Source organism: Camellia sinensis, chromosome 2 (genome assembly GCF_055761805.1).
Source record: "Camellia sinensis isolate YWXY chromosome 2, ASM5576180v1, whole genome shotgun sequence".
Lineage (NCBI taxonomy): Eukaryota > Viridiplantae > Streptophyta > Magnoliopsida > Ericales > Theaceae > Camellia > Camellia sinensis.
The window spans coordinates 104,042,007-104,256,214 of NC_138962.1; the positions used below are offsets into that span (position 1 = coordinate 104,042,007).

Here is a 214,208-nt window from a genome sequence, read left to right on the forward strand (position 1 = left end):
GCCGGTGAATCGCGGGGAACAGCTAAAAAAGTTTTTAGGAATTGACTTTAAAAGATGGCATCAGAAAATGCTGTTCTATCTTACTATTTTAAATCTTTCCTTCATGAGGATACTCCTGTTCTGAAAGAAGATAAATCGATCGACAAGTGGTTGCTGTGGTCGATGCTTGGAAGCATGCAGATTTCCTTTGTCGCAACTATATCTTGAATGGGCTTGATAATACATTGTACAACGTTTATAATCCTATTAGGACAGCAAAGGAATTGTGGAAGTCATTGGAGAAAAAAAATATAAAACAGAAGACATCGACTCAAAGAAATTTGTAATGGGCAAATTTGTAGATTTTGTGATGGTTGATTCAAAGATTGTGATCAGCCAAGTTCAGGATCTCCAACTAATTCTGCATGACATCCATGCAGAAGGCATGTCACTAAGCGAGTCCTTCCAAGTTGCTGCCCTAATTGAAAAATTACCACAATAATGGAAGGAATACAAGAACTATCTCAAGCACAAGCGCAAAGAAATGACTTTGGAAGAATTAATTGTGCGACTAAGAATTGAGGAAGATAACTGAACTTTTGAGAAGAGGGTTGGAAAGCATCCTATGGAGTCAAAGGCTAATGTGGTGAAACATGCACCACAAGTGAAGAAACGAAAATTTACCAGAGAAAGTTCCTCACAAGGTTCTAAGGGAGGGGACACCAAGAAGTTCAAGTTGAATGGAAAATGCTACATCTATGACAAAGAGGGACATCGAGCCAAAGATTGTCGTAGCAAGCGCAAAGGTAAAGGAAGTTCAAGTAAAAAACCTGTTCAAGTCAATGTCACCGAAGTGGACCGAATCTCCAATGGTGTTGATGACATAAAACTTGCAGCTGTTGTCTCCGAGGTCAACCATGTCGGAAATCTCAAAGAATGGCGGGTGGACACTGGAGCCACTCGTCACATCTGTGCTGACAAAAATATGGTCTCCTCATATTCTGTGGTGGACAATGGAGAACAACTGTTCATAGGCAATTCCTCGACTTCTAAAGTCAAAGGATAATGAAAGGTTATTTTGAAGATGACATCTGGAAAGGAACTCACCCTTAACAATGTGTTACATGTACCGAACATTCGTAAGAATCTTGTTTCCGAATCTCTGTTGAGCAAAAATGGGTTTAGGTTAGTTTTTTAGAGTGACAAATTTGTACTTACCAAAACGGGATGTATGTAGGAAAATATTACATGACTGATAGCCTTTTCAAAATGAATGTAATGACTGTTGTACCTTCTATGATTAATACTTATTTGAGTCTTCAAATTTATGGCATGATAGATTATGACATGTTAATTATGGATCTTTGCATAGATTAATTAATATGAAATGTTTACCTAAATTTGAAATTGATCTAAATCATAAATGTGAAATTTGTATTGACGTAAAATTAACTAAAACTTCTTTTATCACTTTCATAGATGACTATAGTAGATATAGTTATGCTTATTTAATTCAAACTAATGATGAAATTTTGAAAACTTTCATTCAATATAAGAATGAAGTTGAAAATCAATTTGGCAAGAAAATTAAAATTCTAAGAAATGATAGATGTGGAGAATATGAATCACCATTTGGTGATTTTTGTAAAGAACATGGAATAATTCATCAAACTATCGCTCCTTATTCACCTCAACAAAATGAAATTGCTGAAAGAAAAAAAAAAGACTTTAAAAGAAATGATGAATGTCATGTTAATAAGTTTTGCATTACCTTAGAACTTGTGGGAGGACGCAATACTTTCTACTAATTATATTATTAATAAAGTACCCCAAAAAGTGAATCAAACGCCATATGAAATGTGGCATGGAAGAGTACCATCCGACAAATACTTAAAAGTGTGGAGGTGTTTGGCTAAAGTGGCTATTCCTAGTCCTAAAAAGACTAAAATAGGTTTGAAAATCATTGATTGCATATTTATCAGTTATGCCAAGAATAGTAGTGCATATAACAGTTCTGGTTTAGACCTGACTCATTAATGGTTGTTCATACCCTTTATCATCTTGGTGGCTGTTGAGTTGAGTTGATGGTTGTGTTTGAAACAGGTTGGGAGTTGGTTTTTCAATAGAGTTGTTGTCCAATTTTCTTGTTCGCTCGAGCGGTGGTTTGGTCACTCGAGCGGTCTTTGAGATCTCTCAGTATTTTTGCAGGCTTGCAAAACTTCTAAGAGTAGGGTGTTCTTCGCTTGAGCGGTATTTCTTGCACTCGAGCAATCTCTACTGTCTGCATAACTTCTGCAAAGGGGTCATTATGTGCTTGAGTGATCTCACTTATTATGTCTTACACCCGAGCGGTGTTTTGGTCACTCGAGCGGTTTGCATGTATATCAGTTCGAGGAAAGGGATTTTTAATTCACTTTTTCATTTCCTCTCTCTCCCAAACCCTAATTTATTCCCCTTCTTTCTCTAGTTCTTGCTTAAAACCTTAAATACTCCATCATCCATTGATTTTTCCACCATTGCTCATTGGAGAAAAGGTAGAGCTCGTCAAAAGCTTCATTCTAATCAGAGATGATTTCATTTTCGGCTTTGTCAAAAGTTTCACCCTTGCTCTCTTTCTCTTCTATTCTTAAGGTAGGGATTTCTTCAACCTTTAGTATGATCCTTAGCTTGGTTATTTGCTCACTAGAAAGATTTAGTGATTTGGGGATTTTGGGTTAAATCTAGGGTTTGATTTTGAAATGTAAAAGAAGAGTTCTTCAAATAAATACTTGAGAAGGAATGTGGATGTGTGTATATTGATGGATTGTATTGAAATATGGAAGGATCTTTCTTTAAATGTGATTTTTGGAAATAAATGAAGTTTTGTTTGAAAATTATTGATGTTAGATTTATGAAAGGAAAATGAAGGATGTTGGGTTTTGAAAAGATATGAAAAATGTATTTGTTGATAATGAGAGTGGAGTTAGATATGTATTATTGCTCCCATTTTGAAATTTATGAGATTATATCTATTATTGGAAATTATCTGTTGAGGAGAAATATATGTTTTGGGCTATCAGTGGAGGATGGCTTTGATTGTTGTAGAAATTACATGAGGATTTTGTCAATTGAAACTAATTCTCATACATCTTGCATTGAGCATTCTCTCATACTTAATTATTGAAAATGGATTGTTTTGAGAAAAATAGGTGTATACCTTGGTAAATCTGGTTAGGGGATCCTTGGTGAAAGTCCAGAAACCCGCGCGGTTAGGTGCCGATCTTTCCTGTTAGTACTGATAAAATGACTTTGGTAGTGCTTATATAGCCTACTAGCAAACATGTACCTAGAGATTCCCAGTATTTTGTATCCACTACCTTGTTTTCTAGTGTAAAAGATTATTTTTATGACTTGAAATACAATGATGATGGCATTGCATTGTTTTAATATGAAAAAGTATAGGGCTTGTTTGGTTTGTTTTTTAGAAAAAATTTTGGGAAAAATTCTCTACAAACAAATTTTCAAAAGTAATCAAACCAAACAAATTTTTTCAAAAAAAATCTCAAAATTTTGTTTAGTTACCTACTTTCCAAAATCACTATCTCTCTCTCATACACATCAAATCAATCACTTTTTTTAAAACTATCTCCCTAAAACAATTTTCCAAAACCATTTCTGAAAAAAAGCAAACCAAAAAAGTTTTCGTATTTTTTTATCTCAAAAACTACTCTACAAACACAAACCAAACACACCCATAATGTTTGGCAAAAGACATGCAAATGCATTCACCTTATGACTTCGTTAAGTTTCATACTTAATGCTAAAGTATCTCTACTGGACTTTAGCTCACCCTATGTAGAAAATAACTCTTAGGTGTTGATGATATGCTTTCACCAAGGACTTAGTTTGGTAGGATTGTGGAGCTGAAGGCTCATTTTTGTTTCTTTTGTTGCAATTATCTTTTGTACAAGACTCGGGCTTTTTTAATTGTTTTGGACTTGATCCATTTGTTGTAACCAAGCAATGTCATGGAAAGATATAGCCATTAGGGCATAAACTTATCTGTATTACCTTTTATCTTGATTCTGTCCTATATGGCATATGCTATAAATTCAGGATCTAGGATTTATGAATGTATATTCGCATATGTTATCTTTTGTATAGTAAAGTATATGAATAAAAGGCTAATATTTCGCATGTTATATCTTCTATTGGATATCGTGGTATGAGATGTCATTATTATTTCGGGGTGTTATAGTGCATATCGATATTTGATTTATAAGTCAGAACACTCAGAAATGAATGTAAATACTATTATTGAATCTAGGAATGCATCGTTCTTTAAACATGTGTTTCCTAAGAAAACTGGACAAGAGACTAGTACTAACAAAAGATCTTATGATGCTATTGCTAGTCATGATGAAGAACAAGACCAAGTATAAGGGCCAGAGAAAGATCAAAATAAAGAAGAGGAACCTAGGCGTAGAAAATGTGCTAGAACCTCAAAATCTTTTGGTCCAGATTTTTTGACATTTTTGTTAGAAAATGAACCTTCAACTTTTAAAGAAGCTATGTCCAGTCCTGAGGGCTTTTTATGAAAAAAGGCTATAAATAGAGAAATTGAATCTACTTGCAACATCACACATAGAAATTGGTAGATTTGCAACCAGGTTGTAGACCTCTTGGATACAAGTGGATTTTCAAGAGGAAAATGAAAGTGGATGGATCAATTGACCAATATAAGGCAAAACTTGTGGTCAAAGGATATAGACAAAAAGAATGTCTTAATTACTTTGACACATATTCACTAGTTACTAGAATAATATCTATTAGAATGCTAATTGTCATTGCATCTTTGTACAATCTAGAAATTCATCAAATTGATGTGAAAATAGCTTTCTTAGATGGTGAGTTAAATGAAGAAATTTACATGGAACAACCAGAAGGATTTTTTGTTCTAGGAAAAGAAAAGAAAGTGTGCAAATTGGTTAAATCATTATATGGTTTATAACAGAGCCAAACCAGAAATTTGACAATGCGATGATGTCAAATGGATTTAAAATTAATGAATGCGACAAATGTGTTTATGTTAAGAATAAGGACAAAGGTTATGTTATAGTATGTCTTTATGTTGATGATATACTCATCATAGGTAGTAATAACGACATGATTAAAACTACCAAGAAAATCTTGAATAAACATTTTGACATGAAGGACATAGGGATTGCTGATGTAATTCTTGGTATAAAAGTTACCAAAACATCAGAAGGATATACTTTGTCACGGTCATATTACATTGAGAAAACACTTGACAAATTTAGCAAAGATGATACTCATCTTGCTAGAACACCTATGGATGTTAATCTCTTTCTCTCTAAGAATGTACAGGAATGTATTTCTTAATTAGAGTATGCCCAAATTATTGGAAGCTTAATGTACTTTATGAACTGCACTCGCCCAGATATAGCCCATGCAGTAAGTAAATTAAGTAGATATTCAAGTAATCCAAGAGTAGAACACTGGAAAACTATTATAAGGATTCTAAGATATCTCAGATTTACTTGTAACATTGGGCTATACTATACTAGATATCTAGTGGTACATGAAGGATACTATGATAAAAATTGGATATCGGATACTAGAGACTCAAAATCCACTAGTAGGTATGTCTTTACTCTTGGTGATGCGGTTGTATCTTGGAAATCTTCCAAATAGACTTGTATTGCTAGGTCTAGTATGGAATCAGAGTTTAGAAAAAGCTAGGGAAAAAACAGAATGGCTTCATCAGTTCCTTAAAGATATTCCAACGTGGCCGAAACCTGTGCCTACTACATGTATACATTGTGATAATCAATCGACAATAGGTAGAGCACAGAGTCATATGTATAATGGTAAGTCACGACACATTCGTCATCGACATAACACCATGAGACAACTACTTTCTAATAGAATTATTTTCATTGAATATGTGAAATCTAAAGACAACATAACGAATCCACTAACCAAAGGGTTAGTAAGAGAGTTAGTTGAGAATTCATCGAGGGGAATGGAACTTAAGCCTATTAAATAAGAGTTACCACAACGACAACCCAACTTAGTTGACTGGAGATCCCAAGATCTGGGTTCAAAGGAACAACCGAGTTGTGTATGATTCATAAGGATCACTAGGGAGTCAAACTTCTACCCATTTCTATGATGAAACAGTAATGTTTGCAGCGTGTTAGGATAAGCAATGCTTTTATTGATTCTCATATCTAGGAATACCTAGTGGAGTATGGCAAGATACTCTTCATAAAAATCACCTATATGAATGTGAATTGGATCGGTTCTATGAGATTTTGAGGGCTATAATTCTCTAGAGCACTCATGAAGGACTAGGTTGTTTAGGGCCAAAACACAATCGTGACAACCAAACTGTGTCTGGAAATATGCTGTGTGAGTTCTATTGTCTTGATTTACACAAATGGCTGAATAGTTCAAAACATCATCTTCAATGATTAGCTAGTAAATCCGATAGTGTCTCACAAGAGAAAGTTCAAAGCCAAAAGCTACATATTCTTTGCAGAATATCTCCGATTTCTGTACTCTGTTTAGAAATATCATGTTATTGCATTTTCTCTCCGTCAATTCCATTCATGTGGGGGATTGTTAGAAAATTTAGTTTTATAGGCTTATTTTAGGCCAACTTTGAGTCCAAATTTAAGTGGTGCCTACACGTCTTTTGAGGTGGGTCCAAGTGGTGACGTGTTCCTTATCATATGGTAAGTCACATAGTGAAGACGATTCATCAAAACCATTTATGGATGAATGGGAAGTTGATATCGTTTTCAGTTTCATTAAATAGAAAGTTGAAGAGACAAATATGGGTTACCTTGTTTTGGTTGTCCCACACAGAAACAATAAAGAGTTTGTATGAGTATATAAGTTCTAAGCTGACATACTTGGGATGGGCCTCAAGGGGCACCCCAAGTTTTGTAAGGAGGGGAGTTATGGACAAAGTGGGTTTGACCCAAATCCACCACACACGCGCGCCCGCCGCCGCCACTGTTTGGTCGAGCAACACACGTGTGGGTTGTGGATCGGGTCCTAACTTTAATTTTTTGGACAAAATTCTTGCTGGAAAATTTAAATTCCTAACGAATTAATTCAAACTTTTGGCCAAAATTCGAATTCGAATTTTTGCTTTCTGGAACAGTGCCTCTCCGGTCACCTCTCTTCATTTTCTAATAGTTCAAGATTTCACACTTGTTCGAAGGGTTTTCTTCCCTTCCGAACAGACACCTCTTTGCCTATAAATACAGGATCCTCTAGTAGATTCAATTCATCAATTTCCTTCCATTTTTTCTTTCTTTCATGCATCTGTTCTTCATATTAGTTTATAGAAATTTAGAGAGTGTAGAACTTAGGTTATGGTTCGCAAGACAGATTGTTTGTAGTGCTACTACAATCTGTGATATTGATCATTGTATCTTGAGAGATAGACGCCAATAATCCGTGAACACATGTGCAGTGACGAATCTGTCTTAAGAATAGAGTGTCAAACACTCGACTTGATCGTGTTTTGTTGTTTTAACTTTTTGATACAAGAACTTCCTGTAAGTAATTTATTTTCTTTATTTGAGTTTTATTTTATACACAGAAGATTGTTCCAGTAGATATAAATTACTTTGATGGAAAAATTCATCAACTTAGTTATCAAGTTTATCAAGTTGATCGAGAAATTCAACATTGGAGTAAAAAATTATAGAATCTTAAAAAACACAAATTTTATGAGTTGCTAAAAGGCATTTCCAAGAAAAAATTTCTATCCACAAAAGCCATGGCCAAAGAAAAATTAAGTTCTGAAAATGGCATACCTAGGGGGCAATTTTTCAAGCCGTTAATTGAAGAAGAAGACCAACTTCTTTTGCCAAAGGATATTGAGCATTTTAATGTTAATAATCCAATTGGAATGTATGGTTTTAAGTCAAATATGACAAAAAATGTTGAACAACCATCACAAAATAATGGTGAAAATTCAATTGGAAGGCATGGTTTTAAGCCAAACATGGCTAAATTTGATGAACAACCATCACAAAATGATGATGAAAATCCAATTGGAGGGCATGATTTAAGCCAAATATGACTAAATTTTATGAACGACCATCACAAAATGATGGTAAAAATTCAATTAGGGGGTATGATTTTAAGCTAAACATGGCTAAAAATTTTGAAAAATCCACATATGATGAATTTAAATTTTTTGATATTGTTAATTTTGTCAAAAAAATTAATTTTCTAAAGTCAATTGACATTATGATTTCTGTCATCCAACAACCACAATGGCTTTGTGGGTCACATCAAAAATTAATTTGATGAAGTGGTTTACATAAATAAATTCTGAATTTTATTTCTATTTTTTATATAACAATAATAGAGGAGTATTTCGATGTGGCCACAATAAATAAAAAAATTATATATATATGGCCAATCAATTATAATTTTCATAGTTTCTATTATGTATTTATGTTCATACATCTCTTGAAGAAATCGAGTGCTCTTATTCTTAAAGAGTTGGTGGGGCATTGTTTGCATCATAAATAAATTTTTCGTCGATTATGACTAGGTTTAAATTTTCTGTTACTTCTTCTTATTATTATTATTATTATTATATTATTATTATGTAGGAAAATCTTGGAGGTTAAAGAGAAATTAAGACAAGTTTTGAAAATTCAAGGGATGGAAGACACGTGGCATTGTAAGAAAGAAAATTGAAGATTTAAGAAGTTAAAAGTAGTTATTTAGGTGGTGGTTAATGAAAGTTTTTTCCTTCATTTTTTTTTATAAATTGCCATTAATGGCTCTATTGTAAGACACCAACAAACCAATACATGACTTGATTTCTATTTCTTTTCTATCCTAGGAGTAGATTTAATCTACATAGGAGCAGTTTAAACTTAGACAGGAGTAGACTTAATATACTTGTATTTGATTGTTCATTCAATCATTTATATCATCATCTTCTTCTTCTCTCTTTCTCTTTTTCTTGTTTGAATTGCCATTATTTTTATTCCAAAGAAGTCCTTGAACTTTCAACTCATAGGACCTCAACACAATTATTTGATCATTATGTTGTTTAGTGAAATTTTAGTTAAGGCTTTATCAATTTAAGCCTAATAGAAATTTTACCAACAGTAGCAGCTGATGTGTGCACTTTAAGTAAGCTAAAACAATAAATAAATAAAAAAAATAACAAATGCATATTATGTGTTACTCAGGTGGTACAAATTTTCTTTACCACACCAAAAGTCTTAGTTTCGAGTCTTGTCCACCCCTAGCATAGAGAGAAACAAGACTTTAGACCACTAAGTTTAGTCTTCACATATGTAATACTACAATAATCTTCTACCATTTGATCAAAAAATAAAAATATATATGGTCAAATCACACTGATAGTCCTTGTATTTAAGTCTTTATGTCATTTTGATTATTATAATTTCAAGTGACTTGATTTCAATCATGAATTTATGATTTTGTCTTAATTTAATCCAATTGCTTACAATTGTTAACATTTTTTAATAAAAAATATCCACATAAGTGACATTATGTCATATTTTTAAGGCAAAATTATAAACTTGTTTAATTCAGTGATAGTGAGTTAACCAATTTAGTGATAATTTTTCATCCGAAACACTAACCGTGTTATCAATTGGATCAAATTGACACAAAATTTAAAATTAAGAGTCAAAATTGAACTAATTGAAAATATAGTGACCAAAATAACACGAGGTAAAATGTAAGGACTAATAATTTTTCCCTATATTTATCTGACTCTTTTTCTTTTCTTTTTGTGTGGATGAGGAAGACTTAATTAAAGACTTAAACCCAAGTCAAAGGATCACAAATGAAGTAGAAAAACAAATTTCTGGTAAAGTATTGAACTCTTTGTATTTGTTGTTTGTGCGATATTGTATGTTCTACTGTTATGGAACCATAGTTCAACTGAATTTGATGAACACATATATAAACTGAATTTTATGGAACTATAGTTCAACTGAATTTTACGGAAGCTTTCAACCATATTTCTGGTAACATTGATAAAATATACAAACTTCTTGCTAAGAAAACAACCATATTTCTGTGATATGGAATTGTTGTTGACACACGAATTGGCGCCTGTTCGTCCCACGTTGACTAAACAATGAATAATTCAATTTGTTCGTAGCCAATTTGCAATGACCCCACCACCCGTTGCCTTTCTCCTCTCTCCCCTATCTCCCCCCGTCCCTCCACCATTGACCCTTCCCCTTGCTGCCACCGTCGACACTCGGCAAACTCTCCTCATCCCCTCAATCCCCTCTTCCCCCAACTCCCCCTTACAAGTTACGATTGGACTATCCATGCGAGTTATATTTTTTTCATGTAAGCCCACATAATTATTAAACAAAATGTCAAGCAAACATAAATTTTATAAAAAAATCTATAAAACAAAATAACTTTACTAAAATTCTTACTGAATGCACATTTTGCCAAGCATGATTGGATGTTCAAAAAATGAGCTCATAACACCAATACTTGAGAAACTAATCATGGTCAGCAACATGTCCTTTTGTAAGATTTTAGTAAAATTATGGGTTTGTAGACTATATTCTACACAAGTTCCATACGAGACTGACATGGTACTAACATTTTTAAAATTATAAATCCCTGTCATGAATCTGTTTACTTTAAATTAATGAATAAAAATGAACCATATCATCATTCTATAAAAAAGTAAACAAAATATGCTTTTATACCATTACTCAGTTCTCTACAATATTATTCCAATTCTTAGAATGCAAATCAAACCAATCCTTATCGTTCCAGTAAATCAATCATAACCCCTTGCATTCACATTTCCTTGTAATATACTACTACTGAAATCTATATTATTATAGCAAAAAAATTACATATTAGCTACACACAAACAACCCATCACTGAATCTTCACCCACATACCAGAACTTGGTATACCAGCATGCACAACAAACAACAGATAGTAACCTGGTGGTGCAATCTCAGCTGTTGAAGGCCCTATTGCAGTTACCCTATACTCCTCTGACCCAACACAGTATAGTTCACTCGTCTTCAGCACCACCATTCTTTGGTTCATACCAAACGAATGCGTCGTAAACGACGGTGCAACAATTCTCACCGATACAACACTCAGTTTCAGGAACCTCAGCACCGTGAAAGTAACCCAAAATGACTGCATATACCTGAAACTCTCATTGATATTCATAATTCTGGGGCGTATTGGGTCGTACTCGGGTCTCAAGTAGGGCGGTGAATAGGCTTCCAAGCTCAGGTCTGTCGGGTATTGTACCCCAGTGAAGTTGTAGTATGGATGTGGGTTGCTTCCTCCAACTAAAACACGACCATCAGTTAGCAAAACAGCACTCGAATGGTACATTCTTGGCCTTGTCGCAGGGGACATGACTGAAAACCGGATGTCCTCAACCCCGTGGGGCTTGTAAATCACCGGTCGGGTAACCGGGTTTTGCCCAATTTCCCAACCCGCAGTACCTGATCCGGCACCATTGATGATGACCACGTCACCAGTGGGAAGAAGTATCATGTCACTCATCACACGAGGCATCGGCATGTCCTCCATGGCCCAACTGGGATTTTCAGCCGTGACCTTTATGCGTCCGCATGAGCGACTAGCAGCATCAAAGATCCCTTGTTTAGCCCTGGAGAACGCACCACGGGGTGCACCGCCGCATACCATAACCTCAGCCTCAATGGGCTCGTTTTCATCTATGGGGAGCAACACGGATGAACCTGAGCTAGGGTAGTTTCGAGGATCATCGACGGTTATTGAAGGGAACTCTCTAACAACACGATTTTGCTTGTAATCTAGAGATATAGCTCTTGTGTTGGCAAAAATAAACAAGTTTCCGTCTGGCAATAGGTGTACAAATGGGTACAAGTTGTTCTCATCATCATCTCTAGTCTCTCTGAGAAATTCAAGCCAGAAAGAAGATGGCGATTCAGAGTTTCTAGGGTAGAACTCGTAGTTAAACTGTCTCCTTCCACCGATGATGATAATCCGACCATCTGGTAGTCTTTGATTTGTTGCATACCATCTACGCTCCGATAGATAACCGGGAAACTCAACCCAATCACAGGACTCATCATTGCACGGGGCTAACGTGCGCACTACATGATCACCGTCATTGTAGCCTCCAGTCTGGACTAGCGTTCCATCGGGGAGGACAGAACCAGAGGAGCACCACGTATCAGTCTCTACCATTAGTGGCCGAAAAGTGTTAGTGCCTGTGTCATAGAGTAGAGAGTGAGCAGTGCAGTCATTTTTTAGGACATTATCAGAAGGGTCATACCGGCAGCGGCCATAGGGGAGAGAGAGATTAGAGGGGCCAAAATCAGTCCTATCAAACATGACAACCTTGTTGTTATGTAGTAGTTGCATGTGCATAGCAGATATGCCAATGCTTGCGTGCAAGAGACACCATTCGCCTTCACGGCCAATTTGACACATGGCCGGAAATGGATTGAGGAGGAGGAGGAGGATAAATAACAATGCTAGTAGAAAGAAGGTGACCATTTTGGTGAGAGAAAGCAGTGTGTATGTGGGTAGGGAGAGGGAAAATAGGGTTTTGGAATTCTGTTGTTGAGTTCTTGGTTAGAGATGAGTAGGGTTGATGGTGGGAATGGGTATTGATATGAGTTTCTATGTGTATATTATATACTTAATAATTGTTATATTTAATTAAACTAATAAATAATAAGGGTTATAACAAGTAGAAGTTTTCAAGTAAAGATTTAAGAACACTTGGGGGATGAGCATCAGACAAGGGAGGCATTCAAGAATTGCATCAGAGGTCAAAAGAAGTGAACCCAAAATTGAGGGTCACTTCCTTTCGGAGTGTAGAAAATATAGGGAAGTGAAGCTTGGAGTGCTACTCTTAAGCTTTTGGACTCATGGAATTTGTGTGAAAATCATGTAGGCCCCTCTCGAAACAATAGTTAAATTCCATAAATATATATATATATATATATATAACTTTTTAATATTGATGGTTACACCTACACCCCAACATTTTCCCAATATTTCTGTAAACAATTTTGTTTCTATTTCATTCAATTTCCCCTCTTTTTCTTTTTTTTCCACAAATTTAAGATCTAAACACAACCTTAAGGGAGTCAACTGAGGAACTCCAAGGACTCTAGACATTAACTGCTCCAACACTCTCAACTATACACACACACATATATATATTCAAGCCAAATACGATGAATGGACATTGAGTAGAAAGCATATATATAGAAATCAAACTTTTTCATGTATGATGCTTTAGCACCTATATATGAGAGGAAACCAGTCTCCACTCTCCAGTTACACCACCAGCACAACTTCCTTGGCATGGCACCAAAAGCAAGGGACAAAATTTGTCACACTAAAAACTCTATAAAAATGACATATTGAGCATATTGATAAAGGGGCAAAAAGTATAGAATAAAAAAGAGGAAATTAAAAAGTAAAAATAAACAGGGATCGTAAATCTTGAGGGTTCAACCTATAGTTCCTTCTACCTCTGCTCTGCCCCTGGAGGCAACTACTGTCCTTCCATCTTCTACATTCGATTGGAACTCCGAAGCGTCGACTTCTAAATCATTGTCCCCTATGCTTTCATCATCGTTACCCATCACTGACAGCATGGTGCATAATGAGGAAGCAAACGAAAAAATATAAAAGCACAAAAGAAGTATAATATACAACAATAGTGATATCTTCCATCCAACAAGTATGTTGAGCAAATTTCAACTAGAAAATTTTCATCATGGTGACTGGTAATATTATAAGAAGATGACATAAATCTAGGCTTGTAGCTACTACAAATTCTTAAAATGGTGTTTCTTCCTTAAAATAAGGTATTACAGAGAAATGATTCTCCCATACTGCAGAAGAGTCTTTTCACCACCAAGCTTAGCAAAAAGTTTCTACCAGCTTTTTGCATTTAACATGATTCATGTTGTTACATGAAACATAACTAAATTCTACTAGAAATGCTAGGTACCATGAAAAGTTACCCCCAAACGAGTTGTATGGTGTAGATTTAAAGTGGGTGGAATGTGAGTCACACCTAGAATGATTGTGATATTCATAGATGTATTTGTCCGGGTAATTTTCTGATATTTTTTTATGAGTTTGTGGTATTGTTGAATTTCTTCATGCAAGCAACTACTACATAATATATGTTGCTATATATTGTAGTGCAAAAACCTTTTGAGTATGACAGGGTACATAATGACATTTGAATGAAATCTTTTATCCTACCTTCTTTTCCTTTATTCATTTATTATCCTTATATATGACATACAAAAAATATATTTAATTTATATAGTTTGTACGTGTCCCTCACATGCCGTGTCTACATTTTTTGAAAATTTCCATATTAGCATGTCCGTGTAGTGTCCATGCCCGTGCCCATGCTTCTTAGCTACTAAAAGGTACTATCAAATGATGCCAATCTACAATAATTGTTCCACTATGTTTATTTCATTTGGAAATATTTCATCATTCCCTTATCCAAATAAACAGAACAAACATGAAAAACAGCTCAAACAGCTCAGCAGAAATAGTGAATTACACTCATTTATTGGGTATAAAACATTTTCAGTCAAGGAAACACTATAATTACCTGTCAGATATGAGGAATAGCACCTGTCAGAGGATTCGTTTCCTTTAGTATTTGAATTGACTTATAGTTACCTTCCAAAACACTCTTCATGCATAATCATTCATTTCTCTGCTATCTTTTAGAAAGAACTCTGCCAAACAGCCAATTAGCAAAGGTCGCAAAACTGAAAACAAATGCATATAATTTGCAAAGGATACAAATTGGGAATGAAAGATATAAATGAGCAAGAAATATATTGGTGGGGGGGTTGAAATCAATTGGCTAACAAATACGTGAAGCCATTACTACTTGTTAACATCATAATAGAATGAATGTGGAAAATATAATTTTCCTCTGTTCATTAATGGTATACACAGCTTAACCACTTCTTCATAAATTATATCATTATCATCTATAAAAGGTTAAGCCAATACATACTTGGAGTACATTGAGTTCAATACTATAAGAAATCTGGATGACAGAAATTTTGATCTTTGACCCATTTGAACTACATTTCTTGTATTATTATTTTTAAGACCAATAAACAAAAATAATGAAGGAGGAAACAGGAACAATTACACTAATATACTTAAGACCACTCGGCCTGCAACCAGTGGCATAGCTAGAATCTTAGTTCACCAGGGTCATATTTAACAAGTATCATCAATATCATTATGTTGGATTTAAGTTCTACACAATCTATATCAAAATCAATATAATCCATTGTAATTTTATATATTTTTAATCACATCAACAAAGGTAATTTAAATTTGTCAAATTACATATTAAACTTAAAGTTGGGACATTCATACTATTGCTTCAACAAAAATTAAGCAAAGATCTACACTAATACAATTGTTCACAATGAGTTTTATTTTTTGAAATCATTATATGATAACCTTATTGCATATGCTATCAAACACATATTTTCAATCTATATAGTCAAATAATCATTCATTCAACCATCACTCTGAATCCAAAAAAAAAAAAGAACCATCACTCATTCGGTTACATATTTGATTTAAATTGCATCGCAACTAAAGATCTTTTCACAGTTGTAGTTGTTACTGGTGGAATCAATGACAACTGTACTTGTTATTTTCACTGCACATTTAAAATAAAATAATAAAAAAAAAATCAAAATTTGTATTCTAATATGCATTGTGTAATTGTACAAAATAAAAACAAATTATAGAGCATATTGATAATGCAATAGAATAAGAATAACAATTTTTTTGTTTCTCTAATCTCACTGGGTTCAATTTGTAAAATCTCAAATATTTTTGATAAATTTTTACCTTTGTTTTAAGAAAATTTGAAAATTGAGTGGTGACACCACTCATTGTCAGGAGCCGCATGAAAAAGCTAACAACTCCAAACATAGCTAAATAAAAGCAACATTCAGATTTCCCTAGCAACCTGGATGAGGAGATAATTCACCAACTCTCCTGCCCCTTGTACATGCAATACCAATCAATCATGTGCTCTATGGGTTGTCGATCCTCTCAACAATACCTCAATTTTGTTCTTAAGAATGATTACCACCAACCAACATTGAAAAAATAATTAAAACTGATACCCAAAAATGTCAATGAGACAAAGCCAAAGAGTTAATTGAATTACTATGACTAGCTTTTGAGGGGTACTTCTAACGCATTGAATTAAAAAGAAAAAGAAAAAGAAAAACCCATCAAACATTTTAGCTGAAACAATCAAAAAAATACCTTGGGATTGGCTGAGGGAAGAGTCAGGGCCACCACAATAGTTCTCGAAGGCCATCTGAAGGGCAGTCCACGCTGAGAGAAGCAAACCGATGCCTTGATGAAGATGAGCAGCGTTCTCTGTTGAAAGTTGGGTCACCTTTTACGGGATGATGATCCATTGGAAACTCTCTCTCTCTCCTCTCTCTCTCTCTCTCTCCAAAATTGTAGCCTTTTAGTTTTCAGGCAGTTGCATAGGATAAGCTGAGGAATTTGGGTCAGGGTGTCCTGGAGACCTGAAAATCCGGAAAAACAAATCAACCAACAAAAGTAGGATTAATTACCGTAAGTCAGGAATTGTACTCATTTAATCTCATAATTTTTTATTTTATGTAGATCCAAAATTTTATTTTATTTTTTTTTCCTTTCTCTTTCTCATTTTTTATATATATTTGTCGGCGACCATCATCGATTGTGTTCACCGATAATCACCAACTGTTTACTTTACTCTCGTTGACAGCAAAAGAGATGAATTTCTGATAATATTTTTAACGTTGATCTACTTAAATTTGGCCAAGATTACAAGACAAGGCTTACATAACGTTTAGATTTAGAGCAATCTGAGTAAATCTACATTACATCCGGCCAGACTTAAACCAAAAATTGTTGTCATAATACAATCCTCTCACTTTGTCTCTCTTTCAATCTCTTAATTTTTCTTTTTTTTTCTTTTTTTTTCTGCTACACACTTCTCTTTTCTTATTTTAATGGAGAAAATTTTCAAATTCTAAATAAATATTTTGAGTTTTAGTTACAGGTGATAAAAACTAAAAAAATTTACAATTCCGAAGATACATTTATGCTGTTCTATATGATTTTAGCCTTTTTTTTCACTTTATTAAAACAACAACAAAAATTTAGCAAATATTAACAAACAGAAAAGTTACAAACTCTTAGAAACTATTGATCTGAGATCACCACTATCGTCGCGACGTCAAATTGTGTTTTAATAAATTGCAAATGAGCAAATTGATAATTTTTGCAGTTTTAAAACTGCAAATTTATTCAGTTTGATGAGAAATAAATTCAAACTCTAAATTTTTACAATTTTGTAAACTGAAAATTATGTGCTTTGTATGATAGATAATTTTTTTCGTGTTTTTTAGTGTTGAGAAAGATGTGATTATATTTTATTATGTTTTCGCTTTAATTTTTCCCTTTCTTTTTTTTTTCCTTCCAGCGATGTTCTGGACTATTCGATGAATTTTGGTGATGTTGAACATTCTAATAAGACTCCGGTGTCGTAACATGTGCACCGTCCTTAAATTTTAACCAAAAATAAAATTAAATTAAAAGGATTTTTTTGTAACAGTAAAAAATATGCAGGATTAACTGGTGCAAATATTTTGTTTTGAAACCAAATGAGTTTTGAACTATGCAAAGAGGACCTACAAGTTAGTGCCCCATAAAATTATATTCAAATTTGGGTCTAAGAAATTACCAACTCTACAGCCTTTTATTTGCACATTACACATTAAATCTCAAGTTTGATCATGGTAACAAAATAATTTTTAATTTTATCAATTTAAACTCTAAATTTTTTATTTGTTTTCAACTAAACCATTTGCTTATTTCCGTTAATTAAAATTGACGAAAAAATAGTATAAATTGAAAAATTAAAAAATTATTTTATTACAATGATCAAACCTTGAAATTTTTTTTGCAATTTTCCCGATAATATTTGTAGTGTGCAAGCAAAAAGAATTACTCATCAACTTCCTTTTCCCCATCTCTTTTCAAGGTAATCATTGAGTAGTTTTAAAATATCATATATATTTACAATATTTCAAACCAATCAGTTAAAAAAAAAATTAATAGACATACTTTTATTTGGTAGTTGAAAAATAAATTATAACGAACTTAGTATGTTATAGTTTCTTATTAAACAAAATACCATCAAATGTAAACAGAGTCACTTTTCCTCCTTTCACTCTCAACTTTCTTTTCCTCATCTCTTTTCAAGGTAATTATTAAGTAGTTCTAGAACACTATATTACCCACATGATACTCTAAACCAATTATACAATTAAAATTTTTATGGATGGACATGTTAGCTCACTTTTGTTTGATAGTTAAAAAACAAGTAATGACTAACTTAGTATGTTATAGTTTCTCATTATCCAAAACACCATGTAAACAATGTCACTTACCTACTCTCACTTCCTTATTCCCTTTTCAAATCACCCAAGTACCCACACCACCGCAAATTGGTCCGCTGCCAACACTACCACTACTATCTTATTTGGTGTAGTCTATTTGTACTAATAACTTTTTTTTAATTGAAAAGTTTTGTGTCAAACTATTTGATGCAATAAAAGCGGCTCAAGCCTATTTGAAGCCCAAGGAAAAAAATCGTAAGTATTGTGATCATTATTGTGATCAGTGATAATAGTTATGGTAATGATTGGTGTCATTGTGTGGAAAGTTAGTGAAAGCATTCTCTATATTTGAACAGTGAAATTTCATTATATAGAGACATTTTTATTTTTATATAACCAATAGATTTTGATTTTTTTTCAATCTGCTTCATATGCATTTTAAAAATATATTTAGGAACCTTCATAATTAATTTTATGATTTTTGGAATGCATCGATTTTTTCTTTTCTTTTCTTTACTTTTTTTGTCAATTTTGGATGTTGTTGGTTTGCTTTTTGTATTTAAAATCATAACAAAATTAAAAATTAGAAGTGCTATGATTATTGTGATCAGAAGTGATACACCCCACTAAAAACAGTGCTCTAAACACTTGGCAATGGAAAAAAAAAAAAAAAGACAAAAGCATCACTATCACTGTATAACCCACACAATTAGAACTCCTTTAGAGTTCTACTATTAGAACTCCCAAACATTTTTATTATTGTGATGGTTAATAATGATTGTGAGGGATATATTGTATTCAAGATTACAAAAAACATATTTATATTTGAATAGTGACATTTTAAACTCTAACTCACTGTTTAGAGACTTTATTTTTATTTTAATCTAATTGATGAAATTGAAGTTTGAAAACTATTTAGTTTTTATATTTAAATTCATTAAAAATTTGACATTAAAAAAAAAATTGTGATAATTGTGTTAGTTGATGATAGTGGTGGTAGAATTTCACTAAGTTAACATTAATATTGGAAATTTTACTGTATTAACTTTAGTTTTTTTTTTTTTTTTTTTTGAATTAGAAAAAAGGATGCTCTGAAACCGGTTATTTTATTTTATTTTTTAAATTTCTTAGACAACTCAGACCTTATTGGATATATCTCAATGAGATGATTATAGAAGGAATAAGCTCTTCCCTGTAACTCATCGTTCCACTCATCTCCATACCTTTCTTGCGAATCTTAATCTGAACTCACATAGATGATCTAAATTTTCTATCTGATAGGTCTCACAATAAAGGTTATTCACAAGAAAAACATCAACTTCGTCGGACAACTATAACCACATGAACAAATCACATTTTGTTTAGTAAATGAGAAATACTTTTCGCACATAAGATGTGTTTGTCTTTGGTGAGGCAAAGTTTGTAATTATCCTATTCACAATAAAATTATTAGGTAAGGCTGGCCAAATGACCATTTAAAATAAGCATAAAAAAATAAATAAATTTATCTCTAATCATTTTTAAGTATGTGCCCTATTATTTTAGGGGAGGGCAAAATAATTTTAAGCAATCATTCCTTGCAAGAAACATAAAATGAAATTTTTACATTTTGTTTGCACAACCCTCATATCAAATTTTTTATCTTTTCATGTGACTTTTATCTCATGTGATATGGTTTTTTTCTAAATGTAATGGGTGTTATACATATATATATATATATATATATATATATATATATGATATCTACAAAGTAGTTATATATTACTGAAATAATTCACCTTAACATTTCACCTCCTATGCGACTCCCATGTTATTGCTCAGCACTTGTGTTATGTTATGCCTACAATAACCAATGCCTTTTGTTCAATTTCTTATGTTCTTTTCATAGTCTCTGCCCCCATAAAAACCCTCTTCATCATAAATGATCCGCTTGCCCCAAAATGACCTGGACCAATAGGGAAATCCCAATTCATTGGGCCTTTTGATCCAATCAAATGGAAAGCCCCAAGGGCGCCATATTCTAGGAGCCCAAACTATGTGATTGAATAAATCCTCCTCTATTTGTTGCGGGTCAAGGGCTCCTTCCCCTTCTTCAAACTCCGATTCGTATTTTTCATAGAGAAATCTCTGATCAAGGATAGAATAAGATCCGTTTTGCATCATATCTAAGGGATTCCTTGGTTCGGGCCGACAAAGCAATATCACTCGATCATTATCAAACTGACTGCAATCTTTTTCTGTCCGTGAGGATCTCACCAGAGCGCTTTTTTAGCATGGAATTTACTTCCATTATAAAATGGGATCACACATATCATTGATGTTAACAGGCATTAATTGAATGGGAATACCATATCATTGATATCCAACATTATTGTACTTCCTTTAATGACACATACATCTCCAAATACATAGATACAATAAGCACACAGTAGGGGTGGTGTTATTTAATATTTGCAGGTCATGTCTATATAGGAAATCCTTTTGTGTTAACTTACCACATTGAAAGCAAACAAAAGATGGGAAGCAAGAATAGGTGCTCATAAGAGGAGCAATGAGCTTTGTTTCAACACACTTACCCAGACAGGTCAATGGGTGATGAAGAAAGCCTATGGCCTACGTTAGTAACCTTGATTGCACTTTGTACGGGTGCTTGCCTAAGGTCTACCCGAGTTTGCCAAGCTTACGTCATAATTTGTGATAGTAGGGGCATGTGTTTGTGCTGCCCTTGTCCTATTCTAAATCCCAACTCATTTGTGTTGTTAGTCTTGTTGCTTTTTTACTTAAAAATTTTGTTTTTGAAAGTAGAAATACAGCCCCAACAAAACCAAAAAGTTTATACAAAGCTATCTAGGATAGAGGATAACAATTTTGGAAGGAATGGAAGCAAACTTTTCTGAATTTTTCAAAAATTAAAAAAATCTCATACTTGACCATTATGCAATATGTGAAGTCTAATTCAGTGGTTGGGATTGGGATCCTAATGCTTAAACTAAATGGATGAAGAATTGAAAATTAATACAATTCTGTGAAGTGAATAAGTTGAGGAATAGGTCTCATTTCTCGGAGTGATTTGAAAAACAGGACCATGAACTACCTTCTTTTTTTTTTTTTTTGCAATTAAAATTTCTAAGTGAAGCACATTTTGCTAAAAAAATCAATTTATTTATTTTTTTGATATACCATGAGATCACATTGCATAGGAAAACATCTTCAAAACTAAAATGTCAAAATATAATATGCCATCTGTTTTTTTTTTTTTTTTTTTGTGTGTGTCTGTGCGCGCGCTTGCTTTGGCCTGTTTTGCACTGTCTCAATTCTCAAACTTGAATAGTTGATGCAAACAAATGCCCACCCCCTTTTTATGTGTTCCACAGCTTCCCAAACAAAGTAACTAATATAACAAAAGAAATAAATAAATATAGAATCAGCAAAACATCTCTCTCATATTTGCATATTAAATTCCCACATACCAAGTGCTTATTTTAAAACCTTGGAACAAACATATCATTGTCTGCTTGGATGTTTTTACTTATTAGCAGAAATTAGTTGAGATTTGCATGAAATCCCACATCGAACAAACACAGGAGAGAAGAGGCTAGCATGAGTGTATAGATGAGGAGCAGGTAGCAACATAAAACATACTTACCTGGATGGGGTCAATGGGTGATCAACAAGACCCATGGCCTAGGTTAGTGACCTCCATTGCACTTTGGAGGGGTGCTCGCCTAAGGTCTACCCAAGTGGTGGAGCCTACGTCATAATTTGTGGTAGTGGGGGCCTGCGTTCGCGCGGCCCCTAACCTGAAAATTGCTCCAAATTTTTGTTGTGGTTGATTTCTAGCATAACCGGGGGTTAATCTCTTATGCCCTTTGTAGTCTTGATGGTGAGAAAGTTTTGTATTTTGCCTCCTAAAATAATAATTCTAATTTTATTTCTAAACCTGTAGGCAAATTAAAAAGCCACGGGCATACGTTTTATTCTCAATAGAATGATATGTATTAGAGAGATATATAACCACACACATCATTAGACAGAATGATATCTCTATCTCTGATGAGATGGGGTTGTTGGGTTTCTTTTCTCATCATCTAAATAAGGTGAATCATTCAAATTTTATGGATCTCCTCGTGAGTCATGCATGGGTCATGCTACTATTGACTCCCAACCTAGGTCTAAACCCCCAACCCAATTTCCAACAACAAAAATGTTTGAGACCTCTAAATGAGGAGTTCTATAAGTGGGCCTCACCTTATGTTTTGATGTTTTAGTTTGTGATGTTGCATTTTTTTTTTTTTTTTTTTTTTTAATGTATTGTCACATCATTAGAGTTGGTATTAGAGTTTCAACTCTAGTGCTCTCTATCATCACTCTTCTAACAAAACCATTTAAAGTGACAAGAATTATTTGCAAATTTTGGCCAGTTTTCAATATCAAAAGGCCTTATTTCATCAAAGCAGTTCCACCTTTTCTTGTTTCATCAGTTCTATTGTTATGAACCACTATTTTCATTAACAACTCTACTGGGCAGTAGTATGAATAAAAGAGAGAGTTGTTTTGTTATCTAATAATTTTATTTGAACGCCTAAACTAATGGGTGTTTTGAAAAGTTGGTAAAAAGCTAGCTTGTTGGCTTTTTTGGTGGCTTTTTTGTGGCTTTTTTGGGAGAAGTTGGTAAAAAGCCAAAAAGCCAACTTTTTACCAACTTTCCAAATTACCCCTTAATCATCTATCCAGCATTTCGACCGAAGATTGGAGAGAGGTAACTGGGGCGCAGAATCCTCAGTTGAAAATTCCTATGTTACTCTCTGTTTCAACTATGAGAACCCATATTTAATTATTTTTAGGATATGAATAATAAATTAATTTTATCTAAAACCTATTTAATAAATGTATTAATGTATAAATTAATTAGAAACTATCCCAATTTAGTCGCTAACAAAAATATTCTTAAGAATAATAATTTTGTAGGTATTCAATGATTTTCGTTTTGTAACTATTTTTGTAACTCAATAATTACCCTTATGGTGTGTTTGGTTGGGAAATTTGGAAAGAGAAATAGAAAAGATGTGTGAAATTAGTGAATTTTAGATATATTTTATTCACATTTCACCTACCTTTTTCATTTCTCTTTCCAAATCTCTCCTCAAATCCTTCAACCAAACAGAGCATAACTAAATATCTTAGTTGAAAACTTCATCTAATTGATTTTTAAGGAACTAAAACACATACACATTTATACAAATTTATTATTACAAAAATAATAATAATTGCATTAGGTGCCTTTGCATGCCAAGCCTATAGGATAGGTTATGCTCTTGATTTTTGAGAGACTTGATATCAATCACAATTATGAGAAGAGCAAAGGGTTAGATATGTTTTATGAGTCTATTTATGCAGATTCTAATTCTTAACTAATCGGAGAGAGTGAAAGCTAAGATTTAAAAGAAAAAAATTCGGAGCTTTAGGGAAAAAAAAATTCTTTTGATAGCAAAGTTAAGAGTTGGGAGAGAAGAAGATGAGAAGGAGAATGGTTAGAATCTTCCTACTATTTCACGACCCCATTTTGACTTCATTGCTAAGTAAGAAAACCCTCAAAACCTTCTCATTCTTTTTCTTCAATTTCAGAATATATTCAAATACTAATAAGCCTTAAAAAAAATCTTGATAGAGCTTTGTTTGTAATTACATGTGAATTTGTGAAATATATATTAGATGTTTGAAAATTATTATATATTGCTAAATTTAAAATCATGATATAATCTTGAATTTAGGCTTGCTTGTGTAATTTGTGATATTTAATAGATGATTTAAGATTTTATTTGATTTGATCATATGATTCTTAAATCTGCCAAAAGTTTGTACGAATATATAGACAATTTTATACTCAAAATTTCAATATGGTTTCTTCTACAAAGTTGGTAAGAATGATGTCTAGATCATCCAATTATTCTATTTTTGTACGAATTTAAATGGAATTTTAATTCAATATGGATTTTTAGACAGATTATGCTTCATGTTTGAAAAATTACTAAAAATTCTATATTAGACCAAATCTAGTATTTTCTGAGTAAAAAATTAAATTTGAGAAGTATAGTTTCATCCTCAATTTTTATATTATGGATTTGATTTTTGAATTTCAGTGTGGAATTATTTTAAGAAAATGTGACGAATTTGTGTTATGTAGCTTTTTGTAATTTTATAGAATTATTTATAATTCATTTTCAGGAAATTATTTTTGAGAAATGACATAATATGTTTGCTGAACATTCCTGAAAATTATATGAATTTTAGAATTGTCTAAATAATTTATTTGTAATTTTAACTACGAAATTTAAGTTCTAAAAATTTTGGGCAGAATATTAAAATAATCACGATTACCATTTCAATTATTTATTAGAATTAAAAATAATTTTTGTTCTAATTTACTTAATTGAATCTTGTAAATTAGTAATGCATGTGTAATGTTGTGATTTATTTTTGTATTTAAAATTATTATTTCACTTGATGGCTTGATTTACCTGTTTATAATAATATGTACATTGATTGATTATTGTAGAACATAATTGTAAATATTTTCTCTTGAAAATTGTAGTAAAATGGTATAACATTGATGGTGACCTAAATTTGTAATTATTATGAAAATTAACTAAAATGATCAACGGGGTGTATGAAATTAAAGGTTGATAGTTAATATCGGTTGTTCAGGATGAGTCCTGATTTTATGTAATTCTTGTCCAAAACCCTAAGATGGCACGAGACATATTTGAACCCTTATCAGTATTCGGTTTTAGAATAAGGGTGGATGTGTGGGTGGCACATAGGGAGGATACGTACCCCTGATAAACTGTTCTCTTGGGGCAAATCACGAAAACCACTACTTGGGTATGTAACTCTGGGCATGACCGTCCTTGGTAGTCACAGTTTGTAACACTTAATTATTTAACCAAGGGGAGTTTTAAATTAACCATGAGCCATAGCTTAGTGGTTGGTAAGTTAATATCTTTGGTGAGATTTTGAGTGTCACCTAATTTATTAAACTTGTTGAAATTATTTTAATATTTGTAAGTTATATGTTTGCAATTATATTGTTATATCATGCTTATAATCTCATTATTTTTCTCGTAAAAAGAAAAGTAGGTTTGTTGTGTTTTCTTTCTGTGCTGAAAAACTCACATATATTTTTGTTACCCTTGCATTTTATGCCAAATTTTGACCCAAAAAAAAAAAGGAATGGAAGTTGAAAATGGGGTTGATGGTAACGTAGAACTTTGGCCGACTTGAAACCATGACTAGAGTCAAATAAATTTTATAATCTTATATATTAACAATTAAGGACTTTGTGATTTCATTTAATGTTGTATTTGAACATTTTAAGTTTTTTTTTTATTTATTTATTTAGTGTTGTTTGAACCTTTGGTCATGTATGAGAGTTACAATTTCTAAATAAAATGTTAAGTTTTTAATTTAATAAGTTATTTTATTTATTTAATTTCTCTTGATATTTCAAAATTTTGAGACATTACATCAACATAGTGTTTAATTATACCTTAAGCATTATGTCTGAATATTCTTATATGATCTATTGATTATGACTTATATATAATTTGAGACGAGGAGAGAAAAGATCCATAACCAAAAATTGGTATTTAAATTGGCTCTTTGTGCTTAGGCTTGACAATCATTACTTCATTGGTATACATTGGGATTGAAAAAGGATCGCACAATGTATGTCACACTACACAATGTATGTCGCACTACACGACAAGTTTTGAGGGAGTTTTTCAAGGAAAAAAAAAAGAAAAAAACTTCTTATTTGATCATCAATAGCCTCCCAGGGAAAGCCTACTAACTGTCATGCAAGACATTATTCTATATGGGGTTTCTATGTTTTGCTATTTTAATTATCAATGGACAAAATATAATGAAAACAGCATTATTAATAAAGTAAAGTTTTTCACAACAGTAGGCTTCATTCACTTATCACACTTGTCAAGAGTTTTGATGGCAGTATTTTCACAAAAAAGATATACGATAAGAAAACTTAATTTCTTATATGTATTTGTTCATTGGAAGATGAATTTTGCCAAAAAGATATTGTAAAATTTAGTTGTTCAGTTTTTCAGTGGATGTGTGTGAAAACATATATTTTGTGGTTAAAAGTAACGTATGTTGAGATTCCCGTGACAAAATCCTCAATTTTTTGTGAGATATATACATTTTGAATAAAAACTTATTTTAGTAAGAAAATTAAAAATGTGAGTTTCATAAGTTTCTCACTAATGCAACAGTCATATGATTTTTTTTATTTCTTTTATTTTCTTATACTTTTCCAAACAACCGAACAGGGTCGTAGTCACCCAAAGGAGCCATGTTGTTGGAAGGCTTATTTTGCTTCAACTATTGCTCCCAACCACAGGCATAGTTAGTAGAGGGAATTTTGCAAATTTGCAAATAAAACTTACTAGATGGAATTGGAATCTGTTTGATGATTAATCATCTCAAAAACTGTAAAACCAACATTTCATTGCATGTTGTTTAGAAGTTTACAAGGCACAACCTCCATGTCAAGACGTTGCCGTCATTCCAACATTGAACAAACATGAAGCAGGAGAGGCAATTGTGAGGCAATAGATAAGGATCACTAAAACATATTTACCTGGACGGGGTCAAATGGGTGATTACTGAGGCCCATGGCCTACGTTAGTGACCTCCATTTCACTTAGGAGGGGCGCTTGCCTAAGGTCTATCCAAGTGGCAGAGCCTACATCATCATATGTGGCAGTGGGGGCCTGTGTTCACACAGCCCCTATCCAAACTTAGTTCCATATTTATGAGTTGTGCTCGAATGGATTTGCATAAATGTTGAATATTCTTACATGTCAATCTCCCGAAGAGGGGAAAAAAGGGCAGCAAATCTAAGAAAGTCGAAAACTCTTTGGCAGAGCTGTGTGAGCATGAGTTATTTCTCATACTGACCTGAAATTATTTATTGTTTCTCACTTTGTTCTAATTATCACAATTTAAAATTTTTAAAATTTTCAATTCCATCCCCAACAAATTATGTTCTCATTTTGGTCATTAAAAGTTTTCCCATTTTGGTCATTAAACATATTAAGTTTTCCCATTTTGGTCCATAAAACCAAACCCAACATAATCTCAAAACCATCCCCACCCCAAAATCCAACTAATCTCGAAAATCAACTTCATATAGGTGCACGAAAATGAAAACAGGTATGCATCATTCAAGTAAAGAGGCTGCAAGTTGAAGTATTGAGGCTAGTGGAAGAGATCAGGTAGTAGGTCAGGAGGGGCAGGTGGTCAGTTGTGGATTGGGGTGATAAGGTGCATAGAGGAGGGAAGAGAATAGGAGAGTAAAGGAAAGTGAAAGTTCTTATGGCACCATTTTTAGAATTTGGACTAAAAATGGAGAAAATTTGAAAATTTAGAGATCAAAGTAAAAGAATCTTTTATCAAGGGCCAAAGTGAGAAAAGAATCATACTCTATGGGGGAGAAAGTGTAATTTATCCTATGTATATTTCCATTTTTCTTTCCCTTAATAATAAATTCACGATCCAATCCAAACATAAACATAGCTCCTCTCAGGAGCTTTTGGCAATTTTGTGCAAAATATCAGTTCTCTTAATGCGAAGGCACAATTAGGGAGCAAGTAGTGCTAAATTCAGAAAATGAAGGGAATGCCTCTCTATCTTTGATTGCACTACCAGTTGTCAAGCTAAATTTCCTTTTATCAAATTAGCATTGACCATTTCAATGTACTTTATGCCCAAGCAAATAATAATATACTAGCAATTCAACTATCATTTCTTACTAACTAAATATATTGGGGAAAAGAAGTTATTCTGAGCATATTCTAAGCATCAAACTTTTGTTTTATTTCAAATTATAGAGGTGAGACCAAAACCCAGCCAACATACCCTCTTGCAGACACAAACATCAACTAAACTAGTAATATTCACAAGATTTATTTAAAAAGCATGAAGAACCAAAGCAAAATCGCCCAGATCAAAACTGCATTGCAACCTCACAAACTTGACATATTATCACCTTTCTGAAGCTAAGAAAAATCTCAGGGCTCAAAAGTCATATTCTCTGCCTCACGCTTCAAAGAGTCAAACAGCACAGATGACAGATAACGCTCTCCAAAGCTGGGGAACACCACCTGTCAAAAACAAACAATGATTAATGCTTCCTACCCCCACTGGGGGTCGACCCCCAGTGAGGTGTCGGCCCCGGATTGGTCCAAAAAAAAAAACTGTTTTTTTTTTTTTTTTTTAAGTTTTCAGCCAGTGGGGGCGCGCCACATCACTGGGGGCGCGACCCCCACTGGGGGTATGCAGCGCGGTTGAACAAACAATAGAATATTTGTAGGTGGTTAAAATTCTGAGATTTGTCCAATGTTGTGTTCAGCCAAATTACCATGCAATATCTTCTAGTTCATTAAAATTTGCCCAATTGAGAACAAAATATACACAAATGACAGAACAAAACAGCAAAGCTGAACTTGTATGCAGAAAATCAAACTTACAACAATGAGTTTTCCAGCATTTTCTGGCCTCTTAGCTATCTTAATTGCAGCAGCCGCAGCAGCACCAGATGATATTCCTACCTACAATACATGTTACCATAAGCACCATCAAACTTGTGAACTAAAAATATAAAAAAAACCTAAGACATGAACTTAAGAGTTCAGTAATTTTTAGAGAGGACAGTGATATAAAAATGCCTATAAGACCCACAGTTGAATAATATGAAAAATTATGTTCTTACCAGCAAGCCTTCTTTCAATGCAAGAAGCTTGGCAGTTTCAATAGCTTCCTCACTTGATATCTGCAAAGTTCAAACATAAATAACTCAGCAATAATTATCAAAGATCGGCCTTTGAATATGAAAAGCAGCAATAAATGATGGAAGTGTAATAACAATTACATAAGCTGTCTCATACAAAGTAATCATGCTCCGTTAAAACACGTGTTATTATCACTATTACACTGGCAAATTAACTACTTCAGCAAATCATAGCACATGTCAAAAGGTAGACTCTTTTTTAAAAAAAAAATTATGAATTCACCTTTGTTCCATGCACTTTGGCTGAACAAACCAGGAGTATTTAGCTTAGCCAATTTCAAGAATTTTTTTTTCCGATGAATAAACCTATTTCAAGAATCCTACAGCTTGTTTTAGGCTATTTATTCCATATGCCAGCCAAGCTTTAACAGGGTTACCCTGACACCCCAATTTGTGATGGTTTATACACTTTCAGGACTATATAAATGCCAAGCTGCAGATAAAATGAAGTACATAACCGGCAATCAATTCTCTTCATCTTTATTATTTCTTTCTTTATTTTTTTGCTTTACTTTTTTTCATGATACACAAAGCGTGATGCATGACTAGATTCATCCACATGTTTACTGAAAATGAATGAGACTGCCTTGTTAGAAAGATTTTGAGGCTTACTTGAACAACTTCATCAACTAAAGCGACGTCCAATACCCCAGGGATGAAACCAGCACCAATTCCTTGAATTTTATGAGGGCCTAAAACATTACAACATGTAATATGTCAAGTTCAAATAAACAAAGATATTGCTCTTCTTGAAAGCTCCAAGATTAACAAAAATTTGCAATTATAGAAATTCTAAGTATTAGGTAATGCCGTGATGGCCACCAGAAAAGTAGATAAATGGCTATTGCACATGCAATAAGTTGGTTAGATTTTCTCATAAATGGCTTCAAATGTTGATGTCAACAAAAAATAAAATTAAAATTAAAATTAAAATTGCAGCTCAAATTATTAAAGTGAATACAGATATATCAACAATGAATTTGATGTCATCAACAAAGTACGGATTTTCTTTTTCATGTTGGAAAATTTTACTCAACAGTATTTCCAAACTCATAACGAAGCACAAGAATATGAAACTGTAATAAGTATACTTATTACTACCCACACTGAATTTTCAACAATGCATTTCAAATTGCATGCAAGAAAACCCATATTTAAGGTTTTCTTAGTCCCTGTTAACAACCACAAACAGTATATCGGCAAAATGACATCACATATTGTACATGAAATCCAAACATAAAACCATAATAAGGAAGCAAATTCTCCGAAACCTCTGACTGTACTGCATTTGGCATAATATTCTCATAGCTGAATCACTTTTAGGCATTGTTTGTATCATTGTTGCAAGCACAATTCTTAAGAACTTGTGTTTAAAGCCATGCAGGTGTAGCACGTAGAGAGCAATAAAAAGGAAAGGGCAAACACTTTACCCCTGTGGTTTGGGCTATGTGCAGTTTACCCCCTAACGTTTCGAAATAACCACGTAACCTCCACGTGGTTTGTGGACTAAAGTGTACTGTTAAACATTCCATCCAACTTAACAGCAAGTGTGAAACACTTGGCAAATATAAGGGGATCATATGCTCATTCTCAAATTTCAAGGGAGTAAATCGCACATGGAATAAAACATAGGGGTTAAAGTGCACTTTGCCTTCTAAACAAATGACGACAATATATAGGGGTACTTTAGTCTTTTTTATTAAATAGTCAACGGGCCTAATGGTGCACTTCAGTCCACAAACCACAAGAGGGTTATGCGGTCATTTCCAAATGTTAAGGGAGTAAACCGCACATGGTTAAAATGCACTTTACCTTCCAAACAAATGACGAAAATATAGTGATATTTTTGTGTTTTTCATTAAATCGTTAACGAACCTAATGGTGCACTTCAATCTACAAACCACAAGGTAGTTATGTGGTCATTTCTAAATGTTAGGGGGCAAACAACACATGGCCCAAACCACAAGGAGGGTAAATTAAAGTTTGCCAAGGAAAGATGTGCTGAGTGATTAATCCAGGGTGTACAGAGGGGTGGACTAGGAATAGATCCTGCCCCAGCCTTTTGATAAAGCACTACACTTACATACAAGAAAATCAACAATAGAAGACTAGAATGATTAGCAGCCAATCTTTGCTTTTATCCAACAAATGAGAAAATTCAATCTTTTACAGAACATGTTGAAGAAAAAATATTCATCCCAGGTCATTCGTGACACTCAGCATACAATTTTTTTGTAGAAAAAATGGTCATAGGATATTCACATGACATTGACCAATGGCTAGTTACAAAGCATGTTGATCAATGGTTTTGATACAAGTCTAACATAAAAAACATTCCCAACAATATTAAAACTAGAAAATTAGTCCCTTTTCTACATTAAAAGATGAGCACTAAAGCCCCCCTTCACAGGAGGAGAATCTGTGTGTGTGTGTGTGTGTGTGTGTGTGTGAGAGAGAGAGAGAGAGAGAGAGAGAGAGATTTTGGCATGAAAATTTATTAGAGTTTGCTAATGAAAAAAGCCAATAAAGCTTGATAGTATCAAAAGTGCTGTTGAACATTTAGAAAAAGAAAATTGTGAAAATCTTATCATGCTAGAAAATACCAGACAAACATTTTATGGTTTACATATCATTGACATCACTGATCATTATATACATTATAGACAATCTGCTACAGACAATCTGAAACTAGGTCAAACCTAAGGAACATGTCGTAAGTTTAGTATTTAACAAGAGAGCCTAAAGATTGTGTCACAAGGTTACTATCAGCACTGAACAAGCTACACCAAGCATGTTTTGTCATCTGCCACACAAAGCAAATCATTAGGCAACTTGAACTTTAAAAAAGGATGACATTATTTTTGAAGCAGTAATGATCCTCAACACAAGTATTGAAAAGTCTTCATTATATATAGGAGCACGAACAAAATTCAAACACAAAATAACCACTGCTTACCACTCTCTCAAGTAATGAAAAATGACATTTGTTTGTAAGACAAGCCATTTGAAGTAGTTTGATATCTATTCACTCCTTTCTTTCAATTAATTGGCCAATTTATTATGATCATCACAGAAGAATCATGAAAGTTTGGTCAATCAATAATTGGTAAGTCCTTGATCTATGGGAACTGACATACACTAACCAATGAAAAAACCTCAAAACATATAAACAACGATAAATCATTTTAAGCAAAAAATATATATATATATTACATTGTAATTCCAAGTTCGTTCCCTTGATAATTTGTTACATCTGATTATTCTAATTCTTCAAATTTGAGTCGGTCAAATGTCGAAGTTTAAGGTTCACACCTAATTAGGTGAATGCTTCTAATTTAAAATGTATATTATGATGAAGCTTTAAACATTATTCAACATTACTAATGTTTGCATTGACATATTCCATAGCATATCATAGGACTACTTCTGACAACAGTTTAATCACCCAAAACCCACGCAATAGAAGCGGGGGAAAAGCCCCCAACAGACAAGTACTCTCTGCTGAAACAATTAGACTGCTTAGGTGAACTTGTCCACCTATCTAGCAAAGCAGCAGAGTACACCAGGTCTTCGTTGCCTCATCAATTTGTCAATCCTGTTACATAGTAATATCTTTGTTTTCCATCATTCTTCTGTGTACAGAAACAAAGTCACAAACAAATAAGTTCATCATAGTAAATCCATAACCAAATACACAGTTGTGTCTACGTGCCCAGATGTAAGAAATTATCGTGTCCAAAATCCTAGCCTGTTTCCCAAAATCACATGTAACAACCATGCCTAATGATGATTGCCAAACACAAGTTCATTCCAAATCATATATTCCAACTTGCCAAAGCCAACAAAATATCTAAAAGAAGAAAGAATGCACCAGAAATACAAGAATATTATCGACACCAAGCCAGGATAGAAAATGGGGAGACATGTTGGAATGCACAACTCACCAGGTTTTCCTCCATTTAAAACTGCACTTTCAACTGGTTCTACACCATATAGCTGTATATGAATAAAGAAGGGCACCAACAGCAACACAGGAAAAAGAATACAGATTAACAAGAGAGAGAGAGAGGAGTTCATTAAACTTTACTTTTCCAATAAAATCAGAGAATGAAAAAGATCTAACCTTAATCTCAGGGTTTTGCTCTTTAAGGTACCTCCCAACACCTGTAATTGTACCACCTGTGCCTATCCCAGAAACGAAGGCATCAACTTTCCCACCGGAGGCTTTCCAGATCTCTGGTCCAGTGGTCTCATAATGGACCTAAACAGATGATATCGATCAAATATTAATCTATCCAATCAGCTACCAACATATGTTGATCAGTGATAATACAGAAGCTCAAAGCACTGGTGCCATAATACCTTTGGGTTGGCAGGGTTTTCAAATTGCTGAAGAATGTAGGCATTGGGGGTCTTTTCCTTTATTTCTTCCGCCTTTTGAACAGCCCCTTTCATGCCCCTGGCAGGATCTGTAAGAACCAACTCAGCTCCAAAAGCTAGGAGAATAATTCTCCTTTCCAGACTCATAGAAGCAGGCATGGTAATGATTAGTTTATAACCCTTAGCTGCAGCCATAAAAGCTAAGCCAATACCAGTATTGCCACTGGTAGGCTCAATGAGGACACTCTTCAGCAATCATCATTTGGGCAGACAGTAACAAAGGAAAGTTTGTCAGGCTCACATGAAGATGATACATGTCTATATGATAGAAGATGATACATTTGGACTAACCTCACCGGGCCTAATGACGCCTTTCTCCTCTGCATCTTGTATCATACTGTACCCAATCCTGCATGCCAGGCATGATTTACCATATCAAAATCTATAAGCAAAGTCCCATAATACATATAATTCTAAAATTATGATGGAGATTGAGATTACTAAAAAAAAAAAAAAGAACAAAAATATCCAGCTACCTGTCTTTGACGCTAGAGCAGGGTTCCATCATCTCTAGTTTGGCAGCAATACGAGCAACACAACCATCGGCGATATTGTTGAGATACACCAATGGTGTTTTACCTATCAACTGTACATGTCAAAACAACAAGATGAGTATGATAAACAGTGTCCCTTAATCTTAGGCTCCAGAAAAAATAAATAAATAAATAAATTCGGGATGAACACAGCTTACTTCAGTAACATCTTTTGCAATGGCACACTTCTCTGCCATTTTGGTCAGATCACTGAGAACACCTAAAAGAGTCAAAGAGATCATAAATAAAAATCAGAATAATGTTCAACGAACTACAGAAAAGAAGAACTAATATTTTGAAATCTTAGTGTTGGTGCATAATGTATGCACTGCACATTTCACTATTAAAATTATTTTCTATATTCATCACTTTGATATGTATACACCATGAATTGTGTAATGTGAATTGTGTATCTTCAATATATGTAAATGACAGCTAGAATAAGTAATAGCATTGTTGAATTAAGTCAAACAGTAACTGACAAAACAATAAATGAAACAGTGTTATATAGTCAAAGATGAATAGTAAATATTAAATGTTATAATAGTTTTTAATTCAATAAGTGCTGAAGCAAGTGAAAAAGAAAATGAATGTTGACTGATGTGTAATAGATACATGGTGTAAAGTAGTGTTTTGAGGAAAATGTCTTCAGTGGAGTTTCCCATTGTATTACAAAGTCAAAGGAAAAGGCCGTGTGTGTGATCAAAAGGAGTCTCTCATATGGCTCTATTTTTATTTCTACATTATGTATTGTGTTTTTACAAAAAGATTTCATACATGTAAGGGTGTTTCCATGGTGGTGCTTTGGGCTCAACCTAATGTGCAAAGATAGTCTAAGCCAACACAACTACTAGTCGGGTTGTTATATCCTAGGTTTGACAAGCTGGATTTAGAGCCTCTATGAAGATTTCTCTCTCCAGATCGTATAGAAGTTTTCACCAAAGGGCGCCACCTCATGAACGAAGTGATCTTGCGGCTGGATAGAAGCCACATTCCACAAGTGTTTTCAGTCAGGAGCTCACGAACAGCAAACTTCTGTGTGTGTGTGTGTGTTTTTTTTTTCAATTATCAAATGTGCACCCAAATCACACTCCCTCCCTCCAAAGAATCCCCCTCTTCCTCTTCTTCTTATGTTAAAACCTATCACCTACTTCACCCACTTAAACCTACTCCACTAAACCTAACCCACTACACCACTACCACCTCACCTACTCCACTAAACCTAACCCACTACACCACTACCACCTCCACTTCACCTACTCCTTACCTACTACACACTCACCCTCTTCTATATATAGGAATCATGAATCATTGTAATAAATATAACATTACATGAATTAATAATACAATCATTTCTCTTTATACATTAAATTTCTACATGGTATCAGAGCCATAAGATTTAGGCCCGTATTTTGTTTTCTCACCGGCGGGCAGCCGGCCGGCAACCTTGCCTTCGCTGCCCGCTGGAATTTTGTACACATACCTTCATCCATCCATTGTTGAAGATCACCAATCCAGATCGTCCTATTCTCTCATTCGATCCCTGATTCTCTCGATGTCGATAAGAACCATTAAAGTCAGCAATGTTTCCCTAGGGGCAACTTTGCAAGACGTCAAGGAGTTCTTTTCCTTTTCTGGTGATATTGAATATGTTGAAATGCTGAGTCATACTGAGCGATCCCAAATAGCATTTGTTACCTTCAAGGATTCGCAAGGAGCACAGACTGTAGTCTTACTTTCGGGAGCAACAATAGTTGATCTGACCGTCACCACAAATCTGGATCCAGATTATCAGCTTCCACCTGCTGCTTTTGCAGCTCCTCTTAAAACAGAAAACAAAACCGCAGGTGGTTCTGAATCTGTTTTTCGGAAGGCAGAGGATGTAGTCAGCGGCGTGCTTGCAAAGGGCTTTGTGTTAGGCAAAGATGCGGTCAGCAAGGTCAAGTCCTTTGATGAGAAGCACCAGTTGACTTCCACAGCCACAGCTAAGGTTGTTTCTTTTGACAAAAAAATCGGGCTTAGCGAAAAGTTTAGCGCTGGGACTTCTGTTGTTAATGAGAAGGTTCGGGGAGTAGATCAGAAATTTCAGGTTTCTGACAAAACCAAATCAGCATATGCTGTTGCTGAGCAAAAAGTCAGTAGTGCTGGATCAGCCCTAATGAAGAACCCGTATGTACAAACTGGAACTACGTGGGTGACTGGTGTTTTTAGTAAAGTTGCAAAGGCAGCTGGAGATGTTGGCCAAAAGACAAAACAGAAGGTAGGAATGGCTGAAGAGGAACAGCGAAGGAAAATGGTGGATGAATTTGCGCAGATTCATTTATCCGAGTCACCTAAATCACCAAATCCGAGCAATCTTCAAAGCCCGCACCGGCCAAATCACCAAGAGTGGTAGTGGTACTGTTTTTGTGCGAAGGGACAGAAATCATCACATTTCTCACCTTTTTTTCTTTTATTTTGTCCTCCACTTTACACCTCACATGCCTTCTCTATGTCTAAACAATAATTTTCCACCACCCAACTTTCTTTTTATTTTATTTTATTTTCTTTTATTTATTACCCACTCACTTCTTATGATGAAAACACAATGGACCCAACTTCATGCCAGCCACATGGGCTTGTCCCTCCGCCAATGCTCTCATCCTTTTCCTTTTTTCATATATATATTTATTTCGCCAACCAATACCACTTTTTTTTTTAATTCCTTAATTTATTTTAATAACATGAGTGGCCTCCTTTTTTCCACCATCTCCCTCTTTTTCTACACAATATTTTTTTGTACCACCGCCCACTCCATGATACCCATATTATTATTATTATTATTATTATTATTATTATTATTATTATTATTATTATTATTATTATTATTATTTGCACCAAAAAAAAATAAAAATAAAAAAATAATAATAATAATCATTCCAGTTGATTTTTCTGCATTACCACACCTACCATTCGAGTTTGCCAAACACACTTGCTTTATTCATTTCAGGGATCAACCCCGATCACAATTTTACACCACACACACAAAAAAAAAAAAACAAAAAAAAAAACAACAACAACAACAACAAAAACAAACAACACATCTACAGGCGGGATTTTTTCTTATCTACTCTGCCGTCGATCTCTTCTTCTTGCCTCCGTCCTGGACGGCCCTTGCCGGTGTTGCCTCCGTGTTTCCCACTCCACTGGGCATGATCACTACTCCCTGCTCCTCCACTGCAGAATATGGCGGCCCTCCAAATCGGAACATAACGGTGGCCTTCCACTTCAGCTCCTTGTTTTCTGCCTTTAGCACACTTATCTCTACTCGCGCATCCTTATACATGCGTTGGAGCAGAGCCAGCTGGGAGTTTAACTGTTGCACCTCATTTGTTCTGCTCTGCAGCCGGTGTGACAAGTTTGTGACCGCAGTCATGGTTTCCACACATGACTTCAGAGTATACTGATTGGCCTCAATATCAGTTTGCACTGCCATTTTTTGCTCCACCAACCGCATCGGAAAGTTCAACGGAGCAAACACAGAGGTGTTTGGTTGAGGTTCACTGGCCACCGCACCAGTTCTCTCTCTTGTTGACTCATTGAGGTCGGGAAAGAGAGTGAGCAGCCCACGGGAAGACGAAGCCATTTTCTGGGCAACAGAGTGTTACAGCGTATTACAGAGTTTCTCTCTCAGCAAAACGAAGAATTTTTCAGAGGTTTCTCTCAGTTTTTCTGTCTCAGCTTCTGCCTCAGCCTCAGCCTCCGTCTTGGTTAAATAGCCGAGGCAGCCACGCGTATCGCGCGCCACTTGACGCCAGACGACAAACGGGCGCGCCAGCCAAGGCACTCACGTGCCTCGCCATCATATCTGGCACGCCTTTTTATGGATTGGGCACGCCTTTTGATAGATTGGGCACACCTTTTGAGGGTGCGACTTTTTAGGAGTCCGACAAGACTCTGCAAACTGTCCCGACATTGATTCCGGTTAGCTCCTTCAAGGGTCCGACAAGACTCTGTAAACTGTCCCGACATTGATTCCGGTTAGCTCCTTCAAGGGTCCGACAAGACTCTGTAAACTGTCCCGACATTGATTCCGGTTAGCTCCTTCATGGGTCCGACAAAGACTCTGTAAACTATCCCGACATTGATTCCGGTTAGTTTCTACAAGGGTCCAGCAAGACTCCGTAAACTGTCACAACAACTGTCACAACATTGTCTGCTACAACGGTCCGACATGACCCCATAAACTGTCTTCTACATCGGTCTGACACCACCATACAGTGTCCTCTACAACGTTATGACACCACCATGCAGTGTCCTCTACAACGTTATGACACCACCATCCAGTGTCTTGACCAATGGTCTGACATGACTATACAGTGTCTTCTATCCTCTTTTCTTTTATGTATTCGTCTATTTTCTTGTTTTGTTACTCTCTCCAAACTCAAGTTGGCTAGTTCCTATCCCCCTTGAGTTTGCGGGGGGCTGTTAAAACCTATCACCTACTTCACCCACTTAAACCTACTCCACTAAACCTAACCCACTACACCACTACCACCTCACCTACTCCACTAAACCTAACCCACTACACCACTACCACCTCCACTTCACCTACTCCTTACCTACTACACACTCACCCTCTTCTATATATAGGAATCATGAATCATTGTAATAAATATAACATTACATGAATTAATAATACAATCATTTCTCTTTATACATTAAATTTCTACATCTTATCTCTCCCTCTGTCTATATATATCACTCTCTATATTCACATCTATATCTATATTAGCTTGATTCATGCACTAGAAGCTCTTAACATATTTACCATTCCCCTCAAGTTTCCATTTTCGCTGATCAATGTTTTATGGTTATGCATGGGAATGTGTATGCGTGGGAATCAACTGAAAACATGTGATCGCAAATGTCATGAGATCCTAAAATTGCAGAGGCAACAGCAAGACCAAGGCTTGTTGCTAGTCCAATCAAAGTTCTATCACTAGAAGAACTTGGCTGGATATTTGTTTCTTTCTAGGATACTAGTTGGCAGGTTCACAGCTGCTTAGAACGTAACCATGGCAATAAATGTGGCCACTACTAATACATTACATGCATCACTTGGTGAATCTCTTGATGCTTGAAACTTGAAAATATTCAAGCCAATCCTTTGAGGATTCTTCTGATTGAAGCCTAGTCAAGATAATTTTTGCATCTTGCTAAAGAGAGGATGCTAAAGGGATGACACAAACATCCTGAGCCCCAAGAGCTTCAGCACATCAAAGAATTTCTCAAAGTCTCACATCCATGGGACTTTCAATCACCATATCCAATATTGGACATCCATTGCTTTTAAATCCTTGCATTTGTAGCTTTAACTTCCACTGTCCCACTAATGGCATTGCTTTTACCAAGCATTAATTCTTTGCACTAATGGTCTGCGACCACCTCACTACTTTTACAGAGGTCTTCCATTTGTGAGCTTCTAACCGAAAAGGGCATCATTTCATTAAATGACTTTCTTGTGAGGACGTAGCTCCTCTCTCTAGCCACAAAGGTGGTGCCCTCTGGTGAAAACCACCACATGATTTGGAGACAGAAATCTCCATAAAGTATCCAAATCTAGACAAGCCATATGACAAGGTCTGCTACATCGGGTGGCTATGAAGGTTTTACCAACCATAGAGGGATTACCATGCCTCAATTCACTTTGAATAAATCAATTTATTTGGATATATTTTGTGTAAACCACACGATTATTTTTTGTGATAGTGAATGATGTATAAACACATTGTTTAATATAGTGGGCAAAGACGAAGATCCGTGGATGTAGGCTGAGTTAACCAAATCAAGCTAAATTTGGTGTCTTCTCATGGTGATAGTTTTCTAGCTCAACTGGTATAGAGGTGGCGGACAAAAGAACACAGCGGGAACATGTATGGGACACGCCATGTGATATATCCCTTTATTTAATTAATTTGTTTTCAGGGGACAAGCGAGGGACACTTCAAGGACACTATGGGGACACTCCAACTAGTTTTCTTTCCCTTTTTCTTTAGTGCTTTTGATGGATGTTGGATGTTTTTTGTTTTTTTCTTATATTTAAATACTTAATAGATCATCTATAAAAATAAAATAAAATATATATATAATGATAAGTGTTAATTTAAAAGTAATATATTTTTTTAAAATATCGAATTAGTGTTAGTTTTTATTAATTTTGATTGTTTGTGAATGTAATATTAATCTACATAACAAATACAAATATATGAAAAAAAATATTTTATTGCAGTGTCCTTGCCGTGTTTTTGTCTCTATTGTTTTGAAATCACTATATCTCATGTCTACATCCATCTCCGTATCTGTGCTTCTTAGCTATAGACACCGATCCGAATACTTGATCTACTTCAAATGTGTGTATCTAATTGTTAGGGACCAAAACATAAACAAAAAATTATGTTATTTTCTTCTGAATCTCCTTAGCAACCAACATAGGCTAGGAACTTTCGATGACTAGCTAAGAGACAAAACTATATAGTAAACAAATCTAAGACTCAAAAGTAGATATTCATCAGAAAAAATATTGCATTAATAGACAAAACCCGAGACTACACAGATAAGAAGGAAATGATTACAACAGAACGCATGACCAAATATAAAAAAAAAACTTGGCTTTATTTCAAGAATATTGAATGGGTCTCAAAACTAAAGTGCAAACACTGACATGTTTAGAATGATAGACTATATGTTTCAAATAATTTAATCCATATCTATTCTATTATCTATACAATTATATAAAGCACACAGCTTTTCAAAGGGGAGCTTCTATTAGCAGACCACAAAAATTCTTAGTTCAGACCATTTTGTCTTTCAAATTTCAACTTCCGAACGTAAACTCTGTTCGGTAGTTAATATCCGGACAATTGATTTTTGTTTAAAATCCCAACAACAAAAATGGTGTGAGCTCACACAAAGAATTATGTGCAAATAGAAACTCCCTTTCTGAAGCTTTGCCACAATTTTTTGTATAACTAAAATATCTTTAATCAAATAAATATTCCCTTCTTTTCTTTTAAAACATTGTAAATCCTAAATGTTTCAAATTTAAGTAATTGTCATGATTGTTTTAAGTGACACTAGTGTGCCCACACCTCTAGTATAGGTATGTATAAGCACTAGAATCTAAATTAATTATGACAAAATTTTAAGTATTAAGATCTGAGAATCATAGCCATTAAGAGTATTTAAGTATACAAAAATCATAACAAAGCTTCTGTGTGTGGTTTATATGATCATGTTGATAATATATATAAATTGTGCAGATTAATAATTCTAACAGATCTAAAAGGGAAGAACAAGACCCGCAAAGCTGAATGATCCCAGAAACATACGATATAAATCATAGCAAATTCCAATGCACAACGCAACTCAACTAAGTCACACGACCTGTTCTGTTTTCTCAGATTGGAACTCTGGACTATACTTGAAAATCAATTCATCTTATTTATATCCTTTTTTTTTTTTGTTTTCTCAGCAGCCAAACATAGTGCAAAACAACTATCAAGTACCGAACACAACTCTTCGCGCAATGCAGATTTTTCGAAGCAAAATCAAAGAGATCAACATGTCGATATATTCATAAACAAGAAAGAAAATGAACGAAAAACCGAAATGGAAAATTCACCTTTTTGTATATGTGGGTCTCACCCAGGAAACGTTATCGCTCAGCCAACCACGAACAACCGTACATACGGAAATTGCATTTCGCTGGCAGCTAAACTGAAAAAAAAGAAAAGTGGTAAATTACTCTTTACCCCAGATTTTGACTCAAAATTAAGGAATCTCCAAATATAAATTTTGCTAAAAGTCTCCCGACCTAGTTTTTTTAGGGAGTTATTTACACATATCTCTTAAATTATTAAAAAGTATTATTTTGATTTCTTAAAGAGAAAATTAGTCTAAGATCTCTCTCATTTTTAATACATTAATGATTGAGGCCTCAAATTTTTTGGCTCAAAATTGCCTCGAATTTGCTTTCTTTTTTTTTTCTTTTTTTTTTTTTTTTTTTTTTTTGCTGGGTTGATGCTTTGCTTGTTATTATTATTATTATTTTTATTTATTTTTTTCTGCAATGTATTAGCCCAGAAAAAAGAAGAAAAAAAAAAAAATTGCATTCGAGGCAATTTCGAGCCTCATTTTCGAGGCCTCAATCACGGCTCTTTTTAATAATAGAATAGATCCACAATATTGTTTTATGATGTTTAAACTCCCTCAACTCCACACCCATATATCATTTTTAGTCTAATGTTTCTCTCTCATTTTTAGTCTAAGGTCTCTCTCTTCTCTCTCTCTGCTACATCAATGGCATCTATGTTGGTATCCAACGGCAATTTCTCCGCCGCAAAGTGTCCGGCGGCATCAACCAGCCGTGTTTCTTCTGTTTACAGCGAGATTCAAGGTCGTCCATGACCTCCCTAGCTCCGTCACCGGTGACCCCAACTCCTCTGTCCGCTCCGTCTGCATCACCGTCACTGTTTCTATCTCCTCTCACCTCATCAAACCTCCCTTTACTTCCATCATCAAGCCCTTTGTTGAATCTCTCATTACTAAACATAATCACAATTCTCAGATCGGAGCCGCGTTGTGCCTTGCGGTGGCGATCGATGCTACTCCATATTCGGATGCTATATATTTGAAGAAATTGTTGTCGAAACTCAAGAGGTTGTTGAAGTGTGATAGCTTTAAGGCGAAGCCTGAGCTGTTGACACTGATCGAAATTGTGATCGGATCTGGAGCAGCTTCGAGTCACCAAATTGTGAAGAATTTAGTGTCATGTTTGGTTGAGTTTATTGGATGCGATGATTGAGCGACGATGAAGGTTGCGGCGGAGGCGCTGGTGAAGTTGGCATTGGTGAAAAGAGATTTGTTGATGGAGTTTAAGGTGTCTTGTTTGCAGACAGTTAAGGTTAGAAATTTTGATAAGCTTTGAATCGATTTTGAGTTTTTAGATTATGGATTTGGTTACTTGAAATTGTAGATTGAAATTGAGTATGTTGGCCAAAGAGAATCAACAAATTTCTCTAGCCATCACACAGAAAAAATTAACGGACACAATTTTCTCTAGTTTGGTTAAAACACAGAGAAAATTATGAGCAAATTAGAGAAAATTAGTCAAATACACAAAGAAAATTGTAAACAAATCACAGAGATATTTGTGAGTAAATTAGAGAAAATTCAACCCCAGAGAAATTTCAAAACATAGAAAATCAAAAAAATTGAGCAAACTGGAGAAATTTCAAACCATAAATTTCTCTGGTTTGAAATTTCTCTGGATGAAAATTTCTTTGAGTCAAAATTTCTCTGGATCAATTTGAAGGACTTTAGACATTATGAAAATATTAGATGTCCTTTATGCTATAAAATCTTAATATCAGAGACTCTAAAAAAAAATCCCCTTTCTTAAATTATAAAAATATATAAATAGATCTCTTAAACTATTGATATTTTCACTTTGACCACTTCTGTCACCGTGAGTTAAACCAAACTTTTAAACACTTTTTAGACAAAAATACCCATCAGTACTCTATATATTTACAATTTCATTATTATTGTTTTTTTTATTTTTTTAAAATATAAGCATTCATCTATAATTATTGTTTATTATTATTTTTAAAAATTTTGTAAATATATTTTTTGTAGAAATAGTTTTTTTAAAACAATAATAAAATAGGAAAATTGAGAAGAAGTGTTATTGGGTGTGTTATATAGAGTGTTGAATTGTATTTTTATCTCAAAAATGTCAATATAATAACGACGTGAGCCAAAGTGAAACACGCCAATAGTTTAAGGCCCTTTTTTTTCAGAGATAGAATGGAGGGGATTGATAGTAAGGGGATTAATAGTGAGGGGATTGTTAGTGAGGGGATTAATAGTGAGAATTGTTAAATTATTTTTATATCAAATAATAAAACAAATAAAAAAATATAAAAATTAAACATTAATATTTTAAAAAAAATTCCCAATATATAAAAAATAAAAATAAAATCATAATCCCCTCACTATTTTTCTAATACCATCTCTACCTCCTCACTACGAATCCCCCTTCCAAGGGTATTTGTAATACCAATGTATTAGTAGTCCCAAGGCCATCTCTCAAAACAAACAAGGTATTAGTAGTCTCAATCTCCTTCCTATAACCCCAAACAAACGGGGCCTAAGAGTCTATTTGTATACTTTTATAATTTATGGAGTCAAAATGATACTTTTCAATAGTTTGAGAGATCTCCATGAAAATAACCCTTTTTTTTTAGTGATTAAAAGACAATAAAATATTATATTTATTTGTCTTTTCGTTTATTCATAATATTATTTTATTTGTGGTAAGTCTATTTCTACAAGTGGATGGCATTAGGTCCAATAATTTAAATCTTTTTTTTGGAGATAATAACATGATTAATAAAATTGTTTGATCAAAATGATAGATTATTATTTTGAATTTTTTTTCATTACCCTATTGTCGCTAGATCACCGTCAAACGGGGTTTTTTGAGATAAAGACAAGACAAATTGATCTTTTTCGGAGATAAGGATATGACTTTTTTTTTAAAAAAGTAAAAAATTATCCTACTATTATTAGATCATTGACACTTGAAAAATCACCAAAAAAATTTATTAAAAAGTTGCTGGCAGAGGCAACAACGACGACCAGTGGTGATATAAACAGATAGACAAATAAGTGATATATAAACAAATAAATAGATGCCACATTGACAGATAGGTAAACAAATAGATGACACTTATGTATATAGGTGGACAGAAAGGTGATGTAAATTACAGCTGTAACAACCCCGACCCATGATTAACGTTAATCCATGCTTGATTATGTTGAATAAGTAATTAAAGTGAAATTTTGCATCATATGTTGCCTTATGTGTGTTTATATCTGTTTAACGTAGAAAGATCTATTCAAGTTTTCGCTGCGGTTTGCGAATTGAAGGCCTTATCGGCATCCGATTCAAAAATTGATTTGATTTATGTGATAATTGGAATTTTTTGAATTTTATGGTAGGTTTAATTGAAATCCGATTCGGAACAAATTAATTAGATTGATTAATGCCTACTAGATTAGTTTTAATTAGTTACCACTAAGTGAGCCTATATAAGACTCCCTATATACTCCACTTATCTTTTTTGTTGATATCAACACATCCTTGAGCCTATACACACAAAACAAATGTGAGTAAGAGAGAGAAAAGAGAACTTTGAGCTCAACTAAGGGGATTGCTAGGAGAAATGAGAGAATTGGACTTAGAGACTCAAAAAATAAGTGTAGACACCCCATTTTTTACTGCCCTTAAGACTTGGGCGTTACTGATGGTTTACTTGGTGGTAAAAGGTGTGTAGGGTAAAGGTTCAATTTCTTCGACAAGGAGAGAGACAAATCTCAACTTCACACCCCATCTTGGACCAAAGCTATTTTGAATGGTTTTTAGACCTTAAAACCCTCTCTTTCAAAACATTTTTGAAATAAAGTTTCTACAATGTTCCGAGGCTCACATTTTTGTCAAATAATGCGCTTTTCGATGAACCGAGCAAGGACAAAGTTGAAATGAATGAAAGAGAGATGAAATCTTTGAAAAATCTTTCAAAGCACCTTACTTAGGGGTTTGAAGTTGAGGAAAAGAGGAGAAGAGGGGGGAAACCAAGTTGGAGAAGAAGTTCGGCATGAATCCGGGTAGAAGAGGGTCAAGCAACCCTCGCTAAATCGAGCTTATTCATCTGAATGCTTGGATTTTAGCTATGAGGCCACTACCATTGGAAAACTTACTTCCGGGGCTTCATTTTTCACTCAAGAATCTCTTAAAGCCAAGTTCGGGTGGGGGAGATATGATTGGTTGAAGTTGGGCATCATCCCGGTTGGATCGAATCTGCGCGGCTTCACCAAAAAGGGCATAACTTTTTGCACAGGAGGAATTTTAATGCAAGGTTTGAGCCATTGGAAAGCTAACTTCCAGGGCTTCAATCTAGACATCCATCGGCCATTTTTTGACCTTGGCAGCCACTTATCGGCCATCTATTTAGTCGGTCGGCCAGAAAAAATAGCAAGCCGACCATTTATTGTGCCGACCGGCCATTTATTTGGCCGATGGCCTCCTTTCATGGCCGATTTTACCCTTTTGCACCCTTTAGGCATGGTGCATGCCAGTTGTGCCAGCTGGGATGCACAAACCCTCTCCCCCGTGCATATGTGTGGCTATTTTGAACCTTTGACCCCTTTTGATCCAAACCTTTTGCACCCTTTGATCAAGCTTCTTGAGGAAGCTTGACCCTTTGTCAAAGCTTCCTCAAGAAGCTTGCACCCTTACCTTAGCTTCTCTAGGAAGCCTTGACCCCCTTGACCCTTCTCATTTAGCTTCTGTAGGAAGCTTCAAAGCTTTCCCTTGTCTATATAAGAGACCTCCATTCTCCTTTGATGGGGTTCAGCAAAAAAACCAGAGCTATACACATATATATCTGATATATATCATCCTCTCTCTCTATATCTCCCTCTCTCTCTTCATTTTGTGTGTGTTTGAGGGCCTAAAGTGTGTGTTTGTTCTTAGTTTTGCACTAAAACACATAGCATTACACCTTACTTCAACTTTGAGAGACATTGAGGGTTTGTTCTTGAGGTTTTGGACTGATTTTGGTCAAAAGAGAGTGGCTGAGCCTTCTGTTCTTGAAGTGTTCTTCAAGGGTAACACTTTTGCTTTATTATCCCCAATCTTGCATTAGCTTTTGACCTGTCTTTCATACTGATTTAAGCTTTGTGTATAACATAAAAAAGTTCTGTTTTTGTGTTTAAGATAGTTCATTAAGGTCACTTTTGTGTTTGAGGTCGTTTACCCCCTCTTAGGCCTTGTTTGGCCCCATTTTGTGCTATTTTTGGTGAGCTCCGGGACCACCTTATTTGGGCCTCCTCACCACTGAAATCTTGAGGGATTTTAGTGGTGAGGATGGTGATTTAAAGTCCTTGGCCCTCTCCTTGTTGTCTTGTTTGCTTGCATTTTTGGCCTTACAAAGGGGCCTATATTTGCAAACTTCTTGAGCTCGGTTCAGGCATTTTCCAGTGGGTTTTAGGACCCCCATAAGCCATTTCCAGAGTTGTTTCGGTCATGTTGAGTGTCCTTCTTGCATGTGTAGAGTAACCCTCTTATTGGCCTTTCAAAGGAGCACCTTATTCTTGCATATATTGGACACATTTCAGTGGGTATTTGGTCATATTTTGGCATGCCTTAGATCTGTTTTTGCTTGGTTTAATGGTCTCTCACATGCATCATATGCTTGCTTTGCAATCCTATGTTTTGGCCTAACATGCATCATGTTGTGAGATGACATTTTAGCATGATTTTGGTTAGGTTCCAAGAGGGTTTTAGCACTGTTTTGCTATGCTTAAGGTCTGGTTATGGTTGTTTTGATCGTGTTTGACATGATTTGTATAGTCGTCTTGCATTCTAGCTTACTAGCCTTGGATGTGTGGGTCACTAGTATGCTTTACTTGGCTTATTCTCATGATTTGGCATCATTGGAAACCACATTTCAGTCCATGTTCCATGTTTGCATACTTGCATTTTCCATCCCTTTCATGCCTTGAAGAGTTGATGGCTTATGCTCCATGTTTAGGCCCTTGTGCATGCATGCTTGTGTATGCGTTTTCATGCCTTTGTTGCATCATTTTGGCCATTGATTTGGGCCTATTTGAGAGCTGTCCATTTTGGTTTAAGACCATTCCCACATGTCGTTGCATGCTCATCCATCTTGCATGCTTGTTAGTTTGTATAACTTGCATGCTTGCATATTTACATTGCTTGTTCTCATGCTCATATTGCATGCTTAGCTTCCATGCCTAGGTTGCATAACATTAAGCATGCATGCTTTGCCTCTTGAATTGAGTATGATAGAGGTTGAGTTCATTGTGTGTTTGTGTGCATTATATTTGACATTAAAATGCACAACTTGGTTTCTTGGGCCATCACGCATTGAAATGCGCGATTGGTGGTCCGAGAATCGAGCACCATACCCCTTTGAGTCTTAAATATGATAAGGGATGTGGTGGCGCATACATTTGCTTGAAATGCATTGTCATGCCATGTTTTGCCCTCTGCTGCTGTCAAAACAGGTTCTGCAGGAATATTTGGCCGGTCGACTACATGGAGTGCCGACCGACCAATTATTGATGGCCGAGAGCTCAACAAATGGCCGATGACCATCCGGACATGGCCGGTGGTGTTCCCACTTGGTCGGTGGTGCTCCACAGTGTCCATGGAGCATATCTTGGGAGTTGTGCAATTTTCAAAAGAGCAGAGCAGGGAAAACAGAGGCAAACTTGTGCATGGCGTTGGATTTCCGAGCAAACCCAAGCACGCACGCATGGGACCCTCTTCCTGAGGCCTTTTACCGCATACTTAGCTTAGTTAATTTACTTAATTAATTAGGTGGACTGTAATATTTAATTAGCTTGTAGGTTAATTAATTTGTATTATTCTTTTGGTCCCTCCGGGCGAAAGCGAATGTGTAATAAGTGTGCGTGAGTGTGTGCATGTCTTTCAACCCCACGTCTTTCTTCCCTTTTATTTACTAGCTTTCGATGGTTAGTCTAGGGCATGTTTCAACTAGCATACAGTATGATAGCATGTTTTCATCCATTCATTCGTTTCGCATGCACCGGGCTCGGCGCATCATTCTAACTGCATTTGATTTCAATTCCAAATTGAATACATGTTATCTGTCGCATTTCACATGTCATTGTAGATTAGCCGAGCCTATCTTAGTTGCATTTTGCATGTGTTGTATTAGCCATCTTAATATGAACTAGGACCATGCATATGATTACTAACTAGTTTCTGTTTTGGCTTGGAGTACTAGGTAAGTTCTTATGCTTTAACATCCTTGCATGCGTGTGAGCGTTGCCATGACAGCATGATTACCATGAGGCTAGTTACTTATGTGATATAACTGCTTGAATGCCTGTGGATGGAGGTTGAATTACCTAAATTGGAATAATGCATTAAAACTGTGAGTTTTAAGCTCACTAGATAGTGGCAAAACCATCTTTTCTAAAGCCCACTTGAGGGTGGCAAAATCTGCATTTTAGCCTACTTGCGAGTAGCAAACCATTTTGAAAATAAACATGAAATGTTTTGTTCTAATTTAGACGATTTGGTCTATACTTGTTTGTTGTGCGCATAACATAGTAAATCTAGACTAATAACCGGAATAAGAGCATATAATGTTTTCAAAACAAGATATCACGGTTAGTAGAGGCCGATCTTTGATCGGGCGAGAGGGGGTGCTCATAGCTGACCTTCTCCAATCGTACCCAAGTTCCCGAGCCGAGGCAACTTTGGTGATGACGGACACGTGGCCTTTGGCACCGAGTCAGGGTTTTCTAAATCCCCCAAAATAAAATATTTAGGTGGCGACTCTGTATCTGGCAAAGCAGTCCATGTTTGGCACTTCTTTCAAAAATCTATTTTTTTCTCAAAACGATTTGTCGGATTTGGACTCTTTGGTTCAGATTAAGAACCGTGACAATTTGAGAGTCCTGAACTGTAGTGAACCCAATATGAACAGAACGGGACTCATCCTCCCGGGGCGTTCGGGGATGTCTACAATAAGCCTTTAGCTCTCACTTTGGAAAGTCTAGGTAAGAATTCAACCTTTAAGTTCTTTGATTGGGCATTAAGAACTTGAATTCAAAAGATTAAGTATGTGAACTTGAGATTTGAACTAGAAAGGAAGAAATTTGACTCATACCTTGCATGCATGCATAATTCCTAACATTTTGAAGTTATTTTCCAAGAATTTCCTCATGCATATTGCTAATTCACTTTACCTTTAAGAATGCATCAAGTTTCAAGTCATTTTATAGTATTAGACCATGTTTTGGAAGTTTTGAAGTCAAAACAATTCATACATGTCATGTTTACATCACATTCTCAAGTTTTAAGTTGAGTTATGCACAATTGGCATGCTTTTGGGCTTTGGTTTTGCGAAATGGTTTTGAATTCTTCATGTTTTCCATGTTCACGTGTGATTCCTCAAGTTTTTAGCCCAAGAAGCCATAATTTGCAGCTTTGGGGTTGAATTTGAAGCTTGGAAACAATTTTGGAAATTCCAGAATTATAGCGATCCCGGTTTTCCCTCCGTTATTTATTGTATTCCGGACTCGGTTTCATGGATGATTGTTGTTGTCTGTATCGTGTTTCTGTCCTTTAACTCTTTGTATTTGAGTTTTGGGTTGTGTTGGGCACGTTTGAAACAGGTTGGTTGTGTTTAGAAATATATAGCTTCTGCCCAGATTTTGGTCTCCACGCTCGAGCGGCCCCTTTTGCATTTGCTCCTCCGCTCGAGCGAGAAGTCTAACGCTTGAGCGGGATTCTTCAGCCTTCAGTATTTTTCCTGCAGGTCATCGGACGTTCAAGCATCCACTTTCACGCTCGAGCGGGGACTTTCATCTGCAAAACTTCTAGAAGTGTGCATTCCACACTCGAGCGGGAGTCTGTGTCTGGCGCTCGAACGGGACGTCCCACGCTCGAACGAGCTGTAGTGTATATCAGTCCGAGATGAAGCTTTTTGAATCACTTTTTCGGCCCCCTCTCTCTCTAAAGCACTCCAAAACCCTAATTTGAAAGCTTCTTTCTCTAGAATACTCTCTCTCTACATTTTGAGCTAGATCTAGTGATGCCCCCACCCTCTTCCTTTTGTTAAAAAGCTTGAGCTTCGCGTAGGCTCCATTTTGATCCGAAAAGTTGTAAGTTTGGAGCACTTTCGAGTTTCTCCATCATCTCCTTTGGGTCTCTTCACTTGAGGTAGGGATAACCTACTCATTTCTATGAGTTTTGACATAGATGTTATGTATTTTGTATAGATGGTGTTGTTTTGGGGTTGTTGGGTAAAACTAGGGTTTTGAACTTGAAATTATAAAAGAGGGGTTTGTTAATGTGGGATTCCATGTGTGTATGGGACCTTAGAAAATGGGGTTATTGGTATATGATTGATGAAATTTGGCCTTGGGAGCAATATTTGAGAAAATGGGGAAAATGCCCTAATTATGTTTGAATAATTAATTTTGGAGAAATATGAAATTGAGTTGTAAATCATGAAATTGGGAAATTATGAGATTGAATGGTGTTGTTGGATTTATTAATCACTCACCTATGAAAATGTTGATAATTTATCTATTTGATGAATTTATTATTTGTTTAGAAATAATTGTTTTGGGCTATCGGTGAGGGATAGTCTTGATTGTTGTAGACACTACATGATGATTAGGTGAATTAAAACTAATCAATTGAGTATGTCATTGAATATGACGGTTGAATTATAACATTGAATATGTTAGTAAATTGGTCATTGTATATGACGACTTATTTAAATACATTGTATATGTATCTTGTTTGGAAAAAGATAGGGGATGTACTCCATGGTTTGGGAGGAGATAGGGGATGTACTCCTAAACCTGTTTGGGAGGAGATAGGGGATGAACTCCATTGATAACTAAGTTGGCCAGAGTGTCCAGGGTGAAAGTCCTGAAATCTTGATTACGTTTGCATAACGTAGATGAATTGAAGTGTTGAAGTATTAATGATATGAGTTGTAGTCTCATTTTAATTGATTATGATCGAAGTATTGTTAATATGAGTTGTAGTCTCATTTTGAACTATCTGAAAGAACAGAGAACCATATCTATGAATTGGTTTGGATAATGAAACAGAAAAAAGAATTGAAATATGTTTGTGAATATGGATTGGTTATGGAAGAGATGTACGTCTGTATATATGAGTTATACATTTATCAAATGCTAATGTTTTAGTTATTACTCATATTTGGTTTCGCGTATCTCTACTGGGCTTTGGCTCACCCTATATGGGACATCATTTTCAGGTGCAGGTGATATGCCGCCTCCAAGGATGTAGCTTGGGAGGTTATAGAAGCTGAAGGCTTACTTTTGTGATTAGCTTGGGAGTTAGAACTCTCTTTTGTTGAACCCAAGTGTTGACTTGGAAAGTTATAAGCCCGTAGGGCATTTGCTTTTGTTGTCAACATGTAATACTTTTGTACTAAATACTCTGATAAATAGAAATATGTTTTATTCTCTTATGTTTATGGATGCCATAAGTGTTGGGTTTATATGTATTATTTTGAGGGCGTTACAGGAATTCTGCTCCTACGCTTAAGCGAAGGAATCTACGCTCGAGCGACCACTCTGAGTGCGTGCACTTCCGCTTGAGCGGCCTGAAGTCTGCTTGGGCGTAAAATGCATGCTCTCAAAAGTTCTTATGTTTTACAGGTCGCTCGAGCGACAAAAGTTACGCTTGAGCAAGGGCATGTCTCTCACGTTCGAGCGAGCGTCGAGCGAGTATTGAGCGGAAAAATCAAGCAACCAGCACTTTTGTAAAAGTTTACAGACCACTCGAGCGACAGATCTTCCGTTCACATTTTGCATGTCCGCTCGAGCGTAGGAAGTTGCGCTCAAGCGAGGACCCTATTGTCAGCAAGTTTTGTTAAGTGTTTTTAAGTGCATTTTTGCATCATCATTCCATTCTAGGCATTCCTAGGCTAAGTTTAAGACACCATAATGAGGATAGAGGAGTAGGAACACACCAAGACAAGAAAAGTTGATGTTTTCGGGTGTGTAATTCAGTACGTATTCGTTCTGTATCTATGTAGGTCACGCGTTACAAAATCTCTGAATTGCCTACTCTGTCCGTTTACATGGAGCCATCTGTTATCTGTGAGTAATAACTTAGTAAATCTATGTTCAAGTTAACTTATTTTTTGTGTATGAAGTAAGATTTGTTTTATGAAATGTTATGTTATGTACTATGAATGATTGTCTAATTTTTTATAAGTATTTGTGACACAAGTATGTTATCTATTCCCGGTCCGGAGGTTCCTTTATGGAACTGAAAAGTTATCTATACCTGACTGGAGGTTCTTATATGGAACTGACAAGTTATCTGTTTCCAGTCCGGAGGTTCTTTTAAGGAACTGACAAGCTATTCGCACCGGACGGAGGTTCCTCTATGAAACTGACAAGTATGATCTATGATGCTTTGTATATGATCTGTTAGCGCTAACGGATAAACCATGTATGATCAAGCATAAATTCTGATTTCTGTCAATGACTCAAACAATAGTACGATTATGAATCTATTTTATGTACGAACTTAGTTATGGGATATCATTCATTTAACCCTTCACTCTGTTATTATTCACTGGGCTCCCGCTCACTATTTATATTATGTATGTAGGTGATCAGGCACGTGACCAGGCTCAAAGTTGAGGACCTGGCGTCCCAGTTTTTGTCAGCCAGCCTTTGTGCCTCCCGAAGAGGTTCCAGATTAAGTCAAGTTTAGTGGCTGTTTTTGTGAATGTATTAAGCTTTGTTTCCTTTGATTTTCGGACAAGATTTCTATTAGTATGTACATGGAGTGACGTATAAATACTGCATCTTTTGACGTCGCTCGTAAGTTTATAAAAGTTTAAAATCATCTGTCTCATGTATGTCTTCACAGCTCAATAGACTATGTATACTTTATATATTTGCTTCCGCAACCCCTAATTATATGTTATTCTGTTAAGAGGCTTTTTGTAATCCAAGGATTACTGTGCAATTATGACGCTAAACCTATAAGGGCGGGTTTGGGTTGTGACAATAGCGATTCCGATTTTGACCTAACCTTTATTGTATTCCAGACTCGGGTTTCGTGGTGTAGTGTTGTTGTTCATCTTTTTTTTTTCCCTTGTTTTCCTTTAAGTTTGTCTTTTGGATTGTTGTGGTTGTGTTTGGGATAGGTTGGTTGCTTGATTTTCAAACTCTTGTTGCCCCAGATTTTTGCTCATCCACTCGAGCGACACTTTTTGCGCTTGAGCGGACTTTACAAACTTTCAGTACTTTTGCAGGCTGCAAAACTACTAGGAGAGTGTATTCTACGCTCGAGCGGCCATTTCTTACGCTCGAGCAGTTGGTCTGCTGCTTGCAAAACTACTGGATGCGTGTTTTCAACGCTCGAGCGTCACTTCTTGCGCTCGAGCGGTGAGCGTCTTTTTCAGCGTGCCTTGGCGCTTGAACGACACTTCTAGCGCTCGAGCGGAACAACTTATTGTGTCTGAAGCTCGAGCGTTACTTCTTGTGCTCAAACGGACTGTGCGTATATCAGTTCGTAACAACACATTTTTACATCACTTTTTCATATATTTTTCTACCAAAACCCTAGATCAGGACCCTCTCTCTCTAAAACACTCTCTGCCTCTCTACATTTTCACCTAGTTCTAGTGATAACTTTTCCGCAATGTTGAATCCTGTACTTTTTATAGGAAAGGATTCGAGGAAAACTAGTTCCTTAAATAAAATAGTTATAGTGGAACCTACATTTTCTTGTAACAATTGAACACGTGTACATGACAGTAAAAGAAAATGGTTTTCCCTTCCTTTCCTTTCTTGTCACTTGAAGCAGCCTAGGAGTTCTCGAGTCTTCAAACGATGCGTCCATTAGAGTGAAATTCTTTTTTTTCCCCTCCTATTGGTGCTTTATTGGCTGCAACTGGATGTTGAGTTCAAAAATAAAACACCATGCTCAAAAAGAGGCTTTTCTGCATACCCCCTGATTCTACTTGGAAACAAGAGGTCCGTAAGCCCATGTACTCAAGTAATTATTGAAGCTTTAAATGAATTGTAAATACTTCGGAAATGATCCCTATCTTTTATTTTTGTTTATATGCTTAATTGCACTCTAGGAAGCATGAACATGGACACGGGATATGGTGATCTCAAAAAATGGAACACAGACATGGTGGTGACACAACAATAAAATATTTTTTCATATATTTTCGTTTGCTATGTAGATTAATATTACATCTACAAACAATCAAAATTAACAAAATCTAACACTAATTCTCTGAAGGAAAAAAAAAAATTTAATTAAATTAACACTTATCAATTATGTCTTTTTATTTTTTATTTTTTATATAGATGATCTATTAAGTATTTAAATCTAAGAAAAAAAAGAATAAATGTCCAACATTCATAAAAAGCACTTGTTTTGAAAATAAATAAAGGGACACACCGTGCGTCCTATATGTGTCCCCAAAGTGTTCCCATGTATCCCCTGAAAATAAATTAATTAAATAAGGGGAGGCTTCATGTGGCGTGCCCTATACGTGTCCCCGCCATGCCTGTGTGTCCAACATGGCTATGGCGCACTTGTTTTGAAGTGTCGATGCTTCATAGATTGCACTAACATAATCAATGTGAATGGCTCTACCAATTTATGGATAAATGTGGGTTATCAAGTGTGACTATGAAGGTTTGGGCGTGAGGATTGTCACTTTGTTGAAAAATTACAAAAGGTTGTGTTTGTACATACGCCAAATGTGAGGTTTGTTCCTAATTCAATCTGTTCCCCATATTGGAGAAATCAACACTAGGTAATTTCCTTCGCACCCATACAGTTGTACTTAAATTTGACTTTCTCCTAATACTTTCAATAGGTCAAACCAACACCAGCTATACTTAAATTTGCCTTTGGCCTCACCTAGTTTTAAATTTTCTTTATCCATTTGATGTCTACTAAAGCCTTGTTTGGGGTGTACTAATAAGTACACACTTTTTATTTTTTTATCTTTTTTCCATCACATCACCTCTCTACTTTTCTGCACATCTTTTCGTAAAAAGTCAAAAAGTACACTTATTTAGATCATCCCAAACCACCCCTAAGTTATAGGAGTGTATTTAGTACAAGGGTAATGGAACTTAGATAAATACAAATATGAGTACTTTTCCCCGTGTCTTGAATTGTGGGGTTTTCCATATCATACATTTGGTTCCAGTATTGACATTCAATACTTGTATACATGTCCACAAATCATGTAAAAAATGCCCTTTTTCAGTGAATGATGAGAACTAAGTGATTTTTTATTCTTTACATGATTTAAAATTGGAAGCAATATCATTTGTGATATTGTCTTTAATGCTGGTGCTTCTGGGTTCTGAACATGTTTTTCTTGTTCTTTTGATTAAGCTCTACCATCTAGTTTCTCCCATTGTCTGCTACTGTGGTCTCTTGCATTATTCTTATACATGCTTGACTAATTACTTTACTATTTTTCTTAGCTACCTATTTTCTTGTTCTCATCTTGTTGGCTTGCTAAATACTGATATTTCATTGTTATTGTAGCAACATACTGTTCAGGGAGTTTGCTCTTATTTCCATGTGGAGGGTGCCCGCAATGCCCATAGGTGGCCACACATTGCTAAGCTTTCTTGCTGAACCTTTGAAACAGCCAACTGAAACTCTTCTTTCTACTGAGGATCATGATGTTTCTGAGAACCTAAGAGAGTTCCAGGACTGGGTATGGTTTATTTAGATCTGTATTTGTTCATTGCACTCAATGTTGTTTATGCTTTTCTTTTGGCCTTGATATATTATCACTTCTAAGACTGCAAGTTTGTACAATGTTTCATTAAATTAGAGCGAGTACTACTCCTGTGATGCAACTTATCGCAACTGGCTGAAAGTTGAGTTAGAGAATGTGGAAGTTTCTTCCCTTGAATTGTCTGTCAAGGAAAAGCAAAGAGCGATTGCAGCAGCTAAGGAAACGCTAAATTCATCATTTTCACTGCTCTTTAGTGAGTTGATTTAACTATATGCTACAAACATTGCACATAGAGATCTTTGGATTAGCCACCATGTTTATTTGTGTAGTTTTTATTATGGATCGTTGACTTGGTCGCATCATTTTATGTTCTTCCACTTGTAAGCTTTCAGTTTTGAATTAATTGATATATTTTATTTTCTAGGAAACGAAAATCCATGGTTGGTTCCCGCTGAAGATCATGTTTATGAATCAGTAGAACCTTTGTTCCTAGAATTGCATGCCATTGCAATGCTCTGTCGGCCTTCTGGTGAATGTATGTGCCCAGATGCCACCTTGTGTGCAACACTAATGAGTGCCCTTTATTCTTCAGTAAACGAGGAAGTTGTCTTAAACCGCCAGCTCATGGTATGTTGCTTCCTTTCATACTGTCATATGATTCAGAGGGATGGAGCCAAATGAAATGGTATATTAGTGTAAGAAATAATGTATAGAGAAAGAGAGAGAATAAATTGTATGTATTATTATTGATTGATATATTATGTTATGGTTACAATGATTCCTATATATAGGAGAGGGTGAGTGTGTAGTAGGTGAGGAGTAGGTGAAGTGGAGGTGGTAGTGGTGTAGTGGGTTAGGTTTAGTGGAGTAGGTGAGGTGGTAGTGGTGTAGTGGGTTAGGTTTAGTGGAGTAGGTTTAAGTGGGTGAAGGTTTAGTGGAGTAGGTGAGGTGGTAGTGGTGTAGTGGGTTAGGTTTAGTGGAGTAGGTTTAAGTGGGTGAAGTAGGTGGAGAGTAGGTGGATTTTAACAGCCCCCCGCAAACTCATGGGGGATAGGAACTAACCAACTTGAGTTTGGAGAGAGTAACAAAACAAGAAAATACATAAAAATAAAAGAGGATAAGAGACACTGTATGGTCGTGTCAGACCATTGGTGAAGACACTGGATGGTGGTGTCATAACGTTGTAGAGGACACTGTATGGGAGTGTCAGACCGATGTAGAAGACAGTTTATGGGGTCATGTCGGACCGTTGTAGAAGACAGTTTATGGGGTCATGTCGGACCGTTGTAGCAGACAATGTTGTGACAGTTGTTGTGACAGTTTACGGAGTCTTGCTGGACCCTTGTAGAAACTAACCGGAATCAATGTCGGGACAGTTTACAAAGTCTTGTCGGACCTTTGTAGAAACTAACCGGAATCAATGTCGGGACAGTTTACAGAGTCTTGTCGGACCCTTGTAGAAACTAACCGGAATCTATGTCGGGACAGTTTACAGAGTCTTGTCGGACCCTTGTAGAAACTAACCGGAATCTATGTCGGGACAGTTTACAGAGTCTTGTCGGACCCTTGTAGAAACTAACCGGAATCTATGTCGGGACAGTTTACAGAGTCTTGTCGGACCCATAAAGGAGCTAACCGGAATCAATGTCGGGACAGTTTACAGAGTCGTGTCGGACCCCTAAAAAGTTGCACCCTCAAAAGGTGTGCCCATTTTTGTCAAAAGGCGTGCCATCAAAAGGCATACCCAATTCATCAAAAGACGAGCCATCAAAAGGCGCGCCAGACACGCGGCGATGCACGTGATCGACAATGCGCGTGTCGGCCGCTTCGTCAGTGTCGATATAAACCATTGCGGAGGCTGTGGAAACCAGTCTGAAACTCTCTGAACATTGTCATTCTGAAACACTCGGTAAAGACTTTGTATCCAACCCTTCTCTGAAACATCTGAACATTGGCCTCTTCTTCCCGTTCAGCTACCCAGAATACGGCATCTTCATCCCGTGGTCTACTCACTCTCTTTCCCGACCTCAATGAGTCAACAAGAGAGATAACTGGTGCGGTGGCACTGGAACCTCAACCAAGCGCCCCGGAGTTTGCTCCGTTGAACTTTCCGATGCGGTCTGTGGAGCAAAGAATGGCAGTACAGTCGGATGTGGAGGCCAATCAGTATACTTTGAAGTCATGTGTAGAAACCATGACGGCGGTCACAAACTTGTCGAACCGGCTGCAAAGTAGAACAAATGAGGTGCAGCAGCTAAACGCCCAACTGGCTCTGCTCCAACGCATGTATAAGGATGCGCGAGCAGAGATAAGTGTGCTAAAGGCAGAGAACAAGGAGCTGAAGCGGAAGGCCACCGTGATGTTCCGATTTGGAGGTCCACCATATGCTGCAGTGGAGGAGCAGGGAGGAGGCAACTTGCTTGGTGGTCGAGGAAGCACGGAGGCAACACCGTCAAGGACCGCCCAGGACGGAGGCAAGAAGAAAAGACCGGCGGAATAGGCGAGAAGAAAAATCCCACTGTTCCGATTTGTGTTGGTTGTGTTTTGTTTTGTTTTGTGTTTTTTTTTTTTATTTTTTTTATTTTTTTTTATTTTTTTTTTATGGTGTAAAATGCTGATCGGGGTTGTTCCCCGGCATGAAGAAATGACAAGTTTGTAAAATGTTGTTTTTTTTTTTTTGTTTTTTTTTTGTTTTTGTTTTTGTTTTTGTTTTGGGAGTGTTTTGTTGAAAAAATAAAAATAAAATGAAAGAAAACAAGGGAGAAAGAAAATAGATAAAAAATATTTATAGATGGATTATATGAAAAACATCAGTGCGATTGTTTCAAAATAAAGTGGGGTATTTAAAAAAGAGGAAAAGTGACTTGGAAAAAATAAATAAAAATAAGTGATTTTTGAAATCAAATGGAGGAGAGAGAGGGACAAACTCATGTGATAAAGTGGAGAGAGAGTCGGTGAGTGGGGTGCAAAAGGTGAAGGAGAAATGATGGATTGAAAATGGTTTGGGTCAAAAGTGGACACTGTTAGTGGGGAACATGAGTGCATTGATTATTTGATATAATAATAATAAAAAAAAATAAAAAGTTAGAACAGTTGGAGAGAATGAGTGGAGTATGGTAAGGGTTTCATCCAAAGCCAAAATTCCTGCAGCGAATCACTTCGCAAATCCTAGTATGAGCTTTTTCTCTTTCCAGGCTTATTCATGAATTTCCTGGTGATTTCAAGAGCCTCTGGTGGCATTGTGGCAGAGAACACCCCAACCTGGATTTTGGGTGGCAGCAACTGAGAACACCCCAACCTGGATTTTGGGTGGCAGCAACTGAAAAATATCATAGATCTGATTTTTAAAAACCTCGTGACAGCATTTCATCAGCTTCATCCAAGACAAACATTTTGATGTAAACAGGGCGAAGTGATTGTCTCCGCAACATGTCAAACACACGACCAGGAGTACCAACAACAACATGAACCCCACTGGAGAGAATGCGCTGATCTTCGCGCACACTAGTCCCTCCAACACAAGCATGAACCTTCACACTTTGCTGGGCAAGTTCAAGAGTGGGTGGAAGAACCAAAGCTTGGCACTCAACCAAGCTATAATCTAGCTGCTGCAGAATTCCAGAGTAGAATGTTGCAGTGTTTCCAGTTCCAGACTGTCTCGTCATATGAGGTGAAGAATTCTTCTCCATCAGCCTCACACATGACTACAGTTGCACAAATCTTTGTTGATTTTATCAGCGGAATAGGTTGAGGTCCGGCGGGCGGCTAAGGTGAGGTTGCCGCCCGCCGGGGAAGCGAAAATACTAGGTTTTAAACCAGCTCTGATACCATGTAAGAAATAATGTATAGAGAAAGAGAGAGAATAAATTGTATGTATTATTATTGATTGATATATTATGTTATGGTTACAATGATTCCTATATATAGGAGAGGGTGAGTGTGTAGTAGGTGAGGAGTAGGTGAAGTGGAGGTGGTAGTGGTGTAGTGGGTTAGGTTTAGTGGAGTAGGTGAGGTGGTAGTGGTGTAGTGGGTTAGGTTTAGTGGAGTAGGTTTAAGTGGGTGAAGGTTTAGTGGAGTAGGTGAGGTGGTAGTGGTGTAGTGGGTTAGGTTTAGTGGAGTAGGTTTAAGTGGGTGAAGTAGGTGGAGAGTAGGTGGATTTTAACAATTAGTTTTTTGTTAATTTGAGGACAGCTTTACACTGTTGTGCTTCATTGTGCCTTAAGGATCTATATGCCAAATTTGATTGCATTATTTTAAGTGGGATGGGTCTGGTGATGTGGTAAGGTGCACTATTTTCCGAAGGTCACTACTACTTTATCCTTGATTAGGTCCATCTCTTATACAGACACTTGACACGTGACAAATATACAACATGATTTGGATTTGCCAACACAACGATTTTCAAAAAAGCGAGACACGACATGTTGATGGACGCGTGAAAAAGACATTTTTATATATTTTATATGCCATATATATTACAATATTCATGAATTTCGAAAGTACTAAATTAATATTGAGTTTTAGGTTTTTTTTTTCTTTTTTATTGGATATGTTTTTATTTAATAATAATTTTTTTTTTTTTGCAATATTTTTTTTTCCACGTATCATCCTTTGAAATGATGGGCTTGATATCCAAATCTTAGTAGCAGAAAACTTCTACTTAGGTGACGCTTCTTATTGAGAAACGTGTTTCTGTGCTCCCAAGTAAATTGACAAAAACAATTTATAATTGACATCAATCACAAATTCTTATTCATATTTTAATACATATTTTATGTCTGCGTAGAAAATTAATTGTTGGAATATATTTATACATTTAATATATGAAATATATACACGCTTCTATAGGCAATCCCAACCTTAGAAACTTCTATATGCTCTCTCTGCCCCACCCCCGCTTCGTGCAACTAAGATCCAAATACAAAGCCTTGCATAATGAATTGGATCGATGGAAGTGTAGAATAAAACACCCAACAAATCCCATAATAGGTGTACAACATACCAACAAAAAAGAGTATTACAGACATTTGGTGAGATGTAAAGATTACACACCCTAATAAAAAATTAAAGATTTGTTGAAGAAGACGAAGCTGAACCCAGGTAAGTACGTTTTTTTTTCTTTTGCCTTTTCTTTTTTTAACATTAATTGTGGTTATACTGGCATGATTAGTTCTACTTTTTCTTTGAATCATAGACCTAGGATTCCTGCAGGCTGCACAAACAAAATCAGTTTTTTTTTTTTTGGGGCCATCATCGTGTCCAAGGATTGTTCCAGAAAGGGACACACATCCAGAGAATGTCAGAGGTGAGTCCAACAACCAAAAAAAATGAAAAAAATGGGACACAGGAGAGTGTGTCCAACACGTATTTGCCATGTCTCCGAACATGTTTGTGTCCCAAACATGTTGGACACTGATATGTTAGGTCAGATGAAGTCTCCGTGCTTCATAGAATATGATGTATAAAGTGTGAACCTGTGGTTTTTTGAAAAGTTCAAAGAATAATTAGCAGTATGGATTTATATATTTATCGATCATTTGGGTTTTTTAATATTTAGAACCCTGAACGTTTACAACTTCAAAATTGTTTGTGAATTTTGACTTCTAAAAGTAAAACATTAAGTTCTCTTCCTAATTCTTTTCAACATTTATATGTAGAACATGAACTATTTGTTATTATTTTCATCTAGTGAATACAAATTTTGCTATGTAAAAAAATGAATAATTTGTTTTTAATTTCATATTAAATATATAATTAGAGCCATGACTTAGCTGTGGTTGTATCCTAATTATTTGGAACTTGTTGTGTTGTCGTTATCCTTACTTCTTGGGTTTCATACCATAACCAAAGTATTAAAAGGATTTACTGAGGCTCGCCCTAATGTTTACCTCGCCTTGAGGCTAAGGTAAAATGTATCAAGGCTTTGATTTTTAGACTATGTTTCCCAAAGGGTTGAGCATCACAGTCTATGGCATGCACCTTAGGTGAGCCTTGTACATCATAAACATACGAGGGCATATGAAGTTCCCCTAGGCTCTTGTTGAACTTAGTCTAGTAGATGAAACAAACATAAAAAAAGAAATAAATAAAATAAAAAATAAAAATAAAAAGAACCATTTTTGCAACTATATTCTATAAGAGGAAATGATTAATCAAGAAAAAACATAGTTAATGTTCAAGTGAGAAGTTCAATCACTAAAGCTAAGAATGTTAATTTCACTTTTAATGAAGGCAAGTTTCCTTCTCTACAGTGAAATGTTTAATGCCCTAAGGAGAAAAGTATTTACACTTTTATATTTTAATAATTTTATTTATTTATTTAGTAATTTAAAATATTATTTAATAACTAAGGGTAAATCACAAATACACCCCCTGAGGTTTGCTTAAACTATGAATTGCCCCTTGTGGTTTGGAAAATTACAAATTCCTTCCTGTCAAAACCTTTTATTTAACAGAATTAATTGAAAAAGTGAAATTTCTAACTGTTCATCTATACAATAATAAAATTATCTGAATTATTAATTGAAATAAAATTTTAACATTATTAAAAACTGCTAATTACCTTGATGATTTATTAATAAAAGAACCTATTTGTTATGAAATTAGAAATCTTAGGGGGCATAATGTAATTTCTAGAACCACAGGGGGTAATTTGTAATTTAAGTAAATCTCAGGGGGTGTGTTTGTAATTTACCCAATAACTAAATATTAAAATTTAAATTTTGAATGCTTATGCATCAATACCTTAAGGCTTACGCCTCCCCTCGAGTTAAACCCCAAGGGGTTGGCCTGGTGGCAAGGCCTTGAGTATTGGGGGTGTGCTCTCTCCAAAGTTCAGGGATCGAAACCTCTTAGGTGTTAATAATTCCTTGGAGCCATCGAACTGGGAGAAAACCCTTGAATTAACCACGGTCCACTTGCGGAAAACTCCTTGCCGAGGGCCTGTGCACCCTTGGGAATTAGTCGGGCTTTGATCCGGACACCCGATGCCAATTTAAAAAAAAAAAAAAACCCTCGAGTTACGCATTCGCCTTTAAAAACTTTGACAACAACTCAAATTAAACCTGTTAGTTTCTGAAACAATGCCATTACATATCAGTTGAGTTGTTTATGAATCACTTGATACTTAAGTCCTGTATAATTTACATAGTTTGATGAGGTGATGTAGAATATAATTATGTAATATGTAAAATTTGCTTCTGCCAAACTATTTTTCATCACATAAGCTTTTTAAGTTAGGTCTCTCTCTCTCTCTCTCTATATATATATATATATATACACACATCTTTTGTCTGACATTTTTCCTTGACGGGAAGATGAGCGTCTCTATCTCATCAACAGACAATTACTGCATTGAGGTTGTTCTTCGCTGCTTGGCAACAGACGGTGATGGACTTGGTCCACATGAACTTAATGATGGTGGTATCCTTGCTACAGTGATTGCTGCTGGCTTTAAAGGTAAGGAATGGTTGTAACTGCATTATCCTTTCAAAATTCATTATTTTGGAACTTAAATCTGATAAGTGGAATTGGTTGAAGACTCCTATTTTACTTGATGGCTCAATTTTTTAGGTGATCAACTTTTACTTCAGATTCCACGTGATGTGCAATAGAACTAATCAAATTGGAGGGGACATCCAAATACACCTTGAAAAAATAAAAGCTTGTTATTTGTATATATGGACATGTATACATAGTTGCAAGTTTGTGGCTTTAATTAAATACTTTTTTGTTTCCAAAAAAATCATGCCATGTTTATGTGTTGAGTAGAATTTACAAGTAACTAAAATAGAAAGGATGATGAGAGATATATTCGAACATCCTAATTTGAAAGTCTACAAAAGTTTCTTGGCCCTTTCTGCACGTTGCTTGAAAAAAGGATATTGGCAGTTGGATTGTTGGCTCTTCTGTCAAAAATTGGCCAATACCTTCAGGTTCTTGTCTAAATTTGCTGAAATACAATTTGGTTCTATATGTTGGATTGGGTCAAGTCTAATACAAGGCATCCGACAGGAATTACTAGGAGCTGTTTGACATCATATGTCCTGTCCTACATGGTATTTAGTAAATGGAGATGTAAACACAATGCAAAACCTGGATGTGAGCAGCTAGTTATAGATTGTGTATTGTTTAAAACAACATTGACTTTCTTTTGGGTTATATAATGTATGAATGCAGGAGAGCTTGTTCGATTTCAAGCTAGTGTGACAATGGAGATCTCACAATTAGATGCCTGGTATTCAAGCAAAGATGGTTCCCTAGAAGGCCCAGCTAAATACATCGTGTGGGGCCTTTGTCGAAGGTGCTGCATTCCAGAAGTTATTCTTAGATGTATGTAGGTAAAGTTGTTTTCTGGAAGCCGGAAGTCCTTTTGTGTTTCTTCAAATTAGTTGGTTTACCATGTAACATTCTACCATTTTGCCAATTTCTTCCTTTTAAAAATAATATATTTTTTCCTTTGCAATCTCAAGGAAATTCGTAAGAGAAACGAAGGATCTATAGTAAAGAATAGTAGTTTTTAGTTTTTGTTTCTTGCTAAATTCATAGGTTTCTGTTTCGCTCGTGGAGTCAGGCAATCCATCTGAAAGCCATGATGAGCTGATTGAACTAGTTGCATCGCCTGAAACTGGTTTCTCCATTTATTTAGTCAGCAACAATTACAAGTAATCTAATTATCTGGATAACGAGTCTTTACTTGCTTGGGGTGGCTATTATCGCATTTTCTCTTTTCATTCTGACCTTCCCTAACAGGAGAATTGACTTGGATGGCAGTTTTGTCAATTCAACATAATTTTTGCCTTGGCAATGCCCTCCTAAATTTTGTCCATCCACCCTTTTTTATTATTATTATTTTTCTTTTGGTTTCTGGTAAAGTTACCAAGATTAGGGCCCTACTATAATATTTAGGCTTAATTACATTTTTTGTCCTCAATATTTAATGTATGAAAGTGTTTCAATTTGGTCCTCGATGTTTAATTGTGTCCATCGTTTCCCCAATGTATAATTTTTTTTTCCCAATTTACTCCTATTTTGGGAACTAAAAATGTAATTAACCCATAATCTTACTACGTTAGAAATTCGCCTGAAAGATAAAAGGTATTTTATTTTTCATCAGATTGAGAATTTTATTGGTCCCACAAACAATCCATTTTTGTATTGTAACTTCTTGTAATTTTGGTTGATATGACAATTAAATACCATTGATTATGCTGATAATCTGGTTTTGTTTTCCCCAGGAATTTTTATTATTAGAGAGAGAATATTGGATATGCAAATTGGAGCTTGGAGAGGAACTTCCTTGATTTGTGTGTAAATTATGAGGTGCTGATTTAGGGTTTAATTATGAGGGGCTGATTTAGTAGTAGTTGTATAATGCTCTGCTGATACAGTGATATTTTTGTGGCATGGATGAAGGGTTGATTTTTTTTTTAATTTTTTTTTTTTTGTAAGTGGCTTGTTTTGGATAGTTCTTTTCTATGCAACAGGTAGATCCTGGTCCTGTATTTGTTCTTTTCTTCGCAAGGGAAATACCATTTTAATGAAAAGTTGGAAAAAATAATATTAATTTAGTGGAAACTTTGCAATATCAAAAGAAAATTTAATTAACCTTAACCACTAAATTGAAAATATTTATTGTACTGATATTAAAATGATATTTCCCCTTTGAACTACTGACTATTATTTTTCAAATTTAAAAAAAATTAATTCATCCAAAACTAATTATTTTAAACATAATTATTTAGTAGAATTCTCACTTTTATTCCATTAAAAGTTCTCGGGTCCTTGTTTGGTAGGGGATGGTAAGTTAATTTATCCTCTTTGGAGAATCAATGGATTCCAACTATTCGTAGTTCTTTAACATGCTCGAATCTATCTCATTTCATTGATACTCAAAATCATGCTTGGAGGATCGATCTTCTACAAGTATTCTTTCCACTAGAGTGCATAGATTATATTAGGGGTATTCATTTACCAATGGTGCCTTTGCGAGATCAAATTATTTGGGGTTTTACTAAATTCAGCCAATACACCATTGAGGCAGGTTATTTGTATGCAGTAAGCTCAAGCCGTAGGGGTACGAGTCACCATTCTGGTGATCTCATTTGGAAGCGATTGTAGAATCTTAGACTACCTAAGTGGACATTCTTCTTATATTTATTGTATCTTTTCGGTTTGATAGGTGTTATATGGGAGAGGAGTTTCCATTGATCCTAGTTGTCCACGATGTGATAAAGGGATCGAGACTGTGGAAAACTGTTTTTTTGAATGCCAGTATTCTCTATGGGTTTGGCGAGCTTCTTCATTAGGCCTTATTTTTCTGGAGAAAATCCCATGTTTTTTAGGGACTGGGTCAAACAAACAATAGATTAAGAAGGTTTGGAATCATGAAATTATTGTTCAATCCATTGCTATTCTTTGGACCCTCAGAGAAATAGTTATGTGTTTAAAGGCATGAATATGACACAAGTACAAGCAAATCTTCTTGCTCAAGAGCTTACCTCTAATGTTACTTGAAGATCATCCCCATGTTTAGAGTAGGCTTTAATACCTCAATATCTACTGTTGATGTTTGTAATAATGATGATATATGTATGCTTGCAAATTCTCTCTCCAATGTGACACATTACTAGGTGTGGACTTTTGTCATAGATGGTTCGTGGCAGGCAGCTGATCAAAGTGTGGGCATGGCATGTGTTTTCAATATAGATAAATCACGTGTTCAAGATTATGCTTCTAGGATGCAGCTTCCTTCTCCATTGCTGGCCGAAGTTAAAGTGTGCTGGTAAGCTATTCATTGGAAAGCATCTCCATTTTCACAGATAGACAAGTTTTGGTATCTACTTTGCAACGGCAAGGCATCCCTGATTGGAGCATTGCGGCTATTATTAATGATATTAAGCTAATTAATAAGGATTTTGATTTTCTTTGTATTTCGAAAGTTAATCTGGACTCACGAACTATCTAGACAACTTAATGGCTACTAAAGCTAATATATATCTATTTCTTTGCTTCTCAAAAAAAAATAAAAATAAATAAATAGCCGTATGTACATCAAAGTGTGGGTTTCATGTTGGAGTCTTTAATGTAGGGAGTGATATGTATGTGCAATATACATAAATTAATTTTGGAGGTTCCTAAAAAATCAATTTGCTTAAAAAATCTTGATTAATTTTATGATTTTTTGGAACAAATTAATTTTTTAATCAATTTTGGGTTTTGTTTATTTGATTTTTATATTTCAAATTATAAGAAATTTGATATAATAATTAAAATGTGTTATGATTATTGTGATGGTTAGTGATGGCGGTGGTTGGATTTTATTGTCTAAGCTAACATTAACATATTAAAATCTCAATTGGTTAAAATTTATAACGTTATGGTTTTGAAAATAAAAACTTGTAAAAATGGAATTATGGCAAAAAATAAATAAATAAATAAATAAAACAACTGGTCGGATGAAATAGTAACTTTGCCTCCTATAAAAAAGCAACAATACTACACACTCACCCTTATCTACCTAGAATTTACCAGAAAAAGAAATCAATGGCTTAGATTCATTTCATATGTGGACCCTATACTTCATCAATTCAATTTCCACTACACAAACATATTCGAGTTAAATTTGGGGCCCGTAAGGGTGGGTTCCTAGCATTTTTCATAAAAAAAGAGGAGGAGGAAGTAGTCACACACAAACACACACTCTTATCTCATACAAGGTGCATGCGCGATGAATTGATCACAATATTGGGGACAGATGGATTGTACTGTGCCATCTATGCTTCTCTGCCTTCACTTAGTAAGGAAGTCGTGGTCATGAGGGAATTAGATGCCACACCATAAAAGATCTCTACATTAGTGCCCTCAATGGTTGATATGATGTCCTCTAAAATGAATGTGTCAGTAGTCCATATGCAATCTGGTACCACGACAGGAACTCTGCGGCAGCCATCCCCATAGACTAGCAGCATCCCCACTTGCCGAAATACCAAACTCGACAAAAGGGTCCCTCTAGCAAAATCCTCTCAAACTCACCAGAGTGACGGCGAGCGCCGCTATGAAGCACATCACGATATCCGATGCCACACTTGCCCACAATGCCCAAGTCACAAACAAGGCAAGTATGAAGTTTAGAAATCTCAGAGCATAATGAATGAGAGCAACAAAGTACATGATTGAAGAGGGATTAAGCCAATTACTTGATCGGGGGTCACTATGTCGAAATACTATCTAAACTTGTAAAAGCTTGACAACTGTGGGGCTTGGCGGCGATGCTAACAAAAGTATTGTTGGGACGACGTGCTAGTCCATCTCCTGAGCGTCAGGGGCATTCGCGCTGAAATACTCAAAGCTCTAGATCTACAATTCAGAGAGTTGATTAGTATAAGATGAGGCAAAAATTTCAAAATAAATGCATAAATGACATGTGCAATGCAGAAATGACATAAAATAATAAATTGTACCTTCCATCATTTCTAATGCCCTTGTGATGGTTATCTCTCAACTGCGCATGACAATGCTATCGTATCAATAGAGGGTGACTAGAGCAGCGCCACCCCAATCGTAGTCGTTGATGTGGTCAATGTCCACCATCGTCGCTAAGTAGTGGAGATGTATCTTGTATAGGGGTGACTCCACATAGTAACCGATGGGGTCCGAGTAACCCATCAAACTATCAAAAATTTAAAAAAAAAATAAAAAATAAATAAAAAAATTATGTATGTTATCAATATTTTGTTTGATATAAATTAATCTCATTAAAAAGTTAAGAGACCCCTATCAAATACAAATTCACAATCTATTGTTTGAGAAGTTTAAATCACACTTGCAATTATTAAAAATAGTTTTTGAGTTTTTTATTTTTCATTTTTAGTGAACTTTTTAAATATTGTAAGTAATTCATGATATTGTCTGCTATGGAATTAGGTGAAAATTAGCAACTAAACCTCACCGCTTTAAAAGGCCTCATATTAGTCTAAAGGAGTAAGTTCACTTATGTGGTGGAGCTGTGATCTCTTAAAGAGCGATGTGGGATAGTGCACCCACATAACTCCCCAGTGGATTGGCTGCTTGAGCAGGGAGTTCCCACAGATGGCGTCAAATGAAGCAGCTAACCTTTCCCGACTAGCATGATATTGTCCGTTTTGGAGTTAGGCAAAACCCCTCACGGCTTTAAAAGGCCTCATACTAGTCTAAGAGAGTTAGTCCACTTATGTAGTGGAGCTATGATCTCTCACAGCATAGCGCGATACGGGTTACCCACACTGCTCTTCCTTAATATTCACTACATCAAATGTCAACTTAGACTAGCCAATGATATGATTCCTGTGGCACTAATTACCCTAATAGAGAGAAATATCAAGTAGAGGGTAATGAGGCCCACTCCAAGCCTCCTGGTAGGACGCATATCATTCCTTGGTAAAACAACAAGTGCCCAGATAGGTCCTGAGATGAGAAATCCCATAATATAGAAGAGGCTTCTGTCTTGTGGAACAATATAAAAGCCAGGTTTCTCTGACCAGGCTCTAAGCAGTATTGAGATCCCTAAACCAATAAGTGTGTTGAACATCAAACTTGCATAGCATCCAAACAAGGCGATCTGCACACCACCCCCACCATTCATTGCCAATGCAACATTCGACACTAAATCACCCATTGAGTTGCCCTATGCCAATAAATTTAATCCAAGGATTAATGAATTAACCTCTAAAATTACACCCAATCCTACCAACAGAGCAACAAGCTTGTTTGTAATCATATAGAACCAAATGATACTCATAAAAAATCTACCCAAAACCAATGGAAGTAAAAACTTCTGATGTGGACAATGTGATCTAGTGTACCGAAATGCAAGAACACTAAATGCACAACCAATGGAAACACCAAGCATATAAGCAACCTTTTTGCTTTTAGAACCCACAACCTTGAGTACTCCAGAGAAATTCCAGAAGAATGGAAGCAAGTGAAGCACTACCTACAACATAGAGACTTTTGACTAAGATTCCTCAACTAGAGGAATTGTCAACCGGCGTGGCACTGTTAAAGACAACTCCATTGTCGAACATAGTTTAGAACAGGAGAATGACGAGTGCTCAGTTTCTATGCCATCATCAATCCAGTCCCACACAGGCCTCTCATTGTCAGACACCTTAGCTGTCTGATTTGAATATATTGCGACATTTGACGCCCAGATCTACTAAGGCAATGCAATATGGGATATGATTGTATCACTTTCTGTGTCCATATCAAGCAAAGTACTATAGTTAGAGTCATCCTCTTGGTTCCCTTGAGAGAACACACTTCCTTTGACAGGAAGCAACAGTGTAACAACATCCAATTTCAACCTCCGAGCATGTTTCCTCAAAATCTCTTTCGCAGCAACAACAAATGCATAAATCGCATAAATCAAGACAAATGCGATGGCTCCCCCCACACTCACCTTACCAACATAGAAAATCAATGAAAGTGACACAAGAGTAACGAGTTGCACGTGGAATATGTGGCATGGGATACACCTCTCACATTGCTCCGACTTGCATCTCCATATAAGTGCAATTACTTTAATTTATTCACACTTTAATGTATTTTATTCTATATATTATGTTGTTGGTGTTAATATTTAAATAAGTTACCCTTATATGTGATTTGAAACAAGTTTGCTTGATTTAGGTTGCACAAACTGCTTATAATCTAAAATAAATTCTAATGCTAACCATGTTAGCCGTGTCACGTTCGGATTGATATGATCACAAGTAGGTTAGGTCCATGTCTTGATATTTGACACGTTTAGTTAAATGGATCATGTTAGTGTTGGGTGTTTTGGACACGAACCCACGATGACACGACATGATTCCTGCCTCACTTGGGATGAGGATATTCTTAGAGTGTGTTTGGATCAAGGATTTGCAAGGGATTTGTGGAAGGAAAGAAAAAAAGAAAGGAAAAAATGTATGAAATAGAAGCTAAAATTTTTCACTTGCCTATTTATTTTTCTCCCCCTCCGTAATCCCAGAATTCTTAATCTAAACACAGCCTTAAAAGTTTCAAAGTGAGACACTAGAAATAGCAATCTTGATGAGCTGCAATGCATGAGTTCAATGGTTGCCTTGTTGAACTACTTATGGAAGACCTTAATCCAAAGAGTTTTGGTTCACTTGGACTAGAAAACAAGAAAAAAAGAAAAAAAAACCAGCAAGTTAGATAGAGTATTAGTTAATAATACCCAATGGATTCAAGTTTTTAAATATCATTGTCCTAATTTAAATACCCAAAATTAAATTGAGAAAACTTTTCAATTCTTGAATTTTTGGATGAAGCACGGATATATCAAAGAGATTTTTCAAAATTCAACGAGTATCTGGTTCTCTGAGTGTTGAGAATGAGTCTAAAATTAAAAGACTTGAGTTTGTACTCAGAAAAGTGAACAAAAAACACTACTCTAACTTCTGTTTGAGAGTCATTAGAAGCAAAAAAACTATATTAGATCCACGTGTTTTAACTCTCCATATAACCATAAAAAAACAAGAGGCCCTTCAGCATTATATTAATTCGTATGTTGCAAAAGAATCATTCCACAACTACAATGCCAGAATAAGATTAAAGTTGACAGCCATAGAATGAAGAATAACACTATCAGCCATTATGACAATAATCGGAAGAAATTATAATAGATAAATGGGATTAAGGCTTTGAATATACATATATAGACGCGTGCGCGCGCACACACTCACACACACACACACACATATATATATATATATATATGTGTGTGTGGGGCATAGATATATTATGTATGTCCACATATACATATTTCGTCTTTTTCCTTCAGACAATTTTATACTCGACTCAATAAGATTTTTTATTTTGTTTATTTTTTTGGGCAGGTATTATGTTCCAAGTGCCAAACTAGCATTTTGCTTTAGAACCTCAACTAAATTGAATACAGGATTACGACTTTGTTCAAGTAATTGTTCTTTACATCATTTATATGAACAAGTAACAAAACATGCTCTCTCTCAAGAAAGCTCTTGAAAAGTGAATACCATGTGAAAGTTAAATTCTACAAATGAAGATGTGTTGTGTCAAGAGACTTAAAAAGGGCCCAGAACTACATTGATCCACAAATTCAGTTGGGTGCGGAAGTGAATGACTACAATGCTAACATTGTCAATCACATTGTAAGCTAACTCAAACCACCAAAAACAACATTAATGTACAATAACAGTCATCAAATTGAATTACTTTGCACCTACTCAAGTTTCACTAAACAGGAAGGATATTCGAACATATTTTCCATCCAAAGATTTTCACTTTATTCAGAACTTTCAGCAGCCAAATCTTCTTCCAAAATGCCCTTTCAAAACTCGCCCCATCTGAAGAACTGACCCGTGTTTGTCTTCTTTGCAAATCCATCTCCAAATGACATGCCGATTAACAGAAAAAAGAAAGCCATTTTTAGTAAAGTGCCAAACCAGTTTGTCATCAGCAAGCCTTGGGAAAAAAGGGATTTTACATATCAACTCAGCTTCAAAATACAAAAAGCATTATGTGATAAGAGCTTAATTGCATACCAGACATCAGTGCTTTCATCAATAAGGGAGCAAACTTTAGCATCAGCATGGAATCCGTCTAACTTTCCAAATCATCACACACCAGACATTCAAATCACTCCAAATCCTTTCTTGCAGATTGCACACATAATCTATTGCCCTTGACGACGAGGGAACTCTTAGATGTGCATGGGTATTTCAACTTGCACTACCATTTTTTTTTATTTTTTTTTATAGTTTTCCCATAACAAACCTCAATATTGTTGTGGAGAGTCTCAAGCATCCTCAAAAACTGCCTGCAAGATATAAGTTGATAAGAGGTTCAAAGTAATATACATGAACACAATTGTAGTAGAGATGAGAAGGAGCAAATTTGCTTAATAACAAATAAATTGAAATTAGCAACCAAACTCAAACTCACATAAAGGAAAACGGACCAAACTTCATCATTATATTAACTATTATTGTAAAGTCTTAGCTACTCCATCCAGTAAAAGATGAAATGACTGATTCTTCCATATTGCCATTTTTGGAGTGGTAAAGTAACTATGGATTGCCCACGTGGATTTTGACCAAACTAGATAGCTTACTGACTGTCAAATGTAGAATAGCGTGCAAGAAGAAAGGCTTAAAAACACAAAGTGATTTTTTGTAAGGTCTGGAAATTTAAATGATCAAAAGTCTTGCCTAAGATTGTGTTGGAGGGAGTTTTTTTCAATTATGGAAAGGACTTCTTCTCAATTATCTTGAAATATCTCTTACTCCTTTATCATTTTTTTTTTCTTGTCTCTTAATCCTTTATCATTTTTTTTTTCTGTCTCTTAATCCTTTATCAACTATGAGAGGTTTCTACATTACTGGATAAAGCCTTATTTAGAATAGAGCATCCAAAGTACTTATCAAGCAAATTTCTAGCATACCTTGAAAAGAGACGCAAAAACTCGCAATGTAGTTTAGATGATGAGCATGCATACATCCTATAGTTTGTTTCCACAACAACAAAGCCATCAGAACAAAAAGGCAATGACAATAGTCAGTACATTTTTCTATTTAAATTTTCAAGAAAACATTGAAAAAATACATAAAAGCACAGCTTTACAAGTTGCAACTGCAGGTTTGTAACAGATTGAGGAAGTTGTCCTCTTTAGGGTTGAAAATATTGTCGATGCTCATGGAGGTGTGTTTGTATTTGGTGGAGTGGGCGAACGTACTCATGAAGCAGATGAAAAACAATATCAACATTCCAAGTGAAATGGAACCACTCATTAGCTCTCGTCTTGGCAATTTCAAAAAAGAACAAATAACTCGAACTAATACAAATTATTGAACCATTTATTTTGTAGCCATTGAAAACATTATGCAGCTAGCTAATACATCATATGTCAACATTTCAATTGTTGATGTAATAGATTAATTTTCCCAAAATATATTCCATGCTACCATGGATATGATACATTATGCTGTCTCTGGCAATGCTATATGTTCTACATAAATGGAACACACCAAATTTCCATGTCCCACCCAAGTCCAAAAAATTGCAAAAGTGAAATACATAATTCTAATTCTATTGAAATGAAACTGGAAGCCACGGTATGGACAACAAATAGATAACATAATGAAATTAAAGACAAAGGAAATTTTGTCTGCCAATTACCTGGAATTGAAGCTGCAGTAGAGGAAAAATGAAAAATCAAGAGAAAAGGCACCGTCTAGCTCGGATTGTGAATGAAGAACCTGGAAAAAAAATATTTTTGCATGAGTTGGTGACAAGGATGAATTAGAGAACTAATGTATTCCTAAAGTAAAGGTGAACCATCAGAACCTACAGAGTAGATTTTGATTGTCATCCATAGGTGAGCATGGAAGACCATGAACATTGTGACTAAAAATTTTGGATGATTGATGAGCTCCACATCTTTAGAGATTGTCACTTACACGGTTTGGGAGAGAAGCATTGTTGTCTTTTAAGGATAATAAAATTCTTCAATCTGCCAGCTATTCATTCTAAGCAAGACCCTCAAATCTGAGACTCAAAATTTATGCATAAGCTTATCATCAATAAATTTCAAATTTACTAAAGCTAGAACCTGGAACAACTCGAAATTACAATGATGATAACAATAGAAGAATTATGTTCGAGTGAGTTACTGTCGTGAAGAGCATCAAAAAGTAATGCTAAACTTTTCGATAGACTTCAAAAAACCAGATTTATAAAGTTCAAAGCTTGTACGTGCATTTTTTTTTTTCAAAATGAGATGGAATGCATGTTAAATGCACAACAATAAAATAAAGATTCTCTTAAGGTCCTAACAAAAATGCAAACTTGAAATATAATTGAAACATGGTGCAGAAGTAAAATTTTTCCTTCCATTCAGGTACTTGTAGAAAAAAGTGCAAGGATTCTATTGTTTACTTAAACATGGATGAATTAATGTGGGAACAAGTAGAATTTTAGAAGAATGGCAGTTGATTATGCATGAATTGAGCTCAGGGTAAGTAAAAACAGGGGAACAAACTTGATACAGAAACTTGAAACCAAACAGTCATCAATAGCCACCCCTTTGATAGAATATTTGCTAAACTTAGAAAAAATTCATCTCTTATGCTCTATTTGTTTTGGCGGAAAATATTTTTTGGAAAAATGTTTGTCACATTTTCTAGCAGTTAGTATGATAGAAAATGAAAGTTAAATGGAAAATGTTTTCTATGGTCACCACATTGTCACCACCGCCACCGCCACCGCCGCCGCCACCACCCCTACTACAACCGACACCACCGCTAATACAACCACTAGTACATTAATTTCAAGTTGCAATCAAACATAGGAGATCATTTTCTAGAGAAATCATTTTATAGAGAAATCATTTTATAGAAAAATAGGTTGTGTTTGGTTTACTTTTGGAATTGTGATTCTTATCAAAAAATTTCAAATCTCATAACTAAACACAGAACTCAAAACTTAATTCAAAAATTATTTTTAAAACTCATAACACACAATTCAAACCTCTTTTCAAAAGTCAAAACCAAACTCTTTTCAAAATGAATAGGGCACTTTTTCCATCAGCACTTATGAATAATACAAGATAAAATTACAAATGAGAATGAAAATCATCCATTCATTATTAAGGAAAAATTAAGAGAAAAGGAAATATTTAAAAGGAAAAGACAAAGAATGAATTGAAAAACAGAGCAGTGTGTTTACTAATAATTAATCAGTAATGTATTAGTAATTTCAACATTCACAACAAACTGGAACCCTCTTACGATTCTCAAGTAGATAGTAAACTCTCAGTTGTGATAAAAATCTGAGATGATATTGGTAATGTGAAAATAAATAAATAAATAAAAATGACATGACAGATTTTGTGTTTGTTTGTTTGTACCTTGCAGTTGGCTGCTCATGGTCAAGATTTACTTGTACTTGAGGAATGTATTGGATGATGGACCAATATTTTTTCCCCTTTTCACACTCCTGTTTCAGTATTGGATTACATCGCCTGATGTCCAGTGACAAAAGCGAGGGAGGGAATCCTTGTTCTGGAAAGGTCACAAGCTCAGGGCAATCCCAGATCGATAGATGCAAAAGAGAGGGAGGCAACCCTTCCTTTGGAACGGACGCGAGCCTAGGGCAACTCCAGATTTCAAGTGTTTGGAGAGAGGTGAGGTTTTGAAACTCCTCAGATAGTCTTTCCAAATTTGGGAAGTGGATGATGGTCAAATCGATGAGAGAGGTGGGCAGGAACATCCCTTCTTCTGGAAAGGACACCGTATCTCCCCACGGCCAATCTCCAAGTATTGGGCCTTGAAGTTCGAGTGTTGTAAGAGAAGAGAGTTTGTGCAAACCCCACTCTAATGGAGATGGAGGTGGAACTGGAAGTTGACCGACGAAATCCCCAATTTCAAGTGAAGTGATGTTGGTGGGGAAGCTCCCTTCCTTCACAAAGTAGGAGACCATTCCTGCTCTGCAATTCTGTAAACACAGCGTTTGAAGCGAAGTGAGTTGGTTGATGTTGTTGTTCTCATCACGGCCACCAAGTGACAGGGGCTCCAGATTCTCACAAAGGAATATATTCAATTCACTGAGATTCCTGAGATTATTGGCTTCAGGTAAAGATTTGAGACTCCAGCAACCACAAATTAGAATAGTTTCAAGAGATGGACAATCAATTTTGATCCCTTCCTCTGCAAAAAGTGACTCCAAATTTTCGCAACCCTTAATCCCAAGTTGTTTTAGTGTGGATGGTAGCCCACCTCTTGACAATAAATATGTGAGTGATTTACAGCTAGAAACCTGCAACTCTAGCAGATTATTGAGTGTCATCAGCTCAGGCAGGGACTCCAAAGCATCACAATTTTTAACCCTAAGTTCTCTCAGCATAGATGGCAAACCTTTCATTGGAAAAGAGATCAGACTTGCACAACCGTCAATTCTAAGCACCCCAAGAGATGTGTATGTGTGTAGATCTTGTGGCATTTTCTTCAGCATTCCACACTCTTCAATTGTTAAATACTCGAGTCTCGTCATGCAAGGCAGCCCCTCATGATGCTGCTTTTTCGAACCTTCTCCTTTTTTTTCTTGCTCTTCTTCAAACAAGCAAACGAGTTTGGGGCAATCAGAAATATTCAAATGGCAGAGGGAAGGGAGACATACTTGTGTTCTCACCTTATTTTGCCACAATGTTGTGAGTTCTTGGCAATTACTAATGTCCAATTTCTCGAGTCCCATCAAATCTTGTGTAAACCATGTCGGTAGGAACGCCAGTTTTTCAACATGAGAAATGCTCAAAGCAGTTATTGAAGTCAAATGCTTAGATATTTCATTAGCTAGTAACGTTTCATCAGTTGTGCTTGGATTGCAGAGGGAATCAAGAACTGTAACATGGCTAATATCCAAGGTGAGGGAACCAAGTTCAATCGTGTTTTTCGTCCCTAAGAGTGCTGGAAGGCTTGGGAGCATAACATTATTCATTGACAAGGACGTAAGTGATGGCTGAACGAGGCTCAAAACATCAATCAACAACTGCGGACAATCATCAATTTTGAGAGAGTTGAGACAAGGAAGATCATTTGGTAATCTTCCAACAAGTTTGGGACAATTTATGATGGAAAGCTCACTGAGATGACCGAACGGCTGAACTCCCTTTGTTTCAAAGGCAGACCAATCCTCCCATTCTGACATAAACTCGAAGCTCAGTCTCTCTAGAGAGGGGAAAGGTTTGGCACCACACTGCTGCCCATAGAACTCACAACCCAAGCGCTTTATTGCACTCATTCCTTCAATGTAAAGGTCTTTAAGCAAGGGTAGTTGTCCAAGTGGTGGCAAAGATTTGCAACATTTGCTACCTTTTAATCGCATGAACACCATTTTGGAGAATGAAACATCTCCAACCCAGTTTGGAAATTTTGTACCGCCATACCCGCTGATGGTGAGTCGTTCCAACAATTTGAAAGGTTGCATCACATCAAGCACATTCCTCTCAACTATGTCATTGTGTGAACTATGAGATTCATCCCATTCTAGAGATAACTCTTTTAACTCCTCCTTAGACACTAAATTGGCATCCATTGCATCCTTAACACCACTAACATTCTCCATTCTTGATATGTGTATTGTCTCTCGAATGTGTGATAGGTTTTTCAACTCTCCTATTTTACGCCCACAATCTTTACCCACCATAAAATTTGACAATGTTTGGAGATTAATTAATTTACCTATATGTAGTGACATCTCTGCTGATGATGGAATATGCACGCCAGTCATGTCAAAATGACGCAAGTTCACTAGCCTCCCCATGTTTAGAGGCAACTTCTCAAGTTCTACACAAAATTTCAAAAACAAGACTTGTAAATTGTAGAGAGTTACCACCGACTCAGGTAACTTCCTAATTCGAGAATGGGATACATCAAGGTACCGTAGATGCTTTAGATCTCCAATAGAATCTGGTAGTTCATCTATCCCAGAACTATACAAACGCAACTCACGTAAGCACTTTAACGCTGGCAACAAATCATGAATCAAGTACCTTGTTTTGTAGTTGAATCTACTTGGAAAAAACTCTAAGAAGGTTCGTAAGCATCTGGCATCATCGAAAGCTTTGAATTTTTTGATTCCGTCGTGTTGGCTAGCAACATAAGATGAATGTCGAGCTTTGTTTGAAATCTTGTTCTGCTTGCCACCCTCTGAATTATTCTCCAACCTAAAACAGATATCCCCTGCAACTGCTTGAGCCAAATCATTGATGAGGTCATGCATTATGAATAGCAATTCATTATGCCTTGACGATTGGAAAAATGACCTAGACACCAATTCGTGAAAATACCTGTGGCCTACATCTTCTATTTGTTCTCCACCTTCTGGGTGTTCAATTAAACCTTCTGCCATCCATAGCAAGACTAATTCCTCCTCTCCAAATTCGCAATCCTTTGGGACAATTGCACAATAACCAAAGCACCTCTTCAAATGGGAAGGGAGATGATGATAGCTCAATTTTAGTGCTGGGAGAATGTGACTTTCCTCGTATGGTTTATCCCATATATTGCTCGTTAGTACCATTTTCCATTCATGCTCATTTTGTTTACATTGTAATAAGCCACCGAGGGCCCTTGCTGCCAGTGGCAAGCCTCCGCACTTGGCAACAATTTGCCTGCCAATTGATTCCAATTCTGGATGTTCACTAATATTTATATTCTTGAATGCATGACGGGAAAATATTAACCAGCAAACATCAGGTGATAAGCTTGGCAAATTGTGATATTTAATCGTCATCACCTTTTCCGCAACAGCTGCGATTCGCGTTGTCACAATGATTTTACTTCCATGTGCTCCAGCTCGCAATGGAGATTGTAGTGAACTCCACTCTTCATCTCTATGGTTCCACACATCATCTAAAACAAGCAAAAACTTTTTCCCTGCCAGCATGACCTCAAGTTTACTTTGAAGGTCAGTTAACTTTGTCAAATCGCATGACTGGAGAGTGAATGACTCCAGAATTGCCTTTGTTATTGTCTTAACATCAAACTCGTCAGATACACAAACCCACACTTTTAGATCGAAATGGTTTTTGACACCATCATCATCATAAATGAGTTGAGCCAGAGTAGTCTTGCCAATCCCACCCATGCCGGTGATGGGAATGACATCGACTTCGTTTTGAGTTTGTGTATCTCTAAGAAGCAATTCAACAATCCATTTTTTATCTTCATCTCTGCCACAAACAAAAGGATCATCCAGCAAATATGTGGTTTCTCGTCTCGGCCACGCATTTGTAGGCTTATTAGTCCCCCCAATAGCCTTTTTGACCAAACCAAGTTCCTTAATTCTTGTAGTAACATCTTGTAACTGACCATTGATCTCCTTTATCTTGGACCCAATTGCGAAATTGAATGAAATCGCACTTGGAGTAAAACCAGTGCAACAAGTAGGAAGGAGGAATCGTGGTACCTTCCTACTTGTGCTGGCCTCACCAACATCAACATCAGCATCAGTCTCTGCCCTGATCAGCTTCTTGCGTAGAGCTTCAGTGGCAAACTCGTCCAGCACATCGTCCGCATCGTAAGCCAAATGCTGGAGCTCTTTCAGCCACTTATTAACAGCCCTGTCGGATATCTGCTTCTCCTCTGCATCAGCAAGAACATCGTTTATCTTCAAATGACTTCTTCAGCTTCTTGATGGAAGTGTCGACACCCTCACGACGCGCCAAGTTGATTAAATCAGAGAACAACAACTTGTCAATCACAGCTTGAAGCAATGGAGAGATAAAGATCCCCACCACATCCATGTCTACTCGTCTTTGTTGTGAAAGAGCCCAGGAAGAAATGTATGAAACAAAGCAATATGTGAGAGAGAGAGAGAGAGAGAGAGAGAGAGAGAGAGAGAAGGAGCAGTTTGTAACTGTGCGAGTTTCTGTTTCAAACAAGTTTGGATGAAGAACATGATTTTGGATGGTTCTCTCTGTTCTCTAGCAAACAGGGAATAAAGCAGAAGGGCCCTCCCTCTCTACTGTTGAAATCATAATCATACAGAAATCAATCTCATTCTCAATGCGGTTAAAAAAAAAAAAATCTAATGGCCCATTTTACTCAAGTTTGTTTGCTACTTTTTTTACTCATTTCCTCGCTTGAGTGGCAGCTAGCTAGCACGACTTTAAAAGAAAAGTTTGATAGAAAATAAAAACACTTTTTTTCTACAACTCCGTAATTGTTATTGCTAAATTATAATGAGAAAATTATAGATTATAGTTGAAAAAAATTATTATAAATTTATATTTTTAATTATTCATATTTATAAAATTTGTTCCGTATTTGTAATTATTTTTTTAAAAATTATTCTTGAATTAAAATTTCTCCAATTATAACAACTTTGTTAAAGCATCTTCAACTCACCATCTACATTTTCATATGTGAAAGATTTTTACTTTCAACTCATCCTCTAAAATCATTTCCATTTGGGAGGAGAGCATGGATTGATCCTCCAAATATAGAGAGACATAAGAAATGGAGGAGTATCTTTATAGAGTGATGCTACTAGTACTTCATGAATTATTTTGGACCCCTATTTCTTTAGACCCCCACTCAAAAAATTTGAAACCTTTAAAATTTCTTTCCCCTTAAAATAATATCAAAATTATCTTTAAACATTCCACTCATTGAATACATACCCCCCACACCCCAAAAAAATAAGTTCTTTTAAATTTGGATTTTGTGGTGGTTTTTCCCATCTGCTATTGTGTGGATTTTTTTTTCTTTTCTTCTTTTCTTTTCCAAAACTTGGTCTAGCATTTGACAATTTCTTCATGTTGTTTTTGTCATTCAAAATCAAAACTTATTTATTTATTTATTTAATCTTTTCTAAAAGAGAGTTTGTCAATCTTTTGCGAATTTTTAGTACATGCAATTTAGAAGAGAATTGAAATGTTTTTTTTTAACAATTTCTTGCCTTGAAATGAGCCTAGAAAACTCATGGATCAGTGAATAATAAGATTAAATAAATAAATAAACAAATGTGATGCAGATTGATAATATCGCTGTATGAACTAGGGTTTATTTCTGAGGCAACAAAATATGAGGTTTGCTTCTGTTATTGCTCTCTATTTCATATTTAAATTGATAAAAATCATTTCAGCATTTCAATACGACTTTAATCTTAATATGCCGCCAAGATTATCCTTAAATTTTTATTTATTGTCATTGTCGGAGAAAGTATAGGTAATCAAATGGTTGCCATCGTTACCGCCGAAATATTGCCGCCAAAGGGTTTTCAAGGTTTTGAGGGTGGGTAAGTTTTGAAGGTAAGATTTGGGAAAAATGGATGGGTGGTGATGGAGGTAGGTGCTCTCATAAACCCTAATTTATGATATAGTAGGGGTGTAGGTTTAATTGTGAGATAGGATAACCCAAAATTAATGATATCCTTTGTAATAATTTTATTTGAGGTTTTTATTGTAATAAAAAAAAGTTAAAAATTAGAGAGTCCAAAATAATTTATGGGATACTAATAGCAGCACTCATCTCTATAACACTATTCATATTTTTAAATACCAATTTTGTCAGAACTTTTCTTTTCAACTTTATCTACAATCATATCTGTTTGTAATTTTTGTTATATGTTATAAATTTCAAAGAAACTTTTGGAATTAGCTCTTCTCCAGTTTAATATCAGACTGGAAGACGTTGTTCGGTTGTTGGGGGTTTTGATCCGGATTCATCTTGATAATTCAAACTGTTTAATTTGTAGAGCTCGCTGAGTACATCATTTTTATAAAAAAATCACATTGATCAGTCAATGGCATGCATAATTTTCAAAATAAATTGTATTAGAAATGTGATATGATCAAGTGACTATTAATATCTAATTACTGTGATTTTTTGTAGGGATGATGTACTTGATGGACTCTACACATTAAATGGTTTGTATTATCTAGATGAGCCTGAATTAAGGCCTCAAATGGCCCAACAATACCCTTCAATCTAATAACGGACTAGAGAGGAGCCAACTCTATAACTTTTGATATGTATATTTAATTTTTATAAATTTGATATCATTAAAAAGAGTGAAATCACAAATTTAAAATGAGTCAAATATTGTTTGATAACGTTTACGTTTTCAGTTTATATTTACAAAATTTTTATAAACTGATTTTTGTTTATTTTTTATTTATTTTTAGAAAAACGTAAACTACAAACGCGTTTGGGTTAGACAAAATATTTAAAAAAATTTAAAAATATAAAAAAGAGTGAGAAAGTGGTGGCAAGTGGCGGGTGCGTGGGTGGTGGTGGCGGAAGACGGTGGTGGAACGTGGTGGCAAGTGGCGGGTGGCGGCGGCGGAAGACGGTGGTGGAAAGTGGTGACGGGTGGGTGGATGGTGGTAGGTGGTGGCGGGTGGCTGGTAATGGTGGTGATGGTGGTGGTGGTAGGTGGGTGGGTGACGGTGGCGGGTGGTGGTGGTGGTAGTGGTGGCGGGTGGGTAGTGGGTGATGGTGGTGGTGGTGGTGGGTTGTGGATGGTGGTAGCCGATGGGTGACCGGTGGCTGGTGGATGGTGGTGGCTGGTAAGTGGCGGGTGGTAGGTGGTAGCAGGCGGATGGATGGTAGTGGCGGGTGGTAGGTGGTGGCGGGCAGATGAATGGTAGTGGCGAGCGAATGGATAGTAGTGGCGGGTGGCGGGTAGTGGCTGGTGGTGGCGAGTGGTGGTGGGTGGCGGCAGGTGCATGGCAGGTGTGTGGTGGTGACGGGTGAGTGGCAAGTGGGTCGTGGTGGTGATGGGTCGTGGTGACGGGTGGGTGGCGGGTAGGTGGGTGGATGGTGGGTGGGGGTGGCCGTGGGTGGTGGCGGGTGGTGGGTGGTGGCGGGTGTTGGTAGTGAGTGGTGGCGGGTGGTGGTGGTGGTGAGTGGTGGAGGGTGGGTGGCAGGTGGGTGGTGGTGGCCAGGAGTGGTAGGTGGGTGATGGCGAGTGGGTGGCAGGTGGGTGGTGAGTGGTGAGTTGTGGTGATGGCGGAAGACAGTGGTAGAAAATGGTGGCGGGTGGTGGTTAGTGTTGGGTGGTAAAAAAAAAAAAAACTCAAAACTCAAAACACATTTTTTGAATTTACATTTTTTGGCCAAATTTATAAATTGAGACTACTGATTTATAAATAAAAAATTTACTAAACAAGTTTTTATTTGAGCTTTTTAAATTTTTATAAATATAAACTGAAAACGTAAGTGTTACCAAATGACACCTAAATATATTGAATAAAAAATTAAAAATTAAAAATTTATTAATAAATGAAAATTATTAAAATGGGAGAAAACATATGGTGTGCACTCTTTTACCATTTGCACCCTATCACAAATTAAAATAATTTTATAATAAAATTTCGTAACATTAATCATAAAATGCATAACCTTGTCACAAATTAAGGTAATAAAAAATGTCTTAACCAAACCACAAACTTTTGTAACATGAATCACAAAATTTTGAACATTTTATTATGTTAATTTGTAACGAGATTACGTATTTTGTGATTAATGTTACAATTTTTGTGATAAAATTACGTCAATTTATAGTGAGGGGCATATAGAGATGCATACCATAGCCTTTTCTTAAAAATTGAAACAAAGACAAACATTTTTAGCCTTCGTTTGGAAAAAACTAATTTAACCTAGTTTTTTTGCTAATTTAGTTTGGTTAAAAAAGTTTTATTTGGGATAAATTTTTGATTTTTTTTGTTTAGATGTGATGTTTGTAAAAGAAAAATAAAATATTTATAATTTAGATATACATTTTATCAAATTAATCAAATTGATTTTTAGGTCTCGTTTGGCATGTTATACTTGTAGCTTAAAAATCAAAAAATTATTAAAAAAAAATAAAAAGCCTATAATTTATATTAAAAATTCAAAAATTCTCTTTTCTCTATACTTTTGTATATTTTTTTTTTATAAAAAATTAAAAAATTATTATAAACATATTAATTTTTTTATCTCATATTTTAATTAAAAAATTAAAAAATTATTAAAAGAACATGTTCGAAGCATAATCCCAACTAACTTTCCATACAACCCCTAGGTTCCGTCATAGTACAGTACTTTTTTATCTTTAGTGGCGGTTAAGACTTCAGTTCAAGCACTATGGGAAATAGGGTTTGGTGGATAGGGTTTATTTTGATAATTTAAATTATTATTTTTTTAAGATATACTAAATAAAATATAATTATAAAAAATTAAGTTAATTAGATATTAGTAATTATTTTTATTAAATTACATTTATATTCAATTTTATATTTTAAATTATATTTATCATTTATTTTTTCATCTACAAATATAACTTAATAAAAGAATTAATGTCAAATCAACTTAAATTTTTGAAAACAAGTTATATTTAATTTATTTTAAAAAATAAACTATTTAAATTATCAAAATAGAATCTAAATTAAATCTCATTAAACACACAACAGGATTGATGTGCCAGACACAACCACCGCCCCATGTCCGCTTGTTTGGCACATGTTATATCATATTAGGAATAGACTTTAAAATTAAAAAAATCAATCAGTATGCTTGGTTTAAGTTTTTTAAAAATTGACTTTTTTAGTTTTCGTATTTTTTTTAGTGAATATTTTTAAAATTTTAAACATTTTTTTTTACTTTTTTTAAATATACCTTACTTAGATGTATCTAAAAAATAAAAAATTTGTGAAAAAATATTTTAAAAAATTAATAAATACATAAAAATACAAAAAATATATTGAATTCTTGCATTTTTTTATATTTTTGGTATTTAGTGAATTTTTAAAAGATTTTTTTTACAATTTTTATACTTTTTAGGTGTATTTATGTTAGGTATGTCTAAAAAGTAAAAAAATCGCTTAAAATATTAAAAAAATTCAGTGAAAACAAAAAAATACGAAAAATAAGAAAGTAAAATGTTCTGAAAAGTATTTTTTGAAAAGTGTAAACAAGCAATAAGTTTTGATTGAGATATCTATTTTTTTATAATTTTTTTTTAAATTCACTTATCAAATAAAATTAATAATAAATATAAAATTTTATAATAATAAAAAAATACAAAATTTATGAGTAAGTGAAATTTCAAAAGTCAATGATGTCTCCCACTAAAAGTTAGAGCATCTCCAACGGTGTACCAAATGTTTCACCAAATCTGAGTCAAAAAGGGGTCATTTCCTTAATTTGATACTTCGCGCTCCAACGGTTCAACATCAAATCCGTTTCATCAAATTTGCGCTGGGCAACCGGTTGGTTGACCGGCCGGTCGACCGGCCGGTCAACCGGTAACGGCAAAAATTTTTTTTTTTTTTTTTTTTTTTTTTACCCCTTTGAACCTTTTTTTTTGAACTTTTTCAACTTTTGGTGGTCGACCGGGTGGTCGACCACCTAGGCAAAAATTTTATTTTATTTTATTTTTTGACTGGTTTGCACCTTTTTGTGAACGGTCTGAACTTTCTCCGGGGCGACCGGTTGGTTAACCGGTTGGTCAACCGGATGGTCGACCCGTTCGTCTCATCCCAACGGTTAGGAACAGTGATTTGGTGAAATGCTTCGCCTGCACTCAGTTTGGTACCATTTTTGCTGAATTCTGGATTTGATATGGATTTGGTGAAACCGTTGGAGCTTAAAAAAATGGTTTTTTCACCAAATTTTAAATTTGATGCCAGGTTTGGTTCACCGTTGGAGATGGTCTTAGTGAGTGAAATTTCAAACTACCAGTTTTTTTGTTTTTTAACAAACTTTCATTAATATTAACGAAATTTCACTAACCGTTACTGCAAGCTAGTGTGTAAAATTTCAAAAGGGAAATTTTATTAACATCAGAGAAATTTCATTGTCTTTCTTTAAAATTAAGTGAAATATTAGTAGTAATTGACTTGTGAATTTTTTCTAACTGAAAGACAGGGAGTCAGTGAAATTTTACTGGCTTTAAAATAGATAAATTTCAAATTCAAAGTTAAAAATTGCAAAAGCTAGGTACCAAATGCAAAAATTAAAGAAAATTAATGAAAATACTTCCAAAAAAAATATTTCGGTTCTAAAATGAATAAAATTTTCTAATTTTCAAACTTAGAAATCCAAATAATAGTGTAAAAATCTCTATTCCTTAATCCCATGACACAATGTCAAAATATACAATTATGCAGAGATATTATGTATACCAACTCATTTTTTTTTTTTTTCATTCTTTTCCTTTTCGTTAATTCTTTTATTCTCTGTTGGTTAATTAATGAGTTATAGCTATACATTATTTTGCTCAATGTACGTATCAATTATATAAAAGAACATAGTTAATGGTAAGGGTTAGAAATTGGACGTAGGAATGGCAACGGGCCGGGTCGGGGCCGGGGATCGCCCTCCCCATCCCCGATTCCCGAAGATCAAAATATCCCCGCCCCCGCCCCCGATCCCCGGCGGGGAAACCATCGCCTCCCCCCACCCCCGTCCCCAACGGGGATCGGGTTTCCCCGACCCCGCAAAATCCCCGACAATCATCAACCACAACTCTGAAAAATCCCCCAAAAAGCTCAATCATCAACAATTTAACAAAAAAAAATTTAGATAACTCAAAATCATCAACAACCCAACAATTTAGTATGTTCGTTACACACAACTAGATCCCAACAAAAAAAAAAATTAGAATGTTCATTACACACACAGAGATCTAAGAAAACCCAAAAAAAATAAAAAATAAATAAAAATTAGAATGTTCATTACAACACAGATCTAAGAAAACCCCAAAAAAAAAAAAAAAATTTAAAACACACATACATCTTGCCTTTGATTGCTCACACACAAATCTCTTTCTCTCTCACTCACTCTCTTGCCTTTGATTGCACACACACACAGATCTCAGTCTCAGATTTGCGGAGACGGTGTCGGTGACGGTGGAAGACACCGGAGACGATCTTTAGATCTAGATCTAGAGACGAAGTCGTTGAAGCCATCACGAGGTCTGAAGAACCAGATTTGAAGAACAAAAGCTAATCTGCTTCATTATTTTCCAGATCTGAAGAACCAGATCTGTAGAACAAAAGCAAAAATCAAAGAGAGAGAGAGAGAGTCACGATTGAAGAGGAGATACCGTGAGAGAGAGGAGACGAGATTCCGTGAGAGTGAGAGGAATTTCCGCCGCGATGTCGGTGAGAGAGGATGAGCCGTCGCCGTCGTATGTGTGAGAGAGAGTGGGAGGATCGGCGGTGAGGGAGCACAGCAGCGGTGAGGGAGGAGCATCATCGGCGAGAGAGGGGAGAGAGCAACAGAGCCTCGTCGGTGAGAAAGAGGAGAGAGCAGAGCGTCCTTGGTTAGAGAGAGGAGAGAGCAGCAGCATATGAGTGAGTCTGAATGAGTGAGGGTAATGTTTTAGGTCTGGGTTTTATATATATATATATAGGGGTGAAATTGTAATTTTGATTCGGGGAACAAACCGGGGCGGGGGACGGGCCGGGTACGGGGCTTGGACAGTTATCCCCGTCCCCGGCCCGAAATTGATCGGGGAGTGATTTTTTAATACCATCCCCGTCCCCGTGGGGATATTTTTCGGGGAAAAACCACTTATTTCGGGGTCGGGGGATCGGGTCCCCGTCGGGCCGGGTTTAAATTGCCATCCCTAATTGGACGCCCATATGGCATGACCTTTAAAATCTTTTGAACCTGAACCTTTTGAACCTTATCAATGTAAGTTTGAATTTGAATTCAAAACTTATTTGGATAACTATTCAGGATATCTATATCTATCATATCAATAGATATGGATAGATGGATAGATAGATATTGGTTATATATAGGGATGACAATTTAAAACCGGCCCGACGGGGACCCGACCCCCCGTCCCCGATAAGAGTGGTTTTTCCTCGAATAATACCCCCGACGGGCCGAGGATGGTATTTAAATTTGAATCCCCGATTAAATTTGGGCCGGGGACGGGGATCACTTTCACAGCCCCGTTCCCCGGCCCGTCCCCGGCCCGTTTCTCCCCGACCCTCCCTCTAATCTATTATTTATCTATTATATTATCTCTGATAATAAACCCCCGTCCCTATCTATTTTATATCTATTATATAGTTGTCAAAGTTCCCAAAACGCATCTTTGATCTGTGATCTCTCTCTCTTCTCTCTCACTCACTCTCTCTCTCTCTCTCTCTCTCTCTCTCTCTCTCTCTTCACTCCACAGACTGCTACGCAGTCGGCTCCTCCTCTCATCGCCTCCACCTCGCACCACCACCATCACCACAGCATCTCTCACCACCACCGCGTCTCACACTGCCGATCAGTTTTTTTTTTTTGGTTTTCAGATCTGGTTCAGATCTGTCTCAGATCTGTTTCACAAATTTCAGATCTGTTTCAGATCTGTCTCATTACACGGCGGTTGAGGTGGCGACTCCGTTATCACCGAATAATAACTTGATTTCGGCAGTGATCGTAGTGCCGAGGCAGTTCCGCAAGCTGAAGAAGAAAACTGAAGTTGCTCTATTTTCAATTTTTTGTTTTGGTCCACCAAAGAAAATAAATGTGTTATGGTGTGTACATATAAACACACTAATGTAATTTCTATTCTTTGTTAATTTCTTGAATATTCCATTGATTATATTCTCTGTATTGGATTTGATTTGGTGGACTCTACACAAAGTTCAGATCTGATTTACACAGTTGTTGTTGTATTTTCTGAAGGTTTTTTTTTTTTTTTGGCCGGGGAATGTTCGGGGTCGGGGAAACCCGATCCCCGTTAGGGGGCGGGGGCGGAGGCGGTAATGGCTTCCCCGTCGGGGATCGGGGCCGGGGCCGGGGGAAATTTGACCATCGGGGATCGGGGACGGGGAGTGTAATCCCCGCCCCCGCCCCGCCCCGTTGCCATTCCTAGTTATATATCAGATTATATGGTTAATCTAAAAATATACGTATATCAGATACGTTATGGTGTTTTTACCCAAAACCTTTTTTCTAGACTCTCTCTGACTCTCTCCCATTAAACAACGATCAAGCCATTTTGCACTGTGACTTGTGTGGGTGATACTCATTTTGTAGTATCACTCCACTGCTGGGTTCATTGTTCAGATTCTGGAAGCACGTGATTTATCCACAAGATTCTTCGCTTAAGGCTCTACTGAAAGGTATGATTCTGATATTTTATCCGCTGTGGTTTATAATGCTTTATGATTTACATTGATATCAGAGCAAATATGGATATTTTCGTGCTTATTTTTATGCATTAAAATATGTGTATATTTTTATATAAATATATATACATGATATATGCATGAATATTAATAAAGGAGGAAGATGTCTTCGTTTTTATATTCATTAAATGTTATTTTTAATTCCATAAATGTTTTTATTGTGAAAAATGGAGTCCGGCAGTACAAAAATCGAACCAGAAAACACCCTGAAAGGCGGAGCGTGGGCCTCATGCGCCACCTGACGCCGTGGGAGGCTTCCACGCCCCTCCACGCGCTGCCACGCCCTTGAACGCGCCTCCAGCTACCCCAATCTAGGCACACTTCGCGCCACACTACGATACCCAGAGAGAAGTTAGGCCAAGCTACTGAATTTTGAGCCGACCTACCAATATAGCAGCCGACGCAAAGCCAGAGTAACTGACTTTTTGTTAGAGACTTCTCCAGAACCGGACCCAACCTTGCCACAAATCAACTTGGTCCGAACTACAGAAGAGGAAGAGATGGCGAAGAGGAACAGAGTGAAGGCCCTCTTGACCGAAACCAACTGAGCCGAAGTACCACCATCCAACCAGACTCAGGAAACAGTGGTGGCCCTTCCATCTCAACAACCCTCTTCATCACGCCCAAGCAAGCGCGCCCAGACTACCCAAACCGAGCAATGCCTCATTGATGAAGATGAAACCACTCTTCCACCGAGCCCTCAGCCGGAGCGTTCTGACCGGGCTAGCTCCTCCAAGTGGGCACCCAAACTTACATTTCAAAACCGAGATATTCAGGACACAGACTCAGTGGTCACTGAGAAAGATCACTTAATGGCATTTAACCTTGCTAGGAGTGTCTGCCTTCCAGCAAACATGGAGCACCACCAGCATTTGACCGAACTAAGGGCCATCCGTTCGGCCACGAAGTCCATGGTGCTTGTAAGTAGCTTTTTCTGTTAATCTTTCAAATTTGCACAACTTTCATCTCGGTTTGATTACTAGCCCTTCCCTTCTTTTGCAGGTTATGCAGAAGAGCCACATTGCTCACAAGCGAGTGCTTGAACTACGCAAGACTGCAAGGCAAGCCCTGGCCGAAGTGATAGAAAAAACGACAGAGCTAGAAGCAACCAGGAAGCAACTAGCCGAGCTAAAATCCGAGAACGGTCGTCTGACCAGACTCGTTAGCTCGGCTGAAGCGAAGAAACAAAAGGCTGCGGCCGTTATCAAAGACAAATATCTGCGCGAACTTGCTAAACTTGAGCGCAAGAAAAACGCCGAAATTGAGGAGATGAAGAAGAAGCTGGAGGGTGTTGAGACCCACGATTTTAAGGAAGGTGAAGCCCTTTATATTAAGCAATGTGAAGCGGCGAAGGACCTCTTCTTCAAGTGCGGTTAGAGGGCGGCCGTAACTCAGCTCGGTCATCAACCAGAGACCGAAGTCTACAATCCTCTACCATATTTCATACCGGGCTCAATGGCGGAGTATGTTGCGACCGTTCAACAACAATTTCTTGAAGAATCGGATGATGATGACACCGAGCCTAATGACACCCCAGTCGTTACTGATCCTGCCGATCAGTTAGCTCGGGCGGAGCCCACGGTGGAAGACTTGACTATTGAGCAACCAACTGAAACCGTGTTTCCAACAGAGACCATACTTCCGACCGAAACTGAGCTCCTATCTGGAACCGGTCTTCGAGTAGATGTTGATGTTGATCTTGACGCCGAAATAGATGATCTGTTTAACTGATCATCTTCTTCTTCTTCTTGCTTGCTTTCTGTATTTTTTTTTGTTTGTTGGACGAAATTTTGTAACCAGACTAAAGTAACATCCTTATGTACTTGTGAATTTTTAATGCAATCTTCTTTTGCTCCAACTGTTATTTTGGTCTTATTTTTGCAGACTAACTGGGTGTACCTGCCAACCACTCTTTGGCCGAGATATTTATTTCGGCTGAAGAGTACCAAGAGTTGGTTTAATCCAGCCAACTACTCTTCAGTCGAAATGCTTAGTTCGGCTGAAGAGTACAAGAAGTTGGTTTAATCCAGCCAACCACTCTTTAGCCGAGGTCCTTACCTCGGCTGAAGAGTACTAAGAGTTGGTTTAGTCCAGCCAACCACTCTTTAGCCGACATCCTTAATTCGGCTGAAGAGTACAAAGAGTTGGTTTAATCCAGCCAACCACACTTTCAGCCGAGGTAGACCTCGGCTGAAGAGTACTAAGTGTTGGTTTAATCGAGCCAACCTCTAAATTGGTTTTTCCAGCCAACCTAAAGTAAAGTGTTTGGTTTATTCCGACCAAACGTCCTGCAGCCTAGATCCTTATCCTGGGCTTAGGAAGGGTGTTGGTTTAATCCAGCCAACCTCTAAGTTGATTTTTCTTGCCATCTTAGAATAAAGTGTTTGGTTATTCTGACCAAACGTCCTGCAGCCTGGATCCTTATCCTAGGCTTAGGAAGGGTGTTAGTTTAATCCGGCCAACCTCTAAGTTGGTTTTTCCTGCCAACTTAGAATAATATTTACCAAGTCCCTAACTCACTAACACTATCTTTTACAGAAAACAACTATGCTGAAAAGAATCGACTTTGTTTTATTGAGAAAAAGGAAAATTACATATACTTGAAAAAAGCTAAAAATAAAATAGTTTGAGATTGGCAGTGTTCCATGGCCTGGGAATGGCCTTGCCGTCCTCATCTTCCAGGTGGTATGCCCCTTTTCCAGCTAATCCAACCACTTTGTAAGGTTCTTCCCAATTGGGCCCTAACTTGCCGTCTCCCGGCATCAAGGCGTTTCCCATTACTTTACGCAGTACCCAATCGCCGATCTTAAATTGCCTTGGATGCACTGTTTTGTTGTATTTCCTGGACAGCTCTTGTTGGTATGAGGCAATGTGAACCAGTGCTCTTTCTCTTCTTTCTTCTGTAAGGTCGAGCTCCAATGCTATGGCTTCTCCATTCAAGTCTGGATCAAAATTTTCGCTTCTAATTGTGAGGAGGTCGACTTCTAGTGGGATTACTGCTTCCATGCCATAGGCTAAGGAGAATGGAGTTTCTCCTGTTGACCGCCGAGGTGTGGTGCGGTAAGCCCATAAAACATGAGAGAGTTCCTCCGTCCACTTGCCTTTTGCTTTTTCTAGCCTTTTCTTTAATCCATCTAGGATAACTTTGTTTGATGCTTCTGCCTGGCCGTTGGCTTGGGGATATGCCGATGTAGAATTGTAGAACTCTATCTTGTACTCTTCACAAAAGCCTCATGCCAAATCGGGTGATGATATTCTGCTAGACGAACTTCTTCACATCTTTTTCCTTGATTGATGCCAATGCTTCTGCTTCCACCCACTTTGTGAAGTAGTCTGTTGCTGCGAGAAAGAACTTTCTGTTGCCGGGTGCTACTGGAAGTGGTCCGACTATGTCCAAGCCCCACATTGCGAAAGGCCATGGGCTAGTTAATGGTAAAAGTTCTCTGGCCGGCTGATGTATTTGGTGTGCGAACTTCTGGCATTTCTCGCACTTCTTCACATATTTCTCTGAGTCTGCTTGCATGTATGGCCACCAGTATCCTTGCGAAATGGCTCTGTAAGCTAATGATCTTCCACCTTGGTGGCTTCCGCACACTCCTTCGTGTATTTCGAACAAGAAGGCTTCCACTTTGTTGGGGTGGACACACTTTAAATAAGGTCCTGAGAATGACTTTTTGTACAATGTCATAGATGGGGAGAGCCAAAATTACTGCGACTTTGCTCTAATTTTGTTGGCTTCTTTCTTTTCTTCCGGTAAGACGCCATCTTTTAAGAACAGTATGATGGGATCCATCCACGAGGGGCCTAGTTCGGCGCAACATACCTTTTCAGCTTCGGGGTCTTCAATGCTTGGTCTTGGTAAGTAGTCGATGAGCAACGGATGAGGGATGGATGTATCTGCCATTGAAGCGAAGCCTGCTAGTTCGTCTGCTCTGCGATTTTTCTCCTTGCCAATCTGTTCTATCCTTACTGCTTCAAATTTCTTGATCTCTGCTCTGACCAATTCTTGGTACTTGGCCATCTTGTCATCCTTTGCTTCATAGTCGCTTGAAAGTTGGTTTACCACCAACTGTGAGTCGCTGTAGAACATTAGTTCGGCGGCCTTCATGTAGAATGCTGATTTGAGACCTGCGAGAAGCGCTTCATACTCCGCTTCGTTGTTTGATGCTGAGAAGCCAAGGTTGACTGCTTGTTCCACAACCAGGCCGTCTGGTGAGATGAGGACTATGCCAAGTCCTGCACCATGCCGGTTGGATGCTCCATCCACAAAGAGCTTCCACATCTCTTCCAACGAACAATTTCCAGCAAGTGGAGGGAACAGACGATGCTGTGGGGTCAAGAATTTCGCTGGTGTTCTCTTCAAGGTCCATGCTTGTTGTTTGCCCCTCACTATCTGATTGAACCCAGTCTTTATTTCGTAAGTTTTGGTTTGGTGTAGCATGGTTCGCTTCTTCCTTGCTTTCTTTACTCTGGTCCGCCTTGGAGTTTGACTGAGTATCCTGTACCAGGGGTTGCGCTATTCCGGTTGTGCTAGTCAGGTCGACTGGGTAGATGTGATGACTTCCTGGGGTAAATTCCGTGACGAAATCTGCCAAAGCTTGGGCCTTTATCGCGGTTCTGGGCTGGAACTTGATGTCGAATTGTCCAAACTCTACTGCCCACTTCAAGATTCGCCCAGAAAAGTTTGCCCTTTCAAACAAAGCTTTTAGTGGGAAAGCTGTGAGGACGATTATGGTGTGAGCGTGAAAGTAGTGCGACAATTTCCTTGAGGCCATCATCAAGGCCAAGGCTAGCTTTTCCAGTGGCAAGTACCTTATTTCACCGCCCAGCAATGTTTTGCTGACATAAAAGATGGGCAAATGTTGGATTCCTTCCGCACGGACCAACACTGCGCTAATTGCGTGCTGAGAGACTGCCAGGTACAGGAAGAGTTCTTCTCCAGGTATTGGAGTGACAAGCAGCGGTGGAGAAGACATGTATTCTTTTAAGCTTTCCAGTGCGCGGTCGCATTCTTCGTCCCACTCGAACTTGGCTTTTAATGCTTGGAAAAACGGTCGTAGTCGGTCTGACGACCAGCTAATGAATCGGTTGTGCGCAGCTGCCATGCCGGTGAGATGCTGCACTTCTTTGACTGAGTTAGGCCTCTTCAGATCCTGAATTGCTTTGATCTGGGAGGGGTCCGCCTCTATACCGCGATTGGTCACCAGAAAGCCCAGGAATTTACCAGATCCCACACCGAATACGCACTTGGATGCATTAAGGCGCAACTTGTGTCTCCTCAGAATCTGGAACATCTCACCTAGGTCCCTTATGTGGTCATTCTCATCCTTGCTCTTGACCACCATGTCGTCGATGTAAGCCTCCATTGTTCTGCCCAACAACGGCTCAAACATCTTGGTGATCATTCTCTGGAATGTTGCCCCTGCGTTCTTTAGGCCAAAGGGCATGACCTTGTAGCAATACAGTCCTCTCGGAGTTGTAAAGGATGTGATCTCCTGGTCTGGTTCATGCATGGCGATCTGGTGGTAGCCTCTGTACGCATCGAGAAAGCTAAGTCGGTTGTGTCCCGCCGTCAGGTCTACCAATTGATCTATCCGTGGTAGGGGGAAGCTGTTCTTTGGGCATGTTTTGCTGACTGTCTTATAGTCGACGCAGACACGCCATTTTCCATTCTTTTTTGGCATTACGACTGTGTTAGAAATCCATCTGAGGTAGTGTACCTCTCTGATTGCTCCTGCCTCCAGCAGGTTTCCCATTTCTTCCGCCACTATCTCGGCGTGGTGGAGTGCTGATCTGCGAGTGCGTTGAATGATTGGTTTGGCGGATGGGTGGACATTGAGTTGGTGACAGATGAAGTTAGGATCAATGCCTGGCATGTCGTAGGGTGTCCAGGCGAACACTTCGATGTTAGAGGTTAGGAATTCCAAGACCTCTAATCTCTCAGTGCTGGACAACGACGAACCGAGCAAAAAAGAACTTATCCGGGTTCTTTTCATCTATACTTACCTTTACCAAGTCTTCCACCGCTTTTTGATCAGCTGCTTTGCCAACATTAGCGAACAGTTCATTGTTCTCTGGTTCCTCTACCGAGTGGACGTATCCCTTGGCAGCGCGACTGCCATTTACTGTGACAAAGCATTGTTTGGACATAATCTGGTCTCCATAGACTTCTTCAATTACTCCCACTTCATTAGGGAATCGCATTACTTGATGGTAGAACGAAGCTACTGCTCGCATGGCATGCAGCCAAGTTCTGCCAAAGATAATGTTGTAGGTAGAGGGGACTTTCAACACCCAGAATTCCACTTATTTCGTTACATTTCCCGCCCTGACTGGAAGGATAATCTTGCCGACTGGCCACTCTGGCATTGAGTTGAATCCAATCAGGGGGGACACGGCGGGTGCCAAGTCCTTGTCTTCTAGCTTCAGTTGTTTGAAGGTGTCGTAATACATTATTTCACACGAGCTACCTTGATCTATCAAAATCCGCTTGACGTCATAATCCTTGATACGGAGAGTCACGACTAGCGCATCGTTGTTAGGACAATATATCCTTTCCAAGTCTCTGTCTGAAAATGAGATGACATTCGTAGGCTCTGTTCTCCCCTTATTGATGGTAGGTTGAGCGCTTAATACCTCCCTTAAGTGCTCAGCCTTCTTGATCGACCCTCTGAGCTTGCATACACGCTCAGGTTCGAATACTCCATGTATCACATTGATCACGCCTTGTGGTGGGGCGTCGACTGGCATTCCGTTCAGGTGGTTGTCATTCTGGGGGGCCGGCTGCGCCCCTCCTTCAATGTATTTGTCCAGGTGACCGGCTGCCACCAATTCCTCTAGATGCTGCTTCAATGGTATACAATTCTCTGTGCGGTGTCCGTTTTCTTTGTGGAAGGTGCATCGCGATCTTTCGTCGTAGTCTTTCTGTGCTTCTTCTAGCTTAGCGGGCCATCTGACGAAAGGCTCATCGCGTATTTCACTCAGAATCCGATAGATCGGTTTCTTGAATACCGTGGTTATGGCAGTGCGGACTCTCAACCATCTTTTATCCTGTCCTCACCGTTGTCCCGCCTGCCTCGTCCGTTTCTGCTCGGACGATCTACCGTATTGACCTTTGCTGAGGCCTTTTTCTCTGGTACTGTGGTCGTGCCAGATTTTGTTTTGGCACGGGCGCCATCCTCTTCCACCCTGATGTGCTGATGCACTCTTTCCATCAGGGCCTCCATGGTGAGGGGTGGTGTCATGGTGATTGAGTCCCTTAGTTTGTTCCCTACTGGGAGGCCTCTTTTATACTGTGCAATGGCGAGATTGGTGGGGCAGTCCCCAATCTGGTTGAATGTCTCCCAGTAGCGACTATTGTAGGATCTCAGCGTCTCCTTTTCGCCCATGTCGATGGAGAGTAGCTGGTCAATCTCCACCGGGGTTTTGGTGTTTGTTCTAAACCTTGTGACGAACGCCTCCGCCAATTGCGCCCAGGAGGCTATGCTGCCTTCTGGAAGTTTTGGAACCAAGTCAAGCCTAGGTCGCCAAGGCTTGATGGAAAGAGGATGCACATTAAAGCCTCATTTCGCCGATATACCGCCATAACCTGGCGGAAGTGACTTAGGTGCATGTAGGAGTCCGTCTTCCCTTCGTAGGTGGTGAATTTAGGCTGAAGGAAGCCTGAAGGTAGGGGCGCGTTTTCGATTGCGAGAACGAACGGCGAAGTCTGCAGCCTCGCTAGTGCTTTGTCTGTTGGTTCGTAGGCAGGGCGCGGTAATGGCATTCCAACCTCGACGTTTCCATGCGTCCGAGGAGCCAACCGTTGAAGGGCAGAAACTCTGCGAGGGTTGCGCGCCCTGGTGTCCTCCTTCCATCGTGCCCTCTCTTCTAGCATGGTTCGCAAGTCGGACGATCTAGGCATCTCCGACTGCCTGGATGATGTCTGGTGTGTGCGCGAGGGCCGATAGGTGCTTCCCTCAGTACATGACCTCTCAGTCCTCGTTCTCTCAGATCTGGAGTGACGAGTCCTGGAGGTTCTAGATTGAGTATCGCCTGTCCTGAGGCTTCTATTCTCTGCTTGTGATGGTGTGGAATGCCTGCCACGGTCTTCTGAGCGGCGAGGGGGCGTCTTGCTTTTGCGCCCCTCTCCTATCACCACTCATTTTCCCTTCATCTGGCGCTTCATAATCTCCATGTCCGCCGCCATCCGACGTATCAACTCATCATGTTCCTTCACGCGGTCCTCCAGAACTTGAGGATCAATCCTCCGCCTTTGTCTATCAGGACTTTTTGAACGAGAGTGACGGGGGCTATTATTCCGCCTTCCCCTAGCATCCCTCCTGGGGTTATGTCGTTGGGGCTCCAAGTCCGCCATGGGAGGGACAGGAGGCAAACCTTTGCGCCTCCCACCTCCTTCTGGTGTTTGTCCATCAATGGCGGACTGTGGTAAATCTTCGTTGTGCGCCATTCAACTAGCGAGGGAACTTGATCAAGAGGTTTTGTTCTGTTTGTCTTTCCCACAGACGGTGCCAATTGTACGGAAAAAAAATAAACCTTCTCGTATAATCCTGTTGATCAAGTCTGCGCTCCTCCAAACGTCGTCGCTTTACTCCCTGAAAATACAAACGTGAGCTAGCCGGCGGGTGTATGCCAGAAACCTCTCCGATGCCTAAGTCAGCAAAATAGACAAGTAGACAAAAGCTCTGTGTATTCAGGAATTAAAGTTGTGTTACCTCTCCATAGGTGATGTTTGTGAGCTTTTATAGGTTCCGTGTGGCACAATCCTAGTAGGACTTTTATTCCTCCATGTAGAGTCCTTCTAGGATTCACACTCCTGAAAGATAATGCTTATCCTTCAACACCCCCCTCACTGCTTAAACCAAGTGAGATGGTCTTACCATGACCGGACTCTAACATGACCGAGGTAAGCATGGCTATGTTAAGCCGCAGACTAGACCGAGATAACTTTAGCCCGGCTCTACTATTCACTGCTCTTACCTCGGCTCTCCCAATGCTAACCACGGTATGACTTGACCGGGATAACCGATACCGTGATCCCGACCGGAATAACTTTGTATGTGACGACCGAACTTAACCACAGACTCCTTGGGACCGGAGTAACTTCAAGCCTCCCTTGGACCGGAATAACTTCATGGTCTTTTTACTCAGTCCTTTGTACGGTGGCCCATAACGGCCCATTACCCAGCTCGGCCCAATTTTCATATAAATTACCCTCTCAATATCCATTTATATCCAAGAGGTTTAGAACCTGGTGAAAGATCCACCAATTCCCAAGTATGATTTTGCATAATGGATTCAATTTCATTATTAACAGCCTCTTTCCACAAAGGTGCTTCAGGACCTGTTATTGCTGCCTTAAAGCTTTGAGGTTCATTTTCTAACAGGTATGTCAGAAAATCTGGACCAAAGGATTTTGATGTTTTCGCTCTCTTACTTCGTCTTGGTTCATCATCAGTTAAATCCTGTTGGTCGAGACCATTACTAGTCTCTTGTGTTTGATTGTTATTAGTCTCTTGACTTTGTGTACAATCATAAGTTCTTTTCTGTGAACTTAATTCATGTCCTTTCTTGTAAGGAAAGACATGTTCAAAACACACAACATTCCTTGACTCTATAATAGTGTTCACATTTATATCAGGTATTTCTGATTTATAAGTCAGAAACCGATATGCACTACTATTCTGAGGATAATCAATAAACACACAGTCTACTGTTTTTTGTCCAATCTTAGTCTTTTTAGGAACAGGAACTTCAACTTTTGCCAAACACCCCCACACTTTTAAGTATTTGTAGGAAGGCGGTCGACCTTTCCACAATTCATAAGGAGTGCTGTTGGTTTTCTTATGGGGTATTCTGTTAAGAACATAATTAGCAGACAGTATTGCTTCCCCCCACAAGTTCTGTGGTAAGCCTGAACTTAGTAACATCGCATTCATCATTTCTTTAAGGGTTTTATTCTTCCTTTCAGCAATTCCATTTTGCTGTGGAGAATAAGGTGCTGTAGTTTGGTGAATAATGTCATGTTGTGCACAAAATCCATTTAATGGTGCATCATATCCACCACCCCTATCACTTCTAATATAAATCAACATAAAACATCAATCACTTGTTGTCTATGATGTGCTAGATTAATAAATTTCAAATGAAAAAACCAAAATAATTATGACTACACAAATCAGAATTAATGTTTTGACAAAATCATATCCTAACAAAAATTTTGCCTAAGAATCAAATAATTCAAAAAACCCATTTGATTGTAAGAGATACAACCAAATATTTGTGACAAAAGAAAATTACATTATCTCATCTAATGCAAGAGATACACTCCCATATTAAAATAATGTTTTAAGGTTTAACAAATTCTACTACGCAAGTAAAATAATAATTAATGACATCTCATGTCACAAATTTAAAACAAACTAATAATAAAAAATTTCTTAAATTTACTTCCAATTAAATGGAACGATATAATTACGTACATCTCCATCTTTAAATTTCTCTGGTGTTTAAACAACCATTCAAAATTGATGAGAAATATTCAAATTAATCTTCTTATGTCCAAAGTCAACAAATCAATTTATCATTCCAACTCTCATGACATTATTTTTTAAAGAAATAACTTGAGTTGATATCAATACGTGCATATCAAACGCATCAACTAAAAATAATGAATTAACAAAATAAATTAATCATGCATGATCCCATAACTTTCATCATGAGATAAAAAAAAACCCATAAATAAGATTCAACGCATTTTAAATTTTAAACTTTAAAACATATCTTTATTTAATCAGTTTGATTAGTCCACAAATAAACTAATTAAATATACATTAAAATGTTCTTGTGAATATATATATATATATATATATATATATAATTTCCGACTCAAGTGCAGAAACTATTCACAGAATTAAAGAATAAATCAGTAAACCAATAAAGAAAATAAACTTGCCACAAAGGTTTCTTCGTAATAAAAAATGAAATTAGTTTGTAAAACTAATATTTAACTCCAAAATCAAATACTTCCACGTATACTCACGAAGAATTATGATAAATTAACAAAATTAATTTTCTAGTTACTAAAACTAGAAAATAAAATACCGAAATAATATCTGATTACAAAAATCAGAAAAACAAACCACAAATTAATTTTATTTTCCTTGTTACTAAAACTAGAAAAATAAAATACCAAAATAATTTTCTATAACACCAAATAATATTCTGCAATTGTTAATGACACCAGTATATTACTACTAGTTGTCGAAGAAAATAGACAGTATATTACTACTATCCGTCAAATAGTTTATAAATACTATTTGTATTTTCCAACCAGAATATTACTTTGAAAATACAGAAGATTAAATACAATGAAGATACCAAAAACGAGTTTGTCTTAAGATTGTTGGACAATCTTCACTGTATTTAAGTAGATTAAATTCTATTGTGTACTAAACAACAACTAGAATATAAAGAAATAAAGGAAATGAGAGAATTTGTTTGATTACAAAAATCAAACTAGAAATAAAACAAAATAAATAAAAAAAGATTTTATTTTGTTACAAAAATAAAATTAAAATTTGATTTAAATAAATAAATAAAACAGAATAATAAATTAAACAATTTACTTGATTAATTTCTTTGAATAATTATCTGATCAAATCCAGTGTTTGACACTGTGTCTTTAAGACAGATTCGTCTTCTCCACGGTACTTTCAAAATTTAGACGTCTATCTCCCAGGATAAAATGATCTACTACAAACAATAGTAGCACTACAAATTGTTTGCCTAACGAACACACTAAGTGTTTATACACTCTTACAGAAGAAAATAATGCAGCAATATGAAAAGAATATTTGCAGAATTATGAAGGACGAAATTATTAGAGTTGCAAAATCCAAATGAGGGCTGTCCTATTTATAGATGGATTGGTGGCTGCAGATTTTGAATTAAACAGATGCAAACCTATTTGAATAGGTACGAACCTATTGGTTTTGAATTCAAACAGATTTGAATCTGTTGGGTTTATAATTCAAACAGATAAAAAACGGGAAGAGCCCTGTTTGGATGTACAGTAAAACTGGACCAATTTATTTCTGGCTTAATTTGAATTCTGGATTTTATTTTACCAAAAATAAAATTAAATTCATATATTTTTTGCCCAAAAAGATTAGTATTGGGCCGAACAAGGGTCCAATGGGTCTAGCCCATTTTGCCTATAACCTCCCCCTCTAAAACACTTGGGTATCCCTTGGGGCACACCCAAGTACCAAACCCATGCCTTATAAACCAATTCAAAATTCCCACCAAATCAATGTGGGACAAACCTTATTCAATACCTTTAAGGATTTTTTCACCAAAACTCAATTTCCATGGAGCATACTTTGGCTTCAATTTCTCATTCACTCGGTAATGATTTTGAGCAACCAAATATATCATGTGAATCACAATGCGGCATAGAACGCGTTACCACTTTGACTCGTGAAAATCGACGCACGGAGCCCACCTAAAAAATAGACCAAACATAGGAAAAAATTCTGGTTTTACCCAGAATTTTATAACCATTTCCAACAGTTGGTAAATGAGGTTATCGGCGATGGTAGCTGATAGCAATGAGTGGGGATGGCAACAGAATAGGTTTGAAGCTGGTTTGTCATCCTCTGTTCCCACCCCCGCCCATATCATAGCGGGGAGGGCAGGAAGTGAGTTATTTTTGTAACTTTACAAATAAATTTTTTTAGTAAAATTATAAATAATAATTTATAATTAATGAGAGTTAAAAGATGTATTATAATAAATAAATGAGTGAAAATAAATATTAGATATAATATTTTAATATTCTACTTTTATTATATTAAAAAAAATTAAATTATATATATAAATATATTTTATAAATAAAAGGGAAAACTTCACTTTACTCTTTATGGTTTGGATCATGTGCGATTTACCTCCTTAACGTTTGGAAATAACTATATAACATCCACGTGATTGTGGACTAAAAATGCACTATTTGGCCCGTTAACGATTTAATAAAAAGACTAAAATACTCCTGTATATAAGTAATTTAGGTGTGTGAACTACGGATATTTTTGTCATTTATTTGGAAGGTAAAGTCACTTTAACCTCTTGTATTTTATTTCATGTGTGGTTTACCTCATTGAAATTTGAAAATGAGTACATAACCTCCTTATGTCTGCCATATGTTTCACATTTGTTGTTAAGTTAGACGGAATGTTTAACTGTGCATTTTAATTCACAAACCACGTGGAGATTATGCGATCAATTTCAGAAGTTAGGGGATAAACCGCACTTGATTCAAACGACAAGAAGTAAAATGAAATTTACCCTAAATAAAATCGAGGAAGGAGCGAAGTAGATCGCGGTGGTAGAGCAATGGGCGGTAGAAAATAGAATCAATTTAATAAATTTTGTAAATTGTTTATAATGCCTCTTTTAAGAAGTGGCTTATAAATTAATTTATTAATTTTTTAACTTATTTAAGTCATATTACCTCTTTATTGTTTATATATTTTTTTCCATAATAAGTAAGAAAATCAATTTATTTATCATTTCTTAAAACAACCTTAAAATGCTTTTGTCATGCATAAAGTTTGTTTGAGATGTGGGTTGGTTTTTTGATTTTTGATTATTTTAGCCTGAGATTAAAAAGTCTAGTTTGAAATAGTTTTTTTGAATTTTTTGACTTTTGTAAAAGAAAAAATAAAATGATTATGATTTGAATGCGACATTTTATTTTATTAATTTTTTTTTTATCTATTTTATCTTTTATAACTCAAATAGTTAAAAAATCAAGTTTTTTGACATGCCAAACAAAACATAATAATGTTGATGGAACTACAAAATAAAAAATTAGATAAAAAATAAAAAATAAAAAATTATGAAAATATCATATTCAGCGAATTTGATAGAATTCAAATTATCCAAATTTACTCATGCCGCTCGATCAGCCAATCATCCGAATGATAAAGTGAGGACCGCAATAAATGAAAATAAGACGACTACGGTAAATAAGATTGACCATAAAAAATTCGATTAATAAATCATTTAACAAAAAAACAAAAAATTAATTCAACTGGGACCCGTTTACAAGCCTTGGACAGTGATGAAAATTAAGGCCCTCGTTGATTGATGACAAAAAATTAGAGATTCCTGACATGTGCAACCCCACAAAACGACATAAAAATAAAGTAAAAAAGAAAATCCTGTCATGTGCCAGCTGCATAAGAGAAAAAAATAATAATAATATTCAATCAACAAGCATGTGATATGCTCTGGCGCATGAGGTGACCTCACATAAGGGGCAAAAGGGTAAATTCACACTATTACATTATTTTTAATACACAATTATTTTTTTTTTAATTTTAAGTTTCATTTGGTATGTAACACGTTTATCAAAAAAAATCTATAATTTATATCAAAAGAAATTAAAGATTTATTTTTTCCTTTGTTTTTTATATATTTTTACGTAAAAAATTAAAAAATTATTCTAAATATATTAATTTTTAAATTTTATATTCTAATTGAAAAATTAAAAATTATTAAAATAATATGTTCTCAAACAAATTTTAAAAAAAAATTTAAAAATTTATTAAAATAGCATATTTGTAAACCACACTCAAAAATTTTAATTAAGAAATGGAACAATTGTGGAGTGAATGAATTCGTGTTTTTAGGCAGCCTTTAACTGACGTGAAAGAGCAACTCTTTTTCAAAAGCAAAAGAGAAGGTGGTGTTCAGAGGGACCCCATGTGACTCGATCAAGAAAGGGGTATCACCTGACCAATTAATCACAAATTTTTATGTTGTTTTACGTTTTTGAATCAATTAATATAAAATTGTGAATTTCATCTTACTTCTTTTTTTTTTTTTTTATACGTAAATTAATTAGGTTGTTTTGAGATGTGCATTGATTTTTTGATTTTTTAATTATTTTAATTTAAGATTAAAAAGTCTCATTTAGGATGATTTTTTTGATTTTTTTTGTACTTTTATGAGAAAAAAATAAAATGATTATGATTTGGATGTGACATTTTGTCTTATTAACTTTTTAGTTTATTTTGTTTTTTGTGACTTTTTTAGCTAAAAAGCCCCAAATTTTTTCTTCCCAAACGAGGGCCAACTCTTGAGGTTTATATATCTCACTTTTTGACATTTTAGAAATTATATTTCTACTTCTGTGATTAATAATCTCATTTTACAATCTTTCCTTGCTTGTATAAAAGACAATAATTCCTAATAGAAAAATAAAAGAAATTACATTAAAAAAAATAGATAAAACAAAGAAAAGGGGAAAAAAATAGAAGAAATAAAGCAAAATAAGAAAAGAGAGAATGTATGAGTTTAATGTCTTTATTTTATTTAAATAATTACAATGATAGGGGGTTAATGTAATTTTTCAAATATTAAGAATGATACATATATTAAACTTAAATTTCATGAGGTGTAAGTGTAATTTATTTATTTTTTATTAATCAAAACATATTTAATAATACATTTTGTGGCTGTATCGGATAATTTTAGATAGAGCAGGGCCTTCTCTTTCTATTGTCAAATCATAGGGGTGGTTTGAGATGGTTTAGGGTTGGTTTGGAGTGTCTTAAAAAAATGTATTTTTTGTCTTTTAACAAAAAGATGTGCAGAAAAGTAGAGAGATGATATGATGAAAAAAAGATAAAAAGATAAAAAGATGGATTATACAGTAGATGCCAAACAAGGCTTTAAATAAGTGTATTTTTTGACTTTTTATAAAATATGAGTTAGGTATTGGTTTGTTTTGAAGTGATGTGATAGAGAGGTGATCCGACTGATTTAAATAAGATGATGTGACTTAAATATGATGGTAACTTTTTGACTTTTTTAGGTTATAACAATTAAGGCCATAGTCATAAACATAAATGAAAGAAAACAATAATGGAGAATCAGGATCCTCTCCTTGACTTCCTACTTACTGAGTCATTGGACTCGCTTTTAGACTCAATTTTAATGATTTAAACTGTTCACATTTTAAGATTTGTTGAATATATCATACCTATAAAAAATCAAGTTGATCGAATATCAAAAACTACGTGTTCGGATCATCGAATTAAAAACTATTTTTTAAAAAAATTTAATAAACCGTTGTCTGAACACATATTTTCTGATATCCGATTAAATTGATTTTTTACAGGTATGATACATTCAATAAATTTTAAAATATGAATAATTTAAATTATCAAAATTAAATCACAAAATAGACCAATGACCCAATAAATAAGAAGCGAAGGAGAGTATCCTGATTCAATAATGGAGTCCCATCTCAGTGGCCTACTTTACACCAATGTTTTAAAAACCGGACCGGTGAGTGAACCGGAAAAATGATCGGGTGGACGGGTCACCGGTTCAACCGTCGGGTTGAACTGGAATCGAACCGTGACGTCATAAATATATTAAAATTATATTTAAATAAAAATATAAGTAATAAAATTATAAATTAAAAATTTTAATAATCTTAAATATTTCTCTTAATATTTTTTTTATTAAAAAATATAAAAATATATTTAAAAATATTATTAATTTTAATTTTGGAAGAAGAAATCAAATATTCAATATTCAATATTCCCTCCATATGATTTTAATTCAAATAATTTGATTGAAAGAAGAGCAAAAATTTTGGAGGGATATCAAAACTTTAAGTTTCCCTCCAATAGATTTGATTGAATCCCACATAGATTTCTTGAGTTTTTTTGGAAGAATTTTTTTCTTATAAATAGATAGAGGCTTTCACAATAATTTCAAGCTCTCAATGGGATTCCTCACAAGAGGAGACCTTTAAAAGAGAGTTTCCAATTAAATTTTTATTATATATATATAATATATAATATATATATATATAATATAAGAAAGAAAAGAAAGAAAGAATAAAAAAAAGGAAAAAAAAATACAAAAAGTTCGTTTTTATCAACCCGGTGAACCGGAATCGGGTCGACCGGTTTGCCGGTCCGACAGCCAGTTTTCCCGGTTCTCCCAAAATAGGCCGGTTTTTCACTGTGACCGGTTCTATGGGTGTACCCGGACCGGAACCTCGACCGGTCGGCGGTTCAACCGGTTGAACCGGCCGATCCGGTCCGATTTTTAAAACCATGCTTTACACTCATTTCTCCGTATTTCAATGACATCTAGCTAGCTAGCAAGCAGGACTAGAGAAATTAAACTCATCACCTGGCACTTCTTGTTTGATAGAAGGGAAAGGGTGGTTGTGTATTTGCAAAGGCTTATTTTAGAAGGTAAGTCGAGAGTGAATCTTTATTATTTTTTTAAAAATATATAAAAATAAATAAATAAATAACTGATATAATTTAAAAAGTTAAATATAAATAACTTTTAATTGAGTTACTAAAACAAGCTTAAGAAATAAAAGAGAATTGACAAAAGGAAAATGAAACGTAAACGAGTCAAGGGGTTTTAAAGAAGTGTCTAAACTGTTTCTAGTTTAGAGTTGGGTTAGTTCGGTTCACTTCGGTTCATTGGGTCTATTTTTTAGTCTCTTTTCGATAATTTAAACTATTCATGTTTTAGAGTATGTTGGGTATATTATTCCTGTAAAAAATTACAACAATCGGATAACGGATACTATACATTCGGATCACTGTTGTTTGAAAAAAAATTAACGGTCAGAAAATTAACAATTCATAAAAAGTAACCCGAATACATTGTATCTGTGGGGACATATTTTCTGAATAGCAATACGTGGCCAAGGTGGCACCGAAGTGCCAGCCGAGGTGCCACGTGTCCTCAACTTGACGCCGAGGTAATGTCGCCTAGGCCGAGGTTATCTGAGGAGAAACCGGAATCCGAGATGAGCGGATAAGTTACAAGAGTCCTAGAATGAAGGAGGACTTCAGTCTGGGTAAGGATAAAGCTCTTAGGGAGTTTATCTTTATCTAATTGAGAGTCTTGAATAGGCATTGAGCCAGAGTCCAGTGAAGCTAGGCTTCTACTGGGATCAGGTCAGTGTTGGTTATAAAAGTAAGGCATCTACGTGGGTCTAAGGTACGCTTTTTGTATTTTGAATCGTGAGTTAAGCACTTTTGCTATCTTTGAGAGATAACTGACTTGATCGTCGGAGTGCCCCCGAGTGGAAGAACCACCATCGGAGTCTTTTCTTTCTGTGACAGGTCGTTCAGGCGCAATCTATTCTGCCAGTGTTCTCCAGCTGAGTACCTGCTTGACAGTGTGGTCAGAAAACAACACACACAGTATCCATTATCCGATCGACGTGATTTTTACAAAAATAATGTACCTAAAAAATCCTAAAATGTAAACAGTTTGAATTATTGATGAATGACTCAAAATTAATCCAATGGATCGGACTGGATTCTCCAGTCCAGATGGTGGACTGAGGCCAACCAGTGCCTTTAAAGAAAATATGATAGGGTTTTTTTTTTTTTTTTTTTTAAATGAAATTTTAATGCACAAACTACACATCAGTAGTTGGAGTGGTCGAGATAGGTGATTGCATTGAATCCCTAATTTTGACAAAATTTAAGTACACCTTCAAATAATATCTCTGAGTCTATATGATTAGCAGAATTAATAATAAAAAGATTAATATAAAATTAATTATTTAATTAGATTAGTAAGATATATAATTCTCTCTTGTATACGTTTGGTTTGTAATAGATATGGAAATATATAATCTAAATTATATGTTATTAGTCGTAGGATTACAAAAATGGGTCATTTTTATAGATAAAATGGGTCAATTTTGTTAGCTAAAATGGCCATTAAAATCTAATATGAATAATAAAATTTGTAACCAAATAATAAAATGTGAATGTCATGGATTAATAGTCTCAATCTTATATTATGATCCGCCCAATAAAACAAGTCCTTAAATTATTAATAGTTCTAAAAATAAAATTTAACTAAATTTATTTAATTCTATAATTCAAATAAAAAAAGGGCACTCAGGTGACTGAAATCTTTTTGGGTTAAAAGGATATTATTTGTCCAAATGACACTTATTAATTAAAAAAAAAAGACTCGTACCTATTCAAAATTTATCTATCTGATTATTTACCTAAATGTCACTTATCTGTCCAAATGTCACTTATTTGTGTACATGTTTCCTATCTAATCAAAATAAATGTCACTTATCTGTCCAAATGAATGTCACTTATTTGTGTCACTTATCCAACTGACCTCATTTGTCCAAATGAATGTCACTTGTCTAATCAAAATAAATGTCACTTATTTGTGTACGTGTTACATATCTAATCAAATATCACCTATCTATATATAAATCTATTCACCTATCTATCCATTACTCACTAGCTATTAGCCACCAGCGATTTTTTTGAACAAATTTTCGATAACTTTTTTAACGACTTTTCAACATGTATCCTCATCAACAAAAAAATAAAATAAATAAACCTTAGATCAAATAACATAGGACCTATAAGAATGGATTTTCACCAATTAACTCAATCAAAAAGTGATTTTTTTCTTTTTTTTTTTTGGTCAATTACTAAGAGTTTACAAATATAAGATAATTTTCCAGAGTCCAAATACAATACAACACATAACTAATATCGAATACCCCAACAACGAACCCAACAAATGGTCTCGTAATCGAAAGAAATCAATAATACATCAACCCAACATGGGTGGCTAAATAAGATGGCATTTGATAAAATTGAAAATTGAAAATTAATTATTAAAATTGAACGTTAAATTTTTCAAGTTGAAAAATTATTTGATAAAAATTTAAATGCTGAGTTAAATATAAGTTCAAATTTAAAATTTATTATTTTCAAATTGTATATCTCAATTTTTATATTGTGATGGTGGTGGTAGCGGTAGTGGCAGCATAGTGGTGATGGCGGTAGCAATGATAGTGATAGTAAAATAATGGTGATACTTATGACAACAATGACAATGGTGATGAAGGTAGTGGTTGTGGTGGTGGCGGTGACATGGTAGCAATAGCGGTAGCGGTAGCGGTGGTGGTGGTAGTGGTGGTGGTAGTAGTGACTATGGTATGGTGGTGGTGGTGGTAGTAATGACGGTAGCGATGGTAGTGGTGGTGGTGGTGGCGGCAGTGGTAGCGGCGGCAGTGGTAGCAACGGTAATGGTGGTGATAGTGGCAACAATAGTGGTGGCAGTAGCATGACGGTGGTGTTTGTGGCGATAGAAGTGGTGGTGGGTTTATAATAGTATATACTAATATTTATATATAATAGTTATAAATTCAGTTAGAATTAAGTAAGTTTCATATAACTCAAAATTTCATAAGTTTTAGCATTTATTTTAAGAGACTTTAATTTTTAAGTGATATCAATTATAATTATCAAATGAGTTTGATTGATTATCACTTAATACATTTAATTTTAAATGCTGAATGAGGTTATCAAACGAGATAATTGTTGAAAAGTCCAAACTAAAGAGGATATAATGCATTAGGTTCGATGGATATTTCTGTTGGTGAGAGGTCTACCATTTGTGAAATAGTTTGGTGAGAAGTCATTTTGTTTATTTTGAAGGACATTCTGTTTTTAATTTTACCCCTAAACTTATTTTTTGAATTTTTTTATCTATTGACTTTCATTGACTATTTGATCAAAAAAAATTTCTTATTTGCTCAAAATAAAATTCCTATCTGTTCAAAAAATTTCCTATCTGTTCAAATTTATATCTATCTATTTAAATTTTTTCCATCAATCCAATTTTATTTGCATAAATTTTCTATCTGTCCAAATTTTTTATGTGTAATTTTTCTATCTTTTCAAATGTTCTTATATGTTCAATTCTTTCTTGAAATTCTTTTATCTGTTTAATTTTTTTATTTTATTTTTTAATCTTTTGAAATACGAAAGCAAACCAAATCACCAAACCCTATTTTGTTCAATTTTTTCTATTCTACTTGTTCAAATCTCTCTTTTCTCTATTTGGTCCTCTCTCTCTCTCTATATATATATATATATATATATCTATCTATCTATCTATCTATCTATCTATCTATCTATCTATCTATCTATCTATCTGTTACAATCCGTCTCATTTTCATCAACATCAACACAAGAACAAAAAAAATTTAATTATTTGTTGCAATCTGTTTCTTCATTACCATCATAAAAAACAACTACACAAAAATAATCTTTGTCCAAAACCTGACCTAAATTGAAAAAAGGAAAATAATAAATAGATTAACAACAACTAGAATTTTATCTGTACAAATTAAAGATTCATAATCTCATTTTCTTCTCCCTTTCGAGGTTTTTGCTGCAAGCAAACAACACCAAAAATATTGAAAAACCAAGATTTTCATAGTGCTTTGTGTTCTTTGGTGCTCTCCCAAGCATCTTCGATGATCAATCGATCTACATAAAACAAAGCACAAAAAGGATCGATCAAACCCTCAAAGATCATGATCCATACAAATTGATACACATAGATATATGAATATATATATTTTAGAGAGAGAAAATGAACAAATGATCAGAGAATTTGTGCGTGGGCTTGGTGTTTAATGAGAGGGTTAGAGTCAAATCTAGCAAGTTTAGTGCAGTTGTGGAATAAATATGAGAAACTTCTTGTAAAACCCAAGTTATGTGTAGGATTATTTTATTGGATAGATTAATAATTAAATTAATTTATATGGGTCATTTATTAATATCAAAGAATTAGTTATGAGATGGCATTATATTTCCTATTACTTAGATGGGTAATTTTGTAACTTTGCGAAATTAGGGTAATAAGCCCACCTATTGTGGCTTTAAGTCTTGGAAAACAAACAAAACAGAGGCTGTGAATTACTCCATAGGCGGCTAGGGTTTGAGAAGGTAAAAGAAAAAAGAAAAGAAAAAGCGAAGAGAGGTTCAAGTGAGGCTGCAATAGGGATTGGAGGCAGCACATTGGTGATTTTGGGACACCCACTAGTTAAGGTAAAATCTGTCTTTACTGTTAATTATTAAGTTTATGTTGAGGAATTTAACAATCAATGCATTAAGGGGATTTGGAAGATCTATAGGTGCCTACTTAGGTTGTGAGAATTGGGTGCAATGTGTAAGTGTAACTTTGGATGGGTAATAGAAACAATGGAGTTTTGTATCATGGGTAAGGGTGTGTTTGGCTATAAAGTTGGGTTGAATGGTTTGATCTTTTGGATATTAAAGCAATACATTAATCTAATATAGTGGGGCTTTTGTGGGTGTATGTAACATGTAAAAAAATATTAATTTATTTGAGATTTTATTTATTAGGTTTGTGTGATCGAAGTGGTGGAGCTGGGTGTTTGGAATTGGTGTTGGAGTGTTATTTCTAAGCGTTTGAGGTAAGTAACCCTCTATCGCTGTTGGTTCATTTTCATTCGTATTGAATCGTTTAAAATCATAAATATTTATTTATAACCTTCATGTTCTCTTAAAATAAAATATGGGTCAAGTATAAAGCAATATCGAATATTATTATGAAAATTATTTGAATATTTGGTGAAACTATTCTGAAAATTGTACTAAACGTTTATTCTGAAAATATCGAATGTTTTATTTAAAAGTTGTATATTGTTTGAATTTTGAACATCACTCTAGTCTGACTATGATTTGGACCCTAGCCAATGGGGGTTATTTATTGGCACAGAAACTAGTTTCTTTTGGGGCTTTACCACCGGCCTACGTGTGGTTCTGGGCCTTGTCACGGGCTAAGTGGCCGTAGTCACCAAGACTTGGGTTTTGTGAATTGCATCATTGAACCATTTGAATATCGAACCATCAATTTTGAACAACGAAATTTCATTGAATTACCTCATTGTCTTTTCAATTAAAATGTATTGCTACACTGTTTATTTTTAGCTACGAAACATCTTACAAAATAATTGTTCATTTATTGAATGGTAGCAGAAAATATATTTATTGGTTATCGACTATTTTTTTTGTATACTTGATCCAGCTAACAGTGATGGTTGGTTATTTACTGGGCTGTCTAGCTTACCCTTATTTTATTTTTTAGATTCTGAAGAGTAGAGCTGCGCAGGGTTTTTACATGTGGGAGTGCCGAGAGTAGGGCTATGATTTAAGTACTTGGATTATTATTATTATTTCTTTTATTAGTGGACTTGGTGGACAATTTCATATGATAAGAATTATCTATTTGTATGGTTTTTAGCATTATGATATTTAAGGATTTAATTTGAGTATTTTACATTGTTGGTTATGTGTTGGACTCTTAGCCTTGCATGCTCACTTAAATGAGTGCGTTGTCACGGAGCTTGGGGCGTGACACTTCTGTTTAGCAAGACAAGGATCGAGAGACGGAGGAGGAACGACGACAGTAGTGGTAGGTTTCTAGCGGATAAAGGCGATTCAGACAAAGATTGGAGGCGCGATGCCATAACTAAACTCGCGGTAGAATCTTAGAGGCAGATTTGTTAGCCTTTGCAGTGAATCCATCTTCAAAAACTAGATCCACCTCCATTGCCGACTTTTGGATCCTCTGTCACCGACAGTGACATCTACCACATGCTGCTGCCTACGGCACTACTACGTTGATTTGGAGAAATGAAAAGAGAGAGAGAGAGCAGAGCAGTGAGTGAGAGAGAGAGAGAGACGACGACGACGACGACGATGATAGGGAGAGAGAGGAGTGGTTAGGGTTTGGTTTGGTTTGGATACAATATATATATATATATATATATATATATAGGTAGTTTGGTCATTTTCGTGGAGCTTGTCTTTATAGATGTAATGTTTCAGAGGGTAGACCTTTGAGCAACAAAAATCTTAATTTAGATTTATGGCCCTAGTGCCCATTATCAAACACCCTCTAAGTTATAAACTAAATTGAAATAGTTAATTATTTGAAAATAATGAATGTTTTACTGACTCAGGTGTTATTAGTACAGAGGAGAGTGCCAATTATGGAAGTGTATGAGACTTGTGACGAAGCTCCCAAAGCACTGGTGCATCGCTTGCGAGATTTTGTTTTGGCATAACAAGTTTTGGCATTGAGTCTGCTAAGGTGGGTAATTGATTCAGTGGGTTGCCTTGATTTCTAAGAAAGGGTTGAGGCAATACATTCATGAATGGATAGGGCAGGGTTAGGTTTGTTTTTTGGTCTATGTTGGGGGTCTATGGTTAGCCCAAAGTCAAGCCATCTTTAATAAAAATGTTGGGATTACTGAGAAGATTATGAGGCAAGCTTGTGGTTTACTACAAGAGTTTGGGCAAGCAAAGGCGCGGTGCAAGGCCCTCGTCTAGGTCACATTCCACTACGATGGCCATGGACGAAGCTACATAGGGTTCAGGGGGCACGTGCCCTTCATTTTTTAAAAAATTACACTTTTATCTCTAATTAGAATTTTTTTTTTTAACTCCCTTTAAATTTTTAAATATGTTTTAAAATGTTTGTATCTCATCTTTCCTCTCTCTTACTTTTTAATAAATTCCTAATAATTAATGTTTAATTTTATCAAAATATTTTCTTATAATTATTTCTATCTCTCTCATTTGTCTCTTGTTTTCCTCCACATCTATCTTATTCTTTTTTTTTTCCTTTCTTTTTTTGTATGCATTTTATTACATTTTAAATTGTGATTATCATCATATTTAGTAATTAAAATAGCAAATAAAAAAAACATCGGTTAATTAAAACATATCTAAGGCACATAATTTTGACATCACGTAAATCTTTGGTCATTCTATCGCCAAATAAAAATTAGATTTGGGTAAGTTTTGTAATTGATATCGTAAAGGATTAATGGTGCCCCCTCATGAATCACTGACAATGGAAACCTCCGGGTGTGGGTGTCTTCAAGCTCAACTTTGATGGTGTTGTTTTTGGGCGAGAAAAAGCTATTGGGGTTGGGGTGATTGTTTGAGATCAAAATTGGCAAGTGATTCGTGCATTATTAGAGAGGCTCCAACAATGCGTGGAGGCAGATTGTGTGGAGCTTGTGCAGCCGCAAGGGTGGTGTAGTTTGCCCGAGAGTTAGGATTGGGAATGACAGAGTTGGAAGGTGACTCACTGAATATTGTGAAGGCTTTCCAAGAAAATGGACAATTGTTATCTCCTTTTGGACATATTATTCAAGGTGCAATTGGATTGAGTAGAGGATTTCAGAGATTCTATTGCTCATACATCTTAAGAGAATGAAATAAAATTGCTCATGAATTGGCTCGGATGGCCCAACATGCACTTGGGTTGAAGGTTTGGATGGAAGAAGGTCCCTCTGAGTTATCTCATCTTGTTATGGATGAAACTTTGTAGCTAGTTTGGTTCTTGTTTAACCCATTAAAAAAATTAAAAATTAAAATTTTAAAAAAAAAACTATTTAGGCTATTTATTTTTCTTAATTTTATCCAATTACTAACTATTGTCCATATTTTAACAAAAACTGACATCTAAGGACTATGTGGTATTTACTAATTGATCGCTCCTGTACATTTTAATTGGGAGGTTAATGAGTAGAGTCCTGTAAAGGTAAGAACTTTTTTTTTTTTTTTCCTATTATGGAAATTTTGTTATATTGAGTTGATTTCCTTCCATTAGGGAATGACCCTCCAATAATGTTAAGTTTCATAAAAGAAATATCGTAAAAAAAATTTATGAAGATTCTTCATTTTGGTTTAGTTTGTAGTGTTTTATTGTATATTATGCAATCACTTTTGGATTAGTTTAATGAAACTTTTCATGATATTTATTTCACGAACCGTAACATTACCTATGACCCTCCTCCATACCACTATCCTCCATAGTCCGCCAAACTCTATTTCATGATTCACATCCCAAGCCCATAATGATGATATGAACCGTTCATCTTGTAAGCCCAACACTAAAGACGAGTTGTAGGAAAAAATAAGTTTCATTAAACATCAGTAGACACATGAACAAATTACATTTTGTTTCTTTTAAACGGATAGTAACTGTGAGTTTAACTTAAATCGTCAATTTTATAAAATAAAAATATGATTTGTTCATATATTCATCGATATCTGATGAAACTGATTTTTTGCATATGTGATTTTCACTATAAGATTTACGATATGAACCGTTCGAATCATTGTTGTAAGCCCAAAGTGAGGCTTACAAAATAAATATGGAGGGATATAAAAGATATTTATAGTGGTATGGAAAAAAAGTCAAGACTTATAATTGTCTATTGTAATTCTCTACATATATGTATACTAACATCTGGCACAAGTGATGAGTGTGTGTGCAATTCAAGTAGATAAGAAGAAACAAACAAACAAAAAAGATAGCAAATGTACTAATATCACAATATGTAATAGTTTGGACCATAAATAAATTTTCTGTCGACTATGACTAGGTTTAAATTTTCTATTACTTCTTTTTCTTCTTCTTCTTCTTCTTCTTCTTCTTCTTATTATTATTATTATTATTATTATTATTATTATTATTATTATTATTATTATTATTATTATTATTATGTTGGAGGTTAAAGAGAAGTTAAGACAAGTTTTGAATATTCAAGGGATGAAAGACACATGGCATTGTAAGAAAGAATATTGAAGATTTAGGAAGTTAAAAGTAGTTATTTAGGTGGTGGTTAATGGAAGTTTTTTCCTTCATTTTTTCTATAAATTGCCATTAATGGTTCTATTGTAAGACACCAACAAATTAATACATGACTTGATTTCTATTTCTTTTCCATCCTAGGAGTAGATCTAATCTACATATGAGTAGTTTAAACTTAGATAGGAGTAGTCTTAATATACTTTACTTGCATCTGATTGTTCATTCAATCATTTATATCATCATCTTCTTCTTCTCTCTCTCTTTTTCTTGTTTGTATTGTCATTATTTTTATTCCAAGAAAGTCCTTGAACTTTCAAGGCATAGAACCTCAACACAATTGTTTGATCATTATGTTGTTTGGTGAAATTTTAGTTGAGGCTTTATCGATCTAAGCCTAACAAAAATTTTACTAACAGTTGCGGCTAGTGTGTGTGCAATTTAAGCAAGCTAAAACAATAAATAAATAAATAATAAAATGCATACATATTATGTGTTACCAAAGTCTTAGTTTCGAGTCTTGTCCACCCCTAGCATAGAGAGAAACAAGACTTCAGGCCACTAAATTTAGTCTTCACATATGTAATACTACAATAATCTTCTACCATTTGATCAAAAAATAAAAATATATATGGTCAAATTACACTGATAGTCCTTGTATTTAAGTCTTTGTCATTTTGATTTTTATAATTTCAATTGCCTAGATTTCAATCATGAATTTATGATTTTGTCTCAATTTAATCCAATTACTTACAATTGTTTAACATTTTTTAATAAAAAATATCCACCTAAGTGACATTATGTCATATTTTTAAGGCAAAATTATAGACTTGATCAACTCAGTGATAGTGAGTTAACCAATTTAGTGAAAAATTTTCATTAGAAACACTAACTGTGTTATCAGCAACACACGTGTCACGATCGTGGTGGTTTTGCTTGGAGATAAAGCAAAGGTGCACAGAATTCCGCGTGAATGAACAGTAATGGGCGGGAATTCAAATTTTAAATTCCGAATCTCCGTATTTACAGCTGTCTATATATCTGGGTCCAGCCTCAGATATTTGTCGGTGGAGAGAGATATGCGAGATATGCTTTTGCAGTTGGAGAGTTATTACACTGAGGTGATTTTCTGGTACCTTGTTTCGTCCCTCCTTTTCTTTCTGCCATTTTTGTCGATTTATTTGGTATACAATGTTGTACTCCTTTGTAAGATTTTAGTAAAATTATGGGTTTGTAGACTATATTCTACGCAAGTTCCATACAAGACTGACATGGTATTAGCATTTTTAAAATAATAAATCCCTGTCATGAATCTGTTTACTCTAAATTAATGAATAAAAATGAACCATATCATCATTCTATAAAAAAGTCAACAAAATATGCTTTTATATCATTACTCAGTTCTCTACAATATTATTTCAATTCTTAGAATGCAAATCAAACCAATGCTTATCGTTCCAGTAAATCAATCATAACCTCTCGCATTCACATTTCCTTGTAATGTACTACTACTGAAATCTATATTATTATAGCAAAAATATTACATATTAGCAACACACAAACAACCCATCACTGAATTTTCACCCACATACCAGAACTTGGTATTCCAGCATGCACAACAAACAACAAATAGTAACCTGGTGGTGCAATCTCAGCCGTTGAAGGCCCTATTGCAGTTACCCTATACTCCTCTGACCTGACACGGTAAAGCTCACTCGTCTTCAGCACCACCATTCTTTGGTTCATACCAAACGAATGCGTCGTAAACGACGGTGCAACAATTCTGACCGATACAACACTCAGTTTCAGAAACCTCGGCACCGTGAAAGTAACCCAAAATGACTGCTTATACCTGAAACTCTCATTGATATTCATAATTCTGGGGCGTATTGGGTCGTACTCGGGTCTCAAGTAGGGCGGTGAATAGGCTTCCAAGCTCAGGTCTGTTGGGTATTGTACCCCAGTGAAGTTGTAGTATGGATGTGGGTTGCTTCCTCCCACTAAAACACGACCATCAGTTAGCAAAACCGCACTTGAATGGTACATTCTTGGCCTTGTCGCAGGGGACATGACTGAAAATCGGATGTCCTCAACCCCGTGTGGCTTGTAAATCACAGGTCGGGTAACCGGGTTTTGCCCAATTTCCCAACCTGCAGTACCTGATCCGGCACCATTGATGATGACCACGTCGCCAGTGGGAAGAAGTATCATGTCACCCATCACACGAGGCATCGGCATGTCCTCCATGGCCCAACTAGGATTTTCATCGGTGACCTTTATGCGTCCGCATAAGCGACTCGCAGCATCAAAGATCCCTTGTTTAGCCCTGGAGAACGCACTACGGGGTGCACCGCCGCATACCATGACCTCAGCCTCAATGGGCTCGTTTGCATCTATGGGGAGCAACACGGATGAACCTGAGCTAGGGTAATTTCGAGGATCATTGGCGGTTATCAAAGGGAACTCTCTAACAACACGGTTTTGCTTGTAATCTAGAGATATAGCTCTTGTGTTGGCAAAAATAAACAAGTTTCCATCTGGCAATAGGTGTACAAATGGGTACAAGTTGTTCTCATCATCATCTCTAGTCTCTCTGAGAAATTCAAGCCAGAAAGAAGGTGAAGATTCAGATTTTCTAGGGTAGAACTCGTAGTTAAACTGTCTCCTTCCACCAATGATGATAATCCGACCATCTGGTAGTCTTTGATTTGTTGCATACCATCTACGCTCCGATAGATAACCAGGAAACTCAACCCAATCACAGGAATCATCATTGCATGGGGCTAACGTGCGCACTACATGATCACCGTCATTGTAGCCTCCGGTTTGGACTAGCGTTCCATCGGGGAGGATGGCGCCAGAGGAGCACCACGTATCGGTCTCTACCATTAGTGGCCGAAAAGTGTTAGTGCCTATGTCATAGAGTAGAGAGTGAGCAGTGCAGTCATTTTTTAGGACATTATCGAAAGGGTCATACCGGCAGCGGCCATAGGCGAGAGAGAGATTAGAGGGGCCAAAATCAGTCCTATCAAACATGACAACCTTGTTGTTATGTAGTAATTGCATGTGCATAGCGGATATGCCAATGCTTGCATGCAAGAGACACCATTCGCCTTCACGGCCAATTTGACACATGGCCGGAAAAGGATTGAGGATGAGGAGGAGGAGGAGGATAAATAACAATACTAGTAGAAAGAAGGTGACCATTTTGGTGAGAGAAAGAAGTGTGTATGTGGGTAGGGAGAGGGAAAATAGGGTTTTGGAATTCTGTTGTTGAGTTCTTGGTTAGAGATGAGTAGGGTTGATGGTGGGAATGGGTATTGATATGAGTTTCTATGTGTATATTATATTCTCAATAATTGTTATATTTAATTAAACTAATAATAATAAGGGTTATAACAAGTAGAAGTTTTCAAGTAAAAATTTAAGAACACTTGGGGGATGAGCATCAGACAAGGGAGGCATTCAAGAATTGCATCAGAGGTCAAAAGAAGTGAACCCAAAATTGAGGGTCACTTCCTTTCGGAGTGTAGAAAATATAGGGAAGCGAAGCTTGGAGTGCTACTCTTAAGCTTTTGGACTCATGGAATTTGTGTGAAAATCATGTAGGCCCCTCTCTAAACAATAGTTAAATTCCATAAATATATATATATATATATATATTACTTTTTAATATTGATAGTTACACCTACACCCCAATATTTTCCCAATATTTCTGTAAACAATTTTGTTTCTATTTCATTCAATTTCCCCTCTGTTTCTTTGTTCTCCACAAATTTAAGATCTAAACACAGCCTTAAGGGGTCAACTGAGGAACTCCAAGGACTCTAGACATTAACTGCTCCAACACTCTCAACTATATACATATATATATACATATTCAAGCCAAATACGATGAATGGACATCAAGTAGAAAGCATATATATAGAAAGCAAACTTTTTCATGTATGATGCTTTAGAACCTATATATGAGAGGAAACTAGTCTCCACTCTCCAGTTACACCACAAGCACAACTTCCTTGGCATGGCATCAAAAGCAAGGAACAAAATTTGCCACACTAATAACTCTATAAAAATGACATATTGACACAAATAAAGGGGCAAAAAGTATAGGATAAAAAAGAGGAAATTAAAAGGTAAAAATAAACAGGGATCATAAATCTTGAGGGTTCAACCTAGTTCCTTCTACCTCTGCTCTGCCTAGAGGCAACTACTGTCCTTCCAGCTTCTACATTCAATTGGTACTCTAAAGCGCTGACTTCTGAATCATTGTCCCCTATGCTATCATCATCGTTGCCCATCACTGACAGCATGGTGCATAATGAGGAAGCAAACGAAAAAATATAAAAGCACAAACGAAGTATAATATACAACAATAGTGATATCTTCCATCCAACAAGCATGTTGAGCAAATTTCAACTAGAATTTTCATCATGGTGATTGGTAATAATATTATAAGAAGATGACATAAATCTAGGCTTGTAGCCACTACAAATTCTTAAATTGGTGTTTTTTCCTTAAAATAAGGTATTACAGAGAAATAATTCTCTCATACTGCAGAAGAGTCTTTTCACCACCAAGCTTAGCAAAAAGTTTTTACCAACTTTTTGCATTTAACATGATTCATGTTGTTACATGAAACATAACTAATTTCTACTAGAAATGCTAGGAACCATGAAAAGTTTCCCCGAAACAAGTTGTATGGCATAGATTTAAAGTGGGTGGAATGTGGGTCACACCTAGAATGATTGTGATATCCATAGATGTAATTGTTCGGGTAATTTTCTGATATTTTTTTTATGGTTTTGTGGTCTTGTTGAATTTCTTCATGCAAGCAAGTACTACATAATATATGTTGCTATATATTGTAGTGCAAAACATTTTTTAGTATGATAGAGTACATAATGACATTTGAATGAAACCTTTTATCCTACCTTCTTTTCCTTTATTCATTCATTATTTATTATCCTTATATATGACATACAAAAAATATATCTAATATATATAGTTTGTATGTGTCCCTCACATGCCGTGTCTACATTTTTTGAAAATTTCCATATTAGCATGTCCATGTAGTGTCCATGCCCATGCCCATGCGTCTTAGCTACTAAAAGGTACTATCAAATGATGCCAATCTATGATAATTGTTCCCTTATGTTTATTTCATTTGGAAATATTTCATCATTCCCTTATCCAAATACCCCATAAACAGAACAAACATGAAAAACAGCTCAGCAGAAATAGTGAATTATACTCATTTATCGGGTATAAAACATTTTCAGTCAAGGAAACACTATAATTACCTGTCAGATATGAGGAACAGCACCTCTCAGAGGATTCGTTTCCTTTAGTATTTGAATTGATTTATAGTTACCTTCCAAAACACTCTTCATGCATAATCATTCATTTCTCTGCTATCTGCATAAAGTTGTTTAGAAAGAACTCTGCCAAACAACCAATTAGCAAAGGTCAGAACACTGAAAACAAATGCATATAATTTGCAAAGGATACAAATTGGGAATGAAAGAAATGAGCAAGAAATATGTTTGGGGGGGAGGGTTGAAATCGATTGGCTAAACAAATACATGAAGCCATTACTACTTGTTATCATCATAATAGAATGAATGTGGAAAATATAATTTGCCTCTGTTCATTAATGTATACACAGCTTAACCTCTTCTTCAGCAATTATATCATTATCATCTATAAAAGGTTAAGCCAATACATACTTGGAGTACATTGAGTTCGATACTGTAAAACTTCTGGATGACAGAAATTTTGATCTTTGACCCTTTTGAACTACAATTTCTTGTATTATTATTTTTATGACCAATTAACAAAAATAATGAAGGAGGAAACAGGAACAATTACACTAACATACTTAAGACCACTTGACCTGCAACCCGTGGCGTAGCCAGAATCTTAGTTCACCAGGGTCATATTTAACAAGTATCATCAATATCATTATGTCGAATTCAAGTTCTACACAATCTATATCAAAATCAATTTTCATATAATCCATTGTAATTTTATATATTTTTAATCACATCAACAAAAGTAATTTAAATTTGTCAAATTACATATTAAACTACAAGTTGGGACATTAATACTATTGCTTCAACAAAAATTCAGTAAAGATCTACACTTATACTTCACAATGAGTTTTATTTTTTGAAATCATTATATGATAACCTTATTACCTATGCTATCAAACACATTTTTTCAATCTATATAGTCAAATAATCATTCATTCAACCATCACTCTGAATCAAAAAAAAAAAAAAAACCCCATCACTGATTCGGTTACATCACAACTAAAGATCCTTTCACAGTTGTAGTTGTTACTGGTGGAATCAATGACAACTGTACTTGTTATTTTCACCACACATTTAAAATAAATAATAAAAAAAAAATCAAAATTTGTATTCTAATGTGCATTGTGTAATTTTATAAAATAATAACAAATTTTAGAGTATATTGATAATGCAATAGAATAAGAATAACAATTATTTTGTTTCTCTAATTTCACTGGGTTCAATTTGTAAAATCTCAAATAATTTGATAAATTTTTTCCTTTGTTTTAAGAAAATTTTAAAATTGAGTGATGACACCACTCATTGTCAGGAGCTGCATGAAAAGCCCAACAACTCCAAACGTAGCCAAATAAAAGCAACATTCAGATTTCCCTAGCAACCTGGATAAGGAGATAATTCACCAACTCTCCTGCCCCTTGTACATGCAACACCAATCAATCATGTGCTCTATGGGTTGTCAATCCTCTCAACAATACCTCAATTTTGTTCTTAAGAATGATTACCACCAACCAACATTGCAAAAATAATGAAAACTGATACCCAAAAATGCCAATGAGACAAAGCCAAAGAGTTAATTGAATTACTATGACTAGCTTTTGAGGGGTACTTGTAACGCATTGAATTAAAAAGAAAAAGAAAAGGAAAACCCATCAAACATTTTAGCTGAAACAATCAAAAAAATAACCTTGGATTGGTTGAGGCAAGAGAAAATATCGGAGGCGAGTTGTTGGGATTTTTGAGGAGAGAGAGTCAGGGCCACCACAATAGTTCTCAAAGGCCATCTGAAGGGCAGTCCAAGCTGAGAGAAGCAAACCGATGCCGTGTTGAAGATGAGCAGCGTTCTCTGTTAAAAGTTGGGTCACCTTTTACAGGATGATGATCAATTGGAAACTCTCTCTCTCTGTCTCTCTCTCTCTCCAAAATTAGCCTTTTAGTTTTCAGGCAGTTGCATAGGATAGGCTGAGGAAGTTGGGTCAGGGTGACCTGGAGACCCGAAAATCCGGAAAAACAAATCAACCAGATTCACGGCAACTGGGTCGGTTCGGCCCTGCCAATAAAATTAGGATTAATTACCCATAAGTCAGGAATTGTACTCCATTTAGGGGTTGTTTGGGGTGTCATAAATAAGTGCACTTTTTGACTTTTTGGACTAAAAAGTTGAGGAAAAAAATATAATTGTTTGGGATAATTTTTTAACTTTTTACGAAAAAATATGTATTAAAAAATTGTATAAATTAGTGTATAAGAAAAGATTGAATGGAATAGGCTGTAGGATAGGCTGAATTTAGGGACAGAGTCAGTAGTGTAGAGGCTGAGAAATGATTCTCTGCTTTTCGGGCATTGAATTGGAGGTGTTGTTCGGCTTGTGGGGGCTCACCACGGGTCCCGTTTTGCTAATCGAAACCGTTCAATGTGTAGAACTCGTCGAGTACTATATTCTTGTAAAAAATCACATGGATCGGATATCGATAGCTATATGATCGGATTAGTTTGTTTCAACCGTTAACTATAACATCATCCACTTTATAAATTTTAACTGATTTGATAATATAGTTACCGATATCTGATCAATGTGATTTTTTACAGGTATATAGTACTCAATGATTTTTACACACTAAACGGTTCAGATTATTAAAAAGGGACCCGTGATGGGCCCCACAGGCCGAACAATACTGTGCTATTCGTACACCTAAATAAGTGCAATTTTTCCCGAATGCTACCTCCGCTGCTCTGCCGTCAGAGTTGTTTGAAAAAGAAGATTGTGTAAAATTAATTTTTTAATATTTTTTTTGGATGAATAGTGATAACTTTTTAATTTTTTGAGTAACTTTTTAACTTTTTGGCTTTTTTATGGGTACCCAAACTAGGCCTTAGTCTCATAATTTTTTATTTTGTGTAGACCCAAAATTTTAAGATTTTTTTTTCCTTTCCTCTTTCTCTTTTTGATATACATTTATCAGCGACCACATCAATTGGATTCATCAATAACCACAAACTCCTTACTTTGCTCTCATTAACAGCGAAGGAGACGAGTTTCTGATAGTATTCTTGACTTAGATCTACTTAAATTTGACCAAGATTACAAGACAAGACTTACAGAATGTTTGGATGTAGAGTAATCTGAGCAAATCTACATCACATCCGGCCAAATCCAAACCAAAAACATTGCCATAATACAATCCTCTATTTTTGTCTCTCTTTCAATCTCTCAGTTTTTTCTTTTCTTTTCTTTTCTTTTTCTTTCCACTACACACTTCTCTTTTATTATTTTAATGGAGAAAATTTTTAGATTCTGAATGAATATTTTTTGAGTTTTAGTTACAAACGATGAAAACTGAAAAAATTTACAATTTTGAAGATATATTTATGCTTTTCTATATGATTTTTAGCCCTTTTTTTCACTTAATTAAAACAATAACAAAAATTTAAAAAATATTAACAAACAGAAAAGTTACAAACCTCAGAAACTACTGATATGTGATCTCCACCATCGCTGCGATGTGAAATTGTGTTTTAATATATTATTGTTAGACTTATTTATTTTGATAATTTATTTAATTATATTTTAATTTATTTGGAAGAAAAAAATAGAATCAAAATTTATTTTGATGATTTATTTAAAAGAGAAAAATAGAATCAAAATTTATTTTAATGATTTATTTGAAAGAGAAAAATAGAATCAACATTTATTTTGGTGATTTATTTAATTATGTTTTAATTTATTTAAAAGAGAAAAATAGAATTAAAATTTCTTTTGCCCAATTATTTCTCACCTAAACCTTTATCCTAAATGTTGTTAGAATGTATTTAATATTTGATTAAATCAAGAGTTTAAACAACCCAAAAATAGAGGTTCAAACAGCCCAACACAGCAGCAGTTCAAAAGGTTCAAAAGGTTCAAGTGGAAGATATTCAAATTAGTAATGATGGAGTTATAACGGCTATAAACGGTTATAAATTCAAATGAATACAATGGTTATAAGTTTCATTATATATACCAAAACTTCTAATGTAAACAAGTTACAAAAAATCAGAAAATATTCTTTGATCTATAATCACTCACATCTATTTTCTGAAAAATTCTCTGAGAAGTGTTCTTCAATTTTTGTTTACATCCTCTTTCAGAAATATACACTGAGAAGTAAAACTTTAAGCCCATCTTCCCTGTGTGAGGTTTACAAAAAAATCAGAGCTTCATTTTTATATCTATCTTTGAGAGATAATTCTTGTAACTTTCTATGAAAGCAAAAACACATTTTTTTTAACCTTGTAAGAGTGTAGTACACTCAGTGTTCTTGACTTAGAAAGTCTGTGTAAAATCCATAGAGGATTGCTCCATTTGTAAAGAGGTTGCTAGCACCCCGTGAAGCTAGAGCATAGTGGAAAATCTCAAGTGAAGCTTGAGGAGTAGACCTAGGCCGAGTTGAAGCCGAACCACTATAAATTTGTTTGTCTCTCTCCCTTATCTCTTTATTTTATTTAAATTGCCATAACTATATTTCACATTTTCACTGTGCTAAAATCATTAACTGACATAGTTGTTAGAACACTTGTTTTAATTATTTATATTTCATTAATCATATTTATCTATTGTGCTAGTCATAATATTTATTAGTGTATTATTATTTTTATTTGTAAAAATCTAATTCACCCCCCTCTTATGTTGTCTTTTGGGTAACATATTGCAAATGAGCAAACTGATAATTTTTGCAGTTTTAAAACTGAAAATTTATGTAGTTTGATGAGAAATAAATTCAAACTCTAAATTTTTATAATTTCGTAAACTGAAAATTATGTTCTCCGTATGGTAGATAATTTTTTCATGTTTTTTAGTGTTGAGAAAGATGTTAAATTTTATTATGTTTTCGCTTTAATTTCTCCCTTTCTTCTTCTTCTTTTTTTTTTTATAGCGATGTTCTGGACATTTCGACAAATTTATGGTGATGTTAAAAAAAATTTTTAAAAATTATGGTGAACATTTTTATTATGTCCTTTTAAATTTAAAAAAAAATAAAAAATAAGATTTTTTTGTAACAATTAAAAATATGTAGGATTAATTGGTACAAGTATTTTATTTTGAGACTACATGAGTTTTGAACTGTGCAAAGAGGACCTACAGGTCAGTGCCCCATAAAATTATATTCAAATTTGGGTCTAAGAAATTACCAATTCTACAGCCTTTTATTTGCACATTACACATTAAATTTCAAGTTTGATCATGGTAACAAAATAATTTTTAATTTTATTAATTTAATCTCTAAATTTTTTATTTGTTTTCAACTGAACCATTTACTTATTTCCGTTAATTAAAATTGATGAAAAAATTGTGTAAATTGACAAAATTAAAAATTAAAAATTAAAAAAATATTTTATTACAATGATCAAACCTTGAGATTTTTTTTTCAATTCCCGATAATATTTGTAGTGTGCAAGCGAAAAGAATAACTCATCAACTTCCTTTTTCTCTTCTGTTTTCAAGATAATCATTGAGTAGTTTTAAAATATCATATTATCCATCTAATATTCCAAACCAATGAGTAGAAAAATTTTGTTAATAGACATACTTTTATATGGTATTTGAAAAATAAATTATGACGAACTTAGTATGTTATAGTTTCCGACAATGCTATGTAGCTCAAATTTTGTGGCTCAAAAGTGGCTCAAATGGCCAAAACGACGTCGTTTTGAGTACAGAACAACATAAAAATGGCCAAAACGACGTCGTTTTGGCCATTTGAGCCACTTTTGAGCCACAAAATTTGAGCTACGAGACATTTTCCTATAGTTTCTCATTAAACAAAATACCATCTAATGTAAACAAAGTCACTTTTCCTCTTTTCCGCTCTCAACTTTCTTTTCCCCATCTCTTTTCAAGGTATTTATTGAGTAGTTCTAGAACACTATATTACCTACATGATACTCTAAACCAATCATATAATGAAAATTTTTATGGATGGACATGTTAGCTCACTTTTGTTTGATAGTTAAAAAACAAATAATGACTAACTTAGTACATTACAGTTTCTCATTATCCAAAACACCATGTAAACAGTGTCACTTACCTACTCTCACTTCCTTATTCCCTTTTTCAAATCACCTGAAGTACCCACACCACCGCAAATTGGTCACTACCAACACTCCTACCACTACTATCTTATTTGGTGTAGTCTATTTGTACTTATAACTTTTTTTTAATTGAAGAGTTTGTATCAAATTATTTGGTACAATAAAAGCGGCTTAAGCCTATTTAAAGCCCAAGGAAAAAAATCGAAAGCATTGTGATCATTGTTGTAATCAGTGATAATAATTATGGTAGTGAAAGCATCCTCTATATTTGAACAGTGAAATTTCATTATATAGAGATATTTTTATTTTTATATAACCAATAGATTTTGAATTTTTTTTTCAATCTGCTTCATATGCTTCATAATTAATTTTATGACTTTTGGAGTGGATCGATTTTTTCTTTTTTTCTTTTTTCTTTTTTTTTTTTGTCAATTTTGGGTGTTGTTTATTTGCTTTTTGTATTTAAAATCATAACAAAATTAAAAATTAAAAGTGCTATGATTATTGTGATGGTTAGTAATGGTTGTGCGGGCTATATTGTATTCAAGGTTATTGAAAACATTTTTATATTTGAATAGTGACATTTTAAACTCTAACACACTATATAGAATTTTTATTTTAATCTAATTGATGAAATTGAAGTTTGAAAACTATTTAATTTGTATTTTTAAAATCACAAAAAAATTGACATGAAAAAAAAAATAGTGATAATTGTGGTAGTTAATGATAGTGGTGGTTGAATTTCACTAAGTTAACATTAATATTGTGGAATTTTACTGTATTAACTTTAGTTTTTTTTTTTTTTTTTTTTTGAACTAGAAAAAAGGATGTTCTGAGACCGTTTATTTTATTTTATTTATTTATTATTTTTTAATTTCTTAGATAACTTAGACCTTATTGATATATCTAGATGAGATGATTATAAAAGGAATAAGCTCTTCCCTGTAACTCATCATTCCACTCCTCTCCATACCCTTCTTGTGAATCTTAATCTAAGCCCACACAGATGATCTAAAATTTCTATCTAATATGTCTCACAATAAAGGTTATTCATAAAATAAAATTTAAAAAAAAAATCAACTTTATCGGACAACTATAACCACATGAACAAATCACATTTTGTTTTAGTAAATGAGAAATGATTTTCGCACATAAGATGTGTTGGTCTTTGGTGAGGCAAAGTTTGTAATTATCCTATTCACAATAAAATTATTAGGTAAGGCTAGCCAAATGACCATTTAAAATAAGCATAAAATAAATAGATAAATTTATCTCTAATCATTTTCAGGGCCGGCCCTGAGTTCGTCGGGGCTTAAGGCGAATTTCAGAAATGGGGGTTCTTTTATATTGAAAAAAAATTCATGAATAAAATGATAAGTTACAATTTTTTTATTTGTTTGTAACCATAAAAAAATTTACTTACACATATAATCATTAAAATTATAAATAAAACAATTTAATAAAAAAAAATTAGAACAAAAAAATTAGGAAAACATTATTCAATTAAAATTGATAAAGACCTAGGTAAAAAAATTTGAGCAAAATTATTTATTCCACTAAAATCTAATAGATAAAGAAGGTAAAAATAAAAAATAAAAAAAATAGGGCCCATATATTGTATGTATTATTTTTCTTGAGCCCAAATACTTTTTTTTTAATATATATTTTCATTTTAATAAATATGGACCAAACTACACTTATAAATAAATATGGAGTAAATCATACATGGACCCAAAAAAATATTTTGGGGCCCTTTAAATTGTTCCTAAAACCAAAAAAAAAAAAAACATTTAGCCTATAATATTTTACCAAATTTAGGGGCCCTATTTTTGGGCCAAATTATTGTTTTTTATTTATTTATTTATATATTTTCATTTTAATAAATATGGGCCGAACACATTTATAAATAAATATGGGCTAAATTATACATGGGCTCAACAAAACATTTGGAGCCCTTTAAATTGATCTTAAAACCAAAAAAAAAAAAGAAAAGGTTGAACCTATAACAATTTTTTAAATTTGAGGGCCTTATTTTTGGGCCAAAATATGGGGCCTAAGGCACAAGCCTTACCTGCCTGAGGGCAGGGCCGGCCCTGATCATTTTTAAGTATGTGCTCTATTATTTCAGGGGAGGGAAAAAATAATTTTGAGCAGTCATTCTTGCAAGAAACATAAAATGGAAATTGTTACATTTTGTTTGCACAACCCTCGTATCAAAATTTTCACCTTTTCATGTGACTCCTATCTCATGTGATATGGTTTTTTTCTAAATATAAAGCGTGTTACATATATAAATATATGATATTTACAAAGTTGTTATTTATTACTGAAATAATTCACCTTAACATTTCACCTCCTATGCTACTCCCATGTTATTGCTCAGCACTTGTGTTATGTTATGCCTACAATAACCAATGCCTTCTGTACTTCCATTAATGACATATACATCTCCAAATACATATATACAATAAGCACACAGTAGGGGTGGTGTTATTTAATATTTCTAGGTCATGTGTATATAGGGAGTCCTTTTGTGTTAATTTACCACATTGAAAGCGAACAAAAGATGGGAAGCAAGAATAGGTGCTCATAAGAGGAGCAATGAGCTTTGTCTCAACATACTTACCCAGACAGGTCAATGGGTGATGAAGAAAGCCTTTGGCCTACATTAGTAACCTCGATTGCACTTTGTAAGGGTGCTTGCCTAAGGTCTACCCGAGTTTCCCAAGCTTATGTCATAATTTGTGATAGTGGCGATTTGTGATTGTGCTGCTCTTGTCCTATTCTAAATCCCAACTCATTTTTGTGTTGTTAGTCTTGTTGCTTTTTTACTTGAAAATTTTGTTTTTGAAACTAGAAATACAGCCCCAACAAAACCAAAAAGTTTATACAAAGCCATCTGGGATAGAGGATAACAATTTTGGAAGGAATGGAAGCAAACTTTTCTGAATTTTTCAAAAATTTAAAAAATCTCATACTTGACCATTATGCAATATGTGAAGCCAAATTCAGTGGTTGGGATTGGGATCCTAATGCTTAAACTAAACGGATGAAGAATTGAAAATTAATACAATTTTGTGAAGTGAACAAGTTGAGGAATAGGTCTCATTTCTCGGAGTGATCTGAAAAACAGGACCATGAACTACCTTCTTTTTTTTTTTTTTTTGCAATTAAAATTTCTAAGTGAATCACTTTTTGCTAAAAAAATCAATTTATTTATTGATTTTTTTGATATACCATGAGATCACATTGCATAGGAAAACATCTTCAAAGCTGAAATGTCAAAATATAATATGCCATCTGCTTTTTTTTGTTGTTGTGGGTTGCACTGTCTTAATTCTCAAACTTAATGGTTGATGCAAACAAATGCCCACCCCCTTTCTATGCGTTCCACAGCTTACCAAACAAGGTAACTGATATAACAAAAGAAATAAATAAATATAGAAATGAAGGTATCCAACTCAAAATCAGCAAAACATCTCTCTCATATTTGCATGTTAAATTCCCACATACCAAGTGCTTATTTTAAAACCTTGAAACAAACATATCATTGTCTGTTTGGATGTTTTTACTTATTAGCAGAAATTAGTTGAGATTTGCATGAAATCCCACATCGAACAAACACGAGAGAGAAGAGGCTAGCATGAGTGTATAGATGAGGAGCAGGTAGCAACATAAAACATACTTACCTGGATGGGGTCAATGGGTGATCAACAAGACCCATGGCCTAGGTTAGTGACCTCCATTGCAATTTGGAGGGGTGCTCGCCTAAGGTCTACCCAAGTGGTGGAGCCTATGTCATAATTTGTGGTAGTGGGGGCCTGCGTTCGCGCGGCCCCTTACCTGAAAATTGCTCCAAATTTTTGTTGTGGTTGATTTCTAGCATAACCGGGGGTTAATCTCTTATGCCCTTTTGTAGTCTTGATGGTGAGAAAGTTTTGTCTTTTGCCTCCTTCTAAAATAATAATTCTAATTTTATTTCTAAACCTGTAGGCAAATTAAAAAGCCACGGGCATACGTTTTATTCTCAAACTCCCAGCAGTAGAATGATATATATTAGAGATGGGGTTGTTGGGTTTCTTTTCTCATCATCTAAATAAGGTGAATCATTCAAATTTTATGGATCTCCTCGTGAGTCATGCATGGGTCATGCTACTGTCGACTCCCAACCTAGGTCTAAACCCAGCCCAATTTCCAACAACAAAAATGTTTGAGACCTCTAAATGAGGAGTTCTATAGGTGGGCCTCACCTTATGTTTTGATGTTTTAGTTTGTGATGTTGCATTTTTTTTATTTATTTATTTTTTTAATGTATTGTCACATCATTAGAGTTGGCATTAGAGTTTCAACTCTAGTGCTCTCTATCATCACTCTTCTAACAAAACCATTTAAAGTGACAAGAATTATTTGCAAATTTTGGCCAGTTTCCAATATCAAAAGGCCTTATTTCATCAAAGCAGTTCCACCTTTTCTTGTTTCATCAGTTCTATTGTTATGAACCACTATTTTCATTAACAACTCTACTGGGCAGTAGTATGAATAAAAGAGAGTTGTTTTGTTATCTAATAATTTTATTTGAACGCCTGAACTTAGGGTTGTTTTGAAAAGTTGGTAAAAGGCTGGCTTGTTGGCTTTTTTGGGAGAAGTTGGTAAAAAGTCAAACTGACTTTTTACCAACTTTCCAAATTGCCTCTTAATCATCTATCCAGCATTTGGACCGAAGATTGGAGAGAGGTAACTGGGGCGCAGGATCCTCAGTTGAAAATTCCTATGTTACTCTCTGTTTCAACTATGAGAACCCGTATTTAATTATTTTCAGGATATGAATAATAAATTAATTTTATCTAAAACCTATTTAATAAATGTATTAATGTATAAATTAATGAGAAACTATCCCAATTTAGTCACTAACAAAAATATTCTTAAGAATAATAATTTTGTAGGTATTCAATGATTTTCGTTTTATAACTATTTTTGTAACTCAATAATTACCCTTATGTTACGTTTGGTTGAGAAATTTGGATAGAGAAATAGAAAAGATGTGTGAAATTAGTGAAATTTAAATATATTTTATTCACATTTCACCTACCTTTTTCATTTCCCTTTCCAAATCTCTCCTCAAATCCTCCAACCAAACACAGCATAACTAAATATCTTAGTTGAAAACTTCATCTAATTGATTTTTAAGGAACTAAAACACATACACATTTATACGAATTTATTATTACAAAAATAATAATAATTGCATTAGGTGCCTTTGCATGGCAAGCCTATAGGATAGGTTATGCTCTTGATTTTTGAGAGACTTGATATCAATCACAATTATGAGAAGAGCAAAGGGTTAGATATGTTTTATGAGTCTCTTTATGCAGATTCTAATTCTTAACTAATCGGAGAGAGTGAAAGCTAAGATTTAAAAGAAAAAAATTCAGAGCTTTAGGGAAAAAAAAATTCTTTTGATAGCAAAGTTAAGAGTTGGGAGAGAAGAAGGTGAGAAGGAGAAAGGTTAGAATCTTCCTACTATTTCACCACCCCATTTTGACTTCATTGCTAAGTAAGAAAACCCTTAAAACCTTCTCATTCTTTTTCTTCAATTTCAGAATATATTCAAATACTAATAAGCCTTAAAAAAAATCTTGATAGAGCTTTGTTTGTAATTACATGTGAATTTGTGAAATATATATTAGATGTTTGAAAATTATTATATATTGCTAAATTTAAAATCATGATATAATCTTGAATTTAGGCTTGCTTGTGTAATTTGTGATATTTAATAGATGATTTAGGATTTTATTTGATTTGATCATATGATTCTTAAATCTGCCAAAAGTTTGTACGAATATATAGACAATTTTATACTCAAAATTTCAATATGGTTTCTTCTACAAAGTTGGTAAGAATGATGTCTAAATCATCCAATTATTCTATTTTTGTACGAATTTAAATGGAATTTTAATTCAATATGGATTTTTAGACAGATTATGCTTCATGTTTGAAAAATCACTAAAAATTCTATATTAGACCAAATCTAGTATTTTCTGAGTTAAAAATTAAATTTGAGAAGTATAGTTTCATCCTCAATTTTTATATTATGGATTTGATTTTTGAATTTCAGTGTGGAATTATTTTAAGAAAATGTGACGAATTTGTGTTATGTAACTTTTTGTAATTTTATAGAATTATTTATAATTCATTTTCAGGAAATTATTTTTGAAAAATGACATGGTATGTTTGCTGAACATTCCTGAAAATTATATGAATTTTGGAATTGTCTAAATAATTTATTTGTAATTTTAACTACGAAATTTAAGTTCTGAAAATTTTGGGCAGAATATTAAAATAATCAAGATTACCATTTCAATTATTTATTAGAAATAAAAATAAGTTTTGTTCTAATTTACTTAATTGAATCTTGTAAATTAGTAATGCATGTGTAATGTTGTGATTTATTTTTGTATTAAAAATTATTATTTCACTTGATGGCTTGATTTACCTGTTTATAATAATATGTATATTGATTGATTATTGTAGAACATAATTGTAAATATTTTCTCTTGAAAATTGTAGTAAAATGGTATAACATTGATGGTGACCTAAATTTGTAATTATTAGTAATTATTATGAAAATTAACTAAAATGATCAACGGGGTGTACGAAATTAAAGGTTGATAGTTAATATCGGTTGTTCAGGATGAGTCCTGATTTTATGTAATTCTTGTCCAAAACCCTAAAATGGCACAAGACATATTTGAACCCTTATCAGTATTCGGTTTTAGAATAAAGGTGGATGTGTGGGTGGCACATAGGGAGGATACGTACCCCTGATAAACTGTTCTCTTGGAGCAAATCACGAAAACCACTACTTGGGTATGTAACTCTGGGCATGACCGTCCTTGGTAGTCACGGTTTGTAACACTTAATTATTTAACCAAGGGGAGTTTTAAATTAACCATGGGCCATAGCTTAGTGGTTGGTAAGTTAATATCTTTGGTGAGATTTTGAGTGTCACTTAATTTATTAAAATTGTTGAAATTATTTTAATATTTGTAAGTTATATGTTTGCAATTATATTGTTATATCATGCTTATAATCTCGTTATTTTTCTCGTAAAAAGAAAAGTAGGTTTGTTGTGTTTTCTTTCTGTGCTGAAAAACTCACATATATTTTTGTTACCCTTGCATTTTATGCCAAATTTTGACCCCAAAAAAAAGGAATGGAAGTTGAAAATGGGGTTGATGGTAACGTAGATGACTTGAAACCATGACTAGAGCCGAATAAATTTATAATCTTATATATTAACAATTAAGGACTTTGTGATTTCATTTAATGTTGTATTTGGACATTTTAAGTTTTTATTTATTTATTTATTTAGTGTTGTTTGAACCTTTGGTCATGTGTGAGAGTTACAATTTCTAAATAAAATGTTAAGTTTTTAATTTAATAAGTTATTTAATTTATTTAATTTCTCTTGATATTTCAAAATTTTGAGACATTACATCAACATAGTGTTTAATTTTACCTTAAGCATTATGTCTGAATATTCTTATATGATCTATTGATTATGACTTATATATAATTTGAGACGAGGAGAGAAAAGATCCATAACCAAAAATTGGTATTTAAATTGGCTCTTTGTGCTTAGGCTTGACAATCATTACTTCATTGGTATACATTGGGATTGAAAAAGGATCGCACAATGTATGTCGCACTACACGACAAGTTTTGAGGGAGATTTTCAAGAAGAAAAAAAAAAAAAAAAAACTTCTTATTTGATCATCAATAGCCTCCTAGGGAAAGCCTACTAACGGTCATGCAAGACATTATTCTATATGGGATTTCTATGTTTTGCTATTTTAATTATCAATGGACAATATAATGAAAACAACATTATTAATAAAGTAAAGTTTTTCACAACAGTAGGCTCCGTTCACTTATCACACTTGTCAAGAGTTTTGATGGGAAAGTATTTTCACGAAAAAGATATACATCATAGTAAAGGATAAGAATACTTAATTTCTTATATGTATGCGCTCATTGGTAGATGAATTTTGCCAAAAAGATATAGTAAAATTTAGTTGTTCAGTTTTTCAGTGGATGTGTGTGAAAACATATATTTTGTGGTTGAAAGTAACGTATGTTGAGATTCCCGTGACAAAATCCTCAATTTTTTGTGAGATATATACATTTTGAATAAAAACTTATTTTAGTAAGAAAATTAAAAATGTGAGTTTCATAAGTTTCTCACTAATGCAACAGTTATATGATTTTTTTATTTCTTTTATTTTCTTATACTTTTCCAAACAACCGAACAGGGTCGTAGTCACCCAAAGGAGCCATGTTGTTGGAAGGCTTATTTTGCTTCAACTATTGCTCCCAACCACAGGCATAGTTAGTAGAGGGAATTTTGCAAATTTACAAATAAAACTATCTACTAGATGGAATTGGAATATGTTTGATGATTAATCATCTTAAAAACTGTAAAACCAACATTTCATTGCATGTTGTTTAGAAGTTTGCAAGGCACAACCTCCATGTCAAGACATTGCCGTCATTCCAACATTGAACAAACATGAAGCTGGAGAGGCAATTGTGAGGCAATAGATAAGGATCACTAAAACATATTTACCTGGATGGGGTCAAATGGGTGATTAATGAGGCCCATGGCCTAGGTTAGTGACCTCCATTGCACTTAGGAGGGGCGCTTGCCTAAGGTCTATCCAAGTGCCAGATCATTTGTGGCAGTGGGGGCCTGTGTTCACGCAGCCCCTATCCAAACTTAGTTCTATATTTATGAGTTGTGCTCGAATGGATTTGCATAAATGTTGAATATTCTTACATGTCAATCTCCCGAAGAGGGGAAAAAAGGGTAGCAAATCTAAGAAAGTCGAAAACTCTTCGGCAGAGCTGTGTGAGCATGAGTTATTTCTCATACTGACCTAAAATTATTTATTGTTTCTCACTTTGTTCTAATTATCACAATTTAAAATTTTCAAAATTTTCAATTCCATCCCTAACAAATTATGTTCTCATTTTGGTCATTAAAAGTTTTCCCATTTTGGTCATTAAACATATTAAGTTTTCCCATTTTGGTCCATAAAACCAAACCCAACATAATCTCAAAACCATCCCCACCCCAAAATCCAACTAATCTCGAAAATCAACTTCATATAGGTGCACGAAAATGAAAACAGGTATGCATCATTCAAGTAAAGAGTCGAGTCACCCCTTGGGGCCACTGGAGGTTTGCCCGGTCGTTAACTTCAGGGCCCTCAGGATTAGTCCTGGCTTCCCTTAAAATCAGCGGGTTGGGGATACCTGAGTTATCAAAAAAAATCATTCAAGTAAAGAGGCTGCAAGTTGAAGTATTGAGGCTAGTGGAAGAGATCAGGTAGTAGGTCAGGAGGGGCAGGTGGTCAGTTGTGGATTGGGGTGATAAGGTGCATAGAGGAGGGAAGAGAATAGGAGAGTAAAGGAAAGTGAAAGTTCTTATGGCACCATTATTAGAATTTGGACTAAAAATGGAGAAAATTTGACAATTTAGAGATCAAAGTAAAAGAATCTTTTATCAAGGGCCAAAGTGAGAAAAGAATCATACTCTATGGGGGAGAAAGTGTAATTTATCCTATGTATATTTCCATTTTCCTTTCCCTTAATAATAAATTCACGATCCAATCCAAACATAAACATAGCTCCTCTCAGGAGCTTTTGGCAATTTTGTGCAAAATATCAGTTCTCTTAATGCGAAGGCACAATTAGGGAGCAAGTAGTGCTAAATTCAGAAAATGAAGGGAATGCCTCTCTATCTTTGATTGCACTACCAGTTGTCAAGCTAAATTTCCTTTTATCAAATTAGCATTGACCATTTCAATATACTTTATGCCCAAGCAAATAATAATATACTAGCAATTCAACTATCTTTCTTACTAACTAAATATATTAGGGAAAAGAAGTTATTCTGAGCATATTCTAAGCATCAAACTTTTGTTTTATTTCAAATTATAGAGGTGAGACCAAAACCCAGCCAACATACCCTCTTGCAGACACAAACATCAACTAAACTAGTAATATTCACAAGATTTATTTAAAAAGCATGAAGAACCAAAACAAAAGTGCCCAGATCAAAACTGCATTGCAACCTTACAAACTTGACATATTATCACCTTTCTGAAGCTAGGAAAAATCTCAGGGCTCAAAAGTCATATTCTCTGCCTCACACTTCAAGGAGTCAAACAGCACAGATGACAGATAAGGCTCTCCAAAGCTGGGGAACACCACCTGTCAAAAACAAACAATAGAATATTTGTAGGTGGTTAAAATTCTGAGATTTGTCCAATGTTGTGTTCAGCCAAATTACTATGCAATATCTTCTAGTACATTAAAATTTGCCCAATTGAGAACAAAATATACACAAATGATGGAACAAAACAGCAAAGCTGAACTTGTATGCAGAAAATCAAACTTACAACAAAGAGTTTTCCAGCATTTTCTGGCCTCTTAGCTATCTAAATTGCAGCAGCTGCAGCCGCATCAGATGATATTCCTACCTACAATACATGTTACCATAAGCACCATCAAACTTGTGAACTAAAAATATAAAAAAAAAAAACCTAAGACATGAACTTAAGAGTTCAGTAATTTTTAGAGAGGAAAGAGATATAAAAATGCCTGTAAGACCCACAGTTGAATAATATGAAAAATTATGTTCTTACCAGCAAACCTTCTTTCAATGCAAGAAGCTAGGCAGTTTCAATAGCTTCCTCACTTGATATCTGCAAAGTTCAAACATAAATAACTCTGCAATAATTATCAGAGATTGGCCTTTGAATATGAAAAGCAGCAATAAATGATGGAAGAGTAATAACAATTACATAAGCTTTCTCATACAAGTAAACATGCCCCATTAAAACACGTGTTATTATCACTATTGCACTGGAAAAATAACTACTTTAGCAAATCATAGCACATGTCAAAAGGTAGAATTTTTTTTTTTTTTTAAATCTGTTCTAATGTACAATGTAAACTGTTTTATTTGATAACAGGTCTTGGACTTCTCACTCACCCTAGTCAACGGTCACAAGAAATCCTGACACGCATTTCAATGGATAGACAATGGACCACATCAATGAGATGGCAATTTTTTCATTCTGCAACACCATTTTGTTAAGGGGTATTAGTGCATGAAGTTTGGTGAATAATACCATGAGTAGCAAAATAACTAGTAAGACCAGAGTCAATATATTCCCCCACATCATCAGAATACATAATTTTTACAACCGCCCCAAACTGAGTGCAAATCATTCTATGAAAGTTTTGAAACACAGAAAATACCTCACTCTTGTCTTTCATCAGATGTGCCTAAGTGGCCCTAGAACAGTCATCCATGAAAGTAACAAACCATTTTATTACCCTTTAATGACACAAAATGTGAGGGACCCCATACATCAGAATGAATCAAAGAAAATGAAACTGAACTATTATTAATAGAAGGAGCAGAAAAAGCAAAAGAAGCTCTGTGTTGTTTTCCACGTTGACATGACTCACTAAAAATCAGACACATTATTTTTCTAAAAAACAGAAGAAAAAGATGCTTAAGTAGTAAAAAGGAGGGATGTCTTAAGCGACGATGCCACAGCCAAAGGTCTTCCTTGGTGGATGGTAACTAAATAGATGAATGAGCTAGCTTGTCAGTCTGATCCAGAATGTTGAGACCATGGTCCTCTCTACCACTACCAATCCTCTTTCTCGTGATAAGGTCCTAAAAAAGACAATAATCAGGAAAAAAACGTCACATTACAATTCAAATCACGAGTAATACGACTCAAAAATAAAAGATTAACACTAAAATTGGGAACATGGAATACAGAGGATAAAAGAAGGGAAGAGGTGGCATGAATTAAACCTTTCCCTGACACAGATGAAATAGTACTGTCTGCAATACGCACTTTTTCCTGACCTGAGGAGGGTGTATACTCTGAGAACAAATTAGAGGAACCAGACATATGATCGGAAGCACCCGAATCAATAATCCAAAGAATAGTTTTATGAGATAGCAATGCACTTGTAAAGGAAGCCAAGTTACGTGAGTTGGCAAAAGAAGAAGAGGATGCACCGAAGACAGTAGGAAAGGCTCGACGGTCTAGCAAGTGGCAAAGACCAATCTCAAACTCTGAGGCAAACAACCCAGAAACATCAGCAGCCGGTGAGACAACAGGAGCTGAAAGTGGTGCTCAACCGTTTTAGAAAGATGTGCCCGAGCATTGGTCCCTCGGCCTCTAGACTGGCTCGACCTACCCCATCGAGAACCAAGATGATCTCCTCAGCCACCGGATGGAGTTTCATGCAGCTTCCAGCAAGTCTTACGTGTGTGTCGAGGTCTACAGCAGTAGTCACAGAAAAGAGTATCCTTCTCAGAGAAAGGATGAGAACCACAAGTCATAAGCTCTTCATCTCGGGGGGTGCAAAAACCAAGGTAGAACGATCAGTAGTGGGAGAAGCAAGCATCGCGGAACGGCGATTCTCCTCATTCTGCACAATAGCAAAGGCTTCCTGGAGAGAATGAAGCATATCCATACCAAGTAGTCTACTCCGAATTGGATCATACTCCACACTCAGGGCTTCAAAGAACTTGAAGACTCGCACCTGTTCTACAAACTTTCGGTAACCAGCAGAATCCATGGGGTAGACAAGTTTATAATCCTGAAGATGATCAAGTCGCTTCCACCCATTGCTAAGGAAGGTAAAATACTATAGAACAGTCATCTCACCCTGTACCGACCTTTCAATGGAGCAACGTAACTCAAAAGTCTATGAGAAGTTCCCTTTGCGGGAGTAAGTGGTAGCTACAGCCTCCCGGATATCCTCTGCAGTGTCCATAGCCAAATAGCCCTCTCCAATCTCAAGGACCGTAGAGTGGATCAACCAACCCATGATGACCATAGCCAAATAGCCCTCTCCAATCTCAAGGACCATAGAGTGGATCAACCAACCCATGATGAGAGAATTGGTGATTTCCCACTGATCATAACTAGGGTCCACAGTGCTAGGTGCCTGTATTCTGCCATCAACATACCCCATCTTCCCTGTGCTCTTCAAAAAAAATAGTCAAACTCTCTGCGACCACGCTAAATAATTTTGACCATTGAATAGAGAAGATTGCCGACTAACCCTAATAGGCTGTCGGGGAGCCTAAGAGGACTGTTCTGGAGTGCCGACGGCCTGGGCAAGGGGTTTCAGAGAGCTGGGTGGGGTTGGTATTGACTGTCGGTGTAAGAGGGTATGGAAGGATTAGGTTATGACTGGGTATGGCTGGATTAGGGTTACTAGGGTACAGGTGACTTTAACACCATGAAGATTTTAGAGAAGGGAAAGAGTTGGGGAATGAGTGAGATCCCATCCCCATTTATATTGATAATAAAGCGTAATTACAGGAGTGCCATCAGGCATAAATTATGGGCTAGACCATTACATCAATCAAAGAAAAATAAAATCAAATAAGAATAAAATATATGCAATATTATTTCCTATTCTAACAATCTCATAATGGACCTAAACAGATGATATCGATCAAATAATTAATCTATCCAATCAGCTACCAACATATGCTGATACGTGATAATACAGAAACTCAAAAGTACTGGTGCCATAATACCTTTGGGTTGGCAGGGTTTTAAAATTGATGAAGAATGTAGGCATTGGAGGTCTTTTCCTTTATTTCTTCCTCCTTTTGAACAGCCCCTTTCATGCCCCTAGCAGAATCTGTAAGAACCAACTCAGCTCCAAAAGAATAATTCTCCTTTCCAGACTCATAGAAGCAGGCATAGTAATGATTAGTTTATAACCCTTAGCTACCACCATAAAAGCCAAGCCAATACTAGTATTACCACTGGTAGGCTCAATGAAGACACTCTTCAGCAATCATCATTTGGGCAGACAATAACAAAGGAAAGTTTGTCAAGCTCCCATGAACATTGTAGAAGGAACAAGCAAAGTGTACAGGCATGTTTGCAGTAAATTAATAATTCCCTTCATCTGTAGCAACTTAATACAGTTCATATAAAGGCACATTCCTATATGCGATTAATCAAACGAACTTCCCATTTTCGAAACCATGGTTTTGTGAAATAGCAATGATAGCCACATTGGTACTAAGATAGAAAGAAGTGAACATACATAATAGAGGAAGAGTAATCATGTATTTTCATAGAAAACATTTGAGGTCAAAAATATAAAATCACATTCAAATACATGTCTATATGATAGAAGATGATACATTTGGACTAACCTCACCAGGTCTGATGACGCCTTTCTCCTCTGCATCTTGTATCATACTGTACCTAATCCTGCATGCCATGCATGATTTAGGATATCAAAATCTATAAGCAAAGTCCTATAATACATATAATTCTAAAATTACGATGGAGATTGAGATTACTAAAAAAAAAGAACAAAAATATCTAGCTACCTGTCTTTAACGCTAGAGCAGGGTTCCATCATCCCTAGTTTGGCAGCAATACGAGCAACACAACCATCGGCGATTTTGTTGAGATACACCAATGGTGTTTTACCTATCAACTGTACATGTCAAAACAACAAGATGAGTATGATAAACAGCGTCCCTTAATCTTAGGCTCCAAAAAAAATAAATAAATAAATTCAGGATGAATGCAGCTTACTTCAGTAATATCTTTTGCAATGGCACACTTTTCTGCCATTTTGGTCAGATCACTAAGACCACTTAAAAGAGTAAAAGAGATAAAAAAATAAATATCAAAATAATGTTCAACGAACTACAGAGAAGAACTAATATTTTGAAATCTTAGTGTCGGTGCATAATATATGCACTATACATTTCACTATTAAAATTATTTTCTACATTCATCACTTTGATATGTATTCACCCATGAATTGTGTAATCTGAATTGTGTATCTTCAATATATGTAAGTGCCAGCTAGAATGAGTAATAGCATTGTGGAATTAAGTCAAAAAGTAACTGACAAAACAATAAATGAAACAGTGTTATATAGTCAAAGATGAATAGTAAATATTAAATGTTATAATAGTGTTTAATTCAATAAGTGCTGAAGCAAGTGAAAAAGAAAATGAATGTTGACTGATGTGTAATGGATACATGGTGTAAAGTAGTGTTTTGAGAAAAATGTCTTCAATGGAGTTTCCCATTGTATTGCAAAGCCAAAGGAAAAGGCCATGTGTGTGATCAAAAAAGGAGTCTCTCATATGGCTCTATTTTTATTTCTAGATTCTGTATTGTGTTTTTACAGAAAGATTTCATGTGACATGTAAGGGTGTTTCCATGGTGGTGCTTTGGGCTCAACCTAATGTGTAGAGATAGTCTGAGCCAACACGACTACTAGTCGAGATGTTATATCCTAGGTTTGACAAGCTGGATTTAGAGCCTCTATAAAGATTTCTCTCTCCAGATCGTATAGAAGTTTTCACCAAAGGGCGCCACCTCATGAATGAGGTGATCTTGCAGCCGGATAGAAGCCACATTCCACAAGTGTTTTCGGTCAAGAGCTCAAAACAGCAAACTTATGTGTGTGTGTGTGTGTGTGTTTTTTTTTTTTTTCAATTATCAAATGAAATCAAATGTGCACCCAAATCACACACTCCCTCCCTCCAAAGAATCCCCCTCTTCTTCTTCTTCTTCTTCTTCTTCTTCTTCTTCTTCTTATCTCTCCCTCTCTCTATATATATCACTCTCTATATTCAAATCTAAATCTATATTAGCTTGAGTCATGCACTAGAAGCTCTTCACAGATTTACCATTCCTCTCAAATTTCCATTTTCTCTAATCAATGTTTTATGGTTATGCATGGGAATGTGTGCGCGTGGGAATCAACTCAAAACATGTGATCGCAAATGTCATGAGATCCTAAAATTGCAGAGGCAACAGCAAGACCAAAGCTCGTTGGCAGTCCAATCAAAGTTCTATCGCTTGAAGTACTTGGCTGGGTATTTGTTTCTTTCTAAGATACTAGTTGGCGGGTTCACACCTGCTTAGAACGTGATCGTGGCAATAAATGAGGCCACTACTAATAGCACATTACATGCATCACTTGGTGAATCTCTTGATGTTTGAAACTTGAAATATTCAAGCCAATCCTTTGAGGATTCTTCTGATTGAAGCCTAGTCAAGATAATTTTTGCATCTTGCTGAAGAGAGGATGCTAAAGGGATGACACAAATATCCTAAGCCCCAAGAGTTTCAGCATGTCAAAGAATTTCTCAAAGTCTCACATCCATGGGACTTTCAATCACCATATCCAATATTGGACATCCATTGCTTTTAAATCTTTGCATTTGTAGCTTTAACTTCCACCGTCCCATTAATGGCATTGCTTTTACCAAGCATTAATTCTTTGCACTAATGGTCTAGGACCACCTCACTGCTATTACAGAGGTCTTCCATTTGTGAGCTTCTAAATGAAAACGGCATCATTCCACTAAATGTCTTCCTTGTGAGGACGTAGCTCCTCTCTCTAGCCACAAAGATCACCTCATTTGTAGGTGGTGCCCTTTGGTGAAAACCACCACACAATCTGGAGATAGAAATCTACATAAAGGATCCAAATCTAGACAAGCCATATGACAAGGTCTGCTACACCGGGTGGCTATGAAGGTTTTACCAACCATAGAGGGATTGAAAGGAAGCGAGATTACCATGCCTCAATTCACTTTGAATAAATCAATTTATTTGGATATACTTTGTGTAATAGTGAATGATGTATAAACACATAGTTTAATATAGTGGGCAAAGACAAAGATCCGTGGATGTAGGCTAAGTTAACCAAATCAAGTTCAATTTGGTGTCTTCTCATGGTGATAGTTTTCTGGCTCTAATTTTTTTTTTTCCCTATATTTTGTTTTGGTGGTAATTACACCAACACTTAGTATGTTTCCTTCTTTGCGAACCAAGAAAAGAAAAGCCTCTGGCCTATAGGCCTACGAAGCATCGACACAACACTTCACAACAAGTGTTGTAGAGGTGTCGGACACAAGAACACATTGGGGACATGTATGGGACACACCACGTGGTATATCCCTTTATTTAATTAATTTGTGTTCAGGGGACACGTGAGGGACACTTCAAGGACACTATGGGGACACTCTAACTAGTTTTCTTCCCTTTTTTCTTTAGTGCTTTTGATGAATGTTAGATGTTGAATGTTTATTGTTTTTTGCTTATATTTAAATACTTAATAGATCATCTATAAAAATAAAATATATATATAATGATAAGTGTTAATTTAAAAGTAATATATTTTTTAAAATATCGAATTAGTGTTAGTTTTTATTAATTTTGATTGTTCGTGAATATAATATTAACCTACATAACAAATAAAAATATATGAAAAATATATTTTATTGTAGTGTCCTTGCCGTGTTTTTGTCTCTATTTTTTTTAAATCACTGTATCTCTGCTTCTTAGCTATGGACACCGAGCCGAATACTTGATCTAGTTCAAATGTGTGTATTTAATTGTCAGGTACCAAAACATAAACAAAAAATTACGTTATTTTCTTCTGAATCTCCTTAGCAACCAACATAGGCTAGGAACTTTCAATGACTAGCTAAGAGACAAAACTATATAGTAAACAAATCTAAGACTAAAAATATAGAGTAGATAATTCATCAGAAAAAAATATTGCATTAATAGACAAAAACCGAGACTACACAGATAAGAAGGAAATAATTACAACAGAACGCATGACCAAATATAAAAAAAAAAAAAAACTGGACTTTATTTCAAGAATATTGAGTTGGTCTCAAAACTAAAGTGCAAACATTGACATGTTTAGAATGATAGACTATATGTTTCAAATAATTTAATCCTTATCTATTCTATTATCTATACAATTATATAAAGCACACAGCTTTTCAAGGGGGAGCTTCTATTAGCAGGCCACAAAAATTCTTAGTTCAGACCATTTTGTCTTTCAGATTTCAACTTCCAAACAAAAACTCTGTTCAGTAGTTGGTATCCGAACAATTGATTTTTGTTTAAAATCCCAACAACAAAAATGATGTGAGCTCACACAAAGAATTGTGTGCAACTAGAAACACCCTTTTTGAAGCTTTGTCACAATTTTTTGTATAACTAAAATATCTTTGATCAAATAAATATTCCTTTCTTTTCTTTTAAAACATTGTAAATCCTTAATGTTTCAAATTTAAGTAACTGTCATGATTGTTTTAAGCGAATAAGCACTAAAATTTAAATTAGTTATGACAAATATTTTAAGTAGTTAAGATCTGAGGATCATAGCCATTAGAAGTATTTAAGTACACAAAAATCATAACAAAGCTTCTGTGTGTGGTTTACATGATTATATAGATAATATAGAATAATTGTGCAGATTAATAGTTCTAACAGATCTAAAAGGGATGAACCAAAACCCACAAAACTGAATGATCCCAGAAAAATACGATATAAATCATAGCAAATTCCAATGCACGACGCAACTCAACTAAGTCACACAACCTGTTCTGTTTTCTCAGATTCGAAGTCTGGACTATAATTGAAAATCAATTTATCCCATTTATATCCTTTTTTTTTTGTTTTCTCAGCAGCCAAACAGAGTGCAAAACAACTTATCAAGTGTTAGTAATATAATATAATACCTAAATATAGTGCAACTTTCGGTGGACATCATCATAGCATTGTTAGTAATATATAATTGTATATAATTGTAGCATGCTTTCCTTTACCTTTAGCATTTTCGGTGGGCATCCTCCAAGGCATCCGAGGCATCCATTTCTCTCTATAAAAGAGAGTGCCTTCTCTGTGTAATAAATATTCAATACATCAATAAATACATAATTCATTTTCCCTATATTTTTCTCTTTATACATTGAATTTTACATGGTATCAGAGCTATAGGTTAAAGATCTTGGTGTTCTTCGCCTTCCGGCGGGCGGGCGGCAACCTCGCCTTGGCCGCCCGCCGGACCTCAACCTACTCCGCTAGAATTTTCTACACATACCTTAAAATTTCTTCGAGTCCACCACCTGCACGCCCTTCGCGTCGTTGTCCTTGACTCACCCAGTCAACCCAGACACATACACAACACCAACTTGATCTTCTCATCCAAAGCCACCCCAGGTAGCCTTGTTTCTTCAACAAACCCCGACCACCACCACTGACCTGTTCCAGCTCCGGCTGCCGCAGACGTCGCGACCCAACCACCGCAGCCACCGCGTGACCATCATCACCATCCCTGCCAACGCCCAATTACTCCACGCCACCATCTCCAACGACTCCTCCTCCGGCCACCCCATCTCCGCCCACACCTTCCCGTTCCCTTCCAAACAAGTCGGCCTCCCCGACGGCCTCGACAACTTGTTCAACGTCTACGACTTCGACACCGCCACCAAAATCCACACCGGCATGCACCACCCTTGGACCGCCGACCTCGCTATCAAACTCCGAATCCCCAGGATCGTATTCCCCGCTACCTGTATCTTCGCTATGTCCCTCAAGGACCCCATGAGAAAACCTGACTCTCCTCACCTCTCTGTTCAGTCTGACGACGAACCCTTTTTTTGATTCCAGTTCTCTCTCTCTCCTCTGATCCAAAGCTCCCAAAGCATCAAACCACCAGCTCCAGCTGTGTGCTCCACCAACACTCTCTCTCTCTCTCTCACTGCAACACCCACAGATCTTCAAATCTCTCGGGTTCTCTCCCTCTCTCGGCAGTTTTGGGTTAGCGCCTTCACACACACACGGTTTACCGAGGGAGAGCCCACTCACCTTTCTTTTTTTTTATTCTTTTATTCCATCTTTTGCACCGCCCACGATCCACCAATTGCTTTGTACATGTCTCTCTTTTCTTTCTCTCTCCCATGTCGGACCGATGTAGCAGGACAGTTTACGGGGTCATGTTGGACCGGTGTAGAAGACAGTTTACGGGGTCATGTCGGACCGATGTAGCAGAGGTTGTGGTGGTGCACAGTGCGCCATGAGCGACTTATACCAAACACAACTCTTCACGCAATGCAGATTTTTCAAAGCAAAATCTAAGAGATCAACAAATTGATATATACATAAACAAGAAAGAAAATGCAAGAAAAACTGAAACGGAAAATTCACCTTTTTGTATATGTGGGTCTCTCACCCAGGAAATGTCATCGCTCAGCCAACCACGAACAATACTCTCTTCACATTGAAGGGAAGACACATGAACTTATCATTGTAACTTAATTACTTTTTCTCTCCTTGTCTCTCTATACTTAGAGAGAGTTCTTCATCTTCTCCGATCACTCATTCCCACGCCGGAAGGGTTTTCCGGCCAACCCTGGCCAGGGAGCTCCGACGATGCTCTGTTTTGTATATCCCAGTTGCTGGATTGTCCATTTCAGCTGTGAAGCACTGATCTACTTTCATCTAGTGCGGGATTTGGAGCGCATAAATACATCCTAAAGTATGTTTCCACAACAACAAAGCCCTGGATAACAAATAGGTAATAACAATAGGTAGTGGGTTTTGCTATTTAAACTGTCCACAAATCTTTTTCTAAATTTTTACACACAACACTGAGAAAATATTGAAAAATACACTTTTACAAGCTAAACAACAAAAAGAATGTAGTATTCAAAGCCACAACTGCATGTTTGCAGTAGCGGCAGGGTAAAGGTGAAATAAAAAACAGAATGAAATTATAATTTAAATATAAAATTATGAGTTGAATTTTGAAAAATAAAAATTTATTTGATTATAAATTTTAAAAAGTGTTTTGAAAAATATTTTGAAAGTTTTTCAATTATAAATTTTGAAAAGAGTTCTTCAATTTTCAATTTTCAATTTTGAAAAAAGTTTTGAATTGCATTTTAAATTTTGAGTTTTTGAATTTTGAGTTGTATTTTTAAAAAATTTTGAATTTATTTTTTAAAAATATTTAAAAATGTTTAATAAAATTTTATTTTTTATTTTAAATATATAATTTTTTTTAAATATTTTATTTTATTTTGTAAATATTTTAATTTTTTAAATATTTTAAACTCAACATACAATTTCACACTCAAATCATAACTAAACACATAACTCATAACTCAATTTAAAAATTATTTTCAAAACTCATAACCAAACACATAACTCATAACTACACACTACTTTCAAAACTTCACATTGAAATCGTAGCTAAACACATAACTAAAAAATTAAAATATTTAAAAATATATTCATAAAATAAAATAAAATAAAAAATAGTTAAAATAAAAAAATAATTTTTTTAATTTTTTTAATATTTAAAAAAATTATTTAAAATGTTTTAAAAAATACAACTCACAAATGTATGAAATACGGTGCACATTGAAATAAATAAATAAATATTTATCCTTAAAAAAATAAAATTAAGAAAAATTTTAAATATTTAAAAAAAATAAATCCAAAAAAATTCAAAATACAACTCAAAACTTTTTTCAAAACTCATAACCAAACAAATTTTCTCTTTTCAAAACTCAACTCAAAACTTATGACTCAAAATACAACTCTATATTCAAATCTTGATTCTAAAAATAATTTTAGAAAATAAAATAAAATAATAATTTTTTTGAATTTTTTTTTTAAATATAGTTTTTAAAATAGTTTAGTTTTGAATTTTGAGTTGTGTATTTGGCTATGAGTTTTGAAAATAGTTTTTAATTGAGTTTGATATGTTATTAAATTGTGTGTTTGGTTATGAGTTTTGAAAAGAGTTTTAAATTTTTTTAATTGAAATCACAATTCTAAAACAAAACCAAACGCCTATGTAAATAATCGAGTCTCGTCATGCAATGTTGCTCTTTTTTTCAACCTTCTCCTTATTCTTTTTCTTGCTCTTCTTCAAAAAAGCAAATGAATTTGTCACATCCATAAATCTTCAAATGTTGGAGGTTAGGGGTGTAAAAATGGCCCATGGCTCGTAGGCGGTCCGAACCCTGCCCGCCTCTCAGGGTAGGCCCGGTCCAACCCAGTTAGGCCCGGGATCGAGCCCAGCTTGGGTCTAGGGCGTTATTTTGAAGCCCAGCAAGTGTCTTAACAAATCGACTCGCTAAGCCTAGCCCACCTAGGCCATCCGAGGCCTAATGTCAATTTTTGAAGAAAATAATCAAATTTTGGCGAAAAAAATAGAAAATATATATATATCCAGGCTCGCCCTAAGACCGTATACTCTCTGGGCCTAGACCTAATTTTTTTTGGCCTGTGGGTCGACCCGACTCAACCCTAATTTTGGCAGAGGCCCATGGCCAAATTTACACCCCTACCAGAGGTATGGGAGACATTGTTATAGTCTCACATTATTCTCCCACGACATCACGAATTCTTTACAAATGTCCAATTTCTCGAGTCCCATTAAACATTGAGTAAACCATGTTAGTAGGAACACCAAATTTTCAACCTAAGAAACGTACAAAGCAGTTATTGAAGTCAAATTCTTAGACGTTGCATTATGTGGTAACACTTCATCAACTACACTTGGATAGTAAAAGGAATCGGGAACTGTACCAAATCTAATATCCAAGGTGAAGGAACCAATGTCAAATCTGTTCTTCATCTCTAAGAGTGCTGGAAGGCTTGAGAGCATAACATGACTAATAAACAAGGACGTAAGTGATGGAAAAACGAGTCTTGAAGCATCAATCAACAATTGTGAACAACGACTAATCTCAAGAGATTTACTACAAGAAAGATCATTAGGTAATCTTCTAACAAGTTCGGGACAATCATCAATTTTAAGAGATTTTAAACAAGGAAGACCATTGGGTAATCTTCCTTTGAGTCTCGTACACGATAGGATGGAAAGCTCACTGAGTTGACCAAACAGCTGAACTCCCTCGATTTTGAAAGCAGACCAATCCTTCCATTTTAGCATATACACAAACTCAGTCTCTTTATAGAAGGGAAAGGTTTGGCACCACACTGCTACCCATAGAACTCACAACCGAGGCACTTTATTACACTCATTCCTTCAATGTAATGGTCTTTAAGTGACGATAGTTGTCCAAGCAACGGCAAAGATGTGCAATATTTAGAAAATTCTAATCGCATAGGCACTATTTCAGAGAACAAAGCATCTCCACCCAATTAGATAATCTTGAATTGCCATACCCACTGTACGGGGAGTAAATAATCTATGCTTCCGCACTTCCTTACCTCTGATGTACTGTTTACTTCAATTGCGTCGTTTCTCCTACAATCACAACAGAAGTGAGTTAGCTAGCAGGTGTCTCATTGGAAAACCCCTCCGACGGTCAAGTTAGCACCCTTGGAGAATATAAGAGAGTGAGAGAGTTTTCTGAGTCAAGATTGCTTACCTTCCAAACTGAAGTGTTGGCCTTTTATACAAGCCAATATCCCTCTTCTCCACATAGGTCGCACCACTCCCTAGGTTCTTGGGACATAGAGATTCTATTCTCTTATTTCCTTACACACATGCACTTGTCATAGGTAGACAGCTGGACAATCAGCATTAACTTGGGTAGGTCACTATTTGTCCCTCACTAACTGTTGGGGTGCGGGCAACATCCAATCGAGCCATCCTTGACCGAAGTAACAACAACCCGGTTAGCCCATGACCATTACCCATAAGCCAAATACCATGCTGCTACCCAAACCACAATCAAGCTATCAGCTCGATTTGAACCAAGCGAGTACTCTCCGCCCTTGCCTTCCATCAAGGCCCAATACTGTTTGTTCCGAACATCTTAACAAGTTCAACTAGATCCAGCAAAACACCTCGGAGAGCTTGGCTAGAAGGCAGTCCGTCTTCAGTGGCCCAACTGAACACAAAGGAGTGGGTCGAGCTTGGCCCATCATAACTTGGTCAAGCTTGACCCATCGCAACACGGCACAAAACTCCCATTTCAATTGCCCCTTAATTCGGTCTGCTTCAGTATGACTTGGATTACTATAACTGGCTGAGCTAGATACTTTACCCGGTTCACCAAACTGCTTGGTGGAAATTCCCCTCTCAATTGACCCTTAATCCCTTTTGTTGCAACATGATTGCGATTACTTCGGTCTTGCACAACTTAGCTTGAGCTCGGTTTGGTGTTCAACATTGGGACAGCTCAGTTAAGGCATTTAAGTGCCCTTTTTTTTTTTTTTTTGAACTTGGCCCAGTCACATATCGTAGCTCAGCCCTCCATCTCGGCATGGCACTCAATTGACGCATTTGATCCAGCGTTACATTTGGTGGAATAGGTGTGGGGCCCAGAAACTTTGATCTTCCAAAACTTAATCAATTATGTAAGTTCTACTCACTCTTGAAAGAAGTGCTTGGTGGGCCATGCCTTGTTTCCTTTGCATGATCATAGCATGCATATTCTTTTGCTAGGTGTTTGTATTGCTTGGATCTAGACAACTTTTGCTCGATCCCACAGCTTGGAAGAAGGAATGTGTCTTTGGTAAATGGCATTTTGGAGTCATTTCTTCATGCATGGAATAGTTCGGTAGGCCCCAGCTTCACTTAGCTCGGCCATTCTTTTCTTTATCTCTTTTTCACTCATTTATCCTACTCATGTCAACAGGCATAACTACCTATACCATAATTGCCTTTGTAATACCCCCAACTTTTCAAAATATAATTATTTTGGTATTTAAATTTGGTTATTGAATTTTTTTATTAATGAAATATAAATTGGACATATTTTTTAGAATTTGCAAAACATGCTAGGAAATTTCATAGTGTTTGTAAGTTTCAAATATGATGGCAATTTTGTTATTTTTCAAATTTAATAATAATAAATGAATATTTATATTCTAAATTACAATTTGAGACTATTTATTATAGCTTTTGCTCTTGAATTGTCTTGCTGGTCAATTTTACAATTATTATGACACCAGTTATACTTCTACAAAGAAAATTTGGTCCACCGCAGATGGAGGATATATTTTTATCAACAAAAGAAAACATGCTTTTATAAAGGGTGGCAAGTAAGTAAGGAGCAAAAGCCATGGCTTGGCCATCTTGAAGGCATAAGGCCAATGAAAGGTATTCCTTGGTAATTTTGAAGCCAGGAACACAAAAAATGAATTAGCAAGGCCAAACTAAGTGAAAGGCATCTCTTTTTTGGTCATCGATAGGGGTGTTTCTTTTGCCTTTGTATTTTTTAATAAACTCAGTGTAACTCATGTCAGTGTTAAGGGTGAAAGTGACTGGTAAGGGTTCTAGTAAAGCACTGATTTCTAATCCTAGAATGGGAAGTCCAATTAAATAGGCTACGTCTAGGATGGTTAGAGATATCATGCCAAACCCTAGGAGCATTGAGTTGCAAGATTATGACCAGAAATAGGCATCAACAGCAACTAACCACTTATTCATATCAAATTTGAGGGTCGACGAACGAATTACCTCACTAATGCCTAGATGTTTCCATACATCTGAGTCATGAGCTTTAATTCATTTGATTCAGCTTTGCCAGATAGAATCTAGTTGTCTCCATGATCTAAGAGGGTTTTTGTTGTTGTCCCAATTTACCCAATTGAATTTTGGTTGGTTCAAAAGTAGAGTTTCGCCATTAGCAAGTGGGTAGTATGGAGTTAGTTCATCTGGGAAATAGGCTGTAAACGTAGGTCCTAGGGTTGCTTTGGCTACGGTGGTGGTACTTGGAATCAAAGTTAACTCCAGCATTAGAGAGCTGGAGAGTTCCCTAATGGTTTTGGGGAATCTAAGACGTTCATCATTGGTTTCATCTTCTTTCGTGGATTTCAAAAGCCATTGTTTAGAGTTCTAAATTGTTTGGTGTTCTGATATGGGAGTTTCGAAAGAGAGAGAGAAGATTGAAGTGAGGTGAAGTTGGAAGGTTTAAGCTTTTATAGCTTATGTTGGGCCCAGTGTTTGGATTTGTTCGAAATAAGTATATTATTTATCTGGCCCAAGGAATGGATTTGTTTAAGTTAAAAATCATTATTATTTATTTTTCTTAAATAATGGGGCATTGTTTGAACCCATTTTTGTGAAATTCTTGTCGACAGGTGTATCAATCAGATGATGACACATGGTAGAGTCAAAGTGAAAGTCCTTCATCAATCAGAGGAACATGTGGCATGTAAAGGTTGAGCACGTGCATAGAATGATTCAAGTGATAGAGCAGTTATTAGGCTAAGTCATAAACTTAGTGGCTTGTTTTCAGAAAGGAATATGTACGAGATGGAAGGCTTTACCCTGTCGATGTGGTGCTCAAAGTGTAAAGGGACATGTGGCAACATGGAAAAGAGATGGTTTGACAGGAAGATTTGAAGGCTTGGTGGAGTTTGAAGACTTAGAAGTGAAGAGGCAGTTACCATGGTAGTTGGCAATTGCAGTTGCAGGTAAGAATGAGTCCTGCAATCATGGGCCAAGAAAAGAGGAAGAAGATATACGAGTCAAGGATTTGGCAGAAAGGAGATCATCAACAACACAACAACTTAGCTTATATCTAGAAGTAGTTCTTTTAATTTAGGAGTAGTTTTCTCTATAACTTGTAACCTTTATGAACTTTGGTGGTTTCATTCTGGAATTACCTATTGTTTATTTTGTTTACTTTGTCGACTGTAATTTTGTTCCAAATAAGTCCTCGTTCTTTTGAGGCATTTAAATCAAAAGCACAGTCATCTGGTTTCTTTGTTTAATTGTTTGTTTAAATTGTTGTTCAATTTCTATCGATTGGGAGTGAGCATAATTTTTACTAACAGATTCTTGAAAAAAGGACTTTCGACTTGAATCTTTAGGCGGTGATACTGATTACAAATGCAATGGAGATGTGTTTATTAAAAATGTCAATGGCACCATGAAACATATTTTTCACAATTTTCCTGTGTAGAGGTTGTTAGATGGACTTGCAACATAGACCAGAAGATTTAAAAATGCTGGTTTTGAATTGAGATTGGATTTAAGTGTTATTCTCTTTATTCTTGAACACTAATTCCTTTTAGTGAAGGTAATGAAGGCCAGAAGAGTACTTTTTCTTTCTTTCTTTTTGTGTGTTATTTGAAATGATTGTAATATTCTCAAATTGGAAAATTTCTATTTACAAACTATTGAAAACAACATAGGGGTGTATTCTACCCATTTAAAGATTTCATTTATAAAAACACAAAATACTCTCCACACAACATCATCACATATAGACATATAAACATCCAAAATAAATTGGTTTTGAAGATTTAGTGTTTAAGAATATTGAAATCAATTGGTTTTAGGGTTTAAGAACATTGAAATCAATTGGTTTTGAAGATTTAGGGTTTAAAAATCTTGAAATCTGTGTGAGTGATTTTTCGATCACACTGCTCACCTTAGCATTCAGCTGGAGAACACTGGTAGAATAGACGACACTTGGCTGACCTGCAATAGAAAGAGAAGATTCTGGCGGCGGTTCGTCCACCCGGGGGCACTCCGACGATCAAGTCAGTATAACTCTCAAAGATAATTAATAGTGCAAATTTCACTGTTCAGAATATAAATTGCCTACCTTAGACCCACAGGGGGGGCTCTCTTTTATAGTTAACTCAATCCTTGTTCCGATAGAAGCCTGACTTCTATGGACGCCTATTCAGTGCTTACTTTGAACTCCTCAAGAGATAAGGATAGATTCTCTAAGAACATTATCCTTATCCATATTGAAATCAATTGGTTTAAGGTTTGAGAACATTAAAATTTAAGAATATTGAAATCAATTGGTTTTAGGGTTTAAGAACATTGAAATCAATTGGTTTTGAAGATTTAGGGTTTAAAAATATTGAAATCAATTAGTTTTGACAATTTGCACATCATGGATGACACTGAGATTGTTGATTTCGAACAATACAACAATGAAAATGTCAACTTAATACTTGGGTTTTCGATTTTTTGTTTATCTCATTCATATAATCGTCGGGAATATGACTTTGTTTGTCATGTGTTCGGATAATTAGAGTTAAACTTTTACATAATGTTTGATTATTTTTATTCCAACCAAACAATTTTGTTCAAATTATTAAAGTTGACCAAATTAAAAATGTTCATACATAAAAAATTGAAATTTTAATTCCTTAAGAATTTCATTTCTTAAATTTAATTTATTTTTGGTATATTTTCTTTTCTTTTTTACAAAAAGTAGATGTATTCAATATTTACAAAAAAAAATAATAATATTAATAACATATAAAATTTAATATATGTTCAACATAATAAGTCTAAACAAATTGAAATTGTGCAGCGTATAAAGTATGACCATATTTATTTTATTTAACATAAATATTTTGAACATATTCAATATGTTCAATTTTATTTTTTTTTCTACGATGATATTATGTTCAGACAACCAAAGTTGAGCCAAACTCGAAATAGAAATTGCTATGAAAGTTGAATCAGTTAAACGAAGATAGAAAAAAATACCAATGTGAGAATTAAATGTGTGAATCAAGGGTGAGAACGATAAATGTTCAATATCGACAATGCACCTGCGAAGCACCGGCGAAGATGGAGATCTAAAACGACAACAATGCATTGGCAAGCCAACAACAAAACAATGGTGACGATGGATATCTGAAACGACGAGACGAAATCCTCTGCCAATGATGGAGATCTTCAACTCTAACGAGGGAGATCAATGGTGTTTTGAAGATGAAAGTCTTTGGTGTTTTGAATATATAGATATTTAGGTATGGGTTGTGGTGTGTATTCAAACAGACAGGTGGTGTGTTACCTTAGTGTTATTAATGAAAAGTTGAGATGTGAACTAAGATATTTTCAAACCCTAAAAATTATTATACGTCTGTACTAAGTAATAGTGTGTAATGAGAGAATTAGTGGTGTGTAAATAGAATTACCCTCTCAAATTGAATACTTTTTTTGTTATTTCCTTTCTTTTTTTCTCTTATACACATAATTTTTAATATCTAACATTAATTCAATTAAATAAAAATTAATTATAAATTCTTAATTATTTATTGTAATTCTTAACTTTTAATTTTAATTTTAATTAAATTATATTTTATATCACAATTAATCCTAAATATTTAATCATTTATTGTAATTTTTAACTTTTTAATCTAATTTTAATTTAATTACATTTTAGATCAATTCTTAATTCTTAATTGTTATTTGTTTTTATTTAATTATATTTTATATTTTATATCAATTTTAATTTATTTTATTTTAATTTATCGTATTAATCTAATTTAAGGTTTGTATAAAATGAGAATAAAATTATTCTTTTATTGTATTAATTTTACTTTATTTAAAAAAAAAATCAAACTCACTCTAACAAATTGTGTATATGATATATCTTCTGTTGGTTTGGATAAAAAACTGACGATGGCATTTCAGTTCAAAATCATATGAAAATTTTCTAAGTATATTTGAACCATGAGAGGATAAAGTGCTCCAACTCCAAACCATGAAAGAATAAAATGAATTTATCCCTATAATTTAAAATAATTGTAAAATTTTAAAAACACACATTTCTATGCAAAATGTATAACTAATTTAAATTTGATAACAAGTGCCAAAAGCAATGGTTGACAAAATTTATAAAAATGTAACTTGGTTTTTTTGGGTTATACGATAGGATAGTGATTAGTAGGTTAAATTACAAAATTCATAAAAATATAATAACAACTTAATCAAATAATAAAGTTTTTTTTATATCTCAATCAAATAATAAAGTTTACTTACCCAAAACCCCAAAGATTTTTGAAGTTTTGACTATGTTGGATTATGTGCCTAAGATTTTTGAAATCTTGACTGCCTTGATTTGTTCTAGAATTCATGTGGACCCCACATTAATAAATGGTTGAGATTGATTTATGAAATTGTTTATGGAGTGATGTTATGGATTCTAAAAATTCTATCAAAATTTGTATCAAATGTCTCACATACGATGTGGGTCCCATGTGAGTTCCACACTCATGTGAGATATTTGGGAGTCTCTAGCATTTTTGTTTTTTATGGGGTATGGAATAATTTTTTGAAAATGCTAGGTATCCTAAATAATTTATCAAACGTTTTATCAAACCTCTCACATAAGGCCAAGTTTGGCAACTCCAATATAATTCATCTTTTTATCTTTTTATCTTTTTTCCATCACATCACCTCTCTATTTTTTTGTACATCTTTTCGTAAAAAGACAAAAAGTACACTTATTTAGGTCATCCCAAACAACCCCTAAATGTGGGACCCACAAACTCACATGTGTGTAGGTCTCACACCCATGTAAGAGGTTTGGTAAAACGTTTGATAGATTATTTGGGGTGTCTAGCATCACTCATAATTTTTCTTTGAGGGCAATTATTCAATGCACTAAAGGCATTGATGTGGGATCCACGTAAATCCTACACCAATAAATGGTTGAGATTGATTTGTGACATTGTCACATAAGGTATGAAATAATTTTTCCTTGAGAGCAATTATTTTGTACCTCACCAACATTGACGTGGCCCTATCACAAATTAATCTCAATAGTTCATTAGTGTGAAGCCCACGTAAATCCCATATTAATGAATGACTGAGATTTTTTTGAAGATAAATTTGCTACCGATTAATACTTGCTTTAAAACGGTTTACATATGTTGACCACCTTTGCACCTAAAGTGCAATTAAGAGCAATTATAATTACTTAGGATAAATTACACTTTGCACCAAATTTCACTTTAGCCCCTACACATGAAATCATAACAGTCAACCTCTTACACTTTTGGTCAAATTATACTTTGGTTCCTACACATGAAATTGTAATAATCAACCCATGTACTTTTGGTCAAATCTAGCTTTGGTCTCTACATACATGCTAATGTCCACTTTTTGTTACTCAATTGTTTAAATTTTTAATAGAATCTAGTCATATGATAAGAATGTGACTACGACATGAGGATAAAAAAGAAAAATCATCTACATTTTCTACCAATACACACTTTATTTCAAAATTTACATCAAAATATGACTGTATTAAGTTAAAACAAAACACAGATTGTGAACAATTAAAAAAATGAACTAGCATAAATTAGAATCACAAAACTCTATTTTTTATGGTGACACAGTCTTCTGTCTATTCATTTTTCTTTCTCTTTGATTTCTTTGTCGTATTTTTTATTTATTTATTTCAAAAACTCTACTTTCTTGCATTTTCGTCCTAATTTTTACCATATAATTATATATATATAGTATTATATAACTCTTATGTGTTTATCATGTAAGACAGTGTATTGGTGAAAAACACAGATGATTCTCCTCTCTTACCCTTATTTTGTAGCCACTTTTTTGTCACATGACTAATTTTGTTAAAAATTTAAAAATGAAGTAATAGAAAAGAGTCATTGACACTTGTGTAGAGATCAAAGTGAGATTTGAGTAAAAGTGCAGGAGGTTGACTGTCACGATTTCATTTATAGGGACCAAAGTGAGATTTGACCAGAAATATAGGGGGTTGACTATCATAGTTTCATACATAGGGGCCAAAATGTGATTTGGTGCAAAGTATAGGGGTATAAAGTGTAATTTGTAGTTTTTTTTTTAAATGGATTAAAAATGACTCCTTGAGACTATAAAAAAGAGCAAGAAAACCAATTGTTTGATTATCCAAAAACATGGGAAAACTCTTTGCCTGGTGCTTTCTGCTCTCTCTCCTAGTCTTCATCTCTGGTATTTATATCTGGTTTATCACTTTCATTTCTCCTTTTTATGTCCCCTTCGTATAAGGGGTACCTGTTGCATAGCAAGTTGTGGTATGCGGGTAAAACGATACAATATCTTCTCTTTTATTTTATTTTATAAATTCACATGAATCGAGATTTAATGTGCAGCTATATTTTTGGTGTTTTTAAAAAATCAAATGAAACTAATTATATTGTTTTTGACATTGATATTTGTTAGAGTATAGCTATCTATATTTTATTATCCATAAATAAATACATAAAATTCCTAAGTCATTTGCTATATACTTTGGAATTGTTTTTTGGAATTTTAGTTTAAGATTTTTCATATTAAGATTTTATAAAATAAAGGACATGCAACATTTTCATAGTAGATGGGGTCCCTTAACATTTTTACAAAAAAAATTTGAAATAGAGAAATTTCAGTTCTTCACAAAAAAATTTTACAGAGAAATTTCAGTTAAATTTCTTTGTGACAAGTTGAAATTTTTTTATGACGACTTGAAATTTCTCTAATAATATTATTGAGTGATCTTAACTAACAAGAAAAAATATATTGGACCTCTCCTACTATCAAAAATTAGAGAAGAATGTTTCACTAATTTTTATTTTTATTTTTTATAGACTCTCCAAAACTACGTAGGAAAATATTGTTCAAGTTCAAAGACCAAAACTACATTGTTTTAAGAAAAATTAAAAATAATAATAATAATAAAGCATCAATATTTTACTCATTTAGGCCAACAAAAAATAAAAACCAAACAGGTTATTTTAATAACTTTTTAGCTTTTTAAGAAAATATATACAGAAAAATTGAGAGTGACGTGATAACTTATAATAACATTTTGACTTTTCAACTAAAATATGTAATCCTCAAACAAGACCTAAATGTCACTATTAAATTGTAGGAGAGGGTTCAAGAAAGGAGTTGGAAAATTCGAAGATCTTCAAAGATCCTTGAAGAACAACTTCGAATTCTCTAGAATATGATGAGAGGCTTAGATTCTTCAATAATCTCAACTTAGGAACACAACAACCAAGGAGATGATGGAGATAAGAGATTGGGTGAAGAAGAAGGCAAAATGGCTAGAGAATAGAATAATGGCAAGGCTCTCCCATTGATCTCCCACTTTCACTCTCAAGGTTGATAATGGAGAAGGGAAATTAGTTCTTTCCCAAGAGTTAAAAAATCTCCAAAATCCATCCCTTGTAAAGCTATGGGTGGGTGCTATTTATAGGCACCTCATGATGTAGGATGGAGCCCATGTGCAAGGTACATGGGGGATATTCTCTCTAACCACCTTGTCCGAGGAAGTGACCTCTCCGAGGAGGTGACTTCTCCGAGGATGAGAAAACCCCGAAGAGGAGATCATTCCCTCGGCGAACCCTTCTTCTTAGCCACACCTAACCAATGATCCCCAATCATCCCAAAGGGTCAGGGGTAGTCCCAGAGGACGTCCTGCCGTAAAATATTGCCGAGTCTCATGGACCCCCCCGGGGTCGTGCCACCTCGACCCGGGTATAGGCTAGTTTAACCGAAGAGTGAATTTGTCTCCACTCACCGTCCTCAGGATCGGGTCCTTTGTTCGAACTCCATTACGCCCATGGTTCTGGTGCGTAGATCCCGGAAAGCTCCGAGCCCGCAAGTGTTCTGGGACTCATTAACGGAGCGACTTCTAGATTGCGTCTGAATCCGTTCGAAGCCAAGTATTTCGGACCTCTAGGTTCGTGGATCCGAACCCTTTCGAGTCCGAGTGCCTCGGATCTCTAGGCTTGCCTAATACCCTTTCGAGTCCGGGCCTGAGTAAGTCTCTAGGTTCGTGGATCCGAACCCTTTCGAGGCTTAGAGCCATTTAGCCCGTTTGATGGTGATAAATCTGGTCCCGCCAGTCTTGGACTTGCGATAAATTTGGGCCCACTAATCTTGGGCTATTGGGCCTAAATAATTTAGTGGGCTCAAATTAGCCCCTCTTACATTTGTCCCTTGCGTGTATGAGAAATTTTAAATTTCTCAGACATGCATACTGTCATTTCTTCGACCCTGTTTCGCATCACGTTCCCCAAAAAAAAAACATTTTGTCACGACAGAGCCTATGGATAAAGTTGATGACGCACTTCAATTTACAGAAAAAATTGACAAGCAAAAATTTTATTTTTTTGTCTTTTGTTTTTTTTTTTTTTTTTTTTTTTTTTTGGGCTTGGAAATAGGTTGGCTTCTTATATATATGCATATATATATTCAGAATATATGAGGCCTATTCCATATATCACACCTTTTTTTTATTCTATTTAAAGAGATGACTCAAAACCCTAAATCTCACAAACTTTTGCACAGCCGCCGCACCATTTTCTCAGCCTATTCCCTCTCTCTAGATCGAGAGGCTAGCCTTCTTCTTCAACAAACCAACGTTGCTTCTTGCTTTGAAGACCACTGCTGTTTGCATACCGACTGCTATCACAGCACCGAGCAACACCACCGACTTGTCCCAACGTTGCGACTACTGCTGGCGTGCGATCCAAACTGCTACTCACTACTGGTGTTTCACTTCAGTCCACCGACGCAACTGCCGGAGCCCAGTTCTGCTAAGCACTGCTAACGTCGACTCCTCGGAGACGCCATTGCTACTGTAAGCCGTGACTGTCCAGCACCAGTCACTGTTGTCTTCTTCCTACTACAATTTTGCCGCCGGCTTCGGCTGTCCAGCTACACCCACTCACGTCACTGCTGGTGACCTTGACTGCCAAGCACCGACCACACACGCCGCCCTCTCAACGCGGCATGCGTGGTCTCACCAAACACCATTCAACTCAACGTCTTCTTGGTCCGGCGATATCTTCCAGAGCTCGGATCTCATAGCTCTCGGTTTTGTGTTATACCTGCTGGTTCTCTTCTTTATTTATTTATTTATTTATTTATTTTTTATTATTATTTTTTTTTTTTTAAGCTTTGGTGTTTGCTTTACTGCCCATGGTGCTGGTTTTCTGCGCTGGTATTTGCTTTAATCCTACTGATGTAGATTTAATCAATCTACAAGACTGCTTCAGTTTTTTTTTTTTTAACTTTGCTACTTGAAAACCTGTGGGCAAGTATATATATATTGATTATCATATATATATATATATATTTTTTTTTTGTTTAGAGCTCGGATTACCCACATTAGCCTTGGCTTGTGCACAATCAATCGCTGCTTCCGGCTTCAGCTTATCCGACGTCGACCACGCACGTTCGCCCTCTCACCGCAACGTGTGTGGTCTTGCCCAACCTAGCTCCACATTGCTGCTTCCGGCTTCAGCTTATCCGACGTTGACCACGCACGTTCGCCCTCTCAACGCAACGTGTGTGGTCTTACCCAAGCCTAGCCCAGTCTTGTTGATTACAGTCTGTAAAGCCTCTCTGATTTCAGCTTAAATTTCCAGTATCGGCTTCGGACTTCACCTCTCTAACTGCCCAAATTTGTAAGTATGACATTCGACCCCCTCTTCCGAATATAAATATATTTAAATATATATAAATATGTTTTTGTGGCAATGTAGAGGGCTCAAGCAATCTGATGAAAATAAAAATAAAATAAATAAATAAAAACTGAATCTGAATATGGACTCAATTTTTGTGGCAATCCCAATGATATTTTTTTCTTTTTTTTCTTTTTTTTTTTTAGCTCAAACACCGTGATTTTGGCCATATGGAAACATGCACTAGCACTTGAAACCTTATTGAGGTGCTTGGCTTGAACATAATTTGTTGAACTTTATCACCGGGGAAAGGCCGAATATAACTTGTTGACTAGTATTTGAGCTCCATTTTTGACATGGAGAGAGAAAACCCTGGACTTATGAATATGGACTTTGGAAAGGACATTCTTGTAATTTGCATAATGATCCATTGAATCTTGCTACTGATAAGCAATGTAATATACTTCGGATCTCGGGCCTGAAATTTACTATTGAACTTCACTCTGTCCAAATTTTGAGCCCCGTATAAATTGGACCTTTAATATGGAACATAGTGACTTTAAGAAATTGACCCGATTGAACTTCATCATGAAGCGACCTATGACATTGCACCTCTTATTGATGATAGAAGACGAAAATCTATATGTTGATGATGCATCCATTGGTATTAAAATTTGTTGAGCTTGAAGAATATCCGAGAAAATGAATTGTTGATGACGTCCGAAGTTGAATTTGTTGATAAACCCATCATGTTGCATGTAACAATATTCTGAATTTTAATACGGTCAACTCTTTACTATTGATACTGGTTATTTCAGCCATATGTCTTCTCGAAAGAAACCCGCTGTCCCGGGGTCATCGGAACCGGCTCTCATGAAAGAGAGGGATGTACCTCCGGCATCTGAGTGGAGGAAATCTCCTTATTTTGGTCGGAAGGACCCCTTCTGGCGGGCGGCTACCTCCACCACTTCTCTTCTATCTCCGAAGGCGGCTCCATTATGTCTCACTGAGGACACTGACTCTGGACATGAGGCCCTCATTTCTCCTTCCTCGGTGCTACGCTTTCGGATTGAGCGGGGGGACTTTCCATACTGTTATCCTCAGTTCAAGGCCTTCTCAAACCCTCCTTTCGGTTGGCAAGAGTGGGTCGATGATGTCCTCTCGGACAAGAGCCTCTGTCAACGGCTTCAGGAGGCCCGGCTATTGATCTCGGTGAAAATATCTAGATCTCTATCCATCCGTCGCAACAATGCTAGCCTGGAAGCCATGGCTCTTCGGTGGAGCACCGAGACACACACCTTTATACTTGGCCAGCACGAGATGGGGCCCACCCTTGAGGATGTGTTCATGTTGCTGCGTCTGGAAGTGACCGGCCCTGATGCCTTCGACCCTGAGCAGACACCCCTCGAAGATGATTCTTTGATCCAATCTCTGAAGCTAAATCTTCAAACTTGTGGTCGGTGGAGTTCTGTTTTTGATGGTTCAGCGAGGAGGACTAGTCGAGTAAGGACGGACCGTGCCTCCTATACTGCATGGATCCGTCACTTCTTCAAGGATCTTCAGCCTTTGGCCAGAGATGCTGACCCTGACTCTCGAGAGTATGAAGCCGGTCCGATGTATGGCTCCAGGCTCTATTTCTTGGGATTTCTGGCTTGCTTCCTTTCATTCTTCATTCTTCCGAGCACACCTCCGGATTCCCTCAATCCTTTCGTCTTCCCCTTGGCAGTCAGGCTCTTTAGAGGAGATCGGATCCCTTTGGCTCCCCTATTTCTTGGGAATCTCTATTATCGGCTGGATCTACTACATCGAGATATGGTTCGCTCCGTGGGTCGATATGAGCCTGTCTCCTTCATTCACAGCCAGTTCCTACTTTGTTTCTTCTTCGAGAGGTTCCCAAAATTTGCCCCTGCTCCGACTGTATTCGAGGCGGAGGTTCTTCGGGAGATAGTGGATAAAGATGGCATCCCCGTGCTCGATACTGATGGGTCTCGGACATTTGAGAAAGCGAAGTCTTGCCAGCCGTTGATTACACGTTGGTCACGTACCATTTCCACCTTATCCTTGAATACTCTGGTGGATGATCCCCGACGCTTTGTGGCACGGCCGTATGTATGCCCACCTGTAGGTGTGGCCACACCGCTTATCTATCATGGTTCCTCCCGCTCGGTGTCCTTTCCTTTGCCGAAGAACATCCCTGCACCCTTTGTTGATATGCTGGTTATGATCCGTCCGAGTTCATTACCGGTGTGGCATGAGGAAGGCGTTGATAGGGCCGTTTATAGGCCTGACCGTGTAGCATGTCAATTCGGGTTTGATCAATGTGCCCCGGGGCCAGCACCTCATTTATTATCATTTTGAGAGAGCTACGGGCGCTTCAGTCGCCGGCTTGTACACACCGTGCTTCCCATATCCGGCTCTTTGACGATGCCAGGCTTGAGCCGAGTAGGGGGTTTCACCCCCTTTTTCAGGCGGTATTGGCAGAAGAATATCGATGCGTTTATTGCATTTGTCCAGAGCAGACCGACCGTATGTTTGCCTCCGCCGATTTATAAGAAGGATTCTTCTCTTCGGCTACCCGAGAGCCGAAAATCTGACCACATGTACGAGGGTTTCTTCACTTCATCTGCTCCAACTGACCCTTCTGCTCGGGCATCTGCTTCTAGCTTAGCAATTACTTCTCCAGAGCCAGTCCCTTTGAATAAGGCCTCTGGTCCTCGGACGACCCACCTTAAGAAGATGGCTCACAAGAGGACTTCTGACGCCAGTCCTTCCGCTCCTCGCCTTTCCAAAAGGCTTCATGAGGTACCCGAAATTCTTGATTTGAAGCTACTTTCCTTCTTGCGACTATACCTTCTAAAATGAAAACTTTTATTTGCCCATGTTGTGTAGGATCCTGCGGTTGTTGACGTTCTCGGTACCGTGGCTCCTGGCCATGCTGCCTCCCCCAGGCCGGACTCAGACTTGGACGACACCCTCCCTTTGTCTGCAAGACTTGTGAAGATGTGCACCCCTCGTATAGCAGTTATAGATGACGATGATGATGAGGCTGAGTCCTCCGATCATTTTTGTGACCTTATTCCACGCACGCGTCGTCATCGCCCTACCGTAGCTGAGGAGGAGCACTACCTTGGTGACGAGTTTATTGGGGCTCACCGTTCTGATGTTGAGATTGCTGGAGGGACTGATGCCACAGAAATTGATGTCGTGGGCCACGCTTCTAGAAGCGATGTAGAGATGAGGTGCGCCTCTGGGAATGGTGTGGAGGTGGATGTGCTAGAGATCTCTGAGACTCGCTCTGGCACTTATGGTGATTCTCATCCTTCGGCCCTCCTTCCTTCTTCAGGGATGACTGCTACTGTTCAGGCTTCATCAGACATTGAGATCGATCAGGTGGTCTCTACACGACCAAGTGACTTTGTTGATGCTAGGAGTCCTTCAGTTGCCCCTGCTTTGCATATTGATTCTCCCTCTGGTAATCTTTCTTTCTGAAGTTTGTCATTTACTTATATCTGTGAGAAATTTTTACTTAAATGACTTTCCTGTTCCCTACCTCTAATAAGGCCTTCTTATCTTTTCTTCAGTGTTAGCTGCTAACGGGGTCTTGCCTTCACCTACCTCAGACTCTGCTCCAGTGTTAGCTACTACCGGGGTCCTGCCTTCACCTGCCTCGGACTCTGCTCCAGTGTTAGCTGCTACCGGGGTCCTGCCTTCACCTGCCTCGGACTCTGCTCCAGTGTTAGCTGCTACCGGGGTCCTGCCTTCACCTGCCTCGGGCTCTACTCCGACTCTCTTTGTAACTCCTCACGGTTCTCCTTCTCAAGGGGGGACACCTGCCTTTGAGACGACTGCCAGAGGTTCTTCATCGCCAGTGCCTTCGAATATTTTGGATCTGAATCTTAGTGATTTCCACATTGATAGTGATGCTTTTGGTCTTTCCCCTTATCGTTCAGCATTCTCAGGCTCGGGACCTCTGCCGGGAGTTACCCCTCCGGGTGGTTCATCTAACCCGATAGACATTGGGGAGATTCCTGAGACTAGCAGCTTTCCGGCCCCAATTCCTCCTTCAGCTTCTGGCAAAGTATCATTTCTCCATTATTGGGTAGCTCCTGAGTTTGCTTCAGTTCTACAGCTTGTGCATTCAAGTTACCCGGAGACCTTTGCTTCATTTGCTTGCCAGTGTCCACTCATTCAGACTGCTCTTCTCGAGTCTTTTGCCACTATCTTATATAGCTTGGACAGGCAACGGTTGTGTGACCTTAATGGGAAAGTAGTCGAGACGGCGTATCAGGGGATCTCTGACATGGAGCGTCACCAAGTGGACTTATCATGGCTTCGGAAGCGCCTGGATATAGCTTCGAACGCCAGTCATCAGCTGGAACTTATGTCTGTGCTTGCCTCTTATCGCACCTCTATAGATGAGATAAAGGCAACTCTTCGTGAACTTGAGTCGGGTTATGCTCGGGCCTTGAAGACTTTAGAGGCACACTCTACTGTTTGTCCTCCAGATGTAGATATGACGGGCAGCTTCTTCGAGGGTGTCTTTAGGAAAGATTGAGTTTTTTTTTTATCATTACTTTCTTGCCCCTTTCGATAAAAATGTTTTATCTAGGACAATGCAATGAAATGACAAAATTTTTGTTGTTTGGATATTTTCGCATTGTTTTCTCATTCTACTTGATAAAATATTTATTTCGAATGATACAATGGAAAGAACAATCATATGCACATATAAAAGCTGAAATATTCTCATTAGTTCTTCAACTTTCTTGACAAAAGTATAATAGATTCATTGTAAGTGATGGGATAAAACATGCACCATAGAGAAAACCAGCTTCTTCATAACGTAAGGGAAATACAACTTTAGACAAAGTAAGGAAGTGAAAATGAATTTCATCATAGATGAGTCCAACTATAGGTAGTAATGCTTGATAAACTTTGCATTGAGCGGGCCAGTTCGGAAGCCGTCTTCAACCCTTACAAGTTTGTAGTACCCGCTTGAGCTTGCCTGAACCACCTTGTAGGGCCCTTCCCATTTTGGAGAAAACTTGGGTAAAGGCTGTCCTCGCATGATTGGGTCTACAATCTTCCATACTAGATCACCTTCTTCAAACTTCCTTGGTACCACAGTCTGGTTATAGGCTCGGGCGATGGACTCATGATACCTTTCCATGACTTTTGCAGCTCTGTCATGCTTTTCCTCTAATGCTTCCAATCTGGTGGTTCGAGGCTCCAATACCATCCCCGAGGCGAGAGCCATTCGAGCAGATGGCGTTTCCAACTCTATAGGTAACACTGCCTCGGACCCATACACAAGGGAGTAAGGAGTTGCTTGAGTTGGCTTTCTCTTCGAAGTGCGATACGCCCATAGGGCTACTATCAACTGTTCGGACCAAGTCCCCCCAAACTCATCCATCATTTTGCTCAGAATCCTTATCAGTGTCTTGTTTGTGGCTTCCGCCTGCCCGTTCCCTTTTGGATAGTAGGGTGTGGATTTGTGATGCTTCACTTGGTAAGTCTCTAGGAGGCTCTTCACATATTTGTTTATGAAGGGAGTGCCGTTATCCGAGAGGATGGTGTTTGGTACTCCAAATCGGCAAATGATATTCTCCTTGATGAAGTTCGTAACTGCAGGCCCCGTAGCGTTCTTCAGAGGAATTGCTTCGACCCACTTTGTACTCAATTCTGTGGCTGCGAGAATCCACTTGTACCCCTTAGAAGATGTGGAGATGGGCCCTATCAGATCAAAAGCCCAGGTATGGAATGGCCATGGCGTTCGGATACTATGCAGGTCTACAGCTGGAGCATGGATCAAATTTTCGTGTTTCTGACAAGTCTGGCACCTCTTCACGTGATGGGATGCATCTGACTCCATGGTCGGCCAGTAATACCCAAGGTGTATAAGTTGCTCGAACAGCCGAGCCCCTCCTTGATGTTCAATCTCGTGGGCTCTTCCGAGGACTAGATCTGACTCTTCCTTGGAGAGACATCTCAGGGGAGTGCCCTCAATACTTCTTCTATACAGCTTGTCCTGATCAAGAAAGTACCGCCTCGCTCTCCTCTTGAGGTGTGCAATGTCCCTCGGGCTCTCAGGTAGTGTTCCCTCTTTGAGATAGTCAATGTAGACTTGCCTCCAGTCAGGGGTATCAATTTCAAAGCAACTCTCATCCTCCCGGATGTATGACTGACACTTGGGGCATTCCTTCTGTAATTGATTCGAGTCCTTCTCCATCTCGGGCCAATAATAACCTTGTCTTTGGATTCTTCTATACAGACTGATATCTTCATCCTCGCAAGACTTTTCATGGATCTGTTGTAGTCGGAAGCTTGCTTCTTGTTGGCCAATACACCGGGCTAGGAATCCGGTACCTCCTCGGAAGTAAAGTTCACCTTGAATAATTGTGAATTGGGCAAGCTTGGCCATAGTCAGTTTTCCAACTTTGCTTCTGAGTTGTTCGAGGACTTCTCCTCTCCAGTCCTCCGGAAGGCCTTTGTCTTCGGGTATTATTGAAGGTTCTGTTCTCTTCTTGATAACAATTGTTGCCTCTTCCTCTGGAATGTCAACTCTTGCCCCTAATTTTGCGAGGGCATCTGAAAACTTGTTGTCGGAGCGAGGCACATGCTCTATTTCGACCTTCTGAAATTTGTCAAGAAGCCTTTGGACTGTTGTTCGATATGTGGCCAAGGCAGGCTCCTTTAAGACGAACTGTCCTGAAACTTGCTTCACTATCAGCTTTGAGTCCCCCCGGATCCGAATCTTCTTGATACTGTGCTTCTCAGCTACTATCAAGCCTAAAATAAGAGCCTCATACTCGGCTTCGTTATTCGAACAATGGAAATCCAGTTTATAAGACAAATATAACTTTTCCCCACTTTTGCTTGTAAGGACTATCCCGGTTCCTCCCTTCCCTCCGGCTGCTGCTCCGTCAAAGCTCAATGTCCAGAAGCTTTCCTCGGAAGCCATAACTGCGTGCACCTCTCCTCTTAATTCTTCATTCACTGGTTCATAGTCACCACTTGGAAATTGGGCAAGGAGATCAGCTAAGGCTTGGCTTTTGATCGCCTTGGGGGCTACACATGTGATCTCGAATTCACCTAGTGCTAACAACCATCTTGCCACCTTCCCGGTTAGAGCAGGCTTGCTGAGGAGGTATCGGATTGGATCACTTCTAGTAACAATCTGAATCTGATGTGCTAGGAAGTAATGTCTGAGCTTTTAGGCAGTGAATACCAAAGCTAAACAATGTCTCTCTACTGGAGTATATCGGACTTCTGCTCCTCGAATCTTCCGACTGATGTAATACACTGGGCGTTCTACTCCATCTACATCTTGGACCAATAATGCCCCTATGGACTTGGGGGTTGAAGTTAGGTACAACATTAGAGGCACCCCGGGCTGCGGGGCTATCATGGTCTGAGGCGAGGTCAAGGCTGCCTTGATTCTCTCAAAGGCCTTTTGGTGCTCTTGGTTCCACTCGAACTTGGCATCTCCTTTTAACAAAGAGCCGAAAGGCGCAGAGATCTCTGCCAGTGCTGGGATAAACCTCCGAATATAAGACACCTTCCCGAGGAACTTCTTTAACTCCTTCTGAGAATGCGGGGGAGGCATTGCTCTGATAGATTTGACCTTGTTTTCATCTGCCTCGATACCATGCCTATGTACAAGAAACCCGAGGAACTTCCCGGCCGTCACCCCAAAAGCACATTTGAGAGGATTCATCCTCATTTTGAATTTCTGGCACCTCTTGAATACCTTCTCAAGGTCTCGGAGATGGTCTTCTTCTTTGTTGGATTTCACCACTAGATCATCAACATAATCTTCCATCTCATGATGGATCATGTCATGAAAGATTTCAGTCATAGCCCTTTGGTAAGTTGCACCGGCATTCTTGAGTCCGAAAGGCATGACTGTATAGAAGAAGTTTCCGAGAGGTGTTCTAAAAGCAGTCTTTTCTGCGTCCTCTTCAGCCATCTTAATCTGATTGTATCCACTGAATCCATCCATGAATGAGAACATCTGGTGTCCCGAGGTAGTATCCACGAGGGTGTCGATGTGAGGAAGAGGGAATTCATCCTTCGGGCAAGATTTGTTCAAATCTCGAAAGTCTACACATACTCTGATTTGGCCATTCTTCTTCTTTACTGGCACGATGTTTGCTAACCACGTGGGGTACTGTATTGGCCGGATGAAACCAGCCTGTTGAAGTTTTTCAATCTCCTCCTTAATCTTCTCTTCGAGATCTGGATGATATTTTCGAGCAGCTTGCTTAATTGGCTTGGAGTTTGGGTACACATCAAGATAGTGGGAGACTAGGTCAGGATATAGTCCGGGCATTTCCTTATATGACCAAGCAAACACATCTGAGTATCGGCTTATCAACTTTAACAACTGTTCCCGCTTTTCTGGGCTAAGGCTCGAACTTACGAATACCGGCCTCGGTGCATCTTGTCCATCACTCAGATCTATTTCGATAAGTTGTTCAGGCTGAGGCTTCGGCCCATCTTGCATACATTCTGGAGCCACTTCAGGCTTTATTACTATATCATTGTCAGGAGGCTTTTCTTTTGACTCGGAGTCGGTGACTGAAGAAACCGACTCCCCGCACCTTCATAAATAATACACCATCTTGCCTCCTTCTCGAACTTTCATCACCTTCCGAGGAATAGGCGGACTTTCTGGTCTAGAGATCGCCCGCTTACTTGATTCTGTCATTGGCTCCTTGTCATCTTTGATATCCTCCCAACGAGGAATTTTGACCCCTCGAGGCTTAGAGGTGGTGGGAACTTCTTCGACAGCCAGTTCGGTGAAGTAGATGGCATCAGAATAATGAGCTTCATGGATCTCGAACGGCCTTTCTGTAGCCTGAATTGTCACCGTCTTCTTTCCCTATTTAGCCTTAACACACTGATGATAACTTGATGGTACAGCCCCATATCTATGCATCCAGGTCCTCCCTAGAATGATGTGATAATTTGCCTCAGAATCGATAATATGGAACTTGGTGGCCGAGCGAATCTCTCCAACGGCTAAATCAACTATTACGCATCCGATAGTAACTCTCCTTTCTCCACCGAAGCCAGTGATGACTATCGGCTGCTTCACAATGCGTTCTTCAGAGATTCCGGCTTTTTCTAGAGTAGCGCGAGTCATAATGTTGATAGAGGCTCCACTATCTAGAAAGGCCCTTTTGAACTCAACCCCGTTAATAAAAACAGTCACATAAAGCGGGCGATTGTGAGAAAAAGGATACTTTCGATCAGCCTCGGAGAAAGTAATGGCACTAGATTGCTCTTTTGCCTTCCTCGGGATAGACCCCTCAGTCGACATGCATTCCTCATGGTGTGCCTCGGCTATATTAATGATAGACTTGGTGATTTCCGTTCTTGCCTCCCTGGAAAGTCCAAGCTGGTCAAAGAACTGCTTGAACTTTACACAGTCTTGCAGGGTTTTGGCATAGTGATTCGGATCTTTTTCCACTCTTGGAGGCTCGTAGTTAACCATCTCCTCGGTCTCCTCAAAATAAGATGCCACATAAACATGGTGTCCTCCTCTTCCATAGTATTCTTCTCCTCCTTCTGGATCAAAGGGATCTTCGCCATGAGTCATAAATGTTCTGCCCTCTGGATCGAGAGCACTTCCATAGTAAACTTGCTCACCCTCTGGCTCGAGGATGTCGTCCAGATAACAGTCATCGTCATCGAGATTAGCGATAGCCTCGATCATTGGGCCTTCATAAGCTATCATAGCAACATTCTTGCCCTTGTCTCGGTGTTGAGGATACGGTTGTTCTCGGATGTCTTGAGTCCCTCGCTTTTTGAACCTCAATTCGTCTGCCTCGACTTTATCTCTGAAGATTTTCCTGAGAGTCTAACACTTCTCTGTCGGATGTTTCAATGTACGATGGTAGACACAAAATTCAGGGCTCTCACGGTCCTTTTTTGATGGCATTTCTTCAACATAAGGCAATTTTAGCTCTCCGTCAGCCACCCATTCCTTAACTAGAGCTTTCACTTCCTCGATTCCACATGGATAAGAAACATTCCCCTTTTCACCATTATATTGCTTTCTTTTCTGGCCCCTATGACCTCCTCCTTGTGAATTTCGGGTATCCGGGGCAGAGGCAGCAGCAACGATAGGTCCACGAGATGACTTGAAACTAGTCTTGTAACTGGCTTTAAATCCGGACTCCTGCGCCTGAGGGATACTAATGTTCCGAGCTGCTTCTATTAATGCCGAGAAGGTGGGTAGCTTGTGGTTAACTAGAAACATTTTGTACCTGCTCAATGCCCCTTCTAGACAAATTTGAACCAGATAACTCTCCTCAACTGCTTCATGACAATCCACGGCCTTGTCCTGAAACCTTTTGACGTAGTCAAGGATGTCTTCACTTTCTTGTTGCTTCTCTTTACACAATGTAAGTGTGGTCACCTTCTCCGCCACTTGAAAGAACTTGGAGTGGAATTTGTTAACCATTTCCTCCCAACTTCGGACAGAGTTTGGGGCCAAATTAACATACCAACTATATGCTCGGTCGGTGAGGGACTTAGAGAATTCTCTCAGTCGGAGGACGTGGTTTGAACCATGAATACCTAGAGTCTCGATGAATCGCACAACATGTTCTCGGGCATTTCCTTGTTTGCCGTCGAACTTGATGAACTTCGGCACTGTATACCCCTCAGGGTATGGATAGCTCAGCATCTCAATGGGGTAAGGCGGCTTGACGTCTGGATCAGGCAAAGAGGGTAAGGTCCTCTTGCCCCGTTCGAGATCGAACATGGCCTGCACATCGGCGAGAGTGAGAAACTGTTGAGGGAGAGAGTTTGATGGTGGTATTCCTGGGACTTGGCTTATGTACCCGAAGACTGAGCTAGGGGCGTCTTGGCCATTCTGGTGCTGCGAATTCATCATTGGTGAGGACATTTGACGATACTGGCCATCAGCGCCTATAGACAAGCCAGTTGGTGATGGGATATTGAATTGAGGCCCATAGAGTCCACCGCACGGCGCCGCTATACCGGGTTGTGCTTGCAGATTTGTTGTCGGCACCAAAGGAGGCCCGCTTGGTGCTTGGGTAACATTCACTGGTGGCGTAACAAGATTAGGTACGGGCATAGCTCCCTTTTGCGCCATCATGCTCCTTATGTTTTCCTGGACACCAGCAGTCGTTGGAGTGCCGTTCATTACACCAGAAACTCCCCTAGTCACCATTGGATCTTGGCTCGGAACGCCATGGAGCCCGGGCATGGGCAAACTGCTGCCGCCTACTGTGGTTTGAGCATGTGTTACTGTGGCTGTGTTGCCATGAGCCACAGGCTGATTGGGGCCTACTTCTCCTTGGATTTGATTTTGCGTTCCGGCGGGAATAACTCCACCAACAGTTTGATTTCCGTTTGGCGCCGGTGCAAAGTTAGAACTCATCACCATCATGGTGTGAGTGAGATTCTGAAGAGTGGTAAGAATCTCTTGTTGAGTATTTTGAAGTCCTTGAATGGCTTCAAGTAAAAGTGGTTGATCTGAAGTCATGGTTCTGTCATCACCACCATTAGAGGATCCTTGTTGGTGAACTTCATCTTCTCCCGCCATTCTTGTTGGAGTTGTGTGGATTCCAGATCTCGTTGAGACCATTAACCAATCCGCCTCTCCAGTGGAGTCGCCAAAATGTAGGAGAGGGTTCAAGAAAGGAGTTGGAAAATTCGAAGATCTTCAAAGATCCTTGAAGAACAACTTCGAATTCTCTAGAATATGATGAGAGGCTTAGATTCTTCAATAATCTCAACTTAGGAACACAACAACCAAGGAGATGATGGAGATAAGAGATTGGGTGAAAAAGAAGGCAAAATGGCTAGAGAATAGAATAATGGCAAGGCTCTCCCATTGATCTCCCACTTTCACTCTCAAGGTTGATAATGGAGAAGGGAAATTAGTTCTTTCCCAAGAGTTAAAAAATCTCCAAAATCCATCCCTTGTAAAGCTATGGGTGGGTGCTATTTATAGGCACCTCATGATGTAGGATGGAGCCCATGTGCAAGGCACATGGGGGATATTCTCTCTAACCACCTTGTCCGAGGAAGTGACCTCTCCGAGGAGGTGACTTCTCCGAGGATGAGAAAACCCCGAAGAGGAGATCATTCCCTCGGCGAACCCTTCTTCTTAGCCACACCTAACCAATGATCCCCAATCATCCCAAAGGGTCAGGGGTAGTCCCAGAGGACGTCCTGCAGCAAAATATTGCCGAGTCTCATGGACCCCCCCGGGGTCGTGCCACCTCGACCCGGGTATAGGCTAGTTTAACCGAAGAGTGAATTTGTCTCCACTCACCGTCCTCAGGATCGGGTCCTTTGTTCGAACTCCATTACGCCCATGGTTCTGGTGCGTAGATCCCGGAAAGCTCCGAGCCCGCAAGTGTTCTGGGACTCATTAACGGAGCGACTTCTAGATTGCGTCTGAATCCGTTCGAAGCCAAGTATTTCGGACCTCTAGGTTCGTGGATCCGAACCCTTTCGAGTCCGAGTGCCTCGGATCTCTAGGCTTGCCTAATACCCTTTCGAGTCCGGGCCTGAGTAAGTCTCTAGGTTCGTGGATCCGAACCCTTTCGAGGCTTAGAGCCATTTAGCCCTTTTGATGGTGATAAATCTGGTCCCGCCAGTCTTGAACTTGCGATAAATTTGGGCCCACTAATCTTGGGCTATTGGGCCTAAATAATTTAGTGGGCTCAAATTAGCCCCTCTTACATAAATTTACGTGCAATGAAGTGTATCATTACACATCATCTATTGATTTGTTGATAAATCAACAAATTAGTTTGAGTCACCCTATGAAGTTGCTTGGTAGTTAAGTTTATGCTCTCATGTTCGGACACTTGATTATTAAAAAATAAGAAGGTACAACTACTTGCCACATCAATGTGGGTATATTTAGAATTGATATCTTAAAGACACTAAATATATTGCAGATGAATTATATTTATTTGTGAAGAATAAAATATCAGTAGTTACACTCTAATAAATATCAATGTCAAAAAAAATATAACTCATTTGATTTTTAAAAACATCCAAAATATAATAATCAATAATAAACATTAAATCTCAACTCATGTGAATTTTCAAAAATAAAATAAAATAACAGCTCTCAAAAAAAGCATCAAAGCTGAAAATGTTGGGTCGTCACAAACATTTTTGGTTCTATCCATACTATTTATTTTTGAACATGTAATGGTGTTAAGTCATTACCTGGTCATCAACATTTCTTGTGGCAGCCGCTGGCTGTGGAGTTAAAACTCAAATCAAGACCACAAAAGCTTTTTATTCATTGAAATTTTCTCCAAAAAATAGTTATTACATGAATGTTGCTATTAAAATCTACTTTTTATTTTCTCAATATTAAGGGCAAAATGAATGTTAGAGCAATGGATTCTTAAACAACACTAGTTTTTGGGCACACCCATGGGTGTGCAAATAATTTTTTAAACGGCTGGTTGGGGTAATCATTAGAATGAGATGCAATTTAAATTTTTAGGGGTAATCATTAGAATGAGATGCAATTTAAATTTTTTCTAAAAATTAAAACAGTTGTGCTAATAAATTTCCACAGTTACCTTTCTATTAATCTGATGACAAAAAAATTGTTTAGAAAGTCAAAATTGATTTTTCTTTGGATAATTTGGGTAAAAGAAATTCTATTCAACAATTTCATTTTCATATTGGCACCACTTCTGTTGTTCAATTTTTAATCTTTCAGTTGCACATGCATTTTGTCCCAACAGTTGTATAGTACCACTTTGTGGTATGAAATTGTGGGTTCAACTCTTAAGGAGAGGAGTTTGATATCATTTGAGAGTGTCTATTTCTCCTCCATTAATAGGGAATTGTTGTTATTGAATCTTTCTTCGAGTGGTTGTTGGGCTATTGCTTAGGGTGAATTTTGGGCATTGTTGGACTTTAATTGTCTAGGGTGATATAATATTCCTCATATTTGTTAGTCTCCTACCTGTTGAAAAAATAAAAATAAAAAATAACAGAGAGAAAGAAAGAAATCCTCATTTGCTAATTAAGTAGGCAATAATAATGAACATGATGGTTTCCACACACATGCATGCATTTTAATTAGAAGCTAGCTGCAACTGTAATAAATTCAAACCCTTGCTAGTAAGCCTTCTTATTTCAATTTAAAAACCTTGTTCATCTTTAATTCATTTTTGAGAACGAGTTTAGCTTATTCTTTACTGGTGGTTTGTTGTTGAATTTGAATCAACAAATAACTTTTTTTAATTAACAAATCCACCAATACACAAGAGACTTGTACACAATAGCACACATAAATCCTGATACACAATTTGTGTTCTCACACTACCTAGCGCTCATGTCATACACAAGCAAACACCAACTTTACCAACATTCACACCACACTAGTATCTTAGAGTCTACGTTGAATACACAGACCTACACCACTACTAGACAATTCACTCAACACACTTTATTTGTGTTCTCACTTTTATATGTGACTTTCCGTTAATCTCTCACATTTGTAAATCTATACAGATGAAAAGATGGTGATCATGGTGAAAGCAAGAGAATGTCACAAAACTTGGAACTGCAAGGGTGAAGACCGTTGCAGGGATGACTGCAAAAACCAGTTCAATGGAGAAGGGCAGTGCGATGATTTCACTGCACCCCTGGTTCCGAGGCAATGTTTTTGTGCTTTCAATTGTTGATCTCTCATCTCCATATATCAATGGGATGCCAAATTATTGGAATAAATCAGAATTTCATGTGGTAAAAAGAATTACAGTATTCCATGTAGGTATGAGATGCATGAATGGTGTTATAAATAAAATTTTCCAAATTTTCTAATTTCCTTGTGAGAACCCTTTTTGACAATATTGTTGTGATAACTAACATGGTTAATGAACCATAAGAATGTCACAATTAGTCCATTCCATTTCAAGAACTTCATTAATACAAGAGACAAAATACAAGAGTTTAATCTGACCATACTAGATTAAACATTACAAACAAAACAGGAAAATAGAGCTTAGAACAAAAACTTGAAAAACACAAGAGCTACGAAGGCTACAACTAGTAGAATAGCAAAAAGACTGAACATCTCAGAAATAGAGGAGCTAGCTGATTGAATTCTAGATGAAGCTGCAAAACCAGATGGAGCTTAGCTTGAGAGAAGAAGCTCTTGTTTGCCATAGTAAAGCTGCAAAGCTAAAATAACTTAGCTAGGAAGTAGATGTCATACATCCATGGAGCTAAATCAAAATGAATATCCTTACTGCCTTTCAACTGCCCAAACAATTAATCTTAACATACCAACCCCTTCTGAAGGAAAGTGAGGCAAAGAAGCACAACATGAATCCACTGGGGAAAACAAACAAACAAAAAAAAAAAGGAAATATCAAATCTAACTTGTGAGGAGGAAACTAAAGACAGAGGAGAGAACCTATACAAGTCTTTTCTGATTTACAATTTACTTGTGAGGCTGACAAATGTGTTGTTCTTTGCACATAACCAGAATATGTGCTAACCCATTTATAGCATTGTGCGAACTTGTAAGTTCTTTTCTAACTTACAATTTGCTTGTTCAAAATAAGAGGTGAAAAAAATATTAAACAACCTACTATGCAGTTGTTGAATGGAAAAGAATGCTATATATGTCGTTAGTTCTTTTTTTTTTTTTTTGGGGGGGGGGGGGGGGCAATTACATTAGCAAGGCCTCTTATGCCAATTTTGCACTTTAATTTTAAAATTTGTATAAATTTGTGTCATTTCATTAGCAGGGCCTCTTATGCCAATTTTGCACTTTAATTTTTAAATTTGTATAAATTTGGTCCAAAATGACACAAATACTTCAATACTCCGACAAGACACAAAATGATAGAAAATATGGGTGGGGTAAAATTCAGAAAATTTAATATCATTGTGTCATTTTGGATTGTATGAAGATTCAAGTGGACAACAATTAGACGGATGCACCCAAATTTTATTGGAAAAAGAATTGAAATGGAACACTCTTTTATATGTTTGATCACCTCAAAACAAGTAGAGAAGCATGACAAACCAAGGTTCACAGTAATTTATGCTTTCCTAAGATCATGGGTGCCAATTGGTACTTCACAATTTGAACTGGAAGACCAGTGGTGAAGTTCACAAGTATGTGAATAAAAGTACAGAAAAAAAACAAAAGCGGAAGGCAGCATTTTGAACAGCCAAAAAACAACTTTGTACATTTTCTCACATCTCTACTTCCTCCTTTTCTTCTTTTCTTTTTTTCTTGTTTCCTTGTTCATTTCTGGTATTTTCCGTCCTCTAATGGAAAAAGGTATGTTTTTTCAAGTATTCAAATCCCTTCATGAGTGTCTCTGCCTTCACTACCATCTTTTCTCATGCAAAGTCGCAAGCATCCGCAAAAACTTCCTATGCCAGAAGGGAAATCATCATAAACATGAGATGGTGTCATCCCAACCTTATCCACAACCTAATAAGTTAAAGAAAATTGAATTTCAGATCATTGTCAAACATATTAAGATATAAATCACTTTGTAAATGTTAATCATTTGAAAAATAGGATACGTCTTCAAGAACTTGATGAGCCACAAAAACATAACTAATTCACTTTTCATTGGGAGCTGACATGTATTAAATATTGAACCTAAATAGAATCAGCAATATTTTGGTTTGCAAATGATCAGAAACATTTTCTGGTACGGAGGGCATTCTTTCTGCAACATGAGGATGTGCTTTCTATTGAAAAAAATAAATTATTTGCAAATACAATGGTTCAAATTTCAAAGAAGCAAATTATATTCTAATAGAACAAACAAGCAAACAAATTTCTTTTTTTATTATTGGCCTCTGTAGGTAACAAAAAAATTATGGCTAGCTTTATATAAGAACAAAAATAGGGGTGGGATTGTATACTTCAGCTCTACACCTAAGAGAACATAGAAAATGTAAAAATATATTTGGTGGAACACACATAGATTGGTATATGAGCAGCAATATCCACATATTACATATCACTCATAAAGTTAGTCCTACATAACCATCCAACTCATCCACATTCCGGCAGCTTAGAGCATCCCATCAAGGGCTTTGAAAGAAAGCAAGATTTCACGTTGATCAACAAAAAAAAAGCAGAAGCAAGATTTCACCATTAATTATAACTTGAAAAACTCTGCTTATTGTCAACAACTCCCACCTCACACCCATCCACACACACAAATATACATACCAAGAAAACAAAAAAACAAAAACCACCCAAATAAAAAAAAAAAGAAACAAAAGAAAACTATTTATCAAAAGAAGAAAACAAAACAAACAAAACATACCCTTTCCCTGTTTCAATACCCTTCAAATAAAACATACCTACTAACTTTTCAAAGCAACCAAGGCCGCATGCAAGAGAGTCCCATGCACTCGCAATGGCATAGTTGTTTCCTGTGACAAAACATCAAGAAAAGGCAAGAGAATTTGGTTAATAACAAATAAAATAAAATTAGCAACCAAGTTCAAGCTCTTCTAAAGAAAAACACAAGTAAAGGACCAAAGTTTATGATTTCAATAGCTATTACTGTAAAGTCTTAGCTTCTGTTAAAAGATGAAATAATTTCTTAAAATGTCCCAAAAGATAACATGATGTTACAGACAACTAGGCATCGATACTTGCATGTTTTCTTTGAAAGCATTATACAAGGTTTCTTTGTAATTGCAGTTACAAAAAGATTTGGAAGCTAATACTCTACCCTGCATTTTTAGCACACTATGTTTAGTTTCAATTTTCTCTATTTAATTTTCTAAAAATTGAGTTTTTGTTTTTCGTATTTTTTTTTTTTTTTTTTAGTGAATATTGTTTAAAATTTTAAGCATTTTTTTTTACTTTTTTAAATGCACCTTACTTAGATGTATCCAAAAAGTAAAATATTTATAAAAAAATATTTTAAAAAATCAATAGATACACAAGAATACAAAAAATGTACTGAATTCTCTTTTCTTTTCTTTTTTGTTGGTATTTAGTGAATTTTCTAAAGATTTTTTTCACATATTATACTTTTTAAGTGTATTTATGTTAGGTGTATCTAAAAATTAAAAAATTTCAGTGAAAACAAACAGAAAATAAAAAAATTCAATTTTCTGAAAAGTGAATCATCAAAAAACCAAACCAAACAATTCTTCCATCAATGAATGGCAAATATAAGAATAGAATTTAGACGAATACAAACAATGAGCAATGACTTCCTAATTTGCCACCAAGCTAGTAAATGGTAAATGGCAATGACTTCAATTTATATATATATATATATAACAATCTAGTAGAATAAATATATTTGAAGGGAAAGTCTCTCATTCCAAACATTTTTTTACCATGTCATGTTTTGGAGTTTGCCCAAAGAATTCTGGAGCGATTCCACTTCAGTGTTTAAGATGCTAGTCTTTGGTCAACCTCATTATCTGGAAAAGAAACCCATTTTATCAAAATATTAGAGACCATTTGTTACTATTAAATGAATTTCCCCTTTTGATTTCTTCTTGTTCTTTGTCATATCACCCACTCCCCCAACGAGTTTAATTAAATAGATCAATATGTAAATTTGAAAGGAAAAAAAAAAAAAAACTCTATAAGACAATATGGTATACCAATTTCAAATAGTTTCATCTCTTTTTTCAATATATGCCTTGGTAGAACTACTTTCCACATCAATGTGGGTACATTTAGAAATAATGTCTTAAAAACACTAAATATATTGCAGATGAATTATATTTACCTGTGAAGAATAAAATAGAAGCAGCTACACTCTAATAAATATCAATGTCAAAAAAAATATAACTCATTTGATTTGTAAAAGCATCAAAAATATAATAATCAATAATAAACATTAACTCTCAACTCATGTGAACTTTCAAAAATAAAATTTAAAAAAAAAAAAAAAAAGCTGAAAATGTTGGGTCATCACACACATTTTTGGTTCTATCCATACTATTTACTTCTGAACATGTAATGTTGTTAAGTTATTACCTAATTGTCATCAGTATTTATTGTGGAAGTCACTGCCTGTGGAGTTAAAACTCAAATCAAGACCTCAAAAGCTTTTTATTCATTGAAATTTTCTCCAAAAAAATAATTATTACATGAATGGTACTATTAATATCTACTTTTTATTTTCTCAATATTAAGGGCAAAATGAATGTTAGAGCAATAGATTCTTAAACGACACTAGTTTTTGGGTACACCCATGGGTGTGCAAGTAATTTTTTAAACAGCCGGTTGGGATAACCATTAGAATGAGATGTGTTTAAAAAATTTCTAAAAATTAAAACAGTTGTGCGAATAAATTTCCACAGTTACCTTTCTATTAATCTGATGACAAAAAAATTGTTTAGAAAGTCAAAAGTGATTTTTCTTTGGATAATTTGGGTAAAAGAAATTCTTTTCTACCATTTTATTTTCATATCCACACCATTTGTGTTCAATTTTTAATCTTTTATGCTGTGTTTGGTTGAGGGATTTGGGGAGGAATTTGGAAAAAGAAAAGGAAAATGTGTGTGAAACTAAATGAAATGTAGGTATATTTTATTCACATTTCACCAAACTTTTTCTTTTCCCTTTCCAAATCCCTCTTCAAATCCTCCAACCAAACACAGCGTTAGTTGCACGTGCATTTTCTCCTAACAGTTGTGTAGTAGCACTTTGGTATGAAATTGTGGGTACAACTCTTAAGGAGAGGAGTTTGATATCATTTGAGAGTGTCTATTTCTCCTCCATTAATAGGGGGTTATAGTTATTGAATATTTCTTCAAGTGGTTGTTGGGCTATTGCTTAGGGTGACTTTTGGGCATTGTTGGACTTTAATTGTCCAACGTGACTTAATATTTCTTATATTTGTTAATTTCATACCTATTGAAAAAGTAAAAATAACAGATAGAGAAAGAAATCCTCATTTGCTAATTAAGTAGGCAATAATAATGAACATAATAGTTTCCACACACATGCATGCATTTTAATTAGAAGCTAGCTGCAAATGTAATAAATTCAAACCCTTGCTAGTAAGCCTTTTTATTTCAATTTAAAAACCTTGTTCATCTTTAATTCATTTTTGAGAACTAGTTTAGGTTATTCTTTACTGGTGGTTTGTTGTTGAATTTGAATCAACAAATATATATATATATATATATATATATTAATTAACAAATCCAGTAATACACAAGAGACTTGTACACAATAGCACACATAAATTCTGATTCACAATTTGTGTTCTCACACTACTAAGCACTTGTAACGCCCCGAAATAAATACAATATATCCATCTCATAACAACCAATAAATGGCAACATATATGAATTGATAAGCTTTCATTAATTAGATTTTGATATACAAAAGGTGACATATGTGATATACATTCATAAACAATATATCCTGCATTTACAGCATGTGTTACAAGATGGTGAAAAGAAATGAAAGCTAAACAGATAATCATATGCCTTAAGGGTTTACATCTTTCCAAGTCAATGCTTGAGTACATCAAAAGTGAGTCTTAAACTCAATACATATAAAGCCTGTAACACTTGGATGTTTTAATCTACTAGAAGGTGTATTTAATCCCTTTATTTTCTTTATTAGGAGTCTTTGGGGTTGTATATTGGTTTTGAAGGAGTACAATTCGATTTAAACTCGTTGGGTTTGTTCGTTCACGCTTGTTCTTGTCGAAAAGTTCCTTGGGAACTTAGAAATTCTGTTCTGGGGTCGACACCAGCCTTCCTAAGGGTCGACCCTTACCTGTTGCTGTGTTCTGGAAGTGTTGCTGAAATTTAGTGTCGACACCAGCCTTAGTGGTGTTGACACCTGTCTGTTGTTGTTGGCCTCAAGGGCCGACACCAGTCTGGGAAGGGTCTACCCTCGTATATTGCAAAATCTGGGTTTAGTTGCTGAAATTTAGTGTCGACCCATCTAGTCCAAGGGTCAACACCTTACCTGCTGCCAGCGTTGTCTTTTCTTCCTGAAGGGTTGACACCAGCACACCAGGGGTCAACCCCTGCGTGTTTATTTCCAGAATTTTGGGTACGAATGGGCCCTACTTTTGGGGGGTTTTGGACTTAATCTTTTTAATAACCTTAGGGCTACTTTTCTACTACTATAAATAGACCCAAAACACTTCTCTCTCATGATTTTCTTCTCCTCTTTCCTCTCAAATCGTGAGCCTCTCTTCTTCTCTCTCTAAACTCAACTTTTTCCCACTTAGATCTTTAGATCGGCTCATCTAGAAGCATCTTCTCACCTGGGTCCTTTGAGGAAGATTGTAGATCTTGTCAAGGGCTTTCTATTGATCCGAGAAGTTCGTGGTTTCGTTGACTTTGGGTTTTTCGAGTTTTCCTCTTCACAACTTGAGGTAAGGATGCTTTTACCCTTGTATTTCTTTATTTTGAAGAGATTTTATGGTGTTGTGGTGACTTATGAGCTAATTTGAAGTTATTGTTCAATCAAACCCATGTTTTGCTTAAATAGCCATTTTAATTGACTTTTGCTTGAAATTTCTTAATTCTTTTTTGTTAAAACATGTATTTGAATGTTGTCAGCACCCATATCTATGATGAAGAAGAAAAACCCCAAATTTGGCAAAACCCTACATTCTCAATATGAGTAGAAAACACTAAATTGAATGAAATTTCCTTTGATTCATGGAATATTGTAAATAATAACGAGATGAAAGATGTGGATGTTGACATGGTGACAGAATTGTGGGGATGTTATTTTTCTTTGAAGGTTGTGTTGTATTCTATTCCTTTGCAATGTGGATGCTTGTTGATGGAACAAAATGTGATTGAATTGTTAATTGTGCATGAGTCTGGGTAAGAGTCGGTTTTGGAAATGTGGTGTTGTGTTGGTACCCGCAACGGAAGTTTAAAAGGTGCCCAAATGCCCTGTCTAGGCTTATCGCTGGACGAATGTAGGAAAAATGTTTTTAGGTGTCCACAAAGTCCTGTCGTATTGTAACCGGCAAAAGTGAAAAAATGGATGGTTTTCTTTGGGTGCCCACTCCCTGCCATATAATAGCCGGCAAATGTGGGGGACGATTCTTAAAACAAAAAGCAAAGGGTGTTTTGAATTGGACTCTTACAAGTGGACTCATGGTTTGCTTTTCATGGTTGTGATTGTTTAATTGTTGTGCTTGTCACTATTTAGTTATCATGTATATATATGATTGATAAAGATTACTTGTGAAAACAAATCCCCTTGAAATGTTTTGGTCGCAAGGATACCATAATCTTATTCAAACGATAAAATACGTGGTTAAGTGTATTCCTACTGGGCATATAGCTCAACTCTATTTTATTTTTCAGGAGTTGACAAAGTACCACCTCACTGATGGATTGAAACAAACAATAGCTCCTTTGGAAAAAGTTGATTCGCAGGCGTTTTGTTAGTTTATCAAATTTATTTTGTTGTTGTTATACACCTAGGAGGCTTATATTTTGTAAGGCTATCTAGTTCATTGAACTGAAATACAAATCCCGAATATTGTGGAGATATACATGATGATCTGTAATCTCTTAACCCTTACTTCAATGAGAAAGATGACCTTTTGGGGTACATTATTGTATTTATCTTGGCATGTTCTTGTGAGAAAATTGTAGGGCATTACAAAGCCCGAGGCTTGTACAAAATTAAATACAAAATACAACATTGAACCTTCAGCTCCACAGTCCTCCCAGGCTAAGTCCTTGGTAGAGACATATCACCAGCACCTGAAAATGGTTTCCTACATAGGGTGAGCCAAAACCCAATAGAAACACTATAACACAATGTATAAATCTTAACAAAGCCATAAGGTTGCCAAAACATTTTACATTTCTTTCCAAAACCATGCCATGCTAAGTTTATATCACAATTCTCGAATCATATCCTTTACAATAAAAAAACAAGGGGGAAATCTCAAACCAGTACAACCTTTCACGGATATTTCGTCTGCGAGAAACCGTCAAACAGCACCTATGCAAACGTAGCCTATACAAGCGCTACTAATGCCATTTTATGGATATTTCTTCCGCAGGAACCGACACCCATGTATATGTGCATTTTTCGAAACTTTCACCCTGGACACACAGGCCAACTTATTTTGGTGATACACACCTCTTTCCAACGTTCACCCTTTTTTTCTCAAAATCATATACATTTTCAATGTATTAAATGAGCAACAATGTTCAATGGACATAGATGATAAATTAGTTTTAGTTCACCTAATTCTCATGTAATTTCTACAACACTCATAGCTATCCTCCACCAATAACCCAAAACAGATATCTCTAAACAAGAAAATAAATTTCATTAAAGATACACTTTTCCAAAATCTCAAAATGGGAGTGATAATACATATCCAACTCCGCCATCATTATCAACATTATTTCAATTTCATAATTCTCAACATCAATTCCATTCTCTCTTTACAATCTCAAACATTCACATTTTTAGGGCAAAATCCTTTCTCTTTGAAAATCAATTTCAATGTAGGAAATACCTCATTTCAACATATATCAACTCCACTTTCATACTCACAAGCTTTTCCAATAGACCATTTGAAAACCCCTCTTTTTCATTTTTGATTTCAAACCCTAGGTTTTACCAAAAACCCCCAAACCACTATAATCTTTTGAAATAGCTAATAACTAACGTAAAACTTATACAAGAGTGAAAACTCCCTACCTCAAGCTTAGAAGAGGAACAAGGAAGAAAAGCCCGAAAGTTGATGGTGACGAAACAACGATTTGCTCTGATCAAAACGAAGCTCTTGATAAGCTCTACACTTAATCTCAAAGGAGTAACATGAGGAGATGATTCTAAGTAAATAGATTTGAAGATCTTTGAGTGAAAAAGTGAGTTTAGAGAGAGAGAGGAGTGACTCACGGTTTAGAGAGGGGAAAGAGAAGATAAAGTGAAGAAAAGGGTAAGTGAGGGCCCTATTTATAAAGCTAGGTTAAAGTGAAATAAAGTCTCAAAGTCAACCCAAAAGAACAAGTGAAAATCCCTAAGAAGTAGGGCCCAAAATCAAACCAAAATCTGGAAAAAAAAATCACAGGGGTCGACCCTTGTGTCGGTGGTGTCAACCCTTCAGGAAGAATTGACAAAAATTGACAATGCTGGCAACAGACAAGGTGTCGACCCTTGGACTAGAGGTGTCGACACTAAATTTCAACAACTAAACCCAGATTCTGCAGTAGATAAGGGTCGACCCTTCCTAGACTGGTGTCGACCCTTAAGGCCAACAACAAAGACAAGTGTTGACACCACAAAGGCTGGTGTCGACCCTAAATTTCAACAGCTATTCCAAGAACATAGCAATAAGATGGTGTCGACACCTCCAAGGCTAATGTCGACCCTTGGAGCGGAACAAGGCAAGGAAAAGAAGGCAGCGTCGACACCAGCAAGGATGGTGTCGACCCCTAAAACCAAAACTAAACATGAAAAAAAGGGAACGACTATCACGAATATGGTTTCTCGGATTTAGAAGTAATAAATGGGTCGGGTCTAAATCAGGATTACTATAACACTCATGTCATACACAAGCACACACCAACTTTACTAACACTCACACCACACTAGTAACTTAGTCTGTTGAATACACAGACCTACACCACTACTAGACAATTCACTCAACACACTTTATTTGTGTTCTCACTTTTATATGTGACTTTCCATTTATCTCTCACATTTGTAAATCTATACAGATGAAAAAATGGTGGTCATGGTGAAAGCGAAAGACCGTCACAAAACTTAGCGCTACAATGGCGACGACTGTTGCAGGGATGACTGCAAAACCAGTTCAATGGAGCAGGGCAGTGCGATGATTTCACTGCACCCCTGGTTCCGAGGCAATGTTTTTGTGCTTTCAATTGTTGATCTCAAATCTCCATATCAATGGAATGCCAAATTATTGGAATAAATCAGAATTTCATGTGGTAAAAAGAATTACAGTATTTCATGTAGGTATGAGATGCATGAATGGTGTTATAAATAAAATTTTCCAAATTTTCTAATTTCTTGGTGAGAACCCTTTTTGACAATATTGTTGTGATAACTAACATGGTTAATAAACCATAAGAATGTCACAATTAGTCCATTCCATTTCAAGCACTTCATTGATAAAAGAGACGAAGCACAAGAGTTTAACCAGACCATACTAGATTAAACATGACAAACAAAACAGGAAAATAGAGCTTAGAACAAAAACTTGAAAAACACAATAACTACAGAGGCCTACAACTAGTAGAATAGCAAAAAGAACGAACATCTCAGAAATAGAGGAGCTAGCTGATTGAATTCTTTATGTAGCTGCAAAACTAGATGGAGCTTAGCTTGAGAGAAGAAGCTATTGTTTGCCATAGCAAAGCTGAAAAGCTAAAAAGACTCAGCTACGAAGTAGATGTCATACATCCATGGAGCTACATCAACATGAATATCCTTACTGCCTTTTAACTGCCCAAACAATTAATCTTAACATACCAACCCCTACTGAAGGAAAGTGAGGCAAAGAAGCACAACATGAATCCACTGGAGAAAACAAACAACCAAAAAAAGGAAAGATCAAAGCTAACTTGTGAGGAGGAAACTAAAGACAGCGGAGATAACTTATACATGTCTTTTCTGACTTACAATTTACTTGTGAGACTGACAAATGTGTTGTTCTTTGCACATTACTAGAATATGTGCTAACCCATTTATAGTATTGTGCAAACTTATACAAGTCTTTTGTAACTTACAAATTACTTGTTCAAAATAATAGGTGAAAAAAATATTAAAAAACCTACTATGCAGTTGTTGAATGGAAAAGAATGCTATATGTCATTAGTTTTTTTTTTTTTTTGTGGGGGGGGGGGGGGGGGAATTACAGAGCAGTGCCTCTTATGTCAATTTTGCACTTTAATTTTTAAATTTGTATCAATTTGGTCCAAAATGACACAAATACTTCAATACTCCAACAAGACACAAAATGATAGAAAATATGGGTAGGGTAACATTCAGGAAATTTAATATCATTGTGTCATTTTGGATTGTATAAAGATTCGAGAGGAGAATAGATAAGATGGATGAACCCAAATTTTATTGGGAAACGAATTGAAACGGAACACTTTTATATATTTGATCACCTCAAACCTAATAGAGAAGCATGACAAACCAAGGTACACAATAATTTATGCTTTCCTGAGATTGTGGGTGCCAATTGGTACTTCACAATTTGAAGTGGGAGAAGTTAACAATGGGTTTGCCAACGGTGAAGTTCGCAATTATGTGAATAAAAGTATAGAAAAAAAAAAAAAAACCAAAACAAAACGAAACAAAAGTGAAATGCAGCAATTTGAACAGCCAAAAAACAACTTTGTACATTTTCTCACCTCTCTACTTCCTCCTTTTCTCCTTTCTTTTTTTCTTGTTTCCTCATTCATTTCTAGTATTTTGAGTCCTCTAATGGAGAAAGGTATGTTTTTTAAAGTATTCAAATCGCTTCATGAGTGTCTCTGCCTTCACTACCATCTTTTCTAATGCAAAGTCGCAAGCATCCACAAAAACTTCCTACCCCATGAGGGAACTCATCATAAAGATGAGATGGTATCATCCCAACCTTATCCACAACCTAATCTGTTAAAGAAAATTGAATTTCAAATCATTATCAAACAGATTAAGATATAAATCACTTTGTAAATGTTAATCATTTGAAAAACAGGATATGTCTTCAAGAACTTGGTGATTCACAAAAACAGCATAACTAAATTTACTTTTCATTGGAAGCTGACATGTACTAAATATTGAACCTAAATAGAATCAACAATATTTTGGTTTGCAAATGTATCTAAACATTGAGAAAAATGTAAGCCGGATCAGAAACATTTTCTGGTACAGAGGGCATTCTTTCTGCAACATGAGGATGTGCTTTTTATTGAAAAAAATAAATTATTTGCAAATACAATGGTTCAAATTTCAAAGAAGCAAATTATATTCTAATAGAACAAACAAACAAACAAATTTCTGTTTTTTTTTTTTTTTTGGCCTCAGCAGGTAACAAAAAAATTATGGCTAGCTTTATATAAGAACAAAAATAGGGGTGGCATTGTATACTTCAGTTCTACACCTAAGAGAACATAGAAAATGTAAAAATATATTTGGTGGAACACACATAGATTGGTATATGAGCCGCAATATCCACATATGACATATAAGTCATAAAGTTAGTCCTACATAACCATCCAACTCATCCACATTCCGGTAGGTTAGAGCATCCCACTAAGGGCTTTGAAAGAAAGCAAGATTTCACATTGATCAACAAAAAAAAGCAAAAGCAAGATTTCACCATTAATTATAACTTGAAAAACTCCGCTTATTATCAACAACTCCCACCTCACACCCATCCACACACAGACAAATATACATACCAAGAAAACCAAAAAACAAAAACCACCCAAATAAAAAAAGGAAACAAAAGAAAACTATTTATCAAAAGAAGAAAACAAAACAAATAAAACATACCCTTTTCCTGTTTCAATACACTTCAAATAAAACATACCTGCTAACTTTTCAAAGCAACCAAGGCCGCATGCAAGAGAGTCCCATGCACTTGCAATGGCAAAGTTGTTTCCTATGAAAAAAACATCCAGAAAAGGCAAGAGAATTTGGTTAATAACAAATAAAATAAAATTAGCAACCAAGTTCAAGCTCTTTTACAGAAAAACACAAGTAAAGGACCAAAGTTTTTGATTTCATTAGCTATTACTGCAAAGTCTTAGTTACTCTAGCTGTTAAAAGATGAAATAATTTCTTAAAATGTCCCAACAGATAACATGGTGTTACAGACAACTAGGCATCAATACTTGCATGTTTTCTTTGTAAGCATTATACAAGGTTTCTTTGTAATTGCAGTTACAATAAGATTTGGAAGCTGATATTCTACCCTGCATTTTTAGCACAAAAATTGATTCTTCCATCAATGAATGGCAAATATAAGAATAGAATTTAGACGAATACAAACAATGAGCAATGACTTCCTAATTTGGTACCAAGCTAGTAAATGGTAAATGGCAATGACTTCAATTTATATATATATATATATATAACAATCTAGTAGAATAAATATATCTGAAGGAAAAGTCTCTCATTCCAAACATTTTTTTACCATGTCATGTTTTGGAGTTTGCCCAAAGAATTCTGGAGCGACAAAGTAACCAGGGATTTCACTCCAGTGTTTAAGATGCTGGTCTTTCGTCAACCTCATTATCTGGAAAAGAAACCCATTTTATCAATTGATTAGAGACCATTTGTTACTATTAAATGAATTTCCCCTTTTGATTTCTTCTTGTTCTTTGTCATATTGCCCACTCCCCAACAAGTTTAAACAGATCAATGTGTAAATTTGAAAGAAAAAAAAACTCTATAAGACTATATGGTATACCAATTTCAAAAACTTTCATCTCTTTTTTCAATATATGCCTTGAATTTTGAAATCTAAATAATACTCCCAAGTAGGGTAGGTGGCCTGTCAACTCCCCTTTACTCAAGGAAACCTAAATTCCTCCAACTGCAACAGATTGCCTTCATGAATTTTGACCAAACTAGGTGGCTTCATAATTGTCAAATGTAATCTAGCATGCAAGGAGAAAGGTTTAAAAACTCAACGTGATATTAAACAAAGTTTTGCTTCTTGCAAAGGCGTGGAAGTCCAAATAATCAATAGTCTTGCCTAAGTGTGTGTGGTAGGGAGGATTTTCAATTGTGGTATGTGGAAAGGAATTCCTTGTCAATTTTCTTGATATATCTCTTATTCCTTTATCATATATGAGATTTTTCACCATGCCTGCATAAAAGTATATCACTATATTCAATAAAAAAACCTCATGACATTTCTATAACTCATAAAATAGCAACCCATTCCATTTAAAGTTCGTAGTTCTCTATAGAGACAAGAAGCCTTATTTTAAATCAGAGCATCCAAAGTACTTTTCAAGCAAATTTGTGGCATACCTTGAGAAGAGTACAAAATCTTGCAATGCGGTTTATACAATGATTATGAATACATCCTAAAGTTTGTTTCCACAACAACAAAGGCCTGGAGAACAAAAAGGTAATAACAACAATAGTTAGTAGATTTTGCTATTTAAACTGTCCACATATCCTTTCTATTATTTTTTTCACAATACACTAAGAAAATACAGAAAAATACACTTCTACAAGCTGAAACTAGAAAAGAGCACTATCAAAAAAAATTTAAACAAACCTTCCATCAAAGCTCTCCAACTGGCAACTGGAAACATCTTTTTGCTGAACAGGATTAGTGATCTTGAGCTGTGTATTGGTATAACCTTGTAAGTAATCAGCGACGTGCCTAGCAACATCCTCTGTTGATTGACTCTTCTAGTTAAAACCCAATCATTGCGATTGTTCAAAATACTTCAGCAAATAAAAACAATAATCTCAAACGCAACACATCCATTTGTTGGCTAAACTCCTGAATCAAGAAAAGAAAATTTTGGGCCAGGCCTATATGGAGAACAGAGTAAAGAGAGCTTAAAGACTAAACTTGTGCAGCAAAAGGGAAATAGTGAAGTCATCAAATTGATATACTTTGCACCTCCTCAACTTTGATTGAACAGGAAAGATATTCGAACATGTTTTCCATGCGAATATTTTCACTTTATTCAGAATTTTCAGCTGCCAAATCTTCCTTGAAAATGCCATTTCAAAACTCCCACCATCTGAACTGACCAGTGTTTCTCTGCTTCACAAATCCATCTCCAAATGATATGCCAACTTAACAGAAAAAAAGGCCACTTTTAGTGAAGTGCCCAACCAGTATGTCATGAGAAAGCCTTAGCATCGGCATGGAGGACTTTGGAAACACAAATAGGTTTGTAAGAATAAGGCCTTGGAATCTATCTATCTTTCCAAATCTTCATAGACCTGCCATTTCCAATAAGCCAACGCAGCGCAACCTCCAGAAGAGACTTTGCATTCCAAATACTCCTCCAAACAGTGGGTTACTACTCAAGCTAAAAGAGCTTTATTAAAAGCCCATCCCACAAAGATAAACAAACAAAAAGCAAGTTCATACAATTTCTTTCATCTCTCCTTCCTTTCCTTTTCCTTTGATGATGGGGGAATTCTCAGATGTGGACGAGCATTTCTGCTTTCACCGTGATCTTTTTTGAGTCTTTCCATAACAAACCGCCATATTCTCATGCGAAGACTTACTGCAAGATAAGGAAACAAATACATAAGTTGATAAGATGTTCGAATAAATATACATGAACACTAAAGATAAGATAAAGTTGATACTTGATAAGAGTAACTAAGATAAAGTTTGGGCTCAAAAGATAAGATTAAGTTACAGACAACTAGGATTGATACTTGCACATTCTGCCATAAAGTCATTTTTTAAAGCATCATAAAAGTTTTTTTTGTAATTTCATAAACAAGGAGATTTGGAAGCTGATATTCTACCCTACATTGATGACGAACTTATCCCTTCATTGATGAATAGCATTTAAGCAAATACAAACTATGAGCAATGACTTCACAATGTGGCACCAAGCTAGTACAGAGTAATTGACTACTTTTTAAATGTCCTATGATCTAGTAGAATAAATATATCTAAAGAAAAGTCTCTCATTCCAAACATTTTTCAATATTTCATGTTTTGGAGTTCGCTAGAAGATTTTTGTAGTGGCTAAGTAACTAGTGATTTCTCTCTAGTGTCTGCTAAGATGCTTCAGTCTTAGGTCAACCCCAAAATCTGGAAAACAACCCCATTTTATCAAAGACAAGAGAACCATTTTAGATGAACTTCCCCTTCTGTTTTCTTCTTAGACAAGAGAATCATTTCATCACCCACTTCACGACAAGTCTAAACAGATCAATATGCAAATTTAAACAAACAAACATATAAACTCTATGTGGTATACCAATTTCAAATAGTTTCATATATTTTTTTTGAATATTTGCCTTGGATTTGAATTCTAAATAATACTCCAAGTAGGGTAGGTGGCTTCTCAACTTCCCTTTAATCAAGCCTAAATCCCTCCAACTACTACAGATTGCCCACATGGATTTTGACCAAACTAGCTGACTCCGAAACTATCAAATGTAGTCTAGCATGCATGGAGAATGGTATGAAAATACAACGTGATATTAAATAAAATTTCCCTTCTGGCAATGGAAGTCTTGCCTGATAGTGTGCAGTCGAGAGATTTTTCAATTGCAGTCTATGGAAAGGAATTCATTCTCAATTTTCTTGATTTATCTCTCACTCCTCCATCACTTACGAGAGCTTTCACTATGACTAGACAGAAGTAAATCAATATATTAAAAGAAATTTTAAAAATAATTAAAAACCTCATGACAATTGTAAAACTCAAAACATAGCAACCCATTGCATCCAAAATTGTAGTTCTCTCCAAAGCCAAGAAGCATTAAGTTAAATCAGAGCAGCCAAAGTCTACATCAAGCATATTTCTGGCATATCTTGAAAAGAGGCAGAAAATCTCGCAATGCAGTTTAGACAATGAGTATGGATACATCCTAAAGTTTGTTTCCACAACAACAAAGCCCTGGATAACAAAGAGGTAATAACAATAGATGGTGGGCTTCACTATTTAAACTGTCCACAAATCTTTTTCTAAATTTTTACACAGAACACTAAGAAAATATAGAAAAATACTCTTTACAAGCTGAACAACAAAAAGAATGTAGTATTCAAAGCCACAACTGCATGTTTGTAGTAGAGTCAGGGTAAAGATAAAATAAAAAAACAGAATGAAATTCATCCATTCAGTAGAGGTTTATAGATAGAAAAGGAAAATAAAATATATGAAAGGAAAAGAAAAGGAATGAATGTAAAAACATTGTTGTGTGTTGATACAGGCAAAAAATAGAAGCTGTATACCAGAATTTTGAGAGCTGATGTGAAGATATAGTTGAAGACACAAGCTGATCAATTTGAGTTGACCAGACCTTAGTAGCAGGAGACTCCTAATTCGGTGACTTTTTTACTAAGAAACACGATTCCATGCTCCCAAGTAGGAAACCTGTAATAAACTTGCTCCGAACTGAGATAGAACCTTTCAAGCATACAAATCTTAACACTGTGTTTGGTTGGAAGATTTTGAAAGGGAACGGGAAAAGATAGGTAAAATATGAATAAAATATACCTACATTCCACCTAATTTTACACACCTTTTCCTTTTTCCTTTTCCTTTCCCTTTCCAAATCCCTTCCTAAATCCTTCAACCAAACAGAGGATCAGAAATAAAATTATAGTACTTTCTATTTACATAATATTTATTTATACTTAACAAAGACAATATGTATTTGACATCAATCTCCAACAAAAATTCATATTTTAACAAATATATTAAAACTAAGTAGAAAAATAATTTTAGAATATAGTTATATATTTACTTTTTAATAAATAAAATATATACACGATCCAAGTGGCTGAGTGAGTCTAGTTTGAGCTGAAGTTATAGAGTTAGTTAGCAAGGTAGTTAAAAGATTAGTTAACTTTTTATCCAAAGAGGGTATAAAACTTTTTTGTTAGGGTTGTATCAGAGGGATATATGATTGTAACGAAGGTTCCCCCCCCCCCCCCCCTCCCTTCAATTCTCTCCCCTATGCTACGCTATTTTCTTTTCTCTGAAATCTTCTTCTTCTGTGCTTCTTCCTTGCATCTTTCCATTATTGAAGCTTAGTTTGCCCTGTTTTTCCTTCTCTGTTTCCTATTGGAATATTTTAGGGCTTCCTCATGTGTTCAATCACTCTACTTGAAATTTCGTCATTCACAACGAATTGGAACTCTCAGTTGTGTTAAAGTTCCAAAAAGAAGAAGAACAAAGAAAAAAGAAAAAGAAAACCCTCTGTTGTAAAAAAGATATGAGATGATGCTGGTATTGAGAAATAAACAAACAAAAAAAATGGTATGAGAGATATTTGTTTGTACCTGCAGTTGGGTGCTTATACATATACATGTACACAGATCTTGAAGCAAAGTGAGTTGGTTGATGTTGTTGTTGTTCTCGTCAAGAGCACCAAGTGACAGGAACTCCATATTATAACATGATCTTATCTCCAATTGACCGAGATTTCTGAGATTGTTGGCATTGGGTAAAGATTTGAGCCTCTCACAATATTGGATACGAACAGATTCAAGAGATGGACAATCAATTTTGATCCCTTCCTCAGCAAAAAGTGACTACAATTTTCTGCAAACCTCAATCAGAAGTTGTTTTAGTCAATGTTTTAAAAACGGGACCGGTGAACGAACCGGAAAACGTATCGGGTGGACGGGTCACTGGTTCAACCGTCGAGTTGAACCGGAATCGAACCGTGACGTAATAAATATATTAAAATTATATTTAAATAAAAATATAAGTAATAAAATTATAAATTAAAAATATTAAAAATATTAAATTATTTTAAATATTTGTCCTAATATTTTTTTTACTGAAAAATATAATAATATATTTTAAAATATTATTAATTTCAATTTTGGAAGATGAAATCAAATATTTAATATTCCCTCCATATGATTTTAATTCAAATAATTTCATTGAAAGGAAATCAAAAATTTTTGAGGGATATCAAACTTGCAATATTCCCTCCAATACATTTGATTGAATCCCACATGGATGTCTTGAGTTTTTTTGAAAGAGTTTTTTTCTTATAAATAGGTGAAGACTTTCACAATAATTTCATCAAACTCTTAATGGGATTCCTCACAAGAGGAGACCCTTGAAAAAGAGTTTCAAATTAAAATTTTCTTATATTCTTATATTTTATATATATATATATATATATATATAAAATAAGAAAGAAAGAAAGGAAAAAATAAAAATAAGCCGGTCCGGTTCGATCAACCCGTGACCGGGTCGACCGGTTCACCGGTTTAACCGGTGGGTTCACCGGTTTTCAATAAATAGGCCGGTTTTTACAATTGGCCGGTTTGAGGGGGCTGACCGGACCGGAACCCCATCCGGTCACCAGTTCAACCGGTTGAACCGGCCGGTCCGATCCGGTTTTTAAAACCATGGTTTTAGTGTGGACGGTAGCCCACCGCTTGGTGTTAAATATGTGAGCTTTGAATATTCTGTTGGACAATCTTCACTGTATTTAAAAAGATTTAATTCTGTTGTGTACAAAACAACAACAAGAATAAAAGAAATAAAGAAAAGGAGAAAATATGTTTGATTACAAAAATCAAACTCGAAATAAAAATAAATAAATAAAAAACAGATTTTATTTTGTTACAAAAACAAAATTAAAATCTGAATAAATAAACAAATAAAAACAACACTGAAAGTAATTAAATAACTTACTTGATTTAATTTCTTCGAATTATTTTTCTGATCAAGTCCAGTGTTTAACACTGTGTCCTTAAGACAGATTCGTCCTCTCCATGGTGCTTTCAGAATTCGGACGTCTATCTCCCAGGATGAAATGATCTACCACAAACAATAGCAGCACTACTAATTGTTTGCCTTACGAACACACTAAGTGTTTACACTCTTTCTTTTGAAAATAAAATGCAGCAATATGAAGAATAGAATTAACAGATGTGAAATACGAAATTTCTGAATGGAAAACATCAAATGAGGATGGTCCTATTTATAGATGTGAAGGTGGCTCTTGGATTTGAATTAAACAGGTATGTAGCTCTTGGTTTTGAATTGAACAGGTATCATACCTGTTGGGTTTTGAATTCAAACAGATTTGAATCAATTCAAACAGATAGTAAAACGGGAAGGGCCCTGTTTGGGTGTGCATTAATTCCAAAACAGTTTATTTCTGTTTGAAACCGGGAAGGGCCCTGTTTGGATAAACAAAAAATCCAAATCAATTTAATTTGAATTATGGATTTTATTTTAATAAAAAATAAAATTAAATTCAAATGTTTTTGGCCCAAAAAGATTAGAAGCCCAACCCAACCAACACCACGCACCCGCGCCCAAGCCCAGGCCCAGCCCAGCCCGCCCGACCGGACGGACGGCGGCGCGCGCGCGTGTGTGGTGATTTTTGGGTCCAATGGGTCTAGCCCATTTTGCCCATAACCTCTCCCTCTAAAACACTTGGGTACCCCTTGGGGCACACCCCAAGTATCTCACCCTAAGCCTTATAAACCCTTTCAAAACCTCCCACCAAATCAATGTGGGACAAGCCAATTTACAACCTTAAGGAATTTCCACCAAAACTCAATTTCCATGGAGCACACTTTGGCTTCAATTTCCCATTCACTCGGTAATGGTTTTGAGCAACCAAATATACCACGTGAATCACAACGCGAATCACAACGCGGCATAGAACGCGTTACTACTTTGACCCGAGTAAATCGACACTCGGGGCCCACCTAAAAAATAGACCTAACTTAGGAAAAAATTCTGGTTTTATCCAGAATTTTATAACCATTTCCAACAATCCCCCACATGAATGGAATTTGATGACAACGGAAATGCAACAATATGCAGACTTTAACGAAAGAGTATAAGTCGAAAATATCTTGCATCAGGATAGGTAGTTTTCGGCTTTGAACCTTCCCTAGTGATAACCTATCGGACTTACTGGCTAACCAATGGACGCGATGCCTTGAATTGTTCGGCCGTTTGTGTAAGCCAAGACAATAGATTTCACACAAAATATCTTCTAACACATCGTGGTTCTCACTGTTGTGTTCATTTTGGCCTTGAACACGCCTGGTTTTCATAAATGTTTCTAGAGAATTTAGCCTTTGCATTCTCATAGAACCGGCCCCAGTTCAACACTCATATAGGTGATTCTTATTGTGAGTATCTCTTTATACTCGTCTTGATTTTATGCCTTAATCAAGATATAAGTAATCATTAAAAGCAAAGCTTATCCTTATACCCCTGCAGACAACATATGTTGCAGATATCACTCTCACCATAGGAATGGGTAGGAATTTTAATCCCTTGGTGATTTCTGGTGAGCCATACATAACTTAATTGTCCCTTTGAACTTAGTTCTTGGGATCTCCAGTCATATAAGTAGGGTTACCATTATGACGACTCTTATGTAATAGGCTTTAATCCCATCCCCTTCGATGAACTATACACTAGCTCTTTTGTCAAACCTTTGGTTAACGGATCCGCAATATTCTCTTTAGATTTTATATAATCTATTGAGATTATTCCGTTTGACAACAATTGCCTTACGGTATTATGTCGACGACGAATATGTCGTGACTTACCATTATACATATGATTCTGTGCCCTGCCTATTGCAGATTGACTATCACAATGAATGCAAATAGCTGGCACAGGTTTTGGCCACATTGGAATGTCTTCTAAGAAGTGACGAAGCCATTCTGCTTCTTCACCTGCTTTGTCTAAAGCAATGAACTCGGATTCCATTGTGGATCGTGCGATGCAAGTTTGTTTCGTGGACTTCCAAGAAACAGCAGCGCCTCCTAGAGTAAAGACATATCCACTAGTGGATTTTGAATCTTTAGTATCCGATATCCAACTGGCATCACAATAACCTTCGAGTACTGCTGGATATCGCGTAAAGTTCAAACCATGATCACGAGTAAATCTTAGATATCTAAGAACCCGAATGATCGCTTTCCAATGGTCTTCTCCAGGGTTACTAGTGTACCTACTCAATTTACTTATAGCATAAGCTATATCAGGACGAGTACAATTCATTAGGTACATTAGGCTTCCAATGATTTGGGAGTATTTTAACTGAGACACTACATCACCTTTATTTTTCGATAAATAAAGACTGATGTCTACAGGTGTTCTAGCTAAATTCAAATCATCCTTGATAAATTTATCAAGGATTTTCTCAATATAATGAGATTGAGATAATGCATTGCATAGACGCATTTGTCACATTCGTTTATCTTAAACCCATTAGTAAGCATTGCATGATCAAATTTTTCATGCCATTGCTTAGGTGCTTGTTTTAATCCATAAAGGGATTTTACAAGTCGACAAACTTTCTTTTCTTGCCCTGATACTACAAACCCTTCGGGTTGTTCCATATAGATCTCTTCATTTAGATCACCGTTTAAGAAAGCTGTTTTAACATCCATTTGATGTATTTCTAAATTAAACAACGCTGCTATAGCAATAAGCATGCGAATGGATGTTATTCTTGTCACAGGGGAATATGTGTCAAAATAGTCCAGACCTTCCTTTTGTCTGTAACCTTTAACAACGAGTCTTGCTTTATACTTGTCAATTGAACCATCTGCTTTCATTTTTCTCTTGAATATCCATTTATATCCAAGAGGTTTAGAACCTGGTGTAAGATCCACCAATTCCCAAGTATGATTTTGCATAATGGATTCAATTTCATTATTAACAGCCTCTTTCCACAAAGGTGCTTCAGGACCTGTCATTGCTGCCTTAAAGCTTTGAGGTTCATTTTCTAACAAGTATGTCAGAAAATCTGGACCAAAGGATTTTGATGTTCTCGCTCTTTTACTTCGTCTTGGTTCATCATTAGTTAAATCCTGTTGGTCGAGACTATTACTAGTCTCTTGTGTTTGATTGCCATTAGTCTCTTGACTTTGTGTACAATCATAAGTTCTTTTCTGTGAACTTAATTCATGTCCTTTCTTGTAAGGAAAGACATGTTCAAAAAACACAGCATTCCTTGACTCTATAATAGTGTTCACATTTATATCAGGTATATCTGATTTATAAGTCAGAAACCGATATGCACTACTATTCTGAGCATAACCAATAAACACACAATCTACTGTTTTTGGTCCAATTTTAGTCTTTTTAGGAACAGGTACTTCAACTTTTGCCAAACACCCCCACACTTTTAAGTATTTGTAGGAAGGTGGTCGACCTTTCCACAATTCATAAGGAATGCTTTTGGTTTTCTTGTGGGGTATTCTATTAAGAACATAATTAGCAGACAATATTGCTTCCCCCCACAAGTTCTGTGGTAAGCCTGAACTTAGTAACATGGCATTCATTATTTCTTTTAGAGTTCTATTCTTCCTTTCAGCAATTCCATTTTGCTGTGGAGAATAAGGGGCTGTAGTGTGGTGAATAATGCCATGTTGTGCACAAAATTCATTTAATGGTGCATCATATTCACCACCCCTATCACTTCTAACCATTTTAATGGTTTTACCAAGTTGATTTTCAACTTCTGTTTTGTAGAGTTTAAACATTTCTAAGGCTTCATCTTTACTTCTAAGTAAATAAACATAACAATATCTTGTGCAATCATCGATAAATGTTATGAAATACTTTTTGCCTCCTCTAGTTTGAATAAATTTTAAATCACATACATCAGTATGAATTAATTCTAGAGGTTCGGTTTTTCTTTCAACTTATTTAAATGGAGCCTTAGTTAGTTTCGCTTCTACACAAATTTCACATTTATGATTAGGATTAATTTCAAACTTTGGTATATAATCTAAACCAATTAATCTACGCAAAGCATCAAAATTCACATGTCCTAATCTACCATGCCATAAATTTGACTCAAGAATATAAACAAAAGATGTGTTATTCTTATTCATAGCAACTTTCGGTACAACTGTCATTACATTCAACTTAAAGAGACCTTCACTCATATATCCCTTACCAACATACATACCACTCTTTGTTAATACAAACTTATCAGACTCAAATACAAGCCTAAAACCATTTTTACTTAACAAAGACCCAGAAACTAAATTCTTCCGGATGTCAGGTACATGCAGTACGTTGTTGAGGGTCAGTTCTTTCCCTGATGTCATCTTCAAGATTACTTTCCCTTGTCCAGCCACAGTAGAAGTAGAAGAATTTCCCATGAAAAGTTGTTCACCATTTGCAGCCTCATTGTAGGTAGTGAACATCTTCTTGTCCGCACATATGTGACGAGTTGCTCCAGTGTCAACCCACCACTCTTTGGGATTTCCAACCAAGTTAGCCTCAGACACCACAGCAGAAAGGTTGATGTCATTCACTCCGTCAGAGATGTAATCCAATTCTGTTACATTGGCCTGATTGGTGGTCTTCTTACTTGTACTTCCATGATTCTTTTTAGGGCGGCGGCAGTCAGAAGCTCGATGTCCAGTTTTGCCACAGTTATAGCATTTTTCTTTGAACTTCTTGCTACTATCGCCTTGTTTAGGACCATCTCCAGTAAACTTCCTCTTTTTGTTATGTGGTTTATGAACTTGTTCAACCACATTTGCCTTGGACTCAATGGGATTTTTCCCATTCCTCTTTTCAGCCTTTCGGTTATCTTCTTCAATTCTTAATCTTACAATCAATTCATCCATAGTCATCTCTTTGCGTTTATGTTTTAAATAATTTTTGAAATCTTTCCAAGCCGGTGGTAACTTTTCCACTAAAGCAGCGACTTGGAATGACTCGCTAAGAGACATACCTTCTGAATGAATATCATGCAAAATTATTTGAAAACTTTGAACTTGAGATATTACCGTTTGGGAGTCTACCATAACAAAGTCCAGAAATTTACCGACGACAAATTTCTTCGTGCCGGCATCTTCTGTCTTGTATTTCTTCTCCAAAGAATCCCACAATTCTTTTGCTGTTTTCAGAGGACTATATATATTATACAGCATATTGTCAAGGCCATTTAGGATGTAGTTTCTGCACAGGAAATCTGAATGTTTCCAAGCATCTACAGCGGCAACAACTTGCCGATCACTTTCACCCTCTTTAAGTGCTGGAGCCTCTTCATGGAGAAACCGTGCCAAATTAAGAGTTGTAAGATAGAACAGCATCTTCTGCTGCCATCTCTTAAACTCGGTACCATTATATTTTTCCGATTTTTCTCCATGATTGATTGGTACATGAACATGGTTCTGGATAGGGACCGATGTAGGTGTAACCATAGGAGTACCACTGCCAGATGCAGTTTCAGTTGTAGTAGCCATAATCTCTAATTACAAAAATCAGAAAATATTAAAACACAAATTAATTTTCTAGTTACTAAAACCAGAAAATAATTATAACAACAAAATAATTTTATTTTCCTTGTTACTAAAACTAGAAAAATAAAATATCACAAGAATTTTCTGTAATACCAAATAATATTCTGAATTGTTAATGACACCAGTATCGTACTACTAGTAGTTGTCAAAGAAAAGAGACAGTATATTACTACTATCTGTCAAATAGCATAAATCACTATTTGTTTTTCCAACCAGAATATTAATTTGAAAACACAGAAAATTAAATACAATGAAGATACCCAAAAAGGATTCTGTCTTAAGATTGTTGGACAATCTTCACTGTATTTAAAAAGATTTAATTCTGTTGTGTACAAAACAACAACAAGAATAAAAGAAATAAAGAAAAGGAGAGAATATGTTTGATTACAAAAATCAAACTCGAAATAAAAATAAATAAATAAAAAAACAGATTTTATTTTGTTACAAAAACAAAATTAAAATCTGAATAAATAAACAAATAAAAACAACACTGAAAGTAATTAAATAACTTACTTGATTTAATTTCTTCGAATTATTTTTCTGATCAAGTCCAGTGTTTAACACTGTGTCCTTAAGACAGATTCGTCCTCTCCACGGTGCTTTCAGAATTCGGACGTCTATCTCCTAGGATGAAATGATCTACCACAAACAATAGCAGCACTACTAATTGTTTGCCTTACGAACACACTAAGTGTTTACACTCTTTCTTTTGAAAATAAAATGCAGCAAGATGAAGAATAGAATTAACAGAGGTGAAATACGAAATTTCTGAATGGAAAACATCAAATGAGGATGGTCCTATTTATAGATGTGAAGGTGGCTCTTGGATTTGAATTAAACAGGTATGTAGCTCTTGGTTTTGAATTGAACAGGTATCATACCTGTTGGGTTTTGAATTCAAACAGATAGTAAAACGGGAAGGGCCCTGTTTGGGTGTGCATTAATTCCAAAACAGTTTATTTCTGTTTGAAACCGGGAAGGGCCCTGTTTGGATGAACAAAAAATCCAAATCAATTTAATTTGAATTATGGATTTTATTTTAATAAAAAATAAAATTAAATTCAAATGTTTTTGGCCCAAAAAGATTAGAAGCCTAACCCAACGCACCCGCGCCCAGGCCCAGCCCGATCGGACGGACGGCGGCGGCGGCGCGTGTGGTGATTTTTGGGTCCAATGGGTCTAGCCCATTTTGCCCATAACCTCTCCCTCTAAAACACTTGGGTACCCCTTGGGGCACACCCCAAGTATCTCACCCTAAGCCTTATAAACCCTTTCAAAACCTCCCACCAAATCAATGTGGGACAAGCCAATTTACAACCTTAAGGAATTTCCACCAAAACTCCATTTCCATGGAGCACACTTTGGCTTCAATTTCCCATTCACTCGGTAATGGTTTTGAGCAACCAAATATACCATGTGAATCACAACGCGGCATAGAACGCGTTACTACTTTGACCCGAGTAAATCGACACTCGGGGCCCACCTAAAAAATAGACCTAACTTAGGAAAAAATTCTGGTTTTATCCAGAATTTTATAACCATTTCCAACATATTCAAAACACCCACAACACTGGAGATTATTGAGTGTGTCATCAACTCGGGTAGGGACTCCAAAGCATTGCAAGCATCAATCACAAGCGTAGGTGGCAAACCTTTCTTCGGAAAAGAGACGAGACTTCTACAATTATCGATTTTAAGCACCCCAAGAGATGTGTGGATGTGCAAATCTTGTAGCAGTTTGTCCAGCCCTCATTTTGCCTTAGTTTTAAAATTATGATTTAGATGTAAAATTATGGGTTGAATTTTGAAAAGATAAAATTTACTTAGTTATGAATTTTAAAGTGTGTTTTAAAAAGAGTTTTTCAATTTTAATTATCGATTTTAAGCACCCCCAAGAGATATGTCGATGGGCAACTCTTGTGACAGTTTGTCCAGCCCCTCCGTTTGCCTTAGTTTTAAAATTATGGATTGAACTTTGAAAAAATAAAATTTATTTGGTTATGACTTTTAAAATATGTTTTGAAAAGAGTTTTTTAGTTTTAAATTTTGAAAAAGAGTTTTGAGTTACATTTTGAATTTTGAGTTATATTTTGAATTTTTTAGATTTATTTTTTAAATATTTAAAAATATTTAATAAAATTTTATTTTTTATTTTAAATATATAAGTTTTTTTTTGTTTTTTTATTTTAAATATTTTATTTTATTTTGTAAATATTTTAATTTTTTTAATATTTTAAACTTAAAACACAACTCCACACTCAAATTACAACCAAACACATAACTCAAAACTCAATTCAAAAATTATTTTCAAAACTCATAACCAAGCACCTAACTCAAAACTCCAAATTATTTTCAAAATTCAAATCTCGAATTGTAGCCAAACACATAACTAAAAATAAAAATATTTAAAAATATATTTATAAAATAAAATAATATTTAAAATAAAAAATAAATTTTTTTAAATTTTTTAATATTTAAAAAATATTTTAAAAAAATACAGCGCACAAATGTATGAAATACAATGCACTTTAAAATAAATAAATAAATATTTAAAATATATAATATGTACCCTAAAAAAATAAAATTAAGAAAATTTTAAATTCAAAATACAACTCAAAACACAAAATGCAACTGAAAACTCTTTTCAAAACTCATAATCAAACAAATTTTCTTTTTTCAAAACTCAACTTAAAACTTATAACTCAAAATACGACTCTATACTCAAATCTTGATTCTAAAAACAATTTTAAAAAACAAAATAAAAAAAAATATTTTTTTGAATTTTTTTTTTTAAATAGAGTTTTGAAAAGAGTTTGGTTTTAAGTTTTGAAAAGAGTTTTAAGCTGCGTATTTGGTTATGAGTTTTTAAAATAGTTTTTAAATTGAATTTGATATTTTTTGAATTGTGTATTTGGTTGAGTTTTAAAAATTGTTTATTGGAATCACAATTCCAAAACAAAACCAAATGTCTATGTAAATACTCAAGTCTCGTCCCACAAGAAAGCCCCTCATGTTGCTCTTTTTTTTCCAACCTTCTCATTCTTTTTCTAGCTCTTCTTCAAAAAAGCAAATGAATTTGTCACATCCATAAATTTTCAAATGTCAAAGGTATGGTAGACATTACTGTAGCCTCACATCATTCTCCCACAACATCACGAATTCTTTACAGTTGCTAATGTCCAATTTCTCGAGTCTCATTAAACCTCGAGTAAACCATGTCGACAACAAATTTTCAATCCAAGAAATGTCCAAAGCAGTTATTGAAGTTAGATTCCTAGATGTTGCATTATCTGGTAACACTTCATCAGTTACGCTTGGATAGTAAAAGGAATCAGGAATTGTAACAAATCTAATATCTAAGGTGAAAGAACCAAAGTCAAGCATGTTCTTCATCTCTAAGAGTGCTAGAAGGCTTAGGAACATAACATGACTCATAACCAAGGACGTAAGTGATGGAAAAACAACTCTTGAAGCATTAATCAACAATTATGACCAACATCTAATCTCAAGAGATTTACTACAAGAAAGATCATTGGGTAATCTTCCAACAAGTTCAGGACAATCATCAAGTTTAAGAGATTTTAAACAAGGAAGATCATTGGGTAATCTTCCTTTGAGTCTTGTACATGATAGGATGGAAAGCTTACTGAGCTGACCAAACGGCTGAACTCCCTCCATTTCAAAAGCAGACCAATCCTCCCATTTTGGTATATTCACAAAGCTCGGTCTCTCTAGAGAAGGGAAAGGTTTGGCACCACATTGCTGCCCATAGAACTCACAATCGAGGCGCTTTATTACATTCATTCCTTCAATGTAAAGGTCTTTAAGTGAGGGTAGTTGTCCAAGCAGGGGCAAAAATGTGCAATATTTACAATATTCTAATCGCACAGACACTATTTCAGACAACGAAGCATCTCCACCCAATTAGATAATCTAGAATTGCCATACCCACGGATGGTAAGTCGTTCTAACAAATTGTGAGGCGTTATCATGTTAAGCACATCGCTCTCAATTTTGTCATTTTGTGGATTATGAGAGTCATCCCATTCTAGTGATAACTCTTTTAACTCCTTCATAGATATTAAATTGGCATCCCTTGCATCCTTAGCAGAACTTACATTCTCCAGTTTTGATATGTGTATTTCCATACGAATGTGTGATAAGTTTTTTAACTCTCTTATTCTATGCCCACTACCTTTATCAAAATTTGACAACATTTGTAGCTTTGTTAATTTACTTATCTGTAGCGGTATCTCTTCTAATGATCAAATATCTGCACCATTCATATCAAAATGGCGTAGGTTCACCAGGTTTCCCATGTTTAGAAGCAACTTTTCAAGTTTTTCACAAAATTTCAAGAACAAGACTCATAAATTGTAAAGAGTTACCATCGACTTAGGTAGCTTTCTAATATGAGAATGGGATACATTAAGGTACCGTAGATGCCTTAGATCTCCAATGGAATTTGGTAGTTCATCTATCCCAGAACTACACAAATGCAACTCACGTGAGCACTTTAACATTGGCAACAAATCATGAAGCAAGTACCTCGTTATGTAGTTCCTACTATGCAGTGAAAACTCTAAGAAGGTTCATAAGTATCTGGCATCATCGAAAGTTTTGAATTTTTTGATTTCGTCATATTTGCTAGTAACATAAGATGAATGTCGAGCTTTGTTTGAAATTTTCTTCTGCTTGTCATCCTCTAAATTATTTTCTAACCGAAAATAGATGTCTCCTGTAATTGCTTGAGCCAATTTATTATGGCTTGACGATTAAAAAAATCCTAAATTTTCCCAATTCAATACCATCATTGTCCTCAAACCATAGATTATCTAAGTCCTTACACAAATCAACAACTTTTTTGATCTTTGTACAACCACCATCGACGATCTAGTCTCGACGCCATTAACGGTGTTGATTTGAGGTAGAGAGTCCTTTGTAGGGGTATAAAAGTCCTCATGGGACGCAATCTCAACTCTCAAACTCTCTGACGGAGACACTATGATGATCATGGTAAGGAGAGGGGCTTCAATGACTGCAATCGGCAGAGAAGATTGGCGATTTAGTGGAGAAAGGGGAATTAGGGCATAGTCGAAGAAGATCTTCTTGAGAGGACGTCGTGTGGCAAGATTGGTGATGATGCGATCTGACTATCGAAGACAAATCTCGTTATGACCTTTTACATCACCGGTGCCACTGTTAAAGTATCGCTTTCTTGCAAGAAGGTGGAGATCTCTTGATGCCGACCTTAGGAAGCAGAGGGTCGACACTTTGAGTAGAATTTTAAGGTTCCAAAGCATTATCTTAAACAAGCAATGCGAAAAAGAACTTCTCTAACAACTCTAGATTGGATCAAACTCAACCAACACAACAGTGCACATCCTAAAAGATCTCAATAGCAAAAGAGATGGAATCAAATGCATTTTCCAACAGTTCTTGCAAGAGGGTAAAGATCTCTCAATGCTGCCCTGTTTTCGCCGGTCGTGAAGTCTCTAATAGAGAGAGAGAGAGAGTAGACGCGCTCTTCAAGAGGACGGAGTTTTGGCAATCAATAGTCAGAGAAGAGTTGGCTCAACATTGAAGAGAGAAATGGAAAGAAGAGGAGAGAGAAATAGAGGGAAGGAGATTTAGAGAGAGAATGGTGGTTTAGAGAGAGATAGTGAGGGTTTGGTTATACATGAACAAATAGGCGTGAAACTCAATATATGGGCAAATTGGACATTTTGCAAAATATGTCCTTATGAACCTATTATTTTCACGGGAGCTTCTATTTGCACACACTCATTCCTCTCCGTGCTCATACTTAATGATACTTATTTTTATTATAATTTTATCCCTAAATAAAATTACTATTATGGACATCACACACAATTCAAATAAACACAAGTTCTCAATGCACATCCACATCTCATCTCAGTCTACACGTTGAAGCATGGTAGTCCATGGTGACACACTCCATCTTCCATACCCAATTTGCTAAACCTCCACACTCTATCCTCATCATTTCAAACCCTTCATTGTTAGCTTTCATTCATTAGTTTACACACTAAACACCCTCATTCTTGATTCTTAGCTTTTCATTAGTTTACATACTAAACCTCATCCTTATTCATCATTGTTATGGAAGATTTCCTTTTTGAAAATTCAAATTTTCAGAAGTTAATAACTGTTTATGAAAAAGATAGCCAAGGAAAGGTGAATTTTGCTATGTAAAAATCGTAATTTTTTTTTCTAGCGTCTTTCAGAAAACCAGGGTCGAAATATATCAGTTTATTCGGTAGTCTACTACCAAAATAATTAGTTACTTTCGAAAGTTGTCTTCCGAACTAATGTCAAATTTTTGACATTCAACTTTCGAACCATTAAAAATAATTCAAACAACTACATTCGAACAATAGCATTATTTTCGACATTGTACTTCCGAATGAAGTAAAAGTTTTTTTTTTTTCATTTTATATTCCAAATTCGTAAATTTCATACTAAATTTACAGTTTCAAATAGTAAATTTGCCTTTATAATGCCATTTCATATTTGTAATATTATACAACACTTGCAAGAATATGTCTCAACTCAAGGAAGTGAGGTTTGCTCGGATAGTATGTTGGATTACACTACTCAATTCACAACTGACCAGGTTCACTCTACGAAATTATAATGATTGTGTTTTGAATTTCTCAAGAAATGTAAATGTTTGATAATATTTACTTGACTTTGTAGGCGTTCAAAAGTAAGGATGAATTGCTCAACTGGGTATGTGAAGTTGGAAAGAGAAATGGTTTGATCATTGTAATCAAAACATCAGACTATAGTGGAAGGAAAAAAAGACCCAGGATGTATCTTACTTGTGAGAGGAGTGTCCAATATAGAGCAACAAAGAAGTTAAAACATGAGGACAACAATGCATCAAGAATAACCGATACGAAGAAGTGTGGTTGTCCTTTTGATATAAGGGCTCACAGGTTGACCACAAATAATGAATGGAAATTGACCGTAGTATGCAGATTGTATAACCATCCACCTGTGAAGCACCTTAAGGGACATTCATATAAGGGGAGGCTGTCAGAAGATAAGAAATCATTATTAATGGATATGTCAAAGAGCATGGCTAGGCCAAAAGAGATCCTAGTAACCTTGAAAAAAGCGAGATGCCCTCAATGTAAGCTGTGACAACCCTCACCTCTGATTAGCGTTAAACTGTGATTGAGCATGATAAGTAATTGATAAAAATGAAATCCTAATATATTTGTAGAAGTATGTTGCTTTCATTGCATTTCTATCTATTTGTCATTGAATGATCTGTTCATGTTTTAAGTTTCGGATTGCGAATTGAAGGCCTTATCGGCGACCGATTCAGAAATTGATTAATATTATACGCTAATTAGAATTTATATGATTTTATCGTAGGTTTAATTAAAATTTGTTTTGGAATGATTAATTAGATTAAATAATGTTAAATTACAATAGTTTGAATTAATTACATTTTTGCCTTTGAGTGGCCATTTTCTACAACATTGTTTGGGACTTAGCTATTGCATTTGATACATCATTTCATCCATCTTCTAGACCAAAACCGTGAGAGAGAGGGAGATAGGAGAAAATTGATTTCATCAAGAATTAGCTTGGAGAATTAGAGGAATTGAAGGAGAATTGCAAAATTAGGCCTCTACATTTATAATTCAAGACGTAAGGTAGGGAATTCATCCTCTCAATTATGAATTTAAGTTGCTTCATGCATGACTCATGGAAAATTGGTGTTTAAAGTCAAGAATTAACTCCAAATGTGGATGTGAGAGCGAATTCATGCATGCATGTACATATTCTTAAATTTTGAGGTTGTTTTCATGAGGATTTCCACATGCATGTTTATATTTTAGTAGAGGTCCATGAATTCATCATGTTTTAGAGCTCAATCTTGCATTTGGTTATGTTTTGGAGCATTAGAGTCCATGGGAACCCATGCATGTCATGTTCTTGTTTTGTTCTTTAAGTTTCTTTGAAATTGGTGTTCAATTGGCTTACATTTGGGCTTTGATTTTGTAAAATGATCTTCAAAACACGTTGTATTATGAGTTTCCAAGTGTTTTTCCAAAAAATTGGCCCAAAAGATTGAGTTTTGATAAGTTTAATTCTTGGTTTGAACTTTGGAGGCAAATCTGGAAAACCCAGATTTTGGCTTCCTCTCTTAAGCGAAGGATTCCACGCTCGAGCGAGCACCTTTGTTTTCTGAATCCCGCCCGAGCGACGGAATGCTGGCTCGAGCGTAGATTGCAAGCTCTCAGATTTTTGTGGACGCAAAAGCACGCTCGAGCGACGAGACCTACGCTCGAGTGAAGGACTGTGTCTGTCACTCGAGCAAGCATCGAGTGGAGATTTTCAACAACTAGTACTTTTTGCATTTTTACAGACCGCTTGAGCGAGGGAGTCTACGTTCGAGCGACCCCTTTGTGTTTGGTAAGCTCGCTTGAGCGAAGGAAGCCACGCTCGAGCGAGACCCCTATTTTCAGCAAATTTTGAAAAGTGTTTTAAAGTATATCTTTGCATCCTCATTCCATCATAGGCATTCCTAGGCCGTGTTTAAGGCATCTTAATGAGGATATTGATGTAGAGCCACACCAAGTCAAGATAGGGGTTAAGTTATTAATCCCAAGTGTGTAACTTAGTGTGTGTTCGTTCTGCTACTATGTAGGATTGGCAACCGAGGACGTTAACTAGCCTGTCTATAGCCCAGTACTCTGTGAGTAACGATGTTGTAAAGATATGTTCAATTATGATTATTTTCTGAATGATCGATTGTACTGCTTTTTGAAGTAACATTGTTTACTGAATGAATGTTTGTCCTATTTTATGAACTATATTCGTGGCATCCATAGTAACTTACGGTTACTGTTACTGTTACTGTTACTGCTACTATTACAGAGATCTCTGTCAGTTTCAATGTTTGGAACTATTACTGTTTACTGTTTGATAGCCATCAACTGACTGTTTGGTCTATTAAGACCTACTGTACTGTTTTGCTATTGGATGTACTACATATGACCACTATGGTTTCTAAATGATTGTATGGCATGTATTATGAGCCACTGATTGAACAACTGATCTACGGATCCAATTGACTGTTTTAATTACTAAAAAGACATTCATTTTTAACCCCTTTACGCATTTGTTATTCACTGGACTTTAGCTCACTGTTTATATTTATATGTAGGTGTCCAGGCACCGGACCGAAGCTAGGAGCGTCAAGCTAAGCTCTCGTTTTTTCAAGCCAACCGTTGTGCCTCACTTTGAGGTTCCAAGTCTGTCCAAGCCAAGGTTACTTTGGGGTGTTTTAGATTCACCATTTTGTCTCCATTATGTAAATGTTTTAGACTTCTGACTGTACGGTTATGGTGAAGGGATTTGGTCCCCTAACCTAGATGTTTGTGTATATATGTTTGGGGTATGAATTTGGCTTATTCATAAAAGTGTTTTTGCATTTAGATCTTCACAGCTCATTGGACATCTTTCTATTACTGTTTGGCTTCCACTAGCCCCTTACTCTGTATTACTGTCATTACTGTTAAGCAGGCCTTTGGTAATCACGAATTACTGGCCGGTTGCGATGCTAAACCCATAGGGTAGGGTTTGGATCGTGACATAAGCACACTTAAAACCATTTACAATGTACGCCATCGAAATATGGTGGTAGAGAGAACTGGAAGATCACAGATGCAACGCTTATTGGATAAATTGGCCAAGTAAAATTACATTGAGTGCCATTGATGTGAAGAGTCCACGATGATTGTGACAAACTTGTTTTGGGCACATCCTGCTAGTTTGGACTTATTTTAGTCTTTTCCACGTATATTGATTATGGATTGCACATATAAAACCAACAGATATCGTGTTCCTCTTCTTGAAATTATGGGAGTGACATCAGCAGAAATGACTTACTCGGTAGCTTTCGCATACTTATAATCTGGGGCAAATTACATATACACCCCTCGAGGTTTGGCTAAATTACAGATGCCCCCCTGAGGTTTGAGAAATTACGAATTCCCCCCTGAATGCTATATTTGCATAAGAAATTAGGGGGTAATTTGTTATGAAATATAAACCTCAGGGGGCAAATTGTTATAAAAATACAAACCTCAGGGGGCGGGATGTAATTTCCGAAACCTCAGGGGGGTATCTGTAATTTAGTCAAACCTCGAGGGGTGTATATGTAATTTGCCCTATAATCTGAGAGGGCCAATAACTATGCATTGGTGTTAGCTACATTACATGATGTCATGGATGGTTTTGTTTTGCCGGCGATTATTGTCACTGACAGAGAGCTAGCGTTGATGAATGCCATACAGAAGTTATTCCCAAGTGCCAAACATTTATTATGTTGTTGGCATATTAATAAGAATGTATTGACCAAATACAAGAAACTGTTTGAGACAAAGCAAAAATGGGAGAAGTTCAACCATAAGTGGAACTCTTTAGAGTATTCATCTTTTGAAATTCAATACGATGAGCGTCTTCAATCATTACTTAAGGAATTCAGTAGTTATCCTGATGCAGTCAACTACGTCATGGATACTTGGTTGGCTCCTTATAACGAGAAATTTGTGGCAGCATGGATAGACACGTGTATGCATTGTGGCAATGTTACAACCAACCGGTAAGATTACTTTTGTTCAATAAGTTATTAATAAGTGCCATGTACTTGATTTTGATTTCACTTACATTGGATTTCACTTACATTGAATTTAACAGGGCTAAGAGTGTACATGCAAAACTTAAAAGAGAACTAGGTTCATGTCAAGTCTCTTTTGAGGCATCATTTGAGAAAATACACAGTCTGCTTGAGTTGTAACACACTAACAACAA

The 214,208-nt window shown here is 36.0% G+C and overlaps 6 protein-coding genes, 1 long non-coding RNA gene, 4 other non-coding genes and 4 pseudogenes across 42 annotated transcripts; 8 read left to right on the forward strand and 7 right to left on the reverse strand.

Annotated features, from left to right (window-relative positions):
- Window positions 1-10,699: 10,699 nt before the first annotated feature.
- On the reverse strand, window positions 10,700-16,586 carry LOC114324103 (aldehyde oxidase GLOX1). Of its 4 annotated transcripts, XM_082915338.1 has the most exons (4): window positions 16,345-16,586; window positions 15,919-16,147; window positions 14,642-14,771; window positions 10,700-12,254 (listed from the first exon to the last, which is right to left on the reverse strand). In XM_082915338.1, the coding sequence occupies exon 4, from the start codon at window positions 12,229-12,231 to the stop codon at window positions 10,912-10,914; it is 1,320 nt and encodes a 439-aa protein (XP_082771464.1). In that variant the 5' UTR covers window positions 12,232-12,254; window positions 14,642-14,771; window positions 15,919-16,147; window positions 16,345-16,586; the 3' UTR covers window positions 10,700-10,911. The 4 variants fall into 4 exon arrangements, 2 of the variants coding, with proteins under 2 accessions (XP_082771464.1, XP_082771463.1); XM_082915337.1 differs by lacking the exon at window positions 15,919-16,147 and having other exon boundaries at window positions 16,345-16,568; XR_014361443.1 differs by lacking the exons at window positions 10,700-12,254; window positions 15,919-16,147 and adding an exon at window positions 13,442-13,648 and having other exon boundaries at window positions 16,345-16,524.
- A 4,461-nt stretch (window positions 16,587-21,047) lies between these two features.
- On the forward strand, window positions 21,048-21,207 carry LOC114318827 (U1 spliceosomal RNA). Its single transcript, XR_003649113.2, has one exon. It is a non-coding gene; the product is annotated as a U1 spliceosomal RNA (small nuclear RNA).
- A 910-nt stretch (window positions 21,208-22,117) lies between these two features.
- LOC114318822 (U1 spliceosomal RNA) lies at window positions 22,118-22,278 on the forward strand. The gene has a single exon (XR_003649108.2). It is a non-coding gene; the product is annotated as a U1 spliceosomal RNA (small nuclear RNA).
- A 4,849-nt stretch (window positions 22,279-27,127) lies between these two features.
- LOC145820752 (U1 spliceosomal RNA) lies at window positions 27,128-27,289 on the forward strand. Its single transcript, XR_014362821.1, has one exon. It is a non-coding gene; the product is annotated as a U1 spliceosomal RNA (small nuclear RNA).
- Window positions 27,290-28,352: 1,063 nt separating this feature from the next.
- On the reverse strand, window positions 28,353-148,497 carry LOC145820248 (cysteine synthase-like). Of its 4 annotated transcripts, none has more exons than XM_082915345.1 (11): window positions 148,444-148,497; window positions 34,478-34,539; window positions 34,263-34,372; window positions 34,078-34,135; window positions 33,709-33,972; window positions 33,470-33,607; window positions 33,291-33,342; window positions 29,959-30,038; window positions 29,269-29,328; window positions 29,027-29,107; window positions 28,353-28,660 (listed from the first exon to the last, which is right to left on the reverse strand). In XM_082915345.1, exons 2-11 carry the CDS (start codon window positions 34,514-34,516, stop codon window positions 28,568-28,570), a joined length of 975 nt encoding a protein of 324 aa, XP_082771471.1. In that variant the 5' UTR covers window positions 34,517-34,539; window positions 148,444-148,497; the 3' UTR covers window positions 28,353-28,567. The 4 variants fall into 4 exon arrangements, with proteins under 4 accessions (XP_082771471.1, XP_082771470.1, XP_082771473.1 ...); XM_082915344.1 differs by lacking the exon at window positions 148,444-148,497 and adding an exon at window positions 41,983-42,167; XM_082915347.1 differs by lacking the exon at window positions 148,444-148,497 and adding an exon at window positions 41,745-41,958.
- On the forward strand, window positions 35,465-36,829 carry LOC114273951 (binding partner of ACD11 1 pseudogene; annotated as a pseudogene). The gene has a single exon (XR_014361447.1). The product of XR_014361447.1 is annotated as a binding partner of ACD11 1 pseudogene (transcript).
- LOC145820249 (nuclear pore complex protein NUP107-like) lies at window positions 56,257-65,097 on the forward strand. Of its 2 annotated transcripts, none has more exons than XM_082915348.1 (4): window positions 56,257-56,692; window positions 56,813-57,343; window positions 64,033-64,174; window positions 64,895-65,097. In XM_082915348.1, the coding sequence occupies exons 2-4, from the start codon at window positions 57,227-57,229 to the stop codon at window positions 65,053-65,055; spliced, it is 420 nt and encodes a 139-aa protein (XP_082771474.1). In that variant the 5' UTR covers window positions 56,257-56,692; window positions 56,813-57,226; the 3' UTR covers window positions 65,056-65,097. The 2 variants fall into 2 exon arrangements, with proteins under 2 accessions (XP_082771474.1, XP_082771475.1); XM_082915349.1 differs by having other exon boundaries at window positions 64,058-64,174; window positions 64,895-65,077.
- Window positions 70,011-72,354, reverse strand: LOC145816770 (cation/calcium exchanger 4 pseudogene; annotated as a pseudogene).
- LOC114284722 (putative disease resistance RPP13-like protein 1) lies at window positions 72,626-81,273 on the reverse strand. 5 transcript variants are annotated; one of them, XM_082915340.1, is made up of 6 exons: window positions 76,647-81,273; window positions 75,199-75,286; window positions 74,918-74,997; window positions 74,184-74,240; window positions 73,285-73,559; window positions 72,626-73,126 (listed from the first exon to the last, which is right to left on the reverse strand). In XM_082915340.1, the coding sequence occupies exons 1-2, from the start codon at window positions 80,381-80,383 to the stop codon at window positions 75,268-75,270; spliced, it is 3,756 nt and encodes a 1,251-aa protein (XP_082771466.1). In that variant the 5' UTR covers window positions 80,384-81,273; the 3' UTR covers window positions 72,626-73,126; window positions 73,285-73,559; window positions 74,184-74,240; window positions 74,918-74,997; window positions 75,199-75,267. The 5 variants fall into 5 exon arrangements, with proteins under 5 accessions (XP_082771466.1, XP_082771465.1, XP_082771468.1 ...); XM_082915339.1 differs by having other exon boundaries at window positions 72,626-73,559; XM_082915342.1 differs by having other exon boundaries at window positions 72,626-73,559; window positions 75,090-75,286.
- On the reverse strand, window positions 80,463-81,041 carry LOC145816786 (putative disease resistance protein RGA4). The gene is made up of 3 exons (XM_082912719.1): window positions 80,948-81,041; window positions 80,564-80,880; window positions 80,463-80,468 (listed from the first exon to the last, which is right to left on the reverse strand). The coding sequence occupies exons 1-3, from the start codon at window positions 81,039-81,041 to the stop codon at window positions 80,463-80,465; spliced, it is 417 nt and encodes a 138-aa protein (XP_082768845.1).
- On the reverse strand, window positions 118,260-124,227 carry LOC145820247 (aldehyde oxidase GLOX pseudogene; annotated as a pseudogene). Of its 2 annotated transcripts, none has more exons than XR_014361445.1 (3): window positions 123,951-124,227; window positions 122,255-122,395; window positions 118,260-121,254 (listed from the first exon to the last, which is right to left on the reverse strand). The product of XR_014361445.1 is annotated as an aldehyde oxidase GLOX pseudogene, transcript variant X1 (transcript). The 2 variants fall into 2 exon arrangements; XR_014361446.1 differs by having other exon boundaries at window positions 122,326-122,395; window positions 123,951-124,208.
- Window positions 132,014-132,174, forward strand: LOC114312809 (U1 spliceosomal RNA). The gene has a single exon (XR_003646957.2). It is a non-coding gene; the product is annotated as a U1 spliceosomal RNA (small nuclear RNA).
- On the forward strand, window positions 136,951-137,102 carry LOC114318826 (U1 spliceosomal RNA; annotated as a pseudogene).
- An 18,132-nt stretch (window positions 148,498-166,629) lies between the features above and the next one.
- Window positions 166,630-178,103, forward strand: LOC145816802 (uncharacterized). The gene is made up of 3 exons (XM_082912720.1): window positions 166,630-166,867; window positions 166,977-167,390; window positions 177,931-178,103. The coding sequence occupies exons 1-3, from the start codon at window positions 166,630-166,632 to the stop codon at window positions 178,101-178,103; spliced, it is 825 nt and encodes a 274-aa protein (XP_082768846.1).
- A 6,998-nt stretch (window positions 178,104-185,101) lies between these two features.
- LOC145820250 (uncharacterized) lies at window positions 185,102-196,650 on the reverse strand. Of its 18 annotated transcripts, none has more exons than XR_014361452.1 (9): window positions 196,365-196,650; window positions 195,312-195,453; window positions 194,595-194,708; window positions 192,648-193,620; window positions 192,395-192,479; window positions 191,550-191,651; window positions 190,944-191,015; window positions 189,778-190,021; window positions 185,905-186,135 (listed from the first exon to the last, which is right to left on the reverse strand). It is a non-coding gene; the product is annotated as an uncharacterized LOC145820250 (long non-coding RNA). The 18 variants fall into 18 exon arrangements; XR_014361458.1 differs by lacking the exon at window positions 185,905-186,135 and having other exon boundaries at window positions 189,483-190,021; window positions 192,648-192,768; window positions 193,002-193,620; XR_014361454.1 differs by lacking the exon at window positions 185,905-186,135 and having other exon boundaries at window positions 189,483-190,021; window positions 192,648-192,878; window positions 193,002-193,620.
- Window positions 196,651-214,208: the final 17,558 nt, after the last annotated feature.

Coding starts and splice junctions, on each gene's coding strand:
- LOC114324103 (XM_082915338.1), bottom strand. CDS start 12,231: ATGGTAGAGACTGATACGTGGTGCTCCTCTGGTTCTGTCCTCCCCGAT.
- LOC145820248 (XM_082915345.1), bottom strand. CDS start 34,516: ATGGCAGAGAAGTGTGCCATTGCAAAAGATGTTACTGAA. Junction 34,373..34,477: donor TTGCAAAAGATGTTACTGAA/GTAAGCTGTGTT, acceptor TGACATGTACAG/TTGATAGGTAAAACACCATT. Junction 29,329..29,958: donor TAGTTGATGAAGTTGTTCAA/GTAAGCCTCAAA, acceptor TGAACTTTGCAG/ATATCAAGTGAGGAAGCTAT.
- LOC145820249 (XM_082915348.1), top strand. CDS start 57,227: ATGCTCTGTCGGCCTTCTGGTGAATGTATGTGCCCAGATGCCACCTTG. Junction 57,344..64,032: donor TCTTAAACCGCCAGCTCATG/GTATGTTGCTTC, acceptor CTTGACGGGAAG/ATGAGCGTCTCTATCTCATC. Junction 64,175..64,894: donor GATTGCTGCTGGCTTTAAAG/GTAAGGAATGGT, acceptor GTATGAATGCAG/GAGAGCTTGTTCGATTTCAA.
- LOC114284722 (XM_082915341.1), bottom strand. CDS start 80,383: ATGGGTGGGATTGGCAAGACTACTCTGGCTCAACTCATTTATGATGAT.
- LOC145816786 (XM_082912719.1), bottom strand. CDS start 81,041: ATGGATGTGGTGGGGATCTTTATCTCTCCATTGCTTCAAGCTGTGATT. Junction 80,881..80,947: donor CAACTTGGCGCGTCGTGAGG/GTGTCGACACTT, acceptor TTGCTGATGCAG/AGGAGAAGCAGATATCCGAC.
- LOC145816802 (XM_082912720.1), top strand. CDS start 166,630: ATGAGGTGCGCCTCTGGGAATGGTGTGGAGGTGGATGTGCTAGAGATC. Junction 166,868..166,976: donor GCATATTGATTCTCCCTCTG/GTAATCTTTCTT, acceptor TCTTTTCTTCAG/TGTTAGCTGCTAACGGGGTC. Junction 167,391..177,930: donor GGGAGTTACCCCTCCGGGTG/GTTCATCTAACC, acceptor AAATCTATACAG/ATGAAAAGATGGTGATCATG.